Source organism: Heteronotia binoei, chromosome 3, assembly GCF_032191835.1.
Source record: "Heteronotia binoei isolate CCM8104 ecotype False Entrance Well chromosome 3, APGP_CSIRO_Hbin_v1, whole genome shotgun sequence".
Classification (NCBI taxonomy): Eukaryota; Metazoa; Chordata; class Lepidosauria; order Squamata; family Gekkonidae; genus Heteronotia; species Heteronotia binoei.
In genome coordinates this window covers 71,072,877-71,304,602 of record NC_083225.1, presented here as the reverse complement: position 1 = coordinate 71,304,602, position 231,726 = coordinate 71,072,877, and the positions used below count along the sequence as shown (strand labels likewise).

General features: G+C 41.8%; 1 protein-coding gene across 4 annotated transcripts; it reads right to left on the bottom strand.

The window, feature by feature from the left end:
* Nucleotides 1–68,542: 68,542 nt before the first annotated feature.
* Nucleotides 68,543–224,333, bottom strand: REPS2 (RALBP1 associated Eps domain containing 2). Of its 4 annotated transcripts, XM_060234022.1 has the most exons (20): nucleotides 224,030–224,333; nucleotides 180,253–180,376; nucleotides 167,378–167,526; nucleotides 163,758–163,884; nucleotides 160,833–160,930; nucleotides 159,276–159,414; nucleotides 152,182–152,245; nucleotides 151,270–151,412; nucleotides 149,726–149,817; nucleotides 147,903–147,974; nucleotides 145,536–145,605; nucleotides 137,079–137,153; nucleotides 134,879–134,921; nucleotides 131,100–131,236; nucleotides 111,051–111,109; nucleotides 108,269–108,346; nucleotides 76,192–76,275; nucleotides 74,090–74,235; nucleotides 70,738–70,843; nucleotides 68,543–70,376 (listed from the first exon to the last, which is right to left on the bottom strand). In XM_060234022.1, exons 1-20 carry the CDS (start codon nucleotides 224,234–224,236, stop codon nucleotides 70,308–70,310), a joined length of 2,082 nt encoding a protein of 693 aa, XP_060090005.1. In that variant the 5' UTR covers nucleotides 224,237–224,333; the 3' UTR covers nucleotides 68,543–70,307. The 4 variants fall into 4 exon arrangements, 3 of the variants coding, with proteins under 3 accessions (XP_060090005.1, XP_060090006.1, XP_060090007.1); XM_060234023.1 differs by lacking the exon at nucleotides 147,903–147,974 and having other exon boundaries at nucleotides 224,030–224,261; XR_009555183.1 differs by lacking the exons at nucleotides 68,543–70,376; nucleotides 70,738–70,843 and having other exon boundaries at nucleotides 74,187–74,235; nucleotides 108,254–108,346; nucleotides 224,030–224,261.
* Between the last annotated feature and the right edge of the window lie 7,393 nt (nucleotides 224,334–231,726).

Here is a 231,726-nt window from a genome sequence, read left to right as displayed (position 1 = left end):
AGATCCAGCAGAATCAGCAGGGCCAGCATGCCTTTATCCAGATGTAAACAGAGATCATCAAACAAAGTGATGAGTGCTGTCTCTGTCCCAAAGCCAGACCTGAAGCCCAATGGAAAAGGGTCCAGGGCAGATATCTCATTCAGGAAAACCTGGAGCTGCTTGGGCACTGCTTGCTCAATTGCCCTTGCAGAAATTAGACACTAGGTGGTAATTGGCCAGCTCCTTTAGACACCAGGTGGTAATTGGCCAATGCCTTTTTATTTAAGGAGGGTTTAGTTAGCAAAGGACTAGTAATTGCCTCCTGAGGGGAGCTGGGGAAACAGCTCTGTGAGACAAATTAATCTGTCCAAAAGGGCCACTTCAGGGCCCTTACCACTTCAGGGCATGATTTTACCAGCCATCAGGAACAAAGATTCAAGGAGAAGGTAGTTGACTTCACAGCTGTCAGGATCCTGTCAGCATCCACAAAGGTGAGCAGGCCAAAAGAGTCCAAAAAAGAACCAGATGGTGCAAGCACTACTACTGTTATCAGATTCAGTAGCCAACTCCAGGCAGAGCTTAGAGACTTTATCTGTACAAAGAGTCTGCAAATGAATCACAACTAAAAGCCAAATCAGTATCAGCTTTAGGACACAAAGGAGTGACCAATTGTTGAACCAATCCAATTAATTGAGCTGGTTGCAAGCTAGCTGACACAATGGAGGTGGTGAAATAATTTCTTTTTGCCATGTTCACTGCCACCTCTTAGGCCATCAACTGGGATCCATAGTGATCATAGTGTCTCCCCTGCCAGGTAAGTATATAATTCTGTTTTGTTTCTTTTTGGACTTTATAGTGTGTGTCTGTGTGTAAATTGGGCTCTATTCGCACGGCTTCATCCCATGTTCATCAACAGTTCTGTTCTAACCTTCTTAGCAACCTCTTAAAATCTGACACATGAGGGTATACAAGGCATTGGGGAACAATTTGATCATAGTTTCCAGAAGACTTCTATTCCTAATCCCAGTCATCTCATCAAGGGAACTGCTGGTAAATCAAGAGCATTTTGGAAACCCACAGAGTATTTTGGAAACCATCAGGATTAAATAGTCTTTGGAGGTGAGCATAGATGTGTTTATTGCCCCTACCACCATAACAACTCTTACAAGGAAGTTGTCTGTTATATTCAGGGCAAAGTCTGGCACTGTTACTCTACCCATATTTCCAGGATACACAAATACAATGACAACAAAACAAGAAGCAAGATCTACAAAACAGTCCAAAGTCAGGAAGCCAAAGGTTCAGTCCAGAAGTCAGAGGAAAAGAGGTTCCAGGGCTGGGAATCAGCACAGAGTGCAAGGTTTGGGTTGCTAGCTGTATACACAAGCAAAGGTTAGCAAGTACAGAGCACAAAGGGAGTAGGTCAGCTCTCAGAGATGTGTGAAATGCAATGTTACTCCCATGCCAAGCCTTGCTCAGAGTGTTTCTTTTATCTGCCTCATTAGCTGACTCATCCCATGAAGTCCAGGTAATGCTTCATATGCTATCTTTATCTTCCTCCAGGTACAAATCCTTACTGCTTCCCTTTCAGCTTATCACTCCTGATCCTGTAAAGACTCTACACCAGGAATTAACATTGATCTCTGTTGGGCAATCAGGCAGGCACTATGTCTTCTCTCTCCTCCTTCTGTGCTCTGCCAGTTCAGGATAATCCAGTGGTGACTGACACGCTGACTTTTGTTATGTGCCATTTTTTTCTTCTCCTACTAGAATGAGCAGCCTGGCTGAATATGGAAAGCATCCTCACTTCTCAATACTTCCCTCACTTGATCTGCTTCTTGACCCAACTGCTCAGTTGAGTATTCCACCAGTACAGGGCCTGATTCTTCCATTTCCTCATCCTTCAAGGAGAAGAAGAGGATATTGAATTTATATCCCGCCCCTCCACTCCGAAGAGTCTCAGAGCGGCTCACAATCTCCTTTACCTTCCTCCCCCACAACAGACACCCTGTGAGGTGGGTGGGGCTGGAGAGGGCTCTAACAGCAGCTGCCCTTTCAAGGACAACCCCTGCCAGAGTTATGGCTGACCCAAGGCCATGCCAGCAGGCGCAAGTGGAGGAGTGGGGAATCAAACCCGGTTCTCCCAGATAAGAGTCCGCACACTTAACCACAACACCAAATTGGCTCTCCAGTTTGGCCACTGCTGGACCATGACACGGTCTGTCCATGACACCAGTTCACAAACAACACTATTCAGATCAAATCAAATCTGCTATGTGACTTGCTTCATTGGGGGTGGGTGGGGGGGTTGATACAATCTGGAAGAGTGTCAGTGTTGCCATGGCAACCATTAAGTCTGAGGCTGCACTAAGTAAGGAAGTCTCTGCATGGACATTAAAGTCCCTGAAGACCAAGACTGTAAGGAAATGCAGTGTCTACTCAGCCACTGATTCTGAGAGCCTCAGAAGGTATTCTGCTGGTGAGCTGGGTGAACTGAACAGTAGAACTCCCACCCTTTCTCTAACACCTCAGCCAGTCTAACACATTCAAGGTCAGTGACATTTGGTGCAGGGATCCTCTGGAAGGGAAAACAGTCTTGGATGAGGATCACTGCTCCTCCAACACCCTGTCCTAATTTGATGTTGATGAAGGGTCAAGTATCCTGGGGGAGGAAGCTGGGTGAGGGGAACTGCCTCATCCTCACCTACTTAGGTTTTGGTTCAAGCATGCCAGGTCAAAGCATCCCTCCAGGATAGTCTCCTGAAGAACTGTGATCTTATTTCTTACTGACCTGGCATTACACAGCATCAAAGGGAACTAACTGGGCCTGTGCATCATCATTTCTTGGGATGGGATGGAGATTAGAAGGGGTCTGAGCATTTCTGTATTTCATCACCTTTCATTAAACAAATTTCCTCCGATTACCGTACCCCCCTCCCCCTCCCCCTCCCATCTTACAGGAATAGCCCTGTCAGCAGGACATAACATGGATAGCATTCTAAAGCAGCCCTGTGTGTCTTCTGAACTATGCTGTGTCTGTGAAGTTGTGCACAGTGAAGGTATGCCAACTTCACCTAGCGTGAGTTGGATCCTCACATTCATGACTATTGTGGGAGGGGAAGGGTGAAACTTGTTGGCATGCATTGCCATGGTTGGGCAGTTTTGCTATCACTTCTATTGTATGGAATAATATAATTGTTTTCTTTCAGTTTCTTTGGTAGGAGACAATAGGATGCCTACTAACCAAGTGATGTTGACATTAGTAGGCCACAAGCACAGGACAGCTATGTTGGTGATCTGATGGGGCACACAGTTTTTTTGGAAGCACTTTCCCTGTAAGAAAGGAGTACCACTTGGAGCAATATGAAATTTTATACAAAAAGTGAGGGAAGTAAGCATGACTTTGCTCTTTCTACAAATAAAAGAAGGGTTCTTCCTTTAACAGTAGAAGGCATATACAGGAGAGGTACTGTAACTTTCCCCATTCCTGGCCTAGGGTTGCTAGGTCTGGGTTGGGAAATACCTGGAGACTTTGGAGGTGGATCCAGGAGATGGTGGGGTTTGGGAAGGGGAGGGGTCTCAGCATGGTACAATCCAAAGAATCCATCCCCCAAAGCAGCCATTTTCTCCAGGGGAGCTGATCTCTGTCAGTCGGAGAACAGTTGTAAAAATGGGAGGATTCCAGGCCCCACCAGGAGGTTGGCAACCCTACACTGGGCTCAGCTGCCATCAGCTGGTTGTTCCAAATATATTTCTCTCTGCGTGAGGCTCAGATACTGGAAATGAGCTGAGAAAGAGAACAGTGGCCAGAGCAACAGACTGAGAGAAATCAAGAAGGACCCTCTCCTCTTTTACGTGTGATTAGGAATATGAAAAGAAAGTGTCTGGCACCATCATGTCTATTTTGGCCCTGAAATTTACAGTAAAGTCCCAAATGCAGGATAAGAATGAGAAATACTGAACTGCTCAGTGAAAGTTCAAATAGTGTGATTTCTCCCACCACTTCACTTATCAGAAGCACCTCCCCTACTTTAATGGTCATATTGGAATTCCAGTGTAATGCCTGCAGTTCTCAGATTCATTTTGGGGGGTTTGTGCAGAATGAGTAAATGTGCTTGCTGAAATTTGGCTTCTCCATGCAGAGTTCTCCCTCCTCCCCTACAATGTGTAGGGTCACTTATGCTATGTCATGACATCATTACACTGTGAATTTCCCCAGCTTCATTCAACATCACTGCCTACTGCAGGTGAATGAGGGGAAATGTGCAACATGACAACATAATGACCTGGGATAAATAATCCTTTGTATGATGGAGCAAAGGGAGAAATTTAGCACATATTCAGCATCAGCCTTATATTTCCAGAACATTTCCAGAATCTGCTGTGCATGTAGATAGTCCCAGCCTCAATGCCTGGAATTTTCAGTTAATTGATTCAGATAACAGGTTAAAGACCTCAGACTCTAAAGATCTGGTTCCAGTCAGAGTACATAATGCTGAAGACCAATAGTCCTACTCATTGTATGGCAGTATCATATATTCCTCAAGCATAATGTGTTCTTCTATACTTAAGAACCACCCCCACCCCCACTCCCACCCCCCACCCCCCAGTCTTTTTGGTATGTTTGCGGGGAAAGGGGAAGGAGTACGCCATATCCTCCAACATTTTACAGATGCCATTCTTACGCCACAGGTCACTATGTGAGCCTCCATTCCTTCAGCACACATTGATAAAGGTTCTACTTTCTCTGTTATATGTGATGTAAAATTAGTCCGCAATTTTCTAGTCCTCTCTACACATGAAGAACAATGTGGTTTTGTTCATTCAATTAAATATATTAGGGTTTGTAGAATCTTTCGGGCTCAAGTGCCGTGTTCTACTGGAGAAAGTTTTCCTTCCAGACGTTTCGTTCTCAGCTGCGGAGAACATCCTCAGTGGCGTTGCAGCCGGAGCAGGCGCTCTGACCGTCTTGGCTCCTGTGCATTCACTCAATGCACAGCAGCCAAGAAGGTCAGAGCGCCTGCTCCGGCTGCAATGCCACTGGGGATGTTCTCCGCAGCTGAGAATGAAATGTCTGGAAGGAAAACTTTCTCCAGTAGAACACGGCACTTGAGCCCGAAAGATTCTACAAACCCTAATGATGTTACCAGCCGTGAAAACATGAAATCTTTGATAACAATTAAATATATATTAAAAATCTAATGGAAAACTAGAATGATTTTTATATGTACGTTACATGCTAAAAGACAAATTAGTTGGATGGGGAAAACTTCTGAAATTAAGTTGGTCTTAAAGGAGCAACTTTACTCCTATTTTGTTCTACTACTTCAGACCAACTCGGCTGCCCACTTGGATTTATATAGACATTCTCACATTCTGACATGTTACTGTTTTATGGGTTTCCCGCACTAATGCTACCCAGATCAAAGGTTTTCTCAATTTGTTAATTTTGCTATTCTGCCATTGGATTTTAACTTTGTTCTACTTTGCATTCTAAACCATTTCCTGCCAGCTGTATGTAGCTCTGCTCACTGTACCTCATTCCTCGTCTGAAGAAGTGTGCATGCACGTGAAAGCTTACATTCCGAATAAAACTTTGTTGGTCTTAAAGGTGCTACTGGACTCCTACATTGTTCTATTTAAAATCTCAGTTATCTGCAGGGTTGGATCTACATATTTTTTGAGGGGGGGCAAAACCAAAAAATGACGCCCCCACTCAAAAAATGAAGGCACCCGTGGGCAATCTGACACACACACTCCATTCAAACACCCCATCGGGTGCTTGTATGGGGAGGGGGAGCCTCAGCAGGGCTGGCCCTAGAGCATTTTGAGCCCTAGCCAAAACTAACTTTGTATGCCCCTCTGCAGCAGCACACCAGAGAAGGTTCTCTAGAGTTCTGCAGCAGTGGCGAAAGGATAGGAACCTAGACTCATTGAATCCTAGAGTTGGAAGTCACCTCCAGGGTCATCTAGTCCAACTCCCTGCACAATGCAGGAAACTCACAAATATCTCCCCATAAATTCAAAGGATCTTCACCTGAACATTAAGAGAAAAATCCAGGTTGGTTTTCCCTTCTCAATATGGCATGCATTTCTTTCCAGGGATCTGATGGCTATCTGCATTTCTTTAAGTGCATAAACTGTTTGGGATCTGCAGCAAAGAAGGCCACAATCCCAAGCATACATACTTGATACTAAATGCTGAGCTATGTGGAACTTACTTCTGAGTAAAGGTTCAGGACTCTCAGCTGCAATTTTAGTTCCCCTCTTCTCTAGTCTCATTACATTCAGTGGGACTTTCTTACAAGCCAGTATAAAATTTAAAGAGCTTCTCACCTTGAAAAAGGAGAACCGGTAATAATATTCATAGTTTTGTTCCTTTATAGGGTGCTGTACAGACTAACATAAGGCAAGTCTCTGCCCCAACAGAGGAGGTTACAGCTTGCATTTTGGCAAAGAGGGAGAAAGGGGGAAGAGCTGAGGATTGCAAGAGACAAGTAAGCGAAAATGCGAAGTGTTTGCAATTGGATACTCTAAAAACTGGGTCTGGGTAAAAGTTGGATCTACACGGATCTTCATGAATTCATATGATTTTTACATTGAAATGAAATCAAGCCACCATCCTGTCTTAGACTATAGGCAGGACCACAAAAATCATGCCTCCACAGATTCGTGGTGCCTCACCAGTGCAAAAAATGGGTTCCAAAGCATGGATCCTCATGAATTCATGATTTTTATGGTGAAATGAAATCAAACCACCATCATGCTGTAGATCCTGTCTTAGACTATAGTTAGCACCAGAAAAATCATGCCTCCACAAATCTGTGGTGCCACAACAATGGAAAAACATGTTTCCAAACCATGGATCCTCATGGATTCTCATGATTTTTGCTTTGCCCCCCCCCCAAGCTCACCATCAGTTCTTATATCATGTCCATGGGCAGAAATCATGGATCCACGGTTTCATGGCAGCACCATGGACCAAAAACTTGATTTTGAACCATGGATCCCCATGAATCCTCATGAATTTTGCTTTGGATCCCCCCAAGCTCACCATCCAATGACATATCATGTCCATTGGCAGAGTTTGCACCACAGAAATCATGGATCCATGGCTTCTTGGCAGCTCCCTAGAGCAAAAACTTGATTTTGAACCACAGATCCTCATGGATCCCCATGATTTTTGCTTTGGATCCCCTGAAGCTCACCATCAATTCTTATATCATGTCCATAGCCATTGTTTGCACCACAGAAATTGTGGATCCACGGAGATATGTGATTGGATGGTTAACTTGGGATTGGCCTCTGGAAGAATCCCAGAGGTGGAATAGAGAAATCAACTCTTCTTTTTATTCTCTGTTTCGGTAGCAGCAAATGGTCAGCCTGGATTTTTTTCTCACCTGCTTTACTTTGATGAGCTGCAGGAATGAACTGCAACTGTCAAACTGCTGGCAAAAGGTTTTTCATGCAAAGCAGAGGCTGGGGTTTTTTTTTGGGGGGGGGGCGAGATGAAAGAACTTCTGAATGGGGGGAGGAGATAGCCCATGAGATTCTTCCCTCCGTCCCTCCCGCCCCAACACACACAACCAATTACACTGTTGTGGAGGTGTGTATGACCAGGTGCCAAAGGGAAGGGGCTGGGGTGGCGAGGGTGGGGGGAGAGAAGAATAACAGCTGGGAGGGAGCTATTATTGCATTCCTGTATGGCTGTGGGTGAGGCAAGGAAAGGGATTCCAGCGGGCCGGGTGGCAGTGCAAAAGAAGCCAAACTTTCTCCCCACTTCCTGCGGGGGGAGGTGCCCAATTTGGCACTCCCCCCCTCTGGCAGTGCCAGGGGCAAAAACCCCCCTCTACCCTCCCCCCCAGATCCGGCCCTGGTTATCTGCCAGTATCCTATCACAGTTCATAAATTACACCAGCTTTTACACTGTGTATAATGGCTAGCTGTGCACTACATGGTGACCAAGTACTCAGGCATAGGGATTTTAAGCATGCGCATAGAAGACAAGATGCATCCACCATCCCCTACTCAGATATGTAGCTTTCATAGGAGCTGGGGAAGGAGTTGGTCCTGAAAGATTTATTTCAGCACCAGCAATTCACACTGATGTAATGGTAAGAAAATGTTCCCCAAAGGCAAAACCACAGACAAAATAGGGACATAAACCAAAACAAAAACAATGGACAACTAGAGCATGTGAAATACCAGTCTTCTAATGGTACGTTCTAATGGTTTCTAGCAAACTTAGGCTGGCTTTATGGATAACTGCAATTCAACAGGTAAAGCAACACTATGACCCGCCTTCAGGGTAAAATAAATAAATGCTATTTTGGAATTTTGCTATTTACAATTTGTTTAGGAAAGAAACATTTCAGAACCAGACATTTCATCTATGTTCTATTAACTGCAATGTTCAATAACAGTAAAACAGGGAGAAACCTAAAACTGGTCTGAAGCTGGGGTGTTAGTCAAGGTCTTTTTCACCTCACCTAATAGCATACATCCATTTTGCCCTGGCTCCACTGATTCTTTGGTCTTCCTTCAACCCATGCCTCCAGTTTGAGAGCCAGTTTGGTGTAGTGGTTAAGTATGCAGACTCTTATCTGGGAGAACCGGGTTTGATTCTCCATTTCTCCACATGCAACTGCTGGAGTACCTCGGGCCAGTCATAATTCTCTCAGAGCTGTTCAGCTCAAGAAGAGCACTTAGTGGAGAGCTCTCTCAGCCTCACCTACCTCACAGGCATCTGTTGTGGGGAGGGGAAGGGAAAGGAGATTGTAAGCCACTCTGAGTCTCCTTCTGGTAGTGAAGGGTAGGGTATAAATCCAATCTCCTCCTCCTACATTATCCCCATTTTATTCAGCTTCCTACTTTTCTATGCAGTGCCAACACTGACCTTCTTTTACTCACCATCTTTTCTAGTTCTGAGGCTATTCTAATCTAATCTTGCCCAGAGACAGCTTCCTCTTTCTCCAACAGAAGCCTCAAGTTGAAGAAAGACCAAGACCAGCAAGTGCTGCCCAGTCAGGTGTGAGCATGAAACATCATCTTAGTGGCTTTTTTTTTTTACAATACTAGTTTGACCCTGAAATAAGAAATGTATTTGAACATTCCCCAATATTAAGAAAAAAATGCCCAAGTTGCATATGTAAAAATAGTGCATCATGAAGAAGACAAGGCTAAAACTCTCCCCTGTGATATATGTTATTTTGTGTGTGCAGGGACTGGAAGTATTTTCATATGAGGCAATATATCACATATACAGCAGTCTAAAATGCTACAGTCATACTATATGATTCACTTGATAATTTGGTACAGAAAAGACATACTGAGGGGACAGCAGGATTATGAGCTCTGAGTAATGTCTTAAATTCTGTAAATTCATTCTTGTGCAGTGAACATTGCAGGAATTGGGACTGCTCTTCCAAGACTTTGTTCTGTCTATCGCAGACTGTGTGGGTATTTTTATAGGAAGAGACAAAGATAACTTTTTTTTGTTATCCCTACATTATTTAATGAAAGATTAACTTCTTGTGTGTGGGGGGGGCAACAAGTTTATACAAGCCTGATCTTAAGATGTGTGTGAATGGTACTGAGCATCATTTTCTTAATTCATGGGAATGCAGCCATACATATTCTAAGAATAGAACAGACAGCATCTGAACTTCCTTTGATTTTGACAACTACCTCTTCAGTTTTTGTCTAGCTTTTCTTAAGAAGAGCAAGTGTCAATGGCCTGAAAACTCACTTTCTCTAATCAACACATTTTGCAGTATTTTACAGCTTCCATAAATGGCTCTAATTTCCCCTTAATGTACTGGCAATCACCTTACAAATTTATTTTTTCTGCCTTTAGATGAGGTGGGACTTTTTTGAGGGGGGAGGAAATAGAGGCTGTAATAAGTAGCAGCCTTCCCACTGGAGTGTTAATCTCAGCTTTTGCCACCCTCACTTAAGATAGTCATTATGCAATGTAAGATATTAAAAATAAGAGGGTTTCACTAGCAATGGCCACATAGCCAAGCATTATAGGTGATCTGAGCTGTTTAAATTTAAAACTGCAGATTTCTAGATGTATTGCATATACATTTTAAATGGCCTGGATCATCCTTTTTGACTGACAATTCAGACTAACTTTATTATAGGGCACGCTAGTCTCAAATGTTATGGACTTATTTATTGCATTAAGATGTATAAGTCTGGACTCAATGCAAAATTTCCACTTGTACAAGCAGAAACGTAAAACAAAAAACCCCCTACATTAGCTGCTTGATCATATTCAAACTGATCAGATTCCCTTTTGCATTTCTGCTTGCCCAAGGTCTTCTGCACCCAGTTTCTATGTATTGGGAGGGAAGCATAATGTGGTGCTCATGATCTTGTGTTAGAGTAACTGCATGAAGTCCCTTTGTGCTCCACTTATGATTGCTGAATATAAGCCTTAATCTGCAGGTATTGGATGCTATATTCATACAGTATATAATTTAAAGTGACATGGTGATAGGATCTATAAACTGTTCTTCTATGAAATTCTAGTGAGATGAAGGAGAAGTTACATTCCCGATAGTATTAGAATGACTACCTCCTGTTTACACTGGTCACAAACTGTGAGCAGCCCCATTTAACATTTAATTTGTTTATTTTTGAGTGCTTGACATAGTTCTAAATTGTATCACAAATGCATGTGGGTCTTCTCATGCTTTTCTGCCTCCCCCATGCACACAGCTTCTCACCAGCAGATTACCAGGCTTCAGAATAATTTAAGCAACTGAGAAAGAGGGTGCATATTAGATGGATTCTATTCTTGGTTTGGAGGGATTTTGCTTTCGGACCACCAACTGAATTCACCCAGTAAAGACAGGTACATGACATCTGGAGATTAATATGATCAGCAGGAGAGTATGACTGTGAGAAGGGAACATGAGGTAATAGCTACCTAATTGGGGTTCAGTTAACTTGACACTTTGTGCAACACCTTAAATATCTTCTGGGTTAGTACAATGACTTACAAGTGACTTCTTGTCTGTCTTCTGATAAGTGATCTTCACTGGTTTAAGAGAGATATTGGAGACTTCTGTTGCACTTGCTTTCTCCCCCTCCCATGGAGAATAATTGATTCACTGCCTCTTGCCTGGAATAAGCTGAAACCAGCTCCATTTAAATCTGAACTGCATCTCATACACAACATAAGCTTCAACAGGATCGAACACCATGTCCTGAGGCATTCTCCTTTCCCTGAACCCCTCTCAAACTTTTTTTTTTTTGCAGCATTCGGCCTGAAGTGTTCTGGTGAGCTCAAATGTTCACACACTGTTATATGTCATTGGGGAAATCCTAACAAAAAGTATTGCATAGAGTTTGCTCCTGCTGCTATACTTTTAACAGAAGGATTTAAGCTGGTGAAGATTTTCATGCTTTTCTTCCTCATGCCACAAAGGATTTCACCCCCTACATCTCTGTTTGTCAGACTGTCATTAAAGGCAGGATCGGCAGAAAAGGCAGCAACCCTAGAGCCAAAGGGTGGGGCTAAGGATTGCATGTCACATATCAGCTTGGAATACCAGGCAGTTCTTGGGCTGCAAGCTTCAAGTTAACAATACATTGTCTAACATTGATTTGCTATCCTGCCAATCCCCAGGTCCCAGTGGGGGTTCCTCCACTTTCCCAGGCTCCTTCCCACCCCCAGTCAGCTGGCCGGCGAGGAGAAGCCCCGCCCCCAGAGGACCATGTGCCTTTGCACCTCCGGAGGCTTCAGTCTCCGATTGAAAGGCTTCCTCTTGGGATGGTGTGTCAGTGTTGCTGTGAAGAAGCTGGCAGCAACTCGTGAGTAGAGAGGCCAATCCCCTGCTTCAGAGTCGCCAGAAACCGGAGGGGGGGGGAAGGAAAACGTCTGCTGAGCACTTCGTTATTCCCTATGTGGAGATCGATTCTCATAGGGTATAATGGGGAATTGATATGGAGGTTTCAGGGGCTCTGGGGGAGCTGTTGTTTTGAGGTAGAGGCAGCAAATTTTCAGTATAGTATCTAGTGCCTCTCCCCAAAGTACCCCCCAAGTTTCAAAACGATTGGACCAGGTGGTCCAATTCTGTGAGCCCCAAAAGAAGGTGCCCCTATCCTTCATTATTTCCTATGGAAGGAAGACATTTAAAAAGGTGTGCTGTCCCTTTAAATGTGATGGCCAGAACTCTCTTGGAGTTCAGTTATGCTTGTCACACCCTTGTTCCTAGTTCCACCCCAATGTCTCCTGGCTCCACCCCCAAAGTCCCCAGATATTTCTTGAATTGGACTTGGCAACCCTAAGAATAATTCAGCAATTGATTTTGATAGCACTAGTTGGATTCACAGCAGTGGCCCAATCCACAGGGCACATGCAAGATGCATAGAGAGAACAGTTGTACTGTTGCAGAATTCTCCCTTATGTCATCGTTAGAACATATGCAGACACTCCCACTGGTCTACTATTTTTAACATTAATAATTGAAAAGAGTGATACAATCAACACATAGAAACTACCTTATCCCTCTAATAGCAATGCCATACAATAGGGCCACTGTTCAGACAAGATGAGGTTTTCTGTTGGTTAGGGGAATCCTGCAGGTTGGCAGACAAATATGACTTTAAAATTAAAAAAGGGGGGGGGGCTAAAAATGGACTGAAGCACGCCTCGCATTCAGTGGGAGCTCACAGGAGCACAGCTCCTGAACCTTTCTGGTTCCTCCTTCTGAGAGTTCCACCTCCTTGTCCATTGAATAGTATGTGCAGCTGCATAACAATCCCTGGATGAGCTCCACTACCTATTTTTCTACAAAATAACCCCTGGACTGAAGCATACTGAAAACACCCCGAATGGAAAGAAATGTTGATTGCTAAGTATCCACTGAAGGAGAAAAGGTAGAGGGAGGGAAAAGCTGTTGCTCAGGCTCCTGAGAGCATATCTGAAAGAGAGATTTTGAGGGGTGGGATGGAATTTCACAATTGCTTTTTCCCTTCCATGATTCCAACTTGTTCCAAAATAGCAGTGGCTACTGTTGTGATTACAAAAGCAGCAAAACTGGGCTACCCACAGACAGCAGAGTCCTCCAGCTATTCAAGCATGCAGAAAAACATAATTTTATAATAAATTATACATTTCCCCATGTTTGAGGAAATTGAGAGCCTAACTAGACAATTGAGAGCCTAACTAGACAATACACTGGAAGTTCTGTGTCAGGAGTTCCTGGTGTTTTTTATTCAAAGTCGCTTAGCAGGTACATGAGGGCCCAATTCAGAATAGGATTATGGTGCAAGCAGAGTAAATCTGTAGCCTTCACCCTTTGACCTTCTCTACATTTAAAAATGCCCCAGAGGTACTAGCCTCACTGGGAAAACATACATGTATTGATATAAGAATTAAATTAGTCTTTCTTACATACCTATTTCAGGGAAGCTGGCCTGCTATTATTGATCTTTTCTTTGAGACGCCTTGATAACCTTCCAAGGAATCTCACATTCCCTCAGAACAGATTTTGACAACTGAAGATGAATACCATTGCATAGTCTACTAGAAAGCCAAGATGTTTACAAATTGGCACCCAGCCATTACATACCTATTGGGATTTGGGAAAGGTGAAAAAAATACAGATCGTTTCCAAATGTTATGTTCAGGAAGAAGGAAAATAACAACAGAGTGGCCCCTTCATCTTTATAAAGATTGCTATAGCTCTGCTCCTGTGGGCTCTTTGTCCTACAGAAAAAAAGGCCTGCTGGACACAACCCAACTAATAGTATTATTGTTTTCAGTGGGAGAGATGAGCAACTTCTCAACTCTTCTGCACAGAAATCAGTTTGAATACAAAGTTTTCAGTTTTGGCTGAATTGGGTCCAGAGTGATATCACAGATATTTGACGTTTTGGCTTCATTTTCTGTGAACAAGTAGATCATCTGTGAGCCTTAGACCTTAGCAGGCCACTTTGGAAGGTGTAATGCCATCTAATGCTATGATATTATATCTCATTGAAGTCCTTTCCCTACCCAAACTATGCAGCCTTCCTCAGGCTCCAACTCCAAAATCTCCCAACCTAGCGCTGGCAACTCTAGCAGTGTCTGTTCAGGGCACAAATGCTGCTTCTCAGGCTCCCCAGAGCCACAACACCACAGGACTCTCTCTTTCTCTATCTGGATGCATGCATACTGCTAGTGCCCCTTACTGGGTGCATCTGATTGGAAGGTAAATTCAAGAAGATAGATTTTAATCTTCTTTCTCAAACTGAAACTACCCCTTTCTCTACTGTTACTTGACCAGGGTACAAAACAGGCAGTTTGCCTATAATTTCTTCCACTTAGCCAACCACAGGCCAGGATCCAGAAGCAACATCAAACTATGTGTGCATCCATGCCCCATGTATTCTCTCTGTGTGTGGCTTTAGTTCAGCATGGAGTTCCCTGTGCAGAAGAAAGTGTTGTTGAATGTTTATTCTGTGCTTTGCATCTGAAGTAAATGAAATAACATATATCATCATTCAAAAGATGACCTCAATAAGGAAGGCCCCATTAAGACCAGAACTGCACAACTGGGGGAGCTTTTTGGTTCATTTAGTGTAATGTACTGAGTGACGAGACGTGTTGAAGGCAACATGCTTTATTAGCGAGTACATCACAAGGCAAGACAACGCGGGCCGGGTCCCGATTATGTACATACCCCGGAACAACCCTCACTCTGGCCAGGTCCAATCCTGGCCAGTTAAACTTCCCACCACAGATCTTGATTGGCGGAGCGTATTTGCGGGGCTACATCCGGGGACCAGTGGATTTCCACTGGTCACCTCCGTAGCGTCCGCTGTGTTGTAATTTTGGGATTGAAATGCAAGACACAACATTTAGAGACCACAGCATGTATAAGTTGGATCTGCAATAAAAGCAGTTTTTTTAATATGGATCCACATTGTACATGCTAACAAGAATATCAAATTTCACAGGGGCATTTTGCATATTACTAGAGCCAATTTCTCAGATACATTTAATGCACCAGTTTGGGTATGCGGTTAGGTCTTCTTGCGCAGCTCTGATGATTTTTTAATAAAATATTTGTGGTTGTCAGTTCTGTTCTATAACTTGCATAATATATATTTTTTTAAATATGGATAAATCTCCACAGAATAACTGTTCCCTTTTATATGCTGAACTGTTCCCATTTATATGTTCTAAACCTGACTTCTTATTATTCTATTTGTGTGTATCTGTGCGTGGATCATGTGCATATTTAGAACACTGGTTCTAGATCATGGATCATGTGCACTGTGTGATATTAACAGTGAATTAAAAAAATTGATAACTGGTCAGTCAATGGCTAAGAGCCATAATGACAAAGTGGAGCCTTTATGTTCAGAAGGAGTAACTTTCTGAATATCAGCACTGGTGAGTAACCACAAGTGAAAGCTTTGGCCTCTTTTCTCTGATTGTAAGCTTTCAGGAGGGCATCTGGTTGGTTGCTAAATGAAAGAGGATACTGGGCCATATGGACCACTGATCTGATCAGGGCTTTTTTTGAGCAGGAACGCACAGGAATGCAGTGCTGACTGGCTTGGTGTCAGAGGGTGTGGCCTGATATGCAAAGGCGTTTAATATAAACAAGTACTGGATCTGATCTAGGGTTGCCAAGTCCAATTCAAGAAATATCTGAGGACTTTGGGGGTGGAGCCAAAAGACTTTGGGGGTGGAGCCAGGAGCAAGGTTGAGACAAGCACAATTGAATACCCTTTGTTTGACCTCATAAAGAAGAGGCCTTATATGTAGTAGTCAGGGGATTATTTAAATTTCTCTTGAGTGTGTGAACTGATCTCTGTCACCTGGAGATCAGCTGTAATCTCAGGAGATCTCCAGCCACCACCTGGAGGCTGGCAATCCTAAATGCTGCTCAGAAAGCCTCACTGAGAACATGGTGTGCTGAAAAGCTTTTTTCAAAGATGGTATTGTAACAGTTTTCAAGGGTGCCTCTACTAATCTTCTGGAGGAGTATGAGGGTTGCCAACCTCTGGGTGGGGTCTGGAATTCTCCTAGAATTACAGCGGATCTCCAGACCACACAAATTAGTTTCCTGGAGGAAATGGAAACTTTGGAGGGCAAAATCTATGGGATCCAGCTTTAATAGTCTCCAGATGGGACCTGGAGATTTCCCAGAGTTACAATATCTCTCCAGATTATACAGCTCAGTTTCCCTAGAGAAAATGGCTGCTTTGGATGGTGGACTCTATGGCATTATACTCTGCTGAAGTGACTCCTCTCCCCAAGCCCAGGCTCCACTCTCAAGTCTCCAGGGGTTTCTCAGCCCAGAGTTGGCAATCCTAATGCCATCAAATAGCTGCTTAGCTCCCTCCTTCCTAAACCCCACCCTCTCCTGATCCCTGTCCCAAATGTCCAGAAATTTCCCATGCTGAAGTTTGCAACCCAAAAGAGTACCCCAGACGTCAGCCCCAAAGTCCAGCTAGAATGGCACCTCCACATCGAGTGAACCCCACCAGAGAGGTTACTTTGAACTGAGGTGGTCAGCATCTTGTGTTATTCGTCCTTTCCCTACAAATGCACATGGATTATAGATACCTTGGATTTCTTCTCACCTTATATCCCAGTTTTACTGGGCTTGTGCTTCTGAGAGTTACTATAAAATCTATTATTTAACTCAGACCCCAATGATCTCTTAATGCTTTTTAAGGATAAGGTTTCCAATGAGTTTTTCTCTTCAGTGTGGTTTATGGCAGAACTGCATATCACAGCTGTTTTTAATTTAACTTGTGTTGTGCACTCTGTGCCATTTGGATTCAGTACTTCATTTATAAAGGGGGAACCAAAACAACAGTTAGATGAAATGAACAGTATATCCTGTTTTAATTCTTCAACTTTATTCTGAAACAATTAGAGGAAAATCATTATTATCATATGATTTATAGAGCCATTGCAATAGGGAGCCAGCAGAGGCTGGCCCCTCCCCACCTCCACCACTACAACAATTTATGTCCCTTCCCTGAAATTTCAAGTTTCATTATATGAAACTCTTTTATTTATGGAGGCATAAGGAAACCACATTCAATCGTTCACCCAGTTGTTCAAAATCTGGGAGATCAACAAATGGATCTCCTTTACTATTTTTGATTGGCAAAAAGCAGCTGTAAGAGGCCTCCAGTTCAGATTAGGGCAGTGACATGGGTGGGGGGAGCTAACAGTGTTTCCAGACCTCAGACACCACACCTGAAAATATTTTCCTTGGTAGGAGAAACATACCAGTAACACAGAGGTAATATGTTTCTGAATGTGGCAAATAGTTCTTGGCAGGGTTTGTTTGTTTTTTTACAGCAGGATCTCCTTTTTATATCAGGCCACACACCCCTGATGTAGCCAGTCCTCCTGAAGCTTACAGTAGGCCCTGCACTAAGAGCCCTGTAAACTCTTGGAGGATTGGCTACATCAGGGGTGTGTGGCCTAATATGCAAAGGAGTTTCTGCTAATGGTGTTGGGGACCATTTTAGGTTGGAAAACCTATATGTAGGGTGGGTTAACTCCCATCTATATTGCAGCCCCAGTGTGAATTTCCTATGCTACTTAGTAGCCATACACCAAAAAAACCCTTCATGGGGATTCAGGTTACCAATCTCCAGATGTGGCCTGGATTTCTTCTGGGATTATAACTAATCTCCAGACTATAGAGATCACTTCCCATAGAGAAAACTGCAGCTTCAGAGGGGACACTCTCTGATATATCATACATTCTTGGTGAAACCACTGGTCAAATCCCCCCCTCTGGAGGCTCCACCCCCAAATCTCCAGGAATTTCCAAGGCTGCAGTTGACAATCCAGAAATCTATTCATGGATTCCCCACACTGTAACTTCTAGTTTGGCCTTAAGTGAAAAGCAACCTGTGTATCCTCTTTCCAGTGGGCTAGCCAATGAATTACAGAAACATTAAGATGACTGACACTGGACTCCTTAAAAAGTAATGTCATATTTAATGAACATTGTTCCAATTGAACACTTCAGTTTGAATATATTGAGCATGTGTAGAATATTTGTCCTTTCACACTTGTAAATGCACAACTGTGAATGCTTGCATGCACAGTATATAATTTTATGGCCACAACATTTGATTTATTTGCTTTTTGGGAATGGGCTTGATCCTTTTTAAAGAAAATGCTTTTCTTCAAGCCCTGCTCCCTCTGCATGGGATTATATAGCAGAAGCCTACAGGCACCCACATCAACTTTCCTTTATCAAGGCCAGAAGATAGATTTACTCAGGTTAGTGAAGACCCCATTCTTTATGCCCCTTTGCTTGGGGAATTGAAGTTTGAGAGGGGGGGCTGGCTGGAGTCTTTTCCATTTGTTAGCCAGGAGCTTTTCGAAACAACATGTGTATTGCCTGTTTAAAAGCAGGCCACAGTGACAGAGTTCAGCTCATTAAGAAGGAGGTATTTCAGTATAAACATAAGATGCTGGTACTGAATATAGAAATTCCTCATCTAGCGTAGTAAGGGTACCATTATCCCAAATGAAAACTAAGCAATTGTAAAGGGATTGGGAAGCAATTAAGTGCTTGGGATATTGCAATTTTCCCATCAGAAGAGGCCCATCTGGGAGGCAATAAATCTGGTTTCAAATGAAATCCACAAACCAGTCATTCTGAAGAAGTCATGGAGTAGGCCCAAGACTTCAAAGGAATTTTCATGAGGCAACTTACTAGTAAGCGCTTCATAGATTACAGGCTCTGTCTGGAATTGAATTCTCACGACACTTTCTTTGCATGAGATGTGGCTTGACTCCAGGCCAGCTGAAATCATACAACCACACACTGGTGGTGGTAAAAATAAAAGATAGGCTTAGGGGAAAAGGTGCTTGTTTGATTAGAACCACAGTTTACAACTCCACCCACATTTTTTATGCTAGGATGTGATGGTGAGCCAGACTGGAACAATGGCTAGACTTCAATGATAGCATATGGGCAATCCCCATACAAAGCACCGCTTCATGTTTCCAGAAGGAAAGGTGGGATGCAGATGTAACTAATAATGGGAATTAGCCAAATTACCAAAAATAAACAAAACAATTCACAAAAAATATGATTTGAGCTGCAAACTGAATTAGTTGTAAATTAAGGTTGTTACAGACTAAATCATAGGACCATTTTTGCACCACATTAGTTTTCACGTTTTCATCCCATAATGGGTTGCAACTAGACAATGCTGAGAGGGACTTTCTCAGTCCCTCCCACAGTCCATTGTAACCCTTAAATACCTTCCCCATTATCAGATGATGACAATGTGGGTGATCAGCCATGGAAGGAGGAATCTGCAAAAATCTCCCTCTCTACTTGGAATTGTCCTAAATAATTGTGCTGGGTGCGAACTTGCAGATGCAATCTCGGTCGCAAAGTAAATCTTCTTTGTGGCTTTGACTGCCATCTCATAGGATCTCATAAACTCTCTATAAGATGTTCTAGTCGCTTCATCTCAAGCCTGCCACCATTGCCTCTCTAGCCATCTGAGTCCCTGTTTCAGCTGCCGTAATTCCGGGGTATACCACGGCGTCAGCCTAACACCAGGGCGCAGAGGGCACCGATGGGTAATCTCATCAATGGCTCTGGAGAGCTGACCATGCCACGACTTCACCAAGCCATTGAGAGAATCACCAAGGGGCCAGGGATCCCGTAGAGCCATTTGGAACTCCTCAGTGTCCATCAGGCTCTGTGGGCGAGGCAAAATATGCTCGTCACTTAAACAGGTTTGGGGGGGAACAACATCCACTCAAGCCTTAAAGGCGAGGTGGTCCAACCATGGCACCACCTCAGTGGTAATATTGTCCACCGAAATCCCAACCGCAAAGACCAGATCTAACATGTGCCCGGCCTGGTGAGTGGTCGCTGTAACAAATTGGAAGAGACCCAGTGTCACCATGGATGACACTAGGTTTATCGCCTGACTGGAGGTTGCATCATCAGCATGGACATTGAAGTCATCGAGGATCATAAGCCTTGGGTACTCCAATGCCCAGCCTGCTATGGCCTCCATCAGGGATGGTAAGGTTCTGGCCGGTGCGTTAAGCGGGCAGTACACCAGCCATATTGCAAACCCTTCCCCAACATCCCACACCAAACCGGCACATTCAGTAAAGAGTCCAGTAGCTCCTTTAAGACTAACAAATTTTATTGTAGCATAAGCTTACGAGAAACACAGCTCTCTTTGTCAGATGCATGAAGGGTATGTAGAAGCTGGCCAGAGATATATAGGTGGTAAGAGGAGGGAGGAGTGGATGCAGGAAGTGACTGCCATGTAAATGCAAAACAGTTGCAAAAGTCATAAATAAGAAAAGGTAGAATGAACAATCCAGGGTAGGTGTGACCACTTCCTTCTGAAAATTTGGGGTGGAGTCTGGGGAAGGCATGGTTTGGGCAGGGGAGGGACTATAGCAGGGTATAATGCCCTCCAGTCCATCCTCCAAAGCAGCCATTTTCTCCAAGTCAATTTATCTTGGTCATCTGGAGATCTAGAAGGAGATATCTAGGTACCTCCTGGAAGTTGGCTACCTGAACCCTCCTACGCCATATTTTGCTGAGGCTGAGGCTGGCAGGGGAAGGGAATGATGAAAAGCTGAAAATAGGTAATGGGAACAGAGGTAGGGGACAGATAAAGGGGGCAAAGGTAGGTTGACTGGTTGGTGGTGGGGGAGGAAGCAGGGAAAAGGGAGAGGCTATGATGGCTTTCAGAGCAGGAAAAGAGGAAACGTGGTGGAAGAGAAAATGAGTCCCTTCCCCCGCCCAAGTATTTGTGGCTCCCTTGCAAGTTATATAGCATTTGCATGGCACCTCTTAATAACGTCTGACCTCCAATTTAAGTACCAATTTAATTTAAGTGAAGGAACCATATGAGTAGTGACCCAATGACAAGAATTCACACCACATAATAATAAAAGGTTTTAGTGGTCCCTATGGGAGAAACATATATTATCCATATTATACAATCCTTAGGAATAAATAAGTGTTCTTATGCAATAAGTATTTTCTGTTACCTATATCTTTTATTCTTATTAAATATTTCTAGCTGATATCTAGCAGTTAAGAGTATGCATTGGACTGATAATAGGTTTTATGAGCCCCTGTGGAAACAAGAGTCCACATTTTGAAATTAACCATTATGCTTCTTCAGATCTATGCTGGCTCTGATCTGCTTCCCTGCTGCCCAAACATTGTTCCAATGTTCTTTAATTCAGCACTTATGCTTGTGTGATGTCTGAAATCAATCTGCACTGTTTTATCCTGGTTTTTATACTGGAGTCCTGATTTTCCCTGTCATTGGAATGGAATTTGCATTTTAATTCCCAGGATACTCATTTCCTTCCCCAAATAGAGATTTCTCTCCTCCAGCCCCCTTCTTCCCAGTGGTCCTGTAGCTTGTACATTCTGGCTAATTTCCTGATCTCTGCTGTGTGTTGGCTGGTTCCATGGTGTGTTGACAATGTAATGACAAGAAGTGTTTCATGAATGGATGGATGGAAGAAAGCAGCACGGAGGAACAAGTAGGGAATTTAAACCTTAAAGATCACCCATCTAGAGATTAATTAAGGTTCACAGTGCTAAGGAAAGCTGGTTTGCTCCAGATTTCAATCCCTTAAACTTTATAAAGTTTGCAGCAGCAAGTATTTCACTGTGTTCAACAACAAACTGAACATATGCACCAAATGGATGGCTGAAGTTTCCAAGAGACTGGGGGGGGGGGGGGGGGGGCGGGGTGAGAAGGAAATGTTGTAGAGTAAAAGCTGAAAAAAGGATTTGAGTTCCTCTGCATTGCAAGGGATGCAGAAAAGAAAGAAGAGAAATTTCAGCCTCTATCCAGTATCTGTGTACTGACTAGCAGGCTTGGAGTAACAAGTACCAGAAGTCAGGCCAGGCAGAGTCATTCAGTCCAAAGGTCAGGGTTCCAGAAGTGGGCAAGGCAAAGTTATTCAGTCCAAAGATTAAGGTTCCAGAAAGTCAGAAAGGGCAGAGTTGGTGGCTGAGTGGCTATTGTACTTGTTATGTCCATACTTAACAGCCTCCCTTAGTGGCTTTTTATAGCCATAAATCTAAGGGTCATGCTTGTAGCCAGCTGCTCACGAACAATCTTGCAACTATTCATCTTTGCTATTAGCAGGCAGCTGCTGACAAGCCAGGAGGCATGCACTTCGTTGTCTCTTCTGTAGCTCTGTTCTTAGCCTTCACTTGTAGTGCTTTAAGGGTGTGGGTGATGCTGGAGGGCTAGTAACAACCAACTGAGTTTCACCTGTTGAATCAAGACTGGAGGGTGTTGGTAGCTCTGCACCAGCTATTGATTGTGAATCCTGACAAGCCTGCAGCTCATCTTCCTGCTTGCCAGCTTTTGCAGAGTTGGCTGCATCTGGTGCAGCTTCCACTTTCAAGCATTGATCCAATTACATCCTCCCAAGGAGCAAATCTGTTATTTCCTATGGTAAGAGAGAGATCAAAGTTGGAGTTCCATTACAGCTTTATTATTATTATTATTATTATTATTATTATTATTATTATTATTATTATTAGTTTATTTATATTCTGCCCATTCCCTCGTAGGGGCTCAGGGCAGAGCACAACATAATAATAAAATTACAATAAAATCATATAATAATAAAAGTCAATTCAGTATTCAATAGAACAAAATAGCCTGGCAGAGCAATATGATGCGATGGTACAGCAAGATAGTACAGTAGGAGAGGTCAACCAATCTAATAGGTAGATTCCTGCCACCTCACCCAAAGACCTGGCGGAACAGCTCCGTTTTACAGGCCCTACAAAAGGCTAGCAAGCCACGTAGGGCCCGGATCTCTGTAGGGAGCTGATTCCACCAGGTTGGGGCCAGGATCGAGAAGAGATGCTCATCTTGCCTGGTAGAGGCAAGATGAGCATCTCTTGGACTAGGGACACTCAGCCTATCTTGGGAGGTCGAGCAAAGTGACCTCCAGGGCATATACGGGAAGAGACGGTCCTGCAGGTATGCTGGTCCCAGGCCGCATAAGGCTTTGAAAGTCAGAACTAACACCTTTAAGACCAATAACAGTTTTATTCCAGGTATAATAAGGCAAGCACATTTCTTTTTCTTTTTCTTCTGGATGGATTCTTCTGACAAGCACAATTTACATTATTCTGAAAAGTTTTTTTTTTAAGTTGGATTTTTCAATTTCTATCTGGATTTTATTTTCTTTCAAAAAGACCCTGATTAGGAATTAGAACACCTAGACTGGTCCTTATATCTTGGAGAGTGAAGTGATTTCAGATGCCAAATGTTAATAGCACACATTAGTAAAGAGAGGAAAACTAGCTCTCAGTTCAGTCCTGGAGAACGGATTGTCTTCTTGAGCTTCATTATCAGCTGCAATTCAGCAGTCTCTCTCTCTAATTTCCTTTTGAAATTCCTTGGTAAGAGCAACACAACTCTTAGGTCACAACTGCATGATGTGGTTTCTAATGTCAGATTTATGCCCACTGATTCATTGCATCCTCCTGGACTGAATCCTCCTGGATGGAATTGAGACCTAAGTGCTGGTATCTCCACACCCACTCCCCCTCTGCTTATCACACCTAATCCAATCAAGACTGCTATTGTCATTCGCCAGCTGTTGCCATTCGACATCTGAAATCACCTTTATAAAGTTTATATCTCTGGTACTTTGTGTTACATTTTATGGCCCGGCCCAGATAAAATGACATTTATGTCAGATTTGGCCCTCATAACAAATGAATTCAACACCTCTGGTCTGCATGCGTTATATGCTTTAATGGTCTTACTATAGGTTAACATCTGGCAATGGGGAAACTATGGGGGAATGTGTTCCCAGGGACAGGGCAATTCAGTACCATAGCACTAGTAGATGGCACTGGAAGGATGGCACAGTTACCAGCTGACACCTTGGCAAGAGAATCAAGCCTAGGAGAAATAGATTGGGGAACCCACAGCTAGGCTGCATTTTTTTTTTTTTTTGAGAGGAAAGAGTGGAATGACCCACAAATGAGTTTGACACCTCTGCCCTATGAAGTCACCTTAAGTCTACAAAAGCACTTCCCATTCCCACCAACACTTTTGCACAGAGCACATACTCCATATTGACAGTGTGCGTGGGAAGTACCGGTCTGAGTAACCTGATATGTGCAACTCCAGTAGCTGTGCAGGAAAACAAAACTCCAAGCAGCCAGTCAAACAGATATATTTGGGCAAGAAGATAGAAGCAGTGTTAAGCAGTCCAAGGTTCATTCACAGTTATCAGTTCAGCCGAGTTAACAGTACTAAATCAGTTTCCAGTTAGAATAGTCAGTAAGCCAGTCCATACATTACATCAATAGCCAGTCTTATCCAATCCTTCAGAGTAACAGTCAGTCTAGATGTTGCTCCTCTCTCACACACAGTTTCTCCTCTCCTTGTATCACCCGACCAAAGCTGAGAGGTAGACCTTTCCTAATATTGTGCAGCCAGCCAATCCCCATCATTGATTGCTAAACAAGCTGCACCTGTTACTCTTGTGACTTGCATTAGCCTGTATAGCATGTGTTACATAACGCTTACTCAGCAGTTTTGTTTCTTAAAGAAACCTAACTCTGTCACATATGCCTGTCATTTCATGCCACTTCAAACCCTTCTTCTTCAAGACACTTTCAAAAACAGCCTTTCCTTTTAAATCCTGTTCTCAGACCGTAAAAGCAATCCATACCTTTTCAGATACTTGGAGCCATCACTGCTTACAGTGTAGATCCAGGTGGCATCCATGTTGGTCTGAAGCAGTAGAGTCAAGTGGTCTTAAAGGTGCAACTTGACTCTTGCTTTGTTCTACTGCTTACAGTGTAGATATTGATTTTCATACCCCAGTTGTCATCTCTGACCTGGGTGGCCAAGGCTAGTTCAATCTCTTTGATCTCAGAAGCTAAGCAGGGTCAGCTTTAGTTATTACTTGGATGGGTGACCACTGAGGAAGTCCAGTGTGGGTAGGCAAAGACAGACATATGACAAACGACTTCTGTCCATCTGTTGCACTGCAAACCCTGCTGTCCATCTCTTGCACTGCAAACCCTACCATAAACTGGCTGAGATTTGCAACACTTTCCACCACTTCCACAATCTCTGAACAGACAGGTAAGGTTTATGTAGTGCTTCAAATACAATCAAAATCTGTTGCAACAGAGACCATAATGAAGCTGGAAGGAAAAGAATGTGCATACCTGTGGGTAATGATGAGTTTGTCATAGTCCTTTCAAGTCTCTTAGGGGGAAGATTTAAATAGGGTTATCAGTGATTCCTTCCCTTTGCTTTCCTTCTTGAGGAGAGCTAGTGATCTCTAGCTAAGAATTCTAAGCATCATCACCAACTACATCTCCCAGGATTCTCAGGAAGGAATCCTGACAGCTGCATTAGTTTAAAACTAAGGTTAGGTTGTGATAGCAAATACCTGCACACACATGTTTCTATACCTATGCCTCCTCACAAACATGCTGCTAGCCGACCTGCATCGCTTCTCTCCCTATCTTATCATTCCCTCTTGTATCACATTAAGTTGTAAGTTCTTACAAGTAAGAACCTGCCTTTTAGTTTGCTCAGGAGGACTGTGTGGTAGTCTTAATAATAAGAAATGGTACCTTTAAGAAACAAGTCATGCCTGAAACCTGAGAATGTAACATGGAATTAAAGGAAAGCAGCATTCTCAGAGGGAAAGAAAGAATACTCTTTAATTATGACAGCTAGGTCCTGTCTACATGAACCGCAGTTCCAGTTCAAATTAAATATGAATTTGGGCAGAATTCTTTAAGACAGCTCACATTCTCATATGACTTCTCTTATTTGGGGCTATGTTTGAATTGCTTTAATAAAAAAAGATTAGCATAGTTAGGAATGGGAATATTTAAGAATAGGTTAAACTAAGCTTAAATCAACAACCCAAGTTGAAATAAGACTCTGAAGAATGCCCATGCGGAAGCCCGAACTGAGTTAATGAAAGCCAATTGCATAATCCAATGTAAGCCTACATCTTGAAGAGTTTGAACTTTCCAATTTATTTCAAAGGTGAATTTCTTGCATTAAATTTTGATGTGGCAGAGTTACCACAAGGAATTTTCATAATACCATCAGAGAACTATATCTCACTTCATGCTTATACTCAGGTGTAGCTAAATAGATGTGTCCCTTTGTGACTTGGATACTTTTAACATCCCATAATGCATCTGCAGACAAGGCAGCTGATACTCCTGCTGGTTCAATTCCCAGTTGTACTTCCCCTGTTTTCTTCTGTAGCCAGCACCATCTGCAAAGCACATGGAGGAAGATACAGGATCAGAGAGGAAATGGACAGGAATATCTTGTCTCTCAGTGAAGACGTCAACATGTTAAGCCTGAGTATTAACTAATTAAAACCCAAACAAAAAATGCTCCAAATCAATATTGTTATGTCCAATACTGATTTTAAAAATAATAACTGGTAAAATTTGGAAATTGTTGGATAATTGCTGGAAATTGTTGGAAATGGTTGAGCACCTGGCTTTGAATTCAGGGTTGAAGCAAGGTGGCTGAAGGAGAAACAGGTAACTAAGCAGATGTTGTCAGTCAACAGACTTTCAGAGATCTTGTAGTGCTTCTATATCTGTCTTTTAAGGGAAAATGCTGTTCACTCTAATCATATTGCTGGATAACTGGCTTGGGGAGAGTTTTGATTTGATTCTGTACAAGTGGCTTCCCTCTCTAGTATTATGCTTAGCTCAAATTTGATTTCAGATTATGGCAGTACTGCACACTAGGAGAAGGAAAATATGGCAAACACTCTTCTTGTATCAGCTGGTGAGAAGTAGGACTGTTGCTGGGTTGAACAAAGAGTGGCTCATGTTTTGTTTGTGCACCCTGAAAGTCCATTAAATAAAATAAAGGCAGGCAGAGTAAAGGTGAGGATGGAAGTAAATCTTTCCATTGTTCCTCTCCAGATTTCCAGAAGCATCTGCTGTAGTTATTTAATATGTATACACGGCAGTTAGTAACATGAGGTGGAGGAGAGAAACAGACAGACACCCAAACTTAGGGCCAATTATAAGAATTTGATATTTTGATATCTTCACTTTTCTTTAAGAATTTCAATGGAGTGCCTAATTCAGGGAGGAAACTACCCCATAGGCTTCCCAATCCCCCCGCTTTTCCGGGAGGCTCCTGGGTTCCCAGCTTCATCCCCCGGTCTCCAGAAATCAGGAAGCGGGGGGGTGGGGGGGTGGAGGGGGGGGGAGAACATACCTGAAGCGTTCATGTTGGTGTAGAGCTCCTGAGTCCTGAGCAGTTTGTAAAATTTCTGCCCCTTTAAGGCTGGGCAGGAAGGAGGAAACAGGAAGGGCTTCGGAGAACGGCCCCGCCCTTTCTTTGCTTTCGTTTTCAGAGCAGGCAGAGGGAAGAAGACCAAGTGCGGTAAGTGTTTGTTTGTGTGTGTGAGAGAGGGAGGGGGCAGGGAGGGGGGAATTCCCTGGTATGGAGGCCCTCCCCCTTCCTTTAGAAAGCGTGGGGGGGGAGGGAAATGTCTACTAGGCACTCTATTATTCCCTATGGAGAACAATTCCCATAGGGAATAATAGGGAATTGATCCGTGGGTATTGAGGGCTCTGGGGGGGGCTGTTTTTTGAGGTAGAGGCACCAAATTTTTAGTATAGCATCTAGTGCCTCTCCCCAAAATACCCCCCAAGTTTCAAAACGATTGGACCAGAGGGTCCAATTCTATGAGCCCCAAAAGATGGTGCCCCTATCCTTAATTATTTCCTATGGAAGAAAGGCATTTAAAAAGGTGAGCTGTCCCTTTAAATGTGATGGCCAGAACTCCCTTGGAGTTCAATTATGCTTGTCACATCCTTGTTCCTGGCTCCACCCCCAAGGTCTCCTGGCTCCACCCCCAAAGTCTCCTGGCTCCGCCCCCAAAGTCCCCAGATTTTTCTTTAATTGGACTTGGCAACCCTACTACCCCACAATACCATTTTGCAGTTAAAATCCCACCAAAAAACTGAAGAAGTCTTGGAAGTGAAAGAGAATTGTAGTTAATTAAACTTGGGGCCAAGATAGATGTGATCAAGGGATCCTTTGCCAAACATCCTCTGCATAACCTTTGAAAACTATTTCATTTTAGTTTGTTCTTATGTCAACCCAGCTGGAAATCTGGGTAAGAAGAAATGGCTGCAGACCAGATGCTTAGTATGTGCTAAGCTTTCCCAGGTAAATACTTTTTATTTTTAAATAATAATAAAGTTAGACTTACCACATGCTATTTTGTACATTTACTGCTGAACCAGAGCCCATTTACTCTGAGATGATGAATATACTGATGCTAGAGAGGGAGAAATCTGGTCACATGTCAAAAAGAGGCACTACCAACCCTTGTGAGGAATATAACCTGATTGCCAACAAAAACACAGCCATCGTATTGTGTTCCACAGACTTTCCCAGCTCAGTGGGCTCAGAGGCTAATATATAGCCAAGAAGAACATGAAGAGGGTACCACTGACCTAGGAGTTAGTGTCTGCAGAGTTTTGTAAAGGGATTACAAAGAAAGTAGACCATGAAGCCCTTGCCAAGAGGCCACCTGTCTTAATCTCCATTGCAGGCTGGATCCTCCATTCATATTGTATTTGCAGTTTCCCTTCCCCCTGGCGATATGGCTAGTGTTGTGGTCATGTTGCCAACAGACAGGAAATCTAAAGAGAGAGTCCAATCCTGCTGCCCAGACTTGATTACATTCCTGAAGAACCACAAGATTCATAATGCTTTGGAAAGCTGAAGCTCTGTGCCCAGAAGTGGAGAAGTGAAGTCCCAGGGCCTTTTTTGCTGTTAATTTAACCCTCTTGCCTGACTATTTTACCATTTGTGCTAACTTAATGTTGTTTGACAGGTTGAATGTTTGTGTGGAAGATATTCACAAGTTATTGGTAAGAGCAAAAATTTGCTAGTCAATCTTAGAAACTATTTTATTAAAAATCTAATTACTTTTCTAATTCATGTTTTTAAACTTGAATTTAAACTAATTCATGTTTTTACACACTTTAACATACACAGAACATGAGTCAGCAGTGTGATGTGGTAGCTAAAAAGGTAAATGCAATTTTGGGCTGTATCAACAAAAGTATAGCATCCAGGTCACACAAAGTGATGATATCACTTTACTCTGCTCTGGTTAGACCTCACCTAGAGTATTGTGCTCAGTTTTGGGCATCACAATTTAAGAAGAATATAGACAAGCTGAAACATGTCCAGAGGAGGGCAATAGATATGGTGAGGGGTCTGGAGACCAAGTCCTATAAGGAAAGGTTGAAGGAGCTCAGTATGTTTAGCCTGGAAAGGAGATAATTGAGAACTTCAAGTACTTGAAGGGCTGTCATATAGAGGATGCTCTGGAGTTGTTTTCTGTTGCCCCAGGAGGATGGACCAGAACCAATGGTTGAAATTGAATCAAAAGTGTTTTTGACTGAACATTGGGGAGAACTTCCTGACAGAGGGGTTCTTCAGTGGAACAGGCTTCCTCAGGAGATGGTGGGCTCTCCTTTGGAAGTTTTTAAACAGAAGCTAGTAGGGTCTGTGTTATAAAATACCTAGAGACTTTGGGGGTGAATCTGGGAGAGGGCAGGATTTGGGGAGGGAAGGGGCCTCAGCATGGTACAATACCATTGAGCTCACCCTTCAAAGCAGTCATTTTTTCCAGGGGCACAATACAAAAAAGCTATGAAAAATAACTAGACATTCACTCTCCAATAAATTCTATTTTTATATAATTCAAAAACACTACTGGAACTTCCGGGGTTGGAAAATGCCAAGGTGAATTGCTTCTCAGAAGGGGAGCAGGCTGGGGCTTCTGTTCGGGGTAGTGGAGGGCAATTTAAATCCTACTGCCTACTTTTCTCAGTCAGAGATCAGTCCAAGATATGCACAGGAAACTCTGAGGAGATTTACCTCAGCTAAAAGGGAGTCCCGGGGGTGGGCTCCTTTGAGGCTTTGAGGGGTCTCCGGAGATGACTTTTTTACCAGTGAAAACGGGATTTGGTGGCAAGAAAATGCATATTCATCATCTGCAGAAGTTTCCAGAGTCATTTATTTGACATAAGCTCGACAGGATCCTAACTTTCTTTCAGACTGCTAAACATCTAAAGCTATACAAGACCGGTATTGGATCTGGATAACTGCAGAAAAAGGTACTGATGACTATCTTCATTACGGGACTATTTAAAGTTAAACAAAATAAAATCAGAAGGTGGGAAATAGAGATTCAGAAAGTTTGAAAGAAGGGGAGAAGGGGTGAAATTTGAACTTTGTAAATTTAAAGGACAGTGCTAAAAAGTGGAAAGGAATTTATTGTTTTGTCTACTTGCGGTTTTGGTGAAAAAGCCCCATCGTCACAGATTTGCAGCTCTCAAAGCCAACACAGGAAATACGTTAAACATCGCGAGATCTTTTTACCAGTGAAAACAGGATTTGGTGGCAAGAAAAGCAGGAAGTGTTGGATGGAAAAGGGAAATCATTGAAGCAGCTAGCCTACTCTAGGACTATAATATCATAGAAAACATCGGCGGCCATTGCTAGGAGGTCAAAGTTTTTAAAGTGTTCGGGACATTAAAAATTGGTGAAGCTGACAGAAGTGACAATTATAAGGTAAATACTATTGGACATTATCGCTGATAATTATTTTAGAAGCCTTTTGAAGCAAATTTTTTTTAAAGGAAAGCAGAAAGTCGTGACCGCCATTTTGGAAGAAATAAAAACTTTAAAAATTAATATCTGAGTCCAGGAGGCTCTGAGGATGGCGAAATTAGGCTTATTGAAAAGGGCAAGCCTTACTCTATCAAAACTGATAGTTTAAATTTAATTTGGAGAGGTCAAAATTTTCAGTGTTTTTTTAAATGTCAGAGCATAAGTTAACCCGTGCAAGGACTGCCTCAACGGAGAAAATGCAAGAGCAATTAGAAGCAATGGAAGCCAGTATGATGAAAGGGGTGAGAGACATGATAAGTGCTTCTAAAAAAGAAATTAGAAAAGACATTGAAGAGCTAAGGAAAGATATAGAAGATCTCAGAAATGAGACTGTGGTGACATCAAAGAAAGTGCAAGAGGTGGAAAAGAGAGTGAAACTACAGGATTCCACTTTGCTAAAAATGCAAGAAAAGGTGGCAATTCATGACTGCAAATTGATGGAAACCCAAATACGTCTGAGAGGAGTGCCTGAGGATGAAGAGACTGATTTGAAAGGATATATAATAAGAATAACTGCAGAATTTTTGGAGGAAGAGCCTGAAGGAACTAGAAGCATGTATGACTATATGTATAGAGTGAACTCACTATATGCCAAGAAAAATAATGTACCAAGAGATGGTGGTTATAAGATATATGACAAAAGAAATGGTGGGGAAAATCTTGAATAAAATTTTTGAAAATACATTGATAGTGGGAGGCAGCAGAGTAAGAATCATGAAAGAATTGCCAAAACAAGTGATAAATGACAGAAAAGCATACCAAAAATTGACAGAAAAACTACGTGACAATGAAATGAGGATAATACCTGAAGGTCTGAGCTTTGAGCTGCAAGGTAAAAGGATTACAATTACAAGCACACAGGAACTGTGTAGGTTTTATGAAGAACATAAAGAATTTGCACCATGATGGATTACAAATTATTATCTTGGAATGTAAATGGACTAAATTCACCACAAAAAAGAAAGGCAATGTTTCATTGGATTAAAAAGCAAAATTGCAATATAGTTTGTTTACAAGAAGTGCATATCAAACAAAAGGATTACAAATTTTTATGGAATAAACAACTGGAACTAGAATTTTATTCATTGGCTGAACAGGGGAGTGATTTTCTATATTAAACAAGAATTGGAGTCGAAATTAGTGTTTAAAAGAAGAAGAAGAAGAAGAAGATATTGGATTTATATCCCGCCCTCCACTCCGAAGAGTCTCAGAGCGGCTCACAAGCTCCTTTACCTTCCTCCCCCACAACAGACACCCTGTGAGGTGGGTGGGGCTGGAGAGGGCTCTCACAGCAGCTGCCCTTTCAAGGACAACCTCTGCCAGAGCTATGGCTGACCCAAGGCCATGCTAGCAGGTGCAAGTGGAGGAGTGGGGAATCAAACCCGGTTCTCCCAGATAAGAGTCCACACACTTAACCACTACACCAAAGATAAAGATGGAAGATTTGTAGTGGTAGAAATAATATTAAATGCAAAAAAAGGTTGTTATTGGGACTGTATGCACCAAATGGTGCAAAGGATGCTTTTTAAAAAGACATTATACAACAATTTGATGAACTGACTTATGACCAAGTTTTGGTAATAGGGGACTTTAATGGAACAATTAAGAACACACTGGATAGGTCTGGGGGTAAAAAAAAAAATAAGGAAGGAAAATTACCAAAGTCTTTTTTTTGAATAGGCCAAACAAGAAAATTTGGAGGATATATGGAGGAAATTTAATCCTGAAGTGTGGGACTATACCTTTTTTTCAGCAAGACATAAAACTTTTTCCAGAATTGACATGTGGGGCACTAAAGACTTAGGCCTTATAATAAAGTAAATAGAGATTTTACCTAAAATTGTTGCTGACCATAACTCAATAATGTGGATTACAAAATTGTCTAAGAAGTTGAGAAGATTGAGATTGAATGAAGATTTACTACAGAATAAAGAAATAGTGACATCTCTAGAAAATGAAACTAAAGTTTCTTCCAAATAAATGATAAAGAGGATATAGAATTTCAGATGGTCTGGGATGCTTCTAAAGCAGTAATGAGAGGAATATTGATTACATTGAATAATAAAGATAAGAGGGCAAAAGAAAAACAGATGTTGGACATTCAAAATGAAATAAAGAAAAAAGAAGGGGAACTGAAAAAAGGCCAGGGAAAATGAAAATTATAAGGGAGATAACAATATTACAAACGCAAATGAGACATTTGTTAAATAAAGAACTGGAATGGAATCTGAAAAGATTGCAGCAGAAATCTTTCGCGAGAGCAAACAAACCCGGAAAATATTTGGCCTGGTACTGAAGAAAAAGAGAGAAAGTAAAATTATTAATAAAATTCTGGTGGATGGAAGAGAGATGGTAGATCAAGAAGGAATAAAAAGAGAATTCTTTAAGTAATATGCCAAGTTATTTAAAGGTGTTAAAATAAGGAAAGGAAAGATGGATGAGTACTCACAAAAGATAAAAATAGCACCCTTAGCAGAAAATATGCAAAAGTTTTGAACTATCCAATTGAAAAAATAGAAATTGAAGCAGCAATTAATGCAATGAAAAATGGAAAAGCACCTGGGCCAGATGGATATACAGCTAAATTTTGTAAAACCCTCAAAGAGTGATATTACCATCATGACCTACATAGAAACAACAGTCCCTTGAGTCATTTTTATACAGTGAATAATCCAAATGGAGGTGTAGTTTTGAAAGATTCCTTGTAGCCTCAGGGCTAAAGAGCAAGCCTGAACACACTGGTTTATCTAGTGGGAGATCAGGCAGATGTTCTTTTCCTGTCATTTAGACATAGTGAGGATTGACAGAAATAAGACAAAGTTTTGGAGTCTCTCAATTCAAAGTGTATAATTGCTCAGCTCACAACACACAAACCTTTTAGTAGCTACCTTAGAGGATGCTGCAGTTTTCCCCAGATTGCCCCTCTGCTCCTGTTTACAAGTTGCATACCTACTAAAGCTGTGTGAAATAGTAGTTCAATTTACCTGCAACCAAAATATGCAAATTGTGGCCAAAAGTTCCTCCAAATCTTTTTTTTTTTTCAACACTATGTATGCTGGATTTTCCCCATTTAAAAAAACTTTTGTATAAAACTAACTCAGTATGAGATCTAGATTTTGACCCAATTATTTGAGTTTTACCAAATTTGAAATATGCAATGAGAGGTTACAATGTTTAAGCCAATACAGTATAGTAAATGTCAGCTAGGTTCCATTTATTATAATCAAGAAAACTGAGGAAATGAGAGGCAGACAGAGGGGTGTTTTTGCATTAGAGTATCTCTGGATCAAATCATGTGATATGACAGGAGTTCCATGGTTGGAGTTCTCAGCATTTTTTCTTTGCAAATAGCAACCAGCTTTGTAACCAGGAATTAGCCCTTTCCACCATGCACATGGTTTCCCCAGCTAAGACTGGGGAATGGATTTGCTCTTTGTGCATTTGGGGCAAAAATATAGATAATAAACCAACTCATACCATGATGTTAATTTATTCTATCATCTGAGAATTATGCAGTATGACCCCTTATGGCTCATTCCATTCCTTTCTCTCCAAGAGCCTAGCTGTGGGTTCCCAAATCTGTTTCTCCTAGGCTTGATTCTCTTGCCAAGGCGTCAGCTGGTAACTGTGCCATCCTTCCAGTGCCATCTGCTAGAGCTATGGCACTGAATTGCCCTGTCCTTGGGAAGCTGAAACATTCCCCCATAGTTTCCCCATTGTCAGATGTTAACCTATAGTAAGGCCCTTACAGCATATAAAACATGCAAACCAAAGGTGTTGAATTCATTTGTTAAGAGGGGCAAATCTGAGATAAAAGCCACTTTGTCTGGGCTGGGCCATGGGTGCCATAAAATGTAACTTGAAGTACTGGGGATATAAACATTACAAAGGTGATTTCAGATGTCAAATGCCAATAGTTTTATGCCAATAAAGGTCTGAACTGAACTGAAATGCCAATAGCAGTAACAATAGAAGACTTGATTGGATTAGGTGTAATATGCAGAGGAGCAATAGGTGTAGAGATACCAGCTTTGGTAATGAGACAGGAAACCTAGGTCTCAATTCCATCCAGAAGTGTTCAGTCCAGGAGGATGCAAAGATCAATGAATGAACATAAGTCTGACATTAGAAACCACAGCATTCAGTTGTGAGACCTAAGAGTAGCAAAGCAACTCTTACAAAGCAATTTCAAAAGGAGATTAGAAAAAGAGACTGCTGAATTGCAGTTGATAATGAAGCTCAAAAAGACAATGCATCCTCTGGGACTGAATTGAAAGCTAGTTTTTCTGTCTCTTTACCAATGTGTGCTATTATCACAGGGCCAGCATGTCCCAGTAGGCCAGGTAGGCAGCTGCCTAGTGTGCTACCTGGCTTCAGGGCAGCTGGCAGGTGCCCCTTACCCTCCCCACATGCACCCCACTACCTGCAGTGCCACTTCACCACTGCTGTAGTGCTTACCCTTGCTGCCCATCTCTCTGCCACCCTCCTCCACCTTGCCACCTATTTATTTATTTGGTTATTTATTTTATTTACTTCAAATCTCTATCCTGCCCTCTCTGCTATCAAACTCAGGGCAGCCTACCTGTGGCTGGGTGGGCGGCAGTGGACAAGGGCACCAGGTGTGCTCAGAGGTGCTTAGTGCTGCACTGCCCACTGCTGTCATGCTTGTCCTTGCCACTGCAAGCACGGGGGCGGGCAGGGAGGGGGCTAGGGTGTCAGGAACCCTGGTCTGAAATCACTCCACTCTCCAAGATATAAGGACCAACCCAGGTGTTCTAATTCCTAATCAGGGTCTTTTTGAAAGAAAATAAATCCAGATAGGAACTGAGAAATTTTATTTTTAAAAAACTTTTCAGAGTAAGCCTAAATGTACATTGTGCTTGTCTGAAGAATCCATCCTCCCGCAGAAGAAGAAGATTATACCTGAAGTAAAATGTTGTTGGTCTTGAAGCTATTTCTCTCTCTCTCTTTCCTTCCTTCCCCTCCCTTCCTCTCCCAAAGAAGAGGAGCAGCCCCAGTGAAGGAAGCAGAAGCTGTGTGTTTGTGTGTGTGAGAGAGGGGGGGGGGAAGGGGGGCTCATCTCTATATCTCTTCCACATGAAGCAGCCACAGAGCTGTGTGTGTGTGACAGAGGGAGGGAGGGCGGAGGGAAGAGGCAAGATGTGAAGAGCCGCTGGGAAAAAACAAGCTACAGTGTGGCTGCAGCAAGTCGCCTTGGAAAAGGAAGCAAGAGAAGGAAGTTGCTTGGGGGCTGGATTTGAGTCCTGCACGGGACAGATGTGGCCTGTGTTAACACCCCTGGTGTAGACTGAGTGACTGTAACTTTGACTTGAACTTTGGAATGTATGGAATTTCTCCACCACAGAAAATAAAGTAACTTTCTAAACTAACAGAGATTTTTAGAAGAGCCATTGAAGGGGAAAGACATGAAATATCTATCAGTGTCCATGAAGTTGGGAAGAAGTCTCAGAGTTCCTGAAGTCAACTCAAGAAGCCTAACATGTTATATATTATTAATGCTCTTCAATGACTTAAGCATTGTCTGACACATCAGTAAGTATGCTGTGTTCAACATTTATTTTCCAAACCCTTGTTATTATTAAGTTAATAATTGCACTTGTTTCTTGTTCTGTCTCATTATAAATGCAATACCTAGAGCAGAATGTTCTATTAACTGTTTTTTAAAAGCCATATTTCTCACTTTATTCACAAAATCAGATTAGGTCATATGATCAGAACACACTAAAAAGCTCCCCCCCCCCCTTTGCAGCACATTTTTGGATGTATTCCAAATTCTGGCAGAATCAACAACATTTGCCTTTAAAAGTCCTATAAGATCTTTCCTCAAATAGATTTATGGTATACACATGACAATCCTTGAATGGTCATCTCAATTAATTGGAAATTTATTTTTATTTTTTTTAATGTTGCTAAAACCACACCAAGAGTCATTCTGCTTACCATTTTATAACAAGGAAATATTTACTAGCCTATACACTGGAGACAGTTAAGTGCTTGGTATTTTGCTCATAGTAGTGAAATGCACTGCACAAGATTTTGAGATACTCCAGCAAAAATTTGATTTGCAGCTGATGGTTCAGAGATTTTTTTTTCCAGATTTTTTTTCTGTTTAGTACAAAAATGGCCAGGTTGTTCTGTAGGATTCAGATAATTTTCCTTAAGAGGTCCAGATCATTTCATTGCTGTGACTTAGGTTTAGGTGTGGAAGGTAGATTGCTGGCTGTCCAGCCTCTGCTCACAGAGGTACAGTAGACAGAAGAGGTAAAGTCTAGACATGCAAGCATGTTCAGAGAGATACCTTAGAAGTAGTGTGAAGGAAAACATGCTATTTCCACATGGAGATTATTCTCTGTGTTGCTGTCATTGCTGCAGTGAATATAGAGGCAATTGCCGTAGCAACTGGACATCCAAATGGAAGTTTTTCTTACACTTTCCTTGCCTTCGCCCTGTCTGTCATTTACCTTTTGCCATCAGAGGGCTTTTTTGTGATTAAAAAAACTATTGCTATAGCATTATAATGTTATAACACTTTATTGCAGCAAGATATTCATTTCCTACACTCATTGCTTTAAAGTAAGTGTGCAGTTATAAGGAGAAATGTGTAGCCACTACCTTTCTTTTTATAACTCTGCAACAAAACTGGCTAAAGACTTGCTTTCTCCTTAGAGAAGCAGTACATTATTGCAATATAGTCATTACCTATTTAAAACTTGAAAAAAGTCCTCCAGTGGAAGTGAAAATGGCTGTTACAGAGACAGGTGTAACAAAAATGGTGCCACTGGCAGCAGGATCTGAAAAAAAGTGCAGTTTTCCATCCACAAAATATCCAAAATTTCTTTAACTGCAGTCTTTCCAGAAAGATCATATCAAACCAGGCAAAGCAGGGGAAACACAGAAACAAGGCAAACAGAGGACAACATCATGTGGATTCTCCTCAAAACAGAACTTACAGAGATTTGATTTGGGGTAGGAGAATAGTGAATTACTCGTAGCAATAGAAGTAAGAGAGCATATCAGACCTCACTTTTTTATCATCCAGTTGCAGCTGACTTATGGCAAGCCTGTAGGATTTTCAAGGCAAGAGATGTTCAGAGATGGTTTGTCACTGCATGCTTCTGCAGAGCATCCCTGGTATTCCTTCCGGTGGTGGGGAGTGTCTCCTATCTGAATACTAACCAGAGCCAACCAGGCTATCCAGTTCAGGGCAAATACATTATTATTCAATGCTAAGCCTTGCCTAAAGAATATGTAAAAAGAGGATTGGGGGTGGAGGTGCACTGAATGCATGAGAACTACTAGAAACTTCTTTAGCACCCTGAATTTTTCATTCAAAGTGGCTTCTTCCCAGTACTGAAGCACTTGGTAAGAAAAAACAATTATAGCTGTTGGTGAACAAATTGTCTACCTCTGATAGGCTTCATAGTACATTGCTTGACTTGTGATGGGCTCAATATATTTAGGCACTTTTGATTATGAACTGGAATAATTGCCTCTTAATGTTCACCTAAGTCTAAGAGAAGTCAGGAACAGCAGCAATACAACCATACAACACTGAAGGCTTAATTACTCTGCTCATAAGCAAGCTGTCTAGACAGACAAGTAGGTTAGAAGAAGCTAAGAGGGAAGATTGAAATTCAAAATATAACCATAGCAACGATAAAATAATAAGTGAAGCAAACAAATTATGTCTATGCTAATTATACAGTAATCCTTACAGACAAAGCAATGCACAAAATCTCTCCTTTAGATACATACGTACAAGAACCAAAGCTCTTCTAGATGCCAATGGTACACGTTTATATTACCATTAGAAAGTACACTGTATTTAATGGTGTGAGTGCAGCCTTGAAAGAAAAAAACTTGTCACTCAGTAAATTGCCAGCTTCCTCCTTGACCTCAGGCTTCCCTCCCTTTTATCTCCCTGGCCATTTCCTCCTCGCTTCCCGGGTCCCACCCCCTGCTGGCTTCGCCTCCCATTCATAAGCTCGGACTCCAGGGGGAGGCATGCCGGGGCCTGGACAGGCTGGAGCCGCTGGGCCTTCCTGGGGCTCTGTGAAGTGTCGGGGCGCAGTGGCTGCTGCTGCCGCGGCTCGGTCTGCCGTCCCCTTCCTCCTCTGCTGCTGGCCACCCTCCTGGCCTCCCGTTCCCAGTCTCCTTCGATGCAGCATGCCGGCCAGACTCCTCGCTTCTGTGGCCGGGCGCGCTGGCTGCGGGGGCTGAAGGGGTTGGCTGGGGCCATGGCTCAGGCAACGGACACCCAAGTGAGTAGCGGCGGGTTCGTGGAGCCCCTCCGCGGCGCTGTGGGACACTCTGGGGTATCGGCAGGGGGGGCGAACAGCCGGTGGCGGTGCGGGGGGGGGGGTCCTTCCGCGGAGTCCCGGCCCAGGCTGGGTGGGACATTCAGGTTTGCCAGAGAGGGGGGAACCAGAAATGCTCTATTTCAGTCAGCTTTCTTCAGATAGTTGGTGAGGGGACATTTTTGGGCAAATCTCCTTCAGAAGAATTTAACAGGCATATAGGTCTATATAGGAGAAGGTTATCTGTAACAATAATTTGGTACCATTCCACAATTTACAGGTGAAACTAGTGGAAATAAGTTAGAAATCCAATGTGTTGTACATCCAGATTTGTTGAGCCCCTTGATATGAAGGAACATTATCATTATGCTAGAAATAGCCTGGTCTAAATCTAGGCTGGATACAAATAGCTGCTTCTCAAATGGGTGTTACTTATGATGTGAAAACATGTACCTACTTGAAGGGACATATAAGAAACAAGCTAGGAGACATAAGAAATCAGTAGGAGAGTGCCATTCATGAGAATTCCACAACAACATTTGGTTCTGAATTTGCTGTGGATAAGGCTGGAACAACACTATAAAACTGATGTGAGGCCACCACCAAGAACAGAAACACTCTGACTCCACCTCCTTCCATTGCTTTGCAGCAGTGATGACACAAACAGCAGCCATCTAGCTGTCTAATGTACTTTTTTATCCTGACAGTGATTTGTAAATATGTATTTGTTCATATCTTCTTGGTATTCATGGAGTGGGGGCAGGGCATTTTTGTAGAAAAAGCCCAGTAGGAACTCATTTGCACACACCCCTGACACCAAGCCAGCTGGAACTACTGTACATCTGATGGGCCTCCCTGCTGCTCCTGGTAAGTCCCCTTTCCCCTGCCAGTTGCCAGGAGGGATCTGGCAAATCTATGAATGAGTGTGGAGGGAAAGTGTGCACACTGGGCCTACTCCTCACCTCCATGCATCACTGGCTCATGAGCACAACACCTATGCACAGAGGAGATATCTGCACATATGCTTCCTCTATGACCAGCAATGCACTGTGTAGATTACATGGTGATCATGCAGAGGGAAGAAGAGTTGGGCCAGTGCATGCTTGCTCTCTTTCCAGAAGTTCAGCCAATGCATGGAGGTGGGATCAACTGTACAGGGCTTGTATAAGACAGCTGTATTCATTACAACAGGTGTGGGCTCATCCACTGCTAGCAGTGCAGTGGCCACTTGGCACAGCTTGCTCCAGTTGCCAGATACCCTCCAGGTCAACAACCTGCCAGGAAGCTTCATGGTAAGTTAAAGCGTCAATCCATTTTTACTAAACAATATGGATGTTGCATAGTGTAAGGTTGTAGTATATTGCTTGACTGAAATAGGTAGGGCAGAGTTCAGGAATACTTTGCAAGGTACTTTCTAGAATCTAGATGACAAGGATAAAGATGAAAGCAGCATGTATACTGTACCAGCAGTACACATGGTGCTTTCAGAGTAACACAAGCAAAAGACTGATCTTTGCTCCAAAACAAATACAATTGTATCCCAAGGACTTCCCAGTTGATGTGCAAGTTAAAGTCATAAAGCAAAATATAAACCTGTTTTTGGGCCAAAGTATTGATACAAAAAATAAAATATGATTGAATTTTCATAAACAGAAGCAATCTAAAGCCCTTGCATTAGAGAAAGTCATCTATATCATATTAAAACTTACATTTCCTCATAAAAAAAATTCCTTAATTTTAACTTTTCTGCCCAAAGCCATGCTTTATAGCTAAAGACAGGAAGTGACTAATCTTTCAATCAGGTCAGAACGTGTTATATATTATATGTTCACTAGCAATGGCTGCTGTTAACAATCAATTCAGGATTGCAAAGCTGTATATTTTCCATAGTTCATTAAGTGACTATTCCATATCAATTTTTTCCAGTCAGCTCACAAACAAATGACACAGTGTGCCTGTATCTTCTTTACACTCATTGAAATTAATAAATGCCTGCACTGCTTCTGAGTTTTGAAGAAATTATGCTACTCAGAAACTATGGCTCTTCTACCAAAAAGTTTATAGGGATGTGACTCAGAATAGGTTGACAAGCCTCAGGACCCATTTTGCTGGCATTAGGGGCTGATGTGCCTTTCAGTCCAACTTAAATCACCCCTTTTCAAGGAAGAGCAGTCAGATATCCATTGCCAGAGTGCTCTCCACTGATGTATTATTATTCTAGCATTTCTAGTGCAAGAGGGGAACAAAACAGGACAGGACAACTGTACTTTGATGTCATGCCTATATGGCTCATAGTAACAAACAAGTGACCCTTTTAAATACAAAGGAGTTAATCTAGATAATCATTATGAAGATTCTAATATAAGAAAGCACCTTTTTTTTAAAAAAAGAAGAAGGCATATTGGTGTTGCTAACTGGGATGAATTGTCTTCTGATAATTATGGATTTTATTTTTTCCTCTCTTAAAGGCAAACTGTTTATTTTCAGATTCAAGATACAGCTAGGCTGACTTTCTTGCAAGTTATTTCTAATATTTGCATGCACAATCTATTCTGTATCTGTCACTATTAATACTTCATTTACTGGTTTTTAATGTACAGTCTTATACAGAGCTCTTTAATAGCAGGAACACACAACAATGCAATTCCAGCTGGCTTGGCATCAGGGGGTGTGACCTAATATGTAAATTAGTTCCTGCTGGGCTTTTTCTACCAACCCCCCCCCCCAGGTCTTATATCTTTTAAAACTATTTTAAAGTTCTTAACTGCTAAACCAGGGGTGTCAAATGTGCAGCCCATGGGCATAATCTGGCCCCCAGAGGGCTCCAATCAGGCCCACCAGCAAATGGCCCTTGTCTGCTTCCCTCTCCTGCTTCCTTCAGTCACCATTTTTGTGTTTCTCCCTGCGATGCAGCCAGACCAAGCAATCCTTGCTCTTTCCTTCTTCCGCCCTCTCTTTTCCCCAAAGGAGGAAGACAGAGGAGGAGCCCCTCCAATTGATGGGCATGGCTCTGTAGCTCTGCTTTGCAATTGATACAGCCTGGCTCTCTTAATCAAACTCAGGCTTGGTTCTCTTAATAGGAGAAAAAACATCAGAAGTAGGTGAGGAAGAAACTGCACCAAAGTCTCAGATAGAGTTCCCAACCTCCCACTGGGGTTCCCCTGATTTTGGGGGCTCCAACCTGCTGGCACAGGATTGGTTGGTGAGGGAAGCCCTGCCCAAAGAGCTGTGCTGGAACCTGACATGCCTGGTGTGATTACATCACCCAGAAGTGACATCTTCACACTGGGTACATTGCACAGGGACATTCTAGTATTTTGGTTAAAAACTCCATGGTGCCATAGAGGTTTTTTTAACCAAAATATCAGAGCACCCCCACATGATGTGCCTGATTATGTCATTTCCAGGTGATGTAATTATGCCGCACATGCAAAGTGCGCACAAAGAAAGTCCTCCTTCTGGCAGGCAAGACCTGGCAACCCTATTCTCAGAGGAAAATTGAGAGTTTCTAACCAGTTAGCAAAAATTAAGGAACATGTAATAAGATATCATAGGCTGAATCAGATAGCAGTTTTCTCTCAGGTATTGGATTTATTTGTAGTTTGGCTTGTGCAAAACTAAGGCATTTATAACTTTACTTTCCATGAGTTATATGTTAAGTAAGTGATAAATGATGCATTTTATGTTGATAAAGCAATAAAATTAACTTAGGTTTGATTTAAAAAGGTAAAGGTAGTCCCCTGTGCAAACACCAATCGTTTTCAACTCTGGGGTGACGTTGCTTTCACAATGTTTTCACGGCAGACTTTTTACAGGGTGGTTTGCCATTGCCTTCCCCAGTCATCTACACTTCACCCCCCAGCAAGCTGGGTACTCATTTTACTGACCACAGAAGGATGGAAGGCTGAGTCAACCTGGAGCCGGCTACCTGAACCAGCTTACGCTGGGATCGAACTCAGGTCGTGAGCAGAGGGCTCTGACTGCAGTACTGCAGCTTTATCACTCTGCGCCATGGGGCTCTTAGGTTTGATAGGACAGTAATATTGTATATATTTCAATTTCTTCACAAATTTCTATTTTTTCCTGAAAAATATTTCTCCATGACTTCAAAATTTCCTGAAATTTTACATCTCTAGTCAAAACCTTGTATTTTCTTCATGATAGAAGCTCCTGTCATTTTCTTCCAGATGACTTAACACCAGTTTCCAGGGCTTTTTTAATAGCAGGAATTCCTTTGCATATTAGGCTATACCCCCCTGATGTAGCCAATCCTCCAAGAGTTTATTGGGCACTTCTTACAGGGCCTACTGTAAGCTCTTGGAGGATTGGCTACATCAGGAAGGTTTAGTCTATATGCAAAGGAGTTCCTGCAACAAAAAAGCCCTGCCAGTTTCTTTTAGTTTCTGTCAAAAAAAAAAAAAATCCTGAGTAATTAAAAATTGGGAGCTTGGATTATTCTGATGTCCAGTTACATAACAATCTCATCACAAAGTCACCTCTCTCATGGACTACTTATAAAGAAAATGTAATATTGAATGAATATGGGATTGTAAAGAGGAAAATCTCAACTTGCAATTTTCCAGTTCACAAAGGGAAAAGACAACTAGGTTTGGTCTTCCAGTGCCAGTCTGCTTGTGTTAAGTGTTAGGTGAACAAATTACAGGACTGCAATATCATCAAACTGCCTTTGAGTATTAGTGGAATTATTACATCCACAATTCCAGGAAAAGGAAGTACCGGTAAGTATGTATGGGAAACATTTGTAGATCTGTTCTGAGACAGTGAGTGATAAACACTGAAGAGAAATATGACAACAGTGCTGATGTGCCCATTTATGATAAAAGTCATTTCTGTAATCAAAGACATAAATTTGTATTTAGTGATCTCTTTCTGAAAATGAGATAATTAGCCAGTACTTTCCAGGAAAGGGTGCTATGGATTGATCTGAAAATAAAATAGGCTTTAATGTGGGTATACACAAAAATACCCATCTCCATTTCATAAAATGCTGTCCATTTTCATTAGCTGTCACTCTTCTGCTCTTTTTTTTCCTAATGTGTTTACCTTACATCTTCACTTCTTCCAATAATAAATCAATTCCAATTAAGATAAAATCCTAAAATCTTCCATAGCCAAATTAGTATGAAAGAGCCTAAGGGAAGTCAGATTTCCTCTGGTCACATAGCACCACCCTATACATCATGGAATCCATGTTTGAAACTGAGGGTGCTTTGAAAAGTAGAGTATGAAAGGACATGAAGATTAAATGCTTTGCTGGCAAAATCAAATTCTTCACCAACTCTGGAAAACAGCTTTATCCAGAATGTCTCTTCTTAGAAGGGCTTGTAGATGTTCAGCAGAAGAGGCAATTTGATGTTGGCTGAAGATTCCGCAATGAGGACTGTGCACTGGCTTCAGCAAAAATGAAATTTCCTGAAATATAAATATGTCCTTAAGAAGTATTTGCATAATGGCAATGATACTTTTTGCCATGTGGTTGCTCAGCCACAGTTATGAACATTAAGATGGTTGGGTGTGGCTAAGCAAAAAGTTCACAAAAGCAAAGACAGCTTTAGAATGTTTCCTGTTCAGCCACCATTTTCAGATACAGATTAGCAGAATTACATTTTTTTTTTGCTAATCTTGCATTCCCCAAAATGTGCGTCTGGGAATAGCTCCTCAGTATAATGACAAGCAACATATAGTACAAAGAGCCAGCTCTGTCATCACCACTGTCAGCTTACGGTGTGGGGAGAGGAAGAATTACAAGACAGAAATGCATTTTCAGACGAACCTGGATTGAGGAGGATTCAGATGCTGTTTGTGATTATTAATGCCTTTCACTATGAGAATCTGCTGTGGAAGCACAAGGGCAGCATTACAGATTGTGGGAAACAGCCCTAGCTAATTAGTATTTGGCATCTCTGTTGGGAAGGAACCAATCTCAAGTGTTCAAAAAGAAACCTAGTCAAATCAGATTTTGTTCCATCTCTGTTGAAATGCAAACTTCCAAATGGATAGGCCTTGCCAACTTCTGAACTGATTTTTCCAAATATGTTTTTTTTAATTGATGTGGCACTTTCAAATATACAGCAGTCAAAACACTGCATTGGATCCTATGGTTGCACTCACAGTGATGAATCTTTGCCCTGTTTCTCTTTCCATACGAGCCCTCTGTGACCCCTGAAAAGGCACTGATAAGTGTCATGGGACTCTTGAGGCTGCTACAAAGAAGAAAAACGCAGCAACAGAGAGCTTGTTGAAGGAAGAGCTTTGTTGGCACATTTTCTTGGAGCCTGATTCCTCTTCTTCCTCCTCATTGCAGCCATCTGAGCTCAGTGGCTGCTAGTCTACAAGGCTCTCACAAACTGCAGTGATGCCTTTTGGATGCTGTGCAAAGGAGAAAAAGGGGAAGCAGCATCTTCCATCCATGCAAACACAGGATATTCCCAATTATTCCAAGAGTTTTTAGGATATACCAAGTGTGTTTAGGATTACAGGCATAGTCACATAAGCAACACTTCTGTGCCTAATCAATGAATGATTAAATTATAATTTTAAAAATCATTTTAAAACAGAACATTTTATATAAAATTCTAACACCAATATTACCATTGGTAGGATGTGAAGCTGGTCAGGCAGTGTTAGATAACTGTAGAAACCACAGGAAGTGGAAAGATTCAGGTAAGCCAAATGGTCTGTGCAGATGCAATTTGTGATCAGTGAGTGCAGGGCTTCAAGCATTTTCTTAAAAATGAACCTCACAAAGTAACCTTTTACTGTTGCTGCCACATAATTTTCCATTATAAAAGCATTATTTTAGGCAGTTTCTTTGGAGATTTCTTTTCAAAACCATAATGTTTGGTCTAGTTAGTATGCCTGAAAGCAGGTATTGTTTATATGGCATAGAAAAGTTAGCTACAAGGCCTACAATGTATCTGCATACTTTCTGTAGGTTCTGAATTTTACCTTGTCTACATTTCTGATAACATCCATACAATTGTTTACACAACCATTTATGGCTGAGTTGAAGCAGAAAGAAGACATGTGACTAACTATCCAACATCTCCTTTCTGTCACTTTTAGCTCACTCTGGCCTTTGATTAAACTCTTGATTCTATAAACAAAATCAGAGTCTGGGGCTATTAAATGGTTATCAGCCTTTCATCCTTTCTTATTGCTTGTGTCTACACTACTTCAATGCAATTGATGTGTGTGGTCCACCAACTTTGACTGGTCCTCTTTTGATTCTACACATTTGAAGGGAAGGGCAATCTCTACAGTTCTTCCCCCTTTACTGAACCTCCACAATTCTTGTCCAAACCACTCATGGGCATGTCTGTTGCTTATTCTTTTCTTCTAGAGACTTTGTTTTCTGCACCAGTTTTGAGAGAACATTTGGCCTTCCCAGAGTTTCCCTGCAGTCCTTTTGTTTCCCATCTTGTAATCAGACACTTCCTTAATATGGCTGCATGAGGTGATGGGAATTCCAAGAACAACACCATTAAGAGGGATGGAAGGCTTCCAAAGAATTACCATTCAAAGCTGAAAATGGCTGTTCCTCATTCAATACCCACATGTTAACAATGTGGAGAAAAGTATGCATGAATGTCTGATATATTTCAGGCTTTTTTAAAAATAGAATATATAGCTGCCAGTTTTTTCTTGATAAAGATAAAACGCCTTTTGGGAAATCTGTTGAATTTCTGTTAGTCCAGGGTTACCAGAGGTCCTCTTTTTAGAGGACATATCCCTTTTTGTGTGTGTGTCCATCCTCTTTCGGGCTCTTTAAAAAAAACCTGATGAAAATTCTTTTTGAGGGGTTGGAAGGTTAGGAATATTCCTAGTTAGTAGCAATTATCACAACCTAAATAGTAGGGGTATTTAAAATTAGATTTTTCATAGGGATCACTAGTCAAAGTAGTTATTCGGGAAATATATCCTGTTTTGCTTTTCAAAATATGGTAACCCTATGTTAGTCAAGTCATACAAAGGCAGAAAACATCTGAGAGGAAATAAGATGGCCGCTTTAATCCTTTTTTCATGTTAGTCAAAACGCTTTAGAATGGGCTGAGTGAGTGATAATGATAGAAACTGCATATATTATACTTGGTTCTGTTGAACTACATGGCTACGTCAGTGTTTTACCAGCAATTATATTCTTTGTGCAGTGTATGACAACAACTTTCAATGTCTACAAACTAGAAAAGGTAGATGCTTGTCCTCCTGAAAGTGAAACTAGCTGTGTTTTGATCTGCATGGATCAGCTGTGTGAATAGGCAAGGGATGTTAATGGCAGCAGCCTGTATGCATCTTTCATAAGGACTAGATGGATGCAAATAATTTGCTTTTTAAAATGAGAGCAAGATGGCAGGCTTTCCTTCCCATTGGCAGATTTTCTATGGGAGAGAAAAACAGCAGGTAAACATTATATATTGCTGAATTGTGTCATGAAACTTTAAAATAACAAACTTAAAAAGGAGTGTAACAAACTTAAAAATAACAAAAGTATTTATTACACAGTGTAACAATTGACAATTAAAAATAAGACTGATACACAGAAATGCTAAAACATAGAAACTGTACATTGACTGAACATGAATCACATAACAGATTACCTCATAAAAACCAATAGGCCAGACATGTTTCAGCTATAAGAGTCTTCCTGAGTGACGTAAAACCAAGTAGCACGCACTTAAAACAAATTGTAAAACTTAAGGATCAGGCAGGTTTATAGTATTTCAATATGAGGGTGGGCTTCACATGAAAGTCAGGCGTGTATATAATTCTGAGCCAGCCCACAAAGAGGACAGTGTCTCCCTCAAATTATTCTGTTTCTGGCCAAGTATCCAGCATCTCTCTGTGTGCTAATGTAACTTTCATTCAAAAGTTCTTTGTAATACAGGCTTGTTGGGGGCAACCCAAATTGATTCTTGTGGTCCCAGAACCAATGTCTGGACCAAGTACCATTGTGTGTCTTCATGCAAAGGAGTGTACCTGGAGTGTGAGTGCAGAAAGCACGCAGTCTTTCCGGGTGTTTATTCAAAAGTTCCTTGTAATACAGGCTTCATGGTTGCACTCTAAATAGATTCTTGTGGTGCCAGAACCAGTGTTTGGACTGGGTACCACTGCATGCCTTCTTGCATGGGACTGTCTTCAGATTGCGAGCATGTGTCATTTGGGGTGGTCCAGAGGTTGTTTTGGGATGCGGCCTGGCCCTGGTGTCTTCCTGTGCAATTGTCATGGGGGCATCCCACTTTGAAGCAGCTAACACATGAGTTCTGCTTTGGACCAGGAAACAACATATGTCATCTTGAAACAGACCCCTGAACATGGGGATTTTTTATGTGTGCTGAACCAAACTTATTTGGACTGGGTACCACTGTAAGTCCTCTGGCAGGGGGCAGTCTCTGTAGTGTGGGGGTATGTCACTTGGGGTGTTCCAAATATTGTTTTGGGGGTGCAGTCTGATCTCAGTGTCTGCCTGAGCTATTGTCCTGAGGCACTCCACTTTGGAGCAGCTGGCACACAAACTGGGCTGTGGACTAGGAAACAGCATATGTTTCCTTGAAGTGGGGGTGTATGATGTGTGGTGATTCAATTTTTTTGGGGGGGGGGCATTCAGAGCTTTCAAACTCTCCTCAGTGTTTTTGGTTGAATTCATGAATAAGTTATAAGGAACTGGGAACCAACTTCAGCCTCCTCTAGGATTACGGTGACGAAAAGATGTAGGCAACATTCTATGATACAGATTTCTTGTAAAAAACCGAACAGATAGATGAGTTCTTGGTCAGTCTAAGACAATAGGATACTTTTGTGGTAGAGCTTCTGTACTATTAAATTGTTGAGAGGCAGATAGAAATTTGACAAGTAAACAGCCCACAGCAATTTCATGTTCTTTATCAAGACACAGGATCTATATCATTAAAAAAAAAGTTGCAGCACAAATTATGACCTTTGTGTGACTTAACAAAACTTACCTAAAATTGCCGACTCCAACTTGGGACATTTTTTGAGATTTGGGGCCAGAATCTGGGGAAGCAGGGCTGTAGCCAGGATTTGGAAGGTTGGGGGGTCTATACATTTTTCAGGGGGCATTCAGCGGCCCCACCCCATAGCCTTCCCTCCCACTCCAAATAAAACTGCCGTAGATGATTTGGGCGATGGGAAGGGAGGGCAGCAGCTACTAGAGCGCTGACTGAACTTGGCAGGCGCTGCAGAGGGAAACTGACAAGTATTTTTCCTTGGCTTTAAGGAAAAATACTTAAAGCCCCCCCCCCCCTTAAAGCCAAGGAAAAATGCCGATTCCCCTCTTCAGCACTGGCTGAATTCGGCCAGTGCTGCAGAGGGAAATTGACAAGTATTTTTCCTTGGCTTTAAGGGGAGGGGGGAACTCCCCCCCCCCTTAAAGCCAAGGAAAAACAGCGATTCCCCTCTCCAGCACTGGCAGCAGAACTCCACAGGCCGGGCATGGTGGCGGGGAAGGAAGGGACTGCCCTCCCTTCCCTGCCACTCAAATAGTGTGCACGGGCTGACGGGCAGCAGAAGCAGTCCCAACCTTCCATGCCAGTTAAAAAGCCCGTGGATCAGCTTATTGGCGGGTGCTTTAACTGCCTGGGGGATGCTTCTGCCACCCACCCCCGCATAGGATTTGGGTGCCAGGGGAGGGAGGGCGGCAGGAAGGAGACCAGAGGCCCTGGGGGCTGGTGGGGGCCCAAAGTTAGGAGGCCTTGTCCAGAAATGGGGGGCTGTGCCCCCACAGACCCCCTCGTAGCTACGGGCCTGTGGGGAAGGGAGGAAACTCAGCAGGGATGTGATGCCTTAGAGCAGGGGTGTGGAACCTTTTTTCTGCCAAGGGCCATATGGATATTTATAACATCATTCGCTGGCCATAAAAAACGATCAACTTAAAAAACAGTGCTCTGCCAAGGGAGAATAATTCAGGCCAGCAAAATGAATGCAAATAATTGTTTTTCTATTTGAAGTCATGTTGGGGGGAGCCTAATCTGGTGTGCACACACATGGCTCGCTGCCCAGCAGGAACTCAGTAGCATATTAGACCACATCCCCTAATATTAGCATATTAGGTCACATCACACACTCATTAGCATATAAGGCCACACCATCTGGGATAATCGAGTGCAAACTGATCTGTGACAGTAACTTTTCCAGGCCCTGCAGCAATTCTGGCCAGCCAGCCAGGCCCCAGGGAGGCCACTGCACAGTACATCTGGGCCCTGTGATCCCTGCCTGGCCCTGGGGAGGCTGCTGCACAGCACAGCTGGGCCCCACGATCCTCACTGGCCAGCCAGGCCCCAGAGAGGCTGTCACATGGCTCAGTTCGGCCCAGCAATCTCTGAGGGCCACACCAAGTGACCTCAAGGGCCGCATACGGCCCTCGGGATGGAGGTTCCCCACCCCTGTCTTAGAGCCTGCCCTCTGAAATGGCCATTTATTCCAGGAGAACTATCTCTATAGTCTGGAGGTTAGTTTCAATGCAAGGAGAGCTCTAGGCCTCATCTTGAGGTTAATAAACCTGCTACAAAGTAAGGCAATTTATTTTAGGAAAACAGATTATCTATGTTAATGTGGCAGCATCTAATAGCGGTGAGATGGTGCTGAACATGAAGCTGGCCTTTAAACTATTCTTCCATAATTTCCCTTATAACAGTAGCCTGAGCACAATGACCAGACTTAGTTAAAGCCCATAAATATCTAAGATAAGCAAAAATTTGCTTCCTTAACTTGAATATTATTACAGGCTTGGAAACATGAACTTGAATATATCTTAATCTCAGAATGTGAAGTGAAGAAGGGTAAAATTCTCATTGGCAAAGGGCCCAAGCCACAATAGTTGGATAAGAACTCACATGTTCTCAGCATCTGGATGGTATTCTGGGGTTTTGGTTTGGCCCTTAATAGCAGTTGAGACTAGTTTTGTCTGGAATCTGACTGTAGTTTCCCCAAAGTAGCCACAGATTTGGGCCAAACCTCTTCCAATTTATGTGTCTTCTAATACAAATTAAACTTTGCTACATTAATGCTTAGCTTCACAAAGTGGGTGGTCCCCCTTCCAATTTCTTTTCCCACTATTTAAGTTAAAACCCCATTTTAATATATTTCTCGATGTTATTCTCTTCTTCCTTCTCCAATGGTTTCAGTGCTGAAAGATACATTGATGACCTATCCAATGTCTACATCTGGGATGTCTCCTCCTTCATGAATATCCTGGAATTTTGGCATTAGCCAGTGACATCTTGTTTCAGGGGTCCACTTATTTAGGAACCAGATCGGCTTCTATAAGAACCAGGAACTTTTGGTTGCTATTTTCAACATCTGGAATTTTCTTCTACAGGCTGTTCCTTCTCTTACAATATTGTGTAAACAATGGATTATGTTTGATTGTACTTTTGTGAGTTAGTTAATCCCAGTTGTTTGTATTTTTTCCCCTGTCCCACTGCTCTTGATTGTTTTGTTGGATGTTTTATACTGTTTTGTTATTTTGATACTGGTTTTTAAATGGTTCATTTGGATGAAAGTAAGATGGTGAATTTATCTGGGACACTGTGCACATCTCGAGAGAGAGCTTGAATTGCATTGGAATTCCTGGCATAAAATTTCTAAAAGCTTCATTCTATATTAACCTTCAGTAATGGACCACTGATTAGTCCACTGTGGAATGGAGTTTAACTTCTGAGTCAAAAACATTTGATGGTGTATTGTTCTTTCCATTATGGACAAGAGAAATGCATACCCTTCAGGCATAGGTAGCCAGCAGTAGTATAATCACCTGGAAGTTTGTTAAAAATTAATCTCAGTCAGGGCTTTTTTTGTAGAAAAGGCCCAGCAGGAACTCATTTGCATATTAGGCCACAGCCCCTGACAGCAAGCCAACCAGAACTGTGTTCCTGTTCAAACCCGCCCCCCCCCCCCCCCACAATCTCAGTTCACCTTTTTTGTTATAAGAATAAGGGGAAGGGAAGGAAAGGGAAAAAAAATACTTGGCAGGTACCACGTGCTTGTTTCTGCCTCAAATGTGAATTACATGGTTTTGCACTGTCAGGAAGATTTGCCTCAAGAACTATAGAGATGTTTATCTGATGTGGCATCAAAGACAGTCTTCTGATGCTGTAACTGCAGGTTTCATCTAATGACAAATGCTTACTGAAGGACCTTTTCCTGTTCTGTTGTATTGAACTGTTAATGGGAAGGGCAAACTCTGAACACAATCAAAGGTATTTTAAAACTAGTGTATGAAGGCCACCTCTGCTCTCCCAGCCCTACCCAAGATGATCTGGGGCACACTTTGACCTAAGTGGTGGGGTGACCAGTAGGGTTGTCAACCTCCAGATCTCCCAGAATTACAACTGGTAATAGAAATCGAGTTGCCTGGAGGAAAGAGCTGCTTTGAGGGATAGACTCTATGCCATTATACTCAGCTGAGCTCTAGCCCCTCCCCAGTCTTCACCCCTCAGATGTCCAGGAATTTCTCAACTCACAGCTGGCAACAGGAATCTACTCCCTATTGAGAGCTTGAGAGCATAGGCTTGTGGGACAAGTGTGGAATCAGCAGAGATGCCTGGCTTTACCTTCATCCCCAAAAGACTGCTCCCACCTAGCCAGCAAGGGAAGGGAAATGAAGGGTTTTATCACCTCTGATGGGGCTGTCTTGGTCTCATTTCCCTAGGAAAGAGGTAGGGATTTCTCCAGTAGCAAGAGCAGGACTGTTCATCCTAGGGAGTTTTTCAGATTATGGTACTTGCTGGCATGAGTCTGGGGCCACCTTGAGACTGACGCCATTACAGGATAGAGCTCTCAATAGGAAGCGCAAAGAAGAATTGAGTGGTTGGATAGGTACATACAAAGCCCTGGTTGTAGGATGCTTTGGGTCCTCGCTGGGGAGAAAAGTGAGGTATAAATGAATAATACATTAAATAAATATTTTCATTTTTGTGAAGTTTTGCATTGGCAATGCAATGGTAGTTTTTCATAGTATGAAACTTCACTCTGATTTCTCCCCCCCCCCCTTTAAATAGAAGCCAGGGCCCAAGCATTATATTTTCAGGCTTGGTGCAAGCTAGTAACATGCCTCCCCTCCACTGACACCACAATCCTTCATCCCATAAATACAATCTCACTAACCATGGTTAATTCTGAAACAACAGTTACTTATTCTACATTTCTGAAAAAAATGCCCATTTTTGCTGCTTTTGTTTAATAATAATCCAGCCTGGTGTAGCGGTTAAGTGCGCGGACTCTTATCTGGGAGAACCGGGTTTGATTCCCCACTCCTCCACTTGCACCTGCTAGCATGGCCTTGGGCCAGCCATAGCTCTGGCAGAGGTTGTCCTTGAAAGGGCAGCTGCTGTGAGAACCCTCTCCAGCCCCACCCACCTCACAGGGTGTCTGTTGTGGGGGAGGAAGATAAAGGAGATTGTGAGCCGCTCTGAGACTCTTCGGAGTGGAGGGCGGGATATAAATCCAATATCTTTTAACAATTTTGTATCTTGTTGTTAAAAATAGATTATTCTGTTAATGCCTTGATTTTAAAAAAATCTATTGGCACAATGTGGTTGCAAACATCAGACCAACTAACTTATTTCTGTTTCTGGCATAGTCACTAGCATTGTGCAAAAAAAAAAAATCCATACGGCCATGCGTACTTCACTAAAAATTAGCGACAGTTGTTTCTTGTAAATGCAATTTAACAGCATAAATGGGGATATTTCAAGTAAAAGAATAAAATAACATCTATCTACTCTTTCCTGCATCTTGGAAGCCTTTTAAATGCATTGTTGTCTGATGTTTGAGAGCCGCAAGACGGAGGAGGATGTCAGCTGCTGCTGCAGACCAGCCACAGTGGAGGAGGATGCTGGCTGCTGTTCCAGATCCAGATCTATAGTCTAATAGCCACATGTGGGCTCATCTGCAAATACTGATATTTGCAGGTTGGGCCCACATGGAGAGAAGACATTTTTTTCTCCTAACTTAGGGGACACCTCAAGTTTGCAGAAAAATCTTAAACCTCTAATAAAAAAGGTGTGGAGGGCTAGAAACACCTCCCCCCCCCCCCCCACAAATACAGCTCTGCTGCAGTGCGAGGGGAAGAAGTCTCATACGTATATCTAATTCTATATCTGGTCAGATCTGAGGATACTTAAATCCAGAGACCACAGCTTTCAGACAGATAGGATACTTAAATCCAGAGACCACAGCTTTTGGACAGATAACACAGATCTTTTCAGAAACCTGAAAAACACTCCAGCTTTGCATAAAAATCTGAAATATGAATAAACCCAACATTTGGGGAGTTACAAATCCCCAAAATGCTAAAAGGAGCACCTGTAGCTTTAAGATACAGATACTCTCAATGGCAGTAGCTATGCAATGGCAACAGTATTACCAGACAGTTCTAGCCTTGAATTTTTGACAGTAAAAGACAGGAGAAAGGGCAGAGCTCTTCCCAGGAAGTGACGCCGCATTGTCAGTTCCTCATCCTCCCTGCTGCCTGCCAATTGGTGGTGGTGGGAATCTGGGACTGCCAGCAGGAGGTCTCCTGACATAGAGGGAGATGAGGCAGCCTTACTGAATTAGCATGTGCCTATTTCTCTTAGTCCATGTGACAGGCTAGAGGCACAAAAGTGCCTGCAGTTTGTAGAGGGGAATGTTCTGCCAAAAAAAAAAGCAATATTAATATGAATGAATGTAGTGTAACAGCTACTACTATCTCTACCATCTTTTCAGGTGACATCGCTTTCTGTTCTTATGACCCAAGATGCTCATTCAGTGAAAGCAAACAGTAGCAGAAAGAAAGGTGTTACCATCTGTTCCATCAAAATGCTACAAATGGTTCAAGACGCCCACACCAGCAAGGTGTCAGTAAATGTTCTAGGAAAATTCATTTCCTCTCACCAAGCAATTGCTTTGAAATGCAAATTCTAAATTAGGGTTGCCAATCCCCAGGTGGGGGCAGGGGATCCCCTGGTTTGGAGGCCTTTTCCCCCGCTTCAGGGTTATTAGAAAGCAAGGGGGAGGGAAATGTCTGCTGGACACTCCATTATTCCCTATGGAGACAGATTCCCATAGGGTATAATGGAGAATTGATCCATGGGTATCTGAGACTCAATGAGGGGGTGGGGGAGGTAGAGGCACCAAATGTTCAGCATAGCATCCAGTGCCTCTCCCCAAAATACCCCCATTTCAAAAATATTGGTCCAGGGGGTCCAATTCTATGAGCTCCAAAAGCCCTTATCCTTCATTATTTCTAGTGGAGAGAAGGCATTTAAAAGGTGTGTGATCCCTTAAAATGTGATGGCCAGAACTCCCTTTGGAATTTAGTTATGTTTGTCACAACCTTGCTTCTGGCTCCACCCCCAATGTCTCCTGGCTTCACTCCCAAAGTCCCCAGATATTTCTTGAATTGGATTTGACAATCCTATTCTAAATCTACCTTCTCACTGCTCAGCTGCCTGGCCCAAGGCTGACTAAGTCCTCTGTGATACCAGAGCAGCTAGGCCAATTGTGAGTAGAGACCGATCATGCTCCACCATGACATGAGAACAGTTCTAGTACCTACAACTTCTGTGTTCATAGAGAGCTATCTGAATTTATATGCTTTTGGATAACAGGTGATTTCTATAGAAAGGAAGGCGGTGTCACTGCTGTTATTTTCTTCATCCTATAATCTCATCTGGAGGGATTAGTTTATCTGAGAAGGAACTCTTATTTCAGGGAAATCAGAAAACTATTGGAGAGAACACCTAGAATCTAGTACTTATAACTCTGCAGGAGGTCTTTGGACACAGAGAAAGCTGTCAGAAGATTAGCTAAGTGGTATTTATCGTTTACTGAGAAATCACCAAGCTTGCAAATCCCAAACACAAAAGAAGTGAAGAAATCAGGGAAGCCAAACAGATGGACCCAATGTCACTTACTCTGAGAAATTTAACAAATTAGAAAAGTATTTTATTCAAGTAGGGTCTGCCTTTCAGTATGTGGAATGTTGAAACTTCATGGTCAAAAGGCTATAATTCTAGAGGGGTAGCAAAGTAAGTCTGTTCCAGCAAAAACAAATAAGAGCATTGGGTTACCTTTTTGTTTTTCAAATGAGCTTCTGCTTTTCTCCTGTGAAAAGCAGAAACTTTTTCCTAGGGTGCAAAAATTTCTGAGCTTCCACTTCTCACACACAGTTGTTGAAGGTTCAGAGGAAAAGCACAGCAACAATCAGTTAAACCTTTCACCCTTGCACTTGCAACACATCATGTAACTTTTTTCTGACCTGGACTTTAAAGTCGCTATTCCAAATTAAACTGTACAAAGCTTCTGAAATGTATGTACATTTCAGAAGCTTTTTTCTTGGGGTTCCACCATTCTACTCATTCATCTTGAGCTGACATTATGCACTGATCATCCCTATCAAAACCTGGGCCTTCATTTGTTGCAGAAGCTACTCCTCTGTTCAAGCTGTCTGTATACTTTTAAAATATAAATCGTGCTAAACAGGCTCAGTATGTAGACCCTGAGTGGTTAGTCAGTATTTAGCAGTGCAAATGCATTTTCAATAAACTTCCTCAAGCAAGGAAATATGCAATAATGACCATTTGCTCCTCTTGTGGGAGGCAAGGGTTCACTTATTCATGGTCTGCTGTTTGCTGCTTATCCAGTAGGGTGCCCTGAACTGGGAGCTGAGCTTGGATACAGGATGCTGAACTTCATATTTGTTCAACCATGAATGTCATGAGATGCTTTAGAAAGACAGGATCTCCCTGGAAATTGATTCACACATTACAGAGTATGCAGGATGGGTCCTGGTTTTCTATCCTGTTTCCTTCCTGTGTAACAGTAGCACATGAGTTGTAGATTCAGCCTGTGACTGTAGTACACATGAAAAAAAGACTTCAGAGTTATATAAGAGCATATGAAGAACCTTGCTGGATCAGACCAGTGATTCATTTAGTCCAGTTGCCCTGGAATGCTAATAACATGGCATAGAGGTTAGTGCTTTTCCTTGATGTTGCCTCCTTACTCTGATATTCAGAGGTCTACAGCTTTATTTAGAGGTATAGCCTTCCTATCCAGATCACTTTTCTGATCACTAGTTATCCAGGTGTGTCTATTTGGCCTAATGGGAATACCCATGAGCCCACTTCTCCAGGACTGTTTCACCAACAACAAGAAGAGAAGAGGAAATTAGATTTATACTCCATCCTTCACTACCTGAAAGTTTCTCAAAGTGGCTTATAATTTCCTTCTCTTCCTCTCTCCACAACAGGCACCCTGTGAGGTAGGTGGGGCTGAGAAACTGCTCTTGAGCAGAACTGCTTTAACAGAGCTGTGACTAACCCAAGGTCACTCCAGCAGTTGCATGTGGAGTGGGGAATCAAACTTGGTTCTCCCAGGTAAGAGTCCTCATAAGAGTCCACAAACTTAACGACTACACTAAGCTTTAGTCAAAAACTCCCAGGACTATTTCAGTTTAGGAGAATGGTGCAGTGGGGAGGGCTCAAACTCCTTTTCCACATGGACTCCAGCCATAATCTGAATTGTGTACACTATGCATAGGGGGATTAGGGAGAAGCCACAATTCACATGTAATCATTACACAAGGAAACATACACTATCTTAACCTGCATTTTTGAAAATGACATAAGAACACAAAATCTCTACCTGTCCAACTCTATGAATAAAGTGATGGGGTTTGAGAAGTAGAAATTAAGCGGGGGCAGGTTTCTTTGTCATGGAATGTCTCTTTAATAGGCATGGAACCTCTGTAAGGAAATACCCACCTGTATTCCCCTAGCATTTTTAAATGGATGACATTAAAAGGAAAATACATTAACTTTCCAGAAATTATATAACTGCCCATCCCACTAAAGATAAAAAAGGATTCTAAGATCAGCCATGACTTTCCTGTAAGTATGCATACTCAAATGGTCTATTCTTTTCTTCGGGTCTGGGTGCCACATTATGGAGGACACAGGCTGGATCTGGGGTCCCCCTACTTTGTCACGTGTAACCATCCAATTGAGTGCTTCAATTCCCTTGTGTGTAGTGTTCCATCAGGACCACAACTGTGGTGTTTCAGACTTCCCCTCCCCTAGTCTTTCTCTGGCTGTAATTTAGTCCATTTGGGAGGAACTCGTGTGAAATCTTATGCATTTCCCAATGGCAACATGGATTTCCCTAATGTACCAAATAGTACCCCAGGACTATTTCAGGTCAGGAAAAAGGTAGAGAAGCAGGGAGGCCAAAGCTGATCTGAATCAGCCACAGATGTGGGAACTGAGCAACTCAAATGTGACTGTTATACAAGAAGAAGCAGCCTCTATGGAGGTAAATTTGTGTAAAAGGAGACATTTGGGCAAGTGATGAGAGGCGCTGCTTCCTTCTACCATCAGGAAGCTCCACTTTTAAACTACTTTTAAATATGCAGCAGCTCAGTTTTGTATTGTATCATGTACCATGACCCACATTGTGTTGTGTATTTCTCTATACAGTCTATAGTTCCCTTACTTTGCTAAGAAACTAGAAAATCCCTCATTCAGCAAAGTGAATTTTTGAAGAAGAGAAGGTCCCCCCCCCACTTTTGTCTACCCTAAGGAGTCTCAAAGCAGCTTACAACTGCCTTCCTTCCTTTCCTCATTAGGGATGCCAGCCTCCAAGTGGGGCATGAGGATCCCCTGGAATTACAGCTCATTTCCAGACTACAGAGTTCAGTTCCCCTGGAGAAAACAAGTGCTTTGGAGGGTGGACTTTATGGCATTGTATTACACTGAGGTCCCTATCCATCTCAGGCACCATCCCCATACTGTCAGGGGTTTCCCAACCTGGCCACTGGCCAGAGGACCTGGCAACCCTAGTCCCCACAACAGTCACTTTGTGAGGCAAATGAGGCTGAGAGAGTTCTGAGAGAACTGTGTCTGGCCTAAGGTCACCCAGCAGGCTTCATGCGGAGTGGGGAATCAAACCCTGTTCTCCAGATAGCCCACTGCTCTTAACCATTAACCACACTGGCTCTCAAATAAGATTTTTCAACCTGAGCAAAGCACAAGACGTGCAGAGGCTATAGGATATCTCCTAATTCACTGTTTCAGGTTGTTAACCAAAGTTGTTTTATTGTTTAAAGTTTTGGTTAAATTACTAGTTTCAACCCCTAATGCTGTTGTCTGACTACCAGATGTCAACTGGACTAACTACAAATTTGTTGAGAGTAAACCCTGAGCTTTGAGGACCTCTGCTTTCAGGCAGAGCTAGAAACATGTGTGCAATAAATATAGCTGATAGTTGCTGAGCAGAAGTAGTATCATGCTTCATCCTGGCTCTTCTTTGTCTCCAAGAGGAAGACTTAGGGAAAAAGACTTGTTGGCTTAGCATTTCAGGCACTGTTACTTTGAGCAAGAACGAATTGTTCTTTGTAGTGCAGAATGATTCCTCCATTTCCTGTTTGTACCCTACAGCAGCAATGCTGAAATGGCTGTTCAAGTGTCTGAGCCTGAGAGGACTTCTACATGGAGGCATTTCTTCATCTTTCTCAGCCCAGTTTCTCATGGCCACCATTCCCTTCCCTGCTGCTGGAAGGGCTGAAAAAAATATTAGTTAAGTGTTTTAGCAATGTATCTACTACTTAAATAATCAGTGTTATAGCAATGTATCTACTACTTAATTAAAAAAAAAAAAAAACCCAGGAAAGTCCCTTTAGCGGGGAAGCGGAATGGTGGATGTGAGAAGATGGGAGGGGGAAAGGGCATCAGAAGTAGTTTGGGAGGTCTGGTGATCTGTATGTTCCTGTCCTGTGGGTTAACTCAGGTTTTACTTTTCTGGAAAGGTCAGATCAAAGCAGGTTCTGGAAGCTTCAGAGCAGAGGGGGGACCACAAAAGGATAATGGCAGCAAGTGGATGCTCCAGCTTCTCCCCCCACTGCAGTTTGGGAACTAGGGCAGAGCAAATAATCTATGTGGACTCAGCCTGATAGTGTATGAGTTATACTCCTTTATTAGCCCACACCAGGAAGCGGTGATACACTTACAATGTTTTGAACTTCAGTTTTATAATATTTTCCCTGTTGGCTGTTGTACAAGATGTACCTCTTGGGTATATGTGCATGACTTGCTTTCAGATCTAAAACATAGTTTGGGGTGTGTGTGTGAAACTGAAGTCTCAGCCAGCATACTCAACATTTGTTTGAACTGCTTGGATAGAGTTGTTTTTCCTATCAGATTCTTGGCCTCGTTCAAGAAACAATAACAGGTGCAGATGTGAAGAATTCTTTGTTTACCACTACTGCAGAGTCTTTTATTGCAGGGATTTACTCAAAAGCTTTAAAAAACCCAGTTATTACCTAAATCAGAGGGGGAAATCTCAGATTGTGGAGCCTGCATGCTCCACCATGGTGCAATCAGTGTACATTCAGGGACTGGGCAGAGAACTCTAAGGAAAGTTATTTTCTTGTGTAACAGGCCTGGACGTAATTATGACCTAGGCTCGAAGCCACTGGCAGCACACTGTTCTTATAGGCCTTTCTCTCCCTCTTCCATGAAACCACAAAGGAAACAAGCAGCACAAAACTAGCAAATGAAGTGGTAAACTAAAGCTCCAGGCTGATTTTGGAAAATGATTAATGGCGTGGTTTAACAAAGGCAAGATCAACAATCCAAGTGCAGCCAGTCACAGCTTTGTGTGGATACAGTTGTGATGCAATACAAAGGCAACACAAAGCCTTGGGCAAGGAACCACTTGGAATAGGAGGTCTGTGCAATGTCAACTGCATGGTCAGATAATGGCTTGTGAAGGAATGTGTCCTTTGGAAAGCAATTAAACTTCACTGCAGATTAACCCTTCCTTAATCCCACATGTTCCCCGCTGGTTCCCTGTTCTAGCTTGTGTTTTTGCCTAAAAGTCTGGCGTAATTTCTCTCCCTCCCATCCCAGTTTGCTGATGCTGAATAACTTCCACTCTTTCAAAAAAACAACAACTAATAATCAGCTTGTTGGAGGTAACATAATGGGATTGACATCACATAAGGAATTTACACTACAATTTTAAACAAAGTTACAACTAAGTCCTAAAACAATGACTTGAGAAAGGTGTTACTCTGCTTTGTATTTTCCACATTAAATCAATACTGTCATCCAATAAAACTGAAGATTAGATTACAGGTGAAGGAATTTGGGAGGAAACATTGGGTGGGGGAAGGTGGAACACATTTGGAAAATTGTCACACTCACTGTTGTGCAAGATGGCTTGTTTTAGGGGTTTAATGCTCACTTAACATTGAACCTCCATAATCTGGCACTGCAATACAATTGCTGAGGTTCAGGCCTAAGAGAGGCAGAAACTGCTCATTGGTGAATGCACCTTTCACCCTTCACAATGAACTGCCAAGGACTCAAAGCAAGTCACCCTCTTGTTGTCCGTGTCACATTCTGTATCTCCGAAAAAGCAGTAAATATGTATTGATCATGTGTAATTTTTTAAAAAGTATATACTGATTTTTTTCTGTAAATTTGGGGAGTTGTCCAAGTCACAGAAACTCCTGCCTTGGCTTCAGATGGCCTTGTTTTGCTGCCACACTGAAATTTACTTGACATTAACTTTCTATGCGATTGATAGTCAAATTCCTTATCAATTTCTGTTTGGTTTCCTTTAATAACATATTTAATGGAACATGATATTGTACCTCAGAATTAATTTTACAGAAAACTGATTTATTTTTGATTTGGAGTTATTTTGTATATTCTGCACAACTGACTTTTAGACCTTGTACTTTGTTTTCAACATTAGATTGATCTTGTCTATGTGAACTGTCATGGTTGTAATTGTAAGCATTAATTAAAATTTGTTTTTTTAAAAAAATTCCTTATCAATAGAACTGGGAAATGGAGCTCTGAAAAACCATACTGAACTCTTTTCCTAGATTAAAAACAACGGCATTATTGTCTAAAGAAATTTGCTTCAGAACACATAAGGAAATCTTCTAACAGAGGAGGGGAGAGAAGTGAATAGGCTGGTTCTACCAAAATTACTGCTCTTCTTGAGCGTGCGTTGAATCAAACTTCAAAGTTACTAGTTCAAATAAAACTGGCTAACTCATTCTTATAACCAACTTATAGCTACACGCTTTAGAAACATCTATGATTAATGTACTTTTGCAAGTCACTAGCATGGTAGAAAGGAAGAATACAAGACTTCACAGATTTGTCATGATACTGAATGGATCCTATTTTGCCAGGGAATGCCTAGTTTGAGTGGGGAATAAATTTAGAACTATATGCTGTTACAAAAACAATCAAATTTATAACTTGTAGGAGATAAAATGCTGTTATATAATTTCACATTGTGTTTTTCTTTCCCCTTTGGCCACTTATAACTAAATGAGAAGTAGGATTTAGGCCAGCAGCCATTTTCTTTGGCCATCTCCGCTGTTAACCTAATCTAGTTTGCCCAACATAGCACACCTTGAAAAGTACAACCAGAAACAGGAACATCTAGGATCAATGTTCCCGCTAAGCTGTGAAGTCTTGTGAGCAAAAATTCTACTTTGTGAGCTACTGGCATTAAAGTTGTGAGCTACTTGTTGTTAGCTTGTTCTGGGGCCATTTTTCCTGAGCTGAGACAAAAATGTGTGAGCTGGAGGCTAAAAAATTGTGAGCTATCTCACGCTAACTCAGCTTGGAATGATATCTAGGATGTGTACAAATTGAGGGGAGTGGCCAACCTGCAAGCCAATAACTATTGTTGGTTTTGCGTCCCACACGAAATGGCCAAGAGCTGCATGTGTACCAAGATTTTTATGCCATTTCCTCCTCATCAGATGCAGTATCTTATGCCTCTGAAAAGGCACTGCAGGAGGGTGGGTATACAGAATAATCTTATTATTACACATGAAAGGGCTTTTTCACATATTCATGGGGGTGAGTTTGGATCGCACCTGCGATGTCTAGCCTTGTATTTCCTAAACTTGTTTTCTTCCATTAAAATTGGAGCTGTATGAATCGTGAGCCCTTAGCTGAGCACTCCTCCACCCATGTGTTTCTCCATGAGTCATTGATTTGGGTATTCCAGCTTGGAATGTGAGCACTGAAGCAGCCCTTCTAACTTCCTGTAGCAGGCCTCCAACAACAGTGGCACTGTACTCAAGAAGTCACTGGCTCAAGCAGAGGAGAACTGTATTCCTCAAGGGAGAGGGGAACCACAGTCAATAGTGGGTTGGATGAATGCTGTTGGCATACATGTTCATAAAGGGAGAGACAGTCCTTCAGATGTGTAGACCTCAGGCGTTGAAGGTATAAATCAGCATCCTAAATTGAAGCTCATAAAGAAGTTGGCCAAGTGAATTTGCTTCACCATCAGCGTAGTATGTGCTTGTTAGCTAACCCCAGACAGCAACCAGGCAGCTGTGTTTTGCACAGGTTGACATTTTTGACATCTTTGATGGCAGCCCTATATAGTAGTCCAGTCACAAGGTTATAGAAGTATGGATCAGCACGGCCAGATCAGGAGACTCTAACAGGAAGGAGAGCTAATGAACATGATGTAAATGAAAGAAGGCACTTTTAGCAACAGCAGTAACCTACTTTTCAAACAGTAAAGCTATATCCAAAAGAACCTGAAAGCTCTTTACCTGATCTGCAAATAATAATCTAACTCCATCTAGGTTAGGAAGATCATTCCACCCAATATCAGCTTTACCAACCAGCATCACTTCCACCCAGCATTCCACCAACCAGAATCCTTTACCTCTCTTTCTCCTCATAGTGCTTTGTTTATTGGATGAATGGGTTTTATTGCATTGTTTATTGTATATATTTTTACCAAACTTTATAGCATTGTAAACCACTTTAAGTCTAGTGAAATGCATGAAGCAGATAGAGGGAGAGAGAAGGTTTGGGGTTTATGGGGCCTTTAAGTAATCTGTTTATCATAATACTAACATATATTACTTTAATGGATGGTGCAAAGCATTGGAAATGGATAAGTATTCCAATAGGCAGGATGTAAGGTAGTAAAAAGCAGAGGAAAGTAGAAACCATTCCTCAGATGTAAGCAATTGGACTCCCTAAGGCAAAGCGGAGATTAGCAACATCAGACACAGGTGAGATCCTGTACATGTCATTATCACTACTATCAATTCTACTTTCCCTCTTAAACTATAAAAGCATTGTATCCATGCAAGTATTACCAAATAGCCACACCTTAAGTCTATGGCAAGCAGAATGAAATGGCTGATTGTTTGAACAAACCTGGCACAAAATCTTTGGAATATTAGGTTGCAAGCCTTTTTTCGGAATCTAAGAACTAGAAGGGCAATTTTTTTAAAAGCCCATTTTTGTTTGGGAGAAGTGGGAGAGACAAGGAAAGCATTGTTTGCTACTGTGCCTGGGAAACTTGAGCACTATATCTTATCATTATATTTGCCCTCTCTTTAGTTTTCTCATAAGTATAGATGACAGAGAAGCTGCATTTTCACCTGCAGACCCTGAACATATGCACTGCATTCATAAGCATTGTAAACACCACTCTATTATTGCAAATCTTTTCAAGCCTACTCCTTTATTTTTTTCTGACAAGAGGTAATTTGCTAAGTTACTTTGCCTACTTTGCATTTTGGGCATGTTGGGAAATAGCTTCATAATCTATGAAAAAGCTCATTTGTTCTCTATGTTTCCAGGTACTATATCATTGCTGTCATCATTATTAGCTAACATCATAAAGCCTGCAAGCCCACTTAACTGACTTTTAGGATACTTGTGGACTTGAAATGAATTTCAGGAAGAACATTAGAGAATGGAGATCTGTGATGTCATCATGACTGTTCAGGCCCAGTATGGCTACTTTTCTGACTGTATACAGTAAATCTGTGCATTCAAAGGACTCAGATATGGGATACTATGCCTTTGGCTAGAAAATATCACATGAATGTTCACCACTCTACAGCAGTTTCCAGGCAGGCTTTGCTCCAATTTTGTATCTAAACTGGAATGGGGGGCGGGGCTAATGAATGAGTCAGCCCTTGGGGAGGGGGTTGAAACATCGATGGATCATCCCCTAATCATCCCCTTCCTGTGTCTTCTCCTGCTTTGCTATTGTTTTTCCCAAACTTAGTTTGGAACAATTTTGGGGGAAAAGCACCTTTGCACATTTGCGTGGATGTGAAGCTACACCTTTCTGTATGTCCTTTCTGCACCAGCACAATTTCCTTACTCCATTCTCCCATCTGTGCAACTCCTCTGCCCCTGCCATCAGAAGGCTTTTAAAAATATGACAATAATGTATTTACCACTTTCACACTAAGCTAAGTCCATCAAATATTTTAAGCTACAGTGATATAACCAAATGTATCTGACATATCATTGTAGTTTAAAATTGGTAACTGACATATCACTGTAGCTTAATGCTACATGTCATTTACATGTTTTTTTAAAGCCCTCTGATGGTATTAGGGGTGGGGAAATGGTGGCCACAAGTCATTTAGCCAAGGAAAGTGCAGGAGAAATAACCACCCGGATGCTCCATTGCTGCTGACATGACTGCATTTGCAGCAGCAAAAGAATGAATCTGGAAAATTGTTACTGAGCAGATACAACCTTAACAATGCTAACTGATGTTCCACAGGAGACTGCCTGTCTGCAGCTCCCTTAGTGGGTTTTCCCTAAACGTTATACAATTCATACTTCATCATTCAAGCCAATCCATATGGTTAATTATCTTGTCAATGAGGGTCTTCTTTTCCAAGAGCTGCATGGAACAGCCCTCCTCCAGAGGCAAATTGTATGTCAGTATTCCAGGCACTTTAACTTAGCAAATACACTTAACTTGATTTTCCTCATGGCTCCTTTGGTATGCATTACAGAATGCTGTGCCTAGTCTATGGTGGGTTTTGGCTTCTTTTAGCACTAAGTCCTTTCTGTTGCAAAAGATAGAAACTTTGAAAGAAGGGAGTTCATTTTTGAAAAAATAAGAGCGTAAAGCACTGACACCTTATGTAGGACCCTATTGGATGGTGCAGTCTGCTGTCTGTGTAACAGACTTGCATTGCCTCAGTTTTAAAAAAAGAGGAATCTAAAACCCTGTTCACGCATCTCATTATATTGACTAAGTCTAGGAATTGCATTTACAGCTCCTAAGTTCTTAAATAATAATAATAATACCTATTAAGTGCCTATTTTAAATATAGCACCCAATTAATCTCTCCTGGATATTAAAAGGCAACCATTTATTTTTGAATAAACATAAATATGAGCATATATGTAGCAATATATAATAATCCAAGTACCATTTCATAAATCGAAGTCAGTAGAAAAGTAAAACATAATCACACCGTTTATTAGCTTATTATGAAAACAAGATAACAAGGGAAATTCCAAATATATAATTTCTTTTCACCTTTATCGAGATAATCATGTTCTAACAAAATAAATTTTATCTTATTTTGTAGAATACAAGAGGATTGTTATTAGTCATTCCTGATGGGATTTACATCCCACAAAATATTTCTGTCAAAGTGTATGTGTGCATGAGAGACTGTGCTGAAGACTAAAGATCTGGCAGTGTTAAATAAATGAGTGGCTCTTCTTTCAGAAGACCATTCAAGAATGATAGTTTTTACAAATGCCTTCCTTATTCTGCAGAGACTCACTTTGGGGAGCAAACCAAGAAGCCAAAAATGACTTTCTAGTTATATACAAATGTGGTCAAAATGGATTCCAGAGCAGTCCAACACAGACATTAAACCTATGTTTTGAGTGTTTCCTAAATACAACACACTGTTTATGATGGCAGCAGATGCAAGAAGTCACTCTGAACCGATCTGAGCAATTCCTACATGCTTCTTAACTACATATGTGAGAAATGGGCTCAAAGTAAAGTCTGTAAGGCCAATATGAAAATTTAGGTCTTTCCATAATGCTCATACAATAATGGGTCCTGCATGCATAATTTGGCAATCAGTGTAATTATGATTACTAAACAGTCCTTGGTCTTCTGGAACATTTAAGAATATAAGAAGAGCCCTGCTGAATTAGACCAATGGTCCATCTAGTCCAACATCCTGTCTCACACAGTAGCCAAATAGTTCTTCTGAACTGTCAACAACAGGACACAGAAGCTGAGGTCCTCCCCTGATGTTTCCTCTTGGCTCTGGGATTCAGAGGTTTAGTGCCTCTGAACATGGAGGTTCCCCTCAATCACCATGGCTAGTAGCCATTGATTAACTAATCCATCCACGAATCTACCTAATCCCCCTTTAAAGTTGTTTACTCCTGTGGCCATCACTACATCCTCTGGTAGTGAACTCCACATTTTAATCTGTGTAATGTAGTATTGCTTTTTGTCCATCCTGAACTTTTCTTCCATTAGGGGAAGAAAAGGTTTCCATTACCTAATCGGATCTTAAAATTAGAATTCTACTTCCCCCAGAACTTTCTAATAGTTAGGCAAGCTTCAAATTTATGTGTCACCAACTCTTTTTGACTTCAAAGAAATCAAGTAAAAAGAGACAATTTATTGAGAAGCATTTGCTGTTAATAATGGAATTGTTTTTTTAAATCAAATTATGAATATTGTTCCAAGAGATTATATAGTTCAAGGGATTTTAAAATATATCTAAGCTCACCAAATCTTCCTTGAGCATATTAACATCTACAGAGAAGTTGCAGCTTTATGACAAATCACATTTATTCCAATGCAGAGTGTTCCATGTGGAAATTTTGACTTCTCCCCATTACAAATTTCTGACAGTATGACTAGGCAAGAACACTGCTGGTCAGTGTAGACAGAACAGAGCTAGGTAAGCTAACTGTTTGACTCAGTATAAGGATTCATCACATATCTTTATAAAAGTAGAAGAGCTACAATGAATGCCATTTAGCAGAGAAATGAGGTATGATACAATCATTTTTACTTCTAGCAAGCAATTACTGTAGCAACTGAATAGGATATCTGAAATAATTTCTTAATGGTGTAACTAATGCAAAGATGGTATCAGCTTATTTCTTAACATAATAGGTATAGTTCTAACTTCATATTGTCACAGGTCATCATTATTTTTGGTACTTACTGCAGAGAATCATTGGAAGTAGACTAAAGATACCCAACATGTGATTTTTATATACCAGACTTCAAAACAGATTTAATGGGTTATTTCAGATAGATTTCTTTTATACTTTCAGATACTTCTTCAAATAAATTTTATAAACACTAGCCAATACATTGTTTCTTGTCAACTTTAAATATTTGTATTGATGATGTTCACACTACACTGCTCTGAGAAACTTTATACAAACTTCAAATCTGGTAGTGCACCAGTAATAAATGCTGTATTCCTAAGGAAGTCCCTATAGTTCAGTCTGTAGCCATACTAGGATTGGCTACATAAGGGGTGTGTGGCCTAATATGCAAAGGAGCTCCTGCTAGAATTCCACCCCTGACCTAGCCTATTAGGATTTATTCGCTATTGAAGAAAAGATGCACAATTTTTGCAACATTAGATTGAGATGTTTGAGTCTATTTTAAAACATTTAATCTCATTATTAAATTTAATCACAAGTAATGATTTTTTATCAAAACAATTAAAGACTTTTGCTATATAAAAAACTAAAACATTGATTCTCAAAGGATATCTTTGCCTATCTAGTAGTAATTAGTAAGGTCTTCTAATTTCTGGAATTATACTTGCTGTATAAGAATAGTAAAATGTGGAACATTTTAAGGAAAGGGGAAATTACAGATTGTGAAATTCTTGCTACGTTTTGTGATGATGCAGAATAACCTATCCAAAAAGCTAAACTGTATACATGATAAGACTGCTAATGGTAAAAACTTATTCTGTATGTCCTTTCCCTCAGAATATCTCTTTTCCTATTGTCAGAGTACTCTCCATATGCAAATCAAAGAACATTATTTTGGGTGCAATCTAGACTGTTAGACATGCTATTAAGGCAATATTTAGACATATCTTTATGTCTGTTTATTGAAATGAAGTCATACTGAGTTCAGTAGGATTTCCTAAGCTAAGCTGAACTGGAAAGATGACCAAGACAGTCACCATGGTAACAAAGCTAGAACTATTAGTCCCAAGTGGAAATAAAATTATATGGGGACTTCACTGATGTTTTCAGGACATAAACCAAGTACAGTTTTTCAAGTAAATAAGTCAAGTTTTACTGACAAACAGGCAGCATAGGGGGAATGCTTGCTGCTAACTTTCCCTGCTGGTTGTATCTTACAAGACAAGCAATCAAAAATGCAATTGTAATAATCAGTAGGTATCTATGTTTTGGATTTAAATTTTGCATTACTTGATAGCATTTAGTCAGTAAAATATAAAAGACTGAGGGCACAACTGACAAAGCCAGCCATGCTGATAGAGAACACAATTGTATCAGTATGCTTAGGGACTCCATAGCATCACTTATAAGGGGAGGATGTTCTCTATCAATGGTAGCATATGCCCTGGACTTGATTACTGCAACAGCATGGAGAGCAAAAAATGAACACCAGTGTCAGGGCACTGCACATGCTAGTGCAAACAGATGAACCCTATGAACTTAGCTACAGGGACAGATGTGCTGGTGATTAAACATGCAAACTTGCATCTGATTAGAACAGCAACAAAGTGTCGCAATCCATATGGTGCAGCTTGTGGCACCCCATTCCTACCAACACCAAAGGAGTGCCAATGGCAACTGAAGCAGAAGGGCTTAGGTGCACTGATTGATGACATAGGCAGGGAGCCAGTGAATAGTGAAAGCTTTTAGAAGAAAGAATGCGTGTGTTACACTTTCAAAATGAGGCTGGTGCATTACACCTATGTGTCATCAGTAAGGTACATAAAGAATACAAATTTCTGCAGATGCGACATACAGTTATCCTAAAACTAGAGAGACCTTGAAAAACTACAGACATCTAAGGAATGACTTTCCAGTATGAATTAAAATACGAACAAATTTCCTGGAAGATTGGTCCCTCCAAAACACATGCATATAAATCAAACATAGCTGAAATAAATAACAAAATAGTAATGAGAGAGAGATGACTTTCAACTGTTGCATTCCTAAAGGATCAATGGAGGAACTGTTTGATATCATAGGCATAGGGTTTGACATTCAGAATGTGTATCTTTTCCCACCTGCAAGATAAACTGGTGCAAGAAATGCAAAAGAAATCTGGTCATCATTTTTCCTCCATGGTGTTGCCTTAGCAAAAACATTATGACAATATGTGATGTTGATACAGTCTCTTGGTGCATAAAGGTTCTATTATAGACTGTCATAAGACAGTCACAGGTCGGAGCTGCTCCAACTGGGTTTCCAAGGCAGTACGTTCTTTATGAACTTCCTAGAGAATGCAAAAGATGCAAAACAATTATAATATGGGGACAAACAAAAATTAATGTATTTTGAAGCTGGGGGGTTATGAATTCTGCTGATACAACAATTCTGTAGTAAATACATAATTTTTTTTGCATAAATATAACAGACTGCTTCTCCAAATCTTGGTTTCTTAGGTGTATCAGGATTGCAATACAGTGCAATTCTAAGCAGAGTGACACCAATCTAACTTTACTGAAATCAATGAAAGAAGTGTTCTAGTAACATCCACCCTGCACCAAAATGAGGCCTACTTCTGAATATTAAGCAGGCTCAATGATACTTATTTAAATATGGAAGTCTTCCATTGATTAATGTGCATTCCTTACCTTTAGCTGTTGCTGAAGTTCACTGTTTAACCTAGCAAGCACCGCATTAGCTTCTTTGTTTTTACGAATAGCTGTCTGAATAGCTTTCTTCTGTTTTGAAGATTGTCTGCAAGACAAACCACCTTCAGTCAACAGGGCTGTCCTGTTTATTGACATAAGGACATATGATACTGATTTTTAAGATTTAAAAGAATGATAAAAATTAACATGAGGAAGCTGCTGTGAATATAAATGAGGACTAATGAAAACAAATGTATACTATTTAATTTATTGGTTAGTAATCTGAAAGGAAAAAAGATTTGGGGAAGATGTCTCTTTATTGGCATTTAACAATGGAGTTGAAGCATCTGTTTAAAACCTGAACTTGCTATAGACTAATCCTATTTTACAGGAGTCTTCCTTAAGATCAATTGCAAGGAGATTCTCTGATCAAACTTTTTAGTGGAAGTAATATATAACATTACACAATATAATGTAGTCAACTTCTTTTGGATCAATCTGCCACACCTAATCCAACAGAGTTGTCACATACTTGTTTATCCTGCCTTCCAACTCAGAACTCTCAAAAGAGGGGCATTATTGTCCCAGAAAACTTCTGTATTTACTAACCAGGGCCGACCCTGTTTAGCTTCCAAGACTGAACTAACCTGGGCTATCCAGGTTTTAAATATTTATTTATTTATTTACTTTCTTTAAGTTTATATCTCGCCCTCTCCGCAAGCAGACTCAGGGCGGCTAACTATCAATTATATAATACAATTTAAAACTATACAATTTTGATATGGCGGGATCTTTCTTTTTTCTGTTAGTGATACCATGATATTCATAGCTCCTCAGCAACGAGAGGTGGTGATTCTTTGCCGGATTCAGGTGTCGAAGGCCTGTCAAAACAGTTCAGTTTTACAGGCCCTGCAGAATTGTGAAAGATCCTGCAGGGCCCTTATGGCCTCTGGGAGGGCATTCCACATTTCTGGCCACTGAAAAAGCCCTAGCCTGTGTGGAGCATAGCCTGGCTTCCTTTGGTCCGGGGATGGACAATAGATTTTGTGTCCCTGAATGCAGTGCTCTCTGGGGAACATGTGGAGAAAGGCGGTCCCGTAGATAGGCAGGCCGCGACCCTAAAGGACGTTAAAGGGAATAACCAACACCTTGAAACAGACTCTGAACACAATAGGCAGCCAGTGCAGTTCTTTCAGCACAGGCTGAATGTGCTCCCATCTAGGGAGCCCCATCAACAGCTGTGCTACAAAACCCCATGCAATACTGGTATTTGTTTCTGACAGTTCTCTGAATATTGGGATGTTTTCAGGAGGGACATGCAAGGGAAAAGGAGGATCTGTCTGGGAGTTCATTCCAACATAGTTCATTGTTGCTAGTATATAAAAACATGAATGACTGAGGAGGAATCAAAACGAAAAGAAAATTCTCTTTCTACCCCCTAATTCTCTATTTTGTTAATTCCCCAGCTGTTCCTCTTGCCCAAGGACAAGTATCAAGTAACTGAGATTCAGGTCTGGTCTATCTATCCTGGAGAATGAGGTGTCAGAATGCAACAGACATCTGAACCCTAGGAGATGGATTCAGACTATGAATATTCCTGCATATTTTTTTTGAAAGAAATTTGGTGCAGACAGAAAACTAGCACAGCATGGAAAAAGCTTCTATCATCCTCATTTGCTAGCTGAACTCATTTCCTGTTTGCAGGCAGCTTTTTGCACAGAATATTCCAAAAATTATTTTCCACCTGCAGTTTATAGTAGGAGGCGTGCATTCAGATAAACCCTTATCAGTATTTTGGAAGTCTCTTTTGGCATCCCAAAGATACCTGGGATTTTTTGGGAAAATAAAAAAAAATCCCCCCCCCCCCCCAAAATCCCAGATATATTCAGCGTAGATCCGAAAAACAATGGAGAGGTGGGAGAAATGTACTCTCTCAGTTGTGTGCGGGGATTTCTATTGCAGTCCCTTTAAAGTTTAACCTTTATGTGGATATCATGTCTGCTGTACTTTATTTTTGTTTATCTTTGGTGCTATTATTTCCGTTTCAATGCAGCAGGAAGGAAAGTAGAGGTGCTATTCACTTGCACTTTTCCTTTCTTGGCTTCTTTATAACATGCAAGTTAACCCTAAATTATGATTTCACAAACTGAAACAGATCTTCCTGCAGATGATCCAGTGGACTTTGTACACCCATCTGTTCTACTTTTAAGAAGCAAATGTGTTAGCAATTTTCATCTTTAAAGAAAATCAAGAAGCAGGAAAAATGGAGGGGGGGAACACAAGCTAGGTAAGCAGAATTATTTTTAAAAGAGGCCATTTATGGCTTTTTGTAAAGGGTTAGCAGCTCTTAAATGACAATGTGATCCAAGACAGATGCATTATTCTAAAACAGCAGAAAGGAGCTCACATAAAAATTCAGTTAGCTTTCCCCCTCTAAAACAGAGTTGACAACTTGATCTCTGAAGCACAACCTCAATGCTGATCCTGAATGCCTCCCTCAAGTCTCTTCTTTCCTCTCTCTCACCTCCTCCAATACTCTGGCGGAGAAGAAAAAACAGTAGGTACCTATTTGACCACTAGCTATCTCAAAATAAGACTAACTTGTTATGCTAATGGTAAACAGTGCCTGTTTTGGAAGAGTCACCCCAGCTCCTGAAGCAACTCTGTTCCACTTGCAGATCCTTGAAGAATCTTGGAGAGAGTTCCAAGCCAGAAAATACATACTTCAGGAGGGTGTGGCTTGCATCATTACTTTTTAGGCTTCTGCATGCATTGGAAAACTATTTGTTTTCTAATATATTCAGTATACAGGAAGCTATTTCTGTATTGTACTGTATGGGCTCTAAGAAAGTTTTCTTTAACAACTGAAAATAATGGACAAAGAGACTGGGAGGGATACTGAGTTCCTCTATTCAATCTCCTACCAGAGACTAGGATCTTCCATCCACATCCATGCCACAGATTAACCTTTATCTACAGATTGCTGCTTAATTTAGTCCCTACAGAAGGATATTTTGAAAGGCCCAGGTATTCTTGTAATGGCTCTCTGTAGCACAAGCAAGAGCTGCTTTAAGAGCTGCTAACCCTTTACAAAAAGCCATAAATGGCCTCTTTTAAAAATAATTCTACTTACCTAGCTTGTGTTTTTATGAAGTAGCCAAGCAAGTTGTGTGTGCTATTTTCATATCCTGTGCTTGTCTATTTCCTAGTTTGGATATAAAGCACAGTAAAAGAGAGTGCAACTCTTTCCCATGCCACCTCTTTAGAGGTATGTGAAAGTCATTCTATACTATCACAAGGCCCAAATCCTCTCCCAGTTTCATGTGATGTAACCCAAAAGATGCCTCTTTACTTTGGAACTGAATGGAGGGGCTTGATGGTAGCCAAGGAAGATGCTAGATTTCTGGTGGGAGAAAGCTCCTGATTTTCTAGCATCTGGCCTTCAGGTCGGAATTTCCTGCGAACTGGTTTTGAGGGTGGCTGAGTAAGCAAAACCTCCTGTGAAGAAAAAAAAATGAAAAAGCTTATTCTTGATGATCTGTTAGATTCCATTTCAGAAGGTTTTACTGCAGTATTTTTCTTCTTCTGTTACAATGTTCTCCTAGGCTTGTGGGGAGGACTTGTTTCTTCCAAATGTCTATCCACAAGTCATGACCAACAGCATTTACTAGTATCAACTACCAGAAAATTATTTTCTGCCAATCCATCACTGTGAACAAGAGTTATGCAATTTATACAATTAAGTCCTGCTTATTTCAGTAGGCCTTGACATAGACATGGTTCTTACTAGAGTCTGTTTTCAAATGCAACAACATCCCAGTGCTGATTTAAAACTTAGAACAAGCTATGGTTCATTGCAATAAGGAAAACAACAACAACAATGGAACAAAGCCAGAGTGGTACTCAGAGAAAACCTGCTGCAAGACAGGCTCAAAAGAGGCAACAGAAATAACACATCTCATAAAGGCTTGTGCAGTGAAAGCCCTTCCTTTTGATTTGGATTGGTGTGGTAAACCTGAAGTTGTTGCGTGTTTATTGTATGCTGTCGAGATGCCTTCCTTTGAAGTTGTGCTTCTAACTGTATGGGTATCAAATGTACAGAATGCATCTACCTGGCAAAACATGGTACTTTTCTCAGAAAATGCATCTGTGAAAGTCACTGTGTAGAATGGGCTTATGACTCTTTTACAGGGACCTAGAGGATATTTCTCATGATGTGATCACATTCTAACCAACACTCTCTCATTCACACATACCTTATGCTATTATGTGCATTTTCAAGCTTTATTCATTATTTTTAATATTTATCACTTTGAAAGAAGTGGTACAATTAAAATATGTAGAATAATGACATTAACATGAAGGGACTTGCAACACTAATTTCCTGGAAAATAATTAAGTAGCAACAGGAATTTTCTGTATTAAAAAAATCAAGTTATTTAAGACCATAAGCATTGAATATGTTTGATGTATCTAAGGTTCTGATCTCTCTTCTGCAAGCTCAATATCAGTTCACATCCTCTTAACTTGAAAGAGGCAGGCATTAGAATCACGAATTACGTCTCAAAACTGAGTTTCCCCTGTTCATGCTAATGTTTGCTATCCTCAGTCCACCTACTCTTCTAAATCTTTTCACACTGTTGCTTTGTAACAACCAGTTGAAGTTCCCATCACTTTCTTAGGTACTATAGTGCAGAGGTAGCAAGCATCGGCTGCATTTTAGCTAAGGAAAAGGCAAATGACAGTCACTAAACAACAAACATGCTACTGGGCATTGAATGGATGCCAATTTTATTAAGCCATTTTGATTTGATATTGTGATCAGGGGTATCCACAATTTCTCACAAGTCATCTTAGTCTTTCCAAATATATCATCATGCAATAATTTATTCTCCAGACATGTTTAACCTTTCTTAATTAACCTCTCAAAGTCTCTTAGGTCTGTCATGGGATCTCAAACAAACAGCCTTTCTCCCAGTATTGAATTCAACTCCTGTTCTCCCTTTCAAATTCTATGTAGTGGAAGCAAAACAAAATCTGGGGGTTAAATAAGGAAACATATACAAACTAGTCTATAGTAGGACAAATGAGCAAGCACTAGGTGTTTCTGGTTTGTACCAGGAAAGATTCCTTGTATTCGGACTTCATGCTGTGGTCTACAGAGGCAAGAACTCTCGGGGAAGAGTAGCCACTGTTTTGGGGATGCTCATGAACACAGTCAGACTCTCTCTAATAACAGAACCTACATTTCAGATTGTAAAGCATCTGGAATCCAAATGGTGCTACTGAAATCAACAACTACATTTGTGCAAGAAATCATAAAGTACAGCCATGAAGTTCTTTCTAGTGTCAAAAACTTCAGAAGGAGAGAACCAGATAGAACTATCTAAAGACCACTTTATAGTGGGGAATAAATCAACTTTATTTGAAGAAGAATGGATGTCCTGGCTTTACCTTTTTTACTGGGCTGCTTTCTTCTACCTGTGATGAGGCTCTGGTAGTTGGCAAATGCAATTCCATCTCAGATTCTTGCTCCATCTGTAAACAATATGCAAGTAATCAATACACAAACGGGATTATCTATATAAAAATCAGTTCCTATCATTCCATCAACTCCTATGATGACCAAGAGATAGGACAGGGCTTTGCAGACAGGATTAAGCTTGATTTTCAAAAGCTTTAGTGTCAAGAGTAGTTCATCCCTCCCCTATGCCAGAGAGATCACGGAATCACCTCCTCCCATAAGTAAATAATTACGGTAACATTCTCTCTCTCTCTATCTCTATCTCTCTCTTCTAAACCCCTGACACTAAAAGACCTCCTCTCACCTGTGAATGGGATCCCACAGAGAAACAAACAAAAAGAAGGGCATATGAGTATACAGAGGCATACAGTACTGAATTCCCTTCCTCTAAGAGTTTCATACTCCCCAGCATTTCATAGATTCCAGACTAGGGTCTAGTGGATAACACTGGGGCCAATATAAGCCAACTTCGTAAGAAGAAATTGGCTACTAAAAGTACAGTGGAGTAGGTAGCAATGAGGCAAGCCACAGGAGTAAGCAATGAGGCAAGCCACAGTTTGCAAGGGGAGTCAAATACATGAAAAACATATGCATCATATTGTATTAGAAAGCACCAGTTCCATTTTATAGATGAGAGGCAGTAACACAGTAATTAACCCAAGATCAGTTAGTAAATCCAAAATAATGAATTAGCAGAAACAACAATGAATAGGAATGGTTATGTGTGTTCTCTTTTCCACTGAGCAGCTTTAGCTCTCTGCCTTTAAATACTCTGAATTAAGAATCAGGGTTCAGAGTGACAGCGTTATCTCCAATACACATTTAAGTTTCAGCACCTCTCTTCTGTTAATCTCTAATCCTTTCTCTAATGTCAAACAACAATTAGAAAACACATATTTGTTGATCTCCAGCCATCCTGTTTTCATCCTTGCCTTCCAGCAACTCTGGATAAAAACTCCTTTGCCAATCTTGCACCCTCCCCCTTACAAAGGCAAGAACTCTACCTCTGAGCAGACAGGCAGGCAGGCAGGCAGGAAGAATGTAGGAGCTGGGCATATTTAGCCTGGAGAGGAGGTGGCTGAGAGGTGATATGATCACCATCTTCAAGTATTTGAAGGGAAGTCATATAGAAAATGGTGTAGAATTGTTTTCTGTGCCCCCAGAAGGTATGACCAGAACAAATGGGTTGAAATTAAATCAAAAGAGTTTCTGGCTCTTTTCTGGTTTTTAAACAGAGGCTGGATGGCCATCTGACACCAATGCGGATCCTGTGAACTTTTTTTGGGGGGGGGGGAGGGAATTTATCAGTTTCCCAGATTGTGCAGGGGGTTGATGACCCTAGAGGTCCCTTCCAACTCTTATGATTCTATAAAGCTCTGGATTATATCATAGGGATCGAGCCACAAACCCTTTCTTCCATACATACATTATCTTCTTTTTTCCTTTAAACACCACCTCCCATGTTTTAGCAGCTCCATTTGCAAAATAAAGATAAGTGGTGATATGAAAAAAAATTACTAGCACAGTGGAAGTGGACATTTTAATGTCTATTTTTCATATATGCAGTCTATCCATGAACAGGTAGAAGGCCAAACCAACAACTTCTCCCAAATTTTCCTGCCTTCCATTCTCCACTCTTGCCAGTGCAGTATGGTGGTTAGTGTGTTGAACTGGGACTGGTGGGAATCAGGTTCAAATCCCCACTCTGCTATGGAGGCTTGCTGGGTGACCTTGGGCCAGTCACGCACCATTAGCCTCCCCCTACTTAACAGGGCTGTTGTAGGGATAAAAATAAAGGAGAGTAAAATGATGTAAGCCACTTTTGGTCCTTACTGGGGAGCAAAGTGAAGTATAAATACAAATTCAGATGTAGCTTCCTAGATTATTCCACAAATTCAGTGGGTTAGGAAAGGCAGAGGAAACTAATAAATATTAAAAGAATCTAATTTGCATTTAACATTAATATTTGGGGGAGGGGAAAAATCAGCAGTTGCATTTTTAAGAATACATTTTATGCCAGTTTATTTGCTTCCCTCTAGGGCAGGGGTGGCCAACGGTAGCTCGCCAGATGTTTTCCCCCTACAACTCCCATCAGCCCCAGCCAGCATGGCCAATGGCTGGGGCTGATGGGAGCTGTAGGCAAAAAAACATCTGGAGAGCTACCGTTGGCCACCCCTGCTCTAGGAGATCAATGATTATCTTTATACACACACACTCTCACACACATACATATATATTCATATTTATACATAGACCTGCTTCCTTGACTTCAGCTCTGCCATTAGCATGCCAAGCAGAAACAGCAACTACATAGCTGCTTCTTTAAAATCTAGACAGATTCAAAATTGTCCCCACAAAATTGGGACAGGTTGAAGGCAAAGGGCTCTTGTTATAGGCAAGCCTTCCTACCAATACACATGTCAAAGAAGGGCATTTCGTTAGAGAATCATAAAGACAATAGATGCAATCCAAACACTGCTATTATACCCCCCCAGCAGTTTGTGTAGAGAGTAAATGTTGCATAACAGCAATGCTTGGTCAACTGTGCCTGAAAGAAATAAACAATGAACAGGAAGTTACTATTGCAACTTTAACTGTGAAAGCACTGCTAATGGGCATAAGTTTTTTTTCTTCCTCAGATTGTTTCCAGCAACAGCTTGAGTGACATTTGTGGACTCTATTGTCTTAGGTCTATAACACTATGCACAGGCTGTTCCACTTAATACCATGATGGGATTTGCTTCCAGATAACTAATAGGTACCTTTTGGATTCTAGTATTAGTATACAACAGCTAAAATAACCAAAATATGTAGGGAGGAGCACTGTAGGGGAAAATAATGGGTTACTCAAGCAAATGGCTAGTATTTAAATTCTGATCCCCAACAAACATACACGATGTGAAAAAGTTGTCAGCAAACATACAAATAAATAAAATCAATATGAAGAACTAGCCAATTTCACTATATTCTCTTCCTGCTTATGTAAAGAAAGAATGCAGAGGTATAGAAGAGAAAGTTTATAAATCCTGACAACAGCTCCTGGGATAACTTATAGATATGCATATTAAACAAAAACTGTGTTCCTGCTTCTTTAATAGTATTTGAACTGCTACAGAAACCAGTTACCTGGATTGTGTTGTATATTTTACTATAATCAAATTCTCAAGATGGCCTCATCTGTGGATACTTAAACCAGAGACTGGACCCATAAATAGAAAGGCCAGATCTTTCTAGAAACCTGAAAAAAGTCCAAGGTTTGCAGAAATATCTGAAATTGAAAGAAAAAATCTCTCTCTCTCGGCTTGGCTTCGCGAACGAAGATTTAAGAAGGGTGCAATAGTCCACGTTTGCTGCAGGCTCGCTGGTGGCTGACAAGACCAATGTGGGACAGGCAGGTCCGGCCACAGCGGCTGCAGGGAAAAGTCTGATTTAGGGTTGGTCCTGTAGCAGTGCGATTCTTCCTCAATCTCCTTTTGTCCTCAAGACCAGCTATGCGTGTGTTCTCAAAGGAAGAGACAGCCTGGTGGATGGTGTGCCTCCATGCTTTGCGATCTGAGGCTAGGTCAGACCACTGGTGATGGTTGATGTGACAGGTGCTAAGGGATTTCTTCAAGGAGTCCTTGTACCTCTTCTTTGGTGCCCCTCTATTTCGATGGCCGGTGGAGAGTTCGCCATACAGGGCAATCTTGGGAAGGCGGTGGTTTTCCATCCTAGAAATATGCCCTGCCCAGCGCAGCTGCGTCTTCAACAGCAGTGCCTTGATGCTGGTAACCTCTGCCCGCTTGAGGACTTCAGTGTTGGTCACAAAGTCACTCCAGTGGATGTTGAGGATGGTGCGAAGGCAGCGCTGATGAAAGCGCTCAAGGAGTCGCAGGTGATGACGGTATAAAACCCACGATTCGGAGCCATAGATGAGGGTTGTCATCACAACCGCTTTGTAAACATTGATCTTTGTGCCTTTTTTCAGATGCTTGTTGCTCCACACTCTTTTGTGCAGTCGGCCAAATGCACGGTTTGCCTTTGCCAGCCTGTTGTCAATCTCCTTGTCGATCTTGGCATCTGAGGAGATGATGCACCCCAGGTAGCTGAACTGCTGGACTGTCTTCAGAACTGATTCACCCACAGTGATGCAGGGAGGGTGATAATCTTCCTGGGGTGCAGGCTGGTGGAGAACTTCTGTCTTCTTCAGACTAACTTCTAGGCCGAATAGCTTGGCAGCCTCTGCAAAGCAGGACGTCATATGCTGCAGAGCTGATACCGAGTGGGAGACGAGTGCAGCATCATCAGCAAACAGTAGCTCTCGGATGAGTTTTTCCATTGTCTTGGAGTGTGCCTTTAGTCGCCTCAGGTTGAACAGGCTGCCATCGGTGCGATAGCGGATGTAGACACCATCGTCCTCATCTAGATCTACTGCGGCTCTTTGAAGCATCATGCTAAAGAAGATCGTTGGCGCGAGAACGCAGCCTTGCTTTACACCTGTGCCTATTGGGAAGGGCTCCGAGAGGTCGTTGCAGTGTCTGACTTGGCCTCGCTGGTCTTCGTGTAGCTGGATGATCATGCTGAGGAACCTTGGGGGACATCCTAAACGTTCCAAGATTTGCCACAGGCCTTTCCTGCTAACGGTATCGAAAGCTTTGGTAAGGTCGACAAAAGTCACATACAGAGCCTTGTTCTGTTCCCTGCATTTCTCTTGGAGCTGCCTGAGAACAAATACCATGTCGGTGGTGCTCCTGTTAGCTCTGAAGCCGCACTGGCTCTCTGGGAGGAGTTCTTCTGCAATGGTGGGCACCAGTCTGTTCAGGAGTATTCTGTTCAGGAGTATTCTGGCAAAAAATACATTGGAAAATAACACATTGTGCCTGCACCTTTTAGAAATGAATACCATCTGAGATATTAGGGACCATTGTGGGGGTTGCTAGGCAACCACAACAATATTTTGCCAGCCTTTAAACCTTGCTTTCTGTTATTCAAAGGAAGAGGGAGGGGACAAGCCTCCCACCCACCCAACCCCAGGGGAGGGTTCATTGGGGCCAGGTCAACAGTAATCAATAGGCAAACTGTTACCATGCACTTTGCATGACACACTGACAGTCACCAGATGACAAAATACCACATGACTCACCTGAACCCAGAAGCAGCCTCTACCAGGTCTGGCAGTGGCCACTACACAAGTTGCCTAAGCAACTTGTTACCATTTGACCTTTGTACTTTGGCCAGATGTTCCAGAGAGAATCTGCCAAGAGGAGGGAGGGAAGGTGTTTGAGACCAGCCCCAGGTTCACTGTGGTGGGATAGTTAGACAGCCTGACCAGGAGACCCAGGTTCAAATCCCTTCTGTCAGAGAAATCTGCAGGGTGACCTTGGGCCAATCACTTTCTCTCAGCCTGATCTACCTGACAGAGTTGTTGTGAGGGTAAAATAGAGAGTCTGAGAATAATGTAAAATACTTTAGGCCCCCACTGGGGAGAAAGTGAATCAAGTGACCTGTTCATGTGCTTATTGAAAAGCCTTATTTTCTGACAGAAAATATGGTTAGTGAATTTGGTGATATGGTGAAAGGGAAAGTGTGATCTATAGATAAATCTATTATACTTCAGAGTAAAGGCTTGGAATGCAGTGAAGTAACTAGACAGAATAGGGTAGAGACACTGATGACATTTAGTTAAAAGCTTGGAGGATGAAGCCTGGTTTTTCCAGGCATCTCCCCTTTCCCATCTTTCCCATTTATTTCAGCAGGCCAACAGAAAACAAGCTTTATACCTGGTGAGACTTGATAGCGGCCTGGCAATGAAAGAAGGATCAAGGTAGCATCTGGTATTCTGCCCAAAGGTAGAAAAGGAGGCAAGCAGCAAACTGACTGGGATTTTTATGAACAAAAGATACATTTGATATACATCTCAGGGAGGTCTGAGGGAGAGCAGAGCAGAGCAGCTCTGAGATAAGCTGAGACAGCTGAGTTGTGGTAGCTGGGGAACTGCTGTTTGTTTGGTTGAGTGGGCTGAAGGTGAAGGTGATTGAAAGTGATTGCTGCTGATTACTTAAAAGTGGCAGTGCTCCCACCCTCTTTGCATTTTAAGCTGCGCCTTGCCAAAGGCTGAGCACATCTCAGAGAGGTCTGATGGAGAGCAGAGCAGAGCGGCTCTGAGATAAGCTGAGACAGCTGAGTTGTGGTAGCTGGGAAAATACTGTTTGTTTGGTTGAGTGGGCTGAAGGTGATTGAAAGTGATTGTTGCTGATTGCTTAAGAGTGGCAGTGCTCCCCACCCTCTTTGCATTTTAAGCTGCGCCTTGCCAAAGGCGCGAGCCGAAGGGCTCTTGGCCTGGGGGCTCTGTAAGGACAAGGAACCCAGATCCCTAATTTCCTTGTTCTCCCAATAAGGTAAGTTGACCCTGTGATGGGGAGCCACTTAAATAAACATCATTTAAAGAGGACTGTATATTTAAAATAAAAAAAGCTATCATGAAGGTAGAATGCCAGCAGGGGGGTGGGGGCTTTTCCAGTGCTTTGCACTGTGTCACATGTATGACTATCTGCCCACAGGACAGAAGTCTTGGGTGTGTGCTCGATGCAAAGAGCTCCTGGTCCTCAGGGAACGAGTTTGTACCCTTGAGGCCGAGGTGACTGCCCTGGAGAAGTAGAGACAATCAGGCACTCGGGGAAGACTCTCGGGGGTGTATTAGATGAGCCCCACTCTGAACGTGGCAGCCCTGTTGCTGCCAGGGAGCGTGAGGGTCGAAAGGGAACAGGGCACCATGCTGAGGATAAGGGGACTGCACCCTCAGAAGGGACCTCTTCTTCAGTTGGTGAGCGGGAATCCTTCCGCACCAAAGAACCATCCCTGGGCAAGGAGAGAGGTGGAGTCTTGGTAGTTGGTGATTCGATCCTTAGGCAAGTAGACAGCTGGGTGGCAAAACCACGTACTGACCGTATGGTGACTTGCCTGCCTGGTGCGAAGGTAGCGGACATTATGCGTGTAGTAGATAGGCTGATAGACAGGGCTGGGGAGGAGCCAGTGGTCGTGGTGCATGTTGGCACCAACGATGTGGGGAAATGCAGTTGTGAGGTCCTGGAGGAAAAATTTAGGCTGCTAGGCAGGAGACTTAAGGCCAGGACCTCCAAGGTAGCCTTCTCAGAAGTGCTACTTGTTCCACGTGCAGGGCAGGAGAGACAGGCACAAATCAGAAGTCTTAATGTGTGGATGAGATGATGGTGTAAGGAGGAAGGGTTTAAGTTTGTTAGGCACTGGGATGCTTTCTGGAACAAACGGGAGCTGTACAAAAGAGATGGTCTCCACCTGTCCCCAGATGGAACCAGGCTGCTGGTGCTTAAAATCAAAAAGGTGGCAGAGCAGTTTTTAAACTAAATCTTGGGGGAAAGCCGACAGGAGATGAAATGTCTCTGGTTTGGGAGGACTCATCTCAAAGAGATGAAGAGTTAGCTGTTACTTTTCTACTGGGTAATGGATCAGAGTTGTCCACTGTGATGGTGACAAACAGTATGGACTGTCAGCCAAAGTCTCGAGGTGGCAGGAGGAAGGTTGCGGGCCTAGCTTGCCTGGGAAATTATAGATGTTTGTATGCAAATGCTAGAAGTGTTCGAAGTAAAATTGGTGAATTGGAATTAGGGTTTGTAGAATCTTTTGGGATCAAGTGCCGTGTTCTACTGGAGAAAGTTTTCCTTCCAGACGTTTCGTTCTCAGCTGCGGAGAACATCCTCAGTGGCATTGCAGCCGGAGCAGGCTGCAATGCCACTGAGGATGTTCTCCACAGCTGAGAATGAAACGTTTGGAAGGAAAACTTTCTCCAGTAGAACACGGCACTTGATCCCGAAAGATTCTACAAACCCTAATGATGTTACCAGCCGTGAAAACCTGAATTCTTTGGTGAATTGGAATGTTTAGTGTTGGGATAAAACATAGACATTGTGGGAATTACAGAAACTTGGTGGAATGAGGAGAATCAGTGGGACATGGTGATTCCTGGATATGTTATATCGGAAGGATAGGGAGGGAAGGGTTGGAGGTGGGGTGGCTCTGTATGTCAGAGAGAATATACGGTCCAGTAAGACTGAGGTCAGAGAATTAGATTCCGTTCTAGAAATGCATTGGGTTGAAATAGGAAATTTAACTATGGGCCCAAAAGGAAATTTAACTATGGGCGTTTGTTGTCACCCACCAAATAAAAAGATAGAGGATGATTATAATATGATGGAAGGATTAAAGATAGTGGCTAAACGTAAAAACTGTGTCATAATAGATGATTTTAACTACCCACAGAATGATTGGGTCAATATATGGTAGATATCACAACATACCCTATCCGGCCAGACTATGTCCATGTAAGTCTGGATCTATTGAAACCATTTCACATATTCTCCTGTATTGTCCCTTTTATCTAAGTATTCGTGGTCGATTTTTGGATCCTATTCTTTTAAATAAGATGGGTCTGGCTGATCCAGATAAGGTCCAGTTTCTTTTGAAGGATGTTACTCCTGACATAACTGTAAACACTGCCTTATTTCTGTACTGGGCCAAAATGATTCGTCAAGACAAGGAACAGTTTTGTTGTCCCATTTAACTGTGATCTTATGTAAATGTACTTTAATCCTGATGTCCAGTATTTTAACCTATTTTCTGTTTTTCAACCCATTGTTCTTTTAACCTGTTTTTACATGCCATTAAAGGTTGATTGATTGATTGGGTCAATATGTGTTCTGGTCGAGAGAAAGAGATTGAGTTTCTAGATGCTCTCAATGACTGTGCTATGGAGCAGATGGTCTCAGAACCTTCCAGGGGTGGGGCGATCCTGGATTTGGTCCTAAGTAACGCCCAAGACTTGGTGAGAGATGTAAAAGTGATTGCGCTGCTTGGAAGCAGTGACCATAACGTTATTGATTTCACCATTTGTATAAATAGGGAGTTGCCCCAAAAGACCAGCACAACCACGTTTAACTTTAAAAGGGGTAAATTCTCTAAGATGAGGCATGTGAAGAGGAAACTGAAAGTAATGGTAAATATGGTCAAAACCCTTGGGGAAGCTTGGAGGCTATGAAAACTACAATCCTAGAAGCTCAGATAAAATATATATCACGCGTTAGGAAAGGCACAAACAGGTATAAGAAAAGGCATGCATGATTAACCAACAAAGTAATGGAAGCTGTAAAAGGTAAGAAGGACTCCTTTAAACGGTGGAAAGCTAGTCCAAGTGAGATTAATAAAAGGGAACACAGGCTGCGGCAAATCAAATGCAAGACTGTGATCAGGCAGGCAAAAAGGGACTATGAGGAGCATATTGCAAAAAACATAAAGACCAACAATAAAAATTTCTTCAAATATATTAGAAGCAGGAAACCAGCCCAGGGAGGCAGTGGGGCCCTTGGATGACCAAGGGGTCAAAGGATTACTGAAGGAGGATAGGGAAATGGCTGAGAAGCTGAATGCATTTTTTGCCTCCGTCTTCACTGTGGAAGATGAGAAGTGTTGCCCGCTCCAGAACCACTAATTTTGGAAGGGGTGTTGAAAGACCCGAGTCAGTTTGAGGTGACAAAAGAGGAGGTCCTACAACTGATAGACGAATTAAAAACTAATAACTCACCAGGTCCAGATGGCATACATCCAAGAGTTCTGAAAGAACTCAAAGTTGAACTTGTGGATCTCCTGACAAAAATATGTAATCTTTCATTGAAATCTGCCTCCGTTCCTGAGGACTGGAAGGTAGCAAATGTCACCCTCATCTTTAAAAAGGTTTCCAGAGGAGATCCGGGAAATTACAGGCCAGTCAGTCTGACTTCAATACCGGGAAAGTTGGTAGAAACCATTATCAAGGACAGAATGAGTAGGCACATTAATGAACACGGGTTATTGAGGAAGACTTAGCATGGGTTCTATAAGGGAAGATCTTGCCTCACTAACCTGTTACATTTCTTTGAGGGGGTGAACAAACATGTGGACAAAGGAGACCCAATAGATGTTTACCTTGATTTCCAGAAAGCTTTTGATAAAGTTCCTCATCAAAGGCTCCTTAGAAAGCTTGAGAGTCATGGAGTAAAAGGATAGATCCTCTTGTGGATCAAAAACTGGCTGAGTAATAGGAAGCAGAGAGTGAGTATAAAAGGGCAGTCTTTGCAGTGGAGGACGGTAAGCAGTGGGGTTCCGCAGGGCTCGGTACTGGGTCCCATGCTCTTTAACTTGTTCATAAATGATTTGGAGTTGGGAGTGAGCAGTGAAGTGGCCAAGTTTGCAGATGACACAAAATTGTTCAGGGTGGTGAGAACCAGAGAGGATTGTGAGGAACTCCAAAGGGATCTGTTGCGGCTGGGTGAGTGGGCGTCAACGTGGCAGATGAGGTTCAATGTGCAAAGTAATACACATTGGGGCCAAGAATCCTAGCTACAAATACAAGTTGATGGGGTGTGAACTGGCAGAGACTGACCAAGAGAGAGATCTTGGGGTCATGGTAGTTAACTAATTGAAAATGTCAAGACAGTGTGCGATTGCAATAAAGATGGCCAATGCCATGCTGGGAATTATTAGGAAGGGAATTGATAACAAATCAGCCAGTATCATAATGCACCTGTATAAATCGATGGTGCGGTCTCATTTGGAGTACTGTGTGCAGTTGTGGTCGCCACACCTCAAAAAGGATATTATAGCATTGGAGAAAGTCCAGAAAAGAGCAACTAGAATGATTAAAGGGTTGGAACACTTTCCCTATGAAGAAAGGTTGAAATGCTTGGGGCTCTTTAGCTTGGAGAAACGTCGACTGCGGGGTGACATGATAAGAGGTTTACAAGATAATGCATGGGATGGAGAAAGTAGAGAAAGAAGTACTTTTCTCCCTTTCTCACAATACAAGAACTCGTGGGCATTTGATGAAATTGCTGAGCAGTCAGGTTAAAACGGATAAAAGGAAGTACTTCTTTACCCAAAGGGTGATTAACATGTGGAATTCACTGCCACAGGAGGTGGTGGCGGTTACAAGCATAGCCAAGCTTCAAGAGGGGATTGGATAAAAATATGGAGCAAAGGTCCATCAGTGGCTATTAGCCACAGTGTGTGTGTGTATATATATATAAATAAAAAAAAATTGGCCACTGTGTGACACAGAGTGTTGGACTTGATGGGCCATTGGCCTGATCCAACATGGCTTCTCTTATGTTCTTATGATAGACTACCCAGAGATGTCTAAACAAACCACAGTTTATTGTAAATTCTCAGTGCAGGAATTGGGGTTGATCCAGATGCTTACCTTCCTCTTCTCATAGAAGCTCCATGATAAGCCAATAAAAAGTCAACTCTGGGGGACAAGGGAGCCCTGTGGACTTAAGTATCAGGTTGCATAGAAGGTATATACTCGAGTATAAGCCTAGTTTTTCTGCCCAAATTTTGGGCAGAAAACCCCCCTCCTCGGCTTATACTCGAGTCAGTGGTGTAGGGAGGGGGGGCGGGGAGGGCGGGTTGCCCCAGGTCTGGGGTGTCTGGGGGGCCCCCGCACATCGTCTCGCTGCGGAAGAGGGCCCCATGGCCGAGCTCGCTTCTCCGGCCCTCTGGTCACCGCCTCCTCGTCACCCGGCTCCTCTGGCGCCACCCGCGGGGGCTGGCGGGGTCCTCCCTGCCGGGGACCATCGGCGGAACCGGCCGCCGACCCTTCCCAGCCGCAGCCGCTCCTGGCTGGACCCCTGTTCGCAGTGGCTCCTCAGGTGCTGGAGGCGGCAGATCTGGCTCGGGCTGGCCGGGCGCCGTCGTCGTTTCTTCCTCGTCTTCCTTCTGCCTCGACGGCAGCCTCCTCGCTCCCTCGCCGCAACTGCTCCTGCGGCGGCTTTGGCGAGCGGAGGATCATGTGCAGCCCAGTGGAGCGGCGCCTGGCCGGGTTGCGGGAGTTGCTGTCGGCGCGGCCGGGCGAGGGGACCGCAGGCGACCCGGGGCTGGAGGCGCTCCTCGACCTGCTGCTGTGCGTCCACCAGGAATGCAGCGGCACCCCCCCTGCGGTGGGAGCGGAACGTGCAGCAGTTCCTGGCCTGGGGTGAGTGAAGCGGCGACCAAGCGCCACCCTGCAGGGCGGGCGAGCAAGAGGGCTTCTGCACATGTCTAGAGTGCTTGCTTTCAGTTCCGAAAAGTCTCTGCTGCGGGCGTTGGAGCTGGCAGGCAAGTCTGGGGAAAGGTGGGGAGCACGCTGAACATGTATAAAAAGAACAGGAAATCTACCTATCTAGCCTGAACCGGATTCAGAACTTAAAGCTAGGGAGGAGAGTTTCAGCCTAAAAATTTAGTTTCATTTATAGGGAACTGAGATGGGAGATTCCTGGAGTTTGGGGAGGGGACCCCAGTGGTTTATAATAATGCCATAGAGTCCAGCCTCCAAAGCAGCTGTTTTATTCAGGAAAACATCTTTTGGGTTTGGTGCATAGGCGGGAGCCGCGGGAGCACCAGCCACGAAGTAAAACAATTCACTGTATAGGGTATATGAAAGGTACCATAGGTTTACCAGTAACTGCTGCGTTTCCCACTCTCGGCTTATACTCGAGTCAATAAGTTTTCCCAGATTTTTGGGGTAAAATTAGAAGCCTCGGCTTATATTCGGGTCGGCTTATACTCGAGTATATACGGTAAGTGAGAGGGACTGGACAGTGAAACTGCTTCTTGTCCAGGAACAGAAAGGTTGCTCCATGAAGTTTTTTCTGCCATTGATGAGGGTGTTGGCAGGTAATTTCACCAACTTCTCTCCCCTTACGAAAGATGCCTGGAGATCTCCGAGAACTATAACTTATCTCAAAATGACAGAAATCAGTCCCCAAAGAAAATGACTGCTTTGAAGGGTGGACTACAAGAGATCTCTCCACTCTCCAAATCCTGCCCTGATCAGGCTTCAACCTCAAATTCTCCAGGATTTCCCTACTGTTGAGTTGGCAACTTACCCCTTACTTTGTTCCCCAACCCCCCAGCACTGGGTTTTGAAGGTAACAGTGCATGGGCATGAGAAGCAGAACTGAAAGATCCACTTTGACAAGCAGCTTATGTTTGAAGTTCATAAGACCCAACTAATTTTTAAATGTGGATAATATTTCTATATAAAATCCAGAATCCATTTGTATAAGAATAGTAATATGAGAACTAGCCTTACATTTTAACATATCAGAAGCTGAGAAAAGACATATCCATTGTACTGACTTTTTTTAAAAAAAATGTTACTTATAGTGAGCCTTTCTTATGAAGGCTCACACTCAAAACAGATTATTGTATTTAGTGCTATACTTAACATTTTGTTGTTAAAACCTTTGTTGTTAAAACCACTGATCTGTGAATTGTAGATGTGCAAGATCACTTAATAATTCTAGCACAAGCAAAATTGGTCAATTTCAAAATTAAGTTAGGAAAAAAGAATTGCAGATTTATACCCCTCCCTTCTCTCTGAATCAAGAACCTCAGAGTGGCTTACAATCTCCTATATCTTCTCCCCCCACAACAGACAAGCTTGTGAGGTGGGTGGGGCTGAAAGGGCTCTCACAGCAGCTGCCTTTTTCAAGGACAACTCCCGAGAGAGCTATGGCTAACCCAAGGCCATTCCAGCAGCTGCAAGTGGAGGAGTGGGGATTCAAACCCAGTTCTCCCAGATAAGAGTCCATGAACTTAACCACTACACCAAATTGGCTCTGTAAGGGATAATGCCATTCTAAATATAAGAAGATTAAGCAAGATCTACTAACCAATTCCATATTCAGCTTCATAATCTTTAAAAAGTGTTTGTGCAGCATGGTGGTAATCCTTACATTGTATTGTATGCTAAAACTGAAATGCAGTTGGACTGTGGACTTCAAACAAAGCACTGTGTTGATTATGGTGTATGGGTGTAAGACTCTGCACTAGACTTTCTCCTGGTCGCATGATTGTTACTATCTGTCCATTCAGACCAGTAATCTGGGCGTCTGGCTCTTTTTGAGGTACTGTTGCCTCGAAATCCCTTTTTGAAAGTCTGATCTATCAGTCTTGCAGTCTTCTCCCCACTTTGGACATGAAGCTTCATAAAGGTACTGTTCTCCCCATCAATATATGCTTATTTGATTGACAGAGACAAATACAGAAACTGTTCTTTACTTCTTAAAGCAGTCTTTCACCAGAGTCTCTAAGATTTAAAGCCCTACTTCATGCGCTCTGCATTAGACTCTGCTTGTGATTTTCTGGTCACACATTTGAGAGCATCTTCAAAAGACCTCTGCTCTCTTCTCCAGTCAGCTAGTCAGTCTTCCACTCCCTTCAGCTCTGTAACTGGTTTTTTCAACTGCCTAACTGCCAGTCTCCTTTACAGTTTGAAGCAGTCCACCAATGAGAGTGAGTTCTATCAGCTATCACTCAATAGTCACAGATGCTATGCCTTGTGTGGGAATGAAACACCCCCTTCCCCTCCATTTTTACAGCTCCTAAGTATAAATTGGGTTTCAAAACAATATTGTAATACTGTTACTACATTAAGACAATACAAGTGGCAAGTATTTCTCTGCTCTCTTGATTAGCATTTGAAAAATTCCTGAGATGCTGCCTCTCCTTAACCCAAGAAGCCAATTAGTTTTTTCTAATAAATTTTCAATAAAAAGTTAAAACCTAATTTTTTTTTAAATGCATATGATTGCAATGGGATACCCAATACCTTCCAGGAATTAGCATTACCAAAGTATTCAAGCACTGAGTTACTCTGAATCAGAACTATGCAAAGGTGCTTTTTTTGTTTAGAGTACACTATTGCACTGTTCTTGCGCAGCAATATGCACCCACCAATTTTTTAAAAAGAAGTGAGCAGTGACTCATGATGATGTGTGTGGATGGAGTGGAGATCATGATCCAATCTGCATCTGGTATGAAAGAGAAACTATGATTTACAAAGGTGAAAAACAGGACGGTTGTGTGCAATGTTCCCTCTAAGCTGTAGAGTCTTGTGAGCAAAAATTCTACTTAGTGAGTTACTGGCATTAAATTTGTGAGCACCGGCATAAATTAGTTTGCTCTGGGGCCATTTTTCTTGAGCTAAGACAAAAATGTGTGAGCCAGATGTTAAAAAATTGTGAGTTACCTCACACTAACTCTGTTTAGGGAGAACACTGGTTGTGTGGAATCTCTGTTACAAGTAAAAATGTAACAATGATTGCACTGGCAGCATGACCAGCATGAAAAAAAGCTCTTCCGTGAAATCAGCCCTGCTTAAAGAGAAATTAATATGTTACAACTCTAGAGTAACACAGCACAGGCACCGGTATCACAATTTATTCTTGTCTGCAACATAGAATGCATTGTTAGCTGTGCAATCATCATTTGATACACATCACAAGTATAAATTGCATTTGCAGCCATGTATATGTAATTATGCCAGTATATACTTAAATACATTGTTAATATTACTTAAAACACATTGTTAATCTTAATACTTAAATACATACTTAAATACATTGTTAATCTAACATATTCAGCATCACAGTGGATGATTAACAGAGAACTACTGCTGACAGTCCCAGAGAGCTCTATGAGGTATATTCTTTTGTGCAAAAAAAAGGTTAAAAAAAAGAAAGGATATGGATTGTGGTGAAAAGGGAAGTCAGGGAAAGTGGATAAATGGTTCTAAAACTGAGACCCCCTAGAGAAGGGTTTATTTCTGCCTTCATATTTCAGCCCAGTTTAACAAGCTAACACTGTAGCTGAACATCTCACACTCCTTCTTCCCTTTCTATCTTGTGTGCTTTCTACAAGTTGTTCACATCAGTGGGAGTCCTAAAAAAGCACTCAGGACTTACTTCCAATTTACAGAACTGAATAACAAGATGAACAAAATGTATTTTGTTTCTAACTGGAGCACTACTTGAGTTGATGTACAATATAAATATCAAGAATGCTGTAAAAGACCTAGGAAACCCAGCAAGCACACTTACTCAGATTGGTTCTTGAACTTTTCCATTGTGAATACCTCATTAAAAATTTCATCAAACTCCAACTATTTTGTGTTCTTGTAAGTTCTCTCTTTAAACCTTGTGTTTGTTATTCGAGTGACAGAAAGCAGAATAATAACAGCCTAACCAGTGCTTCTTGTCATAGTCAAGGCACCTGGGCTGTTTTTCTGGCCTGTCTTGGAATGTGGCATGAATCACTGGGAAAGGGACACCTTGTAATCAGAATAAAGCAAGTTAAATCTGTAAGGACAGTGGTGTAAATATACAGTATAGACATTGTCCTAATAACAGCATCTGCTCCTAGTTCTGCATTTAATACACTTTGACTGATAGCATTCTGTGTTGTCTGAGTAGGTTAGGAAGGCTTTTATCTTTCCTCAGATTGTGTAAAACAGAATTGTTTGGAGGGGCATTTTTATAAAGAGACAAGGGCTGTAGTTTGTGGCAATTTATTGTATACATTTCTAATTATTACTTTGTTTTCTAATTTTTGTAATCCAGTTTTTACATTTCTTATGTCATGTCTTATACTGTTTTACTATATTGTTTTCTAATTTTGGATTAAAGTATTATTTCAATGTTTATTATATCTTCTTGCATTGCTAAAGGTGGACTACAGATTAAGTAAATACTAGCAAATTTAGGAGACTTTCAACCTGGATGAATAGCTCTTGATTACAAATGGGTAGGAAGGGACACAAACCAGGTCACAAACTAAAGTTCATCAAAAATTTTGGCTGATTCATGGTTCACAAAGCAATGTTTGCAAATTGAAGAACCATCACAAACTTTCAACAATTTTGAGTTAAACAATTTTATTTGGTAATATATGGTAATTATATCCAATACTAATAAAATATTAATAAATACTACCTTCCCCATACATTACACTTTCCCCTCCTCCCAAATCTTGACTTCCGCCGGTGCCAATTACCTAAAATTCTAATATCAAAAGGTATCTTTAAATTTAAAAGAATCTTAATAAAAAAGGAAATATATATATCATTTTGCAAAGAAATAAACACGCACATTTCTTATACTTTATAAAATCCCACCCAGTTATTATAGTTCATCTTCTTTCTTCTCCTAAAAACCTAAGTGGTATTCTCAAAAATCATCCAATGTCCTTTTACTTTTCATTCTTTTTCTATATATCTTCTGAATTTATCCCAATCCCTTTTAAATCCCTCTAAATCATAGTCTTTCAAGATTCTTGTAAATTTATCGATTTCACTCCATGACATAACTTTTACAATCCAATCCCATTTTCTGATATTTTATCTTGCTTCCATAACTGCGCACATAATGTCTTAGCAGCTGAAAGCAAGTACCAAATTAGTTCTATCTTTCGGAAATTTTTCCATTTGTAATCCCAATAGGAAAGTCTCTGGGTTTCTCTTAAGTTCATATCCCTGGATTCTAGAGATTTCTTGTTGAATCATTTGCCAAAACTGTTTCGCTCTTTCACAAGTCACCACATATGGTAGAAAGAACCTTCATGCTTTTTACATTTCCAACATCTATCTGGCATCTTATTGTTCATTTCTGCTAACTTTTTAGGAGTCATATACCACCTATACATCATTTTATAACAGTTTTCTTTGATATTATAACATGTTGAAATTTTCATAGAGTTCTTCCACAAGTATTCCCATGTTTCCATCTGTATTTCTTTATTAACATTAATTGCCCATTTTATCATTTGAGATTTTACTATTTTATCTTCAGTAGACCATTTCAGTAATAGTTTATCTAGTTTTGAAATCAACTTTTCATTATCTCCAAGCAGAACATTTTCTAGTTCAGTTTGCACTTTCCTTATTCCTTCATTTTTAATATCATTTTCCACCAAGCTCTTTATTTGTTGCATTTGGAACCAGTCATACTTACTATTCAATTCTTCAGCTGTTTTCAACTCTTTCTTGCCACCTTGTATTTTTAATAATTGATTATATGACAACCATCTTGCTTCATCCATCTCCGCCGATATTTTAATTACTTCTGCTGGCATTATCCACAACGGTTTCCTTTCATCTCCATATTTTCTCTATTTCATCCACGTATTCAACAACTTACTTCTTATATAGTGATGAGAGAAAAAACCATCCATCTTTTTCTTCTCATAGTACATATAAGCATGCCAACCAAATTTATTTCCATGACCTGCTTCGTGGTATAACTTTAAATATGGAAGTTGAAATCCTCCTCTTTCTTTTGCATCTGTTAAAATTTTCATTTTAATTCTTGGTTTCTTCCCCACCCATACAAACTCTGAAATTTTTCTTTGCCATTTATTGAATTGTTTATTGTCTTTCACTATCGGAATAGTTTGGAACAAATACATGATTCTTGGTAAGATATTCATTTTTATTGCAGCTATTTTTCCAACAATGACAAGTTTATTCCATTTTACCATATCTTCATTTATTTTATGCCATAGGTTTTCATAGTTGTTTTTATATAAATCAATATTTTTCATTGTAATCTCCACACTCAGATATTTTACTTTAGAGGTAACTTCACATCCCGTCAACTCCTGCAATTCTTGTTGTTTACTCCCTTGCATATTTTTGCATAAAAATTTTGACTTCTCTTTATTGATATAAAATCCTGACATTTCTCCATATTCTTGTCTCTTACCTAGTAATAATGGCGTTACTTGTGTAGAATTTTCATTTATAAACATTACATCATCTGCAAATGCTCTGTATTTATAAGTAAAGCCTTTTAATTTCAAACCTTTGATTTCTTTATCTTCTTGAATTTGTGTCAACAAAACTTCAAGAGTCATTATAAACAACAATTGCCAAGCCAAATATTTTCCAGGTTTATTTGCTCCTTCAAAAGATTTCTGCTGCAATCTTTTCAGATCCCATTCCAATTCTTTATTTAACAAATGTCTCATTTGTGGGGTTTTTTTGTGTGTGTTTTAACAATTTATTGATAACATATGGTTACAAAACTTAATTATAAATTTCCTGTACTAACCCATATGATATTTCAATCCCCCCTCCCTCCCTTGTTCGACTTCCCCGAAGTTATATATTTAAGTTCAATACTAAAGGTACCAGTAACTAATCAAAGTTCAATATTTTTCCCCCCTCATCAATACTAAAAAATTGTCCAATGTCTTTTTACATTCCACTCTTTCTCCATATATCCTTTAAATTTCTTCCACTCCTTTTTGAATATATCTAGATCATAGTCTCTTAGAGTTCTAGTTAGTTTGTCCATCTCACTCCATGATAATACTTTTATAATCCAATCCCATTTCTCTGGTATTTTTCTCTGTTTCCACAGCTGCGCATACAATGTCCTAGCAGCTGAGAGCAAGTACCAAATTAATGTCCTGTCTTCCTTTAGAAATTTTTCTAATTGTAATCCAAGCAAAAAAGTTTTTTTAAAGTCATAACCCAAAATTTTGGAGATTTCTTGTTGTATCATCATCCAAAATTCTTTCGCTTTTTCACAAGTCCACCACATGTGAAAAAAAGAACCGTCATGTTTTTTACATTTCCAACATCTATCCGACATTTTCTTACTCATCCTAGCCAGTTTTTTTGGAGTTGTATACCAAATGTCTCATTTGTGTTTGAAGTACTGTAATTTCCCTCATAATTTTCTTTTCCCCAGGTCTCTTCCTCAGCTCCCCCTTTTTTCTTTATTTCATTCTGAATGTCCAACAATTGTTTTTCCTTTACTTTTTATCTTTATTATTCAGTGTAATCAATATCTCTCTCATTACTGCTTTATATGTATCCCAAACCGTTTGAAATTCAATATCCTCCTTATCATTTATTTGGAAGAAAGCTTTAGTTTTTTTCTCTAGAGATGCCACTATTTCTTTATTTTGTAGTAAATCTTCATTTAACCTCCAACTTCTCACCTTTTTGGTCAACTTAGTTGACCACAATAATGGATTATGATCTGCTCCTACTTTAGGTAAGATCTCTATTTTCTTTGTAATAAGACCTAAGTCTTTTGAACCCCACAACATGTCAATTCTTGAAAAGGTATTATGTCTTGCTGAAAAAAAGGTATAGTCCCGCACTTCAAGGTTGAACTTCTTCTATATCTTCCAGATTTTCTTGTTTAACTAATTCAAAAAAGGACTTTGACAATTTCCCTTCTTTATTATTCCCCCCCCCCAGATCTATCCAATGCATTCTTAATTGTTCCATTAAAGTCCCCCATTATCATAATTTGTTCATATGTCACATTATCCAATTGTTGTGTAAAAATATCTTTTGCTCCATTTGGTGCATACAGTCCCAATAGCAATGTTTTTTCCCATTTATTATTTCCACTGCTACATATCTCCCATCATTGTCCTTAAAAATCAATTTTGGGTCCAATTCTTGTTTGATATAGAGAATCACTCCTCTTTTCTTCTGCTCAGCCAGTGAAAAAATCCCCAACTGTTTATTCCATAAAAATTTGTAATCCTTTTGTTTAATGTGTACTTCTTGCAAACAAATATTACAATTTTGCTTTTTAATCCAATGAAACATTGCCTTTCTTTTTTGTGGTGAATTTAGTCCATTTACATTCCAAGATAATAATTTATAATCCATCATGGTTCAAATTCTTTATGTTCTTTATAAAACCTACTCAGTTCTTGTGTATTTGTGATTGTGATCCTTTTCCCTTGAAGCTCAAAACTCACACCTTCTGGTAGTATCCACCTATACCTATCCACCTATTTCATTGTCTCGTAATTTTTCTGTCAGTTTCTTGTATGTCCTTCTGTCAGTTAACAGCTTGGCAGTCTTGGCAGCTCCTTCATGATTCTTACTCTGCTGCCTTCAACTGTCAGTGTTTTCCCAAAATTTTTATTTATGATCTTTCCCACCATTTCTTTTGTCATAAACTTTATAACCACATCTCTTGGTAGATTATACTTTTTGGCATAGAGTTAACTCTGTACACATAGTCATATATGTTCCTACTACCTTCTAAAACTTCCTCCAGGAATTCCGCAATAATTATTATTATATATTCCTTTAAGTCAGTTTGTTCGTCTTCAGGTACTCTCAGACATATCTGAGTTTCCATCAGTTTGCAGTCATGTATTGCCACTTTTTCTTGTATTTTTTTTCAAGGTGGAATCATGTGCTTTCACTCTCCGCTCTGCTTCTTGCACTTTCTTGGATGTGATCACAGTTTCATTTCTGAGATCCTCTATATCTTTTTTCAAATCTTCAATGTCCTTTCTAAATTCCTTTTTGGAGGCAGTTATTAGCTCTTTCATCCCTTTCATCATCCTTGCTTCCATTGCATCCAATTTTTCCTGCATCTTCTCCAGTGAAGAAGCCCTAGTACGTATTGGCTTATGGTCTGACATGTACAAATGCTGAAAAAGTTGACCTCACCAAATTACAATCCAACTATCGGGTTTTAAAGAATAAATTTTGCTTTTTTTCAATAAATCCAAAATTGCTGTCCCTGGAGCCTCCTAAACTCAGATATAAATTAAGTTTATATTTTTTCCAAAATGCCGGTCGCGACTTTTATGTCCCTTTTTAGATTTTTTTCCAATTTTCTCTGGAGGCTTCCAAAGTAGTTTTAACAATAATGTCCAATAGTATTTACCTTACAATGTTCAAATTCACCGATTCCACTAATTTTTGATGTCTCAAATCCTTTTAAATAACTTCTAAATTTTGACCTTCTTGTAATGGCCACCGAAGTTTTTCTATGATTTCTCAGTCCTAGAGTAGGATGGCTGACTCCCAATTTCCCCTTCTTCACTGAATACTTCTTGCTTTACCTGCCACTGAATCCCGTTCTCACTGGTAGAAAAATCTCGCGATGCTTGTAATGTACTTCCTGCTTTTCTTGCCAACCTTCTCGCTGGTTGAGAGATCTCGCGATACTTATGACGTACTTCCTATGTCATCTGTTAAAACTGCAGCTCTATGACGATGGGGCTTTCTAACCGCAACCGCAAGTATTCAAAACAATTATTTTCTTTTCTCTTTTTGACACTGTCTTTTAGTGTTTTACAGTCCCAATTTTGCCCTTTCTTGATCAATATTCAATCTTGATTCTATATTCAATCTTCAACCTTTTAAATTTTAATTTTTACAGTTCCTATTAGTCCCGAAATGAAAGATAATGATCTGTACCTTTTGCTGTGCTTATCCAAAACGGCTCCGGTCTTGCATAAATTTAGATGTTCAGTAGAATCAAAGAAGGTTTGGATCTTGATGAGCTTAAGTCAATTGAATGACTCTGTAAACTTCTATAGATGCTGGAATGCAACCCGTCTCCGGAGACCCTTCAAAGCCTCAAAGGAGCCCCCCCCCCCCCCCCGGGACTCCCTTTAAGCCAAAGTAAATCTCCTGAGCATGTCTTGGACTAATGAGAATTTTCTGAGCATGTCTTGGACTAATCTCTGACTGAGAAAAGTAGGCAGTAGGCATTTAGTTGCCTTTTTCTACCCCGAACAGAAGTTCCAGTCTGCTTCCCTACAGAAAATCAGTTCAGCTCACCATTCTCCAATCCCCGGAAGTTGGCTTCCTCAAACTTTCAACAATTTTGATGCAGTTCGTGGTAGTTTGGCAAACAGGTCAAACCCTACAACAAAGGATACACAGGCACAAATCTGACATCAAGAATCATAAGACAGAAACCTGATGGAAATGCTTCAACCTTCCAGGACATTCAATGGGTGACCTCAAAGTAGTTGTTTTATTGCAAAGGAACTTCAGGAACAGACTAGAAAGGGAAACGGCTGAGTTGCAAGTTATTACAACACTCAGAACAATGGAAGCCTCAAAAAGGATATTATAGCATTGGAGAAAGTCCAGAGAAGGGCAACTAGAATGATTAAAGGGCTGGAGCACTTTCCCTATGAAGAAAGGTTGAAACGCTTGGGACTCTTCAGCTTGGAGAAACGTCGACTGCGGGGTGACATGATAGAGGTTTACAAGATAATGCATGGAATGGAGAAAGTAGAGAAAGAAGTACTTTTCTCCCTTTCTCACAATACAAGAACTCGTGGGCATTCGATGAAATTGCTGAGCAGAAAGGTTAAAACGGATAAAAGGAAGTACTTCTTCACCCAAAGGGTGATTAACATGTGGAATTCACTGCCAGAGGAGGTGGCGGCGGCCACAAGTATAGCCACCTTCAAGAGGGGTTTAGATAAAAATATGGAGCACAGGTCCATCAGTGGCTATTAGCCACAGTGTATGTGTGTATATAAAATTTTTTGCCACTGTGTGACACAGAGTGTTGGACTTGATGGGCCGTTGGCCTGATCCAACATGGCTTCTCTTATGTTCTTAAGCCCCAGGACTTAGAAGGGATATTGGTTTCTTACATCTCACTACATACGCTAACCTCATTCAGTCCCTACATCTGTATTCCCACCAGTCCCCCAGAACAGCTATACATCCTCTTTGTTTTATTTTTTATTTGGAGTGGTAGATTGTAATGTAATGTGATGAATAGCAGAAAGTAATTTGGAGTGGTAGATTAGAATGTATTTCTCTGGTGTGCAGACAGAGAAGATACACTGCACTGCCCATCACCCCAACTCAAAGAAGAGGATGCTGTAAGGTTACTTCCATGCTTGAGAGGAGATGGATGGAGCATGATAGCAGGGTCTGTTAATTACTTTCATTATTCCACAACTGAGAAGGGTCCATCTGTCCATTAATCTCAGATTTTGATATATTTATTTCCTTCACTATGTTTCCCCCCAGAATTAAACCCAAACAATTGGTTTTCATAAAAACTAAGCTTGTTATTCCAGTTTGGTCCTTGCATCTGTCAAATCATTTTAATATGCTGCATGCTTATTTGCTGCCCATCCTCTGCTTGGTAACTTCCACTTCAATGGATGTGCATGGACTGGTAACTTCCACTTAAATGTATCTCGAAAAGTGTCTGTGCTCATTAAGGCTTATACCTCGAATAAAATGTTGTTGGTCTTAAAGGTGCCACTGGACATGAATTTTGTTCTGTTACTTCAGACCAAATGGCTACCCACCTGAATCTTTCTGACAACAGTGAGTTTTCTCAGTATAACACAGTCCACTGTAAAATATACAGTTGAAATCCACTCTGCTATGTAGAAAGGCTCATGCAAGAAATATTCTTTTAATTAAAAAAAGATTAGAGATAAATATAAGGAATACAGTTTGACTGGTTGCAATGTCCTTAAAGTGCCACCTAGTGGAAACTGACAACACTTTATATTAGAATATGCACAAACTGCCATATACACATACCCACATTACACATACCTTGGAAGTTCGCAATTTCAACAATGGCAGGTACATGTTCAGCCAGCTCAAGAATGCATGTGTTAGAATAATCTCATTTAAATGCTCTATTTGCTGTGACACATTTAATACACCAGTAATCTTGTAACCACCAAGATTTAGCAAGTGAAGCAAGAACAGACACCGGCTTAGAGAAACAATTGGCTGAACAGCATGACAAATTATATTAAACCTCTGTTCTGTTTCTGCTGGAGGATGCTCTGTACATTACAACATTAATACATGTAGTCACTATGTTTGCCATGGTTTCTTGGTGTATGTATGCATGTATGAATATATTATATTCCACACACATGCATTGTGAACCTGCAACCATGAATTCCACATAGGAACCTGATAAAGTACAAAGTGACCTAAAGGTTGATTCAGATATCCTGCTAATAAGCCAGTCATACACAATTGCATCAGGCACAAGATTTCTTTAAGGAGAATTTGAGGAGAAGCTTGACAACCTGCACCATAGAGATGTTTGCCTGTAGAGTGATGTGTTCCAAGGCAAAATGTGAGGAGACAAGTATAGACAATCTTGCTTGAAAACGACCCCTTGTATTACTCCTGAAGTCTGGGAGGGAATAGGACTTGTACCCTTCTAGTTGGATCTGGTGTGGAGTCCAGGTTGTAGCAGTATAACATCAAACCCCTTAAGATACCTTATAAACTCAGCATCCTTGGCCTTATTCTGCCAGCCGGCCAAATTCCAGGAGATGATTTTAATATCCAGAATGGTGAAAGGTTTAGATGGTGAGATTATGAAAGGGGTGGTGAGTCAGTCTTCTCTAGTTAGTTGTTCAAGGGTGCCATTGCTATAATGAAACACAGATCCATTACCCAAGTCGCTCAAGATGTTCTTAATTAGTTGACTTGTATTTGGCCACCTGATCTCACTATTGCTGCTCAGTCATTACTGGAGACATATGAACTTCGGCTTGTGTTGATGACTCAAGATTCTCCTTGAGATCCAATTTGCCTTCTATGGTGGAAATTAAATCAGTCTTCTCTTCAGGATTCACTTGTTGGAAGGATGAATGGTTTACTCCTGTTTTCCTTTGGTCTACCTCCATAGAAATGAGAGGAGTTAGAGGGACTGATAAAGCTGAACCATTCTCAAGAGTGCTGGGCATCATAAGCAGGTTAGATACTTGTTATTTGTGATCACTTTTTGTTTTCAAAAGTTTGTCCCTCAACACTTTGAGTTTAGTTGTGATTGCAAGTTGTTCTGTAGATGGGAGGGCTGTAAAAGAGTTAATTAGATCCTGTTCTATGGAGTTCTCAAGAAGGAGATGCTCTGAAGCTGGGTTCAGGTAGAAAGGTGAATCAGGACCCTGAGTCAAGTCATTCTGGTCTCCAGCTTTTGACTCTGGTCTCCAGCATTCGTCATTCCTGCCTTGAAATTGATGTCCTCTGTCAAAGAGCCCTCTTTTTGCCAGTGAGGTAGCAGGGGGTTTATATGAGAATTGGCAAAGACCCTAGCTGGAAAAATCCCCTTGGTGAGAAGGAAGTCTTTCTGGGACTGCAGCAGATTGGGGATCCTGGAACTGCTGAAAGTGAGCAAGATTCTTTGAGCCTGATTTGGGCTGGTAAGAGGTTCCACCATAATTAAGTCAATTGATGATAATTTCCCCCTTAGAAGGGCTTTTAGATGGTAAGTAGCCCATTGAATTGAGTTCCATAAGAACTTCTGTCCTTTGTAAGGGCAGACAGTTAAACACACTTTGGAAGGTTGCGGTTTTAATTTTAATTGGGCTCCCTCCTCACACTGCTGCTGTACCAAGTTCTTCTTTGGGCTCTTCAACTCTTCACTTGCTAATTTCCCAGGGTTTGTTTTAACTTTGGTATTTCGCAAGAATTTCTGAGATGTGGTCAATTTTATTTTCAATTTGTCTAAGTCTCTCAAAAATAGATTCAACAGTTTTAGCAGTTAGCTGTATATGATCACTTGTAGCAAGTTTGAAGTCTTTGTCAACTGTTTGCATCAGGAGAAATTTATCTTCCCTCCCATCAGTGGAGTTGGTATCTTCTTCGAGATTTATGAGGGGTGTAAAGCTGTTGGAAGTTGGAATATCGAAAGGTTGGTGGGAGTAGACTTGAAGCATAAAAATCATTAATTTTAGTTTGTTTACGTGCTGGCTGAGAGAAAGAGTCATCTAGGTCATGAGTTCTTTTGCTGATGCCCATAATGAAGAACTGGGATTCAAACCTAGGGCTCAGAAGGGGAGAGAAAAAAACCTCTAAAAGCCGCAAAGCCAGACACAAGGTACCGAGATTATTTTAAAAAAAGAAAAGAAAAGCCTAGTCCGTAGTTCAACTTTTTTCAGTAAAGGCTTTCTTTCTGCTGAGGTATAAATCTCAAGGCTAAAATATTCAGCAATCAGAGATCAAATGTAACGCAGTCAAAAAGTCTGTGTGGAGTGAGGAGCAGCAGTCTCATTACTGTTTGCTCATTAAAAGCCCTCACTCCTCCCCCACCATTATAAAAGGTTGCAGATAAGATTACTATAGGAGTATAAAGGCTAAAACTGAAATAAAACCAAACAACAGTACTCCCCTTCGACGGAGCTCAGTCAGCAGGCGTCTGCTCCCTCAGAGCACTTTCCCTTTATGAAAAACCTGGTTGTCTAAAAGAAATGAAACTTCTTGTTTTATACCAGCATTTGCCAACCTTTTCTTTACTTGAATGAAAAATATCCCAAGCTACACGCCCCGGCATGTTAATCAAGCTTTGGTCTGCCCTCAAAACAAAATGTGGACAGTAGAAATGCAGCTCTCAGCTGAGCCTTGCAGAAGCAAATCCTAAAATCCTAAACCAAGGAGTAGATGAGGGATACAGAATAGTAGTTGAGCAAAACTTTTATTCTTTTATTAATTAGGCAAATTTTCCCTCCATTTTCCTAATGTAGGTGCTTCAAACCCATTTTCCTGCCCAATTCAGTTTCCCAATGAAATCCCTCTTCTCTTTAGTTTGAGAGCCTAGTATGTAGCACAGAGAAACACCCGTTTCTTTTTACAACTTGCCATAGAAGCTGACAGTAATAATGCAGAAAGAAAACCTTGCAAATGCAACAAACGGCCAAAAAGTCGTTGCATTGATTCTCTGCAAGCCTCAAATTTTGATAAGCCTTTTCTCTTTAGAGCTATCTGAGAGTCTGTGATAAGGCTTGGGGCAAAAACACTAATTGCAAGGTATTTGGTGCTTTTCAAAGTAATGAATAGGACCTTGATAGAAATATTTCAGCTTGCAAAAATAGATTACAGTAAAACGAAAGGTGGAATGTGTATTTTTCAATGGCTGTATTAATAGAAGCATCATTTAAGAAAAATATGTTTAAATTAGTAAAAAAAAATGTGTTTTCACTGAGTCACACTGGTTTGACTCAGTAGGAAACAGTCTTGTCCACCCTGTTTCAATATGTCCTTGTACATTTGTTTTAAAACAATATGATACATTATTAACAGCTACATCCATACTCTAGAAGAATTCACTTGAACTGTGCCTGGTGTACAACATAATCCTTGATTGGAAGAAGCTTCTAATGCATTTAATACACTAGATTGATTCAGAGAAAAAACTCTGGGAGAGTCTCATGGTTTTACGCAGTGATCTACCTATCAAAAGACTGCAACTTCTGCAATAAGTCCATAGTTGGTTATTAAAATCCCCAGACAAACTGGGATTTGTACTTTCTCCTACAAACCTATCTGCCTTTAATGGCTTTCTTGACTTTGCTTATTAGGCATGTAGACAGCCTCCTAGATTTGAAGGAGCCTTTCCTAATCTGTGATTATACATTCTATCTTGGTGAGTTTTAATATCTTCTAGGTGTTTTCTGAAGAGATTTTACCCTCTCTACTCTCTTCCAATGTCTTTTTCACTAATAGTCCACTTCCTTTGTTAGCAGTTTCCATTTCTGAAATGACATATGCTCATGTTGGATTTTTTGGCATTATTTCCATTACATAAATGCTTAATTTAATAGCACTGTAGTCACTGTGCCCAAATAATTCAACAATATTTACATCTCACACCAAGTCATGAGTACCACTGGTCGGTCTGCTGTTGCTTCCCTTCTAGTTTGTTCCACGTTCCAAGGCCTGGTTATTTATGCTTTGTCTCTTTGTAATTTACTCAACAAATAGGAGAGTAGCTGAAATCACCCATTATTACATCAGATTTCCTTATTTCTTTCTCCATTCCAATGTAACCTTTAGAGACATGGCCAGGTAGGAGACAGAAAGGTACAATTCTTTGTAGAATTCTTCTGTACATTACCATTTGAGCCAGGTTTTCTTTCAATAAAGATTCTGCAAAACTGTCATTCTTCTCAGGTTTCTAGCTTATTAGACTTATGTCCTTTGATACACAGAACCACAGAAGCCCCATTCTAGTCCTTTTGACATAATTTCTGTCCATGATAACTGCATCCCATTGATTGCATTCTAAAATGCTCACTATACGAAGCTTTACAGCTCCCCAATCATGGCTTCTACCATTTCCATATCAGCACAGATATCTAGTTTCCAAGTCTTCTTGCTATGAAAATTTCAGCCCTTTCATGTCTGACATTTCTTGCATATAGCTACTTTTCTGGAATGTAGGATAGCCAAATATGGTAATACTGCTTTGTTATAATAGTGTCTGACAAGTGATTGAGATAGGGATGGTCACGAACCAAATTATGAACCAGGTTTCATCACAAATCAGGCCGGTTTGTGGTTGACAATCCATGGTTTTTGTGACTGTTTGTTCAGTTCGTGGCCATCTCCAGAGTTGCCTTGGCATGCCTCCATGAGTGAAGAGAAGGCAAACTGCTACTATGCTGTGACTCGGGGAGAAAGGGGGAGGCATCTAAAAATATCCTCTTTCCTCTCCAGAGTCACGGCACCTTAGTAGCATGCCTCCATGAGTGAACGACAGGCAAATTGCCTTTCCTCCCCTCTCCAGAGTCTTGCCATCTTGGTAGCAATGCTTTCAGGAGTGAAAGGAAGGCAGTCACTTGGGGAAGGAGGGGGAGGCATTTAAAAAATCCCCCCTCCTTCATTCTGTGGAGTCACTCTGCCTGAGCAGCATGCCTCCATGAGTGAAGCGAAGGCAAATTGCCTTCCCTTAACTCCTGAAAGCATTCTGCCACTATGGTGCAACTGGGGGAGGAAAATCATTTAAAAATACCACCCCCTTGAATTTGAACTGGCTCAAGAAATGGAACACTTCATGGAGATTTGTGAATAATAATAAATAAATAAACAAACCATGAAACCTCACAAATCTCACAAACAATGACCCTCCATTTTCCTGGTTCATGTCAGACATTAAAAACCATCATGTCAGACATTAAAACCATCATGAAAGCAGAATGTCAGACATTAAAAACCATCATGAAAGCAGCATTATTGTGTAAACACATTCACAGACCTATTGGGAGAAAGATTCACCTATTTATCTTAGGCTAATCTGCCAAAATAGAAAGCTGATCTACTCGTCGTGAATCAGCTTTAATAGGAACAAATAGCTGCCTATGCAAGTATTTTACTGGATGAGGGGCATCTGAAAATCTCTTTCATATTAGATAGCTTTTATTATAAAGTCATGTCAGGGATATAGCAGGTTTAGATCATGGAAGCTGCTGCGAAGAATTGTATACCAATCTCAATGTAGCCAAAATGCCCCCCAAGCTTCCATGCAAAATTAGAACCCTCAGAATAAAAAACTGCTCAACTATACAGTGTGTATAAATAAAGCACAGCAATTCTAGGTAATCAATAATACCTAAAAGGACAAGGTGAGGACAGCATTAATATAGAAAACCAGTTGCAAAGAAAGATTTTTTAAAAGTATCATGTTAGGATTTTTGCCTCCCTTTAATTCATTCCCATCATTCCCCTAGTCTAAAAGCAAATCTCTTCCACTCGAATTTACGCATGCCCTTTTAAGCCAAGGGCCCCATTAAGTAATGCAATCCATATGCTTATTATAACTCAGATTGCTGTATTTAAGAAGAGCAGAGCTGAATTACGAGCTTTAGCTAATTTGTATCATCTTGACCACTTTAAAGCATATTCTGATGGCTAGGAACATAAGATGAGAAAGAAAGAGTGAAGAATGGAGTTTAGTCATAGCCAAAATGCCAAGGTTTTATACATTCATAAAAAATATCATGGGAAGCAATAAATACTTTGATACAAAACATTATTTTCTCCCCTTGTTTCCAAATGGAAATGGTCAGAGTTTCTTTCAACAAGAAACAAGAGCTACACCTTCAAAACAGATCTTTGCATAGCTAGCCCACCTTTAACTAGGTCATGATGGAACCTGTTAGGACAATATCTATATAGCTGCCATGGCGCTGTTGCTTTGTGCTACCAGAACAAAACCACCACTGTACCCAAAGAACTGTTTAGGGAACAGAAGTTGTAGGTATAGCTTTTTCATAATTTACAGCAGAACAAGATAAACTTTGTTTTTCTTCCTAAGACAAGGCATTGCCAAACAATCCTAAATGACTGCTGCAAGGGTATTATAGGAGGCCTATATGCAAATGGTTAACATGTCCAACCTGTGCACCAAGAACATTCCTAGGCTTTGACTGTACAACCATTTGAATTATCATATAAGATCTGGGGATCAAGCAGTTTGAAATTCAAGATAATTTAAAACTGGAAGAATAACTCTAGAATATTAGTGGAATGTTTCCATGAATCCCACACACGTATGAATAACTTTGTAAACAATTGCATGATCTTATACATTCTTATTTATGTACTTCCATACATTCCATTTATGTACTTCCATTTGTTGTTTACACAGACTAGGTGGGATGTGAAGGCCTCCATTATTTACTAGACAGGAACACATACAGCCGGGGCTGCAAGAACTGCACTGGCTGCCAATAGTGTACCGGATTCGTTACAAGGTGCTGGTTATTACCTTTAAAGCCCTATATGTCCTAGGACCTGCCTCTCCCCACATGTTCCCCAGAGGGTACTTTGATCTGGATCGCAAAATCTATTAGCAATCCCCGGCCTGAAGAGGTCAAACTAAAGACCACCAGAGAGAGGGCCTTCTTGGTTGCAGCCCCCCACTGGTGGAACCAACTGCCAGAGGAAGTGAGGGCCTTGCGGGACCTTGCTCATTTCTGCAAGGCCTGCAAGACTGCTCTCTTCCGGCTGGTTTTTAACTGACGCACAGCCTACATCGTAGGAATCTGGAGAAATGCCATCACCAAGGAAATATACAACATCTGATGAGATTAGCACCATACCTATTTGAATTGTTTTAAACTGTAGAATTTGTGATTTTATAATATAATTGTTTTAATTGTTATTATGATTTTATGTTGTGAGCCGCCCTGAGCCTGCCCCAGTGGGGAGGGCAGGATATAAATCAAATCAAATAAATAAATAGCATTTTGAGAAAATATTCAAATCAGACAAACATAGAAAATACTACCTTTCTGACAACAGTGATCCAATTCCCCAACCCTTAGACAATCATCATATTGTCATCACCTATCTTCGGCTCTAGTATAAACAACCTTGAATTGCAATCCTTTGCCCACTTGTTTGGAAACTAACCCCACTGAAATCAAGGGAACTTGCTGTTCAGTAAATATGAATACAACATTGGTCTGCTAATCTCGCTAAATTTTTAATTTGGGTTTGTTTACTTTTTGATTCAGGGCAATAATTCTGACAATTTAAACAAACCCAGTACCCCTTAATTTCTGTGGAATCCCTGATCAAGGAACATAGAAAAACTTACATACCAATTCTATGCTTACAGTTTAAAGCTGTACCTGTTCTTCAAGTCTGAAGTCTTTGTAGCTTGATTTGAGCTGAGCATTTGGTTCAGCATTTGTGATATGATGAGAAACCTGCAGCACACAAGCACACACACACACATATATCTACAGAGAGTTCATCTTTACATGAGAATGAGTAGAAGACAGGAGCAAAGCAGTCATGAGGTTCAACTTTATTTTTACTTGGCGAAAATAACTTTGGAGCTTGTTTTCTTGGGGGGTCCTGCAATTAAGGCTTTAAGGAATCATAACAGGAAGAAGCTGAGGAACTGGGGAAGTACCTGTGGCTAGCATCATACTCAGTTTGGTCTCCTATGTTTTGATGACAGGGACTTAAGACCTAGAGTCTACAGAGGCATAAGCCACAGGGGTTCTTGTCCTTCTAAGTTTAGCCTATGATCATTGTCTAAACCTGGGCAGAAGACTAGCATTGCTTTTTCTATTTTATACTTTAATAATTTGGTTATAATGCCTTATTTTCCCTTTAATGTGAGGCCCAAGAGTATGAACAGAATGCAGAAGTTGTATGGATGTTTGAACACTATCAGTTGAAATGAATATAATTGACAAATCTTATATTCGAATAAATTCCTTTACCGGAATACGTTCAACCTGGGCTGAAAACATTGCACTGGCTACCGATAGTGTACCGGTCATTACCTTTAAAGCCCTATATGGCCAGGGTTCTGCATACCTTAGGGACCACTGTTCCCTGCACATGCCCCAGCGAGCACTTCGGTCCTGGTCTCAAAACTTGCTGGCAGTTTCCAGCATCAGAGAAGTGAGGCTCAAATCAACGAGAGCCAGGGCCTTTTCTGTTGCTGCCCCTAGCTGGTGGAATAAGTTGCTGGAGGAGGTCAGGGCCCTACGAGAGTTTCCACAGTTCTGCAGGGCCTGCAAAAAAACTCTTCCGCCATGCATTTTCATGATGTTAACACCTGCAGCAATGGGACTGGTCCATAAAAATACTACCAACGGTTCACCTCATCATGGTTTGGTGATCCTGGGACCTCTTAGAACAACCAACCACCATTAGAATTTAATCACTGTCTGAAACCATGATATTAGCACATGTAAATGTTTTAGGAATTGTTTTTATGTTTTACGTTTTTATTGTTGTCTTATTTTATTCGGTGATACTAATGTGATTGTGTGACCCTAACCTGTGAGCTGCCCTGAACCTGTCTTTGGTGGGAAGGGCAGGATATAAATAAAATAAAAAAATAGATAATAACTAAGTATGATCTGACCTGTAGAGACTTAAATCTGTGGATCAGGGCCAGATGGACAGCTGCAAATTGTTCCTGCAATTCTCATTAGTCCCCACTTGTTAATATGTAATGACCTTGAATATCCTATAAATCCATATGTAGTATTCCTTGCTAAAATAAAAGTTTAGAGCTGTCCAACATAGCTCTTTGCTTCATTATGCACTTGTCTGAATACAAAGATTATGTGCTTTGCTGAAAAAATAAATATTACTATGAATCATGGCTTGTTATGCAATGAAACTTGTTCATCATAATTCAGTTCTCTTAAGTAAATTAAGTTTATCTGTCAATTATGAACAACCACATACAATTATATGTACACATTTCCTTCTCTAAATATGAAGAATGATATATTGGTAACATATGGATGCCAAGGAATAGTTGGGAAAAAATTCCTGTCAGCCAGAGGTTGGTGAAATGTACCAACACTAAACATATTATAAACTTCAGCATTACAATGAATTGTTTAACAGCAACTGACAAGGGTTCTACAGTTCTGGGCAACCAGTACTATCAGTATCCATAAAGTATCTACTAGAAACTGCAGAAACACTAGCTCAGGTATACCCTTCTTAAATTATCATATATAGTGGAATCCTAAAGGAAAATACACTGTTCTAAGTCTAATATAATTAGACAGGTGTAGATTTGTTTAGGATTGCATTATTACCATCTTTCATATACAATGAGATGATAAAAAATAATGCATTTTCTGCATCAATAACAAGTAGGGTTTTTTTTTTAAGAATCTATTTTATACAATACTATTGTCCAAGTTTGGGGACATCCAGGTGACAGAATATACAGCAGAACTACTGGCTGCTCCCTTCATTTAGGTAGCTGCAATTCTGACAGAGGTGTGAAATATGGTGGTAGAGTGCAAAGGCTGCAGAATAAGAGGTTCCATTCCATATGGTCATGTGTAGCTGGGGAAATTATATTTTGTAATACCAACAAACCCTTACTTAGAAGCAGAATATGGGATATGAAGGAATGGGCTGGCTGGAACCTATTCCTCTAATTTCCCAGTTTGGCCTTTTTGTGAACTTGCAAGTTCTGTGTAGCATTTCCTACCAACAGTTTGATGCTGTCTACCCAGGATTCTACCACCTCATTCTACCTCATATGTATGGCTGAAGCATAAGATACCCAAGTGCATGCAGATAGGAGCATGGAATACTTTTTGTGTTGTTCAGTGTTCACTCTTGTAAAATGCCAAGTAACATAACATATTCTGTTCAGTGGAATACTTTTGCCTTATCATGCTTTCTGCTTCTGTATTTACTCAGTCTGCCATTGTAAAATTGTCCCATCTGGCTAAAATATTGTTAACTGGAATGTTGTTAATCACCAGATTAAAGCCTCTGTTCGACATAACTGACCTTTAAAGGAACTCCCATTAATGGTACATCTGTTTTAAGTACAATGAAGGGTGCAGTGCCAGCCACTGTCAATTTTAAAAGAACACTACATCCAACATTATCCTGGAAAAGTTCTACACATACCTGTGAAGTAGGAGGCCTGGGAGGCAGAGCAGGAGGCAGGGGTAGCCAGCCAGCCCTAGCTGTTGAAATAAAGGCACAAAAGAAACAAATTGAGCAAATGCAACCTCAAACAAAACACATTAGAGCCTTTTGGTTTAAACAATTCAAATCAAGCTACTTTCATTTTTGTTAAAAAGAGTGTTACGTGAAAAACATATGCTCTAGGTTGTCCTCAGGAAGTTATATATTCAGTAAGAATATATCAGACACAGACAACATATAATCATTAGTGTGGAACATGAGAATGAAGCTTCTCTCAAGATTTCTGTTTTGTTACTACCTGGAAAAAAAACCCTGAATGAATATTATAATGTGGATATTAGAAGGCATTCAAAATAAAATGTGATGTGAAAAAGTGCAGTTGTACAGAAAACATCTGTGGGTGGAATTGAATATTCTGGCTCTGGGTGAGCTAGCTAAAGCTTTTAAATATTTTTGGCAGGGACTGAAGAGGGAAGAACCTCAACAACCATCTCGTTTAGGGCTTTATAGCAACATAAAATAATTCAATCTTCTGTTCTGAGCCAATAATCTGAAATGCTAACACCCATGATGGGACCATCTATTACATTTCTCAATCTGGTTTCAGTTAAATCCATAACCTATGGAGCCAAAACAGCAGAGAAGATGAAGCTTTGTGAAGCAATTATAATGACACAGAGATTATATATAGTGCAAGTTGTAAACCCACAAGGACTTGTAGGGGACATCTCATTTTCCCATCCCGATTTCTGAAGTAGGTTGGCTAGCCTCCATAGCCTCTTCCCCTTTCCTGCGTCCTTCTCTCTTTCCCATCCACTACCCAACCTACTTTTATCTGTTCTCCATTTTAACTTTGCCTCCCTCTGGAAGCATCTCCTTGGTAAAATTTGGCACAGCTCCAACCAGTAGACTGTGCTGGGCCCAGCTGCGTGGTGCCAGCTGCCAGGCCAGAACCAGTTGCCCACTGGGGAAGCCACAAGGACCTCCAGGAGCACTTAACTTTACCCTGTATCCCCTTCCCCACACTATTCTCCTTCTCCTTATCCTGGCAGCTTTCCAGGTCACATTTCTTTAGACACCATGGATGCTGCATCTCTATATACCAACATCACCACAAAGACGGACTGCAAGCCATCACCCCCCGCAAAGATGGACTACATGCTATCATGAACATAATCTGACAACATAAGAAGGGATGGGCCTAAACTGCATTTTGTGATTCAATTCTTAGGTCATGACTGAATGAGGAAATGAACCATGACATGAACTGCATGGATATGCCAGTTTTAAATTGTTCATATAGGTTTGTGAGCCATTTAAAGTTTTAAACCCTGCTTTTTGCTCCCTTCAAAAGTGGGGTAAGCAGAAAGCAGGGTTTTAAATGACTCCAACCCATTTAAACCCTCTGGTTCTGCTCCCCACTGCTTCAAAGCAAGTGGAGGGAGCAAAACCAGAGGATTAGATATGGGGTGAAGTACCTCCCAGGTACTTCACCCCATATCTAACCCTCTCCTTTCTTCTAGCTGTGGCTTTCCCTGGCCAGCAAAAAGGAATGAGTGAAGTGCCTCCCAGGTGGTACTTCACACTGTCCTGTCTTCTGGTCATGGCTTTCTCAGGCCTATAAAAAGTAACAGGTGAAGTGCCTCCCAGAGGATACTTCACACAGCCAGAAGAAAGGAGGGGGTGAAAGGCACTTGGAAGGCACTTAACTCCTTCCTTTCTGGTAGCTGCAGTGAGCCCCCGGAAGGCATTTCACCCCTTCTTTTCTGCTGGCCCAGCTGTCTTAGTGCAGTCCCGCAGGGCTGTGCCAGGTATCCGAAGGCAGCTGAGCTGGTATGAAGTGACTACTTTAAACGGGCTGCATGAATGACCCTGAGACACCTGGGCTGGTGCAGAGAAGTCTCTCGTTGCCACCTCAGCTGTCACTCTTGGGTTTCCTTGTGCAGCCTGTTTAAAGGGGCTGTGTGAGCAAGTCTAAGGTGGGGATGAAGTGCCCCTGGGAAGGCATTTCCCTTCCACCTTTCTTCTGGCCACAGGAGTTGCAGACAGAAGGGGGGGATTTCCTGGGAAGGGACTAAATTCCACTGCCTTTCACCTGGACACATGGAAAAGAACACTGGAGAAACTAATCAGGCCATCAGCAACTTCCATCAACCTGACCATGAACAATCTATACATGAAGTACATTTTCTAAACACTACTGTATAAGTACATAATGGAAGATTAAAACTTATCCTGGAAACTTATTGATCACAAAATGCATCTATGCACTAACACTTACCATCCTAAACACACCAAACAATCCACTCTCTACTGCCCAGCTTTGTGCTACAGCTACATCTGTTCTGACCCCTCTGATAGAAATTCTCACCTGTATGATCTACGACAGATGTTTCTGGAATTACAATACCCATCTGATGTAGTAAGGAAACAGATCAAAAAGCCAGAATGATTCCAAGGGATAACCTGTCATAAGACAGGCCCAAACGAAACAACAGAACAAATGCAGCTCAAACTGGTTCAACACATCACCCTCCCACAGTAATGCACTCCCCAACATGGACAAGTGCAGTAATGCACTCCCTAACATGGACAAGTGCAGTAATGCACTCCCTAACATGGACAAGTGCAGTAATGCACTCCCTAACATGGACAAGTGCAGTAATGCACTCCCTAACATGGACAAGGGCCCAAAATAAGCCAAGATGCCAACTCTGTCCTCATATTCACTCTGACAACACCATCACTGGGCCTAATATCAGCCACATCTTCTCATGTTCATTCACTTGTGCATCTTCCAATGTTATAAGTGTCAATAATGCCCTTCCATTCTTTATATCAGGTGAACAGGTCAGTCCCTATGCAAAGGAATAAATGGGCATCAATCTGACAACAAACGTTAGAACATTCAGAAACCTGTGAGAGAACATTTTAATCTTCCAGGACATTCTGTTGGTGACCTAAGAGTGGCAGTCCTCAAACAGAGAAGGTTCCAGGGGAGATTACAACATGAGATTGCTGAACTTGAGTTCATTTACAATTCCAGAACAATGGACTCCTTAGGGCTGAATAGGAACACAGAATCTCACTGTATGTGTGTGTGTCACTTCCGACTTATAGTGACCCAATGAATTAACATCCTCCAAAATGTCCTATTGCTAACAGCCTTGCTCAGGTCTTGCAAACTGAGGGCCATGACTTCTTTTATTGTCAGTTCATCTCATATTGGGTTTTCCTCTTTTCTTATCACCAGTTTCTGGCATTGGATGATGCCAGAAACTGGGGATAAGAACGTTAAAGATTTGCAGAGAGTGGTGCATGCACTAGGTAATGTTAACTTGCAGGTTTGTACGGAAACTAAACCCTCGGGATGCATAAAACTTGGATTCTGATGTCTCTACACTAATGCACAGAGTATGGGAAACAAACAGGAAGAACTGGAAGTCCTAATTCAGGAAGAAGACTATGACATAATAGGCCTTACTGAAATTTGGTGGGATGACACTCACAACTGGAATATTAGGATTCAGGCGTACAATTTATTTAAAAGGGACATGCAAATGAGAAAGGTGCAGGCATAGCAGTATATGTGAAGGAGGTATATACTTGTGAGGAAATATGTGAATCTGAGCATGGCAGCTCAGTTGAGAGTCTCTGGGTAAAAATTTTCCTTATGTGTCGGAAAATTTTCCTAATGTGCTGGAAGATTGGAGGCGGGCAAATGTTGTCCCCATCTTCAAGAAGGGGAAAAAAGAGGATCCGGGTAACTACTGACCCGTCAGCTTGACATCTATACCTGGAAAAGTTTTAGAACAAATAATCAAACAGTCGGTCCTGGAAGAATGGATGTGCCAGCATGGGTTTCTCAAAAACAAGTCATGTCAGACTAACCTGATCTCTTTTTTTTAAGAAAGTGACTACCTTGCTAGATCAGGGGAATGTTCTAGACATCGTTTATCTTGATTTCAATAAGGCTTTTGATAAGGTTCCACATACTATCCTTGTTGACAAGTTGGTAAAATGTGGTTTGGATCCTGTTACTGTTAGGTGGATCTGTAACTGGTTGACAGATTGCACCCAAAGAGTGCTTGTGAATGGTTCCTCAGCCTCTTGGAGAGGAGTGACAAGTGGAGTGCCTCAAGGATCTGTCCTGGGACCTGTTTTGTTCAACATCTGTATAAATGATTTGGATGAAGGAATAGAGGGAATGCTTACTAAATTTGCAGATGATACTAGATTGGGAGGGGTTGCAAACACAGAGACAGAAACAGGAAACAGGATGACTTTGACAGGCTGGAAAACTGGGCTAAAATCAATAAAATGAATTTTAACAGGGGTAAATGTAAAGTTCTGCATTTAGGTAGGAAAAATCCAATGCATGGTTATAGGATGGGGGAGACTTGTCTTAGCAGTAGTCTGTGCGAAAAGGATCTAGGGGTCTTACTGGAACATACGCTGAACATGAGTCAACAGTGTGATACGTGGCTAAAAAGGCAAATGCCATTTTGGGCTGTATCAACAGAGGTATAGTGTCCAGATCACGTGATGTGATGGTATCGCTTTACTCTGCTCTGGTAAGACCTCATCTGGAGTATTGTGTTCAGTTTTGGGCACCACATTTTAAGAAGGATATAGACAAGCTGGAACGGGTCCAGAGGAGGGCAACGAAGATGGTGAGGGGTCTGGAGACCAAGTCATATGTGGAAAGGTTGAAGGAGCTGGGGATGTTTAGTCTGGAGAGGACACAACAAAAAATGCAAGCTAGAGACCAATTTACTAAGAAGTATATAGAAATCAGTCCAAATGTCCAAAACATGTATATTCAAGTCCCAAAGTAGTGTGGTGACAAGCCAATCGATTAAGTACTTGTTCTTTCCAGTCTTCATCAGACCTGGGACCAATATTGATTCAATTATATAGATTCTTTACACAATTTTCAAAAAAAGAGGGACGCAGAGAGTCTCCAGCAGCAATTTCACATTGGCTACAGCTCAGTATGTGGCTTCTTGTGCAAGAATGTGGCTTCTTGTTACAGTTCTGATGAACTCCATTTCTGTGGCTTGTAATAGCTCTTATTGATATCCCATGTACTCCTGGTGATTTGTTTCTCCATGTTGCTCTCAGCACAGCTTTCACTTCACATTCTAAACTAGATTGTTCTTCAAAATGCATTTGAATAATGCATTTAGACCTGATTCTTTTGTACAGTTCTTCAGTGTACTGTTCCTATCTTTTCTTTATTTTGTCCTGTTCAGTCATGCGTTTCCATGTTGATCTTTCAGCATGCCTAACTGTGCTTTAAATTTTCCTTTGATTTCTTTGATTTTGTGGAACCGATTCCTTGTTCTTCCTTTTTTGTTGTTGTTCTCTTCTGATTCTTTACACTGGTTTTTATAATAGTTCTTTTTGTCTCTATGGGCAAGTTGTTGGAATAATGCATTTAGACCTGATTGTTTCTGTCACCTTTTTCTTTTGCTTCTTGGCTGCCTTTAGCAATTTCAAGAGTTTCATCACTCATCTACTTTTAATTTGTTTTGGCTCCAGAATAGTTTTTGTGAATTCTTTAATATCTCTGGTTTCAATTCACAGTTCTTATAGTTCACATTCATTTGAACTTAGTAGTGCAAATTTGTTCTTTACATGGTCCTGAAACTCTTCATAAATGTAACTTAGATTGTATTTTGGCACTATGAATGTTCTGGGTTTTTTTCTTCAGCTTTATTCTAATGTTCAGTATTAATAATTAATGGTCGGTCTGTACAACCACAGGAGGTGAAAACAAGGTGATTTGGAGTTCATTAATGATAACAATGATTTGGAGTTCATTAATAATTTGGAGTTGAGAGTAAGCAGTGAAGTGGCCAGGTTTGCAGATGACACTACATTGTTCAGGGTGCTGAGAACCAGAGAGGATTGTGAGGCACTCCAAAGGGATCTGCTGAGGCTGGGTGAGTGGGCGTCAGCATGGCAGCCAGTATCATAATACCCCTGTATAAATTGATGGTGCGATCTCATTTGGAATAGACAGGTTGCTTACCTGTAACTGTAGATCTTCGAGTGGTCATCTGTGCATTCACACTCATGGGATATAGCGCCTGTGCCAATCCCCCGAATCGGTACCTAAATAGCCCGTGATTTTTTTGCGCTCGGCACCAGTGAGCATGCGCAGGTGTCCCAGTATGCATGCTCACTGGAGCCAGTGCGAGGATCCCGCCAGTTCCTTCTTGACCGCTGGAAGCTCCTAACATAGGGAGACCGTCAGCAGTGGGGAAGGAGGGCAGGTAGTGTGAATGCACAGATGACCACTCAAAGATCTACAGTTACAGGTAAGCAACCTGTCTATCTTCTTCGTGGTCTCTGTGTTTCACACTCATGGGAGATTAGCAAGCAAGACATACCTGGAAGCGGGAAGACAGTCAACCAGAAGAGACAGCTTGCAGCACCGCAGCTCCCAGACGAGTCCTCTGCTGAGCATGCACATCCAGAGCATAGTGCTTCATGAAAGCATGCGGAGAGGACCAGGTAGCAGCCTTGCACACGTCTGTCAGGAAAACGCCTTTCAGGAACGCCACTGACGTCGCCATCACTCTAGTAGAGTGTCCACGAATGGGCCCAGGCAACGGCTTCGTTGCCAGCAGGTAGCACAGTTTGATGGTCTCAGTGAGCCACTTCAAAAGCCTCTAAGATGAAATTCTGGAGCCCAACTTAGGAGCAGCGTAAGAAACAAAAAGATACTGGTCCTGACGGAAACTCTTAGAATGACTCAAATACAACAATAACGCACGCTTAACATCCAAAGCGTGCCGCTGCCATTCCTCATCCGAGAAAGGTGTGGGATAAAACATGGGTAGCCAAACGTCCAACTTAAGGTAAAACTGGGAAACCAACTTGGCTCGAAGGGACGCCGAGTCAACCTGTCCAACACTAAAGTCAAATCCCACAACTGTGGGGGTGACCTTGACGGGGGATGCAATCTGAGCAGACCCTTTAGAAACCTCTTCGAATGAGGGTGCGCAAAAACTGAATGCTCCTCCACGGACTCATGGTATGCTGATATTGCTAATAAATAAACTTTAACAGAAGAAAAGGAAAGTCCAGCATCCACCAGAGATAACAGAAAATCAAAAATCACCAATAGCCCCACCCATTGGGGTGAGACTGCAGGGTCAGCCAAAAACTGAAGAAACTTCCCCCACTTCCTGTCATAGGAAGTACGGGTAGACAACTTCCTACTATTTAGGAAGACGTGTTGGACTCTGCTGGAGAACTCACAAGGTTTATGAACCATGCCGTCAGCTTCAGGTAAGGCACGTTGTGATGGAACACGTGACCGTCCTGGGCTGACAGAAGGTCCGGTTCCGCCGGAAAATGATAAAAACCCCCATCACTAGTAGAAGCAAGATCGGGAACCAGTTCTGCCGAAGCCACCATGGTGTCACTAGGATGCAGCGCGGCCTTTCTCTTGCAATTTTGTTGACAACTCTTGTCAGCAGCAGCAGAGGCGGAAACAGGTTTAGGAAAAACAGGTTTCTTACCTGTAACTGATGATCTTCAAGTGGTCATCTGTGCAGTCACACTGATGGGAGAAGGCGCCGACGCCGATCGGTAACTTCAAAGCTGTGGATTTCCGCACCCCCGTCCCGGTGCGCATGCCCAGAAGCCCCCCTGTGCATACTTACCGGGACAGGAGCGGACATCCCACCAGTTCCTTCTGACCGCTGCATGAGCCCTGGAACGGACCAGCAGCAGTGAGGAAGGTGGGCGGGTAGTGTGACTGCACAGATGACCATTTGAATATCATCAGTTACAGGTAAGAAACCTGTTTATCTTCTTCGTGGTCTCTGTGCATCACACTGATGGGAGAATAGCAAGCTAACAGCCTACCTGGAGGAGGGTATCATGGTCCGTCAACAGGAGAGCAACTGCAGAACAGCACGGCCCACAGACAAACCTCGATGCCACTGAAGGTCCAACGCATAATGTCTGATGAAGGTATGCGGGGAGGACCAGGTAGCAGCCTTGCAGATGTCTCGCAATGGTACTCCTTTCATGAATGCTGCAGAGGTAGCCATTGCCCTTGTAGAATGCGCTTGAATAGGCCCTGGAAGAGGTCTTTTGCGCAGCAGGTAGCACAATTTAATCGTCTCTGTTAACCACTTCGAGAATCTTTGAGACGAAATCTTCCAACCCAGTGAGGCCGGGGCATAAGAGACGAAAAGCCTAGGGTCCTTCCGGGAGGGCTCTACCCTATGCAAGTAAAAGGAGAGCGCCCGCTTAACATCCAGGGCGTGAAGCCTCCTCTCTGACTCCGTAGCCAAGTTAGGAAAATAGACCGGTAGGCAGATCTCCCTGTGTAGGTGGAAAGATGACACCACCTTGGGCAGGAACGTAATGTCTGGACGTAGCCACACGCCCTCTGGACGGAATCGGAGATAAGGGTCGTCGCACCTCAACGCTGCGAGTTCCCCCACCCTCCGTGCTGAGGTGATGGCCTCCAGGAACGCCGTCTTCCACGACAGCAGTTGCAGGGAACACGTTGCCATAGGCTCGAAGGGCTTTCACATCAGGGCCTCTAGAACCCCTGGAAGATCCCACAATGGAGTCGGGTCCCTAACAGAGGGGTATAACCTCGATAACCCCCGCAGGAACCTCTTTGTAGTGGGATGCGCGAAAACCGAGTGCCCTTCGATTTGCGCATGGTTGGCCGAGATAGCCAACCATGGTTGGCCTTATGGATGACACTGTTAGTCCTTTGTCTAGAAGGGTGAGTAGAAAGTCCAAAATCAAGGGAAGGCCCACAACAGTCAGGTCCCCCAGAGTGTTGGATTTTATCTGTACAAACTGCGCCCACTTATAGGTGTACGACTTTCTTGTGGATTCCTTCCTACTATTGAGGATGACATGCTGAGCCCTTAGGGAAAAGGAGTTCACCCGAATCTCCATGCTGTCAGCTTCAGATGCGGGACATCGTGGTGGACCACTAACCCTTGGTGGGATAGCAGTAGATTCGGACCCGTGGGGAAATGGTGGAAGACTCCCCGGGATAACCGCAGGATGGGGGCGAACCAATGTTGCCTGGGCCACCACGGGGTGACCAGAACCGCCTTCGGATGTTCCCTGTACAGTTTCTGGACTACCCGCGTGATTAGCGGAATTGGGGGGAACAAGTACACGTGACGGTTCCACGGGAACAGGATCCCCTCCTCCCCGGCAACAAAACCGTTTGCACTTTCTGTTGTCGCGGGTGGCGAACACATCTATCTCCGGTGTCCCCCACCTCTGGAAGATGGGTTGGAGGAAGTCCCAGTTGAGCTCCCATTCGTGAAGGGAAGCTCCCCCCCGACTGAGAAAGTCTGCGCACGCGTTCTGGTCCCCAGCAGGATGAGCTGCTGTTAGATACGTGTTCATTTCCCTGCAGATTCCCCATATGCGCAGAGCTAGGAGACATAGTTTCCGCGATACTGTGCCTCCCTGCCTGTTTATGTAGGCCAGTGCTGTGGTGTTGTCTGTTAGGATCGCCACAGCTTGGTTTGCCAGTAATAGCTGGAAAGAGAGAATGGCATGATGAATCGCCAGTAGCTCTAAAAAGTTTATGTGATACTGCAGGTGGTCCCTGGGCCACCTGTTTTCCACACAGAGTCCATTCACATGTGCTCCCCATCCCACAGGGACGCATCCGAGGTTAGAGTTATCGTCGTTTGTGGAAAGGCGCCCCCGCCAGCAGGTGATGCCTTTGCTGCCACCATCGTAGAGTTGTCAGGACTTCTTGTGGAATGGAAAACCTGCGCAAGGGGGAATCTACTTGGCATCTGAAGTGCTTCAGAAACCATAACTGAAGGCTCCTCATGTGGAACCTGGCAAAGACCAGAACCAATGTGGTGGATGCCATCAGGCCCAATAGGCGTTGAACCTGAAGAGCCATGACCGTCTGGTTTCGTTGAAAGATCTGCACCAGGTCTACAATGTCGTCTACTCGCTTCTCCGGCAGAAATGCTTTGCATAACTGGGTGTATAGGATTGCCCCTATGAACTGTACCCTCTGAGAAGGTTGGAGACATGACTTCTTCTTGTTCACCTGTAGAACCAACTCTTGTAGAAGGGCCAGGGTGGTGGTGATTTGTTGCAATAGACGGGCCTTTGACTCTGCCACCAGAAGCCAGTCGTCTATGTATGGAAACAGTATGATGCCTTGTAATCTCAGATGGGCTGCAACAACGACCATTGTCTTAGTAAACACCCTGGGGGCTGTGGAAAGGCTGAAGGGCAGGGCTCGATATCACGTGGAGGGTACCACTGGTATGGCGGGTACGGGTAACTGTAGGAGCAAGGCCACTGACGTTGATCCCACGGCGGAAGAGGCTGGAAACAACGAACCATAGCAGCTGGTTCCAGCTCTCTCTTTTCCATAGTTGGTGCAAGAGGTGCCAGGGGTTCGTTCGGTATCGAAGCCTCAATCTCCGATATCGAACCACTGTCGCTCCGACGACGCGATCCCGATCTCGAAGAGTGGGTGTGCTGGGTCAGATCTATCTCATGCTCCGATCCCGACAGGCAGATCGGCTGCCAACCTCTGCTTCTTGACACTGAACGACTCCTTGGACGTGGAGATGCCAGGATCTTCCGGGGTGGAGCAGCTTGCGTCGACGCCAAAGCATCTCGAGAAGGAGAAGGAGTGCAGGAAAGTCTATTCTTTTGCTTCTCCTTCGACTTAAGACTTCTTCGGGAGGGACGATTGGGTGTCCGAATCCTCCCGACGTTGCTTAGCCAGAGTCACCACTAACCCTTCAGAGGGTCGTTTCATGGGTCGGCCTTGCTCGGTTGGCATATCGGTCTGCCCCGGTGATGATGGATCGACCGATGTAACCGTCGGGGCCAGGGTGGCTTCTCCCATCGATACCGACGGGCCTGTTGCCATTTTCGGCGGGCAAAGAGCCGATTCCACAAGTGCTGCCGATAGCCTCGCTGCCCAGTTTTTATGGGTTTGCTTTAAGATGCTCAAGCAATGTGGGCACGAATCAACTCGGTGTCCCTTGCCCAAGCACAGTAAGCAGAGGGAGTGACCGTCAGTAGGTGCAATCTTGCTACCACACTTGCGGCAATGTTTAAAAAAACCCCAACGCCTTTCCATAGGCACTAGAATCCACACAGAACTATTTCTGAGGGAATGGAGGGAAAAATAAAGCCTTGATGGGCAAAGTCCAACAACAACAGTATTTTTTTTTAAAAAAACAATAACTATCTATACCTATCTAACTACTAACTAAGAAAACAACAAACGGGCTATATAACAAGAAGAAAAATCCGAAGGATTACAGTACTGACTGGAGCAATCAAAAGGAGATCCGCGCAGCGGTCAAAACGGAACTGGCGGGATTCTCGCACTGGCTCCGGTGAGCATGCGTACTGGGACGCCTGCGCATGCTCACTGGTGTCGAGCACGAAAAAATCCCGGGCTTTTTAGGTACCGATTCGGGGGATCGGCGCAGGCGCTATATCCCATGAGACTGAAGCACAGAGACCACGAAGAAGATACTGTGTACAATTCTGGTCATCGCACCTCAAAAAGGATATTATAGCATTGGAAAAAGTCCAGAAAAGGGGAACTAGAAAGGTTAAAACACTTGGGGCTCTTTAGCTTGGAGAAACGTCGACTGTGGGGTGACATGATAGAAATTTACAAGATTATGCATGGGATGGAGAAAGTAGAGAAAGAAGTACTTTTCTCCCTTTCTCACAATACAAGAACTCGTGGGCATTCAATGAAATTGCTGAGAAGTTGGGTTAAAACAGATAAAAAGGGTGATTAACATGTGGAATTCACTGCCACTGGAGGTGGTGGTGGCTACAAGCATAGCCAGCTTCAAGAGGGGATTGGATAAGAATATGGAGCAGAGGTCCATCAGTGGCTATTTGCCACAGTATATTACTGGAACTGTCTGGGGCAGTGATGCTCTGTATTCTTGGTGCTGGGGGGGGGAAGTGGAAGGGCTTCTAGACCCACTTGTGAACCTCCTGATGGCACTTGAGTTTGGGGGTTTTTGGCCACTGTGTGACACAGAGTGTTGGACTGGATGGGCCATTGGCCTGATCCAACATGGCTTCTCTTATGTTCTTATGTTCTAAGGTGCAGGAGACATACCTGAGTGCTTTCTCTGTGCTTCTTTATTGCTACCCCAAGCCCTAAATAGCAAAACCCCTTGTATGTAGAAAGTGTTAGGTGCTGGCTGGGAATTATTGTGGGACCAAGATGAATGCTTGAATCTAACATTGTTTAATCTAAAGATCACATAGAATGGGCCCAATCCATGCATGACTGCAGAGAATAATGCTCAGTTTTTACCACTATCAACCCAAAATTCAGGAATGATCTCTCAAGTGAGGTCAGAAGTCTTGTGTTCCTGATGGCATTTTAGAGGTACTGCAAAATTTATCTATTTTATCATAATCTTTGATTACGGTTAAGATTATTGGTATGGCATAGTTTTTATTTGCAGACTGCAGAATTTTTATATAGTTTTACTGAAAATGAGAACTTTTAAAAATAGTTTTATGACTTTTAGGTCTTTTTATTTTTCTGCAAATTTCTATGCATATAGGAAAAGAAGTATAAAACCTAAATTTAGCCATAACAGACAGCCTATCCACATTAGAATGCACAAGTCTAAAAAAATATAACTCAGGAGATTTAAAAGATAACCATAAACTTCCAGAGGCCTTTTTGTATACAGACCTTTCTTCAGAAAAATAAGTATCTCATATTTTTGCTTTTATTTTTTTCTCAAATTTAAGGCACAGCCGTCCATTCCTGTGTCTTGCTGTCACATGCAGAGCGGCACCAAGTGAACATGCACTGTATTTTAGTGTCAGGCAAAACACTAAACAGATGCTAAGAACATTTATTCCTGCATTTTAATTTATATTTGCTGCAATAAAATCTGCAAGCTGTAACTGAGAGGGTGATGGTGGTGAGCAGATAAAGTATAGTTCCAAAATTTGATGCCATTTCTGTCTTTAACAGGCATAGACCTGCAGTATTCCTGCATATCTCTGTATCCCAAGTTTTTGTTATACTCTAAAGTAATGTGTTGTATGATGAACTCTTTTTTTGTGGACTGCAAGGATGTCTGTGATGGTAGTGTTGCCATTTCCTCTTTAGAAAGACTTCTGCTGATATTATGTTCTGATAACTCTGGATTTTCCTTGGAATAGTACTTGTATAAGCATGACTTCTTTCAAACAGGTCAAAGATATTCTGCAACAGCAGGGCTTAATGAATATTTCATGAGTAGCTTGAGTTAGAATTTTAGGATTAAAAAAGCAGAAACTGGGTCAAACATGGCTGGTCTGAGTGTTTTGCTTGCCTAAAATTATAACTCACAGATACAGCATATTTTTCAAAACCGAACAATATGTTTTTGGGATTCCGCACCCCCCCCCCCCCCCCCAAAAAAAAGACAAGAAAAGAAAAGAAAAGAAAGCAGAATGCTGCCTGTTGAAACTGAAGTGAAATATTCTGTAGTTTTGGCACAGATGCAAGGATAATGCATATGAAATTTGGGACTTGAATGTAATCATGGCTTACTCAACTTTAAAAAAAACTACAAAATTACTATTCATTCTCAGGAGATCACTGAGCACAGATGCAGCAAAGTTATCACTTAAGATATAGAATATGTTAGAAACATATGCTATTGTGATTATAGCAAGTTCTTTAGGAATAAGAGCAATGAATGAAGAGTTTTTGAAATTTTGTCGTATTTAAGTAAGAAATGGAACTAATTCATTTAGGAAAATAAAAGTTTTATGTGCAGTACTGGTAATGTCTTATTCAAAGGCCCTGCAATCTCTCCTGATGCCACCCTGTTAATTGAGACACCGCTTAACACATTTCAAAACTGCTATGCAGAAAATCTGTTGTGTAGAAATGACTGTGTAATTGATAACTGCTGCCCAAACAAGAAAATGGCCCTGAATACACCTGCACCAGTAATTTCATGTGCCATTGTTTAGCATCCATGCACAGGCTATCGCCATATACTAGGCTAATGCTCAACATGACAAAGTATATTTTTCACAAGACATGGGTGTTCTTCTCTTGCCTATAAACAGGAAAACATTTTACTGCTTTCCTATCAATATATTTTCATTATTGTGCTCTGGTATTCTGCTCCCCCCCCCAACTTCTGGGTTTTTTTGCAACGCTACAACTCCCAGTATCATTACTAAAACACAATTTCTATTTATCTAAAAATTTTGAAAGATCCATGCAAGGAGAGGCAGTCTCTCTAGTATCTAATTCCAGGTCATGAAGGGCTTTAAAAGTAATGACCACTCTGAACAAACTGGAAGCCAGTACAACTACTTCAAAACAATTTTTTAAATGTATACTTTTAAAGAGATATAGATTACCACTGCCCCTAAGCTTCCAGACTGCCACATTCTGCAGTAGCTGAAGTTTATGTATATTGAGATCCTATGCATATACTCAGAATGTGTACAAGTTCTCAGGGAAGGGGGAAGGTATTGCTATGGACTATCCAATATTCTTCCATCAGCAGTTTTCTCTCCAGTCAAGTATGCTAAACAAAGCTACACATTTAACCCTCCCATTTGTGTTTTAGAAGCTTAGTATGCATTTTCCGTGCTATTTTAGACGGTCAAAGGAAAACCCCAAATGCTACCCAGCTCCTAGGGGAGGGTAGCAAAGGCGAGGGATTCCTCCTCTGTCAACCCAATAAACACAAACATTCTTAAGTTTTTGGAATAAAATGGCCACCACTTTTATCGGTTACTTACAGCTGTAAGAAGCCTTGGCACAACATGGGGACAATCAGATCCTGACATCAACTGACCTAGCTGCCAATCGATGTACATTAGCCCACCTACCCCACCTGCTGGGGTGGGGGAATCAATGGTCTGTCAGGATGATGGATTCCAGAAGGATAATCACCACTATTTGGTCTCCCCTGCCACTTGACCATGAGGATAACCCACTGGGAGCCCCTGAGCTGGGCTTGGCCCTTAAAAATCCTAACTCCAAGATTTCTTAGGGTGATCCCAAAACACAGGGGAAAGCCTGTTTTCCTAAAATGGATCCTCCCTCATGTTGAAACCATCTCCATATTGAACCCTTGAAAAGAAACCTAACCTGGGGATCCCCCAACTCAGCACCCTCCCCGTAGAAGTACAACTCACAGACCTCCGAATGTCTTATCCACCGAAGTATTAACACTCAGGGTTGGCAAACGATCCTCACTTAGCCAGTTGAGCTGGCTGGTGGACATGCAATAACTACAACCCCCACCCCACCCCTTGGCCCAATCCAAGCCCTTTAAAGGCCATCTTGGGAGGGGCAGGCCATTTATGTGAGCTTGCAGACGCCCAGCCCCCAAGCTGCCTGCACAGTCTGTCCTACCTTGCAGGACATGGCTGGCAATGGCCACCATCACCCTGCTAGTTTGTCCCATCTATGCAGGTCAGCAAACAGAGCCTGCAGGTGAGTCGGAGTTTAGCTTTCACATACATTTGTGAACTCAAGAAATGATCTAACTCTGCATTTTAAAAAGCCCTATATAGGAGTTAATGCTTACACAAGTATTGGGGAAGGTGCTTTAAAAATTCATATATAAATTTATAATTTATTTATAATTTTTCAATAGACTCTTGTAGGCATACAGCACATAATTTTATATAGCACAAAGTAGGAGTCTAGTGGCATGCATACTTCATCAGTTATGCCTCCAAATTCACATCTAGCAATGGAAAAGGGCTAGACATTATTTGACTTTGGAGAATGATTCTTTACAATCGTGCATAGATTCAGTACAGTATTTGGGCCAATCCTATATGATCCTCAGGCACATCCACGTTGGATCCATATAGAGATGTATGGTCAGAATTTGGCCTGCCATCGGAAATGAAATTATACTCTTTCTACAAACATCTAATGAAAAAATGTATGCATCTGCTAAGAGCTTTTCTCACATGAAACACACACACAAATGTGTACTACGTTTTTCACATGATAAGCTAAAGGTTTTCCTTAAAAAAAGAAAAGATCACATTTATGGAACAAAAATATTTGCCTATGGACATTTAACTAGCAGATATGTGTAATTTTTAAGCCACCACACACTAGAGATGTAAAATTTACAGAAATATTGATGCCATGGGGAAAATAATGGAAATTATAAGGAAAATGCTTTAATAATGTACTGTATTATATGCACTATAAGCAGACATATTCAACATTTTCAAGCAACTTTTTGGTTTAAATTTAAATAATTCTAGCAGCAATTACTATGCCATAATGCGTGTAAAGATAATGGCCCAAAGAAGTCAGACTTTGTCAGCTAATCAGGGTCAACCATGGTCAGTACTTGGGTAGGAGTTCACTAAGGAAGCCTAGGGCTGCTATACAGAAGAAGCCATTGACATACCGTGGGTACTCATCTTTTGCTTTGAAAACCATAACGGGACACTGTAGGTTGGTTGTGACTTGATGGCACTTTATTATTACTACTAATTTGAGATCTGTATTATCCCAAGTTAACTACACACTCCATATCTCATCAAAACATGGTCTGTGTATCAGCACTCCTCTGTCTGTGCATCCCTGATTTGCAGGTGACACCACCCTGGCATGATCAATCTTGATGTCTATAGCTCAGGCTCCTTCTAACCAAGCATTACATACTGCTCATGGGAAGTGTGCTATGTCTCATTCTCATAGCTGTAAGGTCTGTGGATTGAAGATAATGCACCTCACAAGAGTTTCTGTCCGAGCTCCATGAGAGCACTGAAGGCCCCAGTTCCTGGTCTGAGGAGTGCCTCTCTACCTTTATCAACTGATGCCTCAGGGTGCTCACCAAAAGCTTTATGTATGCTGCTCAACCAACTTTAACTGCACTGCTGTTGCCATAGGGGCCATCAGCTTGCTGCTTAGTCCTGATCAGAAAGGAGTTGAGGTTATTAGCCAGCTCTTTAATCAGTCCTTATCTGACCACCCCAGACATAGTTCATCTGTATGTGCTGATGCTGGACACCGGCACACCTCCCCATCCGCAGGCTCCTAGCAACCTTCATCCCTCCCCCAGCTTGGGCGAGGGAAGTAGTTGAAGTGCCATTATCAAGGACACACATTATGACATATTAATTGTTGCTAAAATTGTTTACATTTAAACCAAAAATATGCTAGCAAATTTTGTACGTGTCTACAGTGTACACAGGAATTAGCAGTAACTAATATTCTGGGCTACCGGCACACCTCCCCATCCGCAGGCTCCTAGCAACCTTCATCCCTCCCCCACCTTGGGCGAGGGAAGTAGTTGAAGTGCCATTATCAAGGACACACATTATGACATATTAATTGTTGCTAAAATTGTTTACATTTAAACCAAAAATATGCTAGCAAATTTTGTACGTGTCTACAGTGTACACAGGAATTAGCAGTAACTAATATTCTGGGCTACCTTATATAAAAAAATTCCATACTACTTATTTTGCGTAAAAGTTTATCTTTCATTCTAGGAAAATAGTGAACAAATTGAGAAATCTCAGAGGCTTTTCATTCTATACATTTAGAAGGAGTGAAAAGCTGTTTTAAGACAATGTTTTATCACTCAGAAAGGGAGAATATTTTATAAGTTTTTTAGTGCCTCCCTCCAGATTTCCAAAAGCTCCTGACATTTTCATGCTAAATATTTTGACTGTGAAAAAGAAACTTTCCTCAAGAAGCATTTAATTCATTCTAAAATAGAAAAATATATCATATGAGGGTTTTCCCAGTGCTTCTTAAAATTTTTCTTTTTAGTTGTTGTTGAAAAATTGCAAAAAAATCCTGGGGGAAAAATCAGGGGAAACTTCATATCTCTATCACACACACATTACTCATATATAGCTCAAGAAATGCTCAGTATCATCAGTTGCTCAATAAATGGCAGGCAAAAACACCAGGGACACCAAGTACCCAGTAGACCACAGTATACGGCCAGCCTGCTGTTAACCCTAAACTAGAATAATACAGGTTTCTTTGTCAGTTAAGTAAATTGTTTTAGATATTCTAGAACTCAGTTCCTGGGTTATATAGAGCAGAACAATAACACACTACTATAAAGCTTTCGTGCGTTGTCTTAAGCACACTTCATCAGATGAGGGGATCAGGTATTGTGAGCTGAAATACAAGCAGTCTGGAAAACTAACTGGTCACATAAAACAGTGTGGCTAGGCCATTTGGTCTGGATAGCCATAAAAAGTAATAAAATTCCCTGCCAAAAGGTGTTTCTGCAAATCTAGGTGAATCACAAAAGGACATTTATATCCAACTTGTAGCCCACCCAATCTACTTATCAACATCAATTTATACATATTAAACATCATTCTAATCTGCCATTAGAAAACAAGAATACATAAAATGAAAATGGGTTAAGTATATGTAATGAGATAAATAGCCAATATCCCTTATTTGAGTATGTCAATATAAAACATTATTCTGATACACTATTATAAAAGAGAAATACATTGGAATACTGTGGATGTATAGCTATACTCACTAACAGTGGGTTTAGCATATGTAATGAGATAAAAAAACCAAGTCCCTGTTCAGTCCCGGAGAGGTGTTTGTTCCAAGTTTCATAATAATTTGTAATTCAGCAATTTTTCTCTCCATTCTGTTCTTGAAGTTCCTTTGCAGTAAAAGAGCTACCTTGAGGTCACCCATTGAATGCTTTGGAAGGTTAAAGTGTTCTCCCACAGATTTCTCAGTTCTGTAATGCCTAAAGTCAGATTTGGGCCATTTATCCTTTTGGCGTAGGGTTTGTCCTGTTTGCCCTATGTAGAGAACTGAAGGGCACTGTTGGCATTTAATGGCATATATAATGTTGGAAGATGAACAAGTGAATGAGACTGAGATCGTGTAGTTAATGGTTAGGCCCAGTGATTTGTGTTGTCTGGGTGTATGTGGCAGCAAAGTTGGCACTTGGGTTTATTGCAAGCTTTGGTACCAGTGTCCATGCTCAAATGAGATACTGTATTGTTGTGGGTGAGGAGTTGTTTGAGATTAGGTGGCTGTCTGTGTGCAAGAAAAGGTTTACCCCCAGTACTTTTGAAAGAGAGTTGTCACTTTCCAATAGAGGCTGTAACTTGTTGATGATACGTTGAACTGTTTTAAGTTGAGAGTTGTAGGTGACCACAAGTGGTGTTCTGTTATTATCTCTTTTGGGTCTGTCTAGTAACAGGTTTTCTCTGGGTATCATTCTGGCTTTGTTAATCTGTGTCCTGACTTCATCAGGTGGGTACTTAAGTTCTAAAAAGGTTTGGTGTAGATCCCTCAATAATAAATAAGAATTATTTATTCTTGTTTTCTAATGGCAGACTAGAATGATGTTAAATATGTATAGATTGATGTTCATAAGTTGATTGGGTGGACTGCAAGTTGGATATACTTGTCCTTTTGTGATTCACCTAGATTTGCAGAAACACCATTTGGCAGAGAATGTTATTACCTTTTATGGCTATCCAGACCAAATGGCCTAGCCACACTGTTTAATGTGACCATGTGACCAGTTAGTTTGCCAGACTGCTTGTATTTCAGCTCACAATACCTGATCCCCTTGTCTGATGAAGTGTGCTTAAGAAAGCGCACAAAAGCTTATTTTCTGGATAAAAATTGGTTGGTCTTAAAGGTGTGACTTGATTCCTGCTTTGTTCTACTGCTTCAGACCAACACGGCTGCCCACTTGGATCAATCACACTACTAGAAAGGTGAAGGACAAATGACTGATTCACACCTGCATGTATTGCAACTAGGTAGCAATATGAGAGTTCTCTATGCTGGTCTGCAATAACTCATTCAAACATTCAACATCACAGCAGTCAAAAAAGAACTCCACATGGGTGAACAAGCCCTAATTTTATGTGCAAAGTAGAGGGAAGATGTTTGGGTTATAGCTTCTTCAGTTATATCTAAATGGCACTATACATTTTGGAAGATGACATAAAGGCCAAGTTTAAATGACTGTGCAACTTTACCTTGTGTGTTTTGCTGGAACATTCTATTTAGATCTAAGGAAGATGCTCTGGAATGTGATTTCTGTGGCCTTGGTGGAGGAGTTGGAGGTTCTCCCCCTTTTTTCATTGCATCTTCAATAGATGTGCTAGAATAAGACCTTGGGAAAAGAAGACAAAACAAAGGGAGAAAATTACTAGTGCTTTTAATACCCAGTGCACTGAAATAAATAGGTATTGGAGAATCAGTTTTGTAGATAAGTATTTTCCTTTTTTTTTTTTGTATATAGCTCCTCAAGTTCGGGTGCAAGTGGATTCTCCATGGGTCAGTCTATTCCACAAGACCAAAAAATAGTGGGGAGGGGATAGTAAGTCAGAATCAGCAATACTTGCTCAAAAGGCCTCAAAAGCTATGCAATCGTTTCACTGAAGCACCTATCAGGGTTTAAAAGAGGAGAGCTTCCTGCCTATCTGTAGGGATGAGGCAGTTGTGTGTGCAGCAACACAGCAGCTGCAAGAGAAGGAATTTTTGAAGTCCACAGGAGTGAAGAATGTGCTGATGCACTGAACTGCAGAATGGGGGGGGGGGCTCCTGCCTTCCCCCACCCCCATTGTTTTCTCAAGCTGAAACAGTCTCAGCAGTGTGTTCTTGGTACAACTTTGGAGATGCACAGCATTCCCTGCATGCACATCTCCAAAGTTATGCAACAATTTCTACAAAGGCCATTGCAGCAAGGAAAGACAGAATTTCAACCAAGGCCAGAACTGGATTCATTGAGACTTTTATGCAGCTGATGTTTGACTGCAGAGAAACTGAGTTGTGTCTGGAACTCCAATCCCTCTTGTCCAAAAATGTTATGTGATGTTTGGCCTTCACTGTGGAAATGATGTGGGATAACTGTCCTGACCTGTATGAGTGCCCCTATGGGTCCATCTATCTTCCCACATATCTGTAAATAAAACGAATACTACAAGAATGTTAGGGGGGGTGGGGGGTCAGCCACCAGCGAGCCTGCAGCAAGCGTGGACTATTGCACCCTTCTTAAATCTTCGTTCGCGAAGCCAAGGCGAGAGAGAGAGAGAGAGACAAGAATGTTAGTAAGTCTCCAGCATTCTCTGCTCAGAAATGAACCAAGCAACTGCTGGATCTTTGCATTGCTTGAGGAAGTGGGATGCATGTACCAACATGAGATGAAAGGATAAGCCTGCAAGCAAAGAACATGCTTTCTGCTGTTACTATCATAGTATTTTTCTCTGGAAGATTGTGGTCTTTACTCCAATGAGTACTGACAACATGGAGGTGCTATAACCGCCTCTAATACATTAGACAGATGAGGACAAGAAAAAATTGAAGCAGAACAGCAAAAACTTCCAATAGATGGGGAAAGTACATAGCAACTGTTGACAAACAGGCAGCAAGAGAGAGACTGATAACACAAGTACTTGCTTGTCAGAAAAGCAGGCTGCTTTTATCATTATATTTTGATACCAAGCTAACACATTTCTTTTTAAAAAAATCCTAATGATATCTATCCTGGGCACCAATCCAAGACTGATTAAAACCAAAATGACACTGGAAAGGATGAACACTAATTTGACTTGGGAGATTTTTACAATAAATGTAGTATACAAGCCTGCTTCATATTATAGTTTGATATTAAAAATTAAAAAGGTATTTTACAAGGTCACACATCCATGAAGTTACATTAGCTGTCCACAACCCTGCCACAAACCTCTGATGGGGAGAGGCCATACGCATACCCTGCTTCTTAAGTTCTGCAGAGCGTTTTGCTTTAATGTTTGCAGGTAAATTACTTTTTCTGAACAACAATTTAGCCAGTCTCATTTTAAAAATACAGTTAACTAAAGTAATGGTACTTTAAAAAATACCAGAAGATAAAGAAATACCAATTTTAGAATTCTGTAGAATAGCTCCATACATAAAGCCAGTCCATAATGACAGCAACTATTCAGCAAGAATAAGTTCACAAGCATGTCTTATACTGCATTACTTTATTAAAAACCAATAAGGATACACAAGTATACATTCTCTTCAGAGTGAATTCTATTGCTTTGGGGGCCCAAACAGAAATCCTAAAGCAACGTTTCATTTTCTTGCTACTTTTTGTACATATAGGGCAGGGGTGGCCAATGGTGGCTCTCCAGAAGTTTTTTGCCTACAACTCCCATCAGCCCCAGCCAGCATGGCCAATGGCTGGGGCTGATGGGAGTTGTAGGCAAAAACTTCTGGAGAGCTACTGTTGGCCACCCCTGACATAGGAGACTAAGAGTATGATAAGGGGATATTTAAAAAGTAGCCATTTTGCAATGCTCCTGAAGCTCACGGGAATAAAAAGCATTTCCTGAACAATCAGGTAAAATAAAACAGAAGTCCAGTGGGATCTTAATGATTAACAACATTTAATCCAGCATGCACTTTCACAAGTCACAGCTCACTTCTGAAAAATCATGATGGAATAAAACAACGTTGCACTTACTTATAACTGACGTTCATTGATATCTTCTGTACAGACACACATTGGGCTTGTGCAAGCACAGTCCCAATGTGGTATTGCACTGAAGATGGAAGATGAAATATTGTTAGTTATTAAGTGCTACTGGACTTTTACTTTGCTACGACAGTAAAACAGAGTTACCCATATAAACACCCTTTTTTCTACTGGGACCCCATTTCTCAGGGGGGTTTTTTTACACCCATCCTTTTCTTTGCTTCATCTTGGTTTGAACTGCTTCAGGAATTTTATACTTTGCCTATATCACTGATGTCGACACTGGGCAATAACCAAGATCACTCCACTTAAAGACAGAATTTGTAAATGGCTGGGAAAAGTAAGTTTTTTTAAAAAAAAACATTATTTGTGTGTTCTGTACAACAGCTTGGATCCAAAGTATCCCATGTGCAACCTCTCCTCAAGTCCTCTACCACCTTTCCCCTCAAGGGTGCAGACTCCTCTACTAATTTATTTGCCTTGTTCTTGAGGAACAGCTTTTCAGTGGTCCAGGGACTCTAGTGGGAAGGATGGTGGGAAAACTTTGGTTTGTGTGCAGAACACTGTCATAGTTCTTTGAATCCAAGTCAACAACCGTTCTCAGAATTGAATACAACACGCTGACTTCATTTTTAGTAACTGTTATCAAAAATCAAAATTTAATCAGTAGACATTTTCCACAGCTCTTTTCATACGAAATTCATGTATGACTTCTCACCCATTGAATATATTCAATATCATATACAAAACATCAAAGAGTATTCCATACCTTTTTGCTCATTTTAAGGACTACTTTATTTTTTAAAATACTCTTTCCCTCTCAGGCATCCTCTCACTTCTAATACCTCACATCAAGTACATTTTCTGTATAACATTTTCTAGCAATGGTTTCTAACATTTGATTGTTTTGAATTTATCAAACATCTGCCCAGGTCCGAATGCTAGTTACACTCTAACATCATATGCAATTGGCTCACATTGAAAATGCCATTAGACACACAGATATACCAGGTATCGCTGACAGTTCTCCTGATTTCTAGATGGTCTAGAACTGCTAGCTGGTCAGTGACTATAGCAGGCTGACCTCCATTATATATAACGAAATCTGTCATGAACTGGCATGGTGGTAAATCTTGTACATAAGGCAAAGTTGTTTTTTCACCCGAGTTAAGAAAATGCAAAAATAACCTCATTGCTTCTAAAGAGATGACTTAAAGAACATCTCATAGATTAGAAGGAAAAGGTAGATAAACACCCAAAAAATGAAGAATTCATAATTTTCAGGTTGCTTACCTTGACCTTGGTCTTGCTTTGAGAGTGGTTGATTCCTGAACAACTGTAACAAAAGATCACTTGTCAAGGTCATTTCTAGGCAGTCAGTATTGATTATGCTTAATGAAGAATAATTGTAAACATATGCAGTCTGTGAATGGCACTACTGGGGTCTTTCCCTATTTTTGATTTAAGTTTTATCTCTATTCTAAATATATCTGGAGTAAATAACCCTTTCAGGCAATTAATTTGAGGTCACAGGTGCCATTCTTTTTTAGCTGTGTAAAGAACAGTGAATCTGACAGTGACCAAACTACTTGAACTCTAGCAACTAAGTCATCATAACCAATGAATGAGATCCCTAGAAATTCCCAGCACTGACCATAGAACAGGAGATGGCAGTCAAGTCTGGTACTGTAGTCTCCCACCTCCAATCAGATGGTAAAAGTTATGTTAGGACGTGATTGTGTTAGTGAATTAACGTATGGGGAGTTAGACATTGCTATGCCTCATTTATTCAGAGGAACATCTTGGACAGTCAAATGAGAAAAGAACATGGACAGAGAAGATGCAGCAGAATAAATGAGACAGAGTATTCTGCATGTAGAAGTTGCCTCATAAGGCTAGGAATTAACAGCTCAATTGTGATAGTGCATATTCTTTTTTAGTCTAATAAAGGTATTCTCATCCTTATAAATTAACATCTCTTTTGCAAAATGAATAGAATGCTTTGAGAGAAACCTCCTTTTAAAAAAGGTTTCTGAAAGGTTATTGAAAAACTACTTGAACATGTTTTCTCCCACTGGTTTTGCCAATGAACGCCTTTCTACATGATATTAACTTTCTCCTTGACACTCCAGTAACAAAGAACCATGCAGCCCACCAACACATGTGGTGCAGCCCACAGTCCTCATGACAAATCTGGTGGCTCATCAGTTATTGCTATACTCCATGGCCCTGATTAGCTTTGGCTCTCAACAGAAGCCAGCTCAGAAGTATCAGGGCAGCTGGGTGCTGATGAAGCAGTGCTATTGGAGTTGCATGGCAGCACTTAGGCAAGCTGTAATGAGGTGCAGATATCTGCAACAGTTCCCAAACCAACTATGCAGGGGATTACTGGTGTCTGCAGACCAAAGGCCACACAACAACTGATAGAAGGGGGGTGGCAAACATAAGGATTCTTCATGGTTTGTTCATGTAATAGCCAAACTTACAATTTGTTGACAATGTGGGGTTTTTAATTTAAAAAAATTCTTTTATTCTAATATGTCGATCTGTTGAATGCAAATAGAAACAGAATGGGACTTACCATTTTATTAAATTCTATTAAATACAAAGTTTAAAAAGATAATATGGTAAACTTTATGTCTTTAAGGCATCCGTTTTAAATGTGATATGAATTCAGACGTCTAGTACCAGGCATTGAGACCCTTGTGCAAGACATTTTGGGTGAGGTTCCAAGTTCTCAGCTTCCTTGCTTCCAACCCCAGAGATGTTTAGAAGAAACAACTGAAGATGCTTGATGCAAACCTGTATGTGATACTCATCGTGTCTGGACCTAACCAATATCTGGATGAGAAGCTTCCTAAGAATATGTACCATTTAGGGGTGTGCACAAAAAAAAAATTCAGCTAAAGTTGGATTTGGGGATATTCAGGGGTAAAAGTATTTGGGGGGCAAACATCCCTGAATATCAGCTTTGGTGCCTGAACCTGATTCGGGAGATATTCAGGAGATATTCAGCTATCCCAGCACAGAAATATTTCATTGAATGTGCTGGTACCAAACAGCAGAGCCCTGTGCTAACCTAACAGTGACCAGCCCAGTGGCACAGCCCTACCAACTACTGCCCAGCAGCTGAACCCAGTGCCCTTGTGGCCTGGGTATACCAAAAGATGAATGGACACAAATCTGAAATCAAGATTCACAAAGCTGAGCAACCTGTTTTACTGCAACATCATTTCAGAAACAGACTGGAGCAGGAGATTGCTGCATTACAATCTTTACACTCATTACAAAACTTGTGTAGTGATATGAGAGGCCAGTATCTCTGTTGGGCCCTGGGGGTTCCATTGCCCTGAGTTTTGTAATCATACTAAACACAGTTTTATTTAGAAGTACTAATTAATTAAATGGAAACTGCCCCCTTGGTAAGTAGGCTCAGAATATTAGAATATCATAACAGGACAATGCCTGTTTTCAAAGAGTTGTATTTCCATACCTGTTTTAACAGACAAGTGCTGAGATACTTTACATTCCTTTGGTATTGTCTGGGCTGATGCACTAATTTTTAGACCTTAATTAAAACAAGAAGCAAAAAATTATTTAGTATTGATTATAGCTATTAATAAGTACACAGATCCTACAAAGCATTGTGTCTTACGTGTAGTTATAAAAAGAGGATATATTCTGTAAAGATCACAAAATATATTTAAATGATAGAAAATTAATTCTTCAGAGCCATAAAACAAATAAAATACAGAAAATTAATTCTTCAGAAATGCCTATTTGAAACCCCATTAATGAATCTGTTGTTACCAAAAAAAGAGCCATGAATGTATAGATTCTAAAGATGTCAAGAGTTACACTTGAATCATCATAACTGTAAATAATCAAAAGGATTCTGGACTACAGTGTATCTTCATTGAGAATGCTTTAGCTATTCATATGCTAGCAATTTGGGAAAGAACTACTTGCCTATCTAACATGTATACCTTCTAGGAACAATCCACCAAGCACTATGGCTTCATAATTATGGATGCTTTCAAATACACACACACTAAATAACACACTTCTAATCCACTTTCAATGCACTTTTCAATTGGATTTTACTGTGGGAAACGGCAAAATCCAGTTGCAAACAGTCACTGAAGTGAATTGAAACTGCATTACTTAGCATGAGTGAAAGTACTTATTCTGAAGGTGTTATTGAGGAGTCTTGCTAAGCTAAAGAGTTGTAAAATAATTAGGGTTTTGTAGAATCTTTCGGGCTCAAGTGCCCTGTTCTACTGGAGAAAGTTTTTCCTTCCAGACGTTTCGTTCTTGTTTAGTTGTAAAATAGCAATAAAGGGTAGGTTTGGTGCTTGGAATTCAGCCTCCTTCATCTTTCAGGGAGGTACAATTAAATATATGGGATTAGTACCTAAGGTGTATTTAACCCTATGACAGCACCTTAGTACAGTTTACAATATGTAGTGGCTCCTCTTAATAAGTAGCGGCTTCTCTTAATCCTGCCTCTTTCATGGTTTTGTTTGAGCCATAAAACAAATAAAGAACAAGAAAGCATCAGTTTTTGCCCAAAACAGTAGCATAAGAGATGTTTTACCAATTATATTGGCATAATTCGAACATGTCATGAATGGAACAATGTATACATAGCACAGAACACTAGTTGTGCATGTGATATGTTTTTCAGCACATGCACCATTTGGAACTCAATGTTTATTGTTCCATTTCTCTGTGCAATTCTGAAAGTTCTAAAGCAGGATAAAAAACATGGCCTGACTTGTGAGGGGGATAGGTTGTGACCAAAAGGCACAGTTAAGCAATGACATGATTAACTTTGCTGGGATACACACACAGTCCAACTAAGATATCTGAATGGGCCCTAAATCTAGCCTCTTGGATTTCCTCCTTTGTTTGTTAACCTCCTTTGGTTAACAAACAAAGTAATGGAAGCTGTAAAAGGTAAGAAGGACTCCTTTAAGCGGTGGAAAACCAGTCCAAGTGAGATTAGTAAAAGGGAACACAGGCTGTGGCAAATCAAAAGCAAGACTGTGATCAGGCAGGCAAAAAGGGACTATGAGGAGCATATTGCAAAAAACATAAAGACCAACAATAAAACTTTCTTCAAATATATTAGAAGTAGGAAACCAGCCAGGGAGGCAGTGGGGCCCTTGGATGACTATGGGGTAGAAGCATCACTGAAGGAGGATAGGGAAATGGCTGAGAAGCTAAATGAATTTTTTGCCTCCGTCTTCACTGTGGAAGACGAGAACTTTTTGCCCTCCCCAGAACCACTAATTTTGGAAGGGGTGTTGAAAGACCTGAGTCAGATTGAGGTGACAAAAGAGGAGGTCCTACAACTGATAGACAAATTAAAAACTAATAAGTCACCGGGTCCGGATGGCATACATCCGAGAGTTCTGAAAGAACTCAAAGTTGAACTTGTGGATCTTCTAACAAAAATCTGTAATCTTTCATTGAAATCTGCCTCCGTTCCTGAGGACTGGAAGGTAGCAAATGTCACCCCCATCTTTAAAAAGGGTTCCAGAGGAGATCCGGGAAATTACAGGCCAGTCAGTCTGACTTCAATACCGGGAAAGTTGGTAGAAACCATTATCAAGGACAGAATGAGTAGGCACATTGATGAACACGGGTTATTGAGGAAGACTCAGCATGGGTTCTGCAAGGGAAGATCTTGCCTCACTAACCTGTTACATTTCTTTGAGGGGGTGAACAAACATGTGGACAAAGGCGACCCGATAGATGTTGTTTACCTTGACTTCCAGAAAGCTTTTGATAAAGTTCCTCATCAAAGGCTCCTTAGAAAACTTGAGAGTCATGGAGTAAAAGTCTTGTGGATCAAAAACTGGCTTAGTAATAGGAAGCAGAGAGTCAGTATAAATGGGCAGTCTTCGCAATGGAGGACGGTAAGCAGTGGGGTGCCGCAGGGCTCGGTACTGGGTCCCATGCTCTTTAACTTGTTCATAAATGATTTAGAGTTGGGAGTGAGCAGTGAAGTGGCCAAGTTTGCGGATGACATTAAATTGTTCAGGGTGGTGAGAACCAGAGAGGATTGTGAGGAACTCCAAAGAGATCTGTTGAGGCTGGGTGAGTGGGCGTCAACGTGGCAGATGCGGTTCAATGTGGCCAAGTGCAAAGTAATGCACATTGGGGCCAAGAATCCCAGCTACAAATACAAGTTGATGGGGTGTGAACTGGCAGAGACTGACCAAGAGAGAGATCTTGGGGTCGTGGTAGATAACTCACTGAAAATGTCAAGACAGTGTGCGTCTGCAATAAAAAAGGCCAACGCCATGCTGGGAATTATTAGGAAGGGAATTGAAAACAAATCAGCCAGTATCATAATGCCCCTATATAAATCGATGGTGCGGTCTCATTTGGAGTACTGTGTGCAGTTCTGGTCGCCGCACCTCAAAAAGGATATTATAGCATTGGAGAAAGTCCAGAGAAGGGCAACTAGAATGATTAAAGGGCTGGAGCACTTTCCCTATGAAGAAAGGTTGAAATGCTTGGGGCTCTTTAGCTTGGAGAAACGTCGACTGCGGGGTGACATGATAGAGGTTTACAAGATAATGCATGGGATGGAGAAAGTAGAGAAAGAAGTACTTTTCTCCCTTTCTCACAATACAAGAACTCGTGGGCATTCGATGAAATTGCTGAGCAGAAAGGTTAAAACGGATAAAAGGAAGTACTTCTTCACCCAGTAGGGTGGCCATAATGTCTGAAGGTCAGCCAGGGACACCTTTGGGGGGGGGGAAGGCAGGGGTGTGCGCGCACGAAGCGCGTGCGCCGCCGGAAACAGGAAGTGACATCACTTCCTGTGACATCATTTTCCCCCCCACGCCACCTGCCGGAAACAGGAAGTGACGGCACTTCCGGTGACGGCGTGCCGCCGGAAACAGGAAGTGACATCACTTCCGGTGACATCATTTCCCCCACGCCACCTGCCGGAAACAGGAAGTGGCATCACTTCCCCCACACCACCTGCCGGAAACAGGAAGTGACGTCACTTCCTGTGACATCATTTCTCTCCCCCCCACGCCACCTGCCGGAAACAGGAAGTGACATCACTTCCTGTGACATCATTCCCCACACACACACCACCTGCCGGAAACAGGAAGTGACATCACTTCCTGTGACATCATTTCCCCCAAATGCCACTGCCGGAAACAGGAAGTGACTTCACAGCACTTCCTGTGACGTCCCCAAAAATCCCCCAAATATCACCGCCGGAAACACCAAGATTATTTATAGAGAGGGAAAGGGGGAAGTAAAGTTAAATGAAACTCTTTTTTTACTTTTTTCAAAGTGAGAAGACTAGAGAGAACGGGTTCCATGCTGAGAAGCCAGTCAGATTCCAGTGAGATTCCAGTGAGACTGTGCTGCATAATGCAGCCTATTTGTTTTGTCCTGTTTGCTCTGTTGGCTCTATCTGCGCCACCTTCATCACTTTCGGGGTGTGGATCCCCCAGTGGGGTGGTCTCCCGACTCCGTCCGCCGGCTATTTCTGATAGCCCTGCGCCCCCTCTTTCATTTGATATGTGTCCCGTGCGGGTGCCACCCTCCCGCCGGGAGATGCCGCAAAATGAGCCCCCTTGAGGCTTATGGCGGCAGGGCTCGGGGGAAGCGAGCTAGACTGCTGTTCTTTTGAGGGGTTATAGAGTGTTTCGAGCCCGTCCCTGTGGCATCGGTCCCATCGTTGTGGGACCCAGGGGGCTGGCGCAGCGGCACGCCGAAGCAGCCTGTCACTAATAACACAGGTCGAGATACAGGACAGGAACCCGGAAGTGACCGACATGCCCAGGGACGCTCCCTCCCTCACTCGCCGCCTTCCCCGCCGCGCCCGCGGCCCACCGCCTCCGGGGCTGGCTAAACCGGGACCTCTAATGGTCCCGGTATAGCCAGCCCGGGAGGCGGGAATAGGGGGCCAGAACCGGGACATTCCCGGGTGCCCGGGACGGTCTGGCCACCCTACCAAAGGGAGATTAACATGTGGAATTCACTGCCACAGGAGGTTGTGGCGGCCACAAGTATAGCCACCTTCAAGAAGGGTTTAGATAAATATATGGAGCACAGGTCCATCAGTGGCTATTAGCCACAGTGTATGTGTGTATATAAATTTTTTTGCCACTGTGTGACACAGAGTGTTGGACTTGATGGGCCGTTGGCCTGATCCAACATGGCTTCTCTTATGTTCTTATGTTCAGAGCCAGTGGCTCTCCATTACAGAAGTTAATATTGCCTCATATCACCAAGCATACATTCAACTTCATAAAATTATTTGTTTTCAGCAATACCCTAACAGATCTATCATCAACTTCCTTTATAAGATATGAGTAAAGATGCAAAATCTTTTGGAAACATGGGACCAAGTCAGCAAAAATTCAGGGGCAAAATTAACACTTGTTCTCAGGAGGAAGAGGAGGAGATTGGATTTATACTCCACTCTACTACCCTCCAAAGGAATCTTAGAGCAGTTTACAATCTCCAGTCCCCTCCCCTCCCCACAACTGCCCTTGAGCAGAACAGATCTGTGAGAACATATGACTGACTCAAGGTCACATCAGCAGGTGCATGTGGAGGAGCAGGGAATCAAACCTGGTTCTCCCAGAAAAAAGTCCTTGCACCTAACCACTACACCAAACTAGATCTCTTGATGTGTAGATTTACACATTACATTATTAAGTTTAACTTCGACAAATCCTACTTTCTTGTATTAGAATTACATTCCAAGGCATGTTTAATTAAATTCTAGGTGTCTCACAATAATCTTGCTGACCTTCTGAGTCTCTTTAAAATTCCACAGAGATTTCTGCTGCTTGTTAAGTTATTAAGAACTGTAGAAGCAAACACATGCAGAGAGTAGGGTGACTTTTCCCACAAAGGAAAACAACTCTATTTGTGTACAGCTTTTTTTTTTTTTTTTTGCTGTCAAGTTGCAACCAAGATGACAACTCAGCAGGGTTTTCAAAGTAAGAGATGTTCGTAGGTGGTTTGCTATTGTCTGCCTCTGTATAGCAACCCTGGTATTCCTTGGTGGTCTTCCTATCCAAATACTGACCAGGGCTTACCCTGCTTCGCTTCTAAGATCAGACTATTTTGGGGTATTCAGTTCAGGGCCCAGAAAGATATGGGAGGTTGCAAATCATTCCTTCCCCTGTCTTCAGCCAGTTAAAAGCTACCTTAAGTGGAACCATTTTTGTAGGAATTACTTAATGGTTAAAATCATGTTATATATCCATGCCCAGCACTAAACAAAGTAGGAAAACATTAAGTATCCATGTCAGGTTGGCTTAAGTAAACAAAATGTTAGCCTTGTACCAAATACATTTATCCTAGACATCTTTAAAAGAGAGCATCCATTTAGATCACTAACAGAATGAAGCAAGCCCTATGAGGAAAGTCTGAGGGACTTGGGAATATTCAGTCTGAAGAAGAGGAGGTTGAGTGGGGACATGATTGCTCTCTTTAAGTATCTGAAGGGCTGTCACTTAGAGGAGGACATGGAGCTGTTCCTGTTGGCAGCAGAGGATAGGACTCCCAATAATGGGTTTAAATTAAGGGCAGGAAGGTACTGGCTATATATTAGGGGGGGAAATTTACAGTAAGAGTTGTTCAGCAGTGGAATCAGCTACCTAGAGAGGTGGTGAGCTTCCCCTCACTGGAAACCTTTAAGCAGCAGCTGGACATACACTTGTCAGAGATGCTCTAGGCCAAACCTGCATTGAGCAGGAGGTTGGACTAGATAGCCTATATAGCCCCTTCCATGATTCTATAAATATACAAATGTGTACAATTAGGCGTGTCCCTTTAGATGGAGATGTTGGTTGGGGAAGAAGAGATACCGCTTCTCAGAGCTTTTTTTGTAGAAAAAGCCCAGCAGGAACTCATTTGCATATTAGGCCACACCCTCTGACACCAAGCCAGCTGAAACTGCTAGAAAAAAAACACTGTTGCTTCTAAATATTTTAAAGTATGTTGTGTGCATATCTTGAATTCTGATGTTGCTGCCACAGCATCATTATCTGAAGAAACTCTGACAAAGAGAATAGAGAAATGATCATGTCTTAGGGCCCTTTAAACATTACCTACCTACCTACCTACACAGGGCCTATTTTTCTGTGAGTAGGGATAATATTTAGAAAGTGCCAACTAAGAAGGCACAGGATGATTATGCAGGCACTGCTGATCCAATAGAAAAGACCTGCAATGAACCACTACTCACATAACTTGATCATTTAAAGATTATTCCATCTGCTTGGGAAGCTCTTAGGGAAAAGCAGCTTACTGGTGGCTAGCCAAGCTTTTAAATGGGTTCCTCAATGAATTCTGATTCATATTCAGCAGCTGAGCAACATAAATGAAGAACTACTCTTTATGTGGAAAACACAGTTCCCATCCATATGTTGTTCTTGTAATGCTAATGTGTGGACCTAGTCATTAAAAGTGAAAACTGATAGAAGTGAGATTGTAAAAACCATGCCCCATCCAATCCTTCCTAGCAAATGTACTCCCCCAACCATATCACAGATCCAGTTTCCATACTGTCTCCACTATGCAGACTGAACTTGTCCAATGGGCCAGGTGGTTTTACAAATCTGGGGAAATCCCTAGGTTTGCAGGAAAATTTTAAACTAAAAAAAGGGAAGGTTAAAAACAAAACAGAACAAAGACTCAATGGGTACACATGCACAGACATCACCAGTTAATAAAAGAAACCCAGCTATTACCTAAGTACTTGTGAGACAATGCCACAAGACTGCCATTTTTGGGTTGCTAGGCAACCCCTACAACTGCAACAAAGCAACCTGCCTTGGGTGCAGTGTTCTATGCAACATTTGCTGATGGGCTAAGGGCCCATCAGGTGAATGTGGTTTCTCCCAATGTTAGGGGGAACCGCCACTGACATACCAGCAAATCCTATAGAACAGTATATATGAGGTCTCTGCAGCTCATGTGTGGTCGCCTACAACTCCAGAATGCTGAGATCCAGCATTTTAGAAGCCATGAAGTGAAAAAAGTGGGAAGAATTTGCTAGGACTGTGAGGGGGAGGAAAAGAAACATGGGAGGAAAAGTACCAGTCAAGGGAAGAACAAACTGAGAACTAAAAGAGACTGCAGAATGAATGGAGAGGGAAAAACTGGATTTCCTCACAGGTTCCCTACCTTTAAGTGATTATTTTTCTCCTAATGGGGAATGTAAGTGACAGGTTGGAGCATCTGCAGATTGGAAAAAACTGGCAGCTACAGAAAGGTTTGACCCCGTCCCTCTTATCAATCATACACTATAAATATTCCCCAATGGATGCTCCTGCATTCATGTTACCAGACAGACACATATGAAGGGATGTTTGGAAATACATCACTCAGTTCTAGTCCAAGTGTATAAATTCCCGTTGACATTGGTCAAAATTCTGCTATATAGAAGAAATGAAATGTGATTTCCACCTGCAAATACTGGACTGTTAAAATATGTACAATATGTAAAATTTACAGCAGTATGGTTTCCAGTAATATCATATTTGACTCAGCAAAATGTGGTTCCTAATAAAGCTTATTATTGGAACTTCCTATTTTTCTAATATGTCATTCTTTATTTGTATCTTCACTGTAGCACATATGTATTTGTCATTTTTTAAATGTACTGTCATATTGATTTGGTGTATGTTAAAAATAAAGATTATTTCAAAAATAAAAAAATGTATCTGAATGCCCAGTCATACATATACCCACACACAGTGTTATGGTTCCCATAAATTTTGTTCTTCTATCTGTGTCTAGTGAGGTCTTCTCACTTGTTTTGCCTACTCAGACTGATACCGCTGCATGACTGACTCAGACAATATTGATTTTCTCATCCAAAGGGAATTGTACAAATATCACTTATGACTTGAAACTGAATTAATTAACAGACAACAGTTTGGTATTGTACCTTGTTTGTCATCATTAATTGCATCCTGTGTCAGGGCAATTTTATCAGGTGTGTCTTCAAGACATGTCTCCTTTACAAAGAGAAGAGAAGAGAAAAGCAGTAGTTTGTGAAGACACAGAAACCAATAAAACAAACAAATGTATGTGAAGAAGTTTTGAATTTACATGCTTATAGAAATGGAAACCTAAACTCTCTCTTGCAAAGCATACAAAGCAAATAAAGTGGATTGTGAAAAGTAAAACGGTATCACGACTGAATCCAACACTAGGTGCACAACATCCTAGCCCCAAAGAATGTCTGTTTACTCTCTCTCTCTCCACACACACATGATTTGTGCAACTCAAGGATTATTTGATGCTTGAAAAAAAAAACTAAAAATCAATGTCAGCGCTATTTCATTTGAAGCTGAGTCCCCAGCAGTTTGTAATAGAGAACTTGACTGTCATTCAAATGGCACAGTGTTCTGAAACCTCCAAACCTGAGCAGCTGACTGCATTCTATATTGTATGCATGTCTCAGTAACTACTCGTACTGGGTTGCTGAGTTTACATATGTTCCACAGCCAAGGGTGGATCACAATTCAGTTAAAACCGGTCACAGCTTAATTTATGCAATGTGTTACCTTTTGAACCTTTCCAGTTGGTGGGCAGAATGTCAAGCTTGGTAGAGAGGGAATGTATTCCCTACAGTCCTGATTGTGAGACATGTATTTGACTAAGAACATGTATTTGAATAAGAACATGTACTTGCTCATTCCTTCACACCTGCTTAGTTGTCACACATCATTTAACCTATACTGTGGTGAATGCCCTGGTTACATTTAGATTAGATTAGATTAGATTACTGCAATTCACTATACATTGGGTTACCCTTGAAAAGTGCTCTGAAACTTCCAACTGGTGCAGACTGCTGTCAGCATTGGGCACTTTAAGGAGAAAAGTGCTGATGCACTGTTATGTAACTCCTACTATACCTGCTAATGAAAGGCATGTGAGAATCATGTGCAGCTAGTTAAGAATTGGGTAACATGATTGGCTAGCTGCACTATATCAACAGAGAGCCTAACTCTCATTCTCTGTGGGTTGATGAATACGGAGGACGTGCAGAGGTGTGGAGAGCTATTGTGATCAGAGGCTGCTACTCTGTCGGACTGACTGATGATGATGATGACTTGGTATGTGTAGACTACTCTCTTGGACTGTGACTGTGTACTGCTAACTTGGATGGACTGAACTTGCTGTGTATTGACTATCTGCCTGCCTATTACTACTCTCTTTGCCTTACCCCAAATACAACTGATTCAACTGGCTTGCTGGAGTTTTTGTCTTCATAGAACTTTTACTGGTGGCTGCACTTATCAGGGCACTCATACCTGCAGAACTTCCATGCACACTGACAACTGCTGCAGATGGGATGTTGACTGGAGTAGACTATAGGGACATCACTCCAATCTTGGCCCATCTACACAGGCTACCAATCTGTTTCTCAGCACAATACGAAGTGCTGGTATGGAACTTTACAGCCCTATATGGCTTTGAGACCAGCATACCTGAAAGACAGACTCCTCCTTTTCAAACCTATCCAACCACTAAGGTCATTTTACAAGGCCCTGTGTTGGGTGCTCCCATCTCCTGAGATTACAGAAATGGCAACCTAGGAAAGAGCCTCCAAAATAAAGGCATCAAAACCTCTGAAACTCCATTCCCAGGGACACTTGCCTGTCCCCTTCTGTCACCATCTTCCACCACTGGGTGAATACATTTTTGTTTCATCTGGCATTCCCTTGCAAATACATCCTTCCTGCCCCGTGATTTAATTGTTATGTTAATGTTTTTGTATGTTTATTTTAGCTTGGTTTTGTTTTAATGTGTTTTTGTTTGGCTTTAATGGGTTTTTTTAAGATGAGTTTTTTTTTTAAATCTGTTAGAGGGAGGGAAAGTAGAATATAAATTTTGTAGATAACCACACCACCATCACCACATGTCAAGGGCACCTGCTTTTTAGCTTACACAGTCTGCATTCATCATGCTGGTGCATGTTCAGAACTAACTAACTTATCTGTGCCCAAATCAAAGTTAGGGCATAGTAATTTCTTAAAATAACTGTCTCCATCAATCACAGCTTTTTTTAAAAAAAATCCCTGCGTTCTATCTATGCTGTCAGTGATTTTGAAAATCAGGGACCTCATGGCTTTAAATTTCAATCACTGTAACATTTGTTTAGTGTTTGGCATTAGACCCAGCACCCAAAAACTGGAAAACATGATCCAACTCAAGAGGACCTAAGTAGAGTAGAAAGAAGACCCAACTCAGTACTGCAGATCAGAAAATAGGACATATGAATATTAACAAATAAATTGTCACCAACTGGCTCAACAGAAGCTGTCTCAAAGAGAATCAATGGCTCCGAGTTGTTTGGATGCTCACGGACAGTTTCCAACTGATCATTTTTAAAAGAAACAAAGAAAGAGAGAAAATAACAAGTCAGTCTCTTTAGTGAGAAAAGCACATCACAACTTCCCACTGTATTTCAAATACTAGAAGCAACTTCAAGCTTCAGTATACAAATACTTAATAGAAATTAAGCAGCTCTTAATGAATTTTAATGTAGAATTTATCACTAATTATGAATAGGACAGAAGTTTTTTATTTATTGTAGCACAGAATGAAAATTGTTTCTTGGCAGAAAAAGGAAGGAATTTTTTTTAAAACTCCCCTCCACACCCAGTTGCTCTATGATAGTTAGGTAGCCAATATGCATTTACCCATTTTTCCCCATCAAGAACTCAGTTCCCCATCACGAATCCCTAAAACAGTGCTCTCCCAGTTTCATGCACATCTGCCATCTCCGCACATTCCTGCTTCCCCACTCTCATCCATGAAGTGTGACCTGCTCATGGGGCCACAGGAATTCTGCCCATGGAAACCCTAACCTGCTCATTCCTTGCCAGAGGAAGACCTAAAGCCATTTCCCTCCCCTGCTTCAGTTTACAGATATGCAGTCCCTTGGGCTTAAACTGCACAGAATGCTGCTTGGAAGCCACCCCCACCCACCAACCCACTTTCACTGCATCTCAGCTACTTCCATGTCAAGTGATTATCTCTATGAACTAATCTCCCCCAAACATACAGCAGTTCTCCTTAATGAGGACAAACAGGAAGATGTTGCTTGAGTTCCTCTATAACCAGGGGAGGCAACCTTTCTGGTCAAGTGCCAAAAATCTGCTATGTCCATGTGCCACCTTAAGTCTGCCTGCAGGATAAAAGCACCTAAAATAAATTACACTAGTGGGTCATCTTATAGGGCTTTATTTCTTTTGCATAGTGCTACTGCTGCTACAAGTAGCTCTTGTCTCTGCTGGCCACAGGTGGCTCCTTTAGAGAGGGGAGGAGAAGGCAGCTTCTGCTTTTTAGACAGCAATGCCACACATGCAGCTAGCAATCTACTATGCCTGCTTCAAGTGTGACTGCACTGAGCAACAAGGCTGTGAACCTGCACAGTACAGAAGCAACTACTGGTGTGCAGCAACTGGCAGTCACAGGGAGTGAGGTCAGAAAGAGCCCTGGTAGATGACTTCACTGTCTTATGTTTGAAAAAAAAGAACTATTGCCCTCCTTTTGGTATGGAGCAAGGAAGATCACATATTAAGCAAAATCATTTAGTGTGCCACTGTTTGAAAGGCATACAAGGGGTTGTTATATAACTGCTGACACCCCTTTTTACCATACAATGAACAACAAAGCAGGAGATGGAGAGCAACATGTTGAAGGCAACTGTTTGATAGCTTACTGTTAAGTTAGTACTACTGGGGGGGGGGGGGGGTTCAAAGACTCCAAAATGGGTCCACTGTAATGTTCCCCTCATCTTGCATATCACTGTTATGGTTCAGCATACTATTTGTATGCGGAATGTCTTGGGTTCATCTTCAGTTTAAAGAAGAGATGTTAAATAGCTATCTAGAAGAAACCTCTCTCTCCCAGAAACTTTGAAGAGCTGCTGCCATTCATAGTAGATGATGCCAAGCACTGGTCTGATTTGTATGTTAATGTATTGTTTGCCAAATGGAATTACTACTTTTAAAGTTGGTGCTGACATACAATGAGTGATACTTACACAGCAAGAACAAATGGTATGCAAAACAACTAAGAGCTTTCAGAAATTCCTGTCACTTACTAGATTTAAGTTTTTACCTCAGTCCTACTGAAGTCTCTTGTTTGTTGACCTACTGACAATGATTCTGAATAAGAATTCAACACACAGTCACATTTAGGCTTAAGGGAAGCTGCAAAAAAGATGGAGATGCATGCAAGTCTTTGTGTTAACACAATTTTCTGTACAACCCCATCTTCCAAATTCCCAGCATTCACACTTCATGTGAAGCATTGCAATTACATATATAATTTTTTACTTTCATAGAAGAGAACTAGACTTGCACTTATATTTTGTACTTTGACATACTTCATATTTGTTGATCACTAAAACATATGGCACCCAGGTACAGGGAGTACAGAAAGAATCAATGCACAATCAGTTTGTCGTAACTTGGTGGTGGTGGGATTCGATACACTGTGCAGCATCCAATGATTCTTTTTTTGTTAGTAACCTGAGAAGAACATGCCTCTCCAAACACCTACAACAATGCTAAAATGAAAATCTGGAAACCTGTCTGGATGTTTCCTGAAGATCATAATCCTAAATCATACTCTTTGTCAAAGATGACAATGTACTTTAAAAACAGTTATTTTTATATCCACAAATCCAGCTTAAATTTACAACCTGCACTAAGTTAATCAAACTAGACTAGACTGTTGAGAAGGGGCTTTAACAGTTATAGAAGCAACATGAAATGGACCCACCAAAGCTGATTTCTGTATTGCTGCTGCAAGTTCCAAAAGGCACTATATTCTGTTAGAAAAGTAAGCTTATAAAAGCATTGCTGCTGTTAATGGTGCGTTCCAAAGCAAGGCACATCCTTCAAACTCGGCAAAAGTCAGCGGGTTTAGAAGGCTCTAACCCTGCATAAGATTATACTATGAAACTATCAAGTTCAGAAGTAGTTCAGAAGTAGTCATCTATAAAGCAGGCCTAGCTGCCGTACTTTCTTCTTTAAATCTACTTTAGATATTTTATAACATGTTTGCATATATGTTTGATATCACTTTTCCTTCCTTCTATCATATTTTCAACAGAAATGACATTTTGTTCCAACGCTGGAGGTTATGGTGGGGAAATCCACTTTCCGATTTGGCTGAAACCTTTGCTCTTTAAAGCTGCATCTGACTCCACAAATTCAATAAACATCCACTTCCCTATGATTAGTATTATGCTGTGCACCTGGACACTGTGCTTGTATTGCTTGGAGTAAGTCAGGAATGTTGCTGGGCTTACTACAAATGTATAGTGCTAAATCCTTCAGCAACCAGTTATACCACAGACCCATAGCTAACACCTTCAATACCTTTTCAGGGCAAACATTATCAGCATCTTTGCCAAAGCTATCAAATTTAGCCAAATTTTAGCCAAATATTTGGCCAAGGCTACCAAACGTATTGTGTTGGGTTTTTTTCCTGCTGTTTCTATCATGCCTGTAATTTAAGCACAATTAAAAACCAGGAATTTCAGAGCTCTTTTCTTAGCACTGTTGCTAAAACTAGATTTTTGTTAACAGGCCATTTTAATCAACTGAGTCTAAAACTGAAAAAAAAAAATTTTTTTTTAAAGGACTGGGTATCACCTGCTTGAAGATAATCAGGCATCAAAGTCTCTGGCAGAGTGTCCGGCAAAGGATAACCATTTTTCCGAGCAACCACAAGATGAAAGGCAGCACAGAATTCCAGTAATGTCAATGCTCCATCGCAGTCTACATCACTAAGTTCCCTGTAAATAAGACAGTCATTACTTACTTTTATTTCAGAGCATAACTGAAATAAAACCACCTTCTCTTTGTGTGCATATTATGTGTATCTCATAAAACACATGGTTTTTCCAGCATAGATTTTGTCATTTTAACATATTTAAACTGGATCTTTAAAATCTACTTCATGAAACTGATGTAATTTTATTCCAATACATTTTAATGGTACATTCATACAAGTTCTATTTATTTATACATCTAGTAACCAGCTGTCTCACCTTACAAATTTAGAAGTTTAGTAAGATTCATGTAAAAGTTACACTGTAGCAGGCCATCTGCAACATTAGCTAAACAGACTAATTAAAATCAGGGTCAGGTCTCATTAGTAAGGGTTGATGAATTATGCAGCTGTGCTTATATGACAAGTTAGGAACTAATTAGAGCTTTCATCTGCTGAGGACAGCTAGAACTGGAACTTATGAAGTCCTTAACTATTCCAAATCTGTGTTTATCTGTACTCTCTTTGCAAAACTATCTAGCAGCCTGTTGTGCTAATTATGTTCTTTAAGATGGTCTTCGGAAACACTCCAAGTTTACATTACTGTTCAAATCTCGCTAGTCCTTCTGAGAAGGGACAGTATTTCTATAAAGATAACATTAAAGGAAAATCAACATTCCTCCTGCTGTGCTTTTTGATTTTGATTAGAGCAATTGCTGTGATTTCTTTTCAGCATCACAGAAGTTTTCAAAAAAACCCAATAACATTATTATGAATTATAAAACAGTAATTACCATATGTGCGAAAGTTCAGGGATGGGCAGCTTAGATTTTGTGAAGAAGTTCTTAGCCACTGAACCTGTCAAAAATAAAGGCTCATCAAACAGTGAAATAATAGATTATTGATTGCAATTTGCATTTATTTGAAGTAGCTGGTTATTTTTAAAAACATGCTTGAGCCCTGGAAATTGTGCAGTTCCTGCCACAGTGGACAGATTAAGTGTGAAATAATCTATTATTATTAGGGTTGCAATCTCTAAGGTTAAGAATGTCAAATGTCCAACCTGCGGGCCAGAACCAGCCTGCCCAGGGCTTTAATCAGGCCCACTGGGCTCTTTTCTCCCCCTTTCCCCTTCCTATCCTCACCCTTTGGAGCTCCTAGGCTGACTAAGTTCCCTGATCTTCCAGTTCCCTGACTTTTCTGCCTTATCTTTGCCAGCTGCAGCAGGAAGCAAAGCTGCAAGGAAAATGTGGAATGGATTTTCCATTAAGGTCTTTGTGCCCAGACAGACAGGGCTCAGAAATCTTAATAAAAAATCCATTCCACATTTTCCTTGCAACTTTGTGCTGCAATGTGGAGATCAGTTTCACTTTTCAGTGTTCCTATAGCCAGCTGAAGCTCATGCTTCCTGGAATTGTGTCCTTGAGCCAGCTTGTCTCTGCTGAATGTACCTGACCTAGTGAGTACTAACTTGGGAACCCACAAGCAAAGGGGGATATTACACTGAAGAGCCATTGCCAATCTAAGTAGACCTGAGGGTGGGGGAGAAGAAGAAGATGATGATGATATTGGATTTATATCCGCCCTATACTCAGATTCTCAGAGCAGTCACAATCTCCTTTACCCCCCCCCCCCAGACCCAACAGACACCCTGTGAGATAGGTGGGGCTGACAGAGCTCTTACAGCAGCCGCTGTTTCAAGGATAACTCCTATGAGGGCCATGGCTGACCCAAGGCCATTCCAGTAGCTCTAAGTGGAGGAGTGGGGAATCAAACTCGATTCTCCCAGATAAGAGTCCACGTACTTAACCACTACACCAAACTTAACCACCACACCAAACTGGCACAATCACTACACCAAACTGGAGGAGAGAGAAGCTTGCAATGCCATTTCATTGTTTTCCCAAGCTCAGAGGATTTTATATTTTTTAGTTTCTGCTGTGACCCTTGCACTTTTTCTTGATGTTTTATTTTTAAAATTGCATTGCCAAATCACTTACAACAAGATCTTTAAGCATGTTTGTATTTTAAGTTTCAAAAAAACTTTGCATTTATCTGTGTCCTTTATAAAGTTTGTATCTCCACTACCTCACATTACTTTTTTATGTCACACATGCCCTAGTCCCACAAAGTCCCATTTGTGGGTCCTCCTAACAAATTAGTTCAACATCCCTGCTCTAGGAGATAGTTGGAGATCTCCTTGGATTACTACTCATCTCCAGGTGGCAGAGATCAGCTCACCTGGAGAAAATGGCTACTCCACTGAAATCCCTCCAAAGCAGTGTTCCCTCTAAACTGAGTCATTGTGGGTTAGCTCAAAGTTTAATAGCCTCCAGCTCACACATTTTTGTCTTAGCTCAGGAAGGATGGCCCCAGAGCAAACTAATGTATGCAGTAGATCACAACTTTAATGCCAGTGGCTCACAAAGTAGAATTGTAAGACTCCACAGCTTAGAGGGAACATTGCCCCAAACTCTGCCTTCCTCAGGCTCCATCCCCCAAAGCTCCAGGTATTTCCCAACCCAGAGCTGGCAATCCTAGTTATTTCCAATCTTTCCTACATAATGTGAGTATCCTGACTAGAGTCAAATCAGTTTAATGGCTTCCAGATATTTATGGAAAGGACTGCTCTGGAGGAAATCTCCACACCCTGACAAATATTTAAGCATTCATAACTGACAGAGTTACAGGCTTCTATCCAGACATAAAACTAGGGGATGTTTTGCCAAATACATTTTGCATCAACCATTGTTAAGTTTGCATCTACTTAGAGCAAATCTTGGTTAAAGCAGCTTCTCCTCCCCTATAGGTATTCCAGTGACTCCTCCTACAGCCCACCTGGGGAAAGGGCTTAGCTTGGCAGAGCTTTAAGGTATGTCTGGGATCTTCATCAGAGTTAAGGCAACAAAACATAGGGCTTCTCCACATTCTCACTTGTAAATTACTGTTTCTTCTCTGTGTATGTATGTGTGCGTGTGTTCTGCACATGTTTTGTTCCCTCTAGTGGTCAATTTGCTATCACACTTGTTTACGTCTGGCATAAAAACCTGTAGTTTAGAACTGCAGGGAGATATAGGGTTGCCAAGTCCAATTCAAGAAATAGCTGGGGACTTTGGGGGTGGAGCCAGGAGACTTTGGGGGTGGAGCCATAAGCAAAGTTGTGACAAGCACAACTGAACTCCAAAGGAAGTTCCGGCCATCACATTTAAGGGGACCAAATACCTTTTAATGCCTTCCCTACATTGGAAATAATGAAAGATAGGGGCACCTTCTTTTGGGGCTCATAGAATTGGACCCCCTGGTTCAATCTTTCTGAAACTTGGAGAGCATTTTGAGGAGACTCCTCAGATGCTACACTGAAAAATTTGGTGCCTCTACCTCAAAAAACTCCCCATCCAGAGCCCCAGATATCCTGGGATTAGTTCTCCATTATACCCTATGGTCCAGCAGAATTTTCCTCCCTCCCCCTTCCCATTTCTGATGACCCTGAAGCTCAGGAGGGCCTCCCTGAAGCACCTGGGGATTGGCACCTCTACTCACGAGTTGCTGAACTTTCAAGTTTTTCACAGTAACACAGGGCAACCAAAGGTTCAAGTTTACCTTCACACAATGCAAACGACCTCTGAAAGGACTGTGCAACAAACAGAGGGTCTGGACTCCTTTCACAGGCATGTTGTTCTGCCTCCTCCCCACCCCACCGCTCCCCTTTGGCCTTAAAGACGCAGACACACCATCCAAAGAGGAAGGCTTTCTCAAGTAGAGACTGAAGCCTCGGGAGGGGGAAAGCCACATGATGGCTGTGGGGGCAGGGTTTCCCCCGCCAGCCAGCTGACTGGGGGCAGGAAGGAGCCTGGGAAAGCGGGAGAACCCCCACTGGGACCTGGGGATTGGCAAGCCTAGGGAAATATGACAGATGAAAACTTATACATCGAATCAATCACTGAAGGCAGCAAAACAGATGCAACACACACACACAATGAAGAAGTAGGGACTTACAAGTGAGGAAAATGAGATTGTAGAAAAGCCCAGTTAGTGTTATCCATAGTTAAGTGATGGGTCTGCAATGATCCAGGCTTTCAAGATAGCCTCAATATTCATGTAAATAATGCAAGGTTGGCATACAAAGGCCCTGGTATGTATTAGGACTCCTTTAAAAGAAACAATGGACTTCAAAGAACCTTGTACAGGTTTTACTTGCCCTGCATATTTTAAAGTCAATGCTGATTCCCACACAGCCCTAAGCCACAAAGACACCTCCTATATTTGTCAACACATTCTAGTCCAATTTCTAGCTTGGTTTCTCCTTTTCAACATGATAATATTACATTCAAAAATTTGGCTATCATGTACTAACAACATCTCTCATCAATGATTTAATTTTCTGAACATTCCCTTAGCAATAGTGAAAGAAACTCTCAACTGTAAAAGTGTGCAACTTACGCTGAATGTTTTGAATTTGTAATATCCTCCAAAGTTTAACTTCTGGCTTAGCCAAGAAACATAATTCTAAGAATTAAGCCAAGAAGCCTAGTCCCGTTAAGTTATTTTTCTTTCTTGTATTTAGAATCCTCTGTTGCTCAGAGAATTGAAAACATGAAATAACATGCCTAAAGACAATTTCTTGGAATGGAACAAAACAGATGCATAATCCATAAAATTAATAGTTTAGCAGCATGCATATCTGTGTGCCCAAAAAGCCTGAACCACATTCTCTTCTTAAAGCAGCAACAAAATCCTTTGTTCTGTTTTTATCTACTATTTTTTAGATTGTGATATTTAAATTCCAGTATGTATTGTAGTGTAATAATAAAAATGCAAAAGGCTAGGGTCAGATGGCCTCGAGGGTAAAATTTAATAGCTTTATTTCTACAAACAGTAAGCAAGATTGCAAGTGGAGAGCAGTTGGTAGATCTCAACCACTTGCCCCTTCTCTCCAGTCTTCAAAAAGATAATGCTGGTGTTTGGAAGAATATATTGTGGACAAAATTCCACACACTGGGGGAGTCTGCACTGAGGAAGAGAAATCAGGTGAAATAACTCCCACCTTCTGCTGCAAGATTTCCATTAATGCAAGATGGAGGAGAGAATACTTCACCCAGTTCTCTCACCTTGCTGCAACCTCACTGTACCTTGAGGCTTCCCCATTCCCAGCAACAGTGAATCAGAGTCCACAGGTTTTTGTGCAGAGGGGAAGGCCAGAAGGCCTGCATTTGTAGTATCAAACCATCCTTGGTTATATCAGCATCACCAGAAAAACAGAATTAACCAAACATCCATCTGCCATGCTTTTACATTATTTTTATTTAAAACATCTAGTAGTCAACTTTCTCAAGGCAGATTACAATAAAAATAAAATATTACAAAAAACACTATCCACTTAATAAGAGACAAATATACTGAGCTCTGCAAATTCTGACAGACTTCAAATTGGGAACCATAATCCATACTAGGGATTCTGCAGACATTAGTAGAACTCTTCACATCTACAGTGCTGGAGGACTGGAAGGTAGTGACCATTACAATGGTTTCTAAAAAGGGACCCAAAGGGAACTCAGGGAATCACAGGCCAGCTAGCCTAGCACCTGTTGCATGTACAATAATATAAGCTGCTATTAAAGATAGAAATATCTAGCATGAGGTGAGCCAGGCAGATGGCACCTGGCCCAGTTGGGTCCCACTGAGGGAAGGGCAGATAACAATGTCCTGGTCTGAACAGGCTCCATGTGAAGTGGGGTAGACAGCAGTGGCTGGCCCTGTGCAAGGCAAATCAGGGCAGAGCCAGTACTTGGCCTGTTGTGAGGCAGGGCAGTGCCTGGCCAAACCCCGCAAAAGGTAAGGCAGAGGGTAGTGCCTGACTTAGTCCAGCTGAGCCCCAAACAAGGTGAGGGAGGTGTCTAGCAGAGATTAGGAAGGCCGTGTGAAGCCTGTGCGAGACCTACTTGAGGCAAAGAAGCAGCACCTGGCCAATTGGTTAGGCAGGCTGCTTCTTCTTCTCTCCTTCTTCCATGTCTGCTTTGGGAGGAAGAGGCAGGGAAGAGACAGCCTTTTCCTCTCTTCTCCCTGCATAACATTGTATTTAAAAAAACCCCCTTTACAGTCATTAATAAGGGAAGTTAAGCATATTTTTAAATTTCTCATATTGAACTCAATGGGATTTAAACTCTGGATGGATCATGCCCAGTATTCCTTGGGTTGTAGCCTAAGGCCAAGAAGTAAGCACATCTTTCCCCTTCTCACTGCTCCTAGAAATCAGTTGACCCTCAGGAACAATGTGGGGATCTTCAATAAGAGGGGGGATAAAATCAGTGAGAACTGTAGTTGTGCAAGCAGAAGCTCCCTTCCAAGTAGGGAACAAAAGGATCAAACCTACGTGTTTCATGCACACATTTAACCCTCCCAAGGAAAAAAACAACAACTATACTACTTTGGCATAAGTCAAAGTGATCCCACATTACAGCAAAAAGCAATGGAAATCTGACAGCTCTCTCAGTCATGGCATTAGCTACTAAGAAGAAAAAATCAGGCCTCAGGAATAACTTCCTTCAGAAATGCAGCACAAAGGAGAGACAAAATTGGAACTGGGGTCAAAATACCCTTCAATGAAAACATCAAAACTGAACAAAAACATAAATAGGATCAAATTGATCCTAATATTTTTAAAGCAGAAGTCAGTTAGGCATCTATAAAACTGTTCATTTTAAGACAGCAATTACTGTAACCTTCCACATACACCTCAAATGTGTAAAATTGAGAAGATGTCTCAGAGGTTGGAAAAATTGTTGGAAAATAGTTCAGTGCACAGATGCCTAAGGATCATCTAGAATAACTCCTCTCTGTAAATTTGAGATGATCAAATCAGAGGTTTGGAAAATATGAAGGACAAAGGGAACCAATCAGCTCAATGGCCAGGTGGCTGGGATCCTCTGGAGTACCCTTCCCCCTCCAATATATGTAAAGTTCAGAATATCACTCTGAGGGGTTTGCAAAATTTGAAGGAAAAGGGAAGCAATTAGCTCAGAAAACAAGTGGCCAGGAGGACCAAGGGAAGCAGTGGTGGCTAGGGATCATCTACAGTTCCAGGCCTTCGTGGCTCCTTCATGTATGGAAAATGTGAGGTTCAGGGGATGCCTGCAGACATGTCCTGGCTTATCTTACAATGGGGTATGGAATGACAGAGCACAAATGACAGAATGGGGTATGGCTGACAGAGCACAAATGCAGGGCTTCTACCTGCTCCTATTATATACGCAACAATTCAGGTTGCAAAGACTGCTTTCCCTCAGGGTCACTGCAACCCCCAATTCCAAAAGTGCTGTAAAACCTCAAAACCAAAAAAAATCCATAGATATAAATTATGAGGAATTGTTTTCACTGTATGCTCTACTTTTCTACAGAATGGAGAAAATAGATGTTGTCCATCTATTTACAAATGAGAACAGTGCTAAAATATTTTTCCAATATTTGTTGGTGTCAATAGAAACCCAAATTATGATTATGCATAGTGCTTTTATTTTCAAGCCAAGTCTATTGGGGGCCAGATTGACCCCATTTTCCCTTTTGATGAAACTCAAAATTAAAAAAGAAAGACAGTGGGGAGTGGAGAGAGGGACTTCAGGGCACTGCAATTCACTGAGAAGGCATAACAGGAGACTGGTGCCTGTAGAAAGCTTTAAATGGGCAAATGAATCCCCCCCCCACCGTGGGTCGTGGGTCAAAAACACCCCTGATTCCTTGGTGGGGTTAAATAACTTACAAAACAAGAAAACAAGAGTATAATACATGCAAAACCTCAAGGAATTTCCATTAAGCTTGTTCTTTGTGTGGGTTTTTTTTTTCTTTCCAGGACTTTTGGTTCACAGTTCCTTGCTGTATTTAGAACGAATGTTACCTGAAATGAAAGAGTTCAAGTCAGGTTGTAGAGACTTGAACTGGTTGATATAATACTCGCGTTGTTCCTCAGTTATCCTCCAGGGGTCATCTGGGTAATTACTACCACTGTCCTGTGGTTCTCTCTCTACTGAAAGAGACTTCAGAAAATGGAAATTCATTTGGAAAGGTAGACAAAACACAGATTTCTGAACTGCAAAGAATTTGAAACTGGTTCTTACTCTAAAATTCTATTTAAATGGGCAGGGAAAAGGCAAATGTTAACAGTGTAATGGATTGTCTTGCAACCAAATGTCCTAACTCACAGAAATATAGGACATTCTGCATACATGAAACTAATTTTTATAAATCCACAAGTTGCCAGCATTAGTTTATAGACATTTAACATACTTGGAATCAATTTAATAATGTGTTTTGGAACTGAAGACTTGAACAAAATCCTATACACTCATTTACAGTTCAAAACTCCCCTCTCACTAAAGTTGTTGGTCCCAAAATAAACAAGTACAAGTTTCTCTGTTCAAAAACCAAAGTAATACATTTTTTCCTACTATTTACTTGGGAGTTTATTACGTTTAACTTGCTAAAGGCAGGAAAGTCAAAATAAATAAAAATTGTTTGGCTTTCCAATTGTTAGAAATAATTAAATGAGACCTCCTAAATCAAGATGGGGAAGGAAATAGCCATCCAGACAGAGATGCCCCATGATGCTCCCTCTGACATAAACAAATAGAAGATGGCGAGCTAGGCCACCTAGGTTTGAAGCATTCATTTTCAAGATGGGCAAACCCTAGATAAGGAAAACATGCAAAATAGTAATTTGCTATTAAATTCCCTTATTAAGTAGACATGCCCAACAAAGACAGTGACTTGTTGGATCCTGCTTTATATAGCTGTCCGTGTCATTAGTAGGAAATATTGTCAACTGTTCATTTCTGACCCACACACACAAAATACACACACAAAATACACACACACAAAATACACACACAAGTCAGGACACCAAAGCAAATGTATGCCCTCTGGCCAATGTTCATACATTCTCTAGCCTCTTAACTCACATGAATATATTAGAAGATGATATTGGATTTACACTCCACCCTTACTCTGAATCTCAGAGCAGCTTACAATCTCCTTTACCTTTCTTCCCCACAACAGAGACCCTGAGAGGTGTGTGGGGCTGAGAGAGCTCTCCCAGAAGTTGTGTGGACTCTTATCTGGTTCTCCCAGATAAGAGTCCACACACTTAACCACTACACCAAACTGGCTCTCTTACATACTTGGAATTATTATTATTATTCTTCCATAGGGAAAAATATGTAACACTTAGAAGATATAAAATTTATATTCCAGTTAGTCTATAGAAGTTTCCTGATGAATACTACTGCTCTAGCTATGGGATACTTGCAGTGTTCATGGCTTCATTCAATATTGTGTCATGTATAGTACAACATTCTGTATCAACAATTATTTTAGCCAGCATGTTTAAATAGTTTTCCATTTAAACAGTTTTCCATTTCTATTTAAATAAATTTACTTTCCCCATGGAATGCATTACCCGTGTGAGAGAAGAATGTGCTGGCCCTGATTTGGACCCATAATTCCCTGATGTCGGTCCTTCTTGTTGGTGTGTAGAATGTCTACTTTCATAGGGACCTATGTAAGATTAGCGGAATGTGTCAGAATATTTGCCACAGTTGTCCAATATCAAAGTAGAAATTAAAAACAGACCTATTTCATTTCTGCCTCATATCAAAACAAAGTCAAAGTATATCCCCTTCTGTCAAGAAAGGTCACTGTATTATTACAGTTCCTTTCTTTACCAATTAAAACCCAGTTCTCACTTTATTACATCCGAACCGGTTGTATAAAGTGAGAATACCAGCACAAGTTCATTCTACTGCTCAGCTGTAAATGGTGATCACGTACCTAGCATGCTACAGGCTAGGGCTGCCAATTGCTAAAAGGATAAAAGGATTCAGAGATCTTCATTTCTACTCTACTCATGTATGATGAAGGGAGCTCTGGCTCTCAACAGCTTATACCCTGAAACTCTTGCTGGTCTCGAAGGTGCTCCTGGGCTTGAATCTAAAAATTATTATAAAGTCTAACACAAAAAAACTCTGTCTTTGAGCTACACTGAAAGGTGGTATAAATGCCTTAAAATAAATAGTATCTAAAGCCCCACTTTTCTCAAAGTTTTCTAATGCTGAAGAGAAGCAAATGTTATTCTGGAAGAAATAGTGGTATCAAGGATAGCCTTAATGAGGACAAACTCACTGCTTAGAGACTGCACAGGAATTTGACTCTGCACAGCTAAATTCAGTATGCATAAATACGCATGTTGGATAATGCACTTTATTATTTGCAATGGAATTTTCCTGTTTCACACAGGAAAATCCAATTGCAAACAATTGCTGAAGTGCATTGAGGATGTTATTCAACATGTGTGAAAGCAGCCCAGCTCAATATTGTCAAAATATGTTAGAATAAAGATATAGGAGATTGTAAGAGTATACAGACAATAAGCTGAGGATCAATGCCCAAGTTCCATATCTGCCATGGAAAGAAAAGGAAAGGAAAGGTCCCCTGCGCAAGCACCAGTTGTTTCTGACTCTGGGGTGAGTCCACAACGTTTTCACGGCAGCCTTTTTACGGGGTGGTTTGCCATTGTCTTCCCCAGTCTTTTACACTTTCCCCCCAGCAAACTGGGTACTCATTTTACCGACCTCGGAAGGATGGAAGGCTGAGTCAACCTTGAGCTGGCTACCTGAATCCAGCTTCCGCCGGAATTGAACTCAGATTGTGAGCAGAGAGTTCAGATCACAGTACTGCAGTGCTGCTGCTTTACCACTCTGCACCACGGGGCCGCTAAATATCTGTCATGAGCTTTAATCAAATCAGTTTTGCAGGTTTTTGTTTCTCATCAAGTGACATCTTCAAAAGAACTGAAACCAGTTCACAGCATAACCCATACTGCTGCAATACATGCATGAACAGCAGTTCAGAGTACTTGTATAGAAGCCTTAGATCTTCTCAGTTGAACATACAGTTAATCCCTCAAGTGCAAAAGATTAATCTAGTTCTAGTGAAGTACGTACTGAGAGGGATTTTTGCTCAAGAACTTAGAGACATACAAATCAGCATTTTCAGGCAATAGCCATGTTGATCTGTGGTTGAAGAGCTAGATCTGAGTCCATATTTTTTTTTGGGGGGGGGATAAGCTTTTGAGAGTCAAAGGTCCTTTCATCACAGCTTTGACTCTCAAAAGTTACACCCAAAATCTTGTTGTTTCACTCAAATATTGTCAGAGTAGATTATACTTGGTAGTCTGATCCAGTGTAAAGGAAGTGATTTCATACTACAGTGATAGGTAATACACCTTCTCTATTCAGGTCACACATTTCTACTATTCCCATACAGTACTTTTCTTTTAAACTTTTATATGGTGACAGATGATTGAATTATTATTAGGCCATGTAAACAAGTAAGTGACAAAAGCAGAGTATCAGCACTATCTATTCTGACTGGCACCAATTCCCCTAAGCCTCAGGCAGGGACTGTTCTCAGTCAGCTTGGAGATGCCAGAAATGGAAACAGCAAAGCATATGCTTTACTATTTCACCCTCCCTCTTTTCTAGTATTGGTGTCAAATGGTGTATATAATTGTATGAGACTGGATCCTATAACATCCATTCAAGAAATGGTGGACACTTCTCCCAGAGGAAGGTTTCATGCACTGAAGGAAAGGAACATTATTAGCATAACAGCAGGGCAGTCAATGTCCAGACAGGGCCTGGAGCTATCCTAGAATTATAACTGATCCCTAGACTACAGATGTTAGTTCTTCTGGAGAAAGCAGCTGCTTTGGAGGGTGGATTCCATGACATTATACCCTGCTGAGGTCCCTCCCACCCCAGACCCTGTCCTCACTCCCAAAATCACCCAAAATTTCCCATCAGAGTTGGCAACCATAGTCTTGTATCATGATAAAAACTAATCTCCCTTGATACACTAGGGAGAATGTAGGACTATTTTTTGGATAAAAGATTATATAGGATTACAATGGCAAGGAGCCCAAAAGGATAAAGTTCTTTAGATAAATATATAAGGGCAAATCCTTGGAGATTCTATAGTATTAAAAGAGAACTGAGAAACAAAATTATCTGACATCAGGAACTTCCAAGAGAATTTACATTAAAAAGACCATGCAGGTCTTAGTCATTTATAGTTTTCCATTATAATAAATATTTTTAGAACTAGTGGAAAAGGCATGAACTTCAACTTATTTTATAATGAAAAAGACTAAGAGCATTAGTTTGTAAGCAGATACTTGTATTAATTCTAATTAACTCTTGGGAAGACAAGGCTGAATAAAGAGAAAGCAGAAAGGCTGAGTCAGTTTCTTCAAAAAGGACATAATTAAGTTAAGAAATTGTCAGGATCATCCCATAATCACTCTTGCAATTTGGTCTTGTCTTACCTCCATGCTGCTGTTCAAGCCCGCTCCTCAGTATGCCATACCCATAACTTAGGGGAATTCTCTGGTAGCTTGATGGAGAAGCCGGTGGTGAACCAATGGGAGACAGAGGAGGAGACTTTGCATCTTGCTTCAAAATGAAAGGATCAGGGAATGATTACAGAATTCTGGCTGGTCTAGAGTCATAGGCTTGAGCCCAGGCTAGTGTTTCCACAGGCAACAAAGATTCCACCTGCACAACACCACTTTCTCATCTCCCATCTCCTGCAATAGCATGAAATGTTTCCCCAAAATCCAATTCCTGGGACAAAACAGGGGATCCCCAGGAACAGGATTCCAGGGGAGGATTTCAGGCTGTGGCAGGAAAGAACAGAGGAGAGAAACCAACATTCCTCAACTAGAAATTCTTGTTCCCACAGAAATGCTAGTTTGGATCCAAGCCAATCTGATTGTATATAAAATCAGAAATTAGGGCTCAAATGAATTTGCCCCTGTAAATTCTGTTCAACTTGTTTATATTGTATATCTGCTGAATAATCAGCATTTGATGCCATTGTCTGACATGCAGCAATAACTGATTTCCATAGCTAATAATGCACGGAATGATACAACAGTTTTTGATAGTAATTGATAGGTGATATGCAACGGTATTTATATGTAGGATTGCCAGGTCCCCTCATTGTGCCAGTGGGGTGATTTGGGGGGTGTTCCAATAGTGAGTGGGATGTCCCCAATGCAATGACATCACCTGGAAGCGATGTCATCACATTGACAACATCACCCATTACTGCTCTTGCCAGATGAACCCACTTGTGAAGGCAAGTGAGGGGACCAGAGTGGGCAAAAGTGGCAAAAAGGGAGGGATATCCAGAGCAAGACTGAGAGTGAGACTCCTTCCCTCCATCCGACTGGCCGGCTGCTCACAATGGTGGGTGAAGGTGGGGAGTGACAAAGAATGAGGATCCCTCCCTCCATACAAGTGTTGTTGCGAATTTCCAGCTGGACTTCCCGGTGCAGCAATCAGCGCAGGAGGTGGGAGGATTCCTAAAAATCTCACCCTCTGTGTGCTGTGCAGCTGCCTTCCCAGACTTTGTCCTAGATGTCACAGTGCAGGTGAGAGAAAAGAGTAGGGTTGATCCAACACATTGCTGTTTGGGGGTGGAGTTTCCTCTGCCAGCTAGTTGGCTGGTAACAGAAGCCCCCAAACTGGGGGATCCTCCATCCAGACCTGGGGACTAGCAACAGTATTTGGTAACTGTTAATTGCACTTGATGTATAACATGATAAAAACACAGTAGGAAACCATCTCAAGCAGAGATCCCCAGCCATTTTGAGCCTGTGGGCACCATTGGAATTCTAACACAGGACAGAGGGAGCAGTCACAAAATGGTTGCCACAAGAGATGGAGCCACATGCACAGAAGAAGCCAATGTGCAGAGGAAAAGAGGGGTAATTAGAAAATACACTGGGAAAGAGGAATGAGAGAGAATAAAACAAAAACTGTTGTGGCAGCTGTCATCAAAATGTTATTTTAATCTATGGAGCCAATCAGATCCTCAGAGGCCCAGCAGAAATCCAGGTGGGCAAGAGCCCCACTTGCCTCCACCTCCTTCTAAAAACACTGGTTGGATTCCAAGAAAGGTGTCAGCGGACATCATAATGCCCAAGTTGGGAACCCTTGATCTACAGCCTTCAGACATTAAATTCAAAACCTAAACTTTGATTCTTGTAAATGATAGATTTCAAAAATATTTCAACATTTTCAAGCTGTGTTCAAAATTGATGTAATTCTTAATCTTTACAAAAAAGCACGATTCACAGTCTAAGAAACTGCATGTGTACTCACTTAAAAAACATCTGCCTGACAGCAATTTAATGAGCCAAGCTGTACATGGGAATGGTACACCCACATGGTTTGGCTGATTTAACAACACCAACACAATACATGAAAAGAAGAGTTTGCTTTGGTGTGGATAAAGCTGTCTAAAAGACACTGTGAAGAATCTTGGTCTTGAGTTAGTACTGTGTTTACTGACTGCTTAAAATCAGCCATTGTAGACAAAAGGTCAATGCTCCAGCTGCCTCTGAATGGTTAAACTATGCCTGGAAAATAAAGAAGAAAAGTAGGTTTTTATACCCTACTTTTCTCTGCCTTAAGGAGTGTCAAAGCAGCTTACAACTCTTTTTCCATCCCTCTCTACACCTTGTTAGGTAGGTGGGACTGAGAGAGTTCTGAGAGGACTGTGACTGACCTCAAGGCCACTCAACAGGCTTCCAGTGCAAGAGTGGAGAATCAAACCTGTTTCTCTATATTAGAGTCTGCTGCTCTTAAGCACTATACTACGCTGGCTCCCTGACCAAACTAACATATTTTTATAGAGTTCAAAGATATGCAGCAGTTTTCAAAGAAGTTTGTGGAAAGATGACCACTGCTTATTAGATTTTGGAACGCTACATTGGGTGATGCTGTATAACCTGATGCAGTTTCAACCTTTATACACTGTTTGCTCATGAATTTTGTTTAGTGTTGCTGTGTATATTATTTTTTAAAAATTAAGAATATAACCAAATGATGCAGAGAGCTACTTTACACTCAAGTACAATCTGGGGGATTTTTTGTAGAAAAAGCCCCAGCAGGAACTTATTTGCATATTAGGCCACACTCCTGCTGTCACCATTGTTTCACACAGGGCATTTGGGTAGAAAAAGCTCAACAGGAACATTTGCATATTAGGCCACACACCCTGATGTCAAGCCAGCATTCTTACTCAAAGAAAAGCCCTGCATACAACTGACCTACCGCTGCTTCCATGCGTGTATTGTTTCAAGCAGCTTAGAATCATAGAGTTGGAAGGGACCTCCAGGGTCATCTAGTCCAACCCCCTGCACAATGCAGGAAACCCACAAATACCTACCCCAAATTCACAGGATCTTCATCGCTGTCAGATGGCCATCTAGCCTCTGTTTAAAAACCTCCAAGGAAGGAGAGATCACCACCTCCTGAGGAAGCCTGTTCCACTGAGAAATCGCTCTAACGATCAGGAAGTTCTTCCTAATGTTGAACCGAAAACTCTTTTGATTTAATTTCAACCCATTAGTTCTGGTCCTACCTTCTGGAGCCACAGAAAACAATTCCACACCATTCTCTATATGACAGCCCTTCAAGTACTTGAAGATGGTGATCATATCACCTCTCAGCCACCTCCTCTTCCTACATAGCTGCTTACACATATGCAGAAAAATATATAACCATCAGCTGCTTTCCACTTGCAGTTCCATACAAGAAACAGTTTTGTAATCTGGTGACTCCTGTAAATTTCACCTCTCTGTCTGCGCTAACTGGCTATAATACACTTGGGCCATGAAAAATATTTTAATCAGAGGTTGCAATAGTAATATGTTTGTTAGGAGGCCCAATAATTTTCAAAAGGGAATAAAAGTGGATTTCATACCATGTAAGTATGCAATTGTATTGCCAACCTACTATTTTACTGGTCAGTGCTACTTCCTATACTTCTGATAATTAAACCACTTACCACAGGTGTACTTTCTGTTTATAATATCATAATCTAGTATTTTATTACAACACAAAAAACACATCAGCAGTGCAAAAGGGACTTTACCTGTTTGTCCCCTTCCTCCAATCTTCTGAAAGAGTTTTTTTCAACTGTTGCATGTGGTGTCTGAAATTTAGCTCCATGTGCTTCCACAGGATGACTGTGCTTCTGTTCATTATCAATTTTCAGGGCCATAAATCGAGGCAAGGGTAATTCTTTAATAACCAAAATAAAGGTTATTACAATTAGACCATGAAAATTTTAAAAATCTTAACAGAACTATTTTTATTTCTTTAGAAGAAACAGAATGTTTATCCACTCTCACACACACACTTTTAAAATTGCTTTTGGGCCTCAATTACCAATTCATGCATGAGGTTCATGGAAGTATAAGGTCTTTCCTGCATCACCTAGAAAGCTGACACATATACAATCCAAAAGCAGACTGTTAACTAGGGCAGTATCAAGGGAAGGGGGATTTTTCAATCAACACTGAGTGCCTGATATTTGCCTTACAACAAGTATTTGGACCATGAGCAGGGCTTTTTTGTAGCAGGAACACCTTTGCATATTAGGCCACACAGCCCTGATGTAGTCAATCCTCCAAGAGCTTACAGGATTCTTAGTACAGGGGCTACTGTAACTGCTCGGAGGATTGGCTACATCAGGGGTGTGTGGCCTAGAATGAAAAGGAGTTCCCGCTGCAAAAAAAGCCCTGACCATGAGTAAGCCCTCTTACAACCAAAAGGTCCTAGAGAGAGAGGAAATTTTACTCAGAAGTCACATGCCAGACCTTCACATGAGGAGGTCACATGAGAGCCTTCAGTTAATGTCATTTCATTTGGAAAGGCTGCAGCCGAGAGTGTGCATGATTAAAGGTTGGTCAATGTATGATAATTTTCTGTAGACGCTGGTTCCAGGTTTAAAATTGTTGTATGTCACTGAATGTCCTGGCTCTGATGCAGATTCATCAATTGAAATTGTCAAGTCTGATGTTTCAATAACGAGACCTTTTTTGATAAAAGTTTCTAGTTTATTGTAACATGTTGTTGGACTATAGAACGAAGTTGAAAGACTGGCGAGTATACAAACAAAGCAATCATATAAGGTATACATCAAAGGGATTCTTAAGGGAGGGGCACTCTATGCAGGGCACATTCACACATTGATGGTACTATTTCGTTCTCAGGCCTGAGTCGGCCTTGAGCGTCTTCTTGGCACCAGCTTCCCCCACGCTCCTCTGAGAAGGCTCTACAATCTTGTTCCCATATTCCCATTTCAAAGCATTGCTACATAACAAAGGGTGGGAGGGGGGAGAGGAGAGTTCGAGCTAGCAGCATTGGCATACAGTGTGGTTTTACCCAGGATCCTTTTCCTGAACCAAAGAAGTAACTTAGCTACACACAGAAATTATAGCAGACTTGACAGAAATGAGCTGAAATCTAGTTGCTCATAAGGATCTTCTGCACATTTAGAATCTTCTGGATTCTTTTTTCAAGGACTTATTGTAGGGTTGCCAAGTCCAATTTAAGAAATATCTGGGGACTTTGGGGATGGAGACAGGAGACTTTGGCAGTGGAGCCAGGAGACATTGGGGGTGGAGCCAGGAACAAGGGTGTGACAAGCATAATTGAACTCCAAGGGAATTCCGGCCATCACATTTAAAGGGACAGCACACCTTTTCAAATGCCTTTCTTCCATAGGAAATAATGAAGGATAGGGGCACCATATTTTGGGGCTCATAGAATTGGACCCCCTGGTCCAATTGTTTTGAAACTTGGGGGGTGTTTTGGGGAGAGGCACTAGATGCTATACTAAAAATTTGGTGCCTCTACCTCAAAAAATAGCTCCCCCAGAGCCCCCAATACCCGCATATCAATTCCCCATTATTCCCTATGGGAATCGTTCTCCATAGGGAATAATAGAGTGCCCAGTAGACATTTTCTTCCCCTCTCACACTTTCTAAAGCGGGGAAAGGGCCTCCAAACCAGGGAATCCCCTGCCCCCCCCCTCTCTCACACACACACAAATACTTACCAGGTCTTGTTCCTGCAGAACTTTACTTGCTCTGAAAACGAAAGCAAAAGAAAGGGAGGGGCCGTTCTCTGAGGAAACTGTCACTGATCCTTTCCCATGAAGCCCTTCCTGTTTCCTGCTCAGCCTTAAAGGCACACATTTTAAAAACTGTTTGCAGGTTTCTAAACCTGCCTGAGCTCTAAAACTACAGGATGACTGTGGGGGCGGGGCTTGCCCTGCCGGCCAGCAAGCTGGGGGTGGGGAGAAGCCTGTCAAAATGGGGGATCCCCCGCTGGGACCTGGGGATTGGGAAGCCTAACTTATTGTGATTTCACGTGTACTATATTAGCATTATGATTATTGTTGACATATTGATTTAGCTTGTTTATCATGGTTGTAATTTATTATTTGCTTTGGGATTTACTTTGTTACTATAAGAATCAGATTTAGTGTTATTGTTCAATATTATTTTACTACTATAGTTTACAATGTTTTCACAGTGGTTGTTTTTTTTTATTATGTGCATATCTACCATGGTCCCATTTTTGTATACAGATATAACTCAGTCAGACAATGCCTAATTTTTGCCCCATGGAAATTGGTGTTATTGGGGAGGCTGTGTCAGACCAAAGTGGATGCATTTGGAAGAAGGGAAATATTTCAGAATACCATCCAACTGCCATAAATACCTTGCTCTTCCCCATCTTCATTTTTAAGCCTGAAGTGGGCCAGTATTGAAAGCAAAAGGGCTCTTAGCCTGGAACAGGGAGGAAGACTTGTAGGCAGCAGAGCTGCCATCAGCACACCTTGATGTGAGGCAGCTGCCAAGCCCCAGGACTTCTTGCAGGGCCCACCACAGCTGATTTGCAACATGCCATTTTCCTGCCTGCTCACTTGTGAGTGCTTTGCCACCCATGAGTTCAGCCACATATACTGCCCAGTGCCATCAGGGAAGATAATCAATTACAGGCAATGTTCCCTCTAAGCTGCAGAAACTTGTGAGCAAGAATTCCACTTTGTGAGCTACTGGCCAAATTATTGTGCTTTGGGGTCATCCTTCCTGAGCTGAGACAAAAATCTGTGAGTTGGAGCCTAAAAATCTATAAGTTAACTGAAGCCTAAAAATCAACCACACTAACTCACCTTAGAGGGAACACTGGTTACAGGTAAGCAACCTGTTTATCTTCATTGTGGTGTCTGTGCTTCATACCCATGGGAAAGTAACAGGCTAGGCCTACCTGAAAGTGGGTGCTGGAGGTTAACCCAAAGTAGCAGCTTGAACGACTAGGTGGCCAACCCTGGATCTTTGGAGCAAGCACACGTCCATGGCATAGTGCTTCATGAAAATATTCAGTGAAGCCACGTGGCCACATTGCAAATGTCTGTTAAGGATGCCCATCTGAGAAACACAGCTGAAGTGACCAAGACTCGAGTAGAGTGACCATGGCCCAGTTCAAGCAGTGGCATCTTAGCCAAAAGTAGAATAACTTAATGGTCTCTGTGAGCCATTTAGAAAGTCATTGAGCTGAGATCTTGGTGCCCAGCTTGGGAGCGGAATAAGACACAAACAAATTAGGGTCCCTTCTATAATCCTTAGTCCATTTCAGAAAAAAAGAGGAGAGCCCTCTTGACATCCAAGGAGTGCTAACACCTTTCTTCATCAGAGTTAGCAATGGGAAGAATGCAGGCAGAGCAATCTACACACACAGGTGGAATTCTGAAACAACCTTTGGTAAGAAGGCAACATCAGGGGCTAGCAAGACCCCATTCTTATGGAATCATAAATAAGGCACATCACACCTAAGTGCTACCAGTTCTCCCACTCGCCTGGCAGATGTAGTGGCTACTAGGAATGTGGTCTTCCATGAGAGAAGATGGAATGGGCATATTGGCCCAAATCTCAAAGGGTGAGCCTTTAAATTTGTCCAGGAATAGAGGAAGGTCCCATGTAGTGACCTTTGTGGAAGGTGAATGTGCAGTAGACCCTTCAAAAAATGCTTGGTGTCCAGATAAGTAAAAACCAAGAAACCATCGATTATGTCATGGTCAGTGGAAATAGCTGCAAGGTACACTCTGATGGATGAACAGCTGAGTCCAGAATCTACCAATGAGAGGAAAAAATCAAACACAACAGCTAGAGGCGCTTGACTTGGAGGAACCAACAAAAAAGCTGCATAGGCAGTAACTAGGACCACTTGTAGCCATAACACTTGCAAGTAGGTATCTTGTGGCTCTTCAGTAGAACATGCTGTACTCAGGGCGAGAAATTTGCAAGATGATCAACCATGCCATCAGCTTGAGGTGTGGCACATTGTAGTGCAACAAACGACCTCCCTGAGAGAAGAGAAGATCCAGGCTTGGTGGAAAGTGGTGGGTGGAACCACAGGCCAGATGTAACAGGAAAGGAAACCAGTTCTGGCGATGCCACCATCGTGTCACCAGAATGCAATGTGGTCATTACCACAGAAGTCTGTTGTACTGACCAAAGCGGAGAAGATCAACTGGTCAGTGCGGCTATCAGAAGAGAACTGGTGGGATGTCTGTGCCTGCCCAGTGAGCATGTGCAGTGGGGCTTCTGCACACACTCACTGGACATTCAGCATGAAAATTCCTAGCTTGCTAAATATCAGAGTCTGCGTAGGTGCCCTACTCCCATGGGTGTGAAACAAAGAGACCACAATGAAGACCAAGGTATTTTCTTCTGCATGTGTTCCATTGTCTTCTAATAAACAAATAAACATTGTAAACATCCGGCTGGAGGTATTGATATTATCCATAATTCAAGTTTGTTCTCTAAAATGACTTCTGTTCTGTTTTTTAAAATCTATTCCGTACTTTCAATATTTTCCAGTTCTTACATTAGTCAATGGAGTAAGATGGTGATGCAACTTAAGGTTAATGGCAACTGCCACTAGGTGATACAGTAGGTGAAAGAAACTACATTTTTAGCCAGGAAGGAAAATAAGATGAGCTAAGAGTTTCCGGCTCAACATTAGGAAGAACTTCCTGACCATTAGAGCAATTCCTCAGTGGAACAGGTTTCCTCGGGAGGTGGTGGGCTCTCCTTCCTTGGAGGTTTTTAAACAGAGGCTAGATGGCCATCTGAGAGCAATGAAGATCCTGTGAATTTAGGGGGAAGTGTTTGTGAATTTCCTGCATTGTGCAGGGGGTTGGACTAGATGACCCTAGAGGTCCCTTCCAACTCTATGATTCTAAGAACCAGAGCCAGCTCATGTTACCTTAGATAAGATAAAACTTTGCTGCCTCCTTTTCCTCTGAGAACAGAAAGGAAAGAGGTCGAACAGGAGATAAAGTGAGGTAAAGTAAGACTTGGATTGTGGGCAGACAGGGGGTCCTGGGGAGAAGAGATTTGTGGATTATTAAGTGGGGAATTCTCAAGTACTTGTGGAGGTCACTTCATTTTCCCCGGGTCTCCTTCCCCATACTATTTCTCACCCCCCTTCCTGATAAGAGTCCACATCCTTTCCTTGTTTTCTTCCTATTAATCACCACACCTTTCTTTTATCTCTCTCCCCTCCCTAGTCTTCAGCTTTATATATTTCATTCACCCTTCTCCCCAATGGAGACCAAAAGCAGCTTACATCATTCTCCTCTCCTCCCTTTTATGCTCGGAACAACCCTGTGAAGTAGACTAGGCTGAGAAAGAATGACTGGTCAAGGTCACCCTGCAAGGCAGAGTGGGACTTCTGAGATCCTAGTCTGACATTCTAACCACTACCCCATACTGTTCTAAACTTTCCCTGACTCTGGCAACCTCTCTCTAGCAACTGTGTTGCCAATATGTAAAAGTCATGACATAGTAAGTTGCTCAGGTGAGTGGTGAACTGGCCACCGCATTGTCAACCAAGCTACACAAGTTATGAGAAGAAGACCAAATAAACTGGGTGTCATCAAGTCACAGCTATCCTTGCACCTGGGTAAGCTGTGCAAACTGCAGTACAGGGAGTTGCCTGGTGGTGGCTGCTGGACCTGGCCCAATAACTCCTCCCTCCACGTCAGGAGGGAGAGGAAGAGAGGTAGACTGAGAGGCCCTCTTCCTTGTCTTTTACTAATGGGAACCAGGGTTTGAAGGCTGACAATATTGTTGTGGTTCTTTAGCAACCCCCATAATAGCTACTAAGATCTTAGAGGCCACTCATTTCTTAAAAGTACAGGTGCTGCTTCTATTATTGGTGTGGGGCGGGGGAAGCATCTGGAAAATCTGTGCACCTCTTGACACACAGTGTTCATGAGGTCAAAAGGAATTCCTATGAATTGAGCTTGGTACAAGACTGCTAGCTTCCTGCTGGGGGCAAGGAGATCTCATTTTCCCTGCTCTCATTGCCCACTGCTGCTCAGCAGGAGAAAATCCCCAAGAGAAATGGAGAGTGGAGTACAACTGGTATCCCCACCGTGATTACGGTATGTTGTTTCTGGTGTTACCTAGAAGTGACATCATGATGCCAGGTAATGCACTAGTATTTAGCCAATACTTTATGGTTAAACCACTAAGTTTTGGACAAACACTGGAGTGGCCCCCATTGTGATTATGTCACTTCTTAGTCACTCCAGAAGTGATGTCATTGCACAGGGGGTGTTAATGGGCCTTCCAATGGAAGTCCCCACCTTCCCCACAAAACTTGGCAACTCTGGGGGCTCCAAACCAATATTGCAGACCATTCTGAGATAATACTAACACATGTTTGGATTTCAGGACATGCAGTCATGCTATAAAGACCTGATTAATTTTACAAGCAAGTTCTCAAAAAATCACTCTTGACAGTTATGATGAACCCCACTTTTCCACTATCAAACAGGTTTTCCTGCAAAAAATTAGTTCCCAGCTGTGACTGAACACCAAATAGTAACAGCCCCAAATAGTGTGGATTTAATTATTGTTTTAAAAGCCTGTCTGTCCCAGCCAATCACAAAGATCTAATTTGTCTTTTAACCCAGCCCAGGAACTTGATGGGACAAGCTTTAGCCCTCTTGTTTTCCTCTTTCAAAAGGAACTTGAGACGGTATAACATTCAAAAAGTTAGAACTATTTTATTTAACAGAAAAGATTGAATAGGCGCTGTCAGGGGTTGGAAATGCTGAGGTTAAAGTTGTTGTTAGTACAGACTGTATTTCTTTTAACAATAAAATAGTGTTGTTGAAGCTTATTTTCCTATTTTCTTGGATCTTAACAATGAGAGGCAATTGACTGGGCTATAGTTACAAAGTTTCTTCATACAGTTTCCTATGACTCTTCAGTAGGGTTGCCAATCCCCAGGTGGGGGCAAAGGATCTTCCAGTTTGGAGGCCCTCCCCCTGCTTCAGGGTCATCAGAAAGCGGGGGTGGGAGTAGGGAATATCTGCTGGGCATTCCATTATTCCCTATGGAGACCAATTCCCATAGCATATAATGGAGAATTGATCCGTGGGTATCTGGGGCTTTGGACAGGCTGTTTTTTGAGGTAGACACACAAAAATTGCAGCATAGCATCCAGTGTCTCTCCCCAAAATACCCTCCAAGTTTCAAAATGACTGGAGTAGGGGGTCCAATTCTATAAGCCCCAAAAGTTGCCCCTATCCATTATTCCAATGGAAGGAAGGCATTTAAAAACTATACAGTCCGTTTACATGTGATGGCCAGAACTCCCTTTGGAGTTCAATTATGCTTGTCACAGCCTTGCTCTTGGCTCCACCCCAATGTCATAAGAACATAAGAACATAAGAGAAGCCATGTTGGATCAGGCCAACGGCCCATCAAGTCCAACACTCTGTGTCACACAGTGGCAAAAAATGTTATATACACACATACACTGTGGCTAATAGCCACTGGTGGACCTGTGCTCCATACACTGTGGCTAATAGCCACTGATGGACCTGTGCTCCATATTTTTATCTAAACCCCTCTTGAAGGTGGCTATACTTGTGGCCGCCACCACCTCCTGTGGCAGTGAATTCCACATGTTAATCACCCTTTGGGTGAAGAAGTACTTCCTTTTATCCGTCTTAACCTGTCTGCTCAGCAATTTCATCGAATGCCCACGAGTTCTTGTATTGTGAGAAAGGGAGAAAAGTACTTCTTTCTCTACTTTCTCCATTCCATGCATTATCTTGTAAACCTCTATCATGTCACCCCGCAGTCGACGTTTCTCCAAGCTAAAGAGTCCCAAGCGTTTCAACCTTTCTTCATAGGGAAAGTGCTCCAGCCCTTTAATCATTCTAGTTGCCCTTCTCTGCACCTTCTCTAAAGCTATAATATCCTTTTTGAGGTGCGGCGACCAGAACTGCACACAGTACTCCAAATGAGACCGCACCATCGATTTATACAGGGGCATTATGATACTGGCTGATTTGTTTTCAATTCCCTTCCTAATAATTCCCAGCATGGCATTGGCCTTTTTTATTGCAAACGCACACTGTCTTGACACTTTCAGTGAGTTATCTATCATGACCCCAAGATCTCTCTCTTGATCAGTCTCTGCCAGTTCACACCCCATCAACTTGTATTTGTAGCTGGGATTCTTAGCCCCAATGTGCATTACTTTGCACTTGGCCACATTGAACCGCATCTGCCACGTTGACGCCCACTCACCCAGCCTCAACAGATCCCTTTGGAGTTCCTCACAATCCTCTCTGGTTCTCACCACCCTGAACAATTTAGTGTCATCCGCAAACTTGGCCACTTCACTGCTCACTCCGAACTCTAAATCATTTATGAACAAGTTAAAAAGCATGGGACCCAGTACCGAGCCCTGCGGCACCCCACTGCTTACCGTCCTCCACTGCGAAGACTGCCCATTTATACTCACTCTCTGCTTCCTATTACTCAGCCAGTTTTTGATCCACAAGAGGACCTGTCCTTTTACTCCATGATTCTCAAGCTTTCTAAGGAGCCTTTGATGAGGAACTTTATCAAAAGCTTTCTGGAAGTCAAGGTAAACAACATCTATCGGGTCTCCTTTGTCCACATGTTTGTTCACCCCCTCAAAGAAATGCAACAGGTTAGTGAGGCAAGATCTTCCCTTGCAGAACCCATGCTGAGTCTTCCTCAATAACCCGTGTTCATCAATGTGCCTACTCATTCTGTCCTTGATAATGGTTTCTACCAACTTTCCCGGTATTGAAGTCAGACTGACTGGCCTGTAGTTTCCCGGATCTCCTCTGGAACCTTTTTTAAAGATGGGGGTGACATTTGCTACCTTCCAGTCCTCAGGAATGGAGGCAGATTTCAATGAAAGATTACAGATTTTTGTTAGAAGATCCACAAGTTCAACTTTGAGTTCCTTCAGAACTCTCGGATGTATGCCATCCGGACCCGGTGACTTATTAGTTTTTAATTTGTCTATCAGTTGTAGGGCCTCCTCATTTGTCACCTCAATCTGACTCAGGTCTTTCAACACCCCTTCCAAAATTAGTGGTTCTGGGGCGGGCAAAAAGTTCTCGTCTTCTACAGTGAAGACGGAGGCAAAAAATTCATTTAGCTTTTCAGCCATTTCCCTATCCTCCTTCAGTAATCCTTTTACCCCATGGTCATCCAAGGGCCCCACTGCCTCCCTGGCTGGTTTCCTACTTCTAATATATTTGAAGAAAGTTTTATTGTTGGTCTTTATGTTTTTTGCAATATGCTCCTCATAGTCCCTTTTTGCCTGCCTGATCACAGTCTTGCATTTGATTTGCCACAGCCTGTGTTCCCTTTTACTAATCTCACTTGGACTGGTTTTCCACCGCTTAAAGGAGTCCTTCTTACCTTTTACAGCTTCCATTACTTTATTTGTTAACCACGCAGGCCTTTTCTTATGCCTGTTTGTGCCTTTCCTAACTTGTGGTATGTATTTTATCTGAGCTTCTAGGATTATAGTTTTAAATAGCGTCCAAGCTTTCTCAAGGGTTTTGACCGTATGTACCTATCCTTTCAGTTTCTTCCTCACATGCCTCCTCATCTCAGTGTATTTACCCCTTTTAAAGTTAAACGTGGTTGTGGTGGTCTTTTTGGACAACTCCCTATTTATACAAACGGTGAAATCAATAACATTATGGTCACTGCTCCCAAGCGGTGCAATCACTTTTACATCTCTCACCAAGTCTTGGGCATTACTTAGGACCAAATCCAGGATCGCCCCACCCCTGGTAGGTTCTGAGACCATCTGCTCCATAGCACAGTCATTGAGAGCATCAAGAAACTCAATCTCTTTCTCTCGACCAGAACACATATTGACCCAATCAATGTCTCCTGACTCCACCCCCAAAGTCCCCAGATATTTCTTTAATTGGACTTGGCAACCCTACTCTTCAGGTTGCCTGGAGATGGTCTCTTTATTTGTGTACCTACTCTCCCCTTTTCGAAACCACAAAATCCAATTCCCTTCACAACAGACCAGAGGTCTCTTCAGAGGAAACCCCCTGTGAAACTGGGCAGGAATTATTCTCCTCCTCAGAAGATATAACCCTTCTATTTTTGCCTGAATAGGAGTTTCAGTATACTACCCAATCACCCATGCCAAAACCTCAACCCCAGTTCTAATGTCTGTGTAAAACAGACTTCATCTTTGGCTGACCATCACAACAGCTTTTCACTGAAGTTCAGCCTCGCAAGACACAGGGCTTAGCTAGTTGCTAGTCTCACCTGGTTATAGGAACATATCCATGATTTCTTAAAAGCTGTTTTCTCACTGCAGTAGCAGCTGCTCGGGTTTCTGCAGATCATTGTGGTTTGTTATACAACAATCTACAACTGCTCCCCAGTAGCTGTTGCTCCTGCACTTCCATTTTGTCCTTCTGCTTCCCTACCACTCCATCTTTTAATTTTTTAAGGGTAATCTTTTGTATTTGCTGCTTGCACAAATTATCCCTAAACTGATCCTGTATGCCTCTGAGGAAATGTAGAATGTATAGTATAGACTCATCTTGTCAGAGCTTGGAATCTAAGCATGGTTGGAAGACCCTGCAGAGCAAATAAATTGCAAACCATCTCCACTTCTCATTTTCCTTGAAAGTCTCTTGGTGGGGTTATGACAGCACATACATACATACATACATACCTAGTTAGGTGAAAATTTTTTATGTGGGATAACCCCAAACCCTATTTTAGATTTTAGCTCATTCTGTCATTGGACAATGAATGGGAAGCAGCCCACAAAACATGCAGCATGGGCATAGCCTTACATCCTTCTCTTGTCTTTTGAACTGGTACATGTTCAATTCCACGCATGCAAGATCTTGGAGTAATACTTTTTACAGATTTCTCCCCACCCTTGCTGCAAACCTCACTCCTGCCATATGGAAGGCTGCTCAGATAAATCTCCCACCCACAGGTGAAGGCTTTACAGGGAGAAGAGGGGACAATCCACTTCCAGGACCCTTGGATGTGCTTTAGCTTTACAACTGATGAATTCTTTTTCATATGCTGTTTTTAGTTAAATATATGAAATTCTTCAGTTGATTAATTCAAAGATAAATGCTGACCTTCCATATTATTTTAAGAGGACTGTTTTCAGAGAAAATACTCTCATACATAGGAATATATTCTAACTGATTGGAAATACTAAGATCAGGAAAGACTATATAAGGATGACAGAAACAAGTTCAGAGCAATCACACACAGTTCACCTGTTACTTTTATCATGTATTGCTTAGCCATCATTAGCCCAACCATGATTTTTTTTCTTTTGTTTATGAACCCAAATGTACGATGAAACTAAGATTTAAATTAGGAAGGTCAATATGGCCCTAGAGTAAGACACCAGTAAAATTTCTATGTTACCTTGCTAGCAAAGGTTCTGAAGGGATAGTTTAACTAATATTTTGCCTTGTATATGTGGAACAAGACTTGCTAACTGTGCTTCTTTAAAGCATAGATTTACATGTTTATTTGTAGGTTATCTTTAACCATGGTTCAGGTCCTCTTTTTGAAGACAGATCCTCATACATTTACTCTGAGATTAAAAGTAAGTATCCAAAAGAAACCCCACACTAGTTCCCACATCCCTAGTATAAAACATAGTAATCTCACATCAGTTAACACTGAACAAATAATTTTTCTTTCTCATATTTATAAATATATAACTATACTGAACAACAGGCTTACGGAGGCTTCACAGTCATGCTTCATAATATACAGAGACAAACCCAAATCTGCCACTATGTATAGCTACAATTCCTGCAGCCATCAATGAGCTAAGCCCATGTGGAGCATTTGCTGTGGAGCACTTTCACATGCCAGAGCTCAGTAAGTACCCAACTGCTACCAATGTGGTTTCTAGTAGGGAAGAGGCACAGGCTACATCCATTGCTTCCAGTGCCTAGTTTAGACTTGGTCAGAGAACCTGTGTATGGAATGCTCACCTGGCATGCAGCAGCTAGCAAGATGAACCTTAGTATTCCTCTCTTACAGAATGAATGAAGCCACAAGGAAAAGGAAGGAACTCTGCAGCTATGTTCTTTTCCCCTTCACAGTTGGGTGAAGACAAACTCAGACTCTCTACACCCAACCAGTGTTCCCTCTAAGCTGAATTAGTTTTTTAGCCTTTGGCTCACAAATTTTTGTCTTAGCTCAGGAAAAATGGCCCCAGAGCAAACTGACATGCAGTAGCTCACAATTTTAATCCCAGTAGCTCACAAAGAAGAATTTTGTGAAAGAGTTGTGATCTACTTTTGAATCATAACTTATAGCCTGAGAACCAGATTTATTTATTTAAAATTTAATTAACTATGGCAATGAGCCATAATAAAGGATTACTTCTGTATAGTGCCATAATTTACAGATGAAGTAACAGTTTCCCATGCCTTAGACAAAGTGGCCTGCAAATACATTCTCTTACTCTTACAACCACTTCACATCTTACAACAGTCATCATCTCTGATATGATGTAGCCATACTCTGGATCAAACACAAAATCATTAATGCAATCATTTAAGCCTAGCAAGTTACCTACCATTCTGAATGCTCTCTATTCGTATAGGGATACCAGACTGCGCAGCTGCAATGAGCTTCAAAGCAATATAAAACTGAGCACGCCCAAAATATCCAACACGTTTAGCACCACACAATTCTGTAATCTAGAAAAAAGAGAGATGAAGGTCACATCATTAAAAGTTTAATGCTTTTAATTTTGAACAAATATCTTAAATCTTGAAATCATGAAGATGTATGTTATGGAATAAATATCAACTCCAGTTTTATTATACTTAAGAGAAATTGCCATTGCAGACAGCTGGCTCACCTCTTCCTGCTCAAGAGGTTCCGACATAGAAAACATTCCACTACAGAACCATTTTTCCTACCCCACCCCATTCTCCCTATATACATATTCCTACTAAACATAATGTCTCTTTACATAAAGAGGTGGGTAACCATGTTGGTCTGAAGCAAAAGAACAAAGTTTGAGTCCAGTGGTACCTTTAAGACCAACACAGTTTTATTCAAGCTTTTTTGTGCATGAAAAAGTGTGCACATAAACACTTATACACATAATTAAACTTTGTTATCTAAAGGTGCCACGGGATTCAAACTTTATTCTGTCTCTTTACATATTTCAGTTATTTTGCCCATACCCAAATGTGACAGTTTACATATTTCAGTTATTTTGCCCATACCCAAATGTATGGATTTTTATCCATAACTTTGGATAAAAATCTGAACTGTACCAGTTGGCACGGAATAAAAAGCAACCACCAACAAAAACAGGTGCAGAGTTACCTACATTCTTTCTCTCACTCAGTGTAGGTTGGAATAAAATGCATTCTTAAGAGCAGAACAAGAAGTACTTCATTACCTTCTGCAAAAGCACAACTTCAAAGAGGTACAGGGTTTTTTCAGCTTTTCAAAAACCCAACATTCTTCCTTCAAAAGCCTATGAAGTATAAGCATACACAAGGCAATTCACTAAAAGCATCGTATTAATTCAATTTCTCTGCAGGTTCTGGCCAAGATACAGAGAGTCTTAAACTAAACAAGATTCTCAGCTGCTTCCTGACTTTCAAGAACTGACTGTTGCAAGTGAAGGACTTTGTGCTGTCTCTTAGCCTCAGCCTTCAGAGGGGACTGGGGAGAGTCAGAGAGATAGATAAGCCAGGACCCTGATCATCCTTCCCTTCTACTGCTCTTATGATAACCCTTAGGTGTGTAGTTGGGAATCTCCTTTCTTCCGGCCTCACCCCTTTTCTCCAAACTATGCTGTATTTCACCATCTTGGCACCATGAGGGCAGGACATGCTTCTTGCATCGCTATGCATCCTAGTTAGTTAGACTAGATTAGAATCCTATCTGTACTATATCCTGTCTGGAATATAGATCTTAACAATAAAGGACACATCTTCCTTGGCAAAGAGGCTCTATGTGTAACTTTGTTTCTTGTCAGCACACACAAACCTGATAGACTCTGCTATGTTATGTGCCTTGAGCACTTCGCTAACCCAAATAATCCTTCAGTTACCACAAAGAACTGACTGCTTAAAGCAGAAATATTATACAGGTGTGCAGTCTAAGGGAAGACCAGAAAAAAATTCAGGAAAAAAATGGGGTTCTACCTTAAGGATTTTTTTAAAAAAAAAATTCTGCTGGAAGAAACACAAATTTTGGAGAATACTGAAAAATCCTGTGAAATATTTTTATTTATTTTGGAATGAATGAAATATTTTCAAAGACATGGTTTTATTGACTTAAAAAAGTCTGCTTGTAAAAACTAAAGAACAATGTTTGAGTCCAATAGCATCTTTAAGACCAACGAAGTTTTATTCAAGGTATAAGCTTTGTGTGCGCACACACTTCTTCATATATGTGCATGCACATGAAAGATTATACCTTGAATAGAACTTCATTGATCTTAAAGGTACAACTGGACTCAAGCTTTGTTCTGCTGCTTCAAACCAATACGACCACTCACCTGAATCTATCTTGTAGGAAATGAAGGCATTCTTCATGAATTAAATAAAACTATTTAAACTCTGTCACAATAAAGTAACCCAGCACCGCATTACAGAGTTTTCTAGACAGTCAAGGAGAATAATCATGGACAGACTGTGATGCTTACTGCTGCTGTCTTGTCTTCTATCTATTTGGTAAAAAATTCTGCATTCATCTCACAGCATGTTTTCAAACCACGTACAGAGCTTCTGATTGGCTTACATTGTAACCTCTATTGATAGTGTTAAAAATGCCAACTCCCTGTTACAAATTCTGCATTAACAGATGGACTAGGGATCTGGCAAACAGAATAAATCACCTTTTTTAAAAAGTCACCTTGAAAAATATCAAGAAGGTATTGCTTCTCAGTAACTCTTTTAACTACCGAAGTAAACACAGCGGAGATAAGAAGACCACAATGTTCAGTTCCAAAAATTAGAATGTCAATTCCAGTGCACTAGACAAATTATTAACTTGACAGTTACAAGTTACCTGGCTGTTCAGAGGTCTCAGAAAGAAACAGAATCTGCCTGCTTTTTATGAATACTTCTTCCTACTCTAGCTCATTAGCCTTGCTTCAGCTGTAGCTAGAAAGCTTGGCTAAAATTCTTTGCTTCACTGTTTTAAATGCTGGCTCCAGAACTAAAGCATGGAAAGTTATCATCTATATATCCTAACGTCATCATCAGCAGAGCTATTTTGGGGCAGAAATACATGGGTTGGGACTTCCATTTCCCTGCTAAACCACACTGGTGTGAAAGAAAGTCCTGGAGTGCACTAGGAGCAATGTTTCCTGAAGTGAGAAAGGCTTGATTGCCCTAATCAGTTCTGCATGAGAAACCTGAGAAGTTTTGCCTCATCCACAAATGAAATGGTAATAGACTCCACTGGGTATTTATTTACTCCATCATCTCATCTACATTTAACATGCCTAAAGGATTTTCAGTCCTTGCTCATGTCTCAAAGTTCCTTGGTACTTTGAACAACAAATCTCTGGAAGTTGTCTTCCTCTTGCCCAATTCCTTACTCATTGTTAATTTGCATAGATTTTGAAAAGTTTAATTAGGTATGTGTATAAAGGTAAATACACTAAAGATGAAAGACACCAATGGAGTCTTGAAATGATGCTCAAATGTCCAAATATGAAATTACCTCAGAATTGGTCTACACAAGCAGCAGATGAACCCATGAAGTTGTCTTATACTAAATCAGACCCTTGGTCCAACAAAGCCAGTATTGTCTACTCAGACTGCCAGGGGCTCTCCAGGGTCTTATGCAGAGATCTTTCACATCACCTGTAGCCAGATTCTTTTATAGAAAAAGCCAGGGATTGAGTCTGAGACTTTCTGCATGCCAAGCAGATGCTCTGCTACCGATGCATGACCTCCCCATGGGTACAACTGTTTATATCATATGGTGTAACTGTTCTGGAATGTACAATTTTAGAATGCCAGTGCTGGAGTAGCATATTTGAACTAAGAAATCCTTATCAATGGGCCAATAGTCATATTTGGCATTGTGGAAAGGCAGGATATGAACATTTTAAATTATTAAATATAAGGGGAAAGCCTCTCTCTTCATCAAACTAGTAGCCTTATAGAGGTCAGGAATTCAAACTTGTGAGCCCAACGACTTGCTTTCTGAATGAGAGCAGTCCTGAAGAGTTTTATAACACAATCTGCTGATTGTGTAACCCAGCTCCAAATCAGCCCTCTTTTACAGACATGAGTAGCTTTTTTCTAAGACTTACAAGCTGAAGATTTCCCAACTGAGATGTACAATGTCAGTATTACAAATCAGATCCTTGACCAAGACAAAGGGTGACTGCTAATTATTAATATTTTATTGATTTATTTAGAAAATGTTTATTCTGCCCCTCCAGGAACCTGCCTGAGCCAGCTTCCAAAATAAAACAAAATAAAACAAAACATTAAAAGGTATTAATTAAAACTCAGAATTAAAATCCAGCCCAGCATAAAAACACAGATTCAACAAACAGGCCGCTGGCAGCTTAAATAAGTTTCAAGACAAAACAGACCTAACTCTTTCACTGAATAATGAAAGTTGTTGGGCTCACAAGTTTGAATTCCTGACCTCTAGAAAGCTACTTGTTGAATAAACATTTTAGCCTGGCACAGAGAAAAGAAGGTTCCATGTGGACATTCATGTCCCCAGCAGCTAAACTTCCACTAAATGAAAGTGAACATACACACTCTCACAAAACAGCCAAAATAAACACACTTGTCAAGCATATACTTCTGTAATCTCACTGGGACAATTTACTCACATTGCTGAATATAACCATCTGCTGTATTTCAATCAACTTCAGACCAACAGGAAATGAAAGAACAGTCTAGGGGGTGGAGTTTTCCTCCAAACAGAGGGATTAAGAGTAATAGTGCCTCTGTGTGCTCACTCTGCCCCCTGCAGGTTTCCTGTCAAGATTTAAAGGCACACACACACATTCAGAAATGCAACAGTTGCAAGTCTCTTCTAAAACTGCCAAGGTTTGAAGGCACATGGTGGCTGTTGGGGCGGGGCTTTCCCCCACCAGCCAGCTGGCAAGCCTGTTTTTCTCCCCATCCCAGTTTTTCTTTATTTCTTTTTATTCCCTTTCTCTTCTTTGAAAAACAACCTTGTATAAATTTGTTACAGGAAAAGATTATAAAAAACAACCTCTCCTACAGAAATAAAAGGCTTATTAATATAGGAAACGAGAAGAAATTTAAATGACATCTATATTAAATGGCATGAATGAATAAAGAATACTTGCCACTCAGAGTAGAGATCAATCTGACCTTGATAAATCAAAGGTCTTAGTCAGTACAAGGCCTCTTAATGTAGTCATCATGGAATAAAATGAGGCAACCAAAGTACAGACCTTGATAAACCAGTAGCCAGACTCTGAATAAGACAGCTTCATGTGTTCAGTGTGGGTGGCATGTTATTCTATTACAAAGCAAGGAGGCAGGTTGGGTTGGTCCCCCTGTAGCTGCCATTTTAGGGTGGCATTCACCATCCCTTCTCCTAATTCCAAAGGTGCCCATGGCACAGAAAGAATGTGATTGCTTGAATTTTGTCTGGGTCAAGGCACCAGAATGAGTTCCACTCAATTTTACAAAAGCTCTACTGGCTAGCAATTCGGTTCCAGATTAGGGTTGCCAGGTTTGTGTTAGAAAATACCTGGAGACTTTGGGGGTGGAACCAGGAGAGGGAGGGGTTAGGGGAGGGAGGAGTCTCAGTTTGGTGTAGTGGTTAAGTGTGCAGACTCTTATCTGGGAGTACCGGGTTTGGATTCCCCACTCCTCCACTTGCACCTGCTTGGAATGGCCTTAGGTCAGCCATACCTCTGGGAGAGGTTGTCCTTGAAAGGGCAGCTGCTGTGAGAGTCCTCCCAGCCCCACCCATCTCACAGGGTGTCTGTTGTGGAGGAGGAAGATAAAGGAGATTGTGAGCCGCTCTGAGACTCTGGAGGGTGGAATATAAATCCAATGTCATCGTCGTCTTCTTCAGCATGGTGCAATGCCATAGAGTCCACCCTTCAAAGCAGCCATTTTCTTCAGGGGAGCTGGTCTCTGCCAGCTGGAGATCAATTGTAAAAGTGGGAGATCTCCAGGCCCCACCTGGAGGCTGGCAACCCTATCCAGATCCAGTTTAAGATGATGGTTTTATCTTTATCATAGACCAGATGATGGTTTTACCTTTATCACAGACTGTCTTTATCATACGCCATAATCCATATTTCAGGTTGCCAGCTCCAGGTTGGGAAATATCTGGAGATGTTCAGGGTAGAGCCCAGGGAGTGTAGGGTTTGGGGAGGAGAGGGAATTCAGTGGAATATATCTTCATAGAGTCTACTTCTCAAAATGGCCATTTTCTCCAGGTGAACTGATCTCTGTCACTTGAAGATCAGTTGTAATCCCAGGAGATCTCTAGCTACTACCTGGAAGTTAGCAACCCTAACAATTGCTGGTCATGATCTCAGCAACAAGCTTTTTTAACAGTGCCTTCTTATTAATTAAATCTGAGCTGTGGCAAGGACAGAGTTTTCAGAGGAAACTGTGGGACAACTTGATCAAGAAAGTAAAGAAGGGGGCTTTGTTGCAATGGAGGCAACACTGGAACCAGGAAGTGCCTGCCTCAACCAGGGGTTTAAAGACAAGTTTGGGCTTTGCCTCCAGAAGCATATGAGAAGATGTCTTCCTGCTCTGATTTCTGATGAGAGCGTGAGTTTTATGACTGGAGTTAATGTAGAAATGTTTTATTGTTGATCACCAGACCGAGAATTTTATTGATGCAGTTTCAGCTGCTTATTGATTGTATAAAACAGTATATAGACCCTGATAGCTATTCCAGAACCTTTAAAAGTCTTGTCTTGCTAAAATGTGATTAAAATTTGTTCTAACTTTACAAATAGAAAATTTGCAAAATAAAAGAGACAAAAATACACTGGAATTTTATTCTTGCAATATCATGAATGCCACAGAACTGAGTTTAGAAACATCCAAATCTCAATGAGGTAAAGTTAAACAATGTGAACTTAAAGAACTTTATTTATTGTCTTTATGAAAAAATAAAATAAAAAGCTAACATACAACCAGAAAGTGCAATTAAAGTGTCAACTGCCCTGGTTTTGAGTTCACTGCCGTAGGGCTGCCAAAAGAGGGGGAGGGAAGAGAAAAGCCCTTGCTTTGGGCTAAACATTATTAATGTATCCTCCTTAGGGTTCTTGTTTCATTCTTCTGTTTCACCAACTAGCCATTTCCTGTCTATTAATTTAAAGAGTTCAGCAAGGAGGGGGGTGTTTAGTTTGTTTTCCTTTCCTGCAGTTACAACAGCAGTGAGAGCAGCAAATGAAAAGAGAGGGATGCCAATACAGCTCTTACAAAGGAGAAGCCATAGTTGAGCAGCTTTAAAAATGGGTCCACTATTGCAACCGGATTGCTTGATTTAACTTACTTTTGGATAAATGACAAGTTTTCTATAAAATGGCTAAAAATGTATTTATGAGCACATATGTTTGCTAGCTTCCAGGTGGGGCCTGGAGATCTCCCAATTTTACAACATCTCCAGCTGGCAGAAATCAGCTCCCATGCAGAAAATGGCTGCTTTGAAGGGTGGACTCTTTGGCATTGTACCATGCTGAGGCTTCTCCTCTCCCAAACCCTGACCTCTCCAAGGGGCGCAGATTTTTTAGTTTCCTTGGGGAGGGGGGCCCAGCCAGACACATTTGATCCAGTGACATCATAGGGAGGAGCCAGTGACATCACAGGGAGGGGCCTCCATTATCACTACCTATGAATTTATGAAGAAGCTCCCTCCCCATAAATTTAGGGAGCACCCCTCCCAACAATGCCCATGGACTGAGCCAAATCCAGAAAAAGGTGGGAGTTGGCCAGTGGTTATAGTGGTATCTCAGAGGTCTCTTGCTGTGTCCTGTTTTTGAAATTTCCTTTTAGAATAGTCACTTTAAGATCTGCAAATATACATATCATGTGCATAGGACAAACTAATGGTCACAAATTTGACAGTAAAAAGCAACATAGAAAAGCTTTAGGGGAACATTTCCCTTCCCCCCACTGTTTTCTGATGACCCTGATGCACCATCTCCCTTACCTCCCCCCTCCCCCCCAACAGACACCCTGTGAGGTAGGTTGGGCTAAGAGAGCTCTTACAGCAGCGGCCCTTTCAAGGACAACTCCTATAAAAGTGATGATTGACCCAAGGCCATTCCAGCAGCTCCAAGTGGAGGAGTGGGGAATCAAACCTGGTTCTCCCAAATAAGAGTCCATGCACTTAATTACTGCACCAAACTGGCTGTCACCAACTATATGTTGGGTTCAGTATATGCTACAGTTTACAGCTGCTGCTGATACCTAAATCATTCAGTTTTCACTTATACTCAGAAATCAAACTTTCATTTCATTTCATGTATTCAACATATCCTGCCCTATTCACAAAATAGGCTCAGGATGGCTCATATCATAAAACCAACAGCAGCAAAACAATAAATAAGATCGATGATTAACAGCAAAAAAAGGCTCATGTCAGATAAAATAAGTGTGTGTGCAATCCAAATGAAACAGTGTACACGCACACAAAAGCTGATGCCCAGAATAAAGCTTGGTTGGTTCTTAAAGGTGCCACTGGCCTCAAATTTTGTTCTTAATGGCCTCTGATCTTCATGTCCACCCACACTCAGTCTCACTTTCCCCCCAAAATGTAAATTGGAACCAAGCATGTATATTGAATCCACCAAAGAGAGCCTGGTGTAGCCCGATAGGCTTTATTTTCCAACAGACACCAAACTTATAAGGATTGATATGTGCTGGATATCAATACTTTAGTAATTACCTTGCAATATCAAGAGTCCTTCAACACTCTAGATCGGCTGGCGGGATGAAAAAAAATAGTCACTTTTCTCATGTGTGCTGCGAGAGCACATGCAGGTCTGCCAATGTATTGATTTACACAATTAGAGCTTACCTACACTGGTTAATATGCATATTGACGCCTAGCCTCTGGCGGGAGAAGCTCTGTTGTAAAGCTGAAGTTGTAAAGTCATTTGCAGCTTTATCACCCCATTCATGCCTTTGAAGCCCCAATTCCTGTGTTGGTTGCCCGCGGGGGCTTAGACCCTGCTGGGAAAATCCGGGGGGGGGGGTGGTCTAGCCCCCCAGCTCCCACGTACTTTACACCTATGCCCTCTCCCAGGCCCGCCCCCAAAGTCTCCAGGTATTTTCCAACACAGATCTGACATGAAAGGAATTTACCTTTCCAACAATTCTTATAAGAGCAGAAAAGTCCAATCAAAATCTCTTCTCTTACAGCAGTATACATTTGTTTTGAAAAGCGACTGGAGGAGGATTATCTTCCTTACTTGGCATATTATAGACGCCCACTCCATAGATATTTCAATATCAATTTGAAAGAAAATGGGATACTCTTAATTATGCATCTGTGCACTAACATTCAATTCTGTATTGCATTGACTTTGAGGGAAAGAAGAGATGGACTCCAGCAGAGCCAATATTATTACCCAGGCCAATGTGAAGGGCACCAGAAAACCCTGCTGGTGTTAAGAAGATGACTGACATCGCAAGAGGTTGGATAGTTATAAACAGACTTCTTTCTTTGACTATGGAGATTAGGATTAACCAACAAGGCTCTAAAATTAACCAACAGGGTGCTAAAATTAATCTTCTGGTTCACTAAAATAGAGACAACAACTTTCCCTTTTCTCTCTGCCTAAATGATTCACAAAGTTATTTGGACAAATTATTAGAGACTGTGGTCTCAACTACTGTGTATAGTTTACTGACACTAGGATCTTACTATGTAATTTTACACCATTTAATGTGTCACATTAACACTTGTGTTTTGCTTCATTTCTATTTTTTTAGACTTCTTGTTGGTTCTACAACTCTAATCCTATTACACTGTTTACTGAATATCCCCTTCTGTCAATTATATTGACTCATTTTGTGTAATCTGCCTTGAGTCCAATTGAGAAAGACGAACTATAAATATTGTTAATAAAATAAATAAAAATTATAATGGGTGTTCCAAGTAAGGCTGGAAAGTCATCTGATGAACCACTGGCTTTTATATTCTTAAAGGGAGTACAACCTTTTTTCCTTTTTCCTTTTGCTTTTTTGTCACTGAAGCCTTAGGTATAGCCTGAAGCTTATTTTGGACATGATACTATCTAATCCAACTGAGCCTGCAATACATTCTGTTAAGACTCTACAAACTGTAGTCTTAGGGATTTGTGGTCTTTCCTAGAACGGCCCATTGGACTTACCGTGAGGGGTCCTTCTCCTCAGAGGTTCGGAGGACATCTCTGTGGGTTATTCCTACTGTTCCTTCAGGGAGGCAGGAACACTTTTTTCAACTTCCTGTTGGCGCCTTCGGAATAATCCCGCCCTCGGTTGTGGGACTCCGAAAGCAGTATCGTCTTCCCTCTAACTAGAAGGACTATAAACAGAACTAACAACTCGTATTTAAAATGTAAATTGTAAACTTGAACTCCGATAATACTGAAAGTAACACAGTACAAGGGAGATAGGCTGTAGAAAGAAACCTAAGCGATGAAAATGAATCTGGGAGTGGCGAGATGTTCTCCGAACCTCTGAGGAGAAGGACCCCTCACGGTAAGTCCAATGGGCCGTTCTCCCTCAGAGGTTGTCGGACATCTCTGTGGGACCTACCAGAGCAGTCCCCTTTAATCGGGTGGGTCTTCATCGCTGACCTCTCCCAGAACATGCTGCAATACCTTTCTCCCAAATGCTGCATCTGCTGATGCCATGGAATGGATCTTATAATGCCTTATGAATGTAGACGGAGAGGACCAAGTAGCAGCTCTACACACCTCTTCAACTGAAGCCCTATTCAGCAGTGCCGCGTTTGTGGAGGCACTCCTAAGTGAATGTGCAGTGATATCCCCAGGTACCTGTAACCCTGATGCCCTATATGCTTCCCTGATACAGGCCTTCAGAACTGTACTAATTGATGAAGTAGACATCTTGTCTCCAGCTCTTGGAGGAGAGATGTTGATGAACATGTAGTCAGTTTTTCTAATTGACTCTGATCTTAGAATGAAAATCTTCAAAGCTCTGCGCACATCTAACGTATGCCAGACTACCTCCTTTGGGTGTTTGGGTTCTGGACAAAAAGTGGGTAAGTAGATTTCTTGTGAGCGGTGGAACCTAGAAGCAGCCTTAGGAAGGAAGGAGGGATCCGTGCGCAGAACCACCTTTTCTTTGTGGAACACGCAAAGACCCGCCTTCACTGATAAGGCCCCCAGTTCCGAAATTCGACGTGCAGACGTGATGGCTACTAAAAAGAGAGTTTTCATCCGCACCCATTTTAGGTCCACCTCTCGAAGAGGCTCAAATGGTTTCTTAGTAAGCGCCGATAAAACGGTATGGAGCCGCCAAGACGGAAAACGATGGACTGTCGGAGGGGACTTCAAGTTTGCCCCCTGCAAGAACAACTGGATGTGTGGATGTTGAGACAGCCTGAACCCTCCCACAACCGGTAAGACAGTGGACAGGGCAGCTATCTGCCTTCTTAACGTAGCTGGTTGTAACTTGGACTCTAGACCCTCCTGCAGGAACGCTAGTATCTCCGCCACAGAGGGATTAAGCGAAAAAACCTTTTTCCTACGACACCATCGGACAAAAGCCTTCCAGGTAGTGTTGTATATGCGAACTGTGGAGGGTCTTCTTGACGCTAGCATAGTGTCCGTCACCTCCGGTGAGTAACCTAGACTTCTGAATGTCTCCCGCTCAATCTCCACGCGGTCAGATGAAACCACTCCGGGTCGGGGTGCCACACCGGACCCTGATGGAGCATGTCGGGAGAAACTGGTAGCGACATCGGAAGGTCTATTGATAGCTCTGTCAACATTGAGAACCACGGACGTCGTGGCCAATAGGGAGCTACCATGATGATTTCCGCCTGTAGAACTCTCACCCTCCGCAGAACTCGAGAAACCAGAGGGACCGGAGGAAACGCATACAAGAGACCTGGAGGCCATATGGCTGTCAAGGCATCTGTCTGTTCGGCATCTGGATGGAAGAACCTTGTGAAGTACCTTGGTAGCTGGGAGTTTGTGTCTGAAGCGAAGAGATCCACCTCTGGTTGATCCCAACGCTGGCATATGAGATTGAATATGTCTGAGCTGAGGGCCCACTCGCCCTCGCAGATTTCCTGTCTGCTTAACCAGTCTGCCTGTATGTTGTCCTGGCCTCTGATGTGTTCCGCCCTTAGAGAGGCCAGATTCTTTTCTGCCCATGTCAGAATCCTTGATGCTTCCCTGTGCCACTGCGAAGATCTGGAGCCCCCCTGGTTGTTGAGATACGCCTTGGCTGTGATGTTGTCCGTTCTGACGAGCACATGCTTCTGAAGCAATTGGGTCCTGAAAGCAACCAGAGCTAGACGTATGGCTCTGATTTCCAGAAGATTGATGGGAAGCAGACTCTCGGATTGTGACCACCTGCCTTGGACTGGTTTGTCCTGAAGAGAGGCCCCCCAGCCCCCCAGGCTGGCATCTGTGAACAGCTCTAGGGATGAGGGAGGATGGAACAACTTGCCCTGGCGAAGATGAGACAAGTCCGTCCACCATTGCAAGCTCCTCTTGACTGTTAACGGAATTATCAGATTTATAACCTTTCTCTCCATTATCTGAAGTTGAAATGGACGTAGAAACAATTGAAGAGGTCTGGAATGGAATCTGGCCCATTGAACCATGTCTATGGTCGATATCAAAAGTCCCATTAGTTTGGCAAGCAACATCAGTGGTGATGATTTGCTCTGGATGACCCTGGTAGCCAAATCCTTGATGGCCCTGGCCTTGGACAGAGGTAGAAATAGCGAATTGCAGGTGGAGTCGATCATTGCACCTAGATGTTCCAACCTCTGGCTCGGCTGAAGAGAACTCTTTTCTGTGTTCACCAGGAATCCATGTGACTGAAGACACTGAATGGCCAGAGTTGTACCCCGAAGAGATTTTTCTTTGCTGTTGGATCTGACCAAGAGGTCGTCCAGATAGGGGTGAATGTGAATTCCCTGCTTCCTCAGCTGGGCTATCGGATGGATTAACATTTTGGAAAAAACTCTGGGCGCTGTTGACAGGCCAAAAGGTAAGGCCCTGTACTGGTAGTGTTGATTCAGTACCACGAACCTTAGAAATCGACGATGAGAAGGGTGGATAGGTATGTGCAGGTAAGCTTCGGTCAGGTCTATGGAAGTGAGGTACTCCCCTGTCAAGAGAGAGTCCATAATGAATCTCAAGGTTTCCATTCTGAAGTGACGTACTTTGACGTAGCGATTTAGATATTTGAGATCCAAGAAGGCCCTCCAGTCGCCATTCTTCTTGGGTATGGTGAAAAGGATGGAATACACGCCTTTCCCCCTCTCCAACCCTGGGACCGGTTCGATTGCTCGAATGTCGATAAGATGCTGTATTGCTTTTGTGGTGACGAGAAGCTTGTGCTCCTGTTTGGGGGTAGGTGATCTGACAAATCTGTCTGGTGGAATGCAGTGGAACTCTATTGAATACCCCTCTTGTACAATTTCTAAAGACCATTGGTCTGCCTGAGAGGCCTCCCAGGTTTCTGCAAAGTGGAGTAGTCGAGCTCCCACCGGTAAGAGATTGTAGTCATGCCTGCTTGGACTTGGCCTCTCTGTCAGGCTTGTCCGTTTTGGAGAAGTTATTGCGATTGAATTTGGAGCCGAATGAACCTCTTTTGAAGGAATTCTTTGGCGTTTCCCAATTAAACTTTTTTGATTCAGAGCGATATCTGGCCAAGGAATGTTGGGTCCGAAAGGACTGGGGGCCCCTCCTTTCGTTCCTCCGAATGGATTTGGGCATGGCCTTCTTTTTATCCCTAGTCTCTACTAGGATCTTGTCCAAAGCGTCCCCGAAGAGACGATCCCCCTGAAAAGGGTAAGCTGCCACTGTAGACTTAGAGAGAAAGTCAGCTTGCCAAGCCCTAAGCCACAGAAGGCATCTAGCCACAGTAGTGGAAGCCATTGTCTTGGAGGCAAAGGTCAGTATATCTAAGGTTGCGTCGGCTGTGAATGACGCTGCCTTAAGGATGCGTGAGGCGCCCTCTAACATACGTCTGTTGTCCTCTGGTAACATCTGGAGTAACTTACGTACCCAAACAATGGACGCCCTGGAGACCAGGGAGGCCGCAGAGGACGCCTTGACTATCATGGCCACAGATTCGTACAATCTTTTCAAGGTCGACTCAGCTTTTTTGTCCAGGGGATCTCTAAGAGAACCCTGGCCGTCCTCTGAAACCAGTCCCGAGGATTGTAGAGCTGCTACTGGGCCATCCACAGTTGGAGCTTGTAACAACTCATTGGTATAGGCAGGCAGTGCATATAACTTCTTTACTAAGTGAGGAAACTGCTTAAGGGAAGCTGGCTTTTCCCATTCTGCTCTAACCTGCTTTTCAAAGTATTCTGGAAAAGGGAAGACTTGTTCAGAAGTTTCCCCCCTGGGCAAAAACTCAGAGTTTCCGCTGGTTCTTGACTTAAACTTCTTTGATTTAGCTACCTTGGCTTCCTCATCAATAGGCCCCTCCTCAATTTCTAATGCTGAGAGCATCTTGGCTAGGAGAAACTGGTAATCTTCCTGACGGAAGAAACGACTAGCCTGCTCAGGAATTTTAACCTCCTCCTGTTCCTCCTCAGAGAAACATTCCCCCTCTTCCCTGTCTTCCTGGTCAGAGCCAGATGCTAGAGACTCAGGCTCAAAAGATAAGGACTGGGAAGACTGTACTGGGGCCTTTCGCGCTGCCTTGGTGGGCCAGGAGAAAGGACGGGGAGGATCTGAAGGAAAGGTTGGTCCTTGAGGGAGAAGCCCCATGCGGGCGCAAAAGGAGCCCATTTCCTCCTGCATAGCCCTTCTAATAAAAAGCATAGCCTCTGGGTTCAGAGGGTTGCCCATTTGTACATTACCCCCGTCCTGGAAGCCTTCGATGTGCGGTTGCAGGTAGTTCCGAGCCTCCGGAGTGCCTGCTCTTGGGGGTTGGAAGGTCTGAGAGCTACGCTCCGCACTTCCAAAATGGCCGCCGCTGTTTGCTGCCGCCCCGAGGAAAGTCGCCGGGGCCTCCATTACGCGCCGTTTCTTGGCGCTGGCAGGTGACCCGTCTGCGGCCGCATCGGGAAGGGCACGAACAAGCCGCGAAGGCAGGTCGGCTCCTTCGACGTGAGTCGGCGCTGCTAGAAGCGCGGCGCGCGACTCTCCCTCCTCGTCTGATAGGAAACCGTCTCTACTACAGGCCATTCTAAACGACCCAGACAAGTTCCCTCAGTTGTCTTTGGCCAGCAAAAGGCAGAAGGAAGGGAGGGATAAATTAGATATGGAAAGGAGAAGATATGGAAGGGAAAATGAGAAGAAGAAACAGAGAAAAAAGGCTGAGCCTAGCCTTGTGCTGCTGCTCCCTGGAGAGGCAGGAACAAAACTGAGGGCGGGGTTATTCCGAAGGCGCCAACAGGAAGTTGAAAAAAGTGTTCCTGCCTCCCTGAAGGAACAGTAGGAATAACCCACAGAGATGTCCGACAACCTCTGAGGGAGAACCCCCTTTTCTCCTCTCCCTTGAAACTTTTTAATTTTTTAACAAACCATTCAGTTTGATGAAGTTTCTTGACAACTTGCTCACTGTTTTGTGACATTTGTTGGTCCTAAAAGCATTATGACTGTTTTTAGAATTCTTTTATGGACTAACATCTTTATAATTTAGTTGCAGTATTCTCTGGACTACTATTTATTTAGTTCCCCAGAAGAGTGTAACTCCTTTGTTCACTCAGGCACAAATATCTTAGCAGAGTGTCCTTCAAAACGATCAATTCGTAGTCAAGCTCAGGGAACACAATGAAACATTGTCTATTCTTCTCCACAAGGGAGCAAAAGATGTCAGAAATAAATTAATCCCCACTATTGTATAGTACAACCTATGAAGAAATGAAGTATTTTACTCCCACTGCTTTTGTGAATATGCATGAAAAATACTCCCAGCTACACACTGATGTTAAGTCACATTTCAAAGATGGCAGAATCAAGCACCACTACCTTGACCTGGCTTGTCAATGCTATCTATTTGCTTTTTTCTTCCATTCACCTCTTAGATTTATAAACAAATTAGCAACTGGAACATCATGATGTATAAAGACCACAGCTTAGGTACAAAACAGCATCTTCAGATGAAAGAAATCACTTCTGCCATACCCCCTGATGCCAAGCCAGCTGGAACTGTATTCCTGTGCATTCCTGCTCAGAAAAAGCCCTGCTTCTGCCAGTCAAAGCAGTGTGTGTGTATGATGTACTATCAAGTTGCTTCTGATTTAAGATGACCCTATGAATTACCTCCCAAACATTCTCTTGTTAACAACTTTGCTCAGGTCTTATAAACTGAGGACTGTGATTTCCCTCATTGAGTTTATCAATCCCATGTTGGGTCCTCCTCTTTTCCTGCTGCCTTCAATTTTTCCTAGCATTATTGCCTTTTCCAGTTACTCTTGTCTTTTCATTATATGACCAAAGTACCATTGTCTCAGTATAGTAATTTTAGCTTCTAGGGAGAGTTCAGGCTTGATTTGGTCAAATGAATCAACTTTATTTCTGTTGGAGGGAGGGGGAACAATTTTTGCCAATTCCCCCTCCCAACCCTAGACTGCCTTCCATGCTGTTCTCATGGGTTTATCAAAAATCCAGAAGGGTTCAGGGGTGCATGGCAGCAGGAGAAAAGTTCCCTTCCATGACTGCTGCTGCATTTGCATGAGTGCTCCTGCACTTGCATGGCATAGGATGCAAGCTCATGCATTAGGTCCAAAAGGTGTCCTGTATGAGAGTGATTTTCACTCATAGAAGGGCTGTTTAGCACCTCATGCTAGGACACTGCCTAAAGTGTTTCTTGCATGAGAAGAACTACTGAAATCTCCCTCTTTCAGTGCTGTTCAACGTATTTTACCGCTGCTTATTCAAAAGGTGACCACCACTAGGGGCTACTTTTTGTTACATTCATGGTTCTAAGATGTCATCAATATGTTTAACAACAAGCTACATCTTCATTTCTAGAAAGACCACTGTTACAATACCAAGGACTGCAGAAGAGGAGAGAAAACATACTCATATTGATATTATTTCTTTCATCATACCCCCCCCCCCCCAAATATTGTATATGAGCAAAATCTTTCCCTTCATATTTTTCAGAGAAAATAAAATGTACTGAAAACCAAAAAAACTATACAGCTGGAAAAATGCATCAAGAATGTTTCCAGACTGTACTGACCTTAAAAACTTTTGACACAATGCAGAGGAAATTGATTTTCTATGAACGCTATGAAAGGGATTAGTCTCAGATTTAGGCCAGTAAGAGATTTATATTCTGTTTGGACCCAAATCTGTAACGTGATGCACAAATGAGAGCACCAAGTATGGAACAGCATTTCCACTAGCCTTTAGGAGATAAATAATTTAATTGCTGAGAGACAAGGTTTATGAAACAAGACTTGGAAATTAAAGCAACACATAATGATTTTACATAATTCTATTATCATACCATGCAAAAATATTTTCACTGTAACAGTCCATTATTTCTGAATCAGGGCTCTTTTTCTAGCAGGAGCTCCTCTACATATCAGGCCACACGCCTCTGATGTAGCCAATCCTCCAAGGACTTACAGGGCTCTTAGTACAGGGCCTACTATAAGCTCCAGGAGGATTGGTTACATAAGGGGGCATGGCCTAATATGAAGAGGAGCTCCTCCTAGAAAAAGAGCCCTGTACATAAAACCTGCACTAGCCTTTCCCTTTTGGGGAGGGCTGTAGCTCTCTGCTTTGCATGCAGACGGCCTCAGGTTCAATCCCCATCATCTGCAATTAGAAGGACCAGTAGGTGATATGAAAGACCTCTGCCTGAGACCATGGAGAGTAAACAAAACTAAAATGCACAGATAGTCTGATTCAGTATAAGGCAGCTTCATGTGTGTTCCTGCTTGTAAATTTTAGATATGATTCATTTGGCTTAAAGTTCTCTTTAAAAAACATGAAAGAAACCTATTATCACTTTGCACTATTAGAGAAAGAGGAATGCTGCAAAACATTTTCAGCTACAGACCTTTAAATCTTAGCCTATGATAATAAAGCCCGAAGTATTTTTTCTGGATTACAGCCAAGGTTGGCTTGGGGGCAAGCAGCACGTGACTGCAGCAGAGAACCACTAAAATAGCCATGATCCTTTCCTCGACTTGGAACAAAAACAAATCTGGAAACAGTTTCCAGATGTTCCATTGTTCTGTTAGATTTATATGACATATCACAAGTAAAAATGTGAGCAGGCTGAAGCCAAAGAATTAAGAAATAGAATATTTCATATATTTTATACATCATAAGAACATTAAGAAGAGCCCAGCTGGATCAGATCCAATAGTCCATCTAGTCCAGTATCCTGTCTCACATGGGACCAGCCAGTTCCTCTGGTTGGTCAATAATAGGGCATGGAGGCCATGGCCTTTTCCTGATGTTGTCTCCTGGCTTTGGGATTCAGAATAAACAGCTTTAAAAGGCGATTAGATAGATTCATGGGATATAAGTCTATCATGCCATAGGATGTAGTGATGGCCACAGAATGTGGAGGTTCCCCTCAGTCATCATGATAGACCTATACTCCACGAATCTATCTAACCCCCTTTTAAAGTTGTTTATTTCTGTGGCTATCACTATATCCTCTAGTTTTTAAAATCTCTCTCAGTATAAAGGATTATTTCCTTTTGCCTGTCCTTAACACTTTACTTTTTAATAACTTCCTTGACTTGCATTGTTAACCCTTTGGGCCTTCTTTTAGACTTAAAACAACACAAGATTCACTGTACAAACATACAATAGTGTTTATCACAATATCTCTATAAATATATCAATTAATATCTATATATAAATAACTCTTAATACAAACATATGTCTACAAGTCCTTTATAAGGTGTATAACCTTTTCACCTAGTGTCCAAAATATATTTACTCAAACATCCAAAGCCCAATTTATGTCAACTGACATCTATGCAAAAGAAATATGATGATTTATTTTATTTTATTTTATCAGATTTATATCCCACCCTCCCCTAACAAGCTCAGGGCGGTTATAGTTCCACTAGCATCCAAAACACATTTAACTGTAACAGCAACAACACTGTCAGGGCTTTTAGATGAAGGATAACGCAACTACATACATCTTAGGTTTGTTTATATGATATTTCAAACATGGTCTTCTTCCCGGTCACAGAATTACAAACTGGAATATTCAACTGGAACCAAAATGCTCAGTGACTTATTCTCACACTAAATCAAGCCATCTATGACTATCAAAGGCAAAAGATTCTTGTGTTGTTTTTGATATGAGACGTTTATAACCCCTGGGAGTATAACCATTGGGAAATATACAGTGTTTTGAGCACTCAATAGAGGAAAAGTTCATTGAAAAGTTTCAACTTGGATATAGATTGGAAAAAACTCCGGCAAAATTAGGTGCGGAATACCCGTTTGCCTATTAGCTGAGGCTGAAACTAAGTTAAACTGAAGCCAAATCTGGTGGACTTTTTCTACTTTGGATTCCTCTGTATTAAATTTTCCAGAACACAAGATATCCATCTTAAAGAAAGATTATTTGGTGCAACCATCAAAGACTTACCTACATGGAGACTGTTGGATTCTCTGATTTGTTCTATGTAATTGTGATTTGTTTGCTTGTTTGCACAATATTGGTGTACATAATGCATATTGTGGATATATTTTATGAATAATTCTGAATAATTTGTATAATAAAGCAATTTTATTTACTTTGTGGTTGAGGCTTTGACATGGTAGCTGTTTGCTTTTCCTTTCCACATAGCCTATGTAATCTGTTCCCCTTAGAGACTGCTGTGGCATCTGCCGACCGAGCTAGTGTATCATCTCATGACCAGCACATGTAGGAGGTATTTATGGACACCAGATACTGAGTCCCCCCCACCCCCCGCATCTATTAATATTAAAATTTTAATCTGTATTTTTTGGTGGTATTATATTTATTGTATTAGGTTTTTAAGTTCTGAAAGCTGCCTTGAGCTCGCTTGCAGGGAGGGTGGGATATAAATTTAATGATGAAATAAATCTCAGTTTAAAAACACATTCCAAATAAAACTAGAAGGCAGCCCACAGAAATCAAACCAATTAACTAAAAGTCAAATGGAAGAGCTCTGTTTTGCTGGTCCTGCAGAACCCTGATAAATCCTGCAGAACCCATGTAATAATTTGACAGCTAGTTCCACCAGGATGGGGCCACCACAAAGAAGGTCATCATCCTGGTAGATGCCAGGTACCACAAGCAAGTTGCAGTTGAAGAATGCAAGTTTTTGTGGGGGAACATGTCAGATGGGGTGGTCCACCAAGTATAAACGGTCCACCCAGACCGTTTAGGGATTTCTTCTGTCCAGTATGTTTCTGTATATTGGGTCCAACAGATGTGAAGGGTGCCTCTTGGCTAGCACTTGACATATTACAATACTCCCTCATCCTTCCCCAGTTCATTATTTCAAGTGGAGGGAGAGGTAACTCAAGGATGTGCAAATATGCTGCTTTAAAAATGCTTGGACATCCCACCATAAACATAATGGGAAAGCCAAGACTGAGAGCTGATCCAGAATTGAACTTCCACACCTGTTCAATGTTTAAAGCATACCGACAACTAACTTCAAACTCCAGGTGAAGCATTCATTGTGACCATTCTTAATATCACATTTCTCTTGACCTTAATGATGGAGAGAAGCCTGTTATACACACCTGGAACAGCACAAGTTGAGGCTATAGCATGGCCATCTAGTCACTATTTCTACGGACAGCCCATCACCCACTCCAATGCTTCATTCCAAAGGGCAAGAAAAGACACTGCTGGGCTAAATGTCAGTCCTGCACTGAATCTCAGGTAATCTCAACAGACTAAAACGTGGCTTCCTTGTTTTGGAAACATGTTTAAGAATTCCTGTCATTAACTAATTTTCATTTCCAGTTTTATTTCTTTCCTCTACTCTACAAAACAAAAAACAAAAAAAACCCGAGTCTGCAAAAATCTAGCTAAAAGAATTCCAAAACTAGAAAACAAAGTGTTACTGTGACTCAGTGGAATGACCCAGGACTTCCAAGTAATGTAGAAAAGGAAGGGAATGTTCTTATGGTCTAAAGCAGGGTCATTTCTTAGTAGGAGAAGTTGGGGTGTGTAAAAATTTTGTACCAGTTGCCCTCAGCTTGCTGTCTTTTTTTTTTTTTTTATCCTGCTCACTTCTTTGTAATTGAAAGAAACTTCTCTGGATTTTGCTGGCAAGTACTACACTGCTGTGCCTTCTCTTGTGTTGCTAATGCTGTACTGGGGTCCAGTAGAGTTTGCAGTTGATGCTTCCTATACGGCTCATCTTGACCCCCAATGGAGGTGGCTTGAGAGAACATGCATAACTCCTCTCATACCCCAGGACATGAAGTGCTTTGAATCCTGCTGTAACAGCCTGTGTTGCTGCCACCTGGGATCTACAGTGCTTTCTCAGCAGTCTGCCCTAGGCACAGTCTCCTAGTGGGGTGAGAGAAGTATATGCCTTCTGTGCTGCTGAAGGTCCAAGACAGACTGCAGGAAGCATCTCTAAAGCCTACTTTAAACCCACAGCAGCAGTAGCAGCACACAAGGTGGCGAGTTTCTCCTTATCAGAGTGCAACAAGGCAGGTTCCAGCTTGTATGTCTTGGCTCTTGTGATGGTGGCCTCTTTTGGTGCCACCTGTGATCCAAGGTACTTTCCTTGTACTTCATGTTGGGGCCTAGTGGGACAGCATAGAAAGAGGCCACTTGGGATGACTCAATATCTTGAGCTGGCCCTAAAGCCAAAATCCTAGGGCTGCCAATACAGCTACAGAATTGCCTATTTTTTGAAGGAGGCGCAGGCAAGAGCACCGGGTGTTACTGGCCAGGGTAGAACAGGGGTTTACCATCTAGCACCTTAGCTAGAATATCACATCTAATGAATAGAGACTGGTAAAGCCAAAAAGGCTAGATTGGGTCAGGACTGACTCCAGAAGGGTAGAGAATCCCAAGGGAAAACTTATAAATTATCAGGAGATGTGAAGAAAAGGTCTTCTTCTCTAGGCTCATCTTCCTTGGATGGGAACAAGCCATGAAGGGCTAAGCTTTTACACAGCAACTCCATCATGATTATATTTTGTGGGACAATGGGGAGAAACCCCTAAACCAAACAACTGAGTTAATCAAAGATTTTTAAATTGCTGTAACCTCAGGAGCTGATAAATAGCCTATCCTAATACCAGTATTTTTTGGAGATGCTTAGAATCAGGGTAAGAAGACCGCATGTTTTCACCTTTTCTTTATAACCTTAGTCAGTCTGGTGCTTGTTATGAGTCCTGTGTGGGTTTTGTTTTTATTAAATATTGTTATAATCTGAATGCCTGAAGCTTGATCTCTGTGCTCAATCAGTGCTGGCCCAACTGTGCATAGCACCCTACGCAGGCTTCCTGTCCACTGCCCCCCTGGCCTTCGCAGCGCCACAATGCTTGGCTCCCCCCACCCCACCCCAGCCACCTGCCTTCCCTCCCTCCCGGGCATTGCAGTGCCTCCCCACGTGGGAGAAAGCTTCTCTCCCCTCCTTCCTGGAACCAGAAGTGAGGGGGAGCAAAGCCTTCTCCCACACGGGCTTCAAAGCGTTAGATGATGTGCCGGCTGCAATGAAGCCGGGAGGGTCCAGCCTCAGTGCAGCGCAGCTCGGCATGCCTCTGAAGAGGAGGGGGTGATGGAGCGTGGCTGCATAACAGCACCGGGGAGGGAAGGTGGGCAGCAGCAGCAAAATAGGTGGTTGTTGTGGGCACCGGGAGGGGGGAGCCCTCCTCCCAGCACCCTAGGCAACCGCCTAGTTTGCCTAGTGGATGAGTCGGCCCTGTGCTCAATCCACATCTAATTCTGTCATGCTCTCCTAAGAGGGGAAGGATGAGCATGAGAAAATACAATAGATTGCCTATATGCTAGATAGGTGCAAAGCAGAATGTGCAACAACTAGGCAGAGCCTCTAACTGGCAATGCAGTATTGAGTGCTGAAACTATAAAGCCTCCCAGATTTGTTGGGGCAGGACTTACTACCCAGAGAGAAGTTGGATAAACACCATTTGTAAGTAAAGGGAGAAGAAAAGCTGGAGTGTCATCAGGCAGAGACCCAGGACAACCACAAAACCCAAGGGAATGAGGTTTGCAAGTCCATTTCTCACAGGTATTATAAACAGTGGCAAATAAAAGTGAAGCTTCCTAGCAACACACAGACTCACTGGATACAAACCATGCTGCTGATCTAACAGAACATGCATTTTGTTTCTCTAAGCTCAGGCTAGTAATTGGTCAACGTGTGTTGTAAATTGCCAAGTGGATACTGAGCACAGATCCATGCATAACATATCCCACCTCCTCCTTGAATTCAGTGCAGTGGATATATACATGTGACAGCTCTCTCTCTGGCTCTCTCTGCCTTTCTAATCTACAGAATGGAAATACCAATAGCTCAACATAGAGCAATGTATTACAAGGGTGACCCACAACACGGCAAAGCATCCTGCAAATAACATACAGTTACGCTAACTTGAGCACAAACTTACATGCAAGAAAACGAGCAATACAAAAAACTCGTGTGCACCCCTGTACTTAATACATGAAATGCATCATGAATAGGACTTATGGAGGAAAGGAATTTGGGCTATAAAAATAAACAACTATTTCCTCTACTAGTGTTTTTCCTCTACTGATGTATTAGCAGAACTGTGCTTCATCAGTTCCTCCTGTGGACTGCCAGCAGAAGCAGCTGTAATTAGGCAAGACAAGGAGCCCAGAGGAAGCTTGATAAGGTGGTGAAATGGGAATGATGACAATGAGTGAACGCAAACAAACAGCTTATCATGGAGAGCTTGACAATCTTATTACTTCAACAGAGGCTTAATGCTGTTTTATATCACATGTTACCATACGTGATAAATCTGGTGTTCCTTACCAAGTTGAAAGGTGCCACCCACATGACCAAGGTTGAAAACACTAAATTTCACAGCTACAGTACTTTTCCCTTCAGAAATGGCTTTTCTTCCCTGTTTTTGTCCATGACATTTAAATTCTTCTTGTTATTTACATGTTTTAATTAAAGTACTTCCACAGAGGCTGATTCCACACAGAGAATTCTACTTATTTCAGCCACCCAACATGTGGATTTTCCCTCTCTCATTTCCACATTAAAATTATCTTCCATTTCTGCACAAGTCATGCATGGCCTATTATTTCCACAGTAACTAAATAAAAAATAAAATTTGTTAAATCTGATTGGTGGGGGGACATTCCACAATGCTTCCCATGTTGATACTGCTGGGGCAATCTTTTTCTTGCTATTGGAAAGGGAACGTACAGTTTGTGGTTGAATAAAAGGAAACACATCCTTCATCTACACTTCCAGTGAACTGACTGCCTTAGTTCTTTTGGGAGGGGGAGGGGGGCAGGGCTATGGCATAACACAATATTTCTAGATGATGGCAATTCAAAACAAGGGAGCTCACGGTGGGGTGGGGAACTGGCAACAGTTTTTGTTCAGTCTAGCATTGAAATGGAGCCCCAAGAAAGATGAGGTGGAGAGAGTTTATCGTTATTATTTATTGGACACAGGGTTATACTATAGTACAGAATAAGTACAGTAGTACAGTACAGTAAATGCAGTAGCATAGTACAACAAGACCACATAAAACCAGGGAGATTGGGGACACAGTTGGCAACAGGTGTCCTGTTCAGTGCTTCAACAAAGTCCAAATATATAGAAGGAGAAAATTCATCATATAATGGCAGAGGGTGGAGGGGATCTACCACAGTGGTTTGTTCAACACCACAACTGAATGTTTTTTTTTTAAAGGGGGGGGGGTTGAACTGCACTGTTCTCAAGCAGCGCCGCTAACTCATTATGGCAGTATGACAGCAGTGTCTTGGGGGGGGGGGGGAAGGGATGCAATGGACATCTGGTGTAAAAGGGAAACCATTGCTAAAAATGGTGAATAAACAGATTACCCTGTGCCATCTGGAATCTCCATTGCAAGTGCAAAATGACCATCAGTTACACCGGCAACACAACCACCACAGAAAATCTCCCTCATGTGGAATCAGCAGTGATGCAAACAAATAGGTTCAGGATTCTGAAAGGATACAGTCATATGCTAATATAGGTAGTTAAGTAAATGACCAAACAGATGCTGACACTGGAATTTTCCAAAAAGTGACAAACCAAAAAGAACAAGAATTTTGCTTTTTCAAATTAAGGCCATAGTTCCAAAGTTACATCTTTGCATGTCTACATATGTGCGTATGAGATCTAGTGTTAAGTGGCATTTTCAAGGTACATGGTAGGGAGATTGCCCTGAACTGCATAGTCCAGGTTAGCCTGATTTTGTCAAATCTCAGAAGCTAAGCAGGCTCAGCCCTGCTTAGTATTTGGATGAGAGACCACCAAGGAATACCAGAGCTCCTATGCAAAGGCAGATAATGACAAACCACTTCTGCTCATCCCTTGCCTTGAAAACCCTACAGGGTTGCTATGTCAGTTGCAACTTGATGGTGCCAAAAAAAAAAAGAAAATAAAAAGGGACATTACAATTTTTCACAGTGCCGGATTAGTGCACATGTACCTGCTACTTATGCATTGCTTGCATGCATAGAAAGAACACAGACACACAAGGCCTGTTATACCTAATCAGCCAGATTTTTTTTGTGTAAAATTTAACCCTTTTGTTTTAACTACCCCATTTCAAATGTACTGACAATGCTTCAAAACATTTGTTTTAGAAACAGCCAGAATTTTTCCAGAGATGTTCTTAAAAGTACTACCTATTCAAAACTTACAGGAACTGTTTTACTGTAAACATGTATAAACAAAGCTTTAAAATTCTAACCAGAAAAATGGTTGTGTGAGAAACTCATGGTTATCCTTCAAGTTCAACCTCATAACATGTGAGCACCATGAATTTAAAAAAAACTAGCTATAGCTGGTGATGTCTCTGTTTGTGTACTACAAACATTTGTGGAAACAAAAGTTGCTTGCTGGGTGTAACACTTGCCAGTGATCAATTATCATGCCATAAAGGCTAAGATTGGTTAAGAGCTAAGAGTGCTGTGATCCTGGCAGCACTCCAAGTAACCTTCTCTTGTTGTTTGTTTAACCCAGTGAAGAGGGAAGCATACTGGCTTAATTCAGATGTCATGTAAGAAATCCCCAAAGCCATTATTTGGAGGAGTAGGAATGTGATGGGGACTTAAATATTTTCCCTCCCCTCTCATCTGCCAATTCCCTCTTTTCGTTCCTAGTGAACAGTTTGCAAGGACATCTTTATCTGACAGCTGCTGCAGTTAGTGTCTGCTAGGTTGCTTCCAAATCATATTTCCAAGTGGGCTTGCCTTCCCACTTTGAGAGCCCCACCTCTGCTCTTTTATTATCTATTGCAGACAAAAGTTAGCTGTAAGCAAAGATAAAAACCTCTGCCTCTGATCTGAGTTAGGGACAGCCAACCATAACCCACAAGTCAAATTCATCCCATTGTGCTCTTATATTTGGGGCTACCCACTATTAAGCAAGCCACAGTAAACAGTTTGGCAACAGTCTCATTGATAAGGAAAAGAACAAAGGTTTCAAGCTGTAAGAAATCGATATTCTGTATTTTTTGGCCATATATCTTTTCAGTTTTGCATGCATGTCACACTGAACATATAACTGTATATATTAATGCTATTAATTACCTGCAACACATAAAACCTACAGTGATCTGTAACTGTGAAAGACTTACTGAGGTACAAGAGCAACTATTAGGAATTCAGTTTGAGTTGGGGCTGCTAAACCCAGGTTCATTTTTGAGGTTCATTTTTAGCAAGCAAATTGAATCTGATGGCCATGTTGTGGTAACTACTACATATGCGCACTGAAGACAATACTATGTTATTTACATCTGTCTTTATATAGTTAATCAATTTCAATGTATTGTGTCTAGTGCATAGTTTCCACTGGCCAAAGGACATCTCTGCTAGCAGACAAATAAGGGAGGCAAGTTTCCCACTTCCCTGAAACCTCAATACATTATACGCAGTACTGCTCCTGGGAGCGGTATTTTTGGGAGGAATGCAGTGAGCCGCAAATGGAGGCAGAAGATTTCTATGAGCAGAGCTCTGCTTGTGGTTTGTTGCATCCAAACCTATTGCTACTGGATGTCTGAGGGTGCATTGAGTAGTCCACATCTTCCAAAGAGACAGAATTATGAGCACACACATTCACTGATAACACTGTGAGAATTCAGGGGGTGGGTGGGTCCATGAAGTACTGTATTACCATCAGTACTTCTATTCAATATGCCATTAACAGGTCCCATTCTAAAAGACTTTCCATCCCAAGGTTTACGTTTGTACAGCAACATAGACTTCTGCTCCCTATTTTAAAAACAGAGTGATCCCTGAGAAAAAGCTGGCCTAGTGTATGTGTGACTGAGAGACAGGGAGGGAGGGAGAGCTACACGAAGGCATCATATATGCAACTTCTGCCTACAACTCCCACAACACCACATTCCATTCTACCTAGAGTCCAGATTGCCAGTGAGCTGATCTTCAGTTTGCCATTTAATAGCAATCAAATATAGTCTAGTCTTCCACATAGCCAAGAATAACACTGACTAGGCAACAGTTTACCTTTTTTAAACATTTCACTGTAGTGTCATTTTATAAGCAGTCCTGAAGAAAGGGCTGCTAGCCCCTAGTCATAACTACAGGCCTCTCCAAATAGGAGCACCAGGAGACATAAGTTAACTGCATAAGACTCCATCTTATTTGTGCAGGAAATGGGCAAACCATTATGACACTGCTTTTAAAATAATGTAATTTATGGTAACTCTGACATTCTAGGACAAAAGCCAAATATCTGCTCAGTAAATGATCATTTTTATAAAAACCTTGCCTAATGTTGCTGTAAGTTAGAGGTATAGATCTTATGCCCAACTAACAGTGGCCCTTTCCTCCAGCACATGAAGCTTCTTATGAACAAAGAGTCCCTTGCTTTGGCAGAAAAGCTACTTGGGAAAAAGGAAAGCACCACCATTAGTAGAACAAAACTGCAAGGTTCAACACAGTTATAATTCATTACCCTTTTAAAAGATTATATGCTATTGTGAAACAACAAAATTAAGTTGTTTTTGTGATTACGAGAGGTACCAACCCTGCTGGTACAAATATATATTCTGTTTTAAGAAAGTGAAAGAAATATTTTGATAATTATTTATCCAGAAGCCTTCTCACCGTTGCCCCCCAAGCTTCAAGAATACAGAGCATCACTGCCCCAGACATAGTGTAGACAGAGGGGAAAAAATGCATTCAGCTTCTTTGCTGCTTTTCTATTATCCTTTAGTAACCTTTTTATTCCTTGACAGGGCCGGCACTGGGTTTTCTGCTGCTGGAGGAAGACCCTAGCTCAGCGCCCCCCCCAATCTTTTAGAAAAAAACATGCACGCATGGCACAATGACATCATAAAAGTGACGTCATTAAGCAGCCCCCCCATCCCCCTGTAGCTTCCACATCGGGGTGGGAGAAGCTGACAGTTGTGTCCTGCGTGCCTTATAAGGCACACAAGCTCCTTCCCCACTGCAAGAAGGCTGGCTGGGGGGGGCGGAGGAGCCGATGATCGCCTCCCGCACACCTTGCAAGGTGCGCAGAACACAAGCCTCTTCCTGGCTCAGCCTTTCTGCAGCACAGGAAGGCTGATGGGGAGGGCAGAGAGCTGACAATTGCCCCCCACACGCCTTGCAAGGCTGGACACAAGCCTCTTCCCTGCTCAGCCTTCCTGCAGTGCAGGAAGGCTGATGGGGGGCGCGGGAGCCGACGGTCACTTCCTGCACACCTTTCAAGGCACGCGGAACTCAAGCCCAGGCCCGGCTCATGGAGTGGCACCCTAAGCAGCTGCCTACCCAGCCTACTCCCACATGCAGGCTCTGTTCCTTGATCATTCAAGGGCGCCACTGGCTGGTTTTCCGCTACTAATGTATTTAGGGTTGCCAAGTCCAATTCAAGAAATATCTGGGGACTTTGGGGATGGAGCCAGGAGACTTTGGGGGTGGAGCCAGGAGACATTAGGGGTGGAGTCAAGATCAAGGCTGTGACAAGCATTACTGAACTCCACAGGGAGTTCTGGCTATCACATTTAAAGGGACAGCACACCTTTTCAATTCCTTCCATAGGAAATAATGAAGGATAGGGGCACCTTTTTGGGGGCTCATAGAATTGGACCCCTTGGTCCAATCTTTTTGAAACTTGGGGGGTATTTTGGGGAGAGGCACTAGATGCTATACTGAAAATTTGGTACCTCTACCCCAAAAAACAGCCCCCCCCAGAGCCCCAGATACCCGCAGATCAATTCTCCATGATTTTCTATAGGAATAAATCTCCATAGGGAATAATAGAGTTCCCAGCAGACATTTCCCTGCCCTCCCCCCGCTTTCTGACGACCCTGAAGTGGGTGGAGGGTCTCCAAACCGGGGGATCCCCTGCCCCACCTGGGGACTGGCAACCCTAAATGTATTTGAAGAAATTTTTATTGTTGGAGATCAAGATATTGACTATGATCATAGATCAGAATAAAACAAAGAGATATCAAAGGAAATAATATAAAACTAGATAAAAACTAATAATATAAAACTAGATTAATAGTTTGCTTCTCAGCCTTTTGGCTAAGATCAAGTGTAGTTGTTGGTCTTTATGCTTTTTGCTCTATGTTCCTCACAGTTCCTTTTTGCCTGTCTGATAATCAACTTGCACTCTATTTGCCACAGCCTGTGCTCCCTTTTATTTATTTCATTTGAACAAGCCTTTCACTCTTAAAGGAATCCTTCTTACTTTTTACTGCTTCCATTACTTGTTTGTTAACCTATTTGCATCTTACATCTACTTGTATCTTTCCTAACCTGTGGTATACATTTTATCTAGGCTTCTAGGATTGTAGTTTTAAATACTCTCCAAGCTTCCCAAAGGAATTGATTTTCCTTACCTTTCCTTTCAGTTTCTTCTTCACAAGTTCTTCACAAGTTACCCTTTCTAAAGTTAAATGTGGTTCTGTTGGTCTTTTTGAGCAACTCCCAATTTACATAAATATTGACCTTAATAACCTTATGGTCACTGTTCCCAGCTGGTGCTATCACATTTAAATTTCTCACCAGTTCTTGAGCATTACTCAGACCAAGTCCAGGACTGCTTCTCCCCTGGTAGGTTCTGTAACCATCTGCTCAATAGGACTGTCATTGAGAGTATCTAGAAACCCAGTTTTTTTCTCCTGACTTGAACACATATGTGTGGGTAATTAAATCACATATTATGACACCATTATTTTGTCTAGCTGCTTTCCTTCATTCTTTTGCTATTTTTAAACCATCTTCTAACCTTTAATCTGGTGGGCAATAACAAACTCCCAGAGTTAAACTTCCTTCAGGCACATTATTTCGACTCATAGTCTGTCTGTAAGTTTACAGTCTTTCTGGACTGTATACCTTCTCTGACATACAGAGCCGCTCCACCTCTGACCCTTCCATCCCTATCCTTCCAATATAATTTATATCTAGGAATTACTGTATCCCAATTATTTTCCTCATCCCACCAAGTTTCTAAAATGCCCACACCATCTATGTTCTCCTCTGACACTAAGTACGCCAATCCTCTCCCATTTTCCTATATAAACATCTATAATTTCCCAAGACACATTAGGCATGCAACCTTTCTTCCATGACCTCTAGACCTTGCCAAATAGTCAATATTGCTTGTCACTAGCTCAGTGGCCATCCCTAATTCATTTCCCTGTAGAACTGTGATAGCTAACCCTTTATCTCTTAGAGATGATCCCAAACCAGAGACATTTCATCTCCTGTTAACTTTCCCCCTAGATTTAGTTTAAAAACTGTTCTGCCACCTCTTTGATGTCAAGTGTCAGTAGCCTGGTTTAGTCTCAGGACAAGTGGAGGCCATCTCTTTTGTACAAGTCCTGTTTGTTTCAAAAAGCATCCCAGTGCCTAACAAATGTAAACCTTTCCTTCCTACGCCACCATCTTGTCTACACATTGATACTCCTAATTTGTGCCTGTCAAGCTGGTCCTGCTTATGGAATAAGAAGCACTTCTGAGAAGTCTACCTTGAAGGTTATAGCCAGGGCTATTTTTGAACAGGAACACACAGGAATGCAGTTCCAGCTGGCTTGGTGTCAGGAGGTGTGGCCTAATACACAAATGAGTTCCTGCTGGGCTTTTTCTACCAAAAAAGCCCTGGTTATAGCCTTGAGTCTCCTGCCTAGCAGCCTACATTTTTCCTCCAGGGCCACATGACTACACTTCCCCACTTTGTTTGCCAACATGTATCATGACCACTGGCTCCTCCCCAGCACTATCTACCTGCCTATCTAGACCATGTGTAATGTCCACTACCTTTGCACCAGGCAGACAAGTCAACATGTGGCCAGTACACAAGTTTGTCAACCATCTATCTACACACCTAAGGATCAAGGAATACTCCAACACAGGGTTGGCCAGCGGTAGCTCTCCAGATGTTTTTGCCTACAACTCCCATCAGCCCCAGCCATTGGTCATGCTGGCTGGAGCTGATGGGAGTTGTAGGCAAAAAAAAATCTCTAGAGCTATCTTTGGCCACCCCTGCTCCAACACATTTTCAACTACAGAACTAACTATTGAATCACAAGGATTGAATCACCAACTACCAAGAGCCCCCCTCTCTCCCTGCCCAGGGATGATTCCTTGGTGCGAAAGGATACCATATACTTTAAAACTTGTGAAGCTTTTTTCTCCCTGTAAAAACATAAAAGCCATTTCACTATTGTTCCACACTAAAAATGGAATCTCATTACTGAACCTGAATAACTGAGTAGATAAATTAAACAAAGGTTAATTTAAAAGTAAAACAAGAAAGAAAGACACAATCAAAGGAAAGGTAAAATCCTATTCCTCCCTGCTGGCCCTTGGATTTGCCTTTCTTAATCCATCTATAAACTCCCCTCCCCTTCCCTCCTTCAGGGTCCTCCTGATTTCTGACCACCTCAACTACAATCCTCCTGCTCCTCTCAGAGGTAGGAGGTGTGGCACCCTTGTTCTCTTTCTGCACAAGCAGTGGTGGCAACAATTAGCAAAGTGCCCTTGGAATCTAGCAGATATTTATTTCATAGCACTGGAAGAAGGAAAAACACACACACTATCTTGAATAACATACTGTACCATACTGAGCAGATTTACAGTCTAAGTCAGCTGAAGTCAACAGGCTCACAAGGGTGTAGCTCAGCTGAGGACGACAAGTCAACTATTCAGGTGTCCTTTACATTTTCAAAAATTTACCTCATAATTAATAAACAATTTACAAGAAAATGAATTATACAATTAATTCAACAGTCAAAGAGTCAAACAACTGGTTAAATTTTTTAGAACAGAAAGTAGAAGACAAAACATGCTATGATTTTAAAGGCAAAAAGCTCTTGATTCACTGAATGTCATTGTTGTATCTATGGAAAATATTAGCCCATATTTATTTCTGTTTATTGGTTTTATAGTTGTTTAGCTTTAACACAAAAAGAGTTCCCCCTCTTCTTTCACAGAGCAATATTCTGTAATCACAAAATATGTAGAAATGTTATTTTATGTTTATAGTTTAGGCATTCCTCATTCTCATTCCTGAGGTATTGTATTCTATGCTGTGAGGTACTGTTTTCTTTATTATTCAGCAACTAAAAGGATCTGAAGTAAAAATAAAAGGCACGATCCCACTACAGTTTATGACTTTTAATAATCAGTGATTTCAGTGGGTGAATTAAGTATGTGTTTTAAGTCTCTGAGGGTTAAACTCTGAGCCTCTGAGGTAAATGGGAACTTCTGAGAACACTTAATTTTTTTCCATACATGTGTTGAGTTAATCTCATATTACATTCAGCACAAATGCAGCCATATTATACAAACCTCACATAAATCCAGGTAATGGTTCCTGGCTTCAACTCCAAAGTGAATGTGCGTTGACTCTTCCTTAAAATTGGCTGTATGCACCTCAGGCAGGCTGTACATGTGTTCTCTGTAACATGCGAATTGGGCTAGTATTGCTAGCTAATGGAGATACGGATCAATGAGCACATAGGACATCTTTAGCCAGTAATGGGAAAATCTTACCTCAGCATGTGCAAGTCTACTTCAAATTGTGGTCCAGGGTATCAACCAACATCCACAAACTATGGTCCAGATCAGCATTATACAGGCAAGCACCAGCCTCACACAACCGTTCCCTGATATACTATGATTTTTCCTTCCTTCCTGTTTTGTAACAAATCACAATGTTCCATTATATCTCAACTACCAAATTATGGTTTGTGTTTAGCCTCTAAGCCAGAACTACAAACTACAATGAAACGATGCCTTACAATTCAAATTCTGAGAGCAAACACCAGCCACAGTTTGGGAATTCACTCTAAGAGAAAACTAAAACTTGGCAGAAAGGAAGGCATGAGAAGAAAAGAGAACAAACAATATTAAGGTTTGCTTAAGTTAACACCAAACTATGGCTTAACATTATAAGGGTGTGTGTTTATTACACACTTGAAACTATCCAATAAATAATTGGGCAAAATGAGTGCTGTTAGCTTTACAGAGCCTCTCAAGCTCTTTTTAAGGCCTTTGTTCATTCAAAAATCCAGCCTTAAATCATTTTGGTTTTATTATCATTCTAATTTTCATGGTTCAAAGATAGATTTTAATATTGCAATAACTTTCAACCTAAGTTTTAACATTGAAAACATCAACTAACCTATACCCTAACAGATCAACTTCTGTTTGGAGTTTTAGAATATTTCTCATACTTGGGTCCAAGGGTCCCAGCGTGTCCACAAAAGTACTCAAGGGAGTTCACAAATCCTTTCAGTACAAAGTGGAAAGACTTTCTTTGTGCCCCTGTGGCTAAAGTAAAAACTGAGCCTGCTTAGCTTTTTAAGAATGGGAGCAGGGACTGTTTGCCTGAGAAGAAAAAGATGGAATTGGCCTTCCCCCTTTCAAACAGCAATAATTCCAACAGCAGCCACCACACAAAATCACAGTTTCCAGATCACCTATGAGGTCTACCTACAGCACACATGTCTTAGTAACTGGTAACAAATTGTTTAGCTCTAGGACAATTACTTGAGTCCTGATGCAATAATAGTTACTTCCAAAATAAAATACTTTTTACTCTAGCTTTCAATGCAAACAATTTCAGCATACAGAAAAATATCTATGTTCATGGACAGTAGTAGCTAATGGAAGTTTTCAACAGAATACCAGGCTACCCATTACCTTCATTTTTTCTATTTTTCTAAGCTGCACTGAAAGTCTGTTCAAAGCTCAGGCTCCTTACCACCCCTGTTCAGCTGGCCTCTAGACAGAATTTATTAATCAATAAGGAAGCCTCTTAGTGCTGTTGGCACAAATCCCTTTCCGATCAAGGACCAAGATTGATTATAGAACTTGAATCTGATCAAATTGTGACCCTACAGAGTCAGCTACCCTCCAATACCTTACCTTAAGGGCCATGAATTCCACACTGCAGCTTCCTTCATAGCCTTTGTCCACACAGGTTAAATAACCAACATAGCTTTTGGGTAGTCAATTTAATTTAGAGGAAACCTGGTAAGCATCCTATCAGCAGCAAAGATACAAACAAAAACTAGATGCTCAATTCACTCCTCTCTGCCTTTTCCATTGTCTAAGGGCCAACCTAGATGTGATATGTCCATGCACCTGATCTGTGCATGCTGCTGCCATTTTAAAGGGATTTTAAAATGTGCAGTGGGTTGAGGTGCTCTTGTCCCACTGTCAAGCCTTTTCAAATGTCAATATGTCCATGGGGAGGTATATCCATTTCAGCAGCTGAAAAGGCTTGGGTGGGGGGAGAGGAACAACAATGCCACAACCTGTCACTGCATTTTTAAACCCCTATGAAATGGCCACAGCAGTTTACAGCATTGCCAGGCAGCTTACAATATGGCGGGGATGTTATGGTAGAATCAGTTTTATGTTCCAGTTTCTCTATGTGACAAAGTAGATGCATTTGTAGTACCGCAACACCTTAAAAATAGGCCACTTTGTGCCAGTTGTATGTCCACTCCCCATGCAGATGCCTAAGTTAAACCATGTTGATATATGTCCTGCCACCATAAACTCTCTCATATAGATATTCAGTCTATCTCTTAAAGAAGTCACAGTTAAAATATACTACATAAATGGACTACCAGAAGGAGATTCAATAACAAAAAAAGCAATTTTCAAAATATTTATCTTAGCATAATACTTCCTTCCTCTGAACATGGGGCAGATATTCAAGCTACAGCTGAGAGACCATGTGTAAGAATTTCCTTCATCTTTTTTCTGAAAATTGCCTTTTTATGTTTCAAAATTATTGCTTTGCTGTGTACAAATTAGAAATCAAATTATTGTGAGTAGGTCCATCACTGTTGCTTTCCTTGTGGGAATCAGGGTCTTCATGGTGGTAGATGCTCTCTCCATGGGACCTAGCTGTCAGGAGATGGCTTCTGGACAGCTAGCGCTCTCTCTCAAAAAAAACAAAAACAAAGCAGGGCTTGAAGAAAGCAACAAATGTCTCCCAGCTGAGAAGAAGCAACAGAAGCACATGAGCATGGAAAAACAGCAGTGCTGAATTTGGAAACCGCACTATTGAGGATTGGCTGGATGCAAAGCACCTGCAGGGTATCTGAAGGAGTGAGCAGTGACTCACAAAAGCTCATACCCTACCATAATTATTGTTAGTATTTACGATGCTACTAGTCTCTTGCTCTTTTCTACTGTGGGGTCTCTCTCTCTCTCTCTCTCAGAGGATCAGAAATGATCTTGCAAACTTGTGGCCCTTCGCCTCCACACTTTTATATCTGTGAATAAGCAAATATTTGGCACACTATCCATCTCTAGTCCTATCCCCTCCAAGAGAAGGGAAACTCCAGAAGTGCAGGTATTTTTCGCCACTTAGGGTCGGGGTGGGGGGTGGGTAGGAAGCATGTTTACAGCATTCTTAGTCATGGCAACTAATACAGATATAAAAATATCTATAAAAACCACAACTAAGAGAAACTGCATTCTCAGGCACACATACTCAAATCAGATTATCATTTGTAGGAAAGTCTGGCACAGCTTTTTTTTTTGTCATGATTGTGCCCATGTAAATGCCTCAAAATGCTTACAATCTAGCTCAGCAGTTCCCATTATTTGGACACCTTGTGCTAATGGCAACTGCAATGTGTGGTAACCATAGTAACAAGTCACCATAAAGATAAGTTAACCAGTTAGGCATACTGGAGGAAAGTAGGGTAATGCTTCAGCTTCCTTGTTGTCAAAGGGAAAAATACATTCCTAGCCTAGACCTGAAGTATGAATGTATGCAGCTCCCTTACTCAGAGTCAGGTGATAGGCCCATCCAGCCCAGCGCACCAGCTGTTCTCACAAGGTCTCCAATGACTCGAACAAAGATCTTGCCTAGCTCTGCTTCCCAATATGCTTTTAACTTTTGATGTCAGAAACTGGACATAATACCTTTTGCTGGTATAGCATATCTGCTACTTGTAAATGGTGGCTCTGTCTTCCATGTAGCATTTTGTGAACAGAACTGTAAAATGAAAGGCTTAAACTTACAAAATAATTATTTTCTTTATTACTTCTATAATAACACATACTCACCACATACATTATCTTGTTCTAATCTTTCTTACAGACCTGTAAGGTAGGTCATTACTCTAAGAATCATAGAAACACAAGAGTCTGAAGGGGCCAAACAGGCTACCTAGTTCAACTCCTTGCTCAGTGCAGGAGTACTTACAGACTGCCAATGATGAGGAGCTCACTACCTCCCTAGGTAGGTGATCCCACTGTTGAACAACTCTTATTGTCAAAAAGTTTTTCCTACTATCCAGTCAGTACCTTCCCACCATTAATTTAAACATGCTATTGTGAATCCTATCCTCTGCTGCCAACAGGAACAGCTTATAGAGAGTAATCATGTCCCCCCTCAACCTCCTCTTCTGCAAACTGAACATTCCCAAGTCCCTCAGCCTTTCCTCATGGGCCCCTCATCGCTCACCTCTGCACTGGTTCTATTCTATCCACATTCTTTTTGAAGTGAGACCTCCAGAAATGCACACAATACTCCAGATGTGGCCTGACCATTGCAGTGTGACTATGACATATTGTTTTTTGGATGTTATGTCTCTGTTGATACACCCCAAGATCACATTAGCCATTTTTGTCGCTGCATCACACTGGCTGCTCATATTTAACTTACAGTCCACCCATACTTCAAGATCTTTTTCACACACACTGCTACCCAGTGTATCCCCCATCCAGTATGCATTCCTCATTTCTGTTACCTAGATATAGAACTCTGTGCTTGTTAAACTGCATCTTGTTCACATCTGCCCACTCTTCCAGCATGTGCAGATCTCATTGTGTGTTCACTGCTCCTCCCAATTTGATGTCATTCAGATTGGTTATAAAAATACTGAAAAGAACTGGGCCCAGAAACTAGCCCTGTGGCACCCCATTGGACACCTCCCTTCATTCAGATGACATGCCACTGACAACTACTCTTTAAGTGCAGTTCTCTAACCAGTTCCCCATCCACCTAACTATCCTAGAGTCCCATCCACAGTCCTCTAGTTTAGTCATAAGAACATCATGGGAAACCCTGTCAAAAGGTTTACTGAAATTGAGTACCTATACCAATCTTAGAAGCTGAAAGAGACTGATTTGCCTGAGGTGAGTATGTGTGTTTGTGGCAAAGGTTCGATTTGAATTGGCAGTCTCTCATATCATATCATTCTCTTAAACACAATACAACGTATCTTTTGAAATAATTTAACTTTCAAATCTGCTGAACTTTATGCCCCATTGAAACCAACGAAAGAAGAATTTGTTATGAATACAGCAGATGATTGTGTTCCACAATGATTTTATCTTTCCTCATAAAGACATTATATGCAAGATATGAGACTATATTACTATCAGCTACTGAGAAAGAATTTGAAACTAGCTGCATATTGATTGCCAGTTGCTGATGGTTTACTGTTTGCCCACCTCTAATTGCTTTGTTTGATACTGCCATAGAGAATTTATTTCCTATGCAATGGATTTATAGCTATACTGGAGGATTATTACACATACTTATTTGAGCATCTCTGATGATACTGTAGAACACATCTGATTCTGACTCACTTCACTTTTTGGAGCTATGCTCTTTGTAATAATACTTTATTTTATTGAGTTTTATAAATCTGTACTGCATTTATATTGTAATGTTGAGATTTCATGAAACAATTGTATTTGTAATCAATAATCTACCATTGTATTCATAGTATATTTATTGTATCAAGAAATAGATATCGATATTATTGTCCCATGGTGATTTTCATTGAATAGTTGATTTCTAACACACCGCGGCCACCAGTGGTTGCTTGAACTTTACTTCCCTACAGCACCAATATGAAACTAAGTAATTGTCTACATAACAGCGTGCCTGTTGTCTGTGACACCTCTGCAGGTGCACATTCAACCTATGCTGTGCAGACTACACTGGCTGCCAATAGAGTTCAGGATCCATTTCAAAGTGTTGGTTCTAGCCTCTATGGCCCTGAGCAGCCAGGGACCAACATACCTGCAGGACCACCTCTCCCCTTAACTACCCCAAAGGGCCTTATGATTGACTGACCAACATCTACTGGTAATCCTCAGTGCAAAAGATATTTGTCTAGTTTCAAACAGGGCCAGGGTCTTTTTGGCCATGGCCCCGGCTTGGTGGAATCAGCTCCCCATAGAGATCAAGGCCCTGAGGGACTCGTTATAGTTCTGCAGGGCCTGTAAAATTGAGCTGTTTTGCCAGGCTTCCAGTTGAGGCAGCAGATGTCCACTGTGATCAGTCCCTTCTACTCAAGATGCCTATTTCCAACTATCAGCTCAAACTGCCAAGAAATTGCTTGGTTGTCTGGCTCTGACAATCTGGAAATCCACTGACCAGACCTGATTGAAACAGACCCTGGGTAACACAATGCCATCTTAATGTGCTTACTGTGGTTTTAACTGTAATTTTTAAGATTTTGGTTTATTGTATGAACCCTTACATCGTAACCCACTCTGAGCCCACTTCGCTGGGATGGGACAGAAACTGAATAAATAAATAATTTGTATGCATGCATACTTCTTCAGGCATGGAATAAGGTACAGTGAGCAGAGCTACATATAGCTGGTGGACAGTGGTTTAGAATGCAAAGTGGTACAAAGTTAAAATCCAATGGCAGAATAGTGAGATTAACAAATTGAGAGAACATTTGGTCTGGATAGCATTTGTGTGGGAAACCAATAAAACAGTAACATGTCAGAATGTGCGAATGTCTGTTAATTACTCTATTGCTAGCAAGCATGGGCCAAAATTAGGACATTTTGGTGGTGGACTCCTACTTTGTTCTATTGCTACAGACCAACACGGCTGCTCACCTGGATCTAAATAAATAATTGTGAGACACAGAAAAAAGAGCAAAACTCAGAAGACTGGAGTCCTGCAAACAGAAATAATTCCATTAAATATGTGCTTTAGAGAGGCGATTACAAACTTGAGCTGTTGCTGAGAAAGCACAGGATGGTCTTCAACTAATGGTCTCTGACCTAGTGCCAGTTCAGTAGCATCCTACCAACAATTCAGTTCCATAAGGGCTCCCAGGAGGGACAATCTGAGGCTCAAGTTACCCTCTTAGTTGTTGAAAGCCTCAAGATGTGCCTGTCTTGATTCCAAAGCTCAGGCTGGAGGATGCAATGATCTTCAATGCTGATCTAATTTCTGCTGCCTCCATGTCCCTGAACGAGGGCTGCCTGTTCTGGGTTACATAAATACCTGTAGGGCAGGGTTTGGGGAGAGGAGGGACTTCAATGGGGTATAATGCCATACAGTCCACCTCCAACACAGCCATTTTCTCCAGGTGAACTGATCTCTGTCATCTGGAGGTCAATTGTAATCCCGGGAGTTCACCAGCCACCACCTGGAGTCTAACAAACAAAATAAAAAACAGGGAGAGGCTACGTATAGAGATTGCAAGAAAATACCAAATGGTATTGTAATCCCAAATTACTAAAAACACTAAAAAATATATCACAAAAATGTTAGTGATAATATCAAAACAAACACTACTAAATATAGACAATATCAAGTCCCTCAGTAAGTGTGCAGAAGTATACAATGAAAGATATTCAACAAGATATTGGCATAAGCCTCTCCAGGGGTCACAAAGACTTTTCAAATCCACTGTGCTGATTCAAAAGGCAGAAATAAAAAGTCCAATGGTCCCACAAGGATCCAGAAGAGCCAGTCCCAACTATAAGCAGTTGACTATTTACATGGCTTGTTTCATGGAAAACGTTCTCATTATCATCACAATTCTATGAGTACATAGTAGGCGAAGATTTACAAATGGCACATGCTCCAGAGTGTCAGTCACTACAAATTTTGTGATCCCCACCCCACCCCGTGTTTATAGTAATTTGCAATTATGATACCATTTGGTATTTCCTTGCACACACCACCTGAAGGCCAGCAACCCTGCTTGGAACTGAGCTGCTACTATCTGTACCACTAATATTCTCATTATAGCATAAGACAACAAGCAGAGTTCTTCCACAGTACAGGATTCCATCTTATAAATGTTAAATACATATTCAACCAACAACAAAAAAACCCTCCAAAACTAACCTCATATGCCTTGACTTGGATGATTCAGGCTACCCCGATCTCATCAGACCTAACATTTGGAAGCTACAGAGTGTTGGACCTGTTTAGTATTCAGATGAGAGACCACAAAAAAAGCCCAGAGTACTATGCAGAGGAAAGCAATGGCAAACCACTTCTAAACGTCTTGTCTTGAAAACACTGTGAGAGGTCACCATAATCAGCTGCAATTTGATGACACTTTACACACACATACACACCCTTTATGTGCAACTTAAAACAAAAAGCATGCATATCTGCAAATATATTAAAACCAGTGTGCTTTTTATAAGCTACTAATGCAAACCAGATTCCATAGCAAGATGTGCAAACTAGCACGACTTCTGCAGAGATAGCAAGCACCTGAGAAACAATATAGAAACTGCTAGCAATGTGTTGTGACAGAAGTTTTTCATTATATCACAAGACACAGGAAGAGGTTTTCAGATAGAGGAAGGGTGTCATTTCAGTCTTGTGGAAAGAGTCCACCATTTCTTTCTCCCATGTACACACTGATTTAACTCTGTGGAGGAAAAGTGGATTATACCATATAGGAATATTCCACACATTCAGAAGTCAAAACAAGGCCACTCAGAAGTACAAGTTCCCATTACAGTCACAAGAAACAACAGTCAGTTACCAGGGAAACAACAGAGACATGGATGTTAGTGCTATTCAAGCTTGACTAGTTTTACCTGGTTTCCATTTCCCAGACATGTCGTTTGTATTTCGATATGCAACAAGTGGTTTTGAACATCACTTCTTAAATTCTTACAAATGAACCCTTTTCTCTGCATGTGAACTTATTTGTAGTCTTGAATTCAGTGTCAGCGCTGTTCCACAGTAATGAGAGCTAGTGGAGCACAGTGTTTAGATTCCAATCTAAGAGATCCAAGTTCAAACCTCTACTCTGCCAGCTAAGCTTTCTAGGTAACTTTGGGCCAGTCCATCTACCTTGCAGAGCTGTTGCTATGTGGAGAAAACTCGCTCTTTTACAAGTTTGAGTAGATAAAAAGGTAAGGTAGTCCCCTGTGCAAGCACCAGTCGTTTCCGACTCTGGGATGACGTTGCTTTCACAATGTTTTCACGGCAGACTTTTCACTGGGTGGTTTGCCATTGCCTTCCCCAGTCATCTACACTTTCCCCCCAGCAAGCTGGGTACTCATTTTACCGACCTTGGAAGGATGGAAGGCTGAGTCAACCTCGAGCCAGCTACCTGAACCCAGCTTCCACCGAGATTGAACTCAGGTCCTGAGCAGAGCTTAGGACTGCAGTACTGCAGCTTTACCACTCTGCGCCACAGGGCTCTTGTTTGAGTAGATACGTAGGTACAAATGAAAAGCACCTTCCATAAAACCAGAAATAACTTCTCCATCCAGCCTCTTTTCAATTGCCCTGATCCATTAAAATAAAATAAAAAACAGGGTAAAGGAACATGTTTCCACAAGTGGTCTGCACAGAGTATGCCTGCAGAAATAACTTCTCCATCCAGTGTCTTTTCAATTGCCCTGATCCATTAAAATAAAATAAAAAAACAGGGTAAAGGAACATGTCTCCACAAGTGGTCTGCACAGAGTATGCCTGAAAGCCATCCACGGGGGGGAAGGGAATAACTGTGGCATCTGGCTTTCATCTACCCTGTACTCTGAGGCTGCAACCCTAAACCTACCCGATCATGTATAAATCCAGATAAAAATCAATGGAAGTTGCTTATGTAGGGTGGGAACTGTATCTTGTCACATTCACTGAGTCGTGTGTGGTCTCATTCCTCATGTAGAACTGGGAATGGGGATATTACATGCTGGAAGTTATTTATAAACAAATAAAACAATGCCGGGATAGCACCCTGTGTCATCTGCATGCTCTCATGTACACTCGTCTTCCTTGTTATACAGGATAGGGCAATGAGATGTGGTCTGGGCACATTCCTTTCTCTCCTCTGACAGCTCCCATTATTTTTGAGGCTAGGCAGAAGACACAAGGAGGCCTCTCAGCAGGTGCGCTGGGCCTTCAGCTGCGTCCAAAGTTTCCTCAGATCACAGCAAAGAGCTCTAATCCCCATACTGAACATAAAACTCTGCTTTTCGCTTGTAAGCAGAATGGTATGTATGAATAGTTCTATTCACCTGCCAAAGGTCTTAGGTCTTGAATTCAACCCAGAAAAAACAAAACAAAAAAACAAACACCAGAAGATCCAACTATTAGCGTATCAAATTGCAATCTGCCTCTACTGATTCAGATATTAATAAATTGAAGATGAAACAGCATGTATTAGCAGGCAATTGTTAGTGTAACATGCCAAAAGAAAAAAAATTAAACAATGTTAGGATCCCAAGATTTTGAGATGGGAGCAGACATGTGCTGAAAGAGCTACAGGCTTTTTGCAGCTGGTAGTGGAGGAGGTATATAGTAAACAACAGTAAACAGTATTCCCAATGCCTGTGCAGCTGCAACAATTACAATAGTTTTCATGTGTTTTCATCTCCCTTCGTGTGTTATTCAGAGGAAATAGAGGAAGTGAGATGATGAGACAGCATAAAAATAAAAGACTCTCAACAAACCTTGATGGAAAAAAGAGAGCAGTTAACCAGTAATACTTTGCCCAATAAACAGCATTTAAGAACCAGGCATCGATATACGGAATACCATATAACTTTGTCCAATGTAATTCCCCCAGCATTTGCTGATTCTGTAGCAGAGCAGTAGTATGAATTGCAATGGTGTGACCTATCTTTTTCATCAGGAATTCCTCTATCTCTCAAAGACCAACCAACGAGATCTGTCAAGGAGCCAGAGTCTATCTTTAACAATCACTCCATATTAACTTCCGTACCTACACTTTGGCAGCCACAAATATGTCCACTAACACTATTACTTAGGGTGAACGTCTAACTTCTCATTTAGCCTTGAAATAGACGTGAGGGAAAGGGGGTGGGGGTGGGGAGCACCGCTATTTTAAAAGCAAAAGCGATCAAAACAAACTTTCAGCCCCAGTGACAGCACTCTGCCTTCTTCGGGTAACTGAACAAAGCAGGAGCACCTCTAAGATCAACAAAGTTTTATTCAGGACGTAAGCTTTCGTGTGCTCTCTAATAAAACTTTGTTGACTCCTGCTTTGTCCAACTGTTTCAGAGCAACACGGCTGCCCTCTTGGATTCTTCGGGTAATGTGTGTGTGGAGGGGGAGCTCTTCAGAAGCGCCCCTCAGCTGGTGACATGGAGCAAGCCAGTCAGCCAGTGCCGTCTTCTCTCCTTCCACTCCCAGACTCGATTTGTGCTTTCCTGAGAACCCTAATTATTCTCCGGGACGCAAGCAGAGCCTTCTGCACATTCCCAGAAAGCCTCTCTGCCGCCTTCTCAGCGCTGTGGTGGGGGGGAAACCGCGAGGCTCTCAGCGTCGCCCCTGCCCTGCCGCCCGCTTACCTGATGAAGCGTCTCCGGAGGCAGCTGCGACGCCCTGAAGAGCTCCGCCACTTTGCTCCCCCCAGCGGCTAGGGCTGCTCCTGTTCCCGCCTCGGGCGCAGTTTGGCCGCTGCCGCGGCAGCAAAGCGAGAAGAGCTCGGCGTAGAACTGCTGCTCGTTCCCGCCCAGGAAAAGAGCGGCGGTGGCGGCGGCAGCTGGCGGCTCCATTGGAGGGGACGAGGCGGGAGAGCGCCCGAACTCCTCGGCCAGTCAGCCGCCGCCGCCGCAATGGGGAAGGTGCCGGGCTTGGTGCTCCTCCTCCTCCTCCTCGGTGCGGAACGGCTCGGGCTCTGCAGCGCGGCCGCCGCCGCCGCCTCCCCCCACCCTGCGGCAGGCAAGAGGAGCGCAGGAGGCAGCCGCCGCCGCCGCCGCTTCCAGCAGAAGGACGAGAAAACCCTTCCCCGGGGCACGTGCCCAAGCGGCGCTCCGGCTCTGCTGCAGCAGCCGCGCACCTACCCGGAGGACGAGGAGGAGGAGGCGGCCTCTGTGGGAGGGCTGGCCTCTCCGGCGGGGGTGGGGAGGGAAAGGGAAGGGCAGCGCCAGACCACTGCGGGGGGGGGGGCGTCCTTTGGGCCAGGTGGAGAAACTCCGCCTCGCGGTTGCTTGTCCCGGGGAGGAGAAGAAAACGGCTAGGGAAAGGAGTGCCTCTGAACATCTGCAGAGTCCCTTTGGCGCGCCGCCGCTAATACCCATGCTCCTTCCACAAGACCCTCGCATTCCTTCAGCGCAGCCTTTAGGGTGGGTCAGGAACACCCTCTGAAGCTTCCTTGTTCGAAGCACCACCAGGGGGCTGTGCGAGAGAGGCATCCTCGGGACAGGCCGGCTTGCTTCCACTCGGCAATTACTTGCCCGGAGGCGCTCCAAAGCCCTGGGAGGAAAGGCCAAGCCAAATGCTCCTTTTAGCTCAGGGCTTCACCAGTCTCTTGGCGTCATGCCATAGGCAGGCATGAGTAGGCTTGCCAGGTTTTGGAAGGCCGAATCTGGCAAAGGCCAGGCTGTACCCAAAGACAGGATTAGTGCAGTCATGGGGCAGAGCCCATGATCCCAGAAACCAACCAGGGCAGTCTCAGTTTCAATCTGAGACCCTGCACAAAAGTCCAGGATGGGCCCTAGAATCATCCCCCACCCCAGGTTGAGAAGTGGTGGCCCTCATCCCCAAGAGAGGTTGGCAGGACCTGTTGCTGGAAGCCAGGTGCCTGAGTCCCAGGCAGAGGACACACAAGCTGTCCCCACTGAGCAGCTGCCTGACCCCTGAGGCGAGTGGGTGTAATTGGCTGCGAATGGGTGTTTCAAGCCCCAAACAAGCTGGGTGTGCGTGGGGGTGGTCAGGAGGTTTGGTGTGGGGAACTGCCCTTGGAATGAACTCCTCTTCTACACCCTCTGTTATATATATAAATAACAGACCTAACTTGACAATGAGCCAGATGGGAGAAACACCAGTTGTGCTGGTGACAGGCCTACTGCCCAGACATAGATCACTGTAACTGTCTCTATGCAGTGGCGTGCCTACTGAATGGGATATACACAGGTGCATATTCAGCCTGTGTTGCACCACCTGCATTGGCTTCTGGTTGAATACAGGGCCAGGTTCAAGGTTATGGTGTTAACCTTCAAAGCCCTATGTGATCAGGAGCCAACATACCTGCAGGCTAGCCTCTCCCTATATGCCACCCGGAGAGTGTTACACTCATCAGAACACTATCTTCTGGTTGTCCCCAGTAAAAAACATCTCTTAGCCTTACACATGTAAGGGCAATTCCCGCCTGGTGAAACAAGCTTCCAAATGAGATCAGGGCCCTGAGGGACCTACTACAATTCTGCAGAACCTGCAAAACAGACCTGTTCCACTAGACCTTTGGTTGAGACAGTGGGTGTCTGCTTACAACAACCTCTCCTGCATCACCCTGTCTATTCTACAGACTAGACTACACCAACTTATTTTATAGGCATTCGCCTGGGCCCTGTTTGATATGTAAGTTTCCCACATATATTTACACCACGCTCCCAGGATGCTGCTGACTCTGTTAAATTTTAATTTGCCATTGTCTGGCAAATTGGTTCTGCTTTTAACTGGAATATATGGGTTATTTTTATCTGTTTTACTAGTCTGCTGTAGCCTGTCTCGAGCCTGCTTGTGGTGCACGTGAGGTGCTGGATCCATACACACACATCCTTTATTAGAAGAGGAAGAAGCGTCTGCTCCCAGAAAGGGGAGATGGACTTGCAGAGGTCTTTGGGCTGCTGCCAGTCAGTGTGGGCACTGCTGAGCTATTTGACAGTTGTATATGTCAATACATTTAAGTTAATGAGCGCAACTGATGATTTGTGATTGGGCATAAATGTACACATACATTTATTATTTTTTGAGGAATCTGTATGCTGCCTTTTCAGCCTTGTTCCATGGACTTTGTACTTGAACCATTAAACCAAAACCAATCAAGACAATGAAACAAGCCAAGAAAGAAGAGTATGTAAAAACATGCCACTAAGAAAAAGCCAATTTAAAATGCAGGACCTAAAATCAAATAAAACAGGCTATAAAAGAACTAAAAAAGAAACCTTGTAGTTAAAAGCCTTGGTAAAGAAAAATGTTTTGGTCTGGTGCCTAAAATAAAGTAAAGGCAAGCTTAAAGAGGAAGGACATTCCAAAAGAGAGATGCCATCGCTAAAGACGCTCCAACTCTGGTTTCCATCCACCTCACTTATGCAGGTGTCACAAAGAGAATAGGGCTTCAGAAGAAGATCTTAATGGGGGCTGGACAATATAGGAAGAGGTCGTCCTTCATCTATAGATACATCTGTAGTCACACATGTAAGAACATAAGAAGAGTGAGGCTGGATCAGACTAATGGTCCATCTAGTCCAGCATCCTGTCTCACACAGCGGCCAACCAGTTTGTACAGCTAACAGGGCATAGAGGACAAGGCCTTCCCCTGATGTTGCCTCCTGGCTTTGGGATTCAGAGGTTTAGTGCCTCTGGATGTGTAGGTTTCCCTCAATCACCATGGCTAGTAGCTGTTGATAGACTTACACTCCATGAATCTAACCCCCTTTTAAAGCTGTTTATTTCTGTGTTCATCACTACATCCTCTGGCAGCGCATTCCACATTTCAATCCCTCTCTGTAAAGTAGTATTTTCTTTTATCTGTCCTGCCCATCAGTTTCATTGGATGTCCTCAAGTTCTAGTATTTTGGAAGAGAAAAATCACTCTTTGTCTGCTCTCTCCACTCCATGCATAATGTTATAAACATTTATCATATCCTCCCTTAGTCATCTCTTTTCTAAACTGAAAAGTCCCAGACTCTGAAACTTTTCCTCATAAGGAAGGTACTCTAACCCCCTAATCATCTTGGTTGCCCTTCTCTGCATTTTTTCCAGCTCTGCAGTGTCTTTTTTTGAGATGGTGATGAGAACTGTACACAGAATTCCTATTCTTTGCTTCCTGTCATTGAACCAGTTTTTCATCCATAACAGAACCCATCCTCGCATCACATGACCACTAATTTTACTCAGGAGTTTGGTGAGGTACCTTGTCAAAAGCCTTTTGAAACCAGGTATATAATGTCTACCATGTCACTGTTTACATGCTTGTTCACTTTCTCAAAGTAATCCAAAAGGTTGGTGAAGTGGGACTTCCCTCTGCAGAAGCCATGCTGATTTTCCCTCAATAGGCCTTGTCGTTCTGTCTTTGATTACAGTTTCTACTAATTTGTCTGGCCAGATTTGAAGCTGACTGGCCATTAATTTCCTGGTTCCCCTCTGGATCCTTTTAAAAAATTGTTGTCACATTTGCCATTCTCCAGTGTTCTAGTATGGTGGCTGAATTTAGTGATAGGTTACACATATAGGTTAGTAGATCAACAATCTCACATCTAAGTTTCTTAACTCTTGAGTGTATGCCATCAGGATCTGAAGACTTTTTTTCTTTAATTTTCCCCAGTAGGTCTAGAATTTCATCTGTGGTCACCTCAATTTGGCTCAGTTCTTCAGACTCCCTTCCAGAAAATAGGAATTGTAGAATGGTACGTGCCCCACACAATGTATTGTATTGTATTGTATGGGAGGCCAATGGTAGCTCTTCAGATGTTTTTTGCCTACAACTGCCATCAACCCCAGCCATTGGCCATGCTGACTGGGGCTGATGGAAGTTGTAGGCAGAAAACATCTGGAGAGCTACCATTGGCCCGGCGGGACTTATCAAGGTTTCACAGGGCCTGTAAGATGGAGCTCTTCCGCCAGGCTTTTCATTGATCCAGCAGGCGTCCTTTGAAAGTCATCACTTCCCCCAGCATTTAACCATTATGGTGTTAGCCATCAGCCTCATGCTGTTTACCGTCTATGTCTGTAAGACTGTTTACTGTGTTGCTCCTGTTTTGTAATGTCTATTTTTGTTATATTATTTTAACTCTGTTGTTTTATTGTTATCCAGGGTCCCAAAAGTAGAGTTCTTTCACATCACCTCCTACCTGATCCTTTTAACTGGGATTGAACCTGGGACCTTCTGCATGCCAAGCAGATGCTCTGCCAGTGAGCCATTGCCCCTCCCTCCTGAAGTGAAGACAGGCAATGGCAAACCACCTCTGAACGTCTCTTACCTAGAAAACCCTAAAGGATCAGCATAAGTCTGTTATGACTTGATGGTAAAAAAATAAATCAATCCCATCACACCACTCATATTCTGAGCAGGCACTTAGGAGGACTTCTGTTCTCTGCTGTGAAATCCAAGAGCTTACAATTCTAAACATCTACAAGGCATTTTTGAGAGCTAAGAGTTTACCTTTGTACTAACTTCTACTAACAGTAGCCAAAGCAAAGTGTCACAAAACAGTGATCACAAGCTTCACTAGATTGGCCATTAAAAAACACAGTACCCCCAAAGAAGGTACCCTCATCCTCCATTGTTTCTGTGACGGAACCGGCCCGATTCTGCCTTCAGACCCGGTCCCGTCTGCTCCCTATGGAGTCGCCAACTCCTGGAGGGAGCTATTTCTCCTCCTGCCCCTTGGGCTCGCTGCCACCACCTGCTCAGTCTAGGGGTTCAGATTGAGAGGAACAGGACTCCCAATCCCCCTCTCCCGCTGTGAGGCCAGGCCTCCAGGTCCTCTGCCACCCTGCACTTGGGTTTCACAGAGACCTCAGCGCTTCTTTGGGGCACCCCTGGAGGATTGGCACCTTATCCAACTGCATGCCTTCCCCCTTCCCCGGGGCCCCCTTCTCCACACAGCGTGGTCTAAAGCGGTCTGGGGATCTAGGTGGTACAGAGATTGACTGCCAGTATTTAAAACAGAAAAAACATTTATTTAAACAGTAAAAATGATAGGAAAAGAAAAACAAAACAAAAACAGTTGCGTTTAAAAAGTTAGCACAGCACACGCACAGCAAACAGCCTGACAAACAAAATGTGTTATAAACGCGTCCTGCTGGCCCTGATCTAAACTTGCCCTGTCTTGTGAATTACTTACTTAGTCTGCCTGCCTGGGCCCTCCCAGGCAGGAGCCTCCATTGCTCACCACATGCTCGCTCGAGCCCCAGTTCAAATCTGCCTTCTCTTCCTGCCTAACACATGCAAGGAACAACAGCACTTCCTGCCTCTCTAGGAGACTTTCCCCCTAGAGTTGTTGGTTTGGCTCTGGAAGGGAGGGGGGGAGTGAGGGGAAGGCTACAAAGCCTGCTGAGGGATTTACTGACCCCTGCCAAATGAAGCACCACCACTGACTAAAATGGCGTTTCTCCACAGTTTCCAAAGGACTAAAGTCAAGCCAGAGAATCTCTGCAGTAGAAGCTGAAGGTGAGGGGGCAATTTTGCAAGCCCAGCAGAATTAGTGCAATGTACAGTGCCCAGCAAACCCAGTGCTATTGTGGCAATGCCCACTGATGTCAAGCACAGAATCGCAGTCCAAGGATTGGAAGTCCAGCAGAACCAGTGCAATGTCCAGTACCCAGCAAAACCAGCTCTTTCTGTTAATAATATTAACAAAGGTTTGCTACTATACTACTCTTAAATACATGCTGTCACCAAGCTGGATAGGGATGAGAAGGTCTTGAGACCAAGAAGTGGAAATAAAGGGGGGAGGGACATGGCAAATTTGGTGAAGAGAGACAGAAATTAATGAGAAATCTGTGGAAAAGAGGGAGAGAAATTCAGAGAGGGAAAGATTGTTTTTTCCTTCTGCAACACCCTAACTACTGCTTTGCAAGATGTGGCTGAGCTGGATGCAAGGAAAGGGAGGGAGAAAGGCTAGACTATTGGAAAAAATGACGTTCAGGCTAGCAATTACAGTAGCAACAATCAGCGTGCTGACTTGGTTGTAAAATCTGTTAAGCAAGTTTGCTTCAGTCAGGGAGAAAGGGAAGTTATTAAGAATTCTATGACCCTGTGAGCAACCTTTTGATTGGTTTCTAATGTTTAGAGGTGCATGTCAGCATATCAAGATGATTTACAGTGCAATCCTATGCAGTTTTTCTAATCTAATGCATTGATTTCACTAGGTTTAGACAGGAGTGAGATTGTATTGTTAACTGGTTGTTACTTTCCCAGTAGGAATGTTACTGTCTCATTATGATTACCCAACTGACACTGCATCTTACTGCATATTTTACATTTCTATTTCTATTTTCTAGCTCATACTATCAAACAAACATTACCAGGTCTTCTAAGAGCAAACAAAAACCACCAGGTGTGGGGCTGCAACTCAGGATTGAATGAGGAGGAATTTAGGTAAAAATCCATTTCCTCTTAGAAGAACAGAACTTCTGAGCAGATTAAAACACACACACATGCACACAGAGTGGTATGACTGCCCCCTGTTTAAGCAATAAATTAAGCAAAAAAAAGGGGGGGGCGGTTAGAAATAATTCTCCATACACGAGAATCTTAGGAACCACACGGCCAATAAAACAATCATAACAACTTTTACATAATTGAAATCACTTGGCTGCTTCTCCATGTTGCCTTTGCCACTATAGATCTAGGAAAGTTTGAAGGTGGGGTGGAAACAAAGAGTCCTCCAAGATACATACTGCCTGCTGGGGGAGGAGAGAACATAGCTTCATATTTTTCCCGCCTGCTATAATCCCAAGTGAATGTGGTGATAGCAACACCTGCCTTCTTTAACTCTGGGTGAATCCCCTGATGTGTAAATGAAATAGTGTTGTTGCATCATTGGGAGTAAGTCTGTCCTTTGTTTCCAAGGTTAACTCATGCTTATTGCATTAAGAAGACTTATGAAAAACAATCACCAAGGAGTCAGACTGAAGTGCAGCATCCCTAATTCGTGTACTAGGCATGCCTGGAATCTACTACTTGATTTGACTTTCATCATCCTATATGAATCTAGTGAGTAAACAAGTATTGCCTAAGAATAAGAACATTCCTTTAGATGAGTCTATTGATCAGAGCCCTTAAAAATTAGAGTCAGTGTGATGTAGTGGTTTGAGTTTCAGACTAGGAAACTGCCATATAAGTTTCTGAGTTGCATGCTGCAACAGTAACAGCCAACTAGGTTATTTGTTTTCTTATGATGTTTGATTTGGATCAGAGCCATATGGGAGGTGGGCTGGGGGACCACAATGATTCTTGGCAGCCCTGTTGGAGAGGGACCCCAGTGGAGTATAATGCCAGCAGAGTCCATCTTCCAAAGCAGTCATTTTCTCCAGG

What these genes read in the sequence shown, in the direction of transcription:
- REPS2 (XM_060234022.1), bottom strand. Translation starts at nt 224,236, where the DNA reads ATGGAGCCGCCAGCTGCCGCCGCCACCGCCGCTCTTTTCCTGGGCGGG. An exon ending in AAAGCAAGACCAAGGTCAAG is followed by an intron (nt 131,237 to 134,878) that starts GTAAGCAACCTG and finishes TCTTTTCCCAAG; the next exon opens with GTCTTATTCTAGCACATCTA. An exon ending in AAAGCAGCCCAGTAAAAAAG is followed by an intron (nt 74,236 to 76,191) that starts GTAAAGCCAGGA and finishes TTTTCTTCACAG; the next exon opens with GAGGTTTTGCTTACTCAGCC.